At 37.7% G+C, this 288,358-nt stretch overlaps 7 protein-coding genes and 2 long non-coding RNA genes across 19 annotated transcripts in view; 4 read left to right on the top strand and 5 right to left on the bottom strand.

Annotated features, from left to right (window-relative positions):
- Positions 1–32,833: 32,833 nt before the first annotated feature.
- On the bottom strand, positions 32,834–45,756 carry LOC121628423. The gene is made up of 3 exons (XR_006008178.1): positions 45,612–45,756; positions 45,241–45,325; positions 32,834–33,116 (listed from the first exon to the last, which is right to left on the bottom strand). It is a non-coding gene; the product is annotated as an uncharacterized LOC121628423 (long non-coding RNA).
- Positions 45,757–49,354: 3,598 nt separating this feature from the next.
- LOC121655297 (kinesin-like protein KIF23) lies at positions 49,355–60,911 on the bottom strand. Of its 6 annotated transcripts, XM_042009900.1 has the most exons (24): positions 60,815–60,911; positions 60,176–60,242; positions 59,489–59,617; positions 59,061–59,166; positions 58,818–58,954; positions 58,614–58,726; positions 58,325–58,495; positions 57,975–58,016; positions 57,475–57,587; positions 56,826–56,947; positions 56,426–56,528; positions 56,201–56,280; positions 55,951–56,070; positions 55,621–55,780; positions 55,267–55,428; positions 54,888–55,054; positions 54,585–54,758; positions 54,131–54,328; positions 53,641–53,949; positions 52,234–52,467; positions 51,987–52,072; positions 50,165–50,225; positions 49,991–50,037; positions 49,355–49,918 (listed from the first exon to the last, which is right to left on the bottom strand). In XM_042009900.1, the coding sequence occupies exons 1-24, from the start codon at positions 60,826–60,828 to the stop codon at positions 49,903–49,905; spliced, it is 2,931 nt and encodes a 976-aa protein (XP_041865834.1). In that variant the 5' UTR covers positions 60,829–60,911; the 3' UTR covers positions 49,355–49,902. The 6 variants fall into 6 exon arrangements, with proteins under 6 accessions (XP_041865834.1, XP_041865975.1, XP_041866057.1 ...); XM_042010041.1 differs by lacking the exon at positions 52,234–52,467; XM_042010123.1 differs by lacking the exon at positions 53,641–53,949.
- A 2,030-nt stretch (positions 60,912–62,941) lies between these two features.
- On the bottom strand, positions 62,942–73,936 carry paqr5b (progestin and adipoQ receptor family member Vb). Its single transcript, XM_041966909.1, has 8 exons — positions 73,781–73,936; positions 73,198–73,325; positions 68,848–69,053; positions 68,362–68,488; positions 66,819–66,863; positions 66,034–66,130; positions 65,036–65,180; positions 62,942–63,897 (listed from the first exon to the last, which is right to left on the bottom strand). Exons 1-8 carry the CDS (start codon positions 73,832–73,834, stop codon positions 63,617–63,619), a joined length of 1,083 nt encoding a protein of 360 aa, XP_041822843.1. The 5' UTR covers positions 73,835–73,936; the 3' UTR covers positions 62,942–63,616.
- A 10,386-nt stretch (positions 73,937–84,322) lies between these two features.
- Positions 84,323–151,639, bottom strand: glceb (glucuronic acid epimerase b). 2 transcript variants are annotated; one of them, XM_042011832.1, is made up of 6 exons: positions 151,473–151,639; positions 121,372–121,505; positions 108,546–109,075; positions 99,474–99,719; positions 89,320–89,612; positions 84,323–88,692 (listed from the first exon to the last, which is right to left on the bottom strand). In XM_042011832.1, the coding sequence occupies exons 3-6, from the start codon at positions 109,060–109,062 to the stop codon at positions 87,961–87,963; spliced, it is 1,788 nt and encodes a 595-aa protein (XP_041867766.1). In that variant the 5' UTR covers positions 109,063–109,075; positions 121,372–121,505; positions 151,473–151,639; the 3' UTR covers positions 84,323–87,960. The 2 variants fall into 2 exon arrangements, with proteins under 2 accessions (XP_041867766.1, XP_041867724.1); XM_042011790.1 differs by having other exon boundaries at positions 121,409–121,505.
- On the top strand, positions 142,886–145,179 carry LOC121641876 (E3 SUMO-protein ligase ZBED1-like). The gene is made up of 3 exons (XM_041988226.1): positions 142,886–144,368; positions 144,583–144,697; positions 144,836–145,179. The coding sequence occupies exons 1-3, from the start codon at positions 142,905–142,907 to the stop codon at positions 145,177–145,179; spliced, it is 1,923 nt and encodes a 640-aa protein (XP_041844160.1). The 5' UTR covers positions 142,886–142,904.
- On the top strand, positions 145,697–167,435 carry LOC121628479. The gene is made up of 3 exons (XR_006008185.1): positions 145,697–146,056; positions 158,753–158,756; positions 167,425–167,435. It is a non-coding gene; the product is annotated as an uncharacterized LOC121628479 (long non-coding RNA).
- A 13,976-nt stretch (positions 167,436–181,411) lies between these two features.
- anp32a (acidic (leucine-rich) nuclear phosphoprotein 32 family, member A) lies at positions 181,412–187,721 on the top strand. Of its 3 annotated transcripts, XM_041967384.1 has the most exons (8): positions 181,412–181,574; positions 184,071–184,220; positions 184,303–184,425; positions 184,524–184,716; positions 184,821–184,930; positions 185,013–185,067; positions 186,407–186,418; positions 187,272–187,721. In XM_041967384.1, the coding sequence occupies exons 1-8, from the start codon at positions 181,521–181,523 to the stop codon at positions 187,454–187,456; spliced, it is 882 nt and encodes a 293-aa protein (XP_041823318.1). In that variant the 5' UTR covers positions 181,412–181,520; the 3' UTR covers positions 187,457–187,721. The 3 variants fall into 3 exon arrangements, with proteins under 3 accessions (XP_041823318.1, XP_041823247.1, XP_041823175.1); XM_041967313.1 differs by having other exon boundaries at positions 186,407–187,721; XM_041967241.1 differs by having other exon boundaries at positions 186,404–187,721.
- A 204-nt stretch (positions 187,722–187,925) lies between these two features.
- Positions 187,926–227,775, bottom strand: coro2ba (coronin, actin binding protein, 2Ba). Of its 3 annotated transcripts, none has more exons than XM_042012293.1 (12): positions 227,505–227,775; positions 199,960–200,160; positions 194,899–195,015; positions 194,029–194,178; positions 193,712–193,876; positions 192,854–192,970; positions 192,655–192,759; positions 192,111–192,207; positions 191,653–191,765; positions 191,113–191,203; positions 190,648–190,787; positions 187,926–189,892 (listed from the first exon to the last, which is right to left on the bottom strand). In XM_042012293.1, the coding sequence occupies exons 1-12, from the start codon at positions 227,517–227,519 to the stop codon at positions 189,758–189,760; spliced, it is 1,446 nt and encodes a 481-aa protein (XP_041868227.1). In that variant the 5' UTR covers positions 227,520–227,775; the 3' UTR covers positions 187,926–189,757. The 3 variants fall into 3 exon arrangements, with proteins under 3 accessions (XP_041868227.1, XP_041868306.1, XP_041868137.1); XM_042012372.1 differs by lacking the exon at positions 227,505–227,775 and adding an exon at positions 203,473–203,601; XM_042012203.1 differs by lacking the exon at positions 227,505–227,775 and adding an exon at positions 203,117–203,466.
- A 28,921-nt stretch (positions 227,776–256,696) lies between these two features.
- Positions 256,697–288,358, top strand: part of itga11a (integrin, alpha 11a) — a 59,394-nt gene continuing 27,732 nt past the window's right edge. Inside the window, exons 1-11 of the mRNA XM_041974619.1 lie at positions 256,697–256,819; positions 270,362–270,476; positions 281,791–281,903; positions 282,401–282,492; positions 282,725–282,839; positions 282,989–283,116; positions 283,301–283,449; positions 283,546–283,690; positions 284,231–284,396; positions 284,692–284,762; positions 287,901–288,045. Coding sequence (XP_041830553.1) covers positions 256,771–256,819; positions 270,362–270,476; positions 281,791–281,903; positions 282,401–282,492; positions 282,725–282,839; positions 282,989–283,116; positions 283,301–283,449; positions 283,546–283,690; positions 284,231–284,396; positions 284,692–284,762; positions 287,901–288,045 — 1,288 coding nt within the window. The 5' untranslated portion in view covers positions 256,697–256,770. The remainder of the gene's footprint in view (positions 256,820–270,361; positions 270,477–281,790; positions 281,904–282,400; positions 282,493–282,724; positions 282,840–282,988; positions 283,117–283,300; positions 283,450–283,545; positions 283,691–284,230; positions 284,397–284,691; positions 284,763–287,900; positions 288,046–288,358) is intronic.

Here is a 288,358-nt window from a genome sequence, read left to right as displayed (position 1 = left end):
ACACTTGTTTAGCCACAATTTGCTCCCACAAAACAGCAAAAATAAGAAATTATTTAAAATAATAATAATAATAAAAATAAATACTTCATGAAAGTCTTACTTTTCTTCCCTGGACACAGCTTTTGGGCAGTAAAGGACTGAAAACCAAACCGAATTTGCAACGATTCTGCTGGACTGTTATATCTCTTTTTTGCTTTTTTCTTTCTCAGTGTCATTCGTTTGGCTGAATAAATGCATATAGATAAATAACTGTTGAATGTTCATTACAGCTAGAAAGATACATTTCATATGGCAAAATCCTGCCTTTTCATAATAATTTACGAAGCCCAAAACTTCAAAATCCTGCTGTAGTTTAGAATTAGAATGTGAAGGATTATTTTTAGGAAATAACTATTGATCTAATCCAAAATAACAAACACTATACTATAAACAACCATTGTAGAAAAACTGCACACACTTAGTCATAATGTTTTATATAGCTGTGCAATTAATAAATATGCAGTAAGCTATACAGCTAATTTGTGTAATTTGTGGTTAACAGAGATGGATATTATGTGCGCAGCTGGCATCCGGCTGCTCCTCAGCTACAGTGTTGTGGTTTTGATGAGAGTGGTGGTTGGTGGTATGCGCTACAGCAAAGCTGTGAGGAGAACTGTCATCTTGAGGACAATGGGACTATAAACTCAAACCAATTCACTTAGCAAGAGAAAAATCTTCGCCTGTCAAAAAAATGCAGGCAAGAAAACTTCAGCCACCTGACAGCAACAGAGCTCCTTAATGTCTGTCCTGGTGAAATGGAAAAAAATAAAACGGCTTTAAAGACATTTAGCAGCAAATGTGCACCTGTGCCCATAGTCCTGAATAACCAAACCCTGCAGAGCACTTGAGGTCACAGAAACCAGAGAAACTGTTACATATGACAATACTGCATTCTAATTATCATTATATAAATTATATATATAGGTTAGGGATAGCAAATGATTAAAATTAAAAATATATATTTCTTTTGCGATATATTTTACATCAAGCATAGAAAAAGGCAACTATATTTAAGGAGAAAGGTAATTATTCAAAGTCAGTTTACAATGGTTTTAGTCATTGTTAGAAGTTGCAGTTATATGTAGCTCAACTCAGCATTGACTATACTTTCAGCACTGACTATACTTATATCGATTACATAGTAGCAATACAAATGTAACCTTTATGTCCATATTGAAATGGTAAATCCTGGCTAACAGGCTGTGGAATATCTAATGCGCTTTTTTGTTTCCCCTGCATAATTTTTAAAAGTGACAAGTGTGATTTGACGTGGACAGATTCTGGACAGACTGACTTAAAGCACCTCTCAGAACGCCTCAAGAAGCAACAACGATCAAAAGTTCACATGGAAAACTGCATAAAGCTAGCTGTGGTTGGAAAGATAAGCATAGCGGCGCAGCTGGACGAAGGGCACCGCATTGCTGTCAGAAGGCACAATGAAGAGGTAGATAAAAACCGTCATATTTTATCTAAGATCATCGACTGCGTGAAATTTTGTGGTGCTTTTGAACTATCAATGGGGGGGACATGATGAAAATGTTTCTTCAGACAATCCCGGAATTTTCCGAGGTCTGGTGGACTTAATGGCATCCATAGATCGGGACTCGAGGGAACACCTTGAAAGTGCGACTGTATTTAAAGGCACTTCAAAGACGGTTCAGAATGAGCTGCTGGACTGTATGCTAGCAGTTCTGCAAGAACGGATCGTGGATGAGGTAAAGACAGCAAACTTTTTAGCTATCCAAGCTGATGAAACTACTGACATTTCCACACACTGTCAGCTAGTCCTGGTGCTGAGATACATCGACCAAAGCAACAACATACAAGAGCGTTATTTTGAATTCATCAAGCTACCCAACGCCTGTGCGGATGCAATAGCTAGCGCCTTAGTGGAGAGGCTGTGCACCATCCTTCCCGAGGGACAAGAAAAAAAGTTGATCGCCCAGGCCTATGATGGGGCTTCAGTAATGAGGGGTGCCACTGGAGGACTGCAGCGTAAGATCCAGGACATCTATTCAAACGCTCACTATGTTCACTGTTATGCCCATCAATTAAACCTGGTAATGCAACAAGCAACCTCTCACATCCCTCAGATCAGTCACTTTTTTCCCCGACATGGGGGGATTTGCTTCTTTTTTCACAAAATCGAGCAAGAGAACCGCAGTGCTGGATGAGGTGGTGGCGCATCGACTTCCAAGTGCATCGTCAACACGTTGGAACTTCAACAGTCGTGCTGTTAACACCATGTACGAGCACAAGGGTGACCTGGTGAAGTGTTTTCAGACCATCCGGAACAGAGAAGCATCTGATGGCCCTACAAAGAGAGAAGCCGGCGGCTATGTGAGGATGCTGGAAGATGAAGCTTTTGTTTTTTCCTAGCATTGTTTCATAAGATCATGCCACACGTAGACATGCTATATAACCAGCTGCAGAAGAGAAACATCGATGCTGTCTACATCACAGGAGCCACCCAGAGGTTCATTCACAGCATGCAAGCTATCAGGTAGGCTAAATGCATTAATAATAATCATCATCTTTAGAGCATTTTATACAGAGAATGTAGCTCAAAGCTTCAACAGTTTGGCAAAGGAACACAAGACCAGCCCAGTAGCTATGTTAATATGTAGTGTATCTATGATGTAAATGTAATTTACGATGAAAATATAATGTGATGTTTAGATGAAATATAATTGCCAGTAATTGTAACACAGCCTTGGGTTTGATTAATATATCCCTTGCCAGTTTTCAGAACTTACTCACAAAATTCCTGTACTGGATCAGGGAGGCTGTTCCTAACCTGGTGGAGGATGAGGAGTACAGAAGACAGGTTCAGGAGCCACCCACAAAGAAACGGAGGACACTGGGAGAAGGCACGCAACACCATTTGGCACTGGTGGTGAGCACTTGCTGCTTGTTCTGATTTGAACCAGATCATCAGATCAAATCTAATGAAGATGCTGGCCATTTGATATAGTAATCCTGACTGAAATGTATATTGTCATAATATACACTATTTTTAAAAATTACATGTCATTGCATAGGTATGTGACACCATTATGAGCCATGCCAAGGAGAGGTTTTCATTCACCAAGCACCTCGTCAGCGCCACTCTGTTGCAAGGAGACTTGTTCCAGCAACACAGCAGAAAGTTCCCAGATTCAGCACTGGAAGCCATGGTGGAAGCCTATCCCTCATTGGATAAGGCCAGACTTAAGACAGAACTGTCCTTGATCTATGAAAACGAGGAGTTCCAGAGTTGCAGTGGTGCATTGGCTCTCTATCAGGTTTTGATGGAAAACAATCTTCAAGACACATTCACTGAAAGCGTAAGTCTTCTAAACATCCTCATCACCACGCCGATGACAACATCAGAGTCAGAGAGGTGCTTCTCTACTTTAAACAGGATAAAGACTTTCCTTAGAAACACCATGGCACAAGATCGGCTCAATGCTCTGGCCATGCTCTCCATAGAGAAAAAACTGACAAGAGACTGTCCTGACTTCAACAACAGGGTCATTGAGAAATTTGCCACACAGAAAGACAGATGAGCAAGGTTCTTGTACAAATAATAACTCTCCATCCCATTCAGTTCATCTTTTCTCTGTCTCTCTCTCTCTCTCTCTCTCTCTCTCTCTCTCTCTCACACACACACACCCGTGCACACACATTGTTGATTTGTGTGGGTTCAGTTGATATCATAGCTGTACCTGAATTTTGTTTTTGATACCGTTTTTGTTTTCTTTTTGATACTGTTCCTTTCTAAAGCCTAAATTCCTATGTGAATTGTTAATATACTTTATCTGTGATTTTGAGAAGAAAATTAAATTATTATTGTGGAATTTAAGCCATTTTCTGACTGTTAATTTGAATGGTTATACTGGAGTAGGCAGGGAAATTTAGCGGCACATCAGCCCCACCAAGAATTTTTTCACCAGCTGCCACTGGTCAGTCCAGATATTACTAATGAGATCAAAGACTCAATAGCACGAGCTGGACAAAAGACCACCATGACACTAACAATTTGTTGTTAAAATGTAATCTATTTAAACAGTCAGGTCTCACTATAATAAACCGATCATTATGATTTGTAAATTATACAAGGGGAACTTGGACCTTCCCAATGTGTGTGTGAAAGAGGGAACACGTTGAGATGGTTCAAATTCCCCTTGTGATTCACCCCTGAAGAGGCCATATGTTTATATCTGTAATCAGTGTAGAACTGGAGAGTTTTGCTCACTCATAGATCTGACAGTACATGCTTAGCAAGTACAAATTTCCTCTTACTAGACCTTCATAAGCTGTGGAGGCACATGAAATACACACTAGTTTTGAAGTTTTGCCAACTACAAGTAGAATTACTCTGCTGAAGGCTTTGACAACTTCAGATTCTAGTCTTAATTCACTGCGTCATTTGCATATAAAATCACTTTAGAATTGAAGATGAAGCGATCTGATTACATTAGAGTGAGGAATTACAAAAAGGAAGCCCATTCTGGGAAAAAAAAAAACCCAAAAACAAATAAATGGTCCAAATAGTCATGTGATTGCATGTTTGATTCTTTTTAAAAAGCAGTACAGCTAGGAAAAACGTTATGATTCTGTCAAGATCAAAAATGTGATGTTTCTGCACACAATTTCACAGAATTCACTTTGTCCCTAGGTATAATGCTGTGGAGCTGTTACATCTCTCAGTAGCAGATAATATGAACTTGAAGGCCTCACCAGGCCTTCTATTTTGAATCTTTTAGGGGTTGAAAAATATATTTTTAAGATTGTGCTTAAGTACTTACTCTTGGCAAGAGTAAGTACAAGAGAGCACTTAGACACTGTTATTTTAACCCTAACCCTTCACTGCTCCCTCAGTTACCCAGAGATTGTCTATACTAGAAATGTACTCTCCAACTGTCTTAATGCTTTCACACAGTTCTTATCATATTTTATATATACAGCATCTGAGACCTATTGCATCATCATACAATAAAAACTTTACTCAAAACCCTTTTGTTTGTGTTGATATTTGCTCTGTGCTCCCTGGGGGACAATATCTGTTCTCAAGGTCGCAAGAACAAGAGAAAAGATCGTTTTGGTCGGGTCAATCCATTGGAAAAAGTGAACAAAGTCAGGTAGTTTTCTGTAATGAGTTTTCAGATGTGGAAGCCAACATTAAAATATTTTCAAAGGAAGAGAAAGGAACTTGAGGGAGAGAGTCAGGGGACCTAAGATAATGGAGAGGTTCAATGTAGAAACCTGCAACGGGCGTGAATTCCCACAGGACCCGCCACAAATCTCCCGGGATTGGGCGGGATTTACACAGCCTCGGACGGGAGCGAGCGGTCAGACCAAAACACATGTCCTGACTGACTCACATATAACAGCGTGTGAGACAGAGAGAACCAGATGATGAGTGGTAAGGAGCAGTTGGAGGGCAACTGTAAAAAACATGAAAAGCCGTACGTGCCCTTTAAAGCATTACTTACCCCTAACGGTGCTCTAGCATCCATCAAACAAAGCCAATGCTGCAGTTTTGAAAGCTTTTAAGTTCTCACTTTACACACAGAGTTATTTATCCATTAAAACATCACAGAAAAAGATGGCGGCACGAGTATGGCAGCTGTCATGTAAATGGACCCATGCCAATTAGATGTAAATGGCTCATTCTAATATAATAAAAACATTTTGGCAAACTGATTAGATTAGAATAAAAACACAAATATTAATAATATATATAGAAGTTTTCTGTCATTTACCACCTAATCGGGCCTGAGCCAAGTGAGTTGTTCTCGGCACGTCCCACCAAAATGAGACCGCATTGAAGACGCCTCAGGATCCCAACGGATGAGCTGGCAAATGTGGCCGGGGAGAAGGAAGTCTGGGCTTCCCTGCTTAGGCAGCAGCCCTGCGACCCGACCCCAGATAAGCGGTAGAGTGAATGAGTGAATGAATGAATGAATGGATGGACAGACGGACAAACGGATGGATGGATGGATTTCTTCAATTTGTCATGTGTTGCACCTTTAATGAAATGATACCTTGCTTTGTCATTTTAATAATGTGAAGAAAAAAGAAGATATTTAATTAGATTTGGGTGCAGGACTGGAGAAAGGAGAGAAGACTGAAAGGACAGGGAAAAAGAGACAAGGGAAAACAGACAAGTGACAGAAAATATCTAGACAAGTGAAAAAAAAAAAAGGTATCGCATAGATTACACACAAAATTAAGACTGTCATAATTAAGCATTAATGAATTATGGTGTTTCATTTTATTTTTTTGTCAGTATAAAAGTCAGGAGACCCCTTATTTCAGCTTATAAACTAATTAACTCGTTCATTCATTGTAGCATTTAGAGCAGGATGTAGTCTTAAAAGAAAAACAGCTGACAATTTTAGAATGGGTGATTTAATTATTTATTTAATTTAATGATTTTTTTCCATTTAATGTTCATCAGACAAAGGTCTAGTTTGGACTTTGCAAACTAAAGGCCCATTTATGCTCAACACAAAAAACAGACACACAGACGGACAGTTTTGTCCATCTTCGGCCTCGGTTACATGAGTAATTTGGTCCCCTTAGCTATCTGTCGCTTGACGCAGAAGATGGAGCAATACCACCAGAAATTGCAGTGGTAGTGCTGAGCAGAATATTTAAGAGATGTGATAAGATCCTTTATTGATCCCAAGGTGGGAAATTTTACTGTTACAGCAGCTCAAACACAAAGTAAAAGAGACATTAAACAATAGACAAAATAAAAAAACACAAAAAACAGTATGTACAATAAATAGTAAATAATAATAATAACAGAAAAAGAAAAACAGTATTTATACTGTTTTGTAAAGGAGTGGAATGAAAAAAAAAAACAAAGTGAATAGCTAGGACATCAGTAAACATCAGTGCAATGATGAAAACATCAGCAAACATCAGTCCTACTGAGATATGAAAATTGACATGTAACCAGGGAAAGAAACAAACCAAAGAGGAGGATCAGGAAGGACGAAAAGAGCAGAAGAATGAAAATGAGCACAGCAAATGTAGAAAGTGTGTAGAAAACACTGGACTGTTGAAATGTAAGTAGGCTAACACAAAGGCCTACCTGGTTGCCATGGTGACTGTTTTTTTTTTGTGGCATTGCTGTCTGTGGCTCTGTTTTAGTTCAAATGCTAATTTGCTGTTTTGTGTGTGGGTCTCACCTGCTAGCAGTTTTACTTAAAAAAATACTCTGGAGATGGCCACTAAGAGGAGAGGTAGGGTAATAAAATACATCTCTATAAAGTTTAGAGGAAACAGTTCAGACAAAAAAACCCTCAAGCTGGTGGAAAATGTGATCCAAGGAAAGAATAGGACAGGATTAGACCTGTGACTGAGATCACAAATGATACCGACCCCCGCCAATAAGTCCACTAATATTAAGCAGGTAAGGGGGATTCACTCCCCAATATCATTTTTAAAAAGTAATTTCAGGTCCAGTGACTGGTGCCTACTTTGATTGTCCCACAAGTGTTTTAGCTTTATCCAGCATCGGTGTTGCCCTGTGGGTGGATATACCACATCTTTGAAACACAAAATAGAGCCCCAGCAAGATATAAAATAGGCTCAATATGTCTCCCCCTCTCCACCTCCCACACTAAGCCTTGGCCCTTCACTCAAGCTTCAGTCTTTTTCTCAGGGGAAACATGTATGTCAGAGACAGCAGGTGTAAAGTGAGATTAGAAAGCACAGGAAGAGGAGGGGGAGAGGGTGTGTGATAAGAAAAGAGGAAAACACAAGGATAATGTTGATCGTGTATGTGCCGATGTCTTACTTTGTATGCAAGCAAATTATGTTAATTTTGTATGCTTGTGCATCAGCTGTGCTCATACACTGGTAATCGCCTTTGTTTTCTCTCAGAGAATGTCACTCATCAGCCCTTTATGATGGACAGCTTGCTGGTTGGCACCACCAGATGAAGAAAGCTCCGAGGCCATCCACTCCTAAGAGCAGCAATTATCTCTTAGCCTCAGCCCCACACCGTGGGCCTGCATGAGAATGAGCCCAGGGCCATGAATCTGTCTGGCATTCTCTCTTTGGAGATACACAAGCCTTACACATAACACAACACTCACAACTCAGTTCACACTTACACAGGACATAGACATATAGAGCTGTTTATTGGTATAGTTCTAAACTCTAAGTTTTTTTTTTTCTTTTCTTATTTGTCTTTTTAATACTGACCTACTAAACAGTGCTAAATGTAAGTGAAAAGCAAAACAACACAAGTTTCAAGTGGGAAGCTCTGGGCTAAAACTCAAGCTGCAGAAATTGACAGTGCGGCCCTGTGGCCACAATTAATGTCAGTTTGGTGTTTTTGCAGCATCCTCAGGGTGAAACAGTAACTTCTGGCATACAAACTTAGGGTGGCTTACTGAACACATTCTAGCAAATAAACACCTGAGTCTGCAGCAACTACTTTATCTGAAGCCTGTAAAATAAAAATAAAAAATCCCAAACCTGCTTTGATTTCTACTAAACAATGCTAAGCCATATAAAACCATATTCTTAAGAAGCTTTCAGATCATTTATCACAATAACACAAAACAGAATTATCTTATGGTACAATTCTAGTATTGGTAATTAAACTGAACACGTTCGATTAAAAAAAAAAAAAAAAAAAGTTAGATGAATGTTGTTTGACTTGTTTGGCATGAACAGCATGCACATATGGCCCATAAAGAAACAATAAACTAAAGTCAATATTAGCCTGTTTGTTTGTCTGCCTAGCCCATCACTTACACTGGTGTTTTGTGTCTGTGCCCAGAACAAACAGTATTTCAAGAGAATGCTTCTTAACCAGATGAAGACGCTTGTACATCCCACCCACTTCCCCTTGAGATAAAACTGCAAACATTTCACAGCTGCTCTATTTCTCCTAACAGTAACAGCAAAGTTCTTCAAAGCTGTAAGTGCTCTTTTAATTGCAGCTGAAAAAAAATTTGTGGGGTTCAAAAGCAAAACAATCAGTTAGCAGAAACGACAGGTAAAAACACAAATCACATGTTTACCAAACATATTCATGCTAGTTGTGTTTATCTGCTCATGCTCCACAAGTCCCATTAAAATTGAAGCCTGAGATTGAGTAATAATGCTCACGCATAGTAGTATTAAATAAAAAAAAAATAAAAAAAAACTATGTATATAAATATAAATAAAAATCTCCCCGACCCCTACAGCATCTACCTTGTGGACCCATTTATTACAGCTTTGCAAACTTAGCAACTTTGTCGCTATATTTAGTGAGGTTTCAGACCTCTCTAGCAACTTTAAAAAAAGAAACCAGTGACAAATCTTGGGACAGGCGTGAAAAAACATATCGTCTACTCTTCTCAGTAAGCAGCGGGTGCTGCTGCAGGCCTCTCCCCTGTACAAAACCATTTTGAAGAGTCTTGGTCCTCGCACAGCAGCAGTCCTGGCTCCCAGCTGCAGTCAGAGCAGGAGATGTTCACCTCTGCTCCATGCACAAACTCTAAATGAATCCCACGAAGCTGATCCCACCCTGGGTTAGATTAACGCCTATTAATATAGACTGTAGACAAAACATTTAGTTATTCCTCTAAATGTTTTTTAAATTAATTCATTTAATTAAAAAAATATTCTATTGTATTGTTTACTTTATCTGTTCAAGCATTGTGAAGAAAAGGACACCTATTGTTAGTACACTAACTAGTGGTTGACTTTTTTTTTCTCTCTTAGCTTTGTACATTTTGTATTACAACAAGCAAACAGCTTGAGAAGTCTACATCTTTGCACAAACAAATAGAGCTTTAAATTAATTAATTTTACAATGTTAATGTATTTTATTATATTTAATAACACATTTTATTTTATTGTTTGGTTTGTGTTTTTTGTGCTATGACTTTGTTTTAAAAAAGGTTTATTCCCTCTTTACAGAGAATGTGCATGTCACCAACGAACAGAACTGTGGGAGAAATTGCCATTTTGGGTGTACCCGCAGTCTGTTTACATCGTTTCAGCAATGGCTCTCCTCATTTAAATCTCCGTCTTATTCAGAATTTCTGAGTATTTCATCCTGTCATTTTTTCCCCTGAGTTATGTAGCTGGGTACAGCAGCAGCTTTGTAATCAGCACAAAAAAGAGAAATTGACCAGTGGATTTTCACCCTCCGTTTCTGTCTTGGCGCTGTGCACTGAATGTGTTGGATAAACACATACCAGAAAACAGCGGACTTCTACAGAAACTTTTCGAGGTGATGTTTTTCTTATTTTATTTTAATTTTTTTCGTTTTCTTTTTGACTGACTGTGGTTTGGATATGATGGACAGTTTGGGCTTTATGTGTGCAAAGGTGATGGCTGCATTTACAACGTGTCAGATATGAACAGGATGATGAGACAGCAAGTGAGGTGGTAGCCTAAACCTGAGAATTCATGTATCAATCTGAATCAAACTCCCATGTGCAAATGGGAACATCACTTTCCTCCACCAGATTGTGATCATTTGTTGTTCTCTGATTATGAGTTCCAAGGCCTGTACTACGAAGCTGGACTTTCTCTTATTGAGGTAACTTCAGGGTTAACCTGGGGTTTTCTGTAGAGAAGGAGTTATTAGGGATTAACGCAATCCTTTTGAAGAAATAAAGTTAGACACATCCCATAACACATAGATGAATCATGACTGCAGCGTCGACGAAGGGGTTTGGTGGAAGCGATGAAACGATATATGGACATATTTTAACTATGATCTATCATAATTCCACTAGCAGATCAGGTCAAGTTGAGCATTTGTTCCTCATCCTTTGCTCATATTTTGGGTATGTGTATGCTCAGGGTGGAGTATTACACTTCAGAAAATTCTCAGAGATAAAGCCACAGTTACCAAAGTAAGTATGTTGTTGCTCTTTGCTTTTTAGGAGTAATTGATTACAGTATTTGCTGTTGGTTGGAAACCTAAGTCTAAAACCATTCCTTTTAATTTTGCAATTATTGATGAAAATAACCAAACAACAAGCTCACAATGTGTTACTATATGTTGAACTTATAAATCTGCCATTTTCTTGTGTCACATTTTTGTATGATAAAGCAGGGCATCAATTCATTAAAAAAGTTATATAGAAATAAAAGGTTTCTGCCCAACAGCAATTAAGTATAGCATGGCAGCATTGCATCCCTGTTGATGGGAAAGTCTCGGCTACAGCTATCAGTCTGGTAAAGGATCTGGTTATTATGCAGAAGCATTAAGGTTAACTTGTTTTATGAATTGCAATACTTGTTATAACCCGTCAACCTTGATTCCACTTTTTAATACGGTATCATTGACCTAAATTAATTTGTTAAAACTTTTTTATTTGACTACAAACCTTTTTGAGTTTTCGTTGACTAAAACTATCAAACTTAGACATGACTAAAATGTGACAAACTAATAAGCATTTTTGTCATGACGACTAAAACTGAGATGCCTGCCAAAAACAACACTGATCATCATGATTGTGGCCATTATTTTTGAAGTAGCAACAGTCATTAACAGAGTCCCCAATTTTCTGCTAGCATTCGTTCCTGGTGTTGCTTTTGGCCTGGATGGCGTGTTTATATTTCCGAAGAATAAATGTCTGCTCCTCCAAGGTAAAGTATGCTGCTCTGCAGGGTTTCTCCATGTCTGCGATTGGTCAGATGCTGCAAACACCACCCCTTTTATGTGAGCGCACTGATCAAGATAAAAAAACAGATTTGGGTAAATTATCGAGTTGATAAAAAGCTTCGTAGTATCCCTTATCCAGATCCAAGAGGGACTGGATATAAAAGGAGTCCTCCTTGTCATTAGTTTTTACATGGCCCTTTTATGATTGGGGCTGTGAAGGCAGTGAAGTGTAGTGAAAAATCACTATTGCCTGCATAGCAAAAGAAGCATGGCTGGGTGAATATCTCGGCTTTGTCAGAAAATAAGTAAAGTTAGTAAGCGAAGAAAAGTTGACATTGAAAACAGGCAGTTTAATAACAAATGGACAGATGAGTCTGCGTTCATATTGTCATCACATGCCAATGCTAAAACATTATGTTTAATTTGCCAAATGACAGTTGTATGCAAAGTTGCTAATATTAAATGCCATTAAGAGACATAACATGCTAGCTTCAGTGCAGCTTTCCCGGTTGGAAGCACTGCACCGAAAGACAAGATTGTGGCTTTAGTTGTCTTATTCAACCACATCAACATTCTAGACGACTTCAGCTACTTCTGCTGAAAAAGCCACCATTATCTCACTTCGTGTATTTTGGGAACTGGCAATAAAGGGTAAGCCATTTGTGGACACTGACATTGTCAAATTGTGCACTTTGGGAATAGTGGAGGAGTTGTTTGCTGGTGACAGACACAAAGATGAAATCATTAACCAAGTGAAGCAGGTTCAGCTTTCGGATTCAACTGCAGTACGGAGACTGGAAACTTTATATGAAGACTGTACTTCACGAACTGAAGTGTATGGATTGCGTGTCAGTAGCTGTGTACACGTCTACAGATGCAACAGACTCTGCACAGCTGGCTGTTTTTGTGAGATATTCTAACGGGGAGCTATTCAAAGAGGAGCTTCTATGCCTTTTGCCCCTCAGGAGCAACACGACAAGTGAGGCCATGCATACTTTGATTAAAAGTTGTCTTGAGAAACATTCTCTAGAGCTGGATAAAAATCAACCTCCTTGTGACTGACGGTGGGCCATCTATGATAGGAAGAGAGAGGGGCTTAGCATCACATCTCAAATCAAAACACCCCACAGATAACCTCACTACACTCCGTCATTCATCACACGATGTTGTGTGCCAAACTGTCTGATGAAATGAGAGGAGCAATGGACATCGTGATCAAAACTGTAAATCACATTCGCTCAACTTCAAGCTTGCAACACCGTCAAATGACTGCTACAGGAGCAAGACACACGATATTCAGACCTACTGCAGCACAATGATGTCATATGGCTGAGCAGAGGGCGAGTTCTGCAGCCTTTCACTGCACTGTGCAAAGAAATCGCCAAGTTTATTTACAGTCAAAAAACAAAGAAAGCAGAGGAGTTATCTCGGTTTATGCAAGACCAGGGATCTGTGGCTCTGCTTGCATTTCTGTGTGACATCACTAGCCACTTGAACCAACTGAACCTGCAGTTCCAGGGTGAGGATGCAAATGTGGGAGAGCTATTTGAAACAGTGAGCAATATTAAGACAACCTTGGGAGTTTTTGTGGTGGACGTAGAGAACAACTCAACCTCCCTACCTTGCATGGTGTTCCTACAAATGGGACTGTGCAGTCAAATATGGTAGTATTGCTGCAAAATCTGTCAGAAAACTACAGATCGTGGTTACACAACTTCAAAATCCTACAGCAATTGCTGCTGTTTGTGTGCAACCCGTTTGCCATCGCTGTTACCAGGAGATGTCCAGCAGAGGCAAAAAATGCTGTGCCTGAAATCAGCGAGGGCGCTTTCCAGCTGACAATGTTCGGATCCACATACATATGTGAGTTGGGGTTTTCAGTGATGAATCTGATTAAGTACAAAAAATGCAACAGACTCACTGACTTACATCTCATCCAGAGCTTGCATATTGCATTAACATCTCACAAACCATCCTTCAGTAAGCTCTCAAAGGATATGAGATGCATTACCTCACACTAAAAGGGGACTCTGAATCATGAATCTGATCCCATTCCCGTTTTTCCTGGTTGAAACAGTTTTAGACAAAGCCGTTGGGGTTTCTTGTTTGTATGCTTTTGTTTTAATGAACAAAAATATTTCTGAAGTATTCCAATATTTCCTTTTTTGCACAGTGAAGGTATGTGTTTAATTGATTGAATCATTACATTTTATGTCTTTATTTTTTAAATTTTATGAATTCATCCGTTTGTCTGCATTATAAAACAAGTTTCCATTTATGCTGTAAAAGATGGTTCAGAATGTATGTTGCTGAAATGCAACGTAGCTAATAAAAGGCATCAAAATATTAGCTCAAGCTATCAGCCTTTTTCCAAAGTTTCATTTTCCAAATCTGGCCCTCAGCCAAAGTAAGCGGATTATCCCTGACCTATAGTACTAAAAATGGTTTACAGAATCAAGCACCATGCTTAATATCAGTGTTGTTTGAAATTTTAGTATGGTGACAAAATTACACACTTAAAAATCTAGGTCCCACTACAAAACCCACTTCCAGCTGCTAGCATAAGCTAACTAATAAATACAAAAAACATGACAAAGATAACTGAAAATTCTTCATAACGCTCATACCAAAAATAGATTCTCAGGAATTAAACTTAAATATTTAACTTTATTAATACGCAAAATATGTTTGTAGACAATACCAATAACAATCTGGTTCTTAACATCAACAAGACAAAGGAGATCATAGTAGATTACAGGAGGTCCAGGAAGACTGAGCATGCTCCTTGCTGCAGTACAGCATCAAATTCCTGGGCATCCACTTTTCTTCTGACCTCTCCTGGTCTGTGAATCCTTTACACCTGGTGAAGAAGGCCCAACAATGGCTCTTCTTTCTCAGGAAGTTGAGGCAGACAGGACTCTGTTCTCAGCTGCTGGTGAACTTTTACAGAGCCATGACTGAGAGCATCCTGTGTCTCAGTGTGATGCTGTGGTATGGCAACTGCACAGTAGAGTACAAGAGGAACTTAGCCCGGGTAGTGAGGACAACTCAGGGAATTGTGGTCCACCGTCTACCAGATCTGGACTCTATCTACACCACCCGAGTCCAGAAGAGGGCCAGACACATCGCAGCTGACCCCACCCACCTGGGCAATGCAGCGTTTGTACCACTTCCATCAGGAAAGCAGTACAGGAACATGAAACCACCACAAAAAGACTCAGAGACATCTTCTTCCCCAGAGCTGTGAAAGCAATAGCCCTCCTATAGTTCAACACTAACCCCAGTACTTGCACAAATGCACCCAACCCTCCACAGCCACACACATTGAAGATTCACACCTTCTCAGACAAACTTGCACTAGGGCTATGTCCACATGGCACAGAAGCCAGTTCAGGTGTGAAAACGGTGGCGAAAACTAAGAGAAAGGGTTCAACGTCCCCACGACACCGCTGTAGTACATACTACAAGGCTGTGGGGGGTGCTAAAGAGTAACACTCCAAAGTTAGAGCAAAACAACGCAAACGCAGAAAAAAGGCTCACTGCATGTTGCAGAAGTATACACTGGATGCAGAGAAGATCGGTTTCATGGAGGTTAATCCCTGGCTTCATGGGGATGAAAGGGTGGTTTGCTAAAATACTTCTTCGGTTTTGCTGCAATCCGGCGTCATGGGGACGGCCCCTCAGATGCACTTTATGTACCCCGTAAATATTACTGTCTGTTGTGAATTCTCTATTTTTTTGTAAATATAGGTGTTCATATATATTTTATATCTTTATTTTATACTTATTTATGTGTTCCTGTTATATTTCAATTTTCTTATTTAAATGAGCTAAGCTGAGAGACTCCTCAAAACTTTGTTATGCTTGCATAATGACAAAGATCTTGAATCTTGAAGAGGCAATGGAAAAAATTGTATTAACATTTTTTTAATTCCTTTCCTTAATAAAAAGATTCATTCCATTCATTAATTCATTCTAGAAAATGTTGCTCTACCAAACAGTTGAACAGGAAGTCAAACGGTTAAAGAATTGATAACCAGAATAGGTATTAACCAGTGAGCTCCATTAGACAAAATAGTGATGTCAGTAAACACAATTGCAAATTAGCATGACCTAAGAGATTACCAACTACTCTTAAAAAAACAGAAAATAAAACCACAGCTGGTTCTGGAAATCTTCATCAGGTCTGAAGTCGGTATGATAAGTACACCTAATCTACCTAATCTAATGCTCATTCACTCAGAATATCACTATCATTATGCATGGAAAACATTTTTTTTTCTTTATGGATTCTTTAAATATTTAAACATTTTCACTAACCCAAACAAAGCCACTGCTACATGTGTCATAGTAACATACCAAACAGTAAAAGTACCATGTAGACTCAGTGATCAGAGTCCTTGACACTGCTGTTGAACTGATGGTCAGTCAACCTGTTTTCACTAAATTACTCGGTGACTTCTAGGAATACACAGCTGACTAAATAAATTCACTTCTCCGTCAAAGCAGACATGTTAAAAACATGAATTTCTTTGGAAAGTGGGCTTAAATGATGTGTCACAATAACAGATCATTTCAAGAATTACAAAATATTAAAACAACTAAAAAAAAAAACAAAAAAAAGCAATAATAATAAAAAAAGACGTAGTTTGGAAAAAAACACAGAAGTGCCTCAGGCCAGAATCAGTCTAAATTCCTGTCTGTGTTTTGTCTTCTCCTTTATTTTTTGTCTCCAACTTTATTGTTGCTTGTGTGTACTATGTCGACAGAGCTGACAGAGGGCATTTAGCATGCAGAAATACACACAGCAACTCCAGCTTCTATGTGTGCTCTGCTAATATTTACACTGCCAGGCTCAACACTGCCGCTATTGAGTTTGCCCATTCAAAATAATGTTTGACTAGTATTAGAAGAACAATAAAGGGACACTGTCTGGGCAATAAGGCCAGTATCCCTCAGGTTGCAGGCCAAGTGGAGTTTTACATTTTATTTATAATATTCAGTTTCATGCCACAACTGTAAAGTACTCTACAAAATAAATTATAGAAAAGGGGGGGGAAAGGTCAAGTGGATAAAGAACCATGTGTCTATCATCTAGTTGATCCCTAAATCTGACTGAAAAGTGAGAGTTTGCAATACAGCCTGATGTAGTAGGAACTGATTCAACTCTGTAAAATATTAGCCTGAGTTTGGGCTAGTTCGGGTGTGTTTACAGAGTTCACCGTCCTTCAGCAGTGAACTCTGCAATTATATAAAAGCTAAAACTATACAAGAGGTGGATAAAAAGAAGAAGCAGAAAAATCAAAAGAATATGGTTTTAGATTTTTAACACCAAATAAAAAGCAACAGAGGTGGGGGTGCACTGGAACAGGTACACAGGATGAGCAGTCAATGAGTGCATCTTTCATGGTTAGTACTGCCATCTAATGGTGATGGAGATGCACCATCCATATGAGTTCACACAGGATGTCAAAATGAGACACTTACTTTACTGAAACTGATCTATCAGTGTAATGTGGTCACACATACACATTCAGCTGTTCTCTAGAAAAGTCCAGTCTCCTTTTCTCTTCATTTGTTCAGTAATAAGATTGTCTTGGACTGTTATGTTGCATTCTTTCATCAGATTGGGGAAACAGTACAGGTTGAAATTATTCACCTTAATACTGAGAGTAAGCTTCAACCAGTTCGGCAGTTTACATGGGGCGTTATTTCTGGGTAACTTTTGATTAATATTCATTAGTATTTCAATTTGGTTTTGTTTTCTTAAAGGCTCATTCAAAGAATTAAGCTGCTGCAGCACAAACCACAAATATCAAAATAGCATTTGGCTATTTTTCACTAAGCATGAACACAGTTCTCTGAAAGTTGTTGACATCAGTGTGGACATGATCATGTAGCCTTGTTCAAGCCGCTGAATAGCTGAATAAGCTGAATGCAGAAATTGTAGAATCAGTGCTTCTTTGGGCTGAGAGCAGTCAAGTATTTGGTTATGCTGTAAGAGAATCTGTCAGAAATCCATACCTGCAATACTGAAGATGGCAGGAAAATTGCTCTTCAAATTGCAGTTGTGCAGGCATGTGTAATAACTTAGATAAATGGGGCGCAACCTGTGGAACTGTAAGAAAATCTGTACTTGTTCTGGCTAACAGAGACCTCTGTATCATCTTCAAGGTGCTTTGCCAAGAACAACAATTTCAGTCCACGGCACCACTTTCCTTTTATTTGGGAGGCTATTATCCTTCCAGTTTGGCATCATGCATGACAGTTAATTGTAGCTGGAGTGTTTTAATATAAAGACAGTAACAGAGGACAACATTCCTGTTTTAAACCCTCCTCTACCAATGAAAATGTCAAATTTTTGTTTGGCAGGACATGGCAGCCCATTAGAAGACTGAAAGTCTTGTAATATGCTTATTCAGCCACTTAATAGTAAAAGCTGGTTGGGACAAAAGGTAGAGGAGGGACAGGAAGGGGAGGTGCTGAAGGGGAGGCATTGTTCAATGACAGCATGTGTTAAATGTTTATTTTGCAGAGAAAATTACAACAAGACAACATTATTACTCAAAGTAACTATTAAATACCCACCATGATGCCTAAACTGGGGACTGATTGGTCTATGTGTGCTCTAGAGGAATACAGCAGTTTTACACGTGTTTACCTTTAGCTCCCAAAGAAAAACAACAAAACTTTTAATTACTGGATAAATTACAAAAACAACTGTCAAAGCTTTGTTATCAAAACCCAAGCTACAGCACTTTCCTTTTAAGAACCTGTATGGTAGAGAAGCACATTAATGTCCATGACAGCAGAAGGCTTCTGCCCTCTTTTCCCCATCATCTGGAAATATCCCTGGATGTGAACTGCCATGAGTGGCACAGAGACATGCTTTCACATCAAGCCTGTAACATCTAAGTCTTAAAGTGTTAACCTGTAATGTTGCAGAGGTGAAAATGGCTCCTTTCATTTCAGCACTGACAGATGTACGATGAGAGCTTTGAAACAAACATGACACTGCTCAGTGCTTAAGGACCAAAAAATGTCTTCAAAGAGATCACTCATCTGTCTTAGATGCAAGATTTTTGAAAATACCCATGTATCTGAATTACAGTGGTAGATATTCCTGCTGCTTTCACAGAGCTAAGTCCCAATAATACCTTTTCTTTTCTATTTACATGTAAATATTACAATGTATTGAAAAAAGACCGCTAACATGAAAGCCAGGGAAGAGCCAGTTGCTAATAACAGAGTTTACTCTGTGATCTCTTATTAAACTTCACTAAAGGTGACTAGCTTTCTTCTTAAAAAAAAAAAAAAAAAAAAAAATCTTAATTAAAAACACCCCCAAAAAGATTTGCTATGCCATTTTCTTGCAACTAGTGTGAACGCAGCTAAAAAGAAAAGCAATTATGTCTCTTGAGCAGCCACTTGGGCAGCTTTTGTGGCATCATCTGAGTAGCCCCACTCACTCATTTGTTCTTAGACTGAAAATGTACCACACTCCACTGCTTCAGTCAGCTTTTGGTGCAATTATACTTTGGCTCCTCTACACTCACTTTTACCACAATAGCCACTCATCATACAAACCCTGGCTAAAATTGTGGAATAACCTATAGCTAAACATGTTTGCTTATTTAATAATAATTTTTAAAAAAATCTTTATATATATATATATATATATATATATATACATATATATACATATATATATATACATATATATATATATACATATATATACATATATACATATATATATATATATATATATATACATATATATATACATATATATATATATACATATATATACATATATACATATATATATATATATATATATATACATATATATATACATATATATATATATACATATATATATATATATATATATATACATATATATATATATACATATATATATATATACATATATATATATATATATATATATATATACATATATATATATATACATATATATATATATACATATATATATATATATATATATATATATACATATATATATATATATATATATATATATACATATATATATATATATATACATATATATATATATATATACATATATATATATATATATACATATATATATATATATATATATATATATATATATATATACATATATATATATATATATATATATATATATATATACATATATATATATATATACATATATATATATATATATATATATATATATATATATATATATACATACACACACACACACATACATACATACAGACATACTAATATAGCTCACAAAGGAGAAAAATACAGCTTAATTGCTTTATATATGCACAAAGTTAATATGCAAATGATGCTGGCGTTAAACACAGTGCTTGCAGATCTTAATGAGTTGTTACACTTGATTGACAGGAAACGGGAGCCTAATAGAGCTTTGCAAACAACCAAGAAAAATGTTAAAGCATCAGGACCAAAAAAAATACTGAACATATAAAAATGAACAGAATATGTACAACAATAAAAATTGAATAACAAATAGGTCAAAACAAGACTCAAAATTTGAGTATATAGGAAACTATAAGACTATAAGAAAGTATAAGAAATTAGAAAAGAAAAAAAGCAAATGGGACAGAAAAAAAAACATTGCTTACATCTAAACCGGGGGTAGCCAACGTTGGTCCTCGAGGGCACCAATCCAGCAGGTTTTCCAGATTTCCCTGCTCCAGCACACCTGACTCAAATTAAATGGATCCAACAGCCTATAAGGATCTCCACAATGACTCGTTAGTTTAAGTCAGGTGTGTTGGGGCACGGAAATCTGGAAAACCTGCCGGATTGGTGCCCTCGAGGACCAACGTTGGCTACCCCTGATCTAAACCAATAAAAACAGGGTAACAGTGGGCTAATGAGAAGAAGTAATGGACTGTGGATGATTTGATGAAAGTGATATTCAATAGAAAAACCACAAATCTTCATAAGGCAAGAAGAATATGCCAGAAAATGTTTGGTGCAGGTTTTTATAAGATCCTGCTTTTGCGTTACTTAAACATTACTATATCAATTAAAGAAAATCAAGTTTTCATTTGTTCTTATATCCAGTATCTTTCACGTTAAAATGGGTTCAGAATAACCAGTTTACCAACTAAAACCAATCAAATTTGAAGGTTTAACTTCAAGAATAGTTTAATTTATAGTTTTAACAAAGAGAGAAATTAAGGTTTTATTGGACAATGACAACTCAAGTTTTTAATCAGGAAACCTTCAGGATTAAAGACAGTGTCATCTGTTATGTACATTTTCAAAGCCATCACTGCCCAGCAGCCTCCCACAGCTGAGAAACCGCTTTATGCAACTTTTTCATCTGGGATGCAGCGTGACATTGCAGCTAAATTTCGCTTTGCACATGCGTCGCAGGTGAGCAGGCAGATGTAAACAAACCAGCCGTTTTAAACACACACCATGGCTGAGTCAGCAAAGAAACGTTAGAAGACATCAGAAGAAGGAGGAAACAAGAGAGAGTCAGAGACAAAGCAAGAGATAAGACAAGAATCAACATAAGTTTTTCATTGTCTGGAGAGAGCTTACAGTACAAGTTGCAAGATGGATGCCGAACTAGCCGTCAATAGAGGCTAGTGAGAATATAGGAAAAGCAGTGCATCTTTCACAAAAGTATAGTTTAAGAATTGACAACTCAAAAGAAGCCTAGGAGTTCAACAAGGCTGTCAAACACAACAAGAGAAGATGATGAAATCATGCATACATGCATACAATGCACTTAAGAGCGTCAACTTAAATGCTGCTGACCTTTTCTTAACAAAAATGCTTTGTTCTTTCTTGTACCACAAACACTGACTTAAGCAATGTGGCAGACACACAAAATGACATGTGTAAGAAAAACAGCAGTTTATACCTAGGGAGCATGCCAACCTACTCCTATCTAGTTGTAGATATAATGATCAGAAACACACATGTTGGCAATTACTTGTTCTTAGGGAAAGCTACTCAACACAGCTCCACAACATTCATGGTGTCAACACTGACATACAAAATGAAGACATTCATGGTTATGAGACAACTTCATATCAATTTTATTCAGATATTACAGAGAGGTTTTAATAGGTTTATCTGAAAGCCAGTAACCAAACACAACAAATTTCATATGGTCAATCTGAACTAGGTTGGTTCTTGTTTGATTTCTGCGAGTCCAGAGCCTGTTTAAATTTTGACATCTGTTCTTTTAAATTACTAAAGCTGAGACAGCGTGTCTCATAGGATAGTTACACAGCCCCCTTATTAAAATGCATTAAAAAACAACAACCATTTTGTCAGTTTTGGCAACCAAAAGCTAGTGGCTAGATGCCAGCCTGTCATCCCCTTCTAAAAGCTACTTTCAAGATCTGGAACATTTAGCAGAAAGCCTATGGCCATTTTCTCATTATCAGGAAAAAACAAAACACATTATGAAGTAATACAACCATATCGCTTCGTTCCATGACCCTCTTTCTGCAGAGATTTTAAAAATCTACTGTAAAATACAACGCTGGAGAAAATTCTGTGTCCTAAAGCTATAAAGAGCTGAATTTTCAGGCAGTTAGTGTGAAAAGTAGAGTAAGTTATATGTTTATGAGCTCTGGATGAATTTGAGCTAATAACATAAGAAGGCGCCTAAACTTTTAAACTGAAGCCTGAACTGTATGCCACAAAAGTATAGTTTAAAAACTAAAAACTCAATAGATGACTAGGAGTTCAACAAGACTGTCAAGCACGACAAGAGAAAATGATGAAATCATGCATACAAGGCATTAATGCATGTGGGTGGATTGAGATCAGTTGCAAAACTGTCCTCACAAAGACCACCGCAATCAGTGAAAACTCAGCCTTGGATTGTTTCTTAGGACAACTACACCACTGACAGCTGTAGAACCTAAAGGCTGTGCCAGGAGCAGGAGGAAAATATCCAACCCACTTTGGCTGAGTGTTTATTTCTCAACAATGCCTTCCAATAATTCCTGTGAATGCAAAAACCAAGAGCTTTCATCGTTCTTGGCAGGGACCTTCATGTCCTGGTTAGTGTTGATGAGGCACCAGCTTAACAACAATCACTTTGCAAATGTATTTATTTTTTATGGCCGATGATTACTGTTTTTACTAAGGCTAGAGCCAGGAATTGAGAGTTCATTTGGAATTCCTGTAGGACAATAATTTCACTTCTATCTTACATGTTTATTCTCTAACACGGCTGGAAAAGCGTAACAACCCAGGTGATCCAGTGCATTACAATGAGGCGTTTTAACAGTTGGTGCGCTTTTGAGCCAAGAGGTCTTTACCCAGAGACAGAGCAATGGGTTGACAAATGAGGCCTCCAAGTGAAACAAAGCCAGATTAGCACATTTCTCTCCTCTGAATAAATACAGAGAGCATCTTTTTGCGAGGATAAAGGATAAAACCTCCTGTAATCTATTTATGGTATTGTTTGTCTTCTGTTTGTGCTGTGGCAGATGGCATAGCCCTGCTGAGCATTGGAAGTCCTAAATGGGATTTTGTACAGAGAAATTCAAAGTTATGAATATGATTAGAGTCCTAGAAGTGAATGCATTTAGAGACACTTTTATTGTATTTCATAATGTTACCGATACGGCAAGGTACTATAAAACACAGCACATCCAATGATGCAAAAGTTGTGGCTCCAGCAAGGTTCAGCAGAAATCCCAAAAAGATGCAGAATTTCTTGTGTTTTGCTCTCAGGGTTTTTATACATCAAGCCAACAATCAGTTGTCTGGGATGTTATATATTTCCAGTGAAGGAGCCTATCAACAATTTTTGAATTGATATAAGGTATTGAATCTGGTTGGTTCTGTCAGTTAAAGAAATCACTCACTGGCTTAGAATTCATTTAGTATAGGGAATAAAACATCATATGTACGACTGTGTGAACTATGTTATTTTTCAACATGAAGATAAAATGTTTAATAAAAGTGCAATTATAGAAAACAATTCATTATGTGCCATTTTAAATTGAAACTGGGTTTTTTAAATGCTTGAATACACAGCTACCCAAGCTACAACTACATGAGATGCTAAAAAAACATGAACAAACAATGACCTGACTTTATGCAAAAATTGCTTCGTTAGCATTTTGTAAGCAAGACAGCAAATTTCTAGGCCAAGAAGTACCATGTTAAATGACAGCAGTTCACTCTAGCTGCTGGATCTCTGCATTTCAATATTCCCCTATTTTATTAGCGCCAAGACAGTTGAAGGTCTGACATATTGAGAGGCAGAATAAGGCCTGTGCTCTGGGAAACAGTTGATGCGCAGCTAATGCACTTTGCTAATGTATTATTTAGAAAGCGGCCATGCTAATTGAGTTTTAATGTCAGTGGTCGCTCTAAGACATACATTTGACTGAGCACAGGGGAAAGTTTAGATCTTGATAGATTACAGCTGGCTACGAGTGGTAGCTCAAAAGGTCATAGGCAATGCTGAAGCAACCACCCCAACCTCAGCTTTTTAAAGGAAACCAGATTAGAACCATTTTAATTGCCTTCTTAAGTGCAGAAACAATTAAACGAGGTCTCCACTAGATAAATAGATACTTCAGAAATAATGCAGGATTTGAGGTATGGTGAAGACTTCATATTATGTAATAAGCATACATATAAACAAGAATACTTAAGAGTAATTTGTGAATAAAAAATATGGCAACTAAATTATGTGAAATGTTGATATGTCCATAAGAGAACTGAATGAAAATGGGAAAAACAACCACAACACTTCTGCAGAGAAAGAAGGAAACTTAAACCGACATGTATCTTAGTTGAGAAACAGTTCAAGAATTGTAAGTTGGAACTTCATTATGTTGCCCAAATAAACAAGGAGAAATTTGCATTTTAAACAGCAACATATTAGATGCTGCAGCTTTGCGGAAATCATTAGTTACACACTTCCTCGCAATTAGTTTGCAACTTCAACCCACACATTGCATATGATAGGAAGCCACAGAGAAAGCTCTAGTCTTTATGAGAATCACTCACCCAGAGCACAAGATAAAGAAGAGCAATAACTTATTTTAAAAAATCCCAACCGGCTAATTAACATTGTGAATTCAACCAGAAAGTCGGTATTCCTCTGACAAGTTTAATTGCATTGATGTGTGAGCCACAATTTAACAGCTCAAACAGAGAGCTGACTGAGCTCCACTAATGACAACATTTTCTAAAAGATGGAAATGGGATTTATTTAATTGTTTAATTTTTTCTCCGACATAATCACGTTTAGCTTAGCTTTACCTGGACTCATTTGCTAATTACAGAGCCTGAAATAGGGTTTCTTCCAAGGTAAACTATAAAGGTTTAAAAAGTATATACACATACACATACACACACACACACAATGTGTGTGTGTATGAATACAATACATACATATATATACATATATACATACATATATATACATATATACATACATACATATATATATACATATATACATACATACATACATATATATATATACATATATATATATATATATACATATATATATACATACATATATATATATATATACATATATATACATACATATATATATATATATACATATATATACATACATATATATATATATATACATATATATACATACATATATATACATATATATATATATATACATAAATACATATATATACATAAATATATATATACACATATACATACATATATACATACATACATATATACATACATACATATATATATATATATATATATATATATATACATATATATATATATATATATATACACATATATATATATATATACACACACATATATATATATATATACACACACATATATATATATATATACACACATATATATATATATATATATATATACATATATATATATATATATATATATATATATATATATATATATATATATATATATATATACATATATATACACATATACATATATATATATATATATATATATATATATATACACATATACATATATATATATATATATATATATACAAATATATACATATATGTGTATATATATATATATACACATACACACCCACACACACACATATATATAGATATATACACACACACACACTATATATATATATATACACAAACACACACATGTGTGTGTTTGTTTGTATATATATGTAAACACACACACACACACACACACACACACACATATCAACATACATATATACATACACACAGCACCTGCTCCGCTTATCATGTCATTAGTTCCATCAGTGTGTGTGTATATATATATATATATATATATATATATATATATATATATATACACACAGTCCCTGACAAAAGTCTTGTCGCTTATCCATTTTGTAGAAACAAAAGCTTATAACCTGACTTTAAATTCATCGATTGGTTTTAGAAATGTCTCATATGAAAGCTAAAACCCTCCCAAATTATGCTCAATATACTAAAATAAATTTGCTTCACTGAAGAAAGATTGATCATTTAATGAACACAGAAAGGTCAGATTTTGGCAAGACAAAAGTCTTGTCGCCTACAGAAAATTGAACAAATAATTTACTTCAAATACAAAAATATGTTGCATAACATCAGTGAATTAAGTAGTAGTGCTGTGAGATCCATATTCAGTATCTTGTATGACTTCCATGAGCTTGAAGGACTGCATCCATGCGGTTCGACAATGATTCATACAATTTGTTGATGAAGTCATCAGGAATAGCAAAAAAAGCAGTCTTACATGCCTCCCAGAGTTCATCAAGATTCTTTGGTTTTGCCTTCCATGCTTCCTCTTTCATTCTACCCCAGACATGCTCAATGATGTTCATGTCTGGTGACTGGGCTGGCCAGTCCTGGAGCACCTTGATCTTCTTCGCCTTGAGGAACTTTGATGTAGAGATAGAAGTATGTGATGGAGCACCATCCTGCTGCAAAATTTGACCCCGTTTATGGTTGGGAATGTAAGAGGTAGCTAATACTTCTTGATATTTTAGGCTATTGATATTGCCTTCCACCCTGCAAATGTCTCGCACACCCCCATACTGGATGTAACCCCAGACCATGATTTTTCCGCCACCAAACTTAACTGTTTTCTGGGTGAATCTTGGATCCATGCGGGCTCCAGTAGGTCTCCTGCAATATTTGCGGCGGCTGTGATGTAATTCATCTGAGAAATCCACCTTCTGCCACTTTTCCAGTGTCCATCCTTTTAGCAGGCTGTGGGCCTTGGCAAATGCCACACGGTTTTTTAATTGCCTTTTGTTTAGAGCTGGTTTCTGTGCACTGATTCGACCATGGAGGCCATTTCGAGACAGGATTCTACAAACTGTTCTGGTTGACACAGGAACTTGAGGTGACCAGGCCTGGTGGAGCTCTGCTGCAGTGGAAAAGGGGCTGGCCTTGGATTTTCGAAGCAACAAACGGTCCTCCCGAGCAGTTGTCTTGCGGGGTCTGCCGGACCTGGGCTTGTCAAAAACATCTCCAGTCTTTTCATATCTTTTTCTTATTCTTTGTACTTGACGCTGAGACACATTGAAGGTGTCAGCCACCTCAGCAGTGGATCTGGTCTTCAGCCTCTTGATAATTAACGCTTTGGTCTCAGGGTGGATCTTAGGCATGTTGTCAGAGGTCAAGTTGCAGTTGATGTGAAGGTCTGGTGTGCTGGGGTTCTTTTTATACACACCCACTAAGTGATTGATCAGTAACTGATCACAGGTGAGGCTGTAATCTAGGATTGGGTGCATCATATGACAAGGCGACAAGACTTTTGTCTTGCCAAAATCTGACCTTTCTGTGTTCATTAAATGATCAATCTTTCTTCAGTGAAGCAAATTTATTTTAGTATATTGAGCATAATTTGGGAGGGTTTTAGCTTTCATATGAGACATTTCTAAAACCAATCGATGAATTTAAAGTCAGGTTATAAGCTTTTGTTTCTACAAAATGGATAAGCGACAAGACTTTTGTCAGGGACTGTACACATATATACCCCTTGCTTTTTGTTGTTCGATGACAGATCCTTGTTTTCCCCAGTGTCATCTGTGTATTCCTCGTTTGTATTGTATCGGTTTCTTAGTTTTGGTTTTCCAGCCTTGTATTACATTTTAAATTTTCCTGCCTATGTAACGTCTTTTGTTATCTTCATGAAACCATTTATTTCTTTGTCTACCTGCCTCCTGCATATTAACCCTGCATTTGGGTCCTGCTTCCAGTATATAACACCATTCTGACACATGTGAAAATAATCTTCCACTCTCACCAATAGATGTAATTTTTCAGTATAGTCACCAGCTGCATTAACATACTTAGAAAAAAAAATCTGTGACTGACTTTGGAGATGGGCCACACAAAACATTATTTTAGATCCGACTCATAAAATGTAAACAAAATGCTGATCATACTTACATTTTATAAAATAATGTCTTCTTGTTATCTTGTCACTGGTCAGAACTAAATCTCTTTTTCCTTCTCATTACTATCCCCAAGCTCCCACCCATGAATGACTGGCAATTACCATCACTGTCCTCATGGACACATTCATAAGTGAATCTATTGATGATTACAATTATGGATAGTGACTGAGCTCATCCCTCCAGCTCCAGTGCCTGCTTCTGAAATATCCAGCAGGTTCTGTAAATGGAACAATTAAGATAATTGACTGTACAAGCCCCATTAACAAAACCTGCTTGCAGCTCGAAACTGTGATTTGATTAATTCTCATAATGGAGAAGCTCTTGTTCCTCCATTGTTCTTCATTTGCCCTCTTCATTCCAGGTGACAGTCAAATCCTGTAAATAGGATTTTATGTTGAACTGAGATTTTAATGTTTGAATGGGCACAGACTAAAGAGTAAAACAATCATAACAGAGTGTAATAAATAATCAAGCAGAAATGCTTACTAAACTGCTCCAGTTTATGTTCCCATAGAATGCTACAATGACAATGATGAGAAGGCAATTAAAACACTGCCTCCTCCTCTCCAAAGGAAAAAAAAAAATCTTTAAATCACATTATACATATAAAACAAAATGGCCGCAAACACATGAAAAACATAGCTGATAAATTGTGGAATTTTTATTTTTTTAAATTTTTTTTTTGCATTCAGACTTCTGGGGACAGGCTAAAAATTGGGAGTTGGGCACATCCCTAGTTAGTCTGGTTTATCTGAGCAAGTGCAAAAGCAGTGAATCAGTTCCTATAATGGAAATATCCCAAACATCTTAAAGCAGAGGCCATATCATTATTATCCATCCATCCATTTTCTTCCACTTATCAGGAGTCGGGTCGCGGGGCAGCTGCCTAAGCAGGGAAACCCAGACTTCCCTCTCCCCGGCCACACTGACCAGCTCATCCGGAGGGATCCCGAGGCGTTCCCAGGCCAGCCGAGAGATGTAGTCCATCCAGCGTCTTTCCAGTGGAACGTGCCCGGAACACCTCACCAGGGAGGGTCCAGGAGGCATCCTACCCCAGATGCCTGAGCCACCTCATCTGGCTCCTCTCGATGTGGAGAAGCAGCGGCTCTACTCTGAGCCCCTCCCGGATCACCGAGCTTCTCACCCTAAGGGAGAGCCTGGCCACCCTGGGGAGAAAACTCATTTCGGCCACTTGTATTCGCCATCTTGTTCTTTCGGTCACTACCCACAGCTCATGACCATAAGTGAGGGTAGGAACGTAGATCGACCGGTAAATCGAGAGCTTTGCCTTTTGGCTCAGCTCCTCCTTCACCACGACAGACCGATGCAGATTCCACATCACTGCAGACGCCACATCACTGCAGACGCCGCACCGATCCACCTGTCGATCTCCCGCTCCATCCTTCCCTCACTCGTGAACAAGGCCCTGAGATACGTGAACTCCTCCACTTGGGGCAGGACCCTATTGCAGACCCGGAGAGAGCACTACACCCTTTTCTGGCTGAGGACAATGGTCTCGGACTTGGAGGTGCTGATTCTCATCCCAGCCGCTTCACACTTGGGTGTGAATCGCTCCAGTGAAGTCAACAAAACCACATCATCTGCAAAGAGCAGAGACCCAATCCTGAGGCCACCAAACCAGATCCCCTCAACACCTCGGCTGCGCCTAGAAATTCTGTCCATAAAAGTTATGAACAGAATCGGTGACAAAGGGCAGCCTTGGAGGAGTCCAACCGACACTGGAAACAATTCTGATTTACTGCCGGCAATGCGGACCAAGCTCTGACACCGGTCGTACAGGGACCGGACAGCTCGTACAAGCGGGTCCGGCACTCCATACACCCGGAGTACCCCCCACAAGAGTCCCCGGGGGACACGGTCGAATACCTTCTCCAAGTCCACAAAGCACATGTAGATTGGTTGGGCAAACTCCCATTCCCCTCAAAGACCCTGAAGAGGGTGTAGAGCTGGTCCACTGTTCCACGACCTGGACGAAAACCACACTGCTCCTCCCCAATCCTAGGTTCAACTATCCGACGTACCCTCCTCTCCAGCACCCCTGAATAGACCTTACCGGGGAGGCTGAGGAGTGTGATCCACCTGTAGTTGGAGCAAATCCTTGGGTCCCCCTCTTTTTTTGAAGAGGGGGACCACCACCCCAGTCTGCCAATCCAGTGGAACTGTCCCCGATGTCCACGCAATGCTGCAGAGGCGTGTCAGCCAAGACAGCCCTACAGCATCCAGAGCCTTAAGGAACTCTGGGCGGACCTCATCCACCCCCGGGGCCTGCCACCGAGGAGCTTTTTAACCACCTCAGCGACCTCAGCCCCAGAGATAGGCGAGCCAGCACCGCCTATCTCTGCTTCCTCATCGGAAGACGTGTTGGTGGGATTGAGAAGGTCTTCGAAGTATTCCCTCCACCGCCTCACAACGTCCTGGGTCGAGGTCAGCAGTCCCCCATCCCCACTGTACACAGTGTTGACGGAGCATTACTTTCCCCTCCTGAACCGCCAGATGGTGTACCAGAATCTCCTCGAAGCCGTCCGGAAGTCATTCTCCATGGCCTCTCCAAACTCCTCCCATGCCAGAGTTTTTGCCTTAGCAACTGCTGAAGCCGCGCTCCGCTTTGCCCGCCGATACCCATCAGCTGCCTCTGGAGTCCCACAGGCCAAAAAGGCCCGATAGGACTCCTTCAGCTTGACGGCATCCCTTACTGCCGGTGTCCACCAACGAGTTCGGGGGTTACCGCCACGACAGGCACAGATGACCCTACGGTCACAGCTGCGGCTGGCTGCCTCGACAATAGAGGCACGAAACTTATTATTATTATTAATATTATTATTACTACAGCCACAGCCTCCCTTAATCAAAATTACCATGTAGATCCAGATGTTGAGTTTCCATTGATGCCAAGATTATCTGGAACAAATTTTAACACCCCTTTGAGTCTACAGGTCCCGCTCAAGCGCTGAAGTTCCATCTTTTTATATTTTTCTTAAACAGCTGAATTCTAAATAAAGTAGCTCTTTTTGCTTATTCTTCTAATATTGTTTCTTTTGGCCATACTTTTATTAATGACTTGATTCTCCTCAATGTGAAAATGTAAAAGTGAAACACTTTGGCCAACCCAGAAACAATTAGTCAAGTGACTCCAACATTTGTGTGTCCTGCATTTCTACAAATGTACTCATATTACAATAGTCATCTTAAAAATAAATGATATATATTTAATTATATTTTAGCAGAGAGCACACATGAATCTCTGTGGTTAGGCCACACAGAAAATCTGCATAGTAGTCCCACAGTCTTACTCCAGTTTGTACCACTGCCTCTCCTTGCCTCTCATGGGGATGGAGCATGGAGGTTTTTCTCAAGCATCTGCTCCTAAATTTTCCTTCCCTTCAGAAACACCAGGGTATCCTTTCTGTGGTCTCTATCTGTCCAATTCATTCAAGAATGATATGCATTCCTCTGTGGCTTACAACTAGCCACGCTCCAAACCAAGCAGGACAGGTTGCATTGCCAAAGGCAAGAAAGCTAGTAAAGTGAACACATTTATTGCTGGTTTGGGGAAAACAATGAAAAGAAAAAAAGATACATACACACACACACAGACACACAGAAGACCGCAAAACTGCAATTTTGAAAACATATTACTTGGCAAACAGACGAGCAATTTTCTTAAAAAAAAAAAAAGAAAAAATGTACAGCTGCTTCAGGTTTGTCCCATTTCTGAATATTTGCACTAAGAGCCCCTTAATGTCTGTAACAGAAGACAAACCAAATACCTTCAGGGTCAACACAAGCATGGTCAATCCTTCAGTAAAAAAAAATAATAAACAAACAATAAAACAAACACCAAAAAACTAATAAACATGGGCTTGCGCTAGATAGTTCTGGCAAATCCACTCAGGAATTTCAAATATTCCTGAATTTATTTTCAGTAAGCTTATGGTGCAATCAGAGTCAATTTTGCTTGGAAAGAGTAAAATATCAGGTAAATATTTTGAGGGAAGGTAGTCATATTGAAATAAAATAGCATCCCTCTTCAACACTGCCCTGCTGTCAAAACACACAGGCCCTCATTTACCAAATGAATGTACAATGGAAAGCTACCAGTGCTAACAATTTTCTCTTTTGTAGGCTATAAAAAATGGTTCCATATAACAGAAGCTTGAACACAATAATGGTTAGCTAATGCAAGTAAACACAAATGTTTAGCATTTTTAAAAAGTGTTATTAATTTGTTTTTAAGGTTTTCAGTGATCTCTTTTAGTGTTTATTATTTTCAAGTTCACAAAGTAAATAATTGTGACTTTCAGTTACCTGGCATTGGCTATTATCAAAATTAAAAATGATTAAAACCAAAATACTAATCAAGGGGCTATATAGGCTTATTAAGATATTTGTCATACTTCAGTCCATTTAACAACTGCAAGGTTATTGACTGTCTCCGTGATCCTCTTCAATGTAGGTGCCAAACAGCACCTCATTATTGTTTTCCACCTCACGAGTGAGGATTTCGATCTTGAACTCCAAAAAGTTTCTTTTTTTGGTAGAATGTCTCCTCTCTATAGTTTTACCTCACTGGGCGGGTCCTCTGTACCACAAATAATTAAGGGCGTAACATGTAAATGATGATGGTTTTCAGCCACGGCACTTATTAAGGCCCGATCATTGGTACGCTAGGATCAGTCAGATACGAAGGTTCCGTGAATCACACATGGATCCAATCGTAAGATCATTCCTACGATCAGATGTGTGCTCATTTCCAAGTTCGTTTGATAAATGAGGGCCACAGTGTGTACAGATACAGATATGCACATCTGATCTCTCTCACACACACACACACACGCACACACATACAGAAAGTTGTTCTGGGGACACAGGTTTTCTTTAGACACAGTCCAGTTTTTTTGGATTGATCAGTGGAGCCCACTGCCAGAACGACTTTACATTTCATCACCCCCTGGCCAACAGAAAGACACTGATTCTGACTGGCTGGAAAGACAAAAAGGTAGGGAAAAAAAAATCAACAAGTCTTCATTTTTTGATTTTACATCAGAACAAAAACAAACAAACCCTGAAGAAAAGAGCTGCAAAGGAGTTTCAAAGCTATTTGCACAAGAAAGGCTTCTCATGTGGTTTCAGGCAGCCTGCCAGCCAAATCTAATATGGATTTATATACAAAGAAAGTACTTAGTTTAACATAATGAATATTTAATCATGCATGGACGCTGTAAAGCAATTTTGCAGAAATAATTGAAAGCAGACTTTGTCTCTAGGCTGGGGGGGAAAAAGCAACAGCTAAACTGTTGACCCAAAGGAGCCCAAAAAATCTCACGCTGGATTAAATGTCTACACTGCTGGCATACACTCTGATAAATGAGGTTAGAAATCTGGGGTAGAATCAGCAGGTGTTAAATCTGCTGATCTATAAGCGTGAGAGAACACGCAGATGCCTGGATGTGCACATAACACAAGCACATGTTGGACAGCTTCATCCCACCTCCTTCGATCATTTTAGACTATAACTGTTTGCATACATATTCATTCATGTTCAAGTCACAGGTTAAAAATTGAAAAAGACTGAATGCAGAGCTGCCCATGTGAAATTCTAAATGAGCTGTAAATAAGGTTCATTAAATGTGACCAAAGATATTCAAGCATTGCACTACTTAATTTTTGTCATAGCATGAAAGCAATTTCCCCACTGAGGGACTAATAAAGGTTTTCTTATTAGTCTTATTCTTATACTTCACACATTTATTTATTCTTCATCTTCATTTCGCTGCCATCTTGCATGTGACAAATAAACAACTTGAAATTTATTTTCATTTTTCCCCACTAAAATGTCTAGTAGTATTGCTGATGTGAGCAGTCAGGCACTGGTAAGAGAATGTAGCAAAACACCCCTTTTAAATTTTTCCACAGATTTTAGTGGAAAAAACTAGGGGGAGGGAGACAAAAAAAAAAAAAAAAAAAAAAATCTTTGACTGCTGCTCAGTCCAATATCCATTGTGAAAAATTTCCAACATGGCTAACACCATTCCTCAAGTAACTTGAATAACTTAATTACAAAAATTCCTTGATGTAAATTATTTGCTTCGATGCTTCACTTAATCCACACAAATATGTTCTGCTCAGTGATCACAGTGTTTCACACTGTTTTAACTGTCTGTGTGAAACACTGTGCAATATGCTTATGTGTAATGTCATGTTTTGAGAAGAACGGATTTAATGGAGTAATGGATGAACCCAGGAAAAACTGAAAAAATAACAGCAAAAAAAAAAAAAAAAAGACATAAAATGTCCAAAGTTTGGGGCCATTTAAAGACACACTATGTAACCTTCCAACCTTAAAATTTTGACAGTGCAGTGACATCTATTATGTGCATTTCTGGAGCCGTTGCTGCTAGGCAGCGTCCCAAAGCTGAGAAACCATACGCCTGCAGCTGAGTTTCACTTTACAAATCATGTCACACGCTAGCAAGTGGATGTAAAACGGCAGCTTTGAATGTGCACCCGGCTGACTCAGCAAAGAAATGCAAGAAGACATTATCAGAGGAAGAGAAGAAAAAAAAGAAAGAGAAAAAGAGACAAGAGATAAGACAAGAATCAAAATGAGACTGTTTTTACTGGCTGGAGAGAGCTCATAGTACAGGTAGGTTGCAAGATGGATGCCAAATTAGCTGTCAATAGGGAGCTGAGAAAATCTGCAAAAGTGCATCTTTAAAACAAATTAAAAGCAAAAATACCGTATTGTGGGCAATTCAAAACTGAATTATAGTCGCTTCCCACAAAGCAAGACAGAAATGTGACAGCGTCTCAGCAGAAAGCATCCAATCTAATGTGAAACAAACAAGGTAGCAGATCATGTTAGCATTTTAATGTTAATCAGTGAGCTTGGTTGGTTGTGATTGACACTAGACAAGAACATGTTATTTGTGGTTATGGCAGCCTGTTAAATTTTTGTCCTGACTGGCCAAAAAAGGACAAGTCGCCATCTGGTTTTAACTAAGCAAATCAATAGCAGCCTCCTATTGGATAATTACTACATGTGTTATTATCTTTCAGCTGGCAACAAGTTATTTACCCCCAACTAATGCACTGAGTAGCTTCTCATTTCTTAAACAACCATGTGGAACAACACATCCAGTGGTCGTGGAAAAGATGTTAGTCTGTTTAAGAAGGGTCAAATCACTGGCATATATCAAGCAGAGAAAACATCTAGGGAGATTGCAGAAACTACTGTAACTGGGATAAGAACTGACCAACATATTAAAAAAACTGGACGGATAGTGGGGAACCTTCGTCTTCATAGAAGAAATGTGGTGAGAAAAAAAAATCCTGAATGATGGTTATCGACTGTCCCTTAAATGTGGGGCGAAATCAAATTGAAGAAAAGAAAAAAAAAAAAAAAAAAGTAGAGCTCAGGGCTAGACAGCATGAAGACTGGACTCTGGAGCAATGGAAGGTCATGTGGTCTGATGAGTCCAGATGTACCATATTGGGGCGGATCAGGGTAAAAAGAACGTAACATCGAGGCAGTGTTATGATCGGGGGTTGCTGCAGTTGGTCAGGTCTAAGCTCAGCAGCATTATGTGCCCAAAGAATAATTTTCACACCACTGACTGATTGGCCACCACAGAGTCCAGACCTGAAATGAGAATCATTGGGATGTGCTAGAGAATTCTTTGCAAAGTGGTCGGACTCTCTCATCAATACAAGATCTTGGTGAAAAATTAATTAACACAACAACAGTGTTGTTTTCGTCAACGATGAATTTATTTCGTTGACGAACCTTTTTTTCATGACGATAAGACGGTGACGAGCTAAAAATGTCTCTCTGATGACGAAAACATGACAAGACGTTTGTGAGATTTTGTTGACGAGACAAGACGAAAATGTTCAAGGGCTGATTGTCCAACATTAAAAATGCACGACATTTCTGCCTATTGTGAGAGCAGTCTGTCAGTCAGCAATGCTGCTGCACTTTGGCCACGTCCACCACCAGATGTGCAGTGCGCACACAGACAAGCAGTTTATTCATTCATAGATGAATCATGACTGCAGCGTCGACAAAGGGGTTTGGTGGAAGCGATGAAACGATATATGGACATATTTTAACTATGATCTATCATAATCCCACTAGCAGATCAGGTCAAGTTGAGCATTTGTTCCTCATCCTTTGCTCATATTTTGGGCATGTGTATGCTCAGGGTGGAGTATTACACTTCAGAAAATTCTCAGAAATAAAGCCACAGTTACCAAAGTAAGAATATTGTTGCTCTTTGCTTTTTCTGGAGTAACTGATTCCACAGTTAACGCTTTATCTGTGCAATGCATAACCCTAAGTAGATCAGAAAGTATTTGCTGTTGTTTGGAAACTTTCCAAGTCTAAAACCATTCCTTTTAATTTTGTAATTATTGATGAAAATAACCAAACAACAAGCTCACAATGTGTTGCTATATGTTGAACTTATAGATATGCTATTTTCTTGTGTCACATTTTTGTATGATGCAGTAGGGCATCAACTCATGTAAAAAGGTGAAATATAGAAATAAAAGGTTTCTGCCCAACAGCAATTTAGTATAGCATGGCAGCATTGCATCCCTGTTGATGGGAAAGTCTCGGCTACAGCTATCAGTCTGGTAAAGGATCTGGTTATTATGCAGAAGCATTAAGGTTAACTTGTTTTATGAATTGCAATATTTGTTGTAACCTGCCAACCTTGATTCCACTTTTTAATATGTATTATTGACCTTAATTTGTTTAAAGACATACTTTTTTTATTTGACTAAAACTAGACTAAAACCTTTGAGTTTTTGTCGACTAAAACTGGACTAAACTATCAAACTTAGAAATGACTAAAATGTGACTAAAACTAATAAGTATTTTCGTCCTGAAGACTAAAAGTAAGACTAAACCTGAGATGCCTGCCAAAAACAACACTGGCACTGGATGGAAATAAATCTTTTGACATTGCAGAAGCTTATTCAAACAATGCCACAGTGAATGCGTGGCACAATCAAAGCTGAAGGCGATCCATCGAAATAGTGTGTGACAAGTTTCTTTGGCAGTGACTTTTTTTTCTCGCTTTTTTTTTTTTTTTTTGGCCTGTCAGGGTATTTTCTTTTATTTGCTAAAAAAAAAAGTAAAAAAAAAATTAGTGTATTGGGCAAAAGGTAAACAAATTTCACCAGACAGAACTACCTTGCCAGCACAGACAAACCACCATATTTTCCTCACCTCCGTCTGCCCATCAGAACAGCTTCAGTTCTGTAAAATGTTCATGTGAACCATAACAAAATACAACCAAAATGTGTAAATTCAGAACTGAAATCACAGACTCTTACTTGTGACAGCTTTTTAAGATAGAGTCTAAACTGTTATTTTACTTTCTATTCACTATTCCGATTCACTGCTGATAATAGAGGAAAATAAAAGGTTTTATTAGGATTCTATCAGTCTTAAAATACAGTATATAAAAGCAATGACAAGAGGAGAAAAGCAAATAGATGTTAACTGCTGACGTGGCAAATATCTGTTTTCTAGTACTAATATCATAATAGTAAAGATTTGTCGAAAATATGATGTTTTATCCATTTCAATAGTCTTACCTATGGCTACATGTTAAGGCAAGTTAATAAAAATCCAACAAATATAAGAAAGCCTTTCAGAAAGGCAGACAGTAAAAGCTAAAATATGGCTTGTTTTTAGATTTTATTCATACCTTGTAGTAACTTAACTGTAATGTTATAATAGATTTTTGCTTTGAAGACCATATTTTCTTTTAATACTGTTAATGTGACACTTAAATGCATTTTTAGTGTGCAGCTCAATAATTAAGTTGGTTGAATTTTCTGAAAAAAACTAAAAACAAAAAAGATTGGTTCATGTTAAGAGACCCATCTTTTTTCTCTTGACAAATTATTTCATATCAAAATGCTAATCTTTAATAACACAAAAGTATGTCTTATCTACTTGATTATTTGATGGAATAATCAGGTAGAATACTTGAATATCTACACTGTTAGTTGCAACCTTAATGGACAATTCTTAGTTCAGTAAAACTAAATACTCCTATGGTAATAATGATTATTAGCTCTTATAATGCCATTAACAAATGGCAATGCATGGCCTGAAGTTACATCACAATACAAGAAAAATCTAAACTTGTAAAAATGAGGCAGGGGGGTGAAGTGGGGGTATAAGCGGATTTGAGGGAAAGCGTTCACTTATGCAAAGGCAAACAGGTTATCAGGTCTATTTGGTGATTCCGCAGCACCCTTAATAAATCAGCTTAGGGTACGGCCTAACGGCTTCATTCACCCTACAAATCTCTGCACTTCAATAACATGCACCAGCGAGCACAGATTAATTTAATAACTCTTTAATATTCTTCATGAAAAAAAAAAACAGGAGACCAACGAGTCAGGAGCATACGGGGAGGGCGGTGAAAAGTGCTATCTGTGGAATAGTATATTGCTGCAGAAACCGATTGAATATTACATAATGATGTCATTTATATTCCATTCAAAGTGTTAGCTCCCCAGACTAGGGACTCAAACAGACCTGGGGATATGTCTGTAATAGAATGTAATAATGAGAGAAAATTTTTGTGGGTACCATCTTCATGAATAAGGACAAAGGGGAGTAAATTGCAATCAAATGCAAAGACTATCTGAAATATATATACAGTCCATTTCACATTCACTATATCATTAGCGGTGCTTCTCAATTTGGTTCGGTCTTGACACCTTAATATGGAGTTATGTAGCTTCGTTTTGCATGTCTATGTGAGCTGCCAAATCAAAGAATAATTTTTCTCTTCCTAGACTCATTCATTTGAATCATTTTTGGGGTCTGAAAGGGTAAAATTACAGTCTCTCTCTACAATAAGGAAAGATGAAAGAAAATATAAGAAACTGGCATAACTTTATTCCATTTATCTTTAATGCATGGACATTGGAGGAGGAAGCTGGAGCCTAATATAGCTGCTATCAGACAACAGACATCACAGGGCGAAGAGAAACACATAACCAATGAATGTTCTTTAGATTAATTTAAAATCACCAATTATATGCTTGTTTATGGGCTGTTATGTATAAACTTTCAATGATGAATTGTGCAAATAAGCAATCAACTTGCCATGACTTAATACTGAACCATGGTTTATTAATCTGTGAATAAGCTTTGTCTAAATGTGCTGCGACAGGGTTAGAAAGCATGTGGCGGGTCAATATCAAAATATATCTATCCTGCTCTCCTCATGACATCTATTGCACAATCCCTGGTAGAATTAGTATTTGAGCAAAAATGCATAAAGTAAGGTTGCATGTACTTTTTTGATTCAAATCCTACATAGTTTGCTGAAAAAATCAGCCAAGTTTGGGTAGGTGTGAATAATCCAAATTCAAGTTGGTTTGCACAAAGAATTGAACTTTGGCCGTCTAAAAACGCAGGTCACGGTCCACTTCAAGTGAACCAAATACATTAAGCAGCCTACAAAGCAAAAGGCATTGTGGGTTCATAGAAGGGGATTGTGGGTAAACACAACCAAAACATACACACGTGTGGGATGACCAGAATGAGAAATGGCTCACTGCAGGATGTGGAACGACGATAAAAGTTCTTATAAACACAGTAAACCTAAGACTGTTACGATTACATGCAGCTCCCTGTTTTGCTCTTTTTTGTTGGAAACAGAAGAAGTTCTGCATTAACCAGCACATGACAGTTTTCCTCACTGTGTGTCTCATCTTCTTCAGTAATTCTTGATGCAGTGCCACCTCTGGCAAGGACAGGAACATGCTATTTAAAAAGGTTCAGTTTGAGCAAATGCAGTGAAAGATAACTCAGGCCTGAACAACGTTGCACCCACAACTGAACCGAATCCCCAGTCATCCAGTGGACTATACTGGTGTGAATGCATCCTAATATACATTTTTTTGTTTTAAACTAGGATTCAAATTTAAATTCTCTTTTATATAGTGTAATTAAAATCAATAAAACAACCTTAACTTATATCACAAAGAGCAATAAAATGTTCAGTTACATGTTTACTCCTGCACAGTGGTACTCAGTACTGTGTATGTGCACCACCATTTAAGTTTTCTTTCTACTCAGAGTAATTTTCATTGTGAATTTTTACATGATACACAGTCACCATATCTTCATAATCATGGATGTCATTGTTCAGACACAGATTATAGACTGCTGAAGCGTGACTAAATTATTATGGAAAACCAAATGCATAAGTATAAGTATATCAAACAGATATATTCTTGAGGTTACCCATAAGCAATCCCTTATAATTCTCCACACAGAGCATTGTACATGCTTGTATTGCAAGTAAGTCACTAATCACTACTTTTATACCTGTGTGACTTCTAAAATGACAAACAGCTATAGGTCTGATTTCCAACAGATTAATGGCTGAAGAGTCAGCTTGAGCAACTGGTGCTCAGAGTGAATACACTTTCCCATGATTACGAGGTCTGTTAGCAGCTTAAGCTGTTAATAATAGCAGTGTTTTGCACACGTTGGTTTTCAGTATGTACCAAGAAATGTAATGTTACTTTAACAAATGGTGGCAAAGATTGCTGATATTGTAAAGTTTTTTAGTTTCAGAAAGCCTTTCAAATAACTAATATTGTGTGACTTCTCTTTGATTTCTTCATCTTGTGACAATATCCGGTTTATCATTTTTAACCTGCATATTTATAGTAGACTGCTCATAGTGTTATTAATAATAGCACGTTTTTTTTATTCCAAGAAAATTATCAGAATTCTTTCACTGCCCAGTCCTAGAAGCAAGTTAAGGATTTATCAAAGCAGCCCTAGAAAATGGTGTCCGTTTACCATTTTTCGGCTGAAGATGATGTATATCCTGTAATCATCAAAACAAGCCATGTCAAAAGGCCATGTCTGAATTGGAAACAAGAGCTAATCATATCTGATGCAAAGTGGTGCATAGAACAGAGGTAAAACTTGAACAAACATGGGAAAAAACAGAACTTGCAGACAATATAATGAGAATTTGCTTCATTTGGCAGTAGCCCACATCAAAAGTCTTCCATCTGCTTTCCATTGGAAAGGCAGTCAAATTGAGAGGGCAGAAAAAAAAGGGTATAATGCAAAAATAAATGGACTACAGTGACATCCTGTGGTAGCAGCTTATAACACAGGTGATGGTGAAAAGGGAATTAAGTATACATACCAAGCAAGAGTTTGGACACACTTTCCCATAAATCAAATGGGAAAGTGTGTCCAAACTTTTGACTAATTGTGTATATAAAATTCCATTTATGTCAAAGAGTCAAATGTTTACTGGAAGGCACTGATCTGCATTTAGTATAAGCTCAGTTAGTGTTTGGATTTGGGGCTTGCTGTCCTCTGGTCCACTGGGGATGTCTCCCACAGGGCAAGTTGGGAGGGTTATGTGTGATATGATTGTGTGAAAGTGAGTGTTTATGGGTATGGTGCAGGGGAGGCTGTGAGTGAGGGGTTATATGGGGTGGATAGCTGGAGATTTACAGCTCTTTGTCTATGTAACCATATGTGTTAGCATGTGCAACGTACAACTTGTGGTACAACAAGAAAAACGCATAATGTGAAGAGGGGGGTATTGACATTTCTTTCTGAGTTTAGTTACTTTAGATGTTTCTGTTTAAGGTGCATAGCAAAACAAAGGATCATGTTAGTTTACATACAATATCAAATCTTGAACATAACACTGACCTGACTCAAATAACCTTATTTAAACAAGATCACGACACAATTTAAGAAAGCAAACCAATACAACACATACACGGTAACGCTGTGCAGAGCTGATGCTAGCCCCAATGCCTAATGTGTCTACATTATCACAGTGCATCGGAAATGGTTTGGTTCTTTAAAAAAGGTCTGCAGATAGTCTGGTGTTGAGCCTTTGTGCTCTCTGAAAGAACAACACTGGTCACTTTGTTAGTTGTTAGTAGCTGATGTAACTGTGTTGTCTCTCTTTGAAGGAATCTTAGCCAAATGCTGCGTTGCTTTCTCTGAACAGGATAACGTGGTTCCTGTGATAATGTGTTGTATATGCTTTCTGTTACTGCAATAGATAGCTACTGGCAGGGAGAACCGATACTAAATAGGCATGAATAATATAAAAAAAAAAAAAAAAAAAAAAAAAAAAAAAAAATATAATTATAAATTTTTTTTTTCTTTTTTGACTAATATTGCAATTTAGCTCGCAATTTAATCTTTTCAACTCCAGCTTCCGTGCTGTGTTCATGGAAAAAAATATTTTACGAGATGAATGAGATGACATGAAATGTCAACAAAATATGAATTCCTCCATATTTTAACAACGACCCAAAGTTGAGTTATGAACAGCTTCACTTACCAACTGTAAGATGCAACCTCTGGCCAAAACACTGAAGCCTGAAGGTTAGATTTCCTCTTGAACTGTTTTATACTTTTCCCCTGTATTAAAAGTTAAATGGTCTAATATTTTTTTATCTTATTTACACCACAGCTCTTCATTTCTCTCTCTACGTGCTTTCTTTATCGTACATGGAGTTCCAACCCAGTATGCACACACAGAGGTGAACAAGAGACAGAGAACACGTCGGAAAATATGTTGCTTCAACCACCTGCAAAATTTGACAAAAACTTGTGCTATGCTGAGAACTTCATGTCTATCGCAGGAGACATAGCTGAACAAGTTGAATCTAATATCATTGCAGTCATTTCTGAGTTGTATCACAGCTTAAAAACAGATCAAATATTCTTCGTAGGTTTTATTAATGTCAACGTTTTATCGGAAATCTGAATTATAAGAGTGACTTCACTCAGTGAAACCGTCTTTATTCACAATATTTAGTAAACTTATAAAGCAACTCAGAACTTGAATATTGGCTTCACTTATTAATTATTTCAGGACAAAGAAGTTGCAGCTTTGCCCATGTGTTGGTTTTCTCAAGGGAACATGGGAGTTGGCTGACACTGACTAAAGATTTGTTTGCATATGAAGTGACAGTCGTTTGTGCAGGAAGATTAAACACTAAGGTGAATGTTGAACCTGTAAAAGCACTTGACAAAGAATGGCATTACAGTTGTTATTAATGTGTGTGTTTAAACTAGGTACACACACTCATGTTTAGTATGTGTGTGAATGTATGTGTGTTAAGGTGGGTGTGAGAGGCTTTTAGTAAAATCAACAGACAAAGCTGGTAAACAGGCTCAACAGTAGCTATCACCTATCAAGGATGTCATAGCTTTACCAAGCACACAAGCCCTGCCTTTAGCCTTCAAACTGCGAAAACAAGATATAAGAGGACTTTCACATCATAAAGCCTTATTCAGATTACAGCCCAAAATATTTTCATAACAATAGCTTGATGTTTTGGGGAGGCGTTTGTGTGCTTTACTGCAGTAATTTTATGATTCTGCAGGTCATTTAGTACGTTTTTGTCATTGCTAATGACTTTAAATACAATAAAACTGGCTACAGCTACAAATCTGCATGTTTATGGCCAATTCCAAATTATGATCACTGTTAGACAATAATGGATGTCAGAAATATCTGACACTACCTGATGATTAGCCAGATATGATGCAGATTGTATTTGTAGATGAATAACTTCTGGACGGATGGACGGACGGACGGATGGATGGATGGATGAGCAGTTATGATTGCTGATTCTACAGACGTGCACAACAAGACTTCTTCTTTGCAATAATGAACGTCACAATCCATTTAAAATTTTCCTTCACAATTTGTTGTAGGGGAAACTAAATCATGATTTAGGCTACATCCACAATAAGATAAATCTGATTGAATTGTAAACACTGAGACAAAACAAAGGGGATTTCAGATTTATTCACTTTGCGACCTGGTTTAAAACATTTGTTGTTACCGACTCCTACAGTGCTGGTTCTAGGCGAACAAAACGTCCAAATGATTAAAAAACTTCAGCGGATAGATGTAAACTTGTCTCTTTGTAAACATGGCCTCAGATTTTAAGCATGAAATATACAACTGAAAAAAACTGAACAAAATTCAATTAACTTAGAAAAATTATGAAATATTAAAAAAAGGATAAAATGTGTTTTCTTCTACGATTAATCACTCGAGTGTCTCCATAACTGCTGTAAAGTACAAGAATATCAGGGAAGGTAATTCAATTCCTCCAAAACACATGAGGCAAAATCATGCTGTAAGATTTAAACTTACAACATTGAATAATGTTGTATTCAAGTAATTTAGACCGAATGTCTCCAACTTCAGCAAGCAAATAAGGCATCCTCTACTAAAAGCCCATGGTTGTGGCAATACTATTTAGAGGCAAGTTAACATTTATGTTTCAATCATAAATGTAATAAACAAGTTAACATCTAAAGCAGTAAGCATGGCCACAGAGATGTGATCTGAAAATAAGCTGGGAAACAAAGTAGCACACTAAGGCTTTAAACCACCACTGTTTACTCAGAACACAAATACACAAGGACGGCTGAACAAACACTCTTTGCTGACTCCAGGAGAGACACAGGAAGTAGGTGGAAAGAAAGGGAAGCTAATGTGAAATACGGCTGTCATATTTCTAGACAATGGTGGCAGAAAGTGTATTTAAGAAAGACTCAGGGGTTAAATCAACACATTTAGCTCTGACACCATTTTGATGCCCTCTGTTACACTTGAAGACACAATGGGCAATATCCAACCACAATAGCTACAAACACAGATGGTCGTATTTACATAAATTACTCTTCAAAGTCAAAGATAAATGGAAAAAAAAGGGTCAGCCACTAAATTTTAACAACCTGTTTAATATACAAAAAACAGCATCTACCAGGCAAAGTAACCTAATTTATCTTTGTTAATTTGACACAAAGCAAATATATTAACAAAAGCTCAGAAGCAGCCCTGTTTAAAAAACAAAACAAAAAAAAAAAAAAACATGTGCATGTGCTCATAAACAAATTGAATCCTGAAAATTTAAGACCAAAAGACAGTTTCCAATTCTATAAGACAGAATATTAAAAAGAAAGCACAAATGTTGTCAGCAGTTTAATTGGTTGCAAAATAAACCATAAGTGAAAGGAACAGTGAGCCAACTGTGAAGGTGTACTCACCTTTTGAAACACGATGGGGTGATGGTAGGCAGGGTTGGGGAAACTTGTTCAAGGCCCATTTCCTTCAATACAATGTTCACTTGGACTGAAAATTACAGATCATTTCAAATTAATTGGTTAGGTGTGTCGTTTTCCCTTTAGGCTACTTGTCAATTTTTTTTATTTATTTATTTTTTTACTACGAGGAGTAGTACGAGTGCAATAAATATTTTAATACTACTTGAATAGCTCTACATACAGTTTGACTGATTATGATCTAACGACCTCAAATTTTTCATACACTTATAAAAGTATTAACCTGCCTTACAATGTCAGGTTGTTAGCGTTAGCAAGCGCTGCGACACGAACAGTTGCTACAGTAATAAGCTTACCTTTACTCTGGCAGAACTTGTGTCTCGTCTGGTTTTTGTTTTTACACATTTCTCCCCACTACTGAACTCATAAAGCTCGACCTAACTTTAAAAATATATTTAACAAGTTACTGTTGTTTGCAGCTCCGGAATGGTGACACAGGTGAGGACTAATTAGCGAAGTAGTTAGAGGTCTCTTCGTCACCATGGTTACTTTAAACTGCACATTGATCACGGATTGTAGTGTTGCAGTAGGCTATATATATATATATATATATATATATATATATACATATATAAACCTTGACAGATGTAATTAATTATACATGTAATCTTTTGAAAGCACACGAATAACTGTTCAGTGTTTTAAATACTTAATACAGTACGGAACTTTTCTAATCATGAACAGACAACTAAATGTTCTGTTTCAATGTGAAACTTCTGTTTAAAAAAAGTCCTTCTCGTCATACTGTTCACATTTTGACATCATTCAACATCAAGACGACCCCCCTAATACATGCCAAGTTATTTAGACATTGACTTTTTATGTTGTGGTATACCCACTACTGTAAGATTTTGTTTCAGTAAATTGTTTGAGATGAAGGAAAAGCCATTGCATGATTCTACTTAAATCTCCTATCATGATGTAGTCTAGTATCAACTTTTTATATTTTCGACTAATTCCACTCAAAAGTGCTGGCAAGTTTGGTTCATCATCATTTAAACTACCACATGAATGTGTTCTATTAAGCCACAAATAACAGGTACATGTATAATCATAAATAATACTCAACTTACTGTATTCCCACATGTGACATTTTATAAGAGCGAGTGAGGCAGACAAAACATTGCTCATATAAACCCAGATTGATTTAGCATTTCATCACCTTGTTTATTTAGTCTGCAAAGCAACCACCTTCAATGAACAGCATGCTTGCTTTTCCACCTTTTTGTTTACTTCTACGTCACGTCTGTGTGTTACTGTGTGTACTCAGGCCAACAAAAACCACAAAGGGCTGTTTGACTACATTATATTTGTTCCAAACTGGACAAAATAATTACCTTCAAAGTGAAAACATAAAATACAGTGTTTCATAATCTGTCACATTCACACAGTAGTACACAAAAAAAGGTGACCCTTCTCTTACAACACACACAATAAGACCACATTGGAAAAGAGCAAATGTGTTTACACAGCCATTAGCATTAGTGCTTGAGTTAAAGAAGGCATTTAGTGCAGCCTTGCTGTCATGAGGATTTGCTACAACTCAGCTTAAAGATTGGGTAGTTACACGGGCAGGGGAGGAAACGTCAATATTTTTAGAGGAGACGGGGGTTGAGATTTCTAGATAGCCGTTTCCCCACATTCTTATCACTTTCTGCTGATTTTCAAACTAGGCCACAAGACGGGATGGACATCCTGTGGGCAAGAGCAATCAGCACAGGATGAAAAGCCACCTAATGGCAAATAGAGGTAATGTGTAAGCCCTGTTGAATACATTCCTTTTAAAGGGACATTTCAAAAGTCTCATTAACAAACTAAGCCAAGGAATCACAGGTTTATATTCAAGCTTGGGTATATGTTTATTAGTTCAACCATATACAAGTAGTAGGCCACACAGTGTAGAATGGACACTTAATATTTTGAAAATCATTAAGTTTTTCAGTATTAACTGTGTTTAACAGGTATATTAGATATATGTATCATGCACTGCATGGTGGTGTGGTGGCTAGCACTGCAGCCTCACAGCAAGAAGGTCCCTGTTCGAGCATCGGCTGGGGGGAGGTTCGAACAATGGCCTTTCTGTGGGGAGTTTGCACGTTCTCCCCGTGTATGTGTGGGCTCTCTGGCTTCCTCCCACTGTCCACAGACATACTTGTTAGGTTAACTGGTGACTCTAAATTCTCCCTAGGAGTAAGTGTGAACGTGAATGGTTGTTTGTCTCATTGTGTTGGGCCTGTGATAGTGCCCAGGGTGTACCCTGCTTCTCACCTGCTCCAGCCGCCCCGCGACCCTTCATTGGAAGAAGCGGTATAGATAATGGATGGAAGGATGTTGTATCGTATCAATAATGAATTAATACACTGCCAGCATAAAGAACAGCAAGACCAAAACAGAATGAAATACTAGTTTTATAAAATGATCCACCTTTGAACCGCTTGTTTGGTTTTGATCTACATTCTAACACTAACGTTTTCTTTTTCTTCCCTTGTGTATTCGTACGCACTGATTACCACCCACTATAAAGTATCAGTATTAGCAGACCAGAATGAATCTTGTCAAATCATTCATAAAAAGGGGATCTTGAACACAAATATAAGAGCTGAAATTGTTCAAAACTGCAGAAAATGGTAACATCAAAATGTGAGATTTTAGACCTTTGTGATTCCATGTTCAGTGGCCTAAAACAGAGAAAGAGGGAGGAAAAAAAGATGGTAATCATATTTACCAGTTTCAGTACTAAAATTTTCCTTAGTAGTCAATTTACCAAGTGCACATTGCCAATTACCCCACACTTTTCAGCTTCATTTGCTGTAAAGCAAAAATGCTTTCAGGACATGCTAATGAGAGTTCATCATCCAGGCATAAGTAGTTCATCAAATCAGTGACCTCATCATCCTGGTTGTCCAGACATTCACTGAGACATCAGGGTATCATGGGAAATATGAGCTGTTGGAGGTCAGTGGCTGTGGAAGAGCAGAAGGCATTAAAACTCCATAAGTGATAGCGACCGCACTCACCGCAGGGTCGTGCCAATTCTGGTCTGGAAAATAACTGAGTCAGATATTTTTCTGAGGTGATAAACGATGAAGATCATCTCTGGAGCACACGTCTTGTTGGGCCTTTACTAGAAATACTTTGCGCTTTCTGGAGGTATCTAGCTCCACCTGCTGTTCAAACTATAAACTACAGATTTCCTGTCCTTAATACTGACTGCATATTGACCACAACAGATCGTATCCATCTTTGAAAAAGTAGTTTATTATTTTATCAGTACTGAGTACCTTAACCCTTTTTCATTAAAGAGAATCAGATTTTGAATCATACAGTGGTTTTTACTCCAGTTTGGAGAGCAACCCATCAAGATAAATGGACCTTTGTGAAATTAATTAAATTGTACTCACAGGATAAAATGATGAAAATGTTTCAGATTTAACATGTCATTGCGTGGATGATGGAATTGCTCCCACATTCAACAACAATCTGTGAACCAAAATAAAGCAGCCTGCCAGTCCACAGCATTTCAACACATCAGAGTGTACACTTCTACGCGGTTGTGTATTTTGGTTTGGACTTTTCTCTCCTGCTGACAGACCAAACATGTTACATAAACAAGCACAAAGTGTCTACTGGTTAGTAAAACAAACTGTGTGCTGAGCCTGAGCAGGCCTCAAACTCATGCTGAGAAACTGCAGCTTTGACAAAATGCAGCAAGAAATGTTTGATCTCTGTTTATGTCATCACACGAATACATAAATGAGTCCAGTACATATTTTCCAACATGATAATGTGCATTTAAGCTTTATTTTAACAGGGATTCTTATTCAGTGAAACATTAAAACACACTGAACAAACTAACCCCTCCTCCTTCTTACTATGATTAGTATGTGGAGAAATGTCCAGTACAAAATTAAGATCAGAACTAAACCCTAATAGCAAGATAACAGAAGAAAAAAGTCTTTTGGATATGTTCACAGGCTTAAAGACTGAGACTTTTAAAGTTTCCTTCTATGAATAAAAAAAAAAAAAAAACACATCATTATGTGGTGTATATTTTCATTTAATGCCACCAAAAATTGTAGCTTGTTGCACATCTTAGGAGTTGTTTCAATAAAGTAAAAAGCTCACTTACAGGCAGTCACAAGCTAAATTTAGCTTTAAATTTAAGTTTAGCTTTATGTACATAGCAGTTCAGTATTTACATTTTGTCGATATCAGTTTTAAAATTTTCTTTTGTCATTATCAATATACCTAGTGTGATATTCAATAAATGGGGGGAAAAAAACCCAGAAGAAAAATAAAAAAACTGCTACAGAGTAAATACTCTTTAGGTAGTGACCCAAAAGTCAAAAGATAATTTAGATTTAAACGAGTTGCTATCTGTGATCATTTAGCAGATTCATGTCTATCAAAACAAATAGTTCCAGCACAGAATAATAAAAGACAAGCACTAATCCAGCAAATAGCAAGTAAATACTGTACATCATGAAGCTATGATTATAGTTGCACTATAAGAATTTGCAAAATCAAATACACCAGTGCAAATTTCTGCCAAAAACATGCATACTCTGTCATCTGTACAGCAACATTTCAAGGCTTTCTGCGTCTGTGGAAAAACAAATCAAAATATGAATAAACTGTACACGATAAAGAGTGCATACAGATTCTTTATGCTTACTTTTGATACCCGTGGCTTGAACTTGTGCCTGTTAGGGGAGTGGGAGCCTAATGAAATGAAAACGTAAAAAAAAATTAATAAAAAGAAGAAAAAATTAAATGAAAGTTTGATTCAAATGCACGGTTAATACCATCAATGTTATAGTTGATTAAGAATCAATGAATCAGTGTTTACCCTGTTTTCTACATCTTCTATTTGAACCGGTCCCTCAGCAGATCCTGATCGCCTCTTGCGACTAAAAAGAATGAAGTAAAAAAAAAAAAAAGTTTCATTAGGTCTTTGGATACCATTTCATAAAAACTGGGTGACAAATTAGCTGGAATTTCCATTTATTTACATTACACAAACAGCCTTGCTCACCTTCAACTCTGCTCAAGTACCGTAAAACTACTCTACCCAGTGGCAATATTTTACACTGTAATACAGCCGTATGGCAAACCAAATTCTGGAGAGAAGGAAATCACACATATCCTTTTACAAGTCAAAGAATCGATATGCTACATCTCTAAGTGGTACCAGATAGCAGGGCTTTGTTGAACAGTTTATAATGTGCTGCTATGGTACCAGACTGCTCGTCCTGCCAAGTAATGGATCTCTTTTTTTAGGTTTGTCACGAAGCTTTGTTGGAAACTGGCATTGATACAACAGAGTTCTAGATAGAAGCTTATTTGCTTATGATGCATCTTTTACCACATTTCAAAAGAATAAACAGAAGAAAAAAAGAATTATCTCCAAGAAAATAAACATCTTTTCTGACCATGAGACAAGTGTATTTGTTTTTTTTTAAACATTTGGACATTTTGTCCACATAAAACTGCCATTTTTCAAGCACATTTTTTCCCAAACTGATTCCCACAGTGAATAAATCTGAAAATATCAGTTTTGTTTCTATGTTTAAAAGTCATATGCATCTTTCCTGACCCTATGACACCATAGCTTCACTTCTCCCCTACCAACCATGCACAAACCTGAAACACAGATTCAACGGTGGAATACAGTTCGAGCTGCAGAAGCTACAAAGCATGAGATAACTTTTACAGCTAAATCTGTTAAGGAAATAAATACAATCCACAAAAAGTTTCCTTTTCAGCTAGATTTTCCAACATTTCATATCTCTAATATTTAGATCTCGCACTGAAATCTACAAGTTGTAGAATAAATACAAAATTCTGACAAAAATTTGAGAATTGTTATCATTTTAAAATATGCATCAAAAAAGTATTATATACCACAATAAAATCAGAAAAATGTATTAATCCCAGAGGATATTGTGTAAAAGAAAAACCACTGTTGAATTAAAATGACAACATCTAACAAATTAAACCAATTTTATGACATTCAACCTTACTTAAACCATTAAAACAGCTCACAGGTAAAAAAAAAATGGACCTGCATGTACTCTTCATCACATCTCTTTCTTTGTGTTTTTTTTTTTAAAACAAAAGAGGATGTGTTATACAAAAGGAGTAAAAGCTGGAATCATGGGTTGTATTTCTCAGGCACTCTCATCCATCTCGAACACTGAAAACAAAGGTCTTGTGGGGAAAAATTAAAGAGGTAAGAGTGGCCTCTCAGTCTATTAAGAATGGAAAGTGAGAGGCTTTGTTGATAAGAGCATCGATACGTTGCTATTTCTTTACAACACAAGTAGTTTTGTCTACTGTATAAACTTATGAAGTGGCACATATTTATAATAAATTTATATATATATATATATATATATATATATATAAAGAAAGATAAAATTAAAGTAAATTTATGATTTAAACAATAAAGAACGTTTGATCTGATAACTACTTTGACCAATAATCAGTGGATCCCCAAATTACTTCACTTTGTATTCTGATAGACTTAATATCATAGCACACTGCCAAAAAGATATTTAAAATATTTTCAGATGGTTTATAAATGACTTCATATTGATCTGCAAGAACATATACATATACATATACATAACATACACACAAGAACATATGCTACTTGGCAAATACTGTACCTTGCTGTTGGGCACTCTTGTTTTAGTGTCTCAATGTCAGTAAACTGCACAGCTTGTCCTCCGCCTCTGGTCTTAAAAACATTTCCCTGTGAAAGTTTAAAAAGGAACACAACATCACCAACTAAATCAACAGAGAAATAGGAGGTGTCCCATTAACAGCCACATCGGGAACTCGGTGTGAAATCAGACTGAAAGTGATTGTGTCAAATTGTCATATTCAGACATCTCAAACTAAAATAGTTTTTACCTTGATCAGTTTGGTCTCAATCTCCCCGTCAGAGGCAAGCTCTTGATGTCTAAGCACATACTTGTGGCATTTAGACAGAGCTTTCTCGTTCGGGGTCGAAACCTTGATTGCATTGGGTATGATTGGCTGCATTACAGTGTCTAGGTCCAAATTAGAAGGTGGTTTGTGGTCTACCCATTTCTCACCACCCGCAGAGTGCGAGCGCCTGTGCGTTGGATGAACTGGAGGAACCGTCTGGTGATCCCAAAGTGAGAAACACAAACCAGGAAATTATTCATGTGACACCATTTAAAAATGGCCGTGTTAGTACTGAAGGGTGATTTCCAATGTTAGATTGTAGCAAACACAAATGCATAACTGGAAGTCACAAATGGATTTTTTTTTTTTGTATTCCTATGTAGTCTCCAATTACATCCAAAACAAGGACCTTCCAGTAATACATGGTTTTATGCACCAAGATTGCAAAGCAGTGACAGAATTAACATGCAAAGGAGTACAAAACATAACAGAGGTAATCTAAGAATGCAAAACTACATGCGAAGCCTTAGATGCAAGATATTCCCATAACAAAAGAGACTATGCTGAAATACAGTATGCATGTTATTTTACACTGATTCATGGTGCAAGAGTACATACTTTAAACTGTACAAGCTAAAGTGAAACTATCATTGGGAATATGTTTTGCTACTTTCATGCTGATAATGTCAAAGTTAAAGTGGCAGCAGTAGTTCAGAAGTCTGGAATCTGCACACGCTAACAGATGGCAATGATGATGCCTATATGCTGCTGTGGGAGAACCCAAGCAAAAGCAAGAGCACCTAAGATTGATATCCAACTGCAACATCTTATTCTATAGCAAAGGCTGCTCAGTTAAGTGATTTTAAACCCCATTAGGTTAATTTATATATTAGGGAAAAAAAAGAGTCAATTAAGTTACTCTTTTTTCATTTAACACTTGCTTAAAGTGAAACATTTAAAATGTTTTTGAAACCTATGTATACGATTACATCATTGGTGCCTTACCACTTGTCAGGGTTTCCAGTTTTAATGGGCTTTGTTTTTCTATTCATGCAGACAATTACGGTTGTTTTGTCAGTTTAAATGATGCTACTGAAATGTTAAGCTACAAGAAGCTATTCTATAGCAGTGAGCAGGCAAAAAAGAGAACACTCATAAGGTTTAATATGCAAGTCAAGAGAATCTAAAGGCGTGACAGCTCAATCTGCCATACTGTCAGGAAAGGCGAAACACTATTCTGTGATGCTTCTACTTGATGCATTTCTAAACAAACACACATCTAATGACAGGATTACGAGTGCAGATCTACATCAAAGCAAGACTAGTACTGCAGGCTTTCAAAGAACTAAACATTTTCTTAATGACATCTAGATACTAACACACACTAACCCTTGTGCCTGCTTCTAGGTCTAGTCCATAGACAAGAGTTGGAGCAGGTGCTTTAACATCTGGGGCCCAGCGCTGGCCTCTCCTGCGCCCCACACTGCTGGTAATGTGGCATGGGATAGGAGTCCGACTCCTGTGCTGGGGAGTCCCAGGGTACCTAGACTGGCTACCTGAGTCTACAGGGAACCTCTGCTCCCACTCAGAGATGCAGGAGGCTACTGAAGGATAGGGTGAACAGGAGGTGGAGGAGGAAGGGTAATGGTCCTGAACTGCCCTAAAACTGGCTGGACTTTGATGGGAAGGAGTCAAGTCCTGCAGAGTGATGAGGGAATGGGGCCAGGTATAGTGAACGTTAGAGGCTGCAGATCAACATAAATACATAATAAACAGCACCAATATTATTAACAGCATGCAAAATTCCCAAATAAGTAGTTAAGAAAGGGATGAGGTGGACATTGGTGGAACAGACAGTATTGTTGAATAAACAGCTTACAGAAAGTGGAGATGGTGAGGCAGACCACTTCTGGGCTATGTTACGATCTCTCTCTCTGGAAGGTCTCTCTGGCTTCTCAGGCCGCTCGGTGGGACAGCTGCCGCTCTCTGTCAGTATGACTTTGAGCTGCTTCAGCTTCTCATCCTTCACCCACAACTTGTTCTGCATCTCAAGCTCCTTGGCATTTACTCGTCTCTCCTAATAAAAAAACATCAAAAGGAAATGAGTCTTATTAATAAATCATATACTGGATCAAACATTTCTAGTTTTTCATCAATAGAAGGCATAATGTTAATGTACAATTTCACACGTGAAAGTTTGGGAAGGGAATTATAGAAAAGTGAGTAAAATTTTTGAATAAACACAAATTGGAAAAGCTAAAAAAACATTTAATTACAATGTTACTAATAATTAGGTGTTACCAAACAGCGAGGCACTTAGAAACACTACGTACACACTCCTTCTCCCACTTCAGTCGGGTGTCTGTCACCATGCCATGCATACGCTGCTCCATTTGCCTCCTTTCTGATAACTCTTTCTGTAGTCTCTGCTCCTGGGTGTCCAGCTCCTGCTGAAGTGAGCGTTTGTCCTGTTCGTACATGTCCGTTGTTTTCTGCAGGATATCAATCTGAGGAGGAGGAGGACCACAAGTTGCAGAGGGATGAGCAAACAAAAGCATCTCTACAAAAACAAAATTAGCAGGAGAGTTTTTTTTCCACCCCCCCAAATTATTGAAAATGTAGAAAGGAGACAACACCTTGTACTCCAGTGTCTTGGATTTTTTCCCCAATCGTTCGATCTCTGTTTTCTGATTGAGGATGACTTTATCCTTCTCGCTCAGTTTGCTTTGTTGATCATGAAGGAAGGTCTCCTTTGCACTGAGTTGACCGTCAAGCTGCTGAAGCACAGACTTCAGTGTATTGGCTGTAAAAGACATGGATGTAAACCATTTGGCTTGAAATGGTTTTTTCAGGTACAACCTTGGTTGTTTGTGCAGAACTCACAAAACACCAGATCAAAAAACAAACAAAAACAACCCTTATATTTCATCTAATGCATCAGTTCTGCACTGACTACATTACTGTAGTGCTCTATACATCAAACTATTGTTTGTGGTGTAAATAAAAGGAAATTACCAGTTTGATTAAACTGTTCCATCATCATCTGACGGATACAGTGACGTTTGTGCAGGACCTCAATCAGGCGGGGCAACGTCTGATCATCAGCTGGGTCCACCAGCTCACAGGCAGGCAGAGGTGGAAAGCTTTCTATGAGCTGGTTCAGCAGAAGTTGGCCATCTACAGAGTAAATAAGATATATTAGAGTCAATCCTGTGTATTAGTTAATAAAGCTATATTGCTCTTTTAGTCTGGGTCATGACATCCAGACTATTATGAGGACGAAGGAACATAAAAACGATATGGGATACTTATGATGAGAGCTTGATAATAGAACATTGATCTAAGCAGTACAGACTTTAGGTGATTCACCTGCATTATAAGGAGCTCCTCTTTCCTCCAGGCAGCGTGACAGCTCATCTTTAAACACCTGGTTTCTGTGTCTGCGTCCTGCTGCAAGGCCACAGATTGGTCGATCCACTGGCCGAGCCACCTCAACCTCCTGGGTCATCTCTGCAAAGCGCATCACGAGCTGCAACACACACAATGGAAAAATATTTTAAATAGTTTTAAGTAGCTAGTGGTACATCAAACATAATGCAGAAATTCTGAAACTCCTTTGCAAAGGATAATGTAGAATATATATTAATAAGAAATGAGTTTATATTTCAGCCATTCTGCTACCCAGTTCCATAATCTCACCATGGTTTCTTCATAATCTTCAGCCTTTGGATTGACACACACAATCATCCTGACTTTTCCTTCTCCATCAAAGTAGTTTTTAAAAAGATGGGTTACTTTTGAGTCCCTATATGGCACCATCTGGAAGAAAACAGAGACTGTGAAACTGCACTGCTTGAAAAATGACCACTTAAAACAACAAAGGTTACACTACAGAGAAGTAAAGCAGAGAAATGTTGATGCAATGATGGTCTGGTGATAAAATACCAACCTTATTAGTTCCACACATCTGGTTTTCCCGCAGGACTTCTATACATGTACGCAGCGTCATCAAAGACTGGTTAATATTACCTGTAAACGAGACATTACTGGAAAGGTTTAGTGCTTGAACAAATGTTATTAGTTAAAAAAAAAAAATAAAAAAATATATATATATATATATATATATATATATAACTTTAAGGATGGAGAGATAGAAAATGCACCATAATCTAACCTGCTTCCCGGAGACGGCTTCCCTCTGCTCCGGTTCTGCTGGTGCGCTCACTGCCTGCAAGGTCAACCAGACACAACTGGCTGACATTCACTTGGTTTTTGTCCTGTTTAAATGGTAAATTTACAGACATTACATTTCTAGTCTTGTTGACCAGTCAATAGGCTTTACACCATAAATTGAGCTCTCCCATTCACACACACAATTATTATCATTAATATTATCTGAATTCCAAGTCCACCACCGATCCTTTCCATCTTTTGCTTTTACCTATAATTATGTACTCTTCCTATTTGTTGCAGCTTAGTTTCACCGAATAAACATCTTTTAAAAAAGTTGTTTTTCCCCACCAAAACATAAAATATAAAATTTTTTTAATATACAGTTTGAAGCTGCATATCACCTGGAGTATGTGGTCACCATCAGCATCAAGTGGTGCTTGAGCCAGCTTCACTGTAAAAACACTATGAGAGCGACTGGATTCACGGTTGAGCTGAGTGTTTGCAATCCTTCTTTTCTTTTGTCCTGGACAAACAATAAAAGCAAAATCTTTGATACTTAACAATAACAACTAATATTGAACAGTTACAACAGCTTAGTCAAATTAATTGTGCTTATAAAGGCTGATGGAAAGCAATCTGGGTTAAGGTGGTACATTTTTTTGCTGTTAGTTGCTAAAACCTACTTTTGTGACACTAACAATCATTCCTACAATGTTTATATCAGGGGTGTCCAGCTCCGGTCCTCAAGGGCCACAATCCTGCAGGTTTTTGTTGTGTCCCTGCTCCAAAACCACCTGACTCAAATTTATGAGTCATTGTGCAAAACCTAATAGGCTGTTGGATCTATTTCATTTGAGTCAGGTGTGTTGAAGCAGGACACATTGGAAAATCTGCAGGACAGCGGCCATCGAGGACCCGCTTTGGGCACCCCTGCTTTATATCCTGATATGGTCGGTTTGCAATAAACATGAGAGTAGGTGCCTAATATGAGAGCCCATTTATTAACATTTTGTGAGAAACCCTGAACATAAAATAAATGAGATCACCTACCTTTCCAAAAGACTTCAAAAGCCTCCTCTGTAGATTTAACTTCAACTTCTGTGCAGCCAGCTACATACATGTTGTGATTTTGATCTTCTCGAAGAATCTTGGATTGAAGTGGTCTAAAATGTGTTGACAGAAACAATCAATGCACAAAAACATAACACAGCAGAGTCAAGCAGCAAAAGATAAGGACTTGATGTAAGTGTCAATGTTAGAATAAAATGCACACTAGTGACAAAAATGTACATTCAGGGGGACACAGTACATGCACACTGGGTTCGCACAGAAGCAAAAGCCATTCGGGAACATAATTTGTCTTCACACCAGGGAGCAAAGCCTTAAATATAACAGCTACCAAAATGTCAAGTACTCCAGTTAGTAATCTACACATTTATAGGGCTCTGGATTAATGGCATGGAAACAATGACCTACATGACATATCAGCTACAGCCAAGACTAGTAATAAACAGAGCAAAGAGTCGATCTCCATTTTACTGCACACATACATGAACTCTTTGTTTTGTACAGGTGTACCTCCATCAAGCCACCTACATGAAGAGGAATTTGAGGGATAGAAAAAAAACAAAAAACAAAAAACAACCCAGAAAGGACTTACAGCAGTATAAAGCAATGAACTTCTCCATCGTGAACAAAGAAGCCACAATGTACATCCTGATACTTACCAATCATTTGTGGTATTTAATTTATAGAGAAGCTGTCAAATTCCATTTGCAGACAAGCAATCGTCTCTAATACAAAAGGCTCCAGAAAAAACTCAAATACAAAACAACTCTTTCACAGGCTTCAGCTGAAATGTGTAAATCAACATGCATAGATCAGTACTCCTGTCTCTTACTTTGGTCTGATTGGGTCAAATGGAGCATCTTCAAGAAGATCATAGATATAGTTGTTGTAGATCTCAATGTAGGACACAAATACGCTGTAACAACAGTCTTCATCGATGCTCTCAGATTTACACGCCTCCTCTGGGCTGATCATATCTGCAAACTCTGGGTCAGGCTTCTGTCTACAAATAAAAGTAAAGAAATTTTACAAACAACCTAAAGTTGTGCTTTAAACTCAGCTCATACTAGAGCATGAAAATGATAGAAATTAAACAGAAAAGGAAAGATATTCATAACTACCTGGATGACGGTGTTTTGGGTACTGCCTGCTGACTGTCTCGCTTCTGTCTCTCGAGGAGAGCATCAACTTGGTCCTGGATCTCTATTCCGTTTTTGTCATCCGTTTTCAAAACCTGACAAGGATGTAAACATTTCAAACAGAAATCTCATTTCTCCGATATTTTTGAAGATATCAACTGGAGGAGGAATGAGTGAAAGTCTTACAAATCTTTTGGCCTGAAAAGGTCCAATGCTGTTGAAAAGCATGTCCAGAGCGCGGGGGAGAAGGCCACCGTCCCCAGGAGAGCCAGTCATGGTGTAGGTTTTACCGCTTCCAGTAACACCATATGTAAAAAGAAGACCTGTAAACACAACCAGTAAAGGAATTAAACTTTTAAAATATTTTCTTCATTACTCTGCACTGTGGACAACATAAAATGACAAGGCTCAAAACGTTAACTCACTTACCATTTTTACAATGAATGAGGTCCTCTACCAGTGGCTTGGCAACATCCCCAAATAGCTCCATTTGAGTGGTATTGATACCAAATACCTTTTTATAGGAGTACTGTGTCTAAAGGATAAACAACATAAAGAGCATTCAGTAAATTAATTAATCATAATAAATACATTTTGTTGAATAACGCTGTATAAATTGTGTAAAGAGTAATTACTATGGCAACATAATGAGCTTTTTAACTTTTCAGGAAGTTACATTTCTACTAAATATGCATTAAAAATAAAGACAACACTTGAAGTAAAATGAAAACACACTTTTTTTCATTTGTTTCTTTAGAAGACAGCTCTTTTTTGAGGAATTACCTAACTCAATAGTGGGTGAATTAATCACTCTACAGTCAGATACCTTGTTAAGCAGAGGGGGGCAGCACACTTACCTCCTTGTATTCTCCATTGCGGTTAGCTTTCAGGCCATCAGGAGCATGCAGCTGAATTGTGGTACTGCTGATCATTTCAATGCAACATTCCTCATCTTCGGTGCCAAGTGGACGTATACGGCAGTAAACCTGGAGTAATTACATTTTTTAATCAGTTCTAGGCTATTTAAAAAAAATACATAATTTGTAGACCTATAGTTCCTGAGAAATCTGTGTAAAAAGTATTATAATCTATGGATAATTATTTGATCTCTGAATATTGAAAACAAGTTTAATAAGTCCAAGAGGCAACAAGTGCAACTAGGCTCGTAGCTTTCCTAGGAATTTAGTTCATATTAAAAACATAATTAGTTAACAATTAACAACTCCCACAGGAAAGTTTGTCGTTTTCGAAAGCAAACAACTTAAAGTAATTATCACAAAATCTTAGGAATATTTTTCTTTCATACACATAACTTACAGCTACAACCCTCATCTGAACACAACAATATCTGAAGAACTAAAAGATCAGAGAATTATACTTTTCTACGCCATATTTTAAAAACAGCTGACTTTATCACTTCACATCTTAAACAAATTGTTGTAAGAATCTTGCAAAACATACATTTGGAAAATGAAGTTTTCCTTTGCCATTTATGCGAAAGTTCCTCCCGTTTTATGATTATTAAGTAAATCATGTTCACTTACTCCCACAGGATCTTTCTCCGTGTTGGATGCCTTCTTTGGGGCAGGCCTCCGAGGAGTTTTCCATTTTCTGTGATGAATCAATATTTAGACATTTCATTACATTTGTTTGAGCGTTTAGGACTAAACAAAAAAGTTCCACACAAACTTACAATTAATTTAAAGCCATGATAGTAAAGGTTATATCAAACGGCAGAGATGTACAGCGAAAAAATGTAGGGGGTTAAATATCTAAAGTATAACTTTATATCCGTGTATGGATTCATTCAATTACTCTAACTACGTTAGCTCGTGTGCCACAGTCAGCTAAAGTCTGAATTATTCATCTGCCACATTAAGCTAGCCATAATTCCACAACTTTTGATAAATAAATATCTTGTTATGTCTTGTTAAGGAGTAATGTTGGGCTCATTTGTGCAAATTAAGCAGTTTATAACAGTTATTTTGCTTCCCGGCGATAAGCTAACCATATGTAGCTAACCTGTCTTCCGAAGTCACCTGCCAATTCTTCCTTTACTGCACAAACGTTAGCAAACTTTAATTACCACAACAAATATGACTAACGTAAGTCTTTAATTGGCATCCAATTAGCTGTAAATATATTAAATACTTATTAACACAAGTAAAAGAGGTAACACTGACCCTGCTCTTTGCATTGTTTGTGTTATCGCCTCACAGCTGCTCGTAGAAGCGCCTCTTCTCCTGGATTTCAAATATTCCCCCTATTGAAACGTTATTCCAACAGTCATATACTTCAACCAATCACAGCGCAGACGGGGCACCGTGAACCGGAAAACCCGCCTCCACTGTGTAGTGGTCCCGGAAATGAAAACACTTTATCGCAGAGAGAGATTTTTTTTTTCTTTCTTTCTTTCTTTCTTTCTTTCTTTCTTTCTTTCTTTCTTTCTTTCTTTCTTTCTTTCTTTCTTTCTTTCTTTCTTTCTTTCTTTCTTTCCGTCTGTTAGCATCACAACTCAAAAATAATGGATGGATTTAGATAAAATTGTCAGGAAATCTCATAAATGGAATATGCAGAAAAATAATCTCAGTATCATTAAGTGTTCATAATACATGATTTGGAAATTGTGTAAACTAATTTCTATGTAACTTTGGTTACTGTATGTTCAAATACACACACAGATATCTAGAAATTACACACACAAAAACTATATCCATGTACAAATTACAAAAATGCACAAATCCTAATATTGTACACACCTTTAACATAAAAAAAATCTAATAGTTTTGTGTTCAAAAAAGCTTCTGCGGATTAAAATCATAAAATACATGTGCATGAATTTTCTTGTTTGCATGAACAAAACTGCATTTATGCACAGATCGGTTTACAAGTGCTCAAGGGGTTTTGAGATTCTTTTCATGCTTCAACACACATATTTAACACAGTTTTTTGGTGTGTCTTCATGTGTAATTTCTAGATATTTGTGTGTGTATTTGAACATACATTGTATGTTCATTGCAAGTACCCAAAGTTACGCACAAATTATTTTACACAGTTTGCAAATCATGTATTACACACACATTGTTACTAAGGCGATTTTCTCTCCATAAAGGAACAAGATTAGATTTGGTGGTGATCCAGATCACTGCCTGGATCCATGAATGTTTAAAAGGATTCTTTACTGAGAAGATTTTGATAAATTTGTCACAAGAACTTCTAACTAAAAATAAATAAATAAATAAAATTCCCACAATCTTTTGATAAATAAATAAATAAATAAAATAAAATAGTTTTGAAGAGGTCTGTGTCCTCTGAGTGATACTAGTTTTTTAATGGGAAAGCTTGTAACATACAAATCATACAAATGCCATCATTTTTGGACAATAACAGACTTTTATATAAATTATTATGACTATTTTACCTTTTTTTGGTGGTCATAAATAAATTAAAATAAAGAACTATGGGAAGCATCTTCTCCAAAGATTTTAAAAGCTTTTGGTATTTTTTTTGACTAAAAATGTATGTAGTTAGCTTATTCACCATGTATTTTGGAATTTCATTTTTTTTATTAACCAATATCTGAATATTTTGCAACATATGCACATCTTCCTGTGTTTATTTTTAGTTTATTGTGTTTTAGGAGGAACAGGAGTAAGTAAAGCATTGCTCACATCCTTGAAAATAGGTGGAGGTGGTGGAGGACTAAAAATACCAAGGAGTTCAGCTGGACAACAGACTAGACTGAAAATGCAATTCAGAAGCCACATACAAGAAAGGACAGAGCAGATTCTACTTCTTGAGGAAGCTGAGATCCTTCAGTGTCTGCACCAATATGTTGCACATGTTTTGTAAATCTGTTGTAGCATGTGCAATCTGCTTTGCAGCCATCTGCTGGGGCTGCAGCATCAGAGACAGAGACTTAAAGAAGCTGGAAGCTCATCAAGAAAGCTTGTTCTGTGCAACTCTGGTGCCTCTGGAGCTAAATGCTGCACAGGTTGTTGAACTTAAATAGGGGATATATAAAGTATTTTCTTATTTAAGTAATAAAATAAGATAGAATTACGTTTTTCAGCACTTAAGTGGCATAATATCTACAAAATATATATAAAAAAATCTTTCACTTCCTTCCCTGTTCAGAACATAATGTTTAGGCCAGAGTTTCTTGCAGTATCAAAGCTTAACTGTTCTTGTTAGCCACTTTGGATTAAACTATCAGCTACATATAGATGAAAATAAATGAAAACCCATTATTAATCATTACTCATCATGCCTCAGAAAAGTGATCAGAATGAAACACAGTCAAGTTAGTTTTTTTTTAGTTTATTTGAAAAATGCATAATAAATAAGAAATAAAATACTTTTTTTTTTTGCAAGTTAAGCATTACAAGAAAATGTAACAATGTGTAGACACACCACTCTTTTGACAGATACAGCTTAATCTGAGTACATAAAACGGATTAAAATAGCTTCATTTCTGAAACCTACTTCATTGATAGCTCATGAGGTCTCCTGACATGACTGAACAGTACAGTCTGAAGTACCATTAACACCAAGCGGTACAGTGTCTCAATTCAGTTTCTAAATGTAAAATTAAAGTGAATTTTGTACATGACATCATCTTTGTTCCCTGTAGTCTCTTCATACACCATGCCCATGGAAATCAGAGAACTCAGTTTAAAAACAAGGAAAAGAAATCATTATCAAAATGCAAATCACAACTTCAAATGTAGAAAACTGCTACATTTCCAGCTTTATGCAAGAATAGGTTTCTTTAGAAACATTTAAAAAATCTCTTATATTAAATTTTTTTTGTTAAATTTGTTTTTCATGCTACTTGTGCAAATTTTGCTTGCATATTTAGCTTGTGAACACACTTAACAACAGCCATTACAGTGATGTCTGAATGCTGAGCTAATATGGTTACACAAAGTATTTTAATACCCAATATGTTTCCTTTTCTTTTCTGTAACTTCTGTAAGTAAGATTCAGGAGCAGGGGCAGAGTTTGGAGGAGGCTTTCTTTGGATCTTTGCCATGTTTCCTCTCTTCGCAGGCCGAAGCAGAGAGGAGAGGTATGCTGTAGAGGGCGATGATGATTAAATTCAACACCACACAAAGCAGCGCTGGGCCCATTGTGTTGGCAAATGTGATGGGAATGGAGTTTGAAGAGAGCCAGGGTCGTCGTGTCAGCATGTCCTGCTCCAAGGCTTGCATCTGGAAGTGTGTGCCGAGAATGGCGCACACATGGAAGAGCTGGTGGCTGTGACCTGCAGAGGGAGCAGCCGAGTCACACTTGTCAACGTGTCAAGAGGAGGAATAAATTGTCACCTTCACCACAGAAGAAATGATTCACGTTGGCAACTGCTTTAAACAGAAATCTAGAGGTGGTTATACATTAGCAGTATTTCTTAATTTTTAGCCCCAAAGTCAGAATATATTTTAATGCGTCAACCAGTATTTCCAAAATGTTCAGAATCTATTTGTAGTGTATGATCTGAGGCAGGCGTTTGAATGTAAGGTGTAAAATAACACCCCCACCTTAACATTTAGATTAATTAAGTTATTCTTGTGGTAGGTGCACCTTATAGCAAAACTTTAAGTCAAGCAAAGTTCTTCCATGCAGCTGCATGTCATGATTCTGCCTCTTTAGGTTTGCGATGAGGATTGATGTTTGAAGCTTTCATATTAAAGCTCTAAGTAAGTGGTTAGGTTTTTCTGAATCTTGGGCTTTGCTTTGGTCACATGTGGCATACTATGCAAAATTATCTGGTTTTTTACTGAATAATTTATTGGTTAGATTTAAGTAGTTTGTCTTTTTTAGACTTAATTTGTGGCTATACTGATAATTTAACCCATATTAATCATCATCACAACAAAGCTAACTTTGTTTATAAAACCAGATCTATTCAGACTTCATGACTAGAAAGACTCTCCAATGCATAGTTAATCATTAAAAGTAAACTGTAAACAGTATCAAGGTGAGGTTACTGCTTATTTTAATTCATATACTCTAACACGGACCTTTAAAACTCAGTTTTTAGTTCTGTTTAACAAGTGGCTCTATAGCTGATAAATGCTTTCTTTAGCTGTTTTTTGTTCAGTACACAGCTACAGGGATTACTCACTCTGGCCCTTTGGTTTTAGATGTTTCCCTGCTGCAACACACCTGATTCAAATTAAATAGTTTTCCAAAACATTGTCAAGCTCTACACAAACTGTACGTGTCTCCAGAGTTGTACGTGGATAGAATGAATCAAATTATTTAGGCTAAAGAAAAGAAACACTTGATAGAATTAAGGGGTTCTCTGCAGAGTAACTTGGTCAAATAAACAATGAATACTTAATAAATGGTAATAACAACACACACACACACACACACACACACACCTTTCAGAGCAGTCTTACCAATGTAGTCAAAGCTGCCAGGTGCCAGACGCTCAGGTAAATGTGTGGCAAAGAGGAACCCTGTGAGGAAAGCCAAGGCGATGTGGTTGTAGTGGAGGATGTTGGTGTCATTGTCTGTGCAGCCCTCCCCGACACACAAGAACACCTGTGTACATGTTACACACCATTACTTTAGAAATGTAAACAGAAAGCTGCTTTTAGTAGCTTTCAAATTTGCTATTGAGGCTTAAACTCCTTCATGCAGTGTTTGTGTCAGTGGGGCCATTTAGTTTTAATTAAGAAAATTAGAGTGCAAAGATTGTTAACTTTTGTCAGAGTCAGTGTATCAAATAGAGGGATTCTTGGGTGTCTGGCAACCCTTGGATAATGGCTTTCGTCCTTTCCAATGTCAGAAACAAAACTGCTTACAAATGTTAAAGAATATTATAAAAGATAACTTTGAAAAGAAGCAAATTGGTATAAAAAACACAAAAGGTCCTTTATCTTGCTGGGCAAAGGACCCACCCAACCATCAAACCCCACCCCAGTCCCACATCTGCCCAATATTTCTCTCTTTTGAACAAATACATCTGTAACATTTGTTGTCGCCTACTGTCATTAACTCAGAAAAGAGAGATTTATATTTAATTGTGATATGAAACTTAACTCAACTCACACCCCATTTGTCTCAGTCAGGGACAACTTGGCCTTAAAAAACAAAAGGTAAACCAAAGCCTTCAGACAAAATGGGATAAGGGAGTTGCAGCACTTTAGAGTGTAAGAAAAATAATGTTTCTGATTGTTGTTTTAATACAATGGAGCAGAAAACTTTTTTAAACAGTTCTACAAGGGGACCTCCAAATTGAGATTACTAACCTGCAAACAAGCATACTCTAAAACCACTTCAGGCTCAAAATTGCACTCTGCTCCCAAAACTCAGATGGCCAAACTGTCATCTGATCGTTTAACATTCCAGTCAAATGAGTCTGATGTAAAAAACAAAACCACAGTGGACCTACCCTGTAGAACAGAGGAATGTTGTCGAACAGGTAGGGGTAGGCAAAGGCAACAATGCGGAGAGATTTGCTGAACTTTGGACTCTGACACTCAGGGAATCTGAAAAAAAAAGATTTTTAATGATGACAAACTAGATTTACTGTGATTAATTGTTCCTAATAGTTACAGTGTGTTACATGTGTATGCTGAGTAGTACCATACCTGAATTATCAATTTGATGTTATTATGCTGACAAAAACAAAAGGATTTTCATGTATTTATATACTATTTGTATTTGTACCATAAAATCAAAATTAATAATCTAGGAATTTAGTAAAGAAACCCATTAAGAAATCCTTTAAAAGGTCATGAAGCTAAATTTATGACACAGTGGATTTAATAAAAGAAAATTTAAGTGAGTCTGGAACTTTATAAATCATCTATTTCTAAATACTTTATGGTGACAGATTACTTCTATTGTCCTTGATGTTCTTGGTATAAAGTCAGTGAGTCAGATTGTTAGATAACAAGTTTGGTTCTCTTTGTGTTGGTGACTCAAACCTGCCAAACTGAAACTACAGACTGTCATTGTTCAGGGTGGGTCTCTGCAATCACTGCTTGGCAACACCCCTTCTATTTAAAAGTGAATTACTCAACGATACCTTTGAAACCCTGTTCATATTCATCTGTGTCCTGCAATGTATTTGGAGACAAGTACTTGAAAATTGCAAAAAAAAAAAAAAAAGCAATGAAAACACATTTGTACTGTGGAGGAAATTAGAGAGAATGAGCATTTTTATTTCTTTACCTCCGTATGATGTCATGATTATATTGCAGAAATGTCAAGCCAAGCCTTTGCAGTGGGGAGAGATGAGTGACAGGACATTTATTAGCTATACCAAGCCAACATTGTCTACGTCATAAACACAGTAATGAATGTCATTATTGTTGTGAACAGAAGACATAAGACAGTGCATTTAGATTTTTTTTTGTAAAATCATTTTTAGTTTTTCTGCAAATCTTTGGAAGGAATTCAGATTTTGATCATTTACAGCCTCCCAACTGTGTTTTTAACTGCTCTGATTGGACGCTTTGAGGAAGAAAAAAAAGATTAATCTACTCAAATACAACCACAAATATTGTTAGAGCAGCATACATAGATTTGAGTAGTTCATTTCCAGTATTGTCAGGGGACATTTCTTTAGAAGTTCAGCTGGAATTATGCAAGCTGGGATTGAAAAAACAACAAAACCAAAATAAAAAAAAAAAAAAAAAAAAAAAAAACTGGATTAAAAGTTAAACAAAACCTTATTATTTTGAGATGACACAATTTCAAGTTATGTTCTATTCATTTAGCTGTAAAATAAAGCTTCTGACTAAATCTGCCACATTTGGCCTATTATGATATAATCATGTAAACTCTTATTAACGACCTTAATATTCAAGAAACAGAGAAAAAAAATCATGTTGCATTAATCAAAGCCTCCTGGTTGCCTGTTAAAGTATATTTATGAATAAGGCTATTTCACCAGAAGCTCGTTAGTTTCATTTATTAACGACATTATGAAGACATTTATTGTAAAATTATAAGCAAATCAGTTTGGTTCAGTTTTTTTATTGCTCCAATTTACAACAAGTTATCCCAGGGATTTAAAAGAAAGTAAACAAGTTCATTATAAACCCAAATAAATGCAACCTGGTTTCATTCACTTAATTTTAATCCACTTCAGACTAATTTAGTTATTGACATTCAGAAGCATTTTTAATAAACTCAGCATAAATACTGTTTATAAATGTTTTATGAAAACCTTGAGTTTCTTATAACTATTAATTAAAGCAATCCAACCACATTTATTGAGTTGAACTAACTTAGCTGCGTGACAGTAAAACATTTTTTGGTTTATTTCTTTTTAATTCATTACAGTCATTATATCTTGTGACTTTACTAGAAATTAGCAAAATGTTCATTGACTTTTAATTAAGCATTTATTTGTAGCTAAAAACAGCAGATTAGAGTTATCTGCTCAGTTTATGCAACACAAACTTCAAGGTTTTAGTGTCAATTAAACTTTTAGTTGTTTTATTTTTAAGAAATTATTCTTTCCAATAATTTCTAATTTTAAACAATGTAAGACATTTTTAAATCTTATGTAGCAGAAAATGAGCAGAAGAAAGTTGGTTTTTCCAGGAGCTGATGCTCCATGAAACAAATAAGTGCAAGTTAAATCTTATATTTGGAAGGCTTGTATGTGCCCATGCACACTATGGTGGCCTTTTTTTTTTTTTTTTTTTTGCTAAGACAGGAGGAATATTTGTAATATCCGTGGTAAAAATGAGCATCTTGAGCATACCTGGAGTAGCAAGCCAATATGGTGGAGACGATGGTGTTTATCACAGCAATGGTGATGTAGTACTGGTGAAAGGAACTGTTCACCCACTTGTCGGGGAAAGCGTAAGCCGAGTAGACGATCGCTGAACCTGAGCACAAAACACCAAGAGAGCTGTTTTACATCAGGAAAAAAGAATGTCTTCAACCCAGTTTGACGGATTTAATAAAGGTGATTTTAGTTTTTTAATACTTCATTTAAGAAGTAATGTTACAATCTGCCAATCTGGCAGGGCCCCCTGTAAACTTCAGTATGCAACTAAAATTCAGATTAAGATATCTTTATCAGCAGAGCCCACTGATGTCAAGTACTGATAGCATAAAAAAGTAATGGTTAGAACACTAAAAAAGATTTCTACTTTGAGTCGAGTGCATCAAAACATATCCACTCAGTGCGTCATCTTGCACCAGGCTGTAGAGACCCTGTTAGCAGTGAAAATGATGCACGTACCCAGGCTGTAGAAGCTGAGCGCAGCATAATCAAAAAAGAAGCAGATGTGTCGTGCTGGCACCGACATACTGCTGAATGTGTGAGCGCAGCTCGACGCCAGTGGGTAAATGCAGCAGGAGATGAGGAAGATCACCAGAGGCCAGGTGAAGGAGTCCTTCCATGCTGTCTGCATCAGCACCACGGTTACTAGTTTCCATAAGAAATACCTGTCAGGAGAAACAGCTCATATTTCAGCCAAGTCACAACAACAGATGGAAGTTATGTTGCCCTGCAATGAGTGTCTTTTGGCAGAAAAATTTGATTCAAATATCTACATAGAGGATTTTAGTTTCTGTTGCATTAAACCAACTTTAATTAAATGAAATAAGCAGACTAATGTTTCTCAAGTACACTCAAGGCTGCTTAAAAGTTTGTGAACCCTTGGAATTTTTTTTATATTGATGCATAAATATGACCTAAAATGTCAGATTTCAAAGGAGGTGAAACAGTCCAATCAAAGAAATTAGAATAAAATGTGATAGTGATGTATTTTACAGCTTGCTATGATAGATAGATAGAAGTACTTTATTCATCCCAAGTTGGGAAATTCAGGTGTTGCACCGGTACAGTCATTTAGCAGTTGTGCTTCTAAAGGTAGCAAAATAAAAAACAGTATAAAAAATTTCAATATCTACAAAAGACTTATACAAGGAGGTATTTAGCTATACACAGTAAGAAGTGAGAATAGCCAGCAAATAATATAGTCCAGTGCAATGATTAGTGGTGTGGTGTGCGAATTTGAGCGTGTCTGTGCAAAATTAACCAGTTACACACAAAATTACTCAAATACATACTTGACAGTTGTTTTCAATGACACAAGATGAGGAGTTTAACTGTGCAAGGTTGATCCAGTAGTGCAAAAATTCACCAGTTACAACAGTCACTCATAATGTTATCTCTGACACAATGATGATGAGTTAAACAGTCTTATTGCGTGTGGCAGGAAAGATTTCCTGAGGCGGTCCTTGAGACAGTGAAGCTGTCTGAGCCTTTTGGAAAAGGAGCTCCGCTGTCTGTCCAGCACAGGGTGGAGAGGGTGGTATAAGTTATAGGTATAAGCTATAAGTTCTTCCACAATATTTCCATTGGATTAAGGTCTGGAATTTCAGAGGTAATTAAAGGTCACTGATATCCTCCCCAGAAGTTGGCAACCAACAAAGATTCCTCCAAAACAAAGGCAATTATTAGTCACAAATTAACCTGGGAAAGCTTTTAAGAAGTTAAAGTCCTCTCACACTAGAACAGACGCTGGTCGTCAAGAGCTGTCAGCTGTCAGAGTCACTTAATTTGAATCAGATGTGTTGCAGCAGGGAGACATCTAAGACCTGCAGGATAGTGGGCCTTGATGATCAGGGTTGGGGACCTCTACATTAGAAGATTTATATTAATATTCATGAGTCCACCATCCAGAGAACAGTGAACAATGAAGGTCTGCATGTCAGAACTGCAAGGATAAAGCCATGGATCTCCAAATATAACTCTACAGCTCATCCTCGGTCCACTAAAAGTCACGTGCACAAGCAAAATGTTTGAAGGAAAATACCTTGTTGATAGAGAGAACAAAAAATAACCTATTAGTTTAAATTAGAGACAATAAGCTTTGAAATCCCTCAATTTAAACATTTGATTTGGTGCATCTCTGAAACATGATAGAAGTACCACATCACATGGTTTAAGTCTATTTTGGTTCATCCATTAACAAGGATTCCTGAATTACACGGTGAATTTTCTAGAAAAATGTAAGGACAATTAGCTGTAAACTGAATTTCACTGAATCCAGTTGAAATAGATGGAACAACTGTAAACAACACACAAGTTGTTATATCAAAGAATTATAACAAGCTGGAATGGCTGAGCCAAAGTTATGCCCTCAGTTCAGTATAAATATTGTGGAAGGACATGAAGTAAGCAGTTTATAGGAGAAGACACACTAAACTTTAGGAGCTGAAGTTGTTTTTTAGGAAGGAATAATCTAAAATCCATAAATGCACTGATGTTCAGGACTCATCAGCATTTACTGGAAGTATTTATTGCAGCATAAAAGCAAAGGTTCACACAATTTTACCACTTAAATATACTATATGTAGCCTCATTTCAAATAATACAGATTTAACCAGGTGTAATACTTTGGTCTAATTAGTATTCATATTGTTCAAGTCTTATATAATTGGTTTAAGACAATTCCTGCAGAAACATAAAGAATTCTACAAGGTTAACAAATATTTAAACATAATTTTAGATAACATTTATTACAAAGAAACTGTAAAGCACACAAAAAAAACACAAGATGTATTGACATTAAGTGATACTTCCTAACCGATTTCACTGAAACAGCAACGTTAAAAGTGCTTTTTGAAATGGTTACACACATGATGTCTGATATTTTCTACATCCTACACTAAATGTCGGTGAGCATAATGTAAATAGGCTTTTCCCTCCAGAGGAAAAGTTAGAACCTAAGACAATAACATTTGCTCGTCTGTTTGCTGAAAGATTAAATCAAAATTACACAATTACAAAGGCTGACACCTCAACAGTCTGACCATTTCCACCTGCTTCAAGTCTTTAAACTAATCGCCTCAAAGCTGTAGTCAGATTAAGTCAATGCAAAAAAGGCAAATTATTGTCTCCAAAACACAAACTAGAAGAATTAAGGAGCTCCTTTTTTAAGTGACACAAATGTAAAGATATAACAATGTGGAAAACTATACAGAAAAACATGGAGTAATCATCCCTGTTATAATGCCCTTATTATTCAATTAAACAGTGTTTTTTCAGCAACATAACAGCCTCATCTTATTAGGAGGTTGTAGAGTTCCTTGTGTCTCAGTTAGTGCTTCCCCACTGCTGAACAGTTAACTGAAGCCCAGATCTGCTCAGCAGTGCCTGCCCTTTGGGTCGACACTGAGCCCCTTGACAAGTACACCCATGTTTCCCCTTAGCAACTTTTAAACACACGACCATCCACACAAACACACACCCCTGCTCCCTGGACTGTGCAGTCTAAGCAACTGGCATCAGCGGGGAGGAAGAGCAGCATGCACGGTGGGAGCAGCTTCCTCACGTAAACAAACACCTGCATGCACACAACACGACTGCATCCAAACTGTTACACTAGACACTGATTAAACTGTCAATTGCATAACTATGGGAGGATTTCCTCTCAGGTTTATCACATTGTAAAGGAATCACCGTGAGGCAGCAGGAGTTCCCGCATGGTTACTAAGATGTTTCAAAACAAAAACTACCTGTATGTTTAGTTCTTATATTATGTTGCTAAGACATGTGAGTCTGTATCTGTAGTTACCACAAACTGTACATCAAAATGTAAAGTCTGCTGCTCCTGTGGCAACTGTAACACCATAAAGAGTGCATCTGCAGAAATAAACACAAAGTAGAACAAATTCATGGATAAATAATAGAAAAATAAATAATTCCTGTCTTCTCAGATTTTTCTGCAAACCAAAAAAGTCTACATGTAAAACTACACAGTGATGTCATCAGCGAAACATCTAGATAACTCTTTGTCCCACAAGCTTTACAAGCTGTGCAAGATTCCTTTCTATGCAACAGACACGACCTGCTTGGCATTTCTGGTTGTTATGAAAGCATAAACATAAAGTTTGTTTCTGTGTGTTGGAATCCCCAGATCCCCCCGGGTCCGTTGATGGAGATAAAACCACTTGAGATCAATTCCATTTTCAAAAATATTTTTAGAAGCAAAAGGTTGCATGAGCAATTCCCCACAGATATATCAGAAGATTTATCTAGAAGCAGAAACAAGCGCTACGAGATCCAAGCAGAGTCTGAAAACTCAGCAAGTGCTATCTTATTTTATACTTCACTCTCTGCCCTAGACAAACCGGTCCGGTCTGGCTTAGAGGCTGTATATGTGTGTGTGCTGTTCTATCCGAATATTAAACAAACCATCTGTGTTAAACGTCCTTCCCTGCGTCCTGTATCTGTGTGTGTATGTGCATGGTAGTCAGCTATCTGTTCTGCTGTCCCCCTACTAACTGAAAACAATCTTCACTACACCAGTCATAAGCTATTATTTATGATTTAAATATGAATATACCCATCCGTTACCTGACTCCCGTACATGTCACCTGTCCAGCTGTTTTCCCATCCTCACATGTGGAATCGTATGTGTGAAGAAATGTGTTTTTCTTTTCCACATGTTGTCTTGAACAGCTGTTTTAAATCCTCTAATGTGTTTCACTTGCCATCAAAACACAATTAATAGCAAACACATGTTTGAGACGGTGATGCAATTCTAGGTAAAAAAACAAAAAAGTAAAATCAGTTTACCATGTAGGCAAAAAATGGGTCCAGATATTGAGCGTCTCATTCGTCATCTGGAAGAGGCTGAGGATGCAGTCGGTTGCCGAGCTTCGAGGGTACCGGTACCCCGAAATGATGCCGTCCTCATGGAAAACCTCATGACAGAAAACACTGAGATTACTATTCGGTCAGTTTGGTAAATTTGAGAAACCTGTTTCTTGTCTCCTCTTCTGGAGGCAAAACAAGCCTGACAGATCTATTCTGAAGACATCCAACATGCTCTCTTCAACTCTCTGTAAACCAAATGGAGGAAAAATGTTTGTTATAAAATCTATCCCAGGGATTATTTAAGATACCTTCTGAAAACGGTTTCCACCAGAGGCTTTCCTGTTGTAATGTTATTTTCATCTTCTAATCAAATCATCTTAGAAGGAAGGAAATCAGTCTCCCAGCTTTTTGCTTCATTACATTATCAGACTTCTAAAGTTTTCATAGAAATAACTTGAAATTTCTAAAATGTTTTGACCCAGCGTTCACCTTCACTGATTCCACCTGAGTTTGACAGAGAGCTGAAATGGCTTAAATGTTGAGTAAATGAAGATGAACTTACTTTGGGCACTTGATTGATGGTGACGACTTGAGGTAACTTGATGAGGCTGAGCATGACTACAGTATGTTGGAGGTAGTGGTGCTGCTGGACTGAGAGAGCTGGACTGAGACCACAGTCAAGGTGTGCCTTAGTCTTTTTATGAGGTTTGTGTTGCTATGCCGTCTTCCAGGTTCCTCCCCTTCATCTCCACCCTTTTCAAACCCAGCGAGAATTTCAAGTACCTGTGCCACACCTCCTATTCCTCCTCCTCTTGTCTCTCTGGGTGTTTGTTTGGCTACAAGATGTCAAAGATTTACTTTATTTTTTAGACCGTTTTAAGACACATTCACTAATGTTAATATTCAATCAGAACGTTTTAACGTTCATATATACATAAAAAAAGACTTGTTCCTAAAACATCTTGCTATTGTGTAAACCTGCTTGTCACCATGGGATGACAAGTGAGCCGGTGCGACAGGTTTCATGATCAATCTGACCAAAAACAAAAAAACAAAGAGAAAGAACAGCTGTCATTGACACTAACGGTTTACAGCTGAAGCAGATTCTTATGCTCTTTTCCTGCCAGACAAACTGTGAGCAAATCCAGCAGACGAGAAGCCGGGTTCAGCTCGGAGCTGAACCTGAATGCTATGTGAGTCTCAGGCCGTCCAGATAAAACTGACATCATGAATGAAGGGTGTGAATCAGGCTGGTGGTAAAGTCAACAGAGCTCTTTTTCTCACTTGTCTCCAGGTTAAAGTGACATGACATCATCTGATCTCAGACCGGGGGGGCAGTCGTCACACCCCACACCGGCAGCCGAGCCCAGTCGCAGCTCCCCAGCTCTGTTATCTTGTTTAAACTCTACAGTAATGAAAGCAAACATGCATTAGGAAGTGGATTATATTGTAGAAGATGGTTCAATGTAGTATGTTTGATGGTTCATGATGTTAGTAAAACAAACAGCTAATTACATTTAGCAGGTGACATCACTTTAAAGCAGAAACCTCATCTTTGAGTTAAATTAACAATAATTATCACACGGCTGGTCTAGGTTTAAACACAGTGGTTAATATTCTATCTTAAATGTTTACAAGGAAACTCAAATTATTCAGATTTGTCTCTCTTCTGTTCACAAGTTCATTTAATCAAGCACATGTGATTTTATAGCATCAAAGCTGCAAACTTGAGCTCCCTCAGTAATCAGTGTTGTTGTGTTGTGAAGCTGCAATCACAACATCTCAGTGCCATGAACTAACGCATACACTCGTGTGCATCAACCCTGGGACTTCATCCTACTTCCTCCCAGAGGATCCAAGCTGTTGGAGTTGGAGCAACAGCACAGGTTTAAAGCAAAAGAAAAGGACTCAACAATCGATGCATGCCTGACCAGGAGTCAGTTTGCACTGGCACAGTGTCGATAAAGTTCAAATGTTTGTTAATGTGTAATACATCAAGACTTTGATTTTCAGTAGCTTAAACAAAGTCAAGGCTAAAAGTTATGAACCTCATGAGACAAGAGGATAAAAAAAAGTTTTTTTGCATGCGTATGTGAAAACACAATGATCTGAGAGTGAAATTAAATCTCCCATCTTAACCACCAGCAGAGGACACTGCCCTGTTCACTCACTGCTTGCACTGTTTTGTCTAGCATGTCTAATATTGAGGTAATTGCTAATATTGACCAGTTTTGCTAAGGATATGTCTTATGACAGATGAAAAAAAAAGCATATTATGGGCATGAAACAAAATTATAAAGTTTAATTTTCTCTTAGTAAATGAAGACTTTAATATTTTAGCTCATTTCATATTCATCACATTTCTCAAATGGTGTAATTTCACAAATGAAAAACATTGACTCACAGCCCTCCCTGGCAGACGTTTTCAAGATTATTGCCCCTTCACACCCAAGTAGCATGTCTAACAGTTGTGGTAGGACACAGCTGTCAGGTCACCCATGCTGACCTGAATCAGAGGCTTTCTGAGGCAAGAAAACAAAGCACAACACCAAGTGTCCTAAACACTACAGAAAAACAGAAACACACACTAAAGATGTACAAAGATTAAGTTTATCGCAGTGTCTGTACCACCTCCAGCGGTTTAATTATCAACTGGAACAGGCTTGTCATCTCCAGCCTTGTCAAACCAGCTTGCCTTGATACTGTTTAAAAGCACAGGATGCCTGCTGTTACAAAGTCATATTTAGACATTACTGTCATGCAAAACAGATGAGAACAACTGAGGTGGAAGAGAGCCAAGTTAGTATGAAACAAAAACAGCTGTATGCCTTGATAATGTTCCTATGTTATTTATGACTGCTGCAGAGAATAAATCCACAACAGTAAAGCGTATGTATACTGGTAACATGCAGTGATGTGAAAATTAAATTTTAATCTAAACTGCAGATAAGTTTACAGATAGAAGTGTGGGTGCATCAACTACCAGGTGTATGTGTGTTTTCAAGATTCACCTTATTAGTCCCAAAACTTGTGGTCTCTGATAAAAAATAATGAGCTTTTTGTTGCTTTTGAAGAAGTCCAGCTACTTGTATACTTTAAATAACAACCATTTTTAGTTACAATTAATAAATACAAACAAGCAAACAAAGAAATGATACAAATCAATAATTAAAAACGAGTTTTCAGGGGAGATCAGCTAATATTGAGTAAAAGCTTTGTGATATTGTTTAAACAGAGTAACATCTTTATAGTATAATAGTGATGCCAAATTAAGAAACCCATGAATTTAGGAGCCATGAAACAAAAGTACTGCAACCCTTTTGGGCAGTAGATCCTAAACAATTTTAAAATTAATATTTGACTTTTGCACACTGCTTTTTTCTTTTTCCCCCCTCATGCTCCACTGCACCTTTATAGTATATAGTTAAATTTTACTCCTATTCTATTTCTTATTCCATAATTTTGCAGTGCAATTCCACTGTTATTTCCCAGTCTGGGACCAACAAGGTACATCTGATTCTGATAACAGTTTTTGGTCATAGCTGAAACACCAAAAGAAGGATTATCTATAACAAGAAATCATGCAAAATCTTGAAAAAATACTGCTGTTCTTTTTCTCATCAGCTGTATAGATGATGATGAATAGAATTTTTATTATAAGTTGTTATTTATTTATTCTTTGATTTATTTGTTTTCACATTTCCATATTTCTAACTCAATTAACCCAATCTGTTATTGATCATTGACACTTGTAGTATCTCATCTGACCACCAGGTGTCACTGTTTTCAAACAGGAGCTGCGTATTTAGCCATTTAGTTTATTTAGCTGAGAAGTCTTGAAAAGGAAAACCAGTGAGATGTTTGTTTTTAAATGTGCAGTTTGTCTTTAAACCAGATTTATTTTTTTTTATTTTATTTTAGATTTTTTTTTTGTTCTGATTTAGTCATGACTCTGTGACTGTGGGTTGAAAAAAAAAAAACATACAGTATTACAAGGAAAAAAGGTTTCTAACTGCAGGGAGAGAACAGCTCTTGGAGGGCTGCTTGCTTCCTTTGACTGTTAAAGAGATAAAATAACAAGTTTGCTTTAGGCAATCACTCGCATCGCCCTCCAGAACTATGAGTGTTTGTGGAGCATCACCACAGCAAAGCTTTTCTCATTAAGCATTTATTAAGTCGCTGCTGATGCAGAGGTTACCTTCTTTTATCAGTTCTGGTTTAAATAAGCATCAAAGCCTTATAGCATAAATATTAAATCTTGACCGCCCCCTTTGATATAAAAAACATAACTAATACATATAAACTGTGGAGGAAAGTTGGTTGTACTGATCATTTTAGTGCATCACTATTCAAAATGCTCAACATTTTCCTCTAAAATCTTTTGCCAGCTCTGCAAATTCTGATTTTAGAGACAACAAACTAGCAGGTGATAAACCTGATAGACAATGTGTGACACAAGCTAGTAAATATCTGGACTGGGTAAAATTTTTATAACATTTCTTCCATGTATATATATGATTTACTTGAATAAAAATAGCATAAATTAAAAATCTAGAAAAAATGTCAAGAAAGAAAGAGAAATACAAATGTTTCTAATAAATAATCTTATAGATTTTTACTGATGTGTTAATGTAAAAACAGTATTTCACTGTTGTGGAGTGTTATTTTTAGTGGATACCCAAAAAAGTTTGGCTCACATATGGCCCGCATCTGGAGTTTTGTTTGGCTCATATAATATAAAAAATACATAAATAAATAATAATAATAATAATAAACAAAAATTAAAAAAAATAAAAAAATAAAAAAAATAATAATAATACATTTTATTTAGAAAAACTTTTCAGGTCACTCGAGGATGCCGTACAATAAAAGAAAAACAACCAGAGAATAAAATCAACAACAGCAAAAAATAAATAAAAACACAGGATAAAACAAGGAACCGTGTAATCACAAAGGGTACGCTATCTTGAACAGGTGAGTTAAATAAAGACATTTTCTTGACCAGGCCGGCTCCTCATATTTGGATCACTTCTGGCCCACACAATGGTTGCCATAACCCACGTTCAGGATGGCAACTGGCATCTGGCCAAAACATCTGGCCCTTACAATACTCGCTAGTGCCGTAACTGAACTGCCAAAAGTGGGCCCAAACATGTCTGCTGTCTGGGTAATATATTTTGTACATTTATTTCAATGGTTATTTAAGACATTTAAATATAAACAAAATGTGGTGCAATATAAAATAAATGATCTTTCTCGGTAAAGAAGACTAAAACCAATCTTACAATTTATCTGTGCAACTTTAGTGTAGGTGACAAGGACCAAGAAAAAAGATAAAAGTGCAACGTAAAACATCAGCTGCTCTGTGATCATTAAAACTTGACGAAACAACTGCGTCCCTGTTTTACAGTATGCATTTTTAAAGAGAACAGTGATTATGATGCGCTGACTTTGTGTTGCGTTTGTGTGGGATCACAGAGCGACCAACCCGGCTGCTATGCTGTAGCTGCTCAAAGAGTTTGTGGCTCCCCGGTGTTTTGGTTTATGAGGTGTAGTCCATGTCTCCAAATAAGCAGCAAGCATGGTATCCCACCCGCCACCCCAACGCCCTTATGCATTATTAATAGTTGCCAGACTCCAGGGGCTCTTGTTTTCTCAGTTTAATTTCAGATTTTCACAGATTGTTTCTCCTGTGCTCATCTACAAACGCCCCCACCACAGTTTTCCTTTTGTCTCATGAACATCTCAGTATTAACAAACCTGGTTCAGTGATTGTGATGGTGGCAGATAAAGACTTTTATTCTTTCTGCTAGGTAAAGAATACCAGCTGCTCATAAATAAGCTAAATATATTAATTCTCTGGCTTAAAAACTGAAACAATTGATTATTTATTTTCACTGTAATAGGTGTAACTTTTCTTGAATTTATTTAGAAGGCAGCGCGAGGCTGAGCTGCATTTGACAGGTACGTCTGCTGAGCTGCACAATGAGACAAGATGAGCAGTGAGAAATGATTTGGCGGCGGGTGGGGAAGAGTTAGACTCTCTGAAGACTGAAAACTGCTTAGGTAGACACTAATGAGACCGGACTTCTGAAAGAATCCCTCAGCATTTTGAAAATTTCTGTCTTGCAGAGAGGAAACTGACACTTCTCTTTGTTAAAGGTAACAACATCCACCAGGCATCATCTATAAAACTCAATAAGAAACATTATACTGTATTTTCTTTATTTAAAACATACACACAAAAGTAAAACAAACACATTGGACAGGTGTAACCACGGGACACTTGTGGAAACTAAGTGCTTTTTGTTTGTGTTAACATAAGAAAATTAGATGCATCTAATTTGGAAATTAAATTAAATGAGATCAGAAAACCCTTTAATTATTCCAGAGGGAAATGATAGAACATATATTCAGTAAAAGTACAGTCACTAGCCACTTTATTAGGTACACCTTGCTAGGACTGGGTTGGACTCACTTTTGCCTTCAGAACTGCCTTAATTGTTTTTGTCATAAATTCAACAAGGTGCTGCAAACATTCCTCAGAGATTTTGCTCCATGTTGACATGATATCACCACACAGTTACTGCAGATTTGTCAGCTGAACAGTGATGAGAATCTCCCAAAGGCGCTCTACTGGATTGAGATCCGGTTACTGTGGAGATCATTGGAATACAGTTAACTCATTGTCATGATAAAGAAACCTGTTTGAGATGACTTGAGCTTTGTGACGTGCATGACTGGTGACCTGTCCATGGTGTTAAGAATGAGGGTGGATGGCAGGAACCTCACAGAAACAAAGAGATGAACAAAAGTAAAAATAAGTTTAATAACCACAAACATCCAAGAATTTGATGAAGTCTAGGAAAGGCTGTGGCAATGCAGAGTGGCTGGGGATCTCCCAACATGCAGAAACTCAGGTGGCTAAATCCAGGAAACAAAAGGTCTGAGAGGGACAAAAACAGACAAAAGCACTTGAAATCAAGACAGAGAAAAAACTTAATTGTTAGGTAATCCGTACTATACCGCTGCTAAGCAGACGAACTGGAACCGAAGGAAGAGCCATCCCAGGTTTTTATGCTGGAGCCAAATGAGGAACACCTGTGTCCAATAATCAGCCACTCAAGAGTGCTAGAAGGAAGGAGGAGCAAAAAAACTACACAAATCCCAACACGTGGGGTACCCTGCCTCTCGCCTAATAGCAGCAAGAATAGGCTCCGGCACCCCAACGCAACCCTGGATTGACAATGTGGGGTCAGACATGGATGAACATGGTGCGTTATCCTGGTGGAAGATGGTACACTGTGGTTATAAAGTGATGGGAATGGGCAACAATACTCAGGTAGGCTATGGTAATTACATAATGCTTAATTGGTAAAAAAAAAAAAAAAAAAGCCAAGAAAATAAGATCCACACCATTACTTCACCACCATCCTGAACCTGGAAGCCAGGATGGATCTGTGCTTTCATCTTGTTAACTCCAAATTCTGACCCCATCTGACATAAAACAAAGCACATTTGTAAGTACGCTGTGATACGGGGCAAAGCTACCTCTTTTTGATCCGAGTGCTTACTAAAGAGGAAATGTGAGGGTTGGACAAGGACGTCTATTTTGTGTTGAAATGTTCAACCACTGTGTGAGATGGGCGTTAGTTGTAGTACCCAGTCTAGACATCTGTTCATTCCTTGTTTGATGGTTGCTGAACAACAATTTGGCAGCCATTTTGCTCATTTATTTAATGTGATGTTAAGTAACACAAGGAAACAAAACAAAGAATTTAATCAGGAGGCACTGTAGGTTTTCACAGCTGATCTTCAAACATGCTCTGAAATGCAACATAATGCACGCAGGAGAACGTGTATCTGGACGTGATGAGGAAATTACACTGTAGAAGTTGTTTTCTTTGCAACATGTTAAGAACTGATGAAGCTTCTTATTGTGTTGGTATGAACATTGTATAAAGCTGAATGTATCCATAAAAACAAACAAGTGGAGAGCAGCAGACGAATGAAGCAGCAGCTCTCACCAGCGCACAGGCAGCAAATGCTCTGGAAGATTTGCTGCTACATTCATACATACACTGGACCTCTGAAAATCAGCTACTGTTGATTCGCAACTTCCCACATATTCATGTGGCTTGTTCGCTGCACTACCCAGGCTGATGAGCAAGCATCATATGAGCCAGCTGACGCGAAAGTAAGCTCTCTGAATCTGGAGTTTAACTCAGATTAGTATTTGTACTGCAATCAGTTGATGGAATTTAATAACTAAATAAATATACTTTTCTCTGCTGTGAAACTTACACAAGAAGCTGAAGTGCAAATGTATATCTGAGCTTCTCTGCAGTATTTTCTTTGTCACTTCTGCTTCTCGTAGTCGTAAAATGAGCCTGAAGACTTCATTCTTTAAATAAAATAATTATGTGATATTCAGACTGATTTTCCTCATCATCTGGGCTCTCCAGGGTTAGGACTAACCTCAACCCAATGCCAGCATTTTGCAATAAAAATATTGATTTTTAACCTTTCCTTTTATTGACTTGCTTTCTTTGTACATAGGAGACTTAAAAGACTTTGAAATCAGGACTCCTGTCAAAAGCTGTGAATTGTTTGAGCTGAGAATTGATTTTGAGTCAAATTGTGTAATAACTAAAGATTTACACCTCTTTAACACACTGAAGGAAAAGGCCCTTTAAGGACCCTCTGGGACTTAGATTGGTAAATTGCAGCCATTTTGATGCTTCTGCATTTAGTTTTTCTTTTCCCACATCTTCTAGGACCCCCGAACCACACGCAGAGAAATCAAATAATCCAGGGTTCAACACTGTGCTAATTTCATCAAGTGGGTAAATTTATGGACACCACAAAGCCAATAGTATCTAGGCACTGGCAGGCCAAGGTCTTACTGTAATCTTATCACAGCCATCATAGCCAACTGAGTGACAGTGGAGGAGGCTGGTACAAAGGCCATGAAGAGACTAAGCTTATCAGGCTTATGCAGGGATAATTGCAGGACAGGGAGACAGACTCACTGTTAGGAGCGGCAGTAATGACATTAAGGAAAAAGAAGGAATTCGATGCATGTCTGGAGAGAGAAACTATAGCTGGATTGTACACATGATGGAAGATGATAAAAAATATGCAAGCAGGTGTCGGCAGAAACAATCCTTCTCAGGTGTCCTCACCCCTCATTTGATCTGATTTGACTAAATAAAATAAATTATTTTTCGGCATTGTTTTTCTTCTCAGCTGTTGAACCAATAGCTTCTTTACTATAAATAACCCGTTTCTCTGCTGCACAGTCAGAGCTGGATCATGGAAATCTGTCTTCACATCTTCATAAAGATACGGTGCAGCTGATAAATGCAACCTTACAGCTGGAAACATGGATTCCAATTTCTATAAAGCATATAATCTGATAGGTTTCCACTTAATTATCATTCCTGCATGTAATCTGTGTTCACAGACAAATGTCACGATTCATCACTGTTTAACTCTGTACAATAATTATAGCTGTACTGTGCAAGCACGCTGTATATGACTGCACTGCACACTTGATAAATGGGAAGAAAAAGGAAATAAAGAATTAAGACTAAATAATAAAAATGACCAACAAAAACAGCTGATGTTCACCTTACCAATTTACAATAGGTCAAAAACTCACTAATCTCTGAAGATTTAAAGTTTCACTTCGTGTTAAAATGTATTCATTTGAAACATGTTTGGGGCTCAGAAATGACAGAAAGCTTAATTTGTTACTGGCACACGGAGGCATCAGTGGCAGAAACAGATGTTTAAAGTGAAGGAAGGTGTCAGGTACACCGTTCAGAGGTGAAGAGCTGATAATTTGAAGTGTCAGTTGAAGCTCAGACATAAAAATCTGAAACTGGAGGGAAATATGAATCAAATAACTATGAACTAGTTTAAATTTATATATTGTGTAGAACAAGTGGTAAGAAAATAGCATATACACACATGTACATGATATATATATATATATATATATATATACATATATATATGTATATACACACACACACACACATATATACACAGTCTATTAGGGATATTTGACTTTTTTTAATGACATGTACCCCTTTTAAGTGTAGTGTGTACATGTGTATATATCAGTTTATCTCCATATCTATATTTACTTCTCCCTTTATGTATATGCATTTTTATTTATTTGTTTATTTATTAATTTTACTTAAATATTTAAATTTACGTGTAAATGTAAACATTTTCCCATGGCAGTTATATTTGGATGTCATTTTAATTTTATTATACATGTATAAATATTGGAAACAGCAATAGGTGGAATATATATTCTGTTTAAAAGATACAGTGTGTACAATTGCTGACCTCTACTGGTAAAGATGGATATATCACATTTGTGAATAAACGGTGGCTGTCAGTGGCCAAAAAATGGATCCGGTGTCTCAGGTGCAATGCTGACTAAATTACCGGTAACTACTTCAACATGTGTATTGTCTTCTTCTATGGTCATTTTAAGGCGTTACTCATTCCAAACTGTGCTCTAGCACTTATCAAACAAAGCTGGTACAACAGTTTTAAATTTCTCATTTCACACACAGTTGTTTCTTCTTTCAGAGAGACCGTAGTAAAAATGGTGGCACAAATATGGCTGCTGCCATGTATGAGGACCCACGGGAAGTAGATATAAATGGTTCATTCTAAGAGAATAAAAACAAAAGTTATTTTAGTAAACAAAACAGTTTTTATGACTTTTTTCTGTTATTGAGATTTGATTTTTTTTTACTTACTGCACCTTTAACATGGCAATTATTTTCTTCTAAATAACTATTACGTCTGGAAAAAAGAGAGAGAAAAAAAAGCAAAATTTTCAAACACCTTCTTTTCTGAAAATAACAGAGTATGTTTGATTTGATTATTGTTAAAAACTGGCTAAAACTAATTACTTTTGCTGTTACAACAGCATCAATAATTAATTTCCTGTCAGCAAACTAATTAGTAAATCATATCTTTCCAAACACTATTAAGATAATTAACCAGTCACACATCTGTATGTGGATCTTCATTAAACTGTGTGAAACAGATTAAGAGTTGAGACCACAAGTTTTAGAAAAATGCTTTTATTTGTCTTATACCCTCCTTTAAAAAGCAAATTTTAAAGCACAAAGATTTCCTCTGTATATAAACGCCTCTGTTCCTTGGACTAAAAAAAATGGTAGCATTTGCACATTGTGCTTCAATTGCAAAGTCTGTACAACCGCTCTGGGTTTGTCATGGTGCCACGATTCCCAGTTAACATCTTATTGCATAAATCACACTGACCTCAAAGGTCATTTGTAGAAGTTTTTTTTTTCCTTTTCTTTTTTAAAGTAGGATGATGAAAGATACTACTGAAATGAGAAAAAGGAAGCTGTTACACAGTGAACAACAATAGCAGCTTTCTTAATGAAGGCGTTGCACATTGTCTTGAAAAGAAAATAAGAATCCCAAAATCATGTGACAATAAAACGGCAGTTGTGCTTCTGTTAACCTAACACAACTTAATCTTCTGCAGGTGATTCTAACACTTCAAAAACAATTTAGACTAAACAAAAACACTTTCAAGAATAAGTTGCAGCTACTGGCTCATTTCCCTTTAAAACAGTAGCTGACTAATCTCTAGTTGCACACAACCCCTTTACAATAAGCAAGTTTTACATGTCTTGTTTTTGCTATAATATACTCCACCTACGGCTGGAAAACTAGCATTTCTCAAAAGGCAGTGTCTCTCCATGACATCTCCAACGAGACTTATCACCAAAATGCAGAATGGAAGTCAGTTTGCAGAAAAAATATAAAAATTCAAACATAACTGAAAAAATGACTTTGGTATAAACCACATGGAGCTCGTCATTCACACGGAAAACTTCTATTCCTGAATGTTCCCTTTTAATGACACGATTATACTTGCCTTAATGAAATGGAAAAATGTAACTCATGGAAATACTCATGGGGAGGAGATGACAACAGAAAGTGAACAAAACAGGAATCAGCGTGGATATAAAAAATAAACCAAAACCAAATCTGCTGGTCTTCAGGAAATAAAAGAAATAAAGAAAAAGACTGACTAGAAATTACACAGTACATGTACTGTATGTTGTGAATAAAACTGATTACCTGCACATGTTCTAGCATTTCTGTACAAACCAGTCCAATGCATTTTAAATTTATCTTGACAGTGGTTCTTCTACTTGAGAACATTTGGTATTTCTTGCTCCATTATGACTTCAAAATGTCTATGTTTACATGCACATCAAAAACTCATATTCCCATTATGGTGTTTACGTTTCACATAGGAAGCTCCATTTATATTCCTGTTAACATTCTAGAGAGTCTGATTACTGATTCATGGCCATATTACAGCCTCCTATGCCACTGCAGTGTTTGTGCTCAACCAAATCCTTCATTAGCTTCCATATCCCAGAAAACATGCTGCAACACCCCAAACTGCCCTTTTATCCCATGCTGATAAAAAGAAAAAGAGCAGTGTGGGTCACAAGATGAAGGAGGTTAAAGTGCAATTAGGGTGTAAACTCATCTACCCAACATAACTGGAACTGGAACACTCCAAAAGGATTCACTCAACTCAAATTAATCTAAACATGACCTTAATCAGGTTGAGGTGATCAGAAAATGCGCCACCCCCCCAAAAAAAGTAGGATCTTTATTATTATCAAAATATTGCTGTGCATATAAACACATCCACTGAATCGCATGCTTATTTTATTTAGTATAATTTGTTGACTGCATGGGAAAATGATTTTTTTCCTCAAAGTTTTATAGAAATCCCTCAGTAGACTCCAAAGAATGGGTCATACTGAATCTTCTGCCTCTCAATCATCTTTAAGGTGGTTTGGTGAAAGCTTCATTGATGCCGAGGACGGCGCTTAATTTTGTTTGAGTGCTGACTCATCCGTGACTAGTCCCTGCACTGTGCGCAGCCTCTCGGCCCTATTAGCCGGGTGAATTGTGAGCGTCTTTCTCCTCACTCAGTGGTCAACGGGGCAGCGCTCAGATTAAAACTGCTGAGTTCATGAACTCACGGCAGGTGAGAGAAACAAGAGAGCCTGCGGGGACCAGCAGCCTCTTTGTGCTGAAGAATTTATGCACCCACAGCTTTAGCACTGCTGGCATTGTTTATTTAAATGCTACGAACTGGCACGGCAACGAGACACAGCTGTGTATCTGCAGCCCACGTCTATATACCCCGACACACAACATGGGCATCAAAACCACCTACTCCTGTATCTGGTAATTATGGTCTGTTTTTGTTTTTTTTAAAAGTATGAGCTGCAGAGATAAGTCTTCATGTAAACACAGTTACAAAAGGGGGACGGGGGGCCGCAAGAAAATGGGCAAAGGCATAGCTACAACTAAAATTTGCCTGAAATTTTAGCAAGATTTTGATTAATCAGCAGCTAAAGTGGATTTTTTTCTTTAATTTGCAATGATTGATGAGGGAATATATAAAAGAATGACCAGAAATCTGACTATATGAGAGTCACATCCGACTAATTTACGCCTGCAGTTTGAAATCTGAGCTGTAAATGCTGCCAACACACCTTTAAAAAGGTGAACTTCCTGAGTTATACGTTTTAAAAGCCTGATTAACTGGAACTTTTTCCTACATAAACCTTTTCTCTCATTTGTGATCACCTTTGTACTACATATCACAGCCATGTTTTTCCGAGCTGAATGTAAAGTAATTCAGAGGTTATTTGTGTCGTTACTTGTGTTTTGTTTTGAAACCAACCAACTAAAACATGCATAGACAGCAGGAGTCTCACACTGGTACCAACATTACAGTGGCTTCAGCGCACACAGCTAATTATGATAAATTATTAATTAGGGTTTAAAGACTGTTGCAAGCCTGATGGGTTTATCTCAGGGACTGCAGCGGGAACACTCGAGTATGATTGTTTATTCCTCAGAGCTGATTTCAAGTAGCTTAATAGACATCTAATCCAGACCCTAATGTTCATATTAAAAGAGCAAAAATTAGGAGTAAGCTTATTAAAGTAAAAACATAATCGACCCCAATGAAATTATTTGTCATCAGAGTCTTTAAGAGAAAACAGGCTCGAAAAGAAACTGGGTTTGCGAACAAAAAATATCTGACTCTTCAGCTTGTAGAGAAATCAAAACCAAAAGTATCTAACTTTCATTATATTCATTTCTTTTTGGCAACATTTTCCTCCAAATACTTTATCATATACTCAGTTATTCACAGTTTTGATAATCTTTAAATGTAAATCTAAAATTAAAGGGAAAAAAAAAGAAAAAAGTTGGATGACTAAAACAAATGTAAAAAAAAAAAAAAAAGTGGTTCAAGGAGTTTTGTCTTTCTCCAACATCATATATTGATTTTTCTTTTTAACAAAACACACATTTATTCTTCCTGAATGCAAACACTCGCACTCTAAAACTAGGTCTGTGCATAATTACAAACACTAGGAAACATAACAAAACGAGAGAGCTACAGTCGACGTTGCTGAAAATATAAAACCTGCAACAGAGCACACTAGAAAGTTTTAGTATTGAGCGCTGCAGCTGACTGAACTCATCCCTTCAGATTTTGAACCTCAACCAAAAGAAAGGTGGACGCAGACTGAAAGTAAGCGCTCGCCTCTTATTCAATCATCTGATCAGCTCAGAATATATCGATCCTCATCTCGTTTCAGCTGTAAAATCTGTGGTTTATTAGTCTGACTAGTTGTGCTTGGCACGAATCCCTTTTAAGTAGTTTTTCCAGCGTTTTACGACATCCTTGAAGATGGGGGAGTTGTCTATAGATGCCAGCAGCTGTAGCTGGTTAATGTGCGTGGTGTGATAGTCCCAGCGAGCTAAGTTAGGCGCGGTGCCCAGCATGAAGTGACGCAGGTCGTAAATGCTTCCAGACCCCGTGTCATAGAGGGGCAGCATGGCTTTCAGTGACTCCATGCCACGACTGAACAGCTGCCCTGCCTCCCTGCCCAGTTTCTCTCTGGCTGTCTCAGCCAAGTCGTAGAGTCCCAGCAGGGAGTAGATGAAGCCGTTCAAGACAAATGAGCTGGGGGTGGTGGGGTATTCTTCATACCAGTCATATTTGTTCATGAACACTGCTTTGACCCCATGCTGCGCTGAAGGCACCTTGTAGGGTCCTACTGCCTTGAGAGCAGCGTTGAGGTAAGCCTGGTTCTTGGTGAGAAGGTAGGCTCTCACCAGGGTGGACATGGCCTGGCCTTGAGCCATGGCTGAGTACCAGCCGGGCTCCAGAGGCCGGAAGCCCTCGCCTAGTTTTCGGGTGACCATGATGGGCCATCCGCCTCGCTCGTCCTGGTTGCGCAGCAGCCAGTCGCTTGCTGCGAAAAAGGCAGCCATGTGGGCGGTGGTGGAGATGGTGACGTTGTCAACGAAGCCACGCCCGTGTAAGACTAGCCGGGCCACCCGTCTGGGCATGATCTGACAAGATGCAAAAGCAGACAAGGGATTAATGCTCAGCATTCATTTCTGAAAAATGTCTCTAATGTCTACGCTGCCTAAAATCTGCCTAAAATAATGCTGACTTACAAAATACAAACCACGAACTAAAACGCAACTTAAAGACATAACTGTTCATCATGATTGCTTACGTATCAAACTTATTTGCTCATCAATTTCTACGACTACATCATCAGTGCTCTCTGTTCTATAAAATGTCGGAAAATAGTTGCAACTTCTCAAAGTCAGTTGTCTTAAAGGAACGCATCTGATACTACATTTTTCCAAACCAAGGACAAGTATTTACAATAGAGTACTTGCCGATACCGAGTAGAAATACAAGTACTAACAAATCCCATTACTGTACGAGCGTGTACATGCACAATAGTATCTGACAGTTATCCACTGCTGGTATCAGTACATCCCTATATTAAAATTATTTATTTGGGTGAAACCCTAAAACACACAACATTTATAACAATTAAATGGGAAACTGTAACATTACAGGATATGTTTTTGAATCATTGTAATGATTACTGAAGTAGAGATTTTTTTTTTTTTTTACAAAAATTAAACATTTCCAGCAGGTAGGATCTCATTTAAACTGACCTTTGTGGCTTTGACGGCCTTTGTGTTCGACAGTCCGACTCCCTTCCTGAGGTCGGTTAGCAGGTCTCGGGTCAGCGTGCTCCAGGTGGCTCGTGGTCCGATACCGTAGGTGATGTCACGGTCTTTGAAGGAGATGAGCTGTGTGCTGGTAACATAGTGGATGGTGAAAGGCAGGCCCTTCTCTGTGGTTTCAAGAATCACAGACACGCTGCCGTTGGAGACGAACTTGATGTCCAAGCTAATGATGAAATCTTTGGAGTTGCCCAGCTGTAGAGACACACCTTCTGAAGATTCTGTTTGATGGGGGAATGAGATGGAGAGAGTGAAGCACAGAAGTGTGAAAGATGAAGTTGGTGAAACTGCAGGAATAAAAACAGGTTTTGTGGCATTTCTTTTAAGTGCACAGGGTCAAAAGAAATTACTGACCTCATTTGACTCATTTTAAGAGCTTCAGACAGCTAACTATTTTGGGCAGATTGAATGAAAGTTGTTTAATCTGTTTGTTTTACTTAATACAGTCTTCTTCAATGTTGTGTTCATATGACAGCTTTTTGTTTTTCTTTCTTTATGTTTCAAGACATTCTCACACTGAAATGATCAGTAAATCCAGACAACTTAAAAATAATCTGTTCAAAAGCTTTCCATTTTTACTACCTGGGGTTGTGTTTTGTCACTACCTCTGTTAAGTGAAACGTTGTGTACGTGAAGGAGAGAGAAGATATGTACACTACACACACACCCAGTCAATCTCATGGGATGTTTGGCACAGATGTGTCACTGCTCGCTGAGCTTAATTAGGAGGACAGAAGGGAGGAGAGGGACCGTGCAGCAGGCAGAAGGACCAAAAAGTGAAAGAAGGAGAAGCATTGCAGCAACGTTTTCTATTTGCATCTCCACATACCCTTTCTGAGAAAGCTCAAAGACAGAAACTTCAGCTTCAACGCTGCCTCTGCTCCGATTCTGTGTTGGTTCAGTTCAGCCATTTAAGTTGCTGCTCTGACATCGTATCAAACCCCTAAAGCACCAACTTCTTCTAAAGCAAACTCTCCCCTGGCCTGGTTACTTGGTCTTGAAGGCAAAAATGAAATAGAGATTTTTCTCTAATCAGGGCTCCTCTAAGGATAAAAAGATGAAAGGCTGAATAAGTCAAGGAAAAGAAAGGGTAATGGAACGATGGGTTGCACAATGCTCTTAAAGCCAGCCAGAAACTAGACAGAGTGAAAATGAGCCTACAGTGAGGAGACAATTGAGAATGGGAAGACGGAGAGATCTCAAACGGCATGAGCTGTGAGAGCAGCAGCAGATGAGGCAGGCTAAAACACAAAGACAGTCGATCAGGGGGAGAATGAAGAGAGAGACAGTCTGGCAGGGGCCTCTGGATGACTACGGCTCTTTAATGCACTCATAAATCCATTACTTAAGGCAATGCAGAGAGTAAGTGGATTTGTACTCTGGCCCTGTGATTACTCTGCCATCAATAAAGGATGGGCAGGGAATACAGAAGAGATTCCACCTCCACCGCTCTACTCTCTAGCTGTTTAGCAATCAGTCTGGAGACAGAGATGACATGCTGCTGGAAATATGTCAGCGTAAACTATGCTGGTACACATGAATGAGCATGATGGATGAACACTTGAAAACATCTGCACAGTTAGTACCTGCTCCGCACGTGCAGATACTAAACGTGACAAATGACAAGATGACGAGCAACACCCACGAGTACTCTTCCACCCTCGTTTCTTTCATCTGTATGTGCAGAAAGCATATATGCTGCATTTACGTATATTCATTCAGCAGGAAGGTTTTTCAATTGTTTAGATCTGCAATTATTTATTTTAATTATTAATACGTTAATTATGCAATTAAATGTAACGTTTATAATCTCCAAGGGTTCGAGACCATTCCTTTAAATTGTTGTTTTATGCAGCTAAATCCTAGAATATTCAATTATTTAATATTTTCACAAGCAAATTAAAGCAACAAAGACGACATTTGAGAAGCTGAGATCTAATTTTTAATGTTTTGTATTAAAAAAATTACAAAATGTATTAAAATAATTAATTAGCTTAAAACCATATTTATTAACAAATCTATAAAAATGAAAAAGAGCAAAAAACTACTTTATATGTTATAAAAGTGAGGAGGAAACACGTGACCTTATAATTATAAAAGTATCCATCTGCATATATTCTCCATCTACAAGTCCGTGTTAACCACACACACCTTTGGGAGTTACTTTAAACACACAATGCAATATTTACCACTTAAATTTTCACAACCGTTGTGGGAGAACAGTTTATTTTAAGCTCACACACAAATTCTCATTTGGATCTGGACTCGGACCAGTTTAACAAAATTGGCATGAGCTCTATTTTGATATTATTTATGGTTTAAATTTGACCTTTCGTCTCTCTGTATTACAGTGCTAATTGGTAGTGGCACAGCCCTCTATTCCTGTGCTGGATTGATATTGCCAAAGGATGCATGAGGGATTCAGAGGGATTCATTGCGTGCATGTAACCCAGTATTACTGTTTTTGATGTCGGTTTCACTGTAAACTGCTCATACTCCTACAGCGCTGTCAAAGATGTATTAAGTTTCTGCCAATGCAACACCTTCAGCTGCTGCTGCTTCTTATGCAGACATCCGACAAGAGAAACAGAGGATGGTCTTTATTAAGAAGCAAAGGAAATTCTATGAATGTTTCCCTCTGTAAAGGGATGCCTGTGCTCCGTTAAATCTACTATGTGCATTGTGATAAGCTGGCATAAACAATAATCGTGACTTCTGGCCATAATAATTGAGCAGCGAAAATTGGATATTGTGACAGCCCTTGCTGGAATAATTAGTCAGATCAAGGATGCACATCTCATTTAATTCTAAAAATTATTTTAAAGATTGCACCGGAGGGTGTGCTCCAACTACAGGGGGATCACACTCCTCAGCCTACCCGGTAAGGTCTATTCAGGGGTGCTGGAGAGGAGAGTACGTCGGATAATTGAACCTAGGATTGGGGAGGAGCAGTGTGGTTTTCGTCCCGTTCGTGGAACAGTGGACCAGCTCTACACCCTCTTCAGGGTCTTTGAGGGGGCATGGGAGTTTGCTCAACCAACCTACATGTGCTTTGTGGACTTGGAGAAGGCATTCGACCGTGTCCCCCGTGGACTCCTGTGGGGGGGTACTCCAGGAGTATGGAGTGCCAGACTCGCTTGTACGAGCTGTCCGGTTCCTGTACGACCGGTGTCAGAGCTTGGTAAAGTAAACCAGAATCGTTTCCAGTGCGGGTTGGATTACGCCAAGGCTGCCCTTTGTCACCGATTCTGTTCATAACTTTTATTTTAAGAAGCAGACAATTGGGAATATTGAACATGTTCAATATTTTAGAGCCGATTTTTGAGGAACACCGACGACTCGTGCATTGTGACTGTGTGGATGGTGACGTGGCACGGAATGTAGCCAATCAGAGAGCGAGCTGGCTGGGGAACAAAGAAATAAATAAAGTCCGTGTTCATGCCATCTCCAGTCTGGTATTTTTTTCAGTTCTGGCTTTTTCTGTTAACAATAGTCCCAAGACCACCATCATTCCCTCGTCCTAAATATCCTCTTCCATGCTGTGTGTTGTGTTTTCTGATTGTTACTATGTTTCTTCTTCATTTTTTGCCAGTTGTTGCTATGGTTCTTCTTCTACATTTCGATGTTTGTCCGGCTCAGAGGACTAGACTGTGCATGAGTTGTGGGACAGCCTTGTTATATGCGTGTTGTTCTGTAATTAGATTATGGGAGCACACCACACACAGTACGATCAAAACTGATTTTTTTATCTTCACGTGTGAGGATAAAAAAAGGTATAAAATCTCATAAGATTAAAAAAATCATGATGTGTGTAACAGGCTTAACACTAAAACTCCGATAGTGAACAGGACTTGGTTCACAGTGGCCATAAATTTCACGTTAGCAGCAGATTGCTGTTTTTATTTATTTATTTTATTTAAACAAACCTGGCATCTGCATTTGGTTGCTAAGAGTGGATTTTACACATTTCAAGCAGTGGTGAACAGTGACTGGCCATGTTTACACAAAATCTGCAGAGCTCTATGGACACCCAGGCAAAGCTGTCGCAATATGCCACATACACAAAGAGGAGGGGTAAAACCTATTTTTCTACGATTGTGTGAATCCGCTGTATCAGGGGAATGGTTAGTACAAAATGCATTTCTGAAGTATCAACCAACCACAAGGGGATTGAGAAAATCAAGGTGCTCGGTGGCAGACGGTGTTCGTGCAGAAATGTGTGGATGGTGGATGGCAGGTTATTATCAGGGGACAGACAATTGATCCACTTGTCAGAAGCTCTGAGAGATTGTTCAACACCCGCGCCCTAGACACTGTAAGGAGGGAAATAGACAAAACTGGAAAGGGGTGGGGGGGGGGGGGGGGCAGAAAGAGAATTTGACAGCAAAGGAAGAAAATGAGAAAGTTAGATGAGAGCACAGAATAAGACAGAATGGACTGGAAAAAAATGACTGCAGTGGTGAGGAAGCACAAGAGTGCTGAGGGGTGATAAGTGGGTGGAAATAAGTAAACAGCAGTGGAAGACTGACAGAAATCTGGGGTAGACAGGGAAGATTTATGGCGAATGAAGGCTGCTGGGGGAGGGCTGAGAAGTGATGAAAGCATAATGGTGTTGAGGGAAAGAGCGTGTTGACCTGTGAGGCCAGCTGAGCAGGGAACATACAGAGAGGAGGGGAAAAAAAGCGTAGAGTGGTGAAACGAAAAGAAATTGGTGATGATGAGAGGTTGAATGTTGAAGAATTAGGAGGAGGGGTAAATTACAGCAGAGATGGCAGCTTGGCAGAGGACAGAGAAAGAAAGAGAGAGAGTGTGTCCTGGAAATATCAGCAGGAGATCAGAGAATAAAGACAGCTCAGTGAGTGCTCGGTAAAAGATTCTGACTCCTTGTGGCTCCAAAAATAACTCAACTATCAAATGGCTTTGGCCATGATACAGCAGTAAATCTGGAATAAAAAGTTAGGGTTTCTTTATAGATTATGAAATTAGGGCTGGGTTAAAAAAAAAAAAAAAAAAAAAAAAAAAAAAAAAAAAATCGATTTATCGATTTTAATCGATTCAAATCAAATAAATCCAATATCAATTCATAAAACTTGGAGATCGATTTTTTAAAATGTCTTAATTTCTGGTAACGTGACCCTACTCTTACGTGACTTACTGAGGCTCGGCGAGATCTTAGCATATATACATACAAATAGTTTCCTGTGTGTTGCCTCCGTCCAAAATCAGCTTTTCTTGCTGTGATAATGTCAAATTCATTTGTTTTCATTCACCAGTGTGGATTACCTCCATCTATAAAGTCTTTTGCGGTGTATTACCGCCCACGAGCAACTAACGCTAAGACCACAGCACTCATGTTAGCCACTAATGCTAACAGGTGCCACGTTCCACAACAGGAAGTGATGTCACCAAGCACGTAGTTTAATATAAATCTGACATAGTCATTCAAAGTGTAACTACACCCCCTACTTTTTGTGTAACTCCACCCACTGCCAAATTTGAAATCCCTGAAACTGCAAGGATTGGGGTAGGAGGGAGCGGAGAGTGGCCGGGTCAGAATACACAGGCAGAAATGATTGACAGACAGCAGCTCAGCTCACTGGCAAGAAGCAAAGTGAGATTCACAAATCACCTACGCCACAGTCTGAGCTGTTAGCATTGTTAAGCTGACCTGTCAACAGCTCCAGGAACAGGAAACTTGCAGCAGGTTGTGGCAGCTGCAAGAAGTGTTGCTGTAAGTTGCCGCTGCTGCGATTTGAGTTGCTGTCTGTCGCCAGATGAGGATCAGCAGGTAAAGAATAAAGTCGGTGTTACTTTTACACCCCTCAAAAGCACAAATCCGTCCCATTGCAGGAATATTTAATCTTAAACGCTGTGAAAGAATAGAAGTCTGAAACTAGCAAATCTACACCATATAAGTTCATATCCCTTCATATGCGTTGGTGGGTGTGGTTTTCTATGCCTGCAAGGCGAGGACCCATCTGTTTGCATCTGGAGGGAGGGGCTGTGAGGGTTTTAAAATTTGTTTGTGACTTAGATAATCTCTCTATTTCACAAAAACATAACCTGGTTTTGCCCTGTAGAGGGCATTATGAGCCATTTTTACCCACAAGTCCTGTTTTTTACATAAATAAATAAAAAGAAATACAAATTTTATCAACAGTATATGTAGTTTTTATCACAATTAAGTAATTCTGTGTTTTTTACAACTCAAAAACACATTTTTGGCTGCACTACCCCTTTAAAGTAAAATTTCCTCTAGAACACATCAACCAGTTGAAAATCCAACAAAAATACGAGAACTAGAGAAAATCTCACAAACACACAATATTAATGCATTTCTTGTGTTTCACAGCACACTGTACGCTACTGTACATCTGGCTAATTTAAGGCATATAATGAATTAATTTAATTAAATTTAATTTCTCAGATTTATTCTGTGGCTGCAGTTTAAAATGCTAGAGGAGTAAGCTTTGATTTAATAATGGATTGTTTTCTTTTTGTTTTGTATAAAACAAAAAAATTATTTAATATATTAAATATAATATTTTATGAAATTTTAAGTGATTTGATTTTATGATTTACACATGAATCCAGCATCTGTTTTCATTACCTTCCGTTTTCATGGTTACCCGTAAAATTGGTCACACTCAGTTAGCTAATCTGAAACCATTGTGAGAAATTTGTAGGCACTGCTAAACAAATAAAAATCAAATCCATCAAAGGCCAAGCGTAGGTCAAAAAATGAGGGCATCCTAAACATGTAAACCGCTTCCACACACTACATTTAGCATTTTATGCTCATTGACAAGGTCACAATTTCATGTTTGGGGTTTAAATTTTCCAACATGTTTTCCATAATGTACATTGCTGCTGCTCTTTATGTTTTTGTCCCTACCACCAGATGCGAGCAGTGGAGGCGAAGAGAGACACAGAAAAAGAGGAAGGGAGGTAATGATCATATCAAACTGATGTCCTACAAGGACATCATTTTAAACTGATGTCAGTTAAATATAACGTGTGACAGCTGCATAACTGTTGCATTATCCAACCACTGCTGTAAAATCTAACTTCTGTGTTTGACTATTTCTGTCTGATAAGCATTAAATGTGTTTATAATACCATGCAGATTCATCATTAGTTCATAATGTGTGATGTCCCCCTCTAGATGTCTCATACTATGAGACATAATATGATACATCTAAAGACATCTAGAGGGGGACATCACAAGTCATTTTGACATTTGTCAAAAAGGAGGCAAGGAAACATCCTCACATTTAGCTCCACTAGATTCTCCCTTTCCCCTCATTTCTCTTCTTCAGCTGAATTTTAGCAATAAAAACACCCTTCATCTGAAAATCTTCAGATTGATTTTCAGATTATACGCAACATGTGTACAAGGCTCACAAATACAAATTAGATGTAGCTCCTGTCTCTTAAAGGCCCTCCTTATGAAGGCCCAGCCAGCTTTGATTGGTGGGTTAATGGCTAGTTGCTCTTTTTCAATAGAAAAGTGCCAAACAAGTAACTAGGCAGGTAATATGCAAATGTGTATCACAGGAAAAGAAGCCTAAAATAGCCTAAAATGTGTTGAGCCAAGCAGTGCATACAGTCTCAATAATAATAACAATAACAACCACGTCTTTCAGACACAGTGCAAAAATTACTCATAGCGATACTAATATTGTACATTTGAGCTTACAATGCTCAATTTTATTCAGCATGTGAAACACACACACAATATACATATATACACACATACATAAATACACACACATATATATATATATATATATATATATATATACATACATATATACATATATACACATATATATATACACACACACACACACACACACCTGAACCCTGAAGAGGAAGGTTGTTTGGTTGCTAATTTTTGTGTTAGTTTCCTTCTTTACAGATCAATTTTTAGATGCATAAGGGAAAAAGCTGCACCAGGGAAAATAAAGTCTGACGGAGGCTGGAGAAATGTCCTCAGTGAGCCTCACATACAAAGAAAAGGAGCAGAATTAAACTAGACTCCTCAGGGTTGAAACATTGTGCAACATCACCAAGGACAGTGCAATTCTTTAGTCAGTTTTATTACAAGTGTCAAAACTCCCCATTTTCTGAAGACCTATTACTGCCCTACTTATGGCGCTACACACAGTTATGTGTTAATATTCATGACTCTGAAAGCATTTTTAAATTTCTTATTCTCTTTAATGGCCTCATTTATAACCACTGTGTATGCTGGAGAAAGACCACTTCCCCACATAAAAATTTGGATCCATTAAAACAAAACTGATAGGAAATGTGCAGACCTGCTGATGGAAAAACGTGCACACACGGTCAGATATGAGATGTGCGGCAACATTACATGTAATATTTCTGCTTCAGTTTTGTTATTTATTGATCAGTTTCAATAAATAAAAAATAACTGGATGTAGTAGTACTAGTTAGTTCTTATTACTCCAGCAACACCTTATAAAGCAAAAGATATTATCCAACATACACTTTAAATCTAAGTGATCAACAGCCACCACAGCTGGAACATCTTTAGCATGTTCATTCACCAAGTCTGAACAAAAAGCCAGAGATTATTATACTTCATAACCTCCTAATGAGGCCTAATCACAATGCAAGTGAAGTAAAGTGGACTAAGCAGTTATTTACAGTTACTGCAGTAGAAAGCCCTCTAGATGCAGACATTTCACTATTACAAAACAATGCAGTTTATAGGAGAATAAAAACCTTATTTACCAATAGTTTCACTGCAGCTACACCCTGAAGCACGTAAACAAGCCCATGCTCCGGAAGGTGCTACATCACCAAGTTTAAAAAAAAAATAAAAGTGGGGAATACTTCTGATTAGTGTTATCATTTTGCTTCTGTAAAAAATAAATAGAGATAAAACTGCGTGGTAGATGCAGTGGCTCTGTTAAAAGAAAATGTGTGGCCACAATTAGCCAGTTGTCGGTAAACATGCAAAGTTTTTAAAGATTAGATCTTTTTTCTTTTTAGCCCTACACATCCTCTGCACAAAATACTGGCCAAACAACAACAACAACAACAGTGTATTCATTCACAGGCTTTTTCAGCTCCATTGCATTAAGCACAGGAGGTCATTCCTGTGCACTGCAGGGAAATTTTAAATTAACTGACAGGAGAAGGAACACCGTCAAACTGAGATGCATTATCTATATGTCTTATATTTTTCTCTTGATATATACACACATATATATATATATATATGTACATACATATATATATATATATATATATATATATATATATATATATATATATATATATATATATATATATATATATATATATATATACATATATATATATTTATTAATTTTTTTTTCCCAGCTTATTGCCCGTTTCAGCAGAAACCTTTATATTGAAATGAACTCTAAGAGTGATAATATTGTGTAATAATGTGCAATACATGTTAAACTGGATGATTAAATGAAATCGCAAGTGCTATAATTTGTGATAAGATCATGACAAACCATTTTTCAGAAATTTTTACGCTATCTAATTATCTCCCAGTTACAACAGAGTGAGCCAACAGATCCCTCAGAGATTGAGTTGTTTACAGCTTTTGATCTCTTAGTTCCCGACCCAAAGAGATTAGTTTGATCTGCTTATATTAAAACTGATTGATACGATAAACTGAAAAGGTTAATCTGGTGATGTTCTACAAACCTGCGGTTAAAAAATACCATAAAAAGGCCATTATAAACAATAAATTATCCTACTGGCTATACTGGCTGAACACTATTAACAGAGGTGTTTCTGTCTGCAGCATCAGCTGGAATTTTCACTGATTAATTGAGCAAAATAGGATAAAATTTATGATGCTCAGTTTCCTGGTTATTAAATCATTATAATCTCTCTGAGCATCTTAGTGAATCTACTGTCAACCACAACCCACTGTGGTAGTGACTCACTGCAGAGTATCATCTTCTCCTGAGGGTGCAGTTGCATATCGAGCCTGCTGCAGCCACAGTTACCAAGAGAGATAAGCTGATCGCCCTGAGGCCATATGGGTAAATGGAAAACTTGCATACCTGCAGCACTGAACTGACGCACAGAGGTAGATCTGGTCTTGTCGTAGACACGGCTGAGAGCGCAACCTTTTGGCACACTCCAAGATGCCGAGCTGGCCCTGCTGTCCCTCTCCTCGGCTGTGTCGTAGACCTCCAAGTGGGGGGCACGCTCAGTCAGGTTTTTGCTGTAATGGCTCAAACCATATTGGGCGATCTGGATGGCGTAGAAGTAGCCCTGAGGTCCCCACTGAGTGGACAGAGGCACACCTGGTGGAAACAAAGGAGAAAGAAGATAATAATGGAAAATTAACTCACATAGAAGAAACCACAACCATATTTAAGCCGTTTGGCTTAACCATTCTGATATGCTGCCTAATCTGACATATGCATCTTTCTCTTTAAGCTTCATTTTAAGACACGCTTCCTTTTTGTATGGACCTCAACATTTTTGTTTGGTTTGAAGACAACTAACTCTGAACTGTTAAAAGGTACCAAGTTAATAATTAATCTCAAACATGCAATTTTTAATGTGTACTGCTTGAGACCAACTAAAAGAAATAAAGATTAAAACCTGTTTGAAAACACGGACAGCCAAAAATGAAAATGATCCTTGTGGAAAAGAAAGCAGAGAAAGGTAAGAAAATAACACCACCAGTGAATGATCAGACTTTGCGGTGAAATTTCAGCTAATCTGCTCAGCTTCTCTCTGTTCAGGGAGGCAGAAATAGCTCAGGCAATAACTGATTAACAGGGAGCTTACTTTAAAACCTTGTGACAGGGAGGGCACGTCTACAAACTCATACTCCATCCTGATGAGAAGAATTTATTATACTCAGATTATGATGATAATTTTCCCCCCTCCTTTGAAACTAATCACTGATGCATGTAAATCTGGTTTCCTTTGGCCTTTTCTGCTGTTTGGGATCTGCTTTGAAGAAAAAGATTAATTTGAATTATTTACTGACCTGAAAAGCAGAAAATCAGACATCCCCTCAAAATCCCTACCAACACTATTTTACTTAACAAATTATCTTGCCTAATCAGAAAAGTTTAACTAAATGTGTTAACATGTTTGTCTTTATTTAGCTGATTTCCACAACACATTTTGTACATGAAACTAAATTACAAATTGTCATCAGTTGAAATGAGAAAAGATGACAAATATTTAGTATTTACTAAATTAGTTACCATGAAGCACAACAGTTTTGCAAGAACATTCAGGCTTTTGGATTTAAAGATGTGTTTTATAGTAATTGCTTCCATATACAATGAAATTCTTACTTTACATAAATAAGTAGAAGCAATAATACAAATAAAGAGGCAATTTCAAGGACAGCTAGCAAAACAGTCCATATACACAGCTGTTAGAGCAGTTATTGATGTTGTGGTGAGTGAGGTACACCCTGATTACTGACTCCAGTTAACTGTTAAGGGTCAGATGGCTGTAGTAAAGAAATAGTTCTTTAATCTGGAAGTCCTTAATTTCACACTTCTCTAACTCATTCTGTGCCTTTTAGTTCTTTATAGCAATAACTATTAAATATTTCTTCAGTTCATTTAAACATGGAAACTTTTTGTTTTTGTTAGTAAGGAGCTTCACAAAATAGCTCCATCTTCTTTCCTCCATCATCTACACACGACTCCAAAGACTACAGAGATAATGTAGGAACAAGGGCATGATGCCTTACTGATGTCCTTTTCATTAACAGTGACATCAGTATTCAATGGTGCGCCACAGCTGCCAGCGCCATCACTTCAGGCTAACACCCTGTTCCTAAAGACACGCACCACTTAGACGATCTTATTAGACTAAACCGCTACAAATTGTAAACAATTTTCGACCATAAAATCGGGTTGGGGGTGATTCAGGTGTAAAGGGTTATATCTGATGGGTTTTCAACAGCACACTGGCAGTCAAGCTAAAAAGCACAAGCACGTAATTTGACAGTTTTCAGCTGCTCCCTGCAGGGTTTCCAGTACAGACACCCACTCAGATTTTTTTGTAATCCACATCACCAATCATGTGCTTGGTCTGATTTTCCACTTTGAGGAGTCGCAGTGACACAGATATGAGCACGAGCTCACTGCAGCAGGACAAGTGGAGCTGAGGCTGCCTTTTCTTCTGTAACACTTAATTTTAGCCATACAAGTTATGCCTAATTGTTGCATGTGCAGCAGAAATGAGAATTTTATTTCTGCTGCAAACAATAAACCTAATTATCCTAAAGCAGTTAAACATTATGAATAACTACATTTTTTAGACAGTTGGCAACAATTTAAGGGACAGTTTGCTTTAAAAACAACATGTCTGTTCACTGCCACACATCATGAACAGTCATAACTCAGCTGACATTGCTGTATTCTCTATCTATGAATCTTATTTATTTTGGGCTGTATTACCTATGAGACATGGAATTATTTTCAAGTTTACAATAGGACAGGTATAGCATAGACCCACGACTCATTTAAGAAGCAAAGTTGTCACAAATCTGACTGAGTACTTGTTTATATGATTAATTTGTTCAGATAAGAGCATAAAAACAGAAATACATACACTCAAACATTCACCAAAACACTTTCTTCCACTTCCCTGCCAGATTTTTCTCTCTGCCTGTCTTGTTACCAGCATCTGTTTTGACAACTTAAGTCAAATTGCTGTCAAACATCCTAACACAGTGGCACTGAGCTACACTGAATAACACCAAGTAATCCATATGGAATTGACTGCTAAGCCTCCACATATTTTTATGACTCAAGAGAGTGGACTTATCTTAAAAATCTATAAAACTAGGTCTCTTGTCAATTCCAGTAATACTACTGGAATTAACGTGGCAGCACAAGCTCAACACAGTCTTAATGCAAGATGTTTCCCATCATCCTATTTATCAGACGCTCTGTTTTTTTTTCTTTCATCTAAAACAGGTGAGGAATTATCTGATATCTGTGTGAATCTTTGAGCACAATACAGCTTAACTGTGAAGTGCTTCAGGTTTAATATCAACACTGAATCAGTAATTTAGCGTTTTAGTTGAAGGAACTAGTTGAGGGGAATCTCAGACAAGTAGAGCAGACCTTTTGCAAAGTGCCTACTGTTGCCTTAACACCAGTGGCACAATAGCCTGCAAACACACACATCTCAGCCTCTAGCACTACCGCTCCATCAAGCACAAATTACGTGCAGAACCAACTGCTGAAAGTGCTTCTCCGTCTGCAAAGCAAGTCCACGTGATTTTATAAAACATTTTTACAGATATTTGCCTTGAATGAAGCAGGGAGGAGGTACACACAGGGCTTACAGATATATACATAAGAGCAATTAAATTCCACAAAACAGTGGCCGTTGGTTGGATATTTCACTTTTTGCTACGTAAACTTCACTGAAAACAGAAAATGAACCTCTGACAAAGTTGCAGCAGCTGGCTGTAAACCTGTGTGTACTTTAAATGCAAATAACGTGGAAAATAGCGCAAATCAAACATGAAATGACATCAAATTGACCCAGAATCCAATTTTATTTCATTTCCTATCATACAGATTTAACTTGAGTTTAAATGCAGCCTACTCAGCTAAATGATGTGAACTTTGTGGAACTGTGATAAAAAAAGGTTTTCATTTCTACATTTTCTACCTTTTTTAATTGGACCAGAAAGTGTTATGTCTGTCTCAGTAATGGGGTTGAGTGTGCACAGGTGTTAGGTTGAGAGATCAAGTGTCATGTATGTGTTTCCACAGGGAGAGCAGGTTAGAATATATGTTCTATTTAAAAGATTAGAAAATGTGTTTTAGGACTATTTGTTTGTACAAATGTTAAACTCACAGCAGTCTGCAGTGACTGCTGTGAACAAAGACACAGACAGTCCAAGTAAAGAGGGACACGAATTCAACGGACTCTTATTTAAGATGATTTTGTAAAATGAGATGAACTATTTCAACCAAAGAAACTCCAGCTTTTAAAGCTTAATTTGACCCAGTCTTTGTTATTTGCGTCTGATTCTGAAAACAACAAACCCTACAGGAAAAGTGAAAACATTCCATAGTGTACATGCATTTGTATATTTAGGATTTTTTTATTAGTTACACCAAGAGTATAAATCTGCTTTAAAAGGCTGATGGTATTTTCAAAAATAAAAAAAAGATCTTAAGATTTTTTTTCTTTTTCCTGGTTATATGACTGTCTAAAGAAAAATGAAGACTTTAGCCTCGAGTATCTGCAAAAAATGGGAGCGTGTCCAGCAGTAGGCAACACTCACTAGTCAGAGGCTGGAGATGGAAAATGGTCATTATAACATTTAACACATCTTGCTGAAGGTCCTGTTAAACTAACTTTTTCTTTGGGTAGTGATGAGCATGGGGAGAGAAATATTCCCATGACCTTACTTAAGCCCTGCGGTAGCTCTGTCTGTGACAGGTTAATTAATGAACTGCTGTTTTTATCTATAAAAATATGCTAAGCTGAAGATGTGTGTGTGTGTGCTTGAACATGTACATGTTAAATAGTAAGGGGCCTTTGGTTCAATTAATAGATTTGGTTTAAGTGTGTGTATGGCAACTTCTAAGAGAAATACACAGAAAATGGGGCATTGAGAATCACTGTTGAGCCCCTGGGTTTGCTTAGATTCCTCTATGACCCATTTTCTGCTACATATGATGTTCCACCACAGTTGTGGCCAGGCGACGTAAGGAAGCACTATGTAACCCAAAACTCAGAGTATGAATTCAGTTCAAGTAAAACTGTAGAAAGGATTAGCAGAGCTGCACAGGGTAAATATTAGAAAATTAGGAAATTAGCATGTAAGCAATTTTTTAAGAAAAGACCAACACGCTTTCTCCATCATCCTAAATGCAAAGATTTATTTCCTCTTTTTCTTACATGAAAACAGACAACATAGTAGGGAGGTAAAGTGTGTATCACAACTCATTATTTACTACGCAATCATTGGCTGGGAAAGAACTAATCATCCTCGCTTGCCACCTGGCTGAACAGCAACTTTAGAGACCTTCTTGATACTAGGCAGGTGGTCGTAATGTTTTGGCTGTTGGGTTTATGTTTTGGTTTTGCACCACAGGTGAAATATAATGAGCATCCTGAAAACATTTTTTGAAATGTGCGAACAGCTTTTTATAACAAAACAATTAACCAAAAGATGAGAATAATCAATCAGCAGATTAACGAGTACTTCTCAGTTTCAGCCCTAATAAATACTGCAAAAACTAATTACTCCTTTGTACTGTTGAGTCTGTTTGAGCAGTCTCAGCCTTTTAATTTATTTATTTTCTGCTTGCAACTCTGGTACAAGTACAGTCTGTCAAAGAGTGTATAAAGAAATGACATGGATCCATTTTTCAGCTATAAAATGCGGTTTTGTCGGAGTAAGAAACAAATCAGTTTAAACATAATCTTAAGAAATTGTCGGTTAGATGCACTTGTCTTTGGGAGTTTTTCGACAGAGCTGTTTCCAGTGCTGGTTCGGAGCTAAAGCCTGCCTAAGCACCGTTTTTTTTTTTTTTTTACTTTCCAGTGCCCAAGCACCAGCTCCTGGCTCTCAAAACTGGTTCTAGGCTGGCACCAGCTCTTTGCTGGGCCAGATCTAAGAACTGCTTCATGGTTCTGGAGGGGGCCCATCAGACAAAGGCTGCTTTTGGACATCTACAGAAGGAGATGCTGCAGCAGGCTACAAAAGAGCCGTTGACCAGCTAGTAAATGACTTAAAAAAGGCTGAAAAGAAAATTCAGGTACCATAATATGGAGCTGGAATGTAGCAGCAACGAGTGACACCCCCCCCCCTCTCAAAAACAATCTGCATTTTGAATGACTAAATTCTGTTCTCAGAGATCGCCTGGCAAACCAATCAACTGGGGCTATGAACTCCACCACAGCTACGTCCATCCTCCCGAACATGGTGGACAAGTCCACGGTGGAAAACCGGAAATGCCACTGAATCTGGTAAGTGTAGGGGCTTTGTAGATAGACATGTTATGGATTGAGTATGAATAATTTTAAACTGATCTCTTCAGTTAGCCAGGCTAATCGAAGAGATCAGTTAATAACAGGATTCAATCCTCTTGGGTAGGAGTAAATGAGCATGGCACAACTTGACTTTGCAATATTTACCCACACTTCATTGAAAACAGGCTCCAAACTGTCAGATTGTCTGGGCATATTTTGTGCATTACTGCACAGATTCTTTTATTTTTATTTATTTATATTGGATTTAGGTCAGGGCTCTGACTGGAACACCCCAGAACTTTAAATTTCTTCTGGTGAAGGCATTCTTTTGTCAATTCAGATCTTTGGAGGCATTATCAGGTTAAAGAAATTCTCTTTGGCTTCAGGTTTCAGGAAATTATACTCAGGCTTGGATGTTTTTCTTAATCAGAAAAGGTTTCAGTCTTGTAACCCCATCCTTTAGTCCAGACATGTAGAGAATACAGAAGATTGTTGTCACACTGTACACAACTAGTACATGCCGGAGATTCCTGCAGCTCCTTTGGTGTTGCTATAAGTCGCTTGGCAGCCTCTCTGACCAGTTTTCATCTCGTCTTTTCATCAATATTCAGAAGACATCCAGTTTCTTTGCAATGTCACTGTTACATTTTCTCCACTCTTATACGACCGTCAGTTCCATGGTTTACCCAATGCTAGAGAATAATCTTTGTACCCTTCTCCTTACTAATACCTTTCAACAATGAGATCCTTTTGATGATTTGTGGACCTTGGCTTTGCTGTAGCAAGCAACTGAGTAAATGTCAGGAAATTTCTACTTGGTCAGCTGAATTTTATTTGAGGCTATCAGGCTTATCAGAGTCTCTATTTGAAGGCAGGTATGTAGCCAAGAAGTATTCCATATTTATGCAAATTAGCAACTAGCTTATTGTTTTTTTTATTTGTTTTGTCATATTAAAAGGTGGGAAAAGTTTTTAAATGATTTATTCTATTTTCATTTTCAGCATCAGTTTTGCAGGGATGCACTTTTTATATTTAGTATACACAACTACACAAACATCCAGCTGTCATATAGCATGTTTACGTGGTCAGGATGCACTATGACCATAGTTTGATTTAACTGTGTATGTCAAAGATTTAGCCACATATAACCTTATTTATTATTTTCCTTGTCACAGTACAAACAAATATAAACTATTTGAGAGAAAGGGACTTAAGTCTGTTTCTGAATAACTGCAAACTTACTCTGATCCTTTTCTTTAATAACACCAACATGGTTAAATGTAGGGAATGTCCTAAAACCTTATATCAAGTGCTACATGTTCACAGTGTGATAGTGCGTCTCCTCTTTTATTGGCGGTTATATCGCTTTGACAATAAAAGAAGAATAATGAACATCTATTTTGTAATTTCAGCCAAATATACTGGGTCACCACTTCAAGCAAGCAAGTATCAGAACAATATTGATGACCATGTGGTTTCAACTAATAGCCTTTTAAAATGAGCTATTGATCCTTCCGGGCAATTATTTTAAAAGGAACCTTGAAAAGAAAAACAACTTTAAGGACTCACACAGACTCACACCTAGGTGTGTGTCAGTATAAACAAATTTAATGGGCTTGAAACAAATTATTCTGAATAGTGTTAGAGAGATAAATACTAAGTGCATCATAACGTGCAAAAATTGACTGGGTGCTTCTGAAATCTGGTTTAATCTTGTTAAGTTTGTTTGACTGAAAGAATGCTTCACTTTCATAAGATGAACTTCATTAAGAAAATCAAGCATTACTCTCTGATATCTAACATTTAAATGTATAAAAAATATTCAAAGAAGAAAATGTCAGTAAAACATAAATTTAAGCTCCGTGCAGAACTGTGTGCATTTACATGAGAAAAATGGCAGCAGACCAACAAGCAAAAACCAAAAATGTAAAGACTCTTCAGATGGAAAAAAACCCATAGAATTTAGTTTTTGAAACAATCTGAGCTAATATATTAAAATAATGTTCACATGTTTTAAGTGTATTTAACCTTGTTGTAAAAATTTGTTTTGTGTTTTCTACTAAACATAAAGAATTAAGTATTTTTTTCTCCATGACTGTGGTTGCATGCATAGTTTGGCTACAGCTGAGCTTGAACTGGCTATTTAACTGGACCACCATCTTTATACCAGTATGAATGGGAGGGTACTCAAGTTATTCACCAAAGTGTGTCCAACACCATGATGCTGAAGAGTGTGAAAAAAAACCTTTAAGACAGGGGTGGCAAAGTCTGGTCCTCAAGATCCTGCTACTCTTAGATGCATCCCTTCTCCAACACACCAGAATCAAATTAATGTTACCAGGCCTCTGCAGAGCTGAATGACATTCGGATGATGAGGGAATTCAGACATTTGATTCATTTTTGAGAGCACAGCAGCAGTCTGGTTTTGACAGCTTGGATTTTTTTATTTTTTTTACCAATTTGGACAGACCATATTTTCATGCAAGTCCAGTTATAGTTGGCCTAACAATAATTAACTGTTTAATTTCTGGTGTCACATAAAGGTGTCGAGTGTGTAGACTTTGCCAGTGAGACAAGGCCGCTGATCTTGGGAACACATGACTGACACAGCTCAGGACAAGCTCTCTTCCTTTTCCCTTTTCTTTGCCTAGACAGTGGAGGTGAGAGGTTCTTGGAAACTTTCCCCATCAGCTGCACAATGACTTACTGCTATGCTCTAACAGTGGCCAGGACTCAACATGACAAGGACTCATGTCCCTCTCCTCCTCACCAGTCACAGTTTATATGTAATGCATGATGTAACTCTTCCTCTTCTCCTGTTTTTATTAGCCTAGGTTGGTAGTTTAACATATTATCCTTTATTTTGTTTTGGATAGGTCACCTCTTTTTTGTTTGTTATTTTAGCCTGGGCCCATCCTAAAGTAAATTTCACCACTTGATCAAATAAATAAAGTTTTACCTTGTTACATCTTCACAATGCCTCTGTGGCCGTTTGAAACCAGGGGAAAGCGAGCCTTTTTCATTCTGTGTCCTGCCACTTCTAAACAGTGCATAGCTTTTACTTTTTTATATCTCAAATGGAAAGCACATATTTGAGAAATCTATTAAATCTATTAAAATAAACAGAAGAAGAAAAGAAGCCTTACCTTCAACTCCACTGATACACTTGACACGGTCGCGAACCTCCACATTGTATCCCTCGAAAGACATGAAGACTCCGTCAGGGTGGTAAGGTTCACGCTGGGCGTAGACCTTCGAGTAGCTGTGCTGGAACTCAAAACGATCGTAGCCATCATACTGCACCATTTTGCCGTACACCTCAAAGTATTTTTCCATCCAGCTGAAAGGCAGGTAGATCTCTCCGCCTTCTCGCCTGCCTTTGATAGTGGATTCATCATTGATAAGACAGTCAATCTCTTCATACTTGATCCCACCGAGAACTCCAACCACGGGCGGGGGCTCTGGAGGTTGGGGAGGATGTTGTTGGCTGCTAATGCTCTCATCTCCAATCTTAGGACTTGGAACCACAAAGGAAGCCCGGGGTAGGAAGCGTATGGAGGTGTCACTGGAGCAGCGGTTCCATAGCAAGACGGTGATGAGTGTGAAGAGGGCGCAGATAACAATAAGGGTCTTGTAGTTGACCCGTGCAGCCAGACAGCGCATGGTCACAAACTGCCTGCATGACAAACACAAACAGTTTTTTATTGATTTGAAAAAAAAAAGAAAAAAGTAATTTAAAAAAAGGGGCAGAAGCTAATACAAGTGAAACTCAAAAAACTTAATATTTCGCAAAACTTAATTCATTTCAGTAAACTTAAAAAAGCAAACTGATATATTATATAGACTTGTATGCAAAGTTAGATATTTCAAGCATTTGATTGTTATAATTTATGATTATGGCTTACAGCTTATGAAAACCCAAAAATCATAATCTCAAAATTAGAATAGTGTGAAACAGTTCAGTGTTGTAGTCTCTACGTGCAACACTCTAATCAGCTAATTAACCCAAAACACCTGCAAAGACTCTTGAGGATTTAAGCCTGATACATACATAATGATTTTTGGGCTGTTTTTGTCTGTTTCGCCCGATCATCGTGAGAGTTCCCTGTCCAATTATCACTTGGTCTGTGGTGTGTTACGAGCCGATTTGTCCCGATAATCCGATCCAAAACGGATTGTAGCAGACAATTGGAAATATTGAACATGTTCAATATGTTCAGAGCCGATTTTTGAGGAACGCAGCTCCAAATAAATGCTTGAAATATCTAACTTTGCATATAATGAGTCTATATAAAATTTTAGTTTACCTTTCTGAGTTGAATTACTGAAATAAATTAAGTTTTGCGCAATATTAAAATTTTTTGAGTTTTACCTGTAATTCAGACAAGCAGCATCATATCCACTGTGGTTCATAATTAAGAGTGTAGTGTTGAGAAGAAGTGTTCTCTGGTGATTTACTTATTGTTTTTTCCAAAGACTTCATAAACGTCAGAAGTCTGTTTGGAACAACTGTTCCTAGAAAGATGACAAGTTGTAATTTGTGCCAAACGCACAGTTTTGCATATTCTTGTTTGAAGAGGACAGAAGAACTTAAGGAGTCAGGACATGCACGTTGTAATTAAGACAACAAGACCAAGTTTGCTCTAGTTTATGCTTTGCCAGAATTTCAAAATCTGTCTAGTTTACTAGCCAACACTATTGCAGTTAACAGCTGGCCCATTTTTTTCATGTTTACTTTGTGTTTTGGGTAGGATTTGAGTTCAAATCCCTTCTGTTCTTTACTGCAACTCACAGTCTGACACATCTACAGTTTATTGAATATTTCTGCAGCCAGCTCAGGTCAAACTCTGAAAACTGAGAAGTAACTAAGGACACAAGATCCACTGAGTAGAACCTCTGTACCTCCCTAATTAGCATCTTATATTTTAATTCTTACGAAAGGTTACCAGCCTATTCCTTGGTTGCAGTTGCCAAGCAACCAGCAGAGATTCAAGGAAGTTACTGCATCCTGGCCGAGAGACAATTGAACATATAACCCCACTGTATGAGCATCACTTGTATAGCCATTTCTTGTGGGACTTCAACCAGTTTTAGGAGATCATGCTTAAGTAAATGAACAAGAGTCAAGCTCTTTTTGTGAAGTTATACAAACTGAATAGAGCAAATCTGTTTCCAACCTTAGTGTGCTTGCAAACACTGAGTTAAAGCTAACTAAAGTTAAATATTTACTATTTATTCGTGTCATCAATATCCTATGGAAAGCAATAAGCACATTTTCCACAGTGCCAAACTATCCCCAGAAAAAAATATTCTGCAAGATGTAGTGCCAAGGCAAACTTCCCAATGCTGGCAGATACTCCCATCAGCAGCTACCTGGCAGCCCCATCATTCATTCATTCTAAGGTTGTTTTGTTTAACTTTAGGCCATTGCATCTCTGACCTGCTTAGCTCATTTTAAATCTTCAGGTCCTGCAGAGGCTCAACCCAATTACCCTTTCAAAAGGTTTATACCATCATTCATGTCTTGTGTTGACATTTTAAAATCAAATCTTAAGATTTAGTTTTCTCCAAATGAGTCTACATAAAGGTTACGATCATATGACCATTTACATTCTCTATCAAATACCCATTTCTATCAAAATTATGCTTCTTGTAATTATTCGTGTGGTTAAAATTTGTTTTTGAAAATATAAGAAAATTTTCTGTGAGTCAGGGTTCATGTTTTCATGTCTTCTATATTTCTCTGACATTTTTTACTAAGTAAACAAGAAATCAACAGACATCTTTAGTTTTCCTACTCTGCACTAATTACAGCTTACCGCCCACAGAATTTACTGTTACAGTGATGACAAGGAGGGAGAGGAGAAAATCATTACTTCCAAGTCCATTTCACTATCTCATCTTAAATGAGTTACCCCTGAAGGTCAGCTCAATTAATGTGCAATAACTGAGGAACAGCAATCTACTATGCCCATGCAAAGTCAAATTATCATGCCAGTAGCCTCTTGAACAATTTTAATTCCTAAGATGACTCTAATCAACAAAGAGCGGACTTGCAGAGTAATTTAAAAAGCAAACAACTCCAACTGCAGGAGTACAAGCTGTTGAAAATTAATAAACACTTTCTACACAGAAAAGAAAAAAATCTGCTAAGCTCAAACTTAAGACATCTTGCTCTTGTCCGCCAGCAAGTGGAAAGGACGAATCTTTGGTAAATGATAAATTATTGCTACACATAAAAACTATCACTGATATTTAGACACTATAGTCTGGTGTAGTAATAAAAGACTGGACTGATGGGAGCTCTGACAATGCTGGAAATGTGATGTAAAAGGCCTGTGGACTACATGCTGAAAGATAAGTAGGACCAGTCCCGTCAAGGAACCGACTATAAATAATTGGCTCTTTTTATAGCACTCTGTTGCTGGTGTTGAGCTCAGGCTCAAGGTGGATATACACAGGCTTAAGCACAGGAGCAGGAAAAGTATCCTAAAGCCTCTTGCATACTTGGATAAGATTCATCCAAAGCAAATGTCTCGTCTAATGGATGTAACTTACATCTTAATACTTGCACAGCAAGCTTAGTAGAAGAGAAGTTATTGTTAAGGGCAAGAAAATAAGATGAATTTGTTTATGGAACTGAGTGTTCTGACTACACAATCTAACTGGAAAGGTGGCACAAGATACCAAGAAGTGACATGCACAAAAGAAAACAACTGATCCTATTATTGCAAAGCACATAATCCGACCTAAAACAGTATACTCTTTAATTCTTAGTATGTTATTCATTTTCAGGTGTGTACATTTGTGCAATGTGGCCTAAAGTGATTATCAGCTGATATTAGGGTGTGCATAATTATTAGGCAGCTTCGTTAATTCACGAAGAAAGAGATCTGACTCAGATAGCTAAAGTACTAAAGTGAGACCACCATGAAATCAAATATTTAGTCAAGAATGGCCGATAATCAAAAATGCAAGGAGAAAAAAAAGAAAATGGTGGTAATCAGCTGATAAATCAGAGGTAACCAGGAAGTCAATGTCCTCCAGAAGCCTACCTGGAGTGTCCACGAGTAAAAGGTGTCAAGTGTTGTAGAGACACAAAGTACTGAGCAACATTCTGTAGTTTAAGCATCAAGATTGAGGTAAGAAATACCTGAAGATGGATTTCTTTTAAAGGTTTTATGGATTGATGAAAGTGGCTTTTGAGTGGATGGATGCACCTGTGCAGAATCAGTAATGGATAAAGAGCACCAAGTCAGGCCCCAGCAGTGTGGAGGAGAGGTACTGGTGTGGGCGGCAATTGTGAACGAGGAGAGAGCTGGATGGTTTTCTGTTGGAGACTGACTGAAAATAAACTCCATACTAAAGTTCGTCTCATTTAAGAAAACTTAGTCTTCTCAAACCATATATTTATGTGGAATAAAAAGAAAACATTTTTATGGAGACTATTTGGAGGCTGAGGTTGCTGTTACTGTGAAAGATGATCAAGAAACTGAGCAACAACATGGATGGAAAACTCACAGAAACGTTCCAAATTTTGGCAAGTTTGGTTAATGAAAAGACTTCAGAGTAAACAAGTGAACATGGGACATCATTTTGTAATTAGGTTTCTTAACAATTTTACAAAGTAATGATTACCCAAAAAGTTAATTTACACAACACACATGAAAAAGAATAAAACAAAACAAAAAAAAAAACTAAACAAAACAAAAACAAACAAACAAACAAAAAAAAAAAAACTTGCATTTGAGGTCTATTGACATTTTGGACTGATTGAGAACATTTTATTTTTTGTATAATAAAATAAATTAAGGGTAATACAACACCTTAATTTATAATGCACACAAAGAATTTGGCAAGGTAAAAATGATTAAAGGGACACTATTGTGCTATTTCAACTTTTCTGAGCTTTCTACAGTGCTACAGACAGAAGCTCTTCTTTCTCCGCAGGTTACGGAGGCTCAACATGGACTCAAGGATATTCTGCAACTTTTATAGATGCACCATAGAGAGTCTCCTGACTGGCTGCATCACCGCCTAGCTGCACTGCCCTCCACCGCAAGTCTCTACAGAGGGTGGTGAAAACTCAGCACATCACCGGGACAGTCCTGCCATCCATGGAGGACCTCTACATCCAGCGGTGTAGGAGGAAGGCCACCAAAATCATTAAGGACCCCAGCCACCCCAGTCATTAACTGTTTTGTCTGCTACCGTCTGCCCAACGGTTTCGCAGCATTCAAGCCCGTACCACCAGGCTCAGGGTCAGCTTCATACCGCAGGCCATAAGACATCTAAATGCTGTCAGCAGCAACACCACCTTTAAATAATAGCATTTGCTTACTGCTTATTATATATTTTATTGTATAACTTATTTGTAGTATTCTTGCTTTTTGTGTTCGACTTTTTTTTATTGTGGTTTGTGTTCTTTTTAGCATTGTTAGGAGAGCCTGGGACCTAAGAACTGATGTAATTGTTGTGCAATGACAATAAATTAATTAATTCATTCATTCATTCGATGCATGAAAAGAGTTAGCAAATAGCATCATTAGCTCATCTATTTCTTGGCAACAGATGTTTTCCATGTCTGTCGGCATTGTGGGACATTTGCCACATGTACACCTATTAACAGGGGCATGTTATGAACATATAAGGCGAGTGAAGGACCACAAGCAGCGTTTTATCAGACTATAGCTGGTACGCAGAGTATTTACCAAACAGATACGTCCTGCTGCATTCCTTGCTGCAGGCTGCTGAGTTTTTGGGGTCTGAGTAGAGCTCGATCATGTATGGCTCTATGTTTTGTGTTGACATTATTTACTGAGTATTTATATCAATTCAGTTTATTTACAAGTTCTGCCGGTGTTTCTATGACAAAAACAGTGCGCGTTCCCAACAACTACTCCCAGCAGTTGACCAATCAGAGGCAGAGGGAGGCGGGACTCAGGGCGGAAGAGTCTCATTCTGCTTGTTTTTGGTAGAGGCTGATCTGAGGTCCTATTGAGTGGATCGATATGAAATAAATAAAGGGGTTTGTAAAAAAAAAAAAAAAAAAAAAACTGAATTGATTCCTGCCTAGCAGACTCACATTAAAATAAATGAGGCTGAAATGAGGATAATAGAGGATAATAATAAATTTTGCCATTGTAATTTCCCAAAATTGTAATATCACGTCTGGCAATTAAACTATTGCATTTTGGTACCCTATCCCAAACACTTATAGTATTTAAAACAAGCCTTTTTAGACTATAACAACTTGCCAAATAAGAACCGGCTGCGTTGTTTTAACATGTAATATTTTAACTTAATCCCAGTTTGTGCATTTCAGCCTATTTTATCAGTTAGTCTTTACAAATACAAGCACAATTTTAAAAAAGAGTAAAATCTTATTGTTTTACCACATGAACAGTAAATTAACAATAATAATAATAAAAAAAAAGTTTAATGTTATTTATACTCTCTAGGCTCTGAAATACAAATACAGACATTTGTAAATCATATCTACTACTATAAACCAGTTAATTACAAATCAAACAAACCACATTTAGCTTGTTACTCAGACAGTGCTGCATTGTCCCTGGTGTAATTTGACCCAGATTCACTTGAATCTATCAGGAGGCTGTTTTTTTTTTTTTACCAGAAAACAAGAGGCTTGGTTGTTCCTTCAAAAGCTCAGAGTGATTTGTGTTCAAGCCTTTCTGACAAACAGATAAATAACTGCCCTCGCCCTGCAGAAATAACAGCAGTTATATGTTATTGTTTCATGACTAGAAAACCTGTTAGAGAGAAGACTAGAGTGGATGCCAGAGAATACAGTTTATGATGCAGCACTAGAGACTGTCTTGCCTCAGTGGTCCATTTAATTCATGTATTTTATCATTAAGGTTTTTAGGAATTGTTGCAATTTTGGTCTCAGACATTAACCACAGAGGTGGAAGTGTAGAAAGAGCTTGTCGATGTGATGCGGATCTTTATGTAATCTGATTATAAGATGGGCTCAGGATGTTTTGTCTTGATACATCCTCTACACTGACGTGAATAATACATATAATAAGAGAAAGAGAGACAGATGCAGCTGGATAGGAGGTTGAAGACAATCCTGTTGCAGGATAAAATTCCCCGTCACAGATTAAGGCAAAAGACAGTGGAAAATAAAAGCAGCTTTTCAGCTTATATGCTCTCAAAGGGATATTGAAACATGCCAGCAGTCACAGGTACAGTCTGGAAGTTTTTAGCTTTTGAGTACATTTTATGTGAATATCAAAATGGAATCAAGAAAGGCTTTTAAGGTTTATTTGAGGAAATGGGGATGACACATTGCATAATGTAAAGCTTATTCCGGCTGTATTTTAGGGATAAAGTGTGGTGGAGAGTAAGCTTTTTAAAATAGTGACTAAAATCATTGTCTTTTCACTCAAGATGAGCAAAAATAACCAGATAGAAACAGATAATAGAAGCATTTAGTTTACATTTAATAAGCCTTGACTCTTGACTCTGGAGCTGTTACACTGCAACTTTATTTGTAATGAACTCTTAAAACAACAAAGTTAGTTGAACAAAGTGCTACAATGTGCACACAACATTAAAACTGTTAAAATAATCAGCACACGAACAACATTAAAAGTCTCAGATATGAGAAAGTTACACACCCTCTCATATCTGAGACTTATAAGGTGATAGCATCGTTCGATGCTGTGCTGTGTTTAAATAAAACACAGACGGTTACAATGAAGAAGACAGAATAACTTCATCTAAATAATCTATAAAAGCTTGGTTTAACTATATATCGTAAGTTTTGTTGACATTTTACATTAGTGGTATACAAGTTTGCAGGGAAGAACTGATTAAAATATTAGACAGGAAATATAAATACATTTTTAGAACATAAAATATTGGCAATTGTTGTAAATGTTTTAGTTATTCTAACGTAAAGTGATAGACCCATTAGTAGAGATTGAGACCCCCCACCCCCACCCCCACCATAACTTTCTGCAAAACATCTTTTCTAGTTTTTGCAGAGATTATTTCACCACATGTTCTGTGCCATTTGGGAATCCCTATCCTTGCTGAACTGACTGGATTGTTAATACAGTTCTGCTCACAGGTTTGTGCCTCTGGCTCACCAGTTTTGCACATATGCCAGCTAAGATCTGTATGCCAGGTTATTTTAAGAATGTGTTTGGTTTGTGTTGAATTATTAGGTTATGTGATGGTCAAACAAAAACATTTATTCGAAATAAATATTTTAAAAAGCTGGTAGGGAGAGAAATTTGTAGGCCACATGTTACAGAGAGTTCTTAAAATGATTAACTTTTCCCATATAAAACCAAGTAGGTGGTCTCAAGTTATATGGATCAACGTGTGCATCAGGCAAAAAAAATCTAGACTTGCTGTTTCAACTGCTGTAAAAAGCAGCAAGTAGATGGCTACCAAAAATGAGGATCCATTGCTCATGAGTGGGAGCAAAGTGAGCCACTCTCCTAAAGTCCTAAAATATTACTGCCATCAATACATGATGTCACGATGATGTAAAACAAACTCTTGATCCTTTTTTAATATTATGACACATTTTTTGGGGGGTTTAGTAAAAAATACATGTATAAAAAGCAGCATGAAAATGTTCCAAAACAATTCAGTCATATGACTGAGTTTACACCGCTTAAAAAGAAAAAAAAAAGAAAAAAACAGCGAGGGGACCTACTGTTGTTAATCACACCTAGCATTGTTATAATGCATGATGTCTAGCTCCTACTTGATATTGCTGACAGCTTCCCACTGCGGCGGCCTGAGCGAACACGAGCTTCCCAGACTGACAGGTCGAGCAGCTTCACCGCTGTGATGAATCCCTGACGTACCAGGCTATGCTCATGTCTAATAACACAAAGCAATTTTCCCTCTTCGGCAGAACATCAAAGGCTTTAAACTTTGATTGTGAACATGTGTCAGTAGCTGTGTCGACTGTAACTCATGATGGATCTCTGGATGTCCTAAAGCAGTGAATTATGCCTTTTCTAATTTTTAGGGGCACATCTGTGGAGATCTTTGAACTCTAAACTTCAAGTGACACAAGTAAGGACATTCTACCTGTACTTAAAGAATTTAAAGATTTTTTTCCCCCCTTTTTCTTTTTAAACCGCAAGTTCAAGCAGAAGTAGTAGCTTGTCACTGTCCAGGGGCCTTATTTATCAAACTGTGTGTAGCAAAGCAAACTGCCTCTGCAGCGCAAAAAGGAAAAGAGACGCACTTCAGCTTTAAGATTTATAAAAGCCTGCGCACGCACTGTTTCTGTTTATAAATCAGAATCAACTCTAAAGTGGGCAAACGTGATGAACGCCTTCCCACGGCCACATGGCGACTATAAAAGGTCAGGTGTAATACATATTCATCACATCATTTCCATGATGGCTCGGGAGGGGAAAAGAGGGAAGAGTGGAATTCTTTGGGGTGTGAGACTGAGATCCTGATGGACCACGTTGAAAAACGTAAAAATGTTTAATTGGTGGGCACGGTGTGGACATTACTGGTGTCAGAAAGGCAGAAAAGTGGCATTAGGTGGTAGATACTGTCATCCCAGTGTCAGAAGGGAAGACACGCCAGAGGTACTGGAATGTGCAGCTGGATATCTCAGTCGGCAGAGCATCTGTCTGCCATGCAGGAGACCAAAGTTCGAAAACCACAGTGGTGAATCGCTTGGGAGATATCTGCTAAATGACAGTACTGATGCCGGTAATTTAGTCATTTGTTTTAATTTATAAAATAAATATGTACAGATACATCTGAGATTGGCAGCAGTTTGTTAAGTGTTAAATAGTATTGCTTTAGTTGCTGGGTGCTCCAGCTGGGTGGGCGGTGCAGAGGGACACAATCACCGCTATGAATGAGGTAACCAAGGAGTTGCGGGAAATAAAGAATGTCTGGACAGAAATTAGGTCAACAATAAAAAAAAAAAAAAAAAATTGTGTGAAAATAAATAAATAAAAGGAAATCCACTTTTTGTGTGTTTCATTAGTGTTGCATCACTTCTAGACCTCCAGCCTCCAGTCTGTGTTCTGCTCTGCTGGAATGAAGAATCAAAGCTTACTTTTCGCACTGACTGGTCCATGCTGGTGGCAGACTGTCCAACTTATTTAGCTGGATGTGTTTTGTTTCACAATGACAGAACATATTTTAGTGGTTGAGGTTCTTAATAATATCATCTCCCTTTTTCTTGAAAATCCTTTGTTTTTTTTCCCAAGCTCTTAATTAGAATTACTATCGAATGTGCCTCTTTATTCATTTCTGCAAATAGCTTTAAAATAGAACGTGGTGTGAAAGGTAATAGTGGAATGTGCACAAATGTCCCACATTTCACACCATTTCCTTGATTTTATTCTGTACCGTAGGTGTCGCCATTTCCTGTTTTTCCAGATTTTGTGCGTACGCCTGGGTCAGAGTTGCATGGAGGTAGGGACATTTTCCCATCAAGTTTGGTTTTCATAAATCCCAAAAGTTGAATATATTTGGCGTGCACCAGTTTTTTTTATTACGCCAGCTTGATAAATGCAGCCCCAGATCTTCCTATTAGGATGCTAAGCATTTACAACATGTAAAAATAGCAAAAGCATGGCACTTAAGGTTGGGTTAAGGGAGTTTTTCTTCTTGCTCTGGTACTGTGGTGTACACCCCCCCCCCCCAAAAAAAAATATAAAATAAAATCACATGCAGTCATCATGGCATTAAATTGTCAAGTGCCTGTGAGGCACCCGTGGGGAGGGATTGAAGCAGAAACCTGGTATGCTCAAGGTTCAGGTGCTGTAGCCTGAACTAAACTCCTGGCATTTCACTGCATTCTTCCACTGGTGAAGTAAAGCAGCAGTAGGAGACTGCTTGTAAATTATCAGCTTATGCTGAAGCTGAGAGGGATGTTAGCTCCTGTAGAGATGGTGTGTGTGTGTGTGTGTGTGTGTGTGTGTGTGTGTGTGTGTGTGTGTGTGTGTGTGTGTGTGTGTGTGTGTGTGGACAAGTGTTGAGGGTGTCTGTTATAGTTCATGAGCCTGGTAGAGCCTCCAGGACAAATTCAAGACAACAGCTGACAAGGAAGGAGGAAAAAAAACTTGCATCTTTATCCACAAGCATTTAGCATTAAAATCATCTTGCAGTACTGCTGAAAGTTTTCTTTTGTCATCTGTTCCTTCATTCACATCCTAGTACAATCATACATGATAATATGAAAATAAACTATCGAATCCAACATTACCAAAAATGTCTGTTGTCAAAATGCATGGCACTTAGCCTTATATGAGGTCAGTTGTTGAGTGGTTTATTTAACATTCATGACATTCAGCAAAGTGTCAAATTAAAACAATGTAATGCCAAATGAACGGGTAGTCAAAGAACAGTCCACTCTAGTGTGTAACCAGGTAAATACCATATGGCCACCTTTCCTCCAGCATCAATTAAAGGACTTGCAGATGTTAAGCATTTAGGCATACACCAGCACATACAAAAAACAATAACACACTTTGTTTAGGGGCAACCGGAAAGTTAGAGAACTGCTTTGAAGTTTGGCACCAGAGTGTTTTACCACGGAGGATTAAGCAGGTCATTGCCAAAAAGCTTATAGCTGAGGTCTGCTGAGGGATTAAGCAGTCTGACAGGGGGGAAGCTATAAGATAAAAATAAGGGCATAGCTTGAGAGGCAGGTCACGCAAGTTGTTTGTCCTACACCACCATAAAATGTATGTATCTAATGACAGAGTGGCAGAGGATGCTGCAAAGCTGGAAATGGTGATAGCAGAATTTAGTGCACATTGGTAAAGGTCCTCTCATAGAAAGCTGCACAGTAAATATAAAACTAACAACTTTACATCAGTTTGGATTAGATAGATTTCAGGTTAAATGGTTTATATTTGAGCTAAACAGACAAATACATGAGACCAAAACCAGCTCTTTTTTCTTTTAGATTTTCAGATTGATTTAATCTTTATTAATCATATGAATAATGTGTGATATAGCTGTTTATTTATGCCCCAATGACAGTTTGACACACAATGGCTGTGAAATACGTAATATTAAGTAACATGATAAAACAAACATTTCTAAACAGATAGCAAAGGAGCTAGCTGAGCCAAAAGCAGAGTTTGAGAGCCCTAGACTTTCTTACTAATTTGTGTCTATAAATTTCTGAAAGTTGTGTTCATGTCAGTGCATGTTTGGCTTTTCTTCTCTGAATAGCTCCCATTTGTCCCTCCCTTTCCCTTCTGATATTCCCCAAACAACCAGGAAATGAGCCAAATTATGAGTCTTGCCAAATGTCCTTATTAGCAGCACTAAAAGATGAAACTAAAAATACAACAGAATACAATTACCTTCTTATATTGTGATTAAATAACCAGGTTGTACTGCAGTAACCAGCCATTTCCAGCATATGTTCACTGAGAAATGCAACAAACATTATTTTAACAGCTACAGTGAGGATGATTGTAACTCTGAGACCATGTAACATGCACTCAAACACACGCACTGGCATAAAATGGTGTGTGACACAGATTAGAAAAGTGGTGCATGGGAATGTGCTTTAGTCTTTTTAAGTCGACACACAATCATCTGTATTATATGAGCTGATGAACCCAGAGTTAGTTCAAAGAGCTCTGCCTTCCCTTATACTATCAAAATGATTCAGTAATGGCAGGAGCAGGAATCCAGAGCTTAAGGGTACTTCTAACAGATATGTTTAAGAATTTCATCATTAAAAGAAAGATTCAGCCATGTTTCACAGTGGATATACGAGAAGAAGATGCAAGATCTAATTTGTCTGTGTAATGAAGTCAAGTAGAAATCTGCATGCTCGGGAGGTTGCAGAAGACATCAAGTGTGTTACTTCATTAAAACAAACAACCCAACCAAAGAAAATGTCAAAAACAAAATCACAGTTTGGAGGAGTCTGCTGTGTGTACTTGGTAGGACTCAAGGACATTAGAGATAACAGCGTCTTACCCTAAATTTTGACAGTGACAACTGCAAGGATGCTCACCTCTTCTAATCCATTTAGAAATAAACAAACAACTGGCTGAACATCCCGTCCACCTTCAGAAAGCTCCTCTGGGACTTTTCTTTAGCTTTCTTTGCACCTAAAGAAACAAGAAGAAAACAAATTTAAGTACTGACAAATACAAGGTATGTTTAAATATGACATTTTATAATATAATTATTTATTCTTCAGTAACTGGTAGTGTACTGGATGACCGCTTGCATGTCCGAACCCATGCATATACTACAAACTGCCACTGTAGTGGACACTGCATCAGGGGGTTAAAAGAGTCTGATATCACTTATAGTAGTAGGCTGCAATTTTGGTAAAAAGAATAAAGAAGGAAATAAATAAATAAATAAAAAGCACACACAAAATAGATTTTTGAAATTTAAATTTTCTTTCTCAAGCATGCTGGCACACGCTCTCTGTTAAGCTATATTATCCTTTTAATTTCCATTTGCCTTGACCTTCTTACCCATTGTTATTAAAAAGACTAAAGACTAAAGGCCTCATTATCCAGCTGGGAATGTGAGCTATCCAACCATTTATCAATTTCCAATTCCTGCTTATTGCTATTCAGGGTGACATGAAGGTGAAGAATGTAGTGAAAGGAAAAACACTGTCCAGGCTGTTGGTTAGAGGCTGAGCTCAGTCTTTAACATGTTCTCCAGCTCATTGGGAAAGTTTAGTTGATCAGCTGGCTGTGATGTGGATAACTGAACACCTCAATATCCTTAAGAGTGTCATGATTTAAGCACTGCATTGCTCTGCATTCTTAAAAAAAATCCTTTAAACAGGCTAAATGGATTATGAGTGATTGCTCCAAAGCAGCTTTTCAATACAACGTTTTCAGGGGGAAACATAATTAAATGCTGTAATATTTTTTTCAGTGTGGCTAATTATACCATTAAATCAATGCTCCATAGACGCTGACACTGATGCACCATAAATTAAGATCAGGAAGCAAACGCATATTTGTAATTGCAGTCATGATTAATTTATAGGCTTTTTAACAGCAGGGTCATTAATGTAAAACTAATCGATCACTATAAATGTGCAGAGAGTCACATGGGTAGTTTACGCTACAATTAATCTTATCAATTAATTTCTAGCTCCAGCTGAAACAAGTTATTAAATTAAAGAAAGTGCTAAATTGCCAGATCAAAGAGAACATATTGATCTTTTAATGAAATGTGCTTATCGACAAAGCACTTAAATTAGATATTGTAGAAGTGAAACCATCTGGGCTCCCTTCATGGCCCAGTTTCACAGTACTTGACAAGAAAACACTGAACTAATGACACAAATCAAAATATTTCAAAATGACAGTCATTTTAAGTCAAATTAACCAAAGCACCACTCACCACCAGCACTTTGGCATTTTGCATTCTTAAATATTTTCTTGCCAAATGCTGATGCCCAGATGAACCAGAACAGAAAGACATTTAAAGGTTGCAACATTATTTAACTCTGACACATGAGGAGGATGAGTGTACTTGTCGGTTTGTGAAGCGAGCTTTCACCTGAAGAGAGAACACTGCCACCCAGTCAGAGTATAAAGGAAGCAGAAATGTCAGCAGTCCTAATCAATATTCCTTGGCTAGTATATGAGGGTAGTAATGCCTTTTAGAGTCAGGTGTACTGCAGGCAGAAGGATAGAAGCAGAAAATGAAAGTAAACGCCAGTCGGGTGCAGCTAATTTTTCCTGGAGCGTATCCTTCACCTCTCCTGCTATCACTTGTAGAAATGGGGATGTGTTTCATTTGAATGCTGGGGAGACAGTGAAGTGGATCTCCCTCTGCGTTCCTCCATTCTTGTGAATTTTTATACACAGATTTGTACCATTTTTGCATAAAACTTTTGGTGGACATGTCTTTATTTACATGAAGGGAAACAAAAACAAAGTATAATGAAATATAATGGATTGTAGTACTCAGGTGTTTACGGTTTTCAGATATGTTTTCTTTTGTTATCAACTTCTCTCAGTTAATACACAAGCAAATATTGGTTGGATTTATTACACTATATTACTCATATTGTGATTTTTGTGATTTACTTATTTCATACCTAAAGTGGCATACAATGATTATAAACCCCTGGACCTAAGGGTTTATAAGAGTCAACAAAATTGCTCCTTTTGTTGAACCAAATACAACAAAAATGTGAAATAAGATATGACTAAAGCTAGATTTATACTTGTGAGGCATCTGTGTAAGGTCAGTGAAGACATCACCGCCGTAGGTTTCACATAGGTTTGTGAAGGCTTGATGCACTCCTCTTCCACAACTGATGTGCACCCCTGCCTGCAGCGCAGTTACACAGAGGTACTCCCTTGTGATTGGTTGGTTTGTGATTATGTATTTCCGGATTTCTGGAGCTTCTTGCTCAATTTGTGTGGTTACCGCGTAAGAGAGTAGGAATAGCCTTACATAACAAGCAAGAAGTCAAGTGTTAACCCAGCTTCATGAATTCCCAGATCTGGTTGACTATCTGCAGTGTACATGGGAACTAGCCCGCTTCCTCCCATGACACCCAAAGGACTTGCAGCCAACAGCCTGGTTCAGAGCTGTGAAGGCAGCATGAGGATGAGGGGATGCATACAGTATTAAGTACATCAGTGTTAGGAGTACCACCAACATAAACCTATTCACCATAGCAGGAAACAAAATTACTTAACATATTAAAAGAAGCTGAAATTTAATCAAACGGGATGATGGAGCCGTTTTTCAAAGCCCACTTTCCCATTCTCTACTTAGATTTTTTCGTTTTAGTTAAATGTTTAAAGGTTTTAGCTGAACTAGGTCAAATAATGATGAGTTCTAAAAATAATCTCCTCAGGATGTGTAATCAAGGCCAGTGAAGGTGAAGCAGCGCCAACTTCTCTTTAAGGTGCTTCAGCACGTCTTAGATTAGCATTACGCTGACATTATTTTCATTGCCTTTACATATTGTCCAATTCAACTGACGTGTCTGAAGCAAAGGGCTGACATCCTGCGCATGAATCATGAACATTAACTTTACAGTGCTTTCTTGTGAATACATTCTGAACATTAGGCTGAGGATATTTCTTTTACAACAGTTTGACTGGGATTGATATTTCAGTCATCAATTATTCCAGTTTCTCTGCATTTGTTGCCATCCAAGCACATGCAGCCGTCTATCAAGACTCGTAGTGAGGATAAAAAAAGAGCTGAAGACCCATCTGTCTGGGATTCAAAATACATTTATTTTCTCTGAGAACTCAGTGCCTGGCCAATCACTGAATGATCGCACCAGTGATACCACAATGGTGGCAGCCATCAATGACCATCTGATGCCTGGAAAATTATCCAAGAATTCTGGGTCTGCAAAATGAAGAGCTCTATTAACTAAGATTTCTGCTTGCAGAGCTGGAGTAGACTGATTATATGTAATCACTTCTTATCTGGTGTACACACAGATGCAAACCTACAGTACCATGAAATGCAACTTTAGAAGGAAACAATTTAAGCCAGCTCAAGAGAAGCCGTGAGCTAAGAATATTTTCAAGTACTGACTGTGTAAATAGGTATTATCAAATATAACTGAAATAGCTATTTTTCTAAATAAATATGCCTCACCTTACATAATATGTAAGTCTTACTGATCATACGATTCTACTATAACTATTACTCTGGTATGGTACTGATGTAAAAAATATTAATTTGTAGTATAAAATGTTGTATTTTATTTCCTTAATGCCAGGAATCAATTAAATGTATACTACAAAAGAATAAACTCTTTAAAAGTATTTCAGTCATTGCTCAAATTATATTTTAATAAGAACAAATTAATTCATAGAAACATAAAAATAAAATCCTAATTTAAAATAACTTCCACATAAAAAAATTGAGTAATGATTTCAGGCTATTAAAACCTTTATTAACTCAATAACTTTCACTACTTACACAACCTGACAAAAATGTCATTTAATGCACTACAACCAGGACAGACCCAACAAATACTGGTTAATGCCATCGGTTGATGCAAGCCTTTTTGCTGATGTGACAATTGTGCTAAAAAAAAAAAGAAGAAAAAATTTGATATTGACAAATATTAAGTGGATATATCTGTGCATTTTATTGTATTCTACACTTTTCACAAAATTTATACTTTTTATTTTCTGTTAATTTCACCTGAAAGTTGAATATCCCTGACTTTTCTTGACAAGTATAGAAAGAATTCTTTACTTTTTTTTTTAGATTATAGATCCCAGATAAATACAATTTCATTCTGCTTGCAGTATAGTTTACAAAACTACAATAAATGTTGATTTAATAATGGTCAAATTAAGAAGGTCATCCAAAAGCCGGAAGGTTGCCGGTTCAAATCTTGCTTCATCCAAGGCAATGTGTCATTGCCTCCAGTGTCAACATCGCTGGTGTGTGATTATGTATGAATGTTCGACGGTGGTCGGAGACGCCGTTGACACAGATTGGCTGCCACGTTTCCGTCAGTCAAAATCTCTCCTCAACCACAAGGTCATTTCCAATTACATGAAGCTTTACATGAAGGCAAAATTATTTTAATCTTCCACAGTTCAATCAGTAAGAACAATTTAAATTTAACAAACCCCTAAACACAAATCACAAGTTGAGTGGAGCAAAACTAGTCGCCAGTACTAGTCGTATTCTCCCAAAGCACCATTCCAATGCAACCTCCTCCGGCTCTCAAAAACATTAGGGTAATTTTCACACTGGATTTAGCAAAACAAAGAGTGTTTCTCCAGGTCCACGTCACATGCTGGGAGAAGTGTTGTGGCTGTCACAAGCATTCAGGAACATAGTAAATTCAGATTATTTAGAGGTGCTTTGTATGTATTTATAGAGCTGACCCTTGCTTTTTGTGGCTATAGAAATGTAGTTTTGTTCTTTCAACTCCCACCAAGATTAGGTGAAGGCACAAGCACTCTGTTCACGCTCTACTTTCCCATACAGAAGTTATCCCTTTTCTGAAATTATTTCAAATCTACACATTTCCACAGTTCGCTGATGATATGAAGTGGTTGAGGCCCTTTTATTCAATGATAAAAGGGCTAAAGTAACAAGAACAAAAATTACTTGGGGACGCAGGTGGAGTCAATGCAAAAAACAGGAGCAAAACCAACAAAACTTAAGCCTGAAGTGTCTGAGAGAGGATAAATCTTGGAGTGAAAGGAAGCATGGGCATACTCACAAGAAGAAACTAAGATAAAAAAAAAGTAAACAGGAGTGGAGGTTTTTTTGGAAGATGAGCAAAAACACTTGGGGCCTGTCGAGACACTGCAGCTGCTCTCTGTAAAAACAAACTTTCATACTTTTAGGCAAAAAGCTGACGATCAGATTTATGCAATAAGTCGCAGAAAAATATATACAAACAAGGCCCAGAGGCCAGTAATGGTTTTATCAAGCGAATAAGAAATCTGAATGTGTGAATTCAACAGCTACCAAAATAGACTTCAAAGACAATCATGCACTGCTCATCAAGAATAGTCATGCTTAGAGTTGACAATGACTTCCACAACAAGCTAACACCACCATTCATGAGCTGGAGATTATAACATGTGACGGGATACAAAGTTACTGTTTCTCTTTAAATCACAAAAAAGTAAAACAAAAACATCACTGCTACTTGATGAATAATTTCCAATTAACTATCTTTGTTCCTTAATCTTCCATTTAATTTGTATCCCCAAAATAAAAAGTATAAATCAAGAGCCATAATATAACACTCTTAGGGACAAAGTACTAAAAGACAAATGATATGAGAACATATCCTTCTGGTCTCTGTATCTGACAACGCTTTGAACAGCTCTGAACTTGTTAGCAGCACAGGCACTGCAGTGTAATCTCAGAGAAAGAAGAAGGCTGTACCCCGGCTGCCTTTCACACAAAGACAAGACTTGCATCTTCAGAACCTTGTTAGTTCTCTAAAAAGGCCACAGACTAGTTTAGAATATTAAGCAGATCTTGCTGTCAGAAATCAAAAGGATTTGGGAGAGAGTGGGAAGCCTCAAAAAGGCTTTGATGGTATACATCATTCAATCTCTGCAGATATGACAGAATGAAAAAATAAAGACAGTGGAACAAAGAAATGCTGTGGGAAAGGCTGGTAGAGGTTATTCTTCTTCCCTCAGAATTCTTCATATGCATATATCATTATTCCTCAAACACAGCCTTGCAGTTAAAATGTCAAGATTTCTGATTGAAAAGGCAGAGAGCCAAACAGAGACAGAAATAGAAACAAAAAAAGGACATGAGAGACCAAAACGTTTCAGGTCATTTCATTTCATCACATCAGGCGCACTTAAGTGAGGACGTGGCTCAATCCCTGCAACATTCTGTATGATTGCAAGCACATTTTCATCATTAATAAGTCACTCAAATGTCCACACTGCTTCATCCTGGCAGGCAGCCGAGGATGGAATGAAACTTACCAAAAATTCTAATGTAAATGCATTGTGACTTGGAAAAGTGACTCTAATTCCAACCATTCGTGTCCTAGGAGGGGAACAGTGATGGGACAGTTTATATGTGAAAAGGAAGAGGATGTGAGCCTGGCATCAGATTAGTAATCCTGGAATTTAAGGTCAGATAACTGAAATGAAATGATAAATGAGATACCTGAAATTTCAAAGAATGTGTGCTTTTAAGAAAAAACATGTTGATTTAATAAAAGTACCCTATTGTAGGTGAAAGAAAAAACATTCATTTTAGAAGTAGCTTTAGACTGAAAACCTGTCTCTTGCAATGCATCCTTTAGTCACACTTGCTGCATTGTTGTCCACAAGGGTGGCAGCAATTAAGTTTTCAAGAAAAATGCCGCAAAAGAGAAGAAAAATATTCAAGAACTAAAGAGTTACAGAGATAATCAAGACAGAGCAGATTTTATATGTAAAGCTCTTGTGAAGAATTAAGTCTGTAGGCAACAACGCTGAACACGTGCTGCAGTGAAGAGGAAAGCTAATCAGAGGTTATGTTCTGAAGTGATTTAAAGAAATGTCCCTTTCAAACTGACCTTGTCTTTACTTTGTTTTGCAGGTTTAACTTTAACCGGCCTTTTCAGTCAAATTACAACTCCCATCAGGGTGGCAGAGTCCTGCCAATCTTCTGTCATCTCTCTTGAATGAAAATGCACTTTAATAAAGGTACTGGTTATTTTTTCTGTAGCTTTAAGGCCATTTCTGTCTCTTTCAGTTTAACCACGTGCTGATGGTATAGAAATATGTTAAGTACATTAAAGCTATCATACTGCAGTTGCTTGTAAATTTTGGGAAATAAAAAAATGTAATTTTCTAGCTTTATAGATTGAACAAAAAAGCTTTACTAGTTAATTCTTTGACATAGTTCAGAGGTCCATCATCTTGAAACTCAGTTTGTAACCAAGAATGTCCATGTGGCTTGGCTTTCACATCTCCATCACTGTCCAAATGTCTACTGGAAGCATTTCAGAGTATGTCTGAGGGAGGGCTTCACAAGTGCTACAACCAACTCAATTCATATTGCAAGAGAAGCTGGATGAAATATTGAAGGTAACCAGTGGAGTTTTGACATCTATCAAAATTCAAATCAAGATTTTTTCTTTCTTTTCTTAAACCAGTCTCAGTTTGTTGTATGCACATGAAAAGGGAAATACAAATGATAACAAACTCATTCAAGACTTGAAGATAATGTTTCCTGTATATTTCATCATCAAATGTTTGTGAAGCTTTAGAAGAACAGCCAATTCACTCTTCTCTCTAGCTCTGCAGCTTAAGTGGACTTCATTATATGTAATATGCAAAAAGAAAAAAATCAAACTGATTGATTATTTTTGTTAACCTAGCTCTTGTAATCATTAATATCATAAAGAGGTGAAAAAGAGGGGAGACATACCAACTGACACACAGCACAAGCACATCTGTATTCAAAGCAACTGAAGGCTTTTGACTTTAAAATGCAAAAATAACAAGCGTTTGATCAAAAACATGGAGGACAAATGTAGGGCTCTTTCAGTCTCCTCTACCCTGAACTGGTAAGCACCAGTTTCAAGTATTAACATGTGACTTTGCTGCAGTTCACCTAAGCTGCATGTGATGTAGGATAAAACTAAAGGAGCCACAATGAATCTACTTGTGAGAAGAAAAAGCATAGTTCATGCAGAAAGGTCAGCAGATTTAATAATCTTTACTTCAGTGCAGTTAACTGTGGTAGTGCTGCCCTGTCATATGTAAATGTTTTTTTTTAATTTTCTAGTAAAAAAAAAGAACAAAAATAAATAAATAAAAAATAAATCTAAATCCTCTTCAGCTGAAGCTCATTAGCAGAGACGCTACTGAAGTTACAAAAAAGTCCTGTTTGTGAGAAAAAACGTTTTCAGAGATTTGCTCTGTGCAACATTATGGCATCCAGCTACCTATTACGACTGTGCGGTTATGGGGAAAATGATAATCCCGATTATTTTGATTGAAATTAAGATCGATTATTTAACACGATTAGAGGGGGGGTTGCTGTCAGCGTGACATTTGAAACGTTGCCTGTGGTAATACAGATAGCCACCAGGTTCCCATAGCTATTGTTTGTCCTGCAGCTATGTTCTGCCCGGTGAGATCTGGAAAAAAAAATAGAGCCTGGAGACATTTCGTTTTCATGTTGAAATCCGCATCAATAAAATGTACGTCATTGTATGACATTTATGTACGGCTCTATGATGTGTCTTGACCACATGTCCGTAGTGGTGGCAAAACATTTTACTGCAGTCACGTCCTTCAAAACACCCTCACCAAAGTCATCATACAGGGCAGGGAGAGACACTCCACTAACATGGAGACCAGATGGCAGTGATACCGTTTGTCCAAAGTGTTGATGAGGTTCTTAATTTAACATTTTTCTATTTTCTTGTGTTGCATTGCAAGCCCCCATGTGCACGTCTATGTGAACAAGCACAACATTTCACATGAAATATCGCCTGTCGCTTGAATGGAGGAGGGCAGCAATTTTTGCTTCATCGTGCAAGTTCCATAGAAAATGATGGAGAAGGAGAGATGTCACCTCCCATAACTGGAGAGGTGTTGGCAACTTGAGCTGAATAAAACCAAAGTGGTAGGGGCTGTGGGAGGAGTCTGCACAAGAGCGCTGCAATGCCAGTGGTGCTCGATTTGCAACTGAAAACAGCACAAGAGGAAACTGCGAAGGACAAAAATAATCAGATCATTTCATTTTTACGATTGTTGCAAACTCAGAGAGTAATTGTGATTAAAAAATCGATTTATCGCCCAGCCCTACTACCTATACAATCCAGCCTGAGAACATACTTTAAATGCATCCATATTAAAGGAACAAGATTCTTCTTTAATAAACATTAACGGTAGATGACAGATTTTCTTAAAGGGGTCCTATTATGCTATTTCAACTTTTCTGAGCTTTCTACAGTGAGTGATAAGTGAGTGGTGCAGTTTTTTATTTAATCATATAAACACATGTTTGATTTTTCCAGTGTGTCTCTACATTCAGTTTCCATGGCACTGAAAACAAGACTTTAGGGTCGGTAAAACGAGAAATTTGCCACCAGGCTTTTGCTGAAAGGAAGGTCTGTTCCTACAATCAAGGACTGCGTTTCCAATCCTGACCCACAAGCTGTAAGTAAAACTGAATAAGTATTCTGTTTTGTTTTGATAGTATGTGAGCAGCAGTCGAACTTACTCACACTTACAGTCACACTTACTTTACCTGATCGCTACCAGCAGGTAACACACGTGTTGACCAGAAAGTTAGTGATCAGCACTGTAGATGAAAATGCTACAAATGTCCCAGCTGATTAGCCATGTGAAACAATAGATGTACATGGGGGAAGGCCAGAAAATTTTAAGGTTTTCTTTTTTTTTTTTTAAGTTTCTTTTAGCTGTTTATAAATTTCTTAATTGTCTTGGGCCTTCTTATTTATCGGACTGGCATTTCTTACATTTATGAACCCTCATGAACCCAGAGATCCTTTGGCAGTTGTTCCCAAAGTCGGAACCAAAACTTGTGGTGAGGCCTCGTTCCACCACTATGGGTATTGACTGTGGAACAGCCTACCAGAGAACCTCAGGACTGCAGAGACTGCTGCTGTTTTTAAAGGCATATTTTACTATTTATTTTAAATGCCACCTATTTATGTGGTTCTCAGTTTTACTGTTTTGTTTTAGCCAAGTACACACTTATCATTTTCCTGAACTCCTTTATCTGTATTTTTATTCTTGTCACTCTTATCAGTTCTTATTGTTTATAAAAGTTTATTTAATCTTGTTTTTTACTTTTTAACTCCAGTGTTTTCCTGGGATCCTCCACACTGGTAGCTCTACCTGCTTGGTCTGCAGTGTTACCATGGTGACTGTCCTTGTTTGGGTGACTGGGGGTCCTGCACTGCTGCCCTGTGGCTGTGGTGTGGACCCCAGCCGGCCCTGACCTGGGTGGTTCCTGTGGTGGTGCCCTCTGTGGTCATGGGTGTGACTGGACCCCCGAGATATTGTTTCCTCACAGCAGTGTCGAGCCACACGTTTTCATTCTATTGATACTTTTATACTTAAATTCAGTTGAGACAGTAATTAGGGACAGGCGTTCATGTTTGTACTGAATGGGGTATGGGCGGGTGGGGGGAGTGCACATGCGCTTTGTTTGTATGTCTAAGTGCGTGTGTGAGATTGTGTACGAAAAAGACTACTATGAGGTGTGTTTTAATTTCCTGTAATATACTCTGATGTATGAAGGCTTTTAAATTTTGTTTTTAATATATATAATTTGCTTTTATTATGTAAAGCACTTTGTGTTGCCTTGTGTCACTTCTAGTCACTTCTTCACTGCAAATATGTCATTTTTTCACAAAAATTTGGAATTTTATTATTATTATTTTCAGAGTATGTCTGGGATTCGAAGTGGCCAGGACACAAAAATTCACAAACATTTCATGCCAAACTGGACCTCCAAATACTGTGTGTGTTGCATCACAGCATTCTGTGACAAAGAAGTCAGTAAGCACCCAGTGCTCAAACCTGACATTCACATCTGCAGTAACACAAAGCCCATGTATACAGCAAAGGTATGACTATAGAACGTTAAAGAACTTGAATATTACTTGAATATAATTTTTTTTTCCAGCAACCTGTAAACAACTATATTTTGTTTATCAAGAACCCAGGCTAATGCTGTGACTGGCAGTGTTGGTACAGAGGCAAAGTAACAGGAACCTTGGGAACAATTCTCATTGACTCCATTCAAGCCATTCATATCAGGAATAAGACCAGCAAAAACGCTGTGTATTAAGTTGGAGGAGGAAGAAGACGACAACAGTGCCAACACCACATTTCTTTCGTTCAAATGGAAAAGGTATATATAAGAATATTTATATATAAGAATATGGCATGATTTACCAGGTGATTTTTCTTTTTAAGAAAATTTAGAAGTGTTTTCAGGGTCTGATTCGAGCTCAAACATGTTCGGTATGTTTTGTGTTGACATTGTTTACTGAGTATTTAATAATAATAATAATAATGGATTAGATTTATATAGCGCTTTTCAAGGCACCCAAAGCGCTTTACATTGTGTGAATCCATTATTCATCCACTCCTCACTCATACCTGGTGATGGTAAGCTACGTGTGTAGCCACAGCTGCCCTGGGGCAAGCTGACGGAAATGTGGCTGCCAGTCTGCGCCTACGGCCTCTCCGACCATCACCGAACATTCATCCACACATTCATACACCAGCGATGCCAACACTGGAGGCAAGGAGGGTTAAGTGTCTTGCCCAAGGACACAACGACAGATAACTGCGGGAGCGGGAATCGAACCGCCGACCTTCCGATCATTGGACGACCTGCTCTACCGCCTGAGCCACTGCCGCCCCTTCTGTTTGTTTACAAGTTCTGCTGATGTTTCTATGACGAAAATAGCTGATTTGCACCTCCCAACAACTACTCTCAGCAGTCAACCAATTAGAGGCAGAGGCTGATCTAAAAAAAAAAAGGGGTTTGTGAAAAATGCTGTATTGATTCCTGCCCTTGTGGACTCACATTTTAAAATAAATTAGCCTGAAATGAACATAATAGAGCCACTTTAAAGTCTAGCAAACTCTTTCTTCTGTCGTTTGATAACCCGACAGTTTTATTGTTTTAGGAGTGGCATATTATGGGATGCTTACTCTCTTACATACACAGACTGTTCTGCCTCTGATCATCTCCTTTGTCAGCTCAAACACACATCAGCTCTTTTGCTTCTCTAGTTTTACACGTGATACTCATGCACAATGAAGGCAATTCAGTACTGTAAACAGAACAGTCAGCTGATGCTAGTAACTTATACCGTTATTATAGACCTACACTTACTTTTTGTACCGGTAAATATTTGTAGTGGCACTATTTGTCCTAGTGCACAAAACTTCTTTGGTGTCAACCATTATGGGGCAAGTACTAGTTAAATACTAGTTCTCAATACCCACCCCAAAGTAAATAATTACTTTGAGGTGGGGTTACATTTATTATGGTTGTGTTACATTTATCTATTGAGGTAGATTTTATGTAAATAAACTGAGGAATTGGGGCTTTTCTGTGCCCAAGTAATCCCACTTTGTTTACCATTTAGGCAACTAATGTATTGAAGTACATGTACTGAACCAGACATAGCTACAAGCTGATTTCAATGTAATCCCTAGGTGTAGACAAAGATACGCGATCAACTATGTGAAAACTACCCAGGAAAAACAGGAGCTGATGATGCAAGTGCATTGGTTGTAGCTAACACTGCTGGGACATCTTTTGAGCTTAGTTATAAAATTAAGAAAAAAAAATTCTCCAGAGCTTAGCATGTCTAACAAATCCAATAAAGACTTAACAGGTCTCTCGGGCCAAGGTTGCACCTCCTGCCCCAAAAGAAGGAAAACTTCATTTGCAAGCCTAATCAACTGTGAAAGTCAGAGGGGCATAGCAAGGGAGGGTCGTGGAAGGATAATTTTGTTCAGGGATGATGAGACAGCTTTTGAGCCTGGCAGGTTTGCAATATTGGAGGGTGTCGGGTTGTAAAGATGGCTATTAAAACAATTATCTAAGACAGCCTTTATCCACATTGGGTAGTAAAAGTAAAAGTCTCTTATGAGAGTGAATGCAAAATGGTATCCCTGGGACTTTTAACTACACTTCCATGGATTAAGAGCCTCAATTATCAAACTGGCTGGAAACAGCTTTCTCACAGATAGAATACCATTTGTAGGCTTAAATTACAATTTTAGTCAACCATGTTTTCTGCTACCTTGACAAAAGAATCCAGATAAAAAAAATCTAGTACAACAAATGTTTTTAGTTTTTTCTGAAAAAGCTCCCACAAGGACATTAATATGTTTGAGCTCCTACATATATCAGGAGCCACTAATGTTTTAAGTCAGTCTTATGTTCATTTGACAAACATTTAAAACAACCAGTAAAGAAATAGAATTGCAACTATCAAGTGTTTTCTCTGTCAGTTGCTGTGTTCAATCATTACTTCTGAGAGAAGTTTTTTATTTTTTATTTTTAAATTCTTTTTATTACCAACTTGACGACTGCTTCTGTAAATACACAGCATTTCAAATGTGGCTACATTTTCCTGTTGCATTAGGAAAAGAATGATGCCAGTCACAAGACAAATTAGTAAGCCAGGGAATAAACCACAGAAGTTTAAAAAAAAAAGTAAATAAAACTTAATGCAACATGCGAGTTCTCATGCGTAGAGGCCACCTCCATTTTTGATTGTTTAAAGCTGCTCCTTGTAGAAAAAAAATTTAAAACATCAAAATTCAACTAAAGATGAAAATATAAGTCGAAAAACCAATACCAATGTCTTTATATAAAAATGCCAGTGTACTATGTTTATGATATATACGACTTGGGTACCTCTCTTCTTACCCTGATGCGCTCATCACTCTCGAACAGGGTAAATCTGAACTCATTAGACCACATGTCCTTCCTCCACTGCTCCAGAGTCGTCATAGTTCCTAGCAAACTGAAGCTTTTTTCTCTGGTTAGCCTCCCTGATTAGTGGTTTTCTTATGGCTACACAGCTGTTCAGTCCCAATCCATTGAGTTCCCTTCACATTGTGCATGTGAAAAAGTTCTTACTTTCACAATTAAACACAATCCTTAGTTCTGTCTTTTTTCTTTGATTTGATTTTACCAAATGTTTAAGTTGATGGTTCCCAACCTGGGGTCTGAAACCCCCAAGGGGGTCCCCCAAAGAGCACAGGGGGTCTCTGAGACTTTGAACATTAAGAGTGATTAATGTCCACACATGTCCGTAGTTTAAGAAAGAAATGTCAAGCTATATGTTAATTTATTTAACATAATTTAACTTTGGCCTCATGAAAGGACAGGACTCAGCCAGAATATATTATTTATGGTGAGAATTTCACTTTTGAAGTATGGTTTCAACACAAGGCGGGGCAGGGGTCCGTGGCTTTTTAATATATGCATGAAGGGGGTCCCTGTGGAAAATAGGTTGGGAACCACTGGTTTAAGTGGCCGCCATTCAGAATTTTTATTTAATCAAATCTCTTTCTCGAAGATGATGGTTGCCCCAGTATCCTCCCAGTTTTGTAATAAAGCGTTGGACAATTCTTAACCCAATTTTAGTAGGTTCTGCATCTCCTTAGATGTTTTCTCTGCTTAATGCATGCCAATAATTTGACCCTTCTTAAACAGACAAACATCTTTTGCATGACCACTGCATGTGTCGCTTCACATGGTTGTTTAGGAAATGAGAAGCTATTCATTGCATCATTTGGGGTTAAATAACTTAGCTGAAAGATAATCGCCCATACAGTAATTATCAAATAGGAGGTTCGTACCTATTTGCTTAGTTAAATCCAGGTGGTAATTTTTTGTTTTTAGCCAGGCAGTGTTTGTGAAAATGGCTACAGTTTAATAGTTTTTAGTATTTTTCAATTTTCTAAAAGGTTTTTCAATTAAATTTTCTATTGACTAATAATTTGACTTAGGGGTGTTTTGAGCAGTTACTCAAATTGTTGAGCAAATGCAGCATTTCAAACATGGACACTCACCCTTATCCCTTAAGTGTGAGTAGTGATGTTAGTGTAAGTGTAATTTGCAGATTAATTTCAAAGTTGAGTCACGTTCCAGGTTGAGAATCAATGGATTTTATGTAAATATTCACAAGGGTGTGTTCATTCATCTATTATGGCGATTTGAACTGATCACTACTTTTTAACAGTCCTTACACATTGCTTTAATTGTGTCTACACACTCTTTTGGGAAGAGAAATGCCCAATATTGTCACACAATGAAAAGAAATGAGAAAAAGCTAAGTGGCTCTTTGGTTTATTTGGTCTGATATTTTTGTCTGTTTAGATTTAGATAATTGTATATGGATAGAGACAACACACCAATAGATGGTATCATTGCACCATATGTCTCCCTAAAAAGGTAGCTTTTTTTGTTGTTTGTCCTTTCAGGGACACCGTAGTTCAAAACTCTTAGTGTGAAAGATGCCATATTTTCTTTAGACCATTCTCTCTACCCTGAAGGTAAGCAGTATTTACAGCGGTCTGCACAAGGTCATAGAGATATATCCAAAATAAGACTACCCAAACACTTAATTTGTTCATTTTATGTTTGGTAAGATAATATCTTATAATTCGGAGGACTTTGAATGGTGTGTGAAAAGCCAGAAAATCATCTGTAATGTTGTGAACTGCTGTGTTAAGTTCCACTGTGGTGAAAATGGCACCAGGAGGAACAATGCTACTTTACATTGTAGTTTTTGATGCTACACAGCAAAATGGATGTTAATAATGCTGTATAGTCAGTTAGTGATAAATTTTATTTTTGAAGGTGCACATTTGAGTTATTTTATGTTACATTACTTTATGCTTGTTTTTGGAATGAGAGAGATCATTCTCACTATCCCGAAGGTGTACTGTACACAGCAGAGCAGTTCATGGAAGAATAAACCGCCATCAAAGTCTCAGCCACAAGTCTGAATCCTTTGTCTATCTTTTTACACAACACCCCTGCCTTCACCCTATAAAACACAATACAGAGACCAAGGGGTTGCAGAGCCATTCTGAGGTAGTGGACATCCAGTTGGTGACATATATATTATGCACTTTTTGATACTAACTCTATATACTTTATACTCTATACTAATTTTATACTTTTTTTATATTAACCTGCATAAGTGTTTTGCTAGTTTTTTTCCCCCTGCATTACATCTATGGCAAGCTGAAGCTGCCTAAAGCACATATGATGGCTAATCAGAGAAAATGGTTTCAAGACTCTACAGCTAAAGTGATATGAGAATCATTTGCATAATTCAGACTTAAAATAGCTAATATTTTAAAGATAAACTCAGTTGAAAGTCTATACAACCTTGACCTTAAATTTACAGCTAAAGAAAGACTTTCGGGACCAGAAAAGGGAGCTGGGACGCAGCGGCAACGGGCGACCAAAAACCAATCTGCACTTTGAGATTTTAAATTCTATTCTCAGACAACAGCCAGCTAACCAAACTACCGGGGCCTTAAACTCTACTGCAGCTGAGTCTGTCCTTTTGCCCATGGTGGACGACTCTGCGGTGGAAGCTCCAAATCCCACTGAACCCGGTAAGTGTTGCGGTATTTAATGGTGTTTGCACAACCGCTGTGTATGAAGAGAAATGACCTGTAAATGACCTGATTTAAGATATGTTTCGGATTGTGGGAAGCGTGGTTTATGCTAACACGCTAACAATAGCCAAACAAGCATGTCATGTGACCTATGTTTACCACTATCTACAGGAATCAGCTCAGTCTTTCGGCAATGTAACTGTGCCTCTTACGTTATATACTCTGGGTTCACCACTAGGCCTGTCGCGATAAGCAATAAGTCAATTAATTGAACGATAAGAAAATAAGAGCACGATAAGTTTGCCGGCCGCGATAATTTTTTTTCGTCCCCCCTTTACCATAGACTGTGTATGACAATAGGTTTCACTATGGAGTATTTCGACTAAACGCTCTGGTTTCTTGCGGAGTGATCTCTCTAGTGTCACACTTGACTGCAGCATGTTGCAGCACGAGCCGGTAAGCCGCATTTGTTTTGCACGGCTGCCAACACGCAATGGCCGTGAGACTTGCGTATTTAAGTGGCTTCTCACGCTCTCGTGCTAAACCTCCGATTCTCATGCTGAAATATGTAAATAATAGATGCAAGCATCTCCTCTTTTATTGTTTCGCTGCTTCCCACATGTAAGCAGAACACACACATTCTAGCTTACGACGTCAGTACAAAGCCCCCACTTCCTGGTCTACCGTAATAACCCCTGTAATCCGCAGGCACATTACGCAAATAGAATCAGCCTATATACTACCGTATATGACAAAATACACATTAAGAGCAATGCCGGCTAATCGAGAGGTTTGGGAGGATTCCCAGTGGGCCGCATAACTTTTGGGCCGGTGTCCCGGCGTATGTGAATGTGGTATCCCAGCTAACTGCTGGGTTGTAGTTACTTATAAGGCCAACAGAGGGCAGAATGACTTTGTTTCACAAGCAGTAGATTTTGAAGAGCAGAAGAAGAACACGGGTTTTTGTTCGATGTAAAGTGCTGAAGTTTGGTTCGTCATTAAAACCGGCATGCTTGTCTACTTGTCTGGAGTTTATTTGAAGATGCAACAGTGAAAAAGGCGCTTTTATTTATTTAGTTTATTGACCTTTGAAAATGTGTACTTGCATTATTACGGCACATGTCACTATATTAGTTGAGAATGGTCTCAAAATGACACATTAGCGCTCTGCGCAATATTATCGTTTATCGCGATAATTTCTGAGAAAATTTATCGTACAGCTAAATTTGTTATCGTGACAGGCCTATTCACCACAAACTAAGCTTTTTTTGTTTGTTTGTTTACAAAGAAAGAGAGATGGAAGAATAGGTTTGGAATAAAAAGAAAAACAGACAGCACTTCCGAACCTAATAAGACAGAGAAGAGAGATGAGAGTAACTGATCAGCCACCAAAATCCAAGATAAGGAAGTATAACGACAGAGATCTTGCTCTTGGATTTACAGTTAATACGGTGGGAGGTGATGAAAGACCTGTGTGTGTGTTATGGCTAAAAACACTGGCAGCAGACAGTATGAAGCCCAATAAATTAAACCAACATCTGGAGACATTATATCCCAGTCACATCAGACCTCTTGAGTTTTTTCAGAAAAAAACTTGACGATTACCACAAACAGGAAATTCACCTCAAAAGGACAGCGTCAACTAACAGTAAAGCACAACCAGCCTCATATTAGGTTGTGTACAGAATTGCTTAGTGTAAGAAGCTACACACAATTGCTGAAGAGCTCATACTTCCAGCTGCATTAGATATGGTGTCAACTATGACAGATGATAAATGTGCTGCAAAACTGAAGGCTATCTCCCTGTCCAATGACACAGTTACAAGACATATATGACATTTCTAATGATTTCATCAACTCACAGAAAAACTGAAAGAAACCCGTTTTTCTTTGCAAATGGACCAGGCTACACACAGCAATAAAGGTTGTCTGCTTATTGCTTATGTTTGCTTTGTGACATCAGACTCACTAAGTCAGGATTTGCTCTTCTGCAAGTATATTGCAAACAGGGCAACAGCTCTGGAGGTATTTAACCTTATAGATGGAAACTTAACAGAACAAGGGTTGAAATGGGAGAATTGCGTAGGTGTCTTTTGCACGGATGGAGCAAAGACCATGGCAGGGAAAAAGACGTGTCTGCAAGCTCTAATCAAGAAGGTCTCACAAAACGCAGTGGACACACTGCGTTATACACAGAAGAGCTTGCAGCAAGACATATGAGCCCTGAATCAAACGAGGTGACGACTGACGTCATTAGCGTTGTTAATTTCATCAAAACAAGACCCCTGAAAACACGGATGTGAGGGTGTGGAACACACAGCTGTGTTATTTCACAGCAAGGCTCGGTGGGTCTCGCAGGGTAAAGTGTTGTCACGAGTGTTTGAGCTCTGTGAAGAAATTAGTGTTTCGAGTGTTTCTTGAGGAGGAGCGCATGAATGTAGTTGCAGCCAAGTTTGCTGATAAGCACTTCATGATGAAACTGGCCTATCTCAGCGACATATTTGGAAAACTGAATGACTTACATCTCCAGCTACAAGGCAGAGACCAGCACCTTCCACACCTGGCAGATAAGATCAGCTCCTTCACTAGAAAGCTGAAGATGTGGGACAAACGCCTTCAAAGAGGAAATGTGACTCTTTTGAGAATCCAAATGAATATTGCTGAAACCAAGGATTTGATGCAGTGATTATGTGTCTAAAAAAGCACATCTCTTCCCTGAAGAGATTCTTTCAGAAATACTTTCCAGACAGCAGTGGTCAGTATGCCCTCACTGGACAGAGAACTGAGTATTTTGCTTCCCTTTGCCACTTCCTACCTCTGTGTGTTTGGCTTTTCTGCTGTTGCCTCTCTGAAAACAAAATACAGGTCTAAGCTCAACATTGAGCATGAATTTAGAGTAGCAGTTACAAACCTGCTGCCCCGTTTTGAAAAGATGTGCAGTAAAAAGCCAGGCTCATTGCAGCCACTAATACTAATGATAGTTACACACACACACAGAAAAAAAACATGAGCCACAAATTAAACGAGGTGCTCACTTTTTGTTACCAAATACCTGCATTTTTTGTAAGGACTGAATTTTTCACAAATTAAATGACATGCTCATTTTTTGTTAACAAACACCTGCATTTTTTGTAAGGACTGAATGTTTTTTTTATTGTTTTAAGTATATCCTAAGCAACCTGAGCCCATACATCTTGTATTTATTATTTATTTATAGAATGATTTTTCCCTAGTGTGACTGGATTTCTCATTGTTTTGAAAAGGTTCACAATTGTGATACTCAGACTCAAGCTGCTAATGTTTAGGTGTTCTTTTACATGGGTCGCACTTTGTGTTCTTTGAAAACAGGTTAATTGGGCTCATTAAAACTGTAATACAGAGTTGTCATAAATGTTTGCTATCTTCTAATGCACAGATTGAACTTTATTGTCATAGTTCTGAAATGTAATAATTTCACATATTATTTCTTAAAAAAAAAAAAAAAAAAAAAAAAAAGCTTTGGCTAATGGAGCAATAATGGAGCAACGGACAAAAACTCCCTAAAATGGTTGGCAAAGCACTTTTTTAAGTTTCATTAGAAAGAAAAAAAAAACTAATGTGGGATGTTATTGCTTAGTCTATTTTGGAGGTATCTGGCATTAATTCAGTGATGTGTGCACAAATGTTGGCACCGTTTTACTACAATGTATGGATGCTTTGTTTTTTTTCTTTTTTCAATAAAAGTTAAACATGACCCATTTTTTATTGTCTTATTGGGGGGGGCAGGGAATTTTTCCTTAGCCATAGGAGGGCATAATGGAAAAATTTGAGAACCACTGGTTTAGACAAGCATGCTATTTATGTAGCCGGTGGCAATAAAAAAAAATAATAAAGTTGACTCAATTACAGACTATTGACTGAACAAGTGAACAAAGGAGACCAGTAGTGAGCAATAAATAAATAAATAAGTGTGAATCCTTCTGCTTGTAAGCAGTCTACAAGGGGTGTTTATTAACTTGGACTACATACAACAGAAAGCTAACAAACAACACAGTGGCTGCTTTATGGACTGGCCCTGGTGCTTACTAGTCAGACATGGATGAGAAAAAAACCTACATTAATGGATTAAACATGTGGCCAACCCACAATTGAAATGCATTTAATGTTTCAGGAAAGAACAGAAGACGTCACTTCAGAGATGACCATGAACCAACCAAGTGACCAAGCAGAGCAGCTCCCTGTAGAGTGTTTCAGCTTCTTAAAAAGCTTGTTCAGAGCTACCAGCCCTTAATCTTAAGCTACATCCGTAATACAAAATTTGTATTAGACACACTTTCTCAAAGGCTTGTTTCTCTGAAAAGAAGAAAGTGAGGTGGATAATAATTCCAAACCACAAGTGCTGTCTGCATGCCTGAGGGCAACTGAGGCCACTTTCTTTTGTTGGTCATAGTGGTCGGTATTTAGTCACAGAGAGGGGTCTAACGAGTATGTGGGGGGAGGGCTCCAAAGTATGCAAACATAAGCTGTCTGCGTGTTGCCTTTGAAGCAGGCTGTAGTTAGTAGGGATGGGAAGATTAACCGATATGAATCGATACGCGGTCGTGCGCGTGCACGATGCGAGTGCATCGGTAGAGCAGCAGAGGATGAATGAAACTTTTGAAGCAAATCTAGATGCATCGGTTTTTGCGAGATGCATCGGTTTTTCTGAGATACGGCTTATTCTTTTAATACAGAATGTGTTTATTTATTAACAAGTGTTGTCAACCTGTTTTAGCGCATAATTTAAACGACCTACATAAAGTAGGCCTAAGCAACGGACTTGCGGATGTTTACACTACAACTCATGGGGGCTGCGCGGATGAAGCCAGTGATGCGCCCACAGGTAGTTGTCAGGAAGCGCGAATTAGCAAAACAAACATGTCGGACGCCAAGATCATTTATCCTCCACTTAGTTTCAAGTCCAAAGTTTGGGAACACTATGGATTTTACAAGAAAGAAGGACGACTTGACAAGACAGCTGCAATTTGTAAAATGTGCCGCGCATCTGTAAAATACACGGGCAGTACGACTAATCTGATATCTCACTTGAAGCGGCGCCACGGTGTTGTTGTGGAAGCGTCTGCCAGTGTCCCTGCATCCCCTTCCTCCAGCTCGGATCCCCCTGTAGCTACGAGCTCCAGAAGCGGTGAGAAAAGTATTGAAAATTTTTTCCATGCCCCGCTTGCCACCAGTTCCGCGCGCTCTATGGCAATAACTGATGCTATTGCATTGTTCATCTGCAAAGATATTCAACCTTATAGTGTCACGGAGAACGAAGGTTTTAAACACCTCCTCCATGTCTTGGAGCCTCGTTATAAGATTCCTAACCGAAAGCTATTCTCCGAGAAACAGATTCCTGCCCTGTACGACAAGGTCAGAAGAGAGCTCGAGGAGTCTCTGCAAAAAGCCCAAAGAGTTGCTTTAACAGTGGACGGCTGGACATCATGCGCTACAGCATCATATGTAACGGTCACAGCACACTACATAGATGACAAGTGGGTTCTCAAAAACCAAGTTCTGCAGACCAGAGTGTTTAGCGAGGCTCACACAGGGAGTAATCTAACCGTGTTACTTCAGGATGTTTGCCGCGAGTGGAAAATCGAAGAGAAGAATCCTGCGTTAGTCACAGATAATGCCAGAAACATGATCTTGGCTGGTGCTGGTGCCAAGATGGACCCTCACGTAAGATGCATCGCCCACACATTGAACTTGGCGTCTCAAAAAGCTTTTAAGGTGGACAGTGTCTCTGAGATGGTGTTGAAAGTTAGGAAGCTTGTCTCCTTTTTTCACAAAAGCCCCAAGGCAACTGAAGTTCTGCGTGAAATACAAACCCAGTTACACCTGCCCAACCACAAGCTCGTTCATGACGTTTCCACCAGATGGAACAGTACGCTCGACATGCTGGAGCGTTTCTGGGAGCAGCAGCCTGCTGTGCTGAACACCCTGCTGTCCAGGAAGATAAACAAGCGTGAGGCTGTGGCCAGTTTGACAGAAGATGACATGACACTGATCCCAGAGATCATCAAGTTAATGTCACCTCTGAAAGTGGCAACCACACTCCTCAGTGAGGAAAAAAAACCCACCATCTCCATCATCTCTCCAATCCAAGCCAAGCTGCAGAAACAATTCCAACCAGATGACAGTGATCTTGAGGTTATTTCCCAAATGAAAGAGAGATTCCGGCAGGACTTTGATGGTCGTTATACATATCTTGAAGGCACTCTCCACTGTGCCTCAGCACTTGACCCACGATTTAAAGACCTGGCTTTTCTAAACGACAGTGATGCCAAGGACATGGTATTCATGAAAATAACAACAGAGGTGGTACAGATGAATGGGGAGGTAAGAACATTTAAAGTAAGATCATTTTTGCAGTTTAGAACTAATAATATATGAATATGCATTATTTTAAATGTTTATGCATTTTTTTATTTAATTTATGCTTACCTTACTTTGTTGTTTACACTATACTTATTTAATTGACTGCTGCTGTAACACTGAATATCCCTTTGGGATTAATAAAGTACTTTATATGTCTTATCTATCTATTTTTAAGGAAGAGGCCAGTGACACAGCAATGCCGAATGAAGACCAGGCAACAGGCATATTGGAAGAGGACCAGACAGCTGAAACAGAAGGTGACAAAAGCCCTTCCAAAGAGGACAAAACAGGTTGGTTTAAATGGGGACAATGCCAAAAATGTACAAGTATGCAGTGAAGATGCAATATAGTCAAGTAATTTTCAGATTGTAAATGAAAGGAATATTTTTAGCACAACTGATGAGCCTCTCCTCTGCCCTCTTCTGTAGATGATGCCCCTCCAAAGAAAAAGACTGCCATGGACCAGATGTTTGGAGATTTCCTGAGTGCAAGACCACCAGCAAAGACCATCAGGGAAAAAGCTAAGGATGAAATCTTAAAATACAGAGAGAGGGACACTTTAGGTTTGGATGGGGATGTATTGCAGTGGTGGAGACTGCAAGTAGATCTTCCACTACTGTCAGCTTTAGCAAAAAGATATCTGTCCATTCCAGCAACAAGCGTACCAGCTGAAAGAGTTTTCAGCACAGCTGGAGACATAGTTACAGCTCAGCGTAGCTTGCTTCACCCTGATCATGTGGATCAGTTGATATTTCTGAAGAAAAACCTGTAACTGAAGATGACTGACCCATGTGCACTATTCCAAAAGACCACAAGGTGTCCTCCTGTTTGTTTGTTTTTTTTTATTTTTTATTAGCCTGTTGTTTACAGTGTTATTGATGTTTAAAAGTCAAAGCAGCATAATGCTGCTAGTTCAAGACATTAAGTTTTGAATATTCAGTGACAAAATATATCTTTGTAAAACTTGTTTTTTCAGAGTTGAAAAGTGAAATCACAGTTATTGTGCAACTGTAAGCCTTCTTTCTAAAGAGTGCAAATACATATATATTTTAGTATATATTGCACTCATACATTGTTTTTCTTGGAAATACTTAAATATGTGCCATGTGTTTTAAAATGGCCTAAGTAGTATGTGCCATGTGTTTTAAAATGGCCTAAGTAGTATGTGCCATGTGTTTTAAAATGGCCTAAGTAGTATGTGCCATGTGTTTTAAAATGGCCTAAGTAGTATGTGCCATGTGTTTTAAAATGGCCTAAGTAGTATGTGCCATGTGTTTTAAAATGGCCTAAGTAGTATGTGCCATGTGTTTTAAAATGGCCTAAGTATGTGCCATGTGTTTTAAAATGGCCTTACTGTAAACCAACACTCAAGCTCTGAGAGAAAAAACAGTTTGTAAAAATGTCTTGGCTTTACTTGGTTAATAAAAAATCAAACTAATTCATTGGCACTGCATCCTCTTTCACATTACTACATGAAATTGATCTATTTAAATAGTACTGAATTATTGCATCATATCGTGATATGGGTGTAAATCGTATCATACCGCATTGCAAAATGCCACACATGTATCGTTAATATATCGCATCGGATACTTAGTATCGAGATGCGTATTGGATCGGCATTATACCTTAGATGCCCAACCCTAGTAGTTAGTGTTACTTTGGGGGTTACAGGGCAAGAGCAACATCAGAATCACTCCCCCCAAAGCTAATGGTAGACCGACCCATTAAAAGTTCTGAGATATACTGACAGTGGCCAGGGTTACATACTGTTTTTTAATTCTGTATTAATTATTCAGAAATAAATAATTCAGAATTAAAGTATTTCCTTTGCGTTTACATGGAAATTGTCATTCCGAATCGAAGTTTACATGGAAAACACATTTAACCGCCTTTATTCAATTTCCACTTAAGATCAGGGGGTTAGGAAGGGTTATGATTGGACAGGGGGCAGATGTGACGTATTTAAAGTGTAACTACACACCCTACTTTTTGCGTAACTCCACCCACTGCCGAATTTGAAAAATGCCTGAAACTACAAGGATTGGGGTAGGAGGTGTGGGGTGATCAGGGAGCAGAGAGTGGCCGGGTCAGGATACATAGGCAGAAATGACTGACAGACAGCAGCTCAGCTCACTGGCAAGATGCAAAGCGAGATTCACAAATCATCTACGCCATCGAGCGGCCTTTCAGGTGGAAGATTTTTCCTCTCCTGAATCTCCTCAACTACACATGAACAAGGTGGTCCTGAACCATATCAGTCTGAGCCGTTAGCATTGTAAGCGGAACTCTTATTTTGAAGTGTGAAGCACCGAAACAAGATGTGCATGTAAAATGTTAGAGCTAACTTCACTCATGTTGGTTATATAAGGCATACACCTTTTATATATATATATATTTTTCTACCTGTACTTTAACCTACTTCTAATTTGCATCAGCAGGAAGTACAAAACAAGATATATTTAATTAATTTATCATTCATTTATACTATTCATTTATAGGTTGACTTTTTAATAGGGCTGGGCGATTAATCGATAAAATCGATAAATCGAATTTTCCATTTCTGGAGATTAATTTTTTTGAAAATCGGGATTTTTTTCCATAGTTAGTTAGCTGCAGACTTAGCCCTCCCTCCACACCAGAATGGTGTTTGTCTGACAGATTTTCATTAAAGTGACCCTTCACTGACACCTGGGATTTAGCTGTGCGTATAACTGCAGTGAGAAATGCTGCTCTCTTTGAGATGCAGAAATCAACTTAACCCACAAACACTAGTTAAGAGACAACCTTCATCAGGGGAATTATTTCTGCAGTGGATCCTGTATGATAAGGATCCAGATGGAAAGAGATCACGGATGCATTGTGTCGCATATTTCAATGTAAGATATGAAGTCGTTTATATGGTGGAAGAGCTATGACATTATATGCTTTATTTTTGCTAGCATTCATCTATATAAACAAATGAATTTTTTTAATAAGTTTATTTATGTTTTGTAAAAGAAAAGGGAAAAAAATCGATTAAAATCGGAAATCGGATTTGGTTATAAAAAATCTGAGATTTTATTTTTAGGCCAAATCGCCCAGCCCTACTTTTTAAGGTTATATATTTAATTTCCCAGTTATTTAATGCGTTGCTGCATGTTTTGGGAAATTCTTCTGTTGTAAAATTAAACATATAAGAACAAAAAATTGTGAAACAGTCAAATGTTCTGCCTGTAATCCATATTTTTGTCGGTGCAAGTGTTAATGAACCAAAATAATGAACCTAAGTTAATTTATTCATTGTATATTAAAAAAAAAAAAAAAAAATGGCACAGCTTTCTGCACTGTGCTTCTCTGTGTTTCATACCCCCACATCTGAAGAGAAGAACCAACTTCAGCTACAAGGACACTTGACTGCTCCATGCAGTGTTGTGAAATGTGTTGATTAAGGGCACTCATCAGACAAGAGACTGAAATGGCTTTGGAAGGACATACATCAACAGTAAATCAAAGTACAGGCACAGAAAACTGCAGGCTGTTGAATTCAGCACATAGAACTAGATGGAGCACTATGTTTAATATTTACTGGAAATAATGGACTGATATTTTTTTTTTTTGTGGTAGGGGGTTAACACCACATCTACAAGTACTGTGTAGCAAGAGCAGCGAACAAGTTTGGTGTGCCTGCACAGAACATGCCTAGACACAGCTGAGCATGAGGTCACCCAATACACAATCACTGCAGAGGCCCCTTCCTGCCAATCCACACAGCTGGAGTAATTAAAATAGGAGAATCTTCTGGTATGGAACTGAAACCCCTTTAACTCAGGTTAATAGAATTTCTGTCTTAAATATAAGCAATTTGCATTTTGTGTTATTGCGTGAGAAGACAAATGAAGGAGGATTCCACCACAAACCAGCCTTAAAAGAAAAAAAATGTCACTAAGTATTGTCCATGTTTCTTCTCTAGAAAACAATGCAGCTGATCACTTACGTGAACATCTTTCCATCCCAACTAATGGGCTTCTGCACATTGTAAGGAAAAAAAGACAAACCCATGTCTACTGCAGTCATCTGATGCAGGACCAAATGTTGATTCAACACTTTCACATTGCGTTCAAGAGATAGAGGTTTCTTTTTTCTTTTTATTTTTTTAAACCAGCATAAAAAAGGACATAGGTGAGTATAGAGCTGTTGATCAATACCAGTGACGAAAGATTTCTCATCTAGGTGCTGACACGTCGCATTCACACCAGGATAGTCAGAGGAATTTTGTTATGCAGTTACAACAGCAGCTCGCTTGGGGTGGTATTGCCATGGGTGCATCCACAATGACACTGTTAAGCCACTTTAAGCAAAACCCTGGTCCGCTGCCACGGATAGCGTGGTCCATTCGCAGCAGTGTGAACATGCATTCGGACTCTGGTACAAATCAAAGAAGCAAACTCTGGTCTGCTTAAAAACTGGCGGTCTCTGTCCACTTGCAAGTGAACTTTGGTCTGGTGCACTCAAAGAGATGGATTTTCTTCTTTCTTATTGGTGAGTGATCGTTCTTGGAAATATCGCCCCCTAGTGAGCAGCTGTTCTAAGTGCGTACGATGATCAAGGCGGTTTGGTCAGCTTGCTAAAGTGCAGCGTAAAAGCAAAGCAAATTAAACCAAAGTATGAAAATATTTTGAATTCCCTAGCCAATCAAACCCAGTCCCCCAGACAATGCTGGTGTGAATACACCCCAAGAACAAAAAGCAGGAGGAAGAAATCCCAGCTCATCAACTGGTCAGGAAGGAGAATGGAAATCCTTCCTCTTCATCCGGCTCGTTTACAGCATGTAAACAATGAAGTACTTCCTCTGTTGGGTTCATTGGATAGTTAGTGTAGTTACAGTGTAGTTTGCAACTACACTGTAAGCAAACTGCACCAGGCTTCACTTGCAAGTGACCTGCCTTTGCTTTGAATTGCTTTCACACTGCACTTCATTCAACTTTCTAGATAATCACACTCAATATTTCAAGGTAAGTTTTAATTAATGACTAAGAAAACATTATCAATCCATCCATCCATTCTCTACATTCATGTAATCCTGCAAAGGGTCCTGACAGACCAGCGCTTATCCCTCCCAGAGAATACAAAATGCACAAAACCGAAATATTCATAACATAGCATGAGTAATTGAATTTAAAAAAAAGTTAAAAAAAAATGTTGCAGGTGGCTTTGAAAAAAATGTGAGGCATTTAAGGTGTTTAGTTGTCTTGAACCATACTAAAGAGATAGAGAGAAAAAAAATCCTGTATAGCCTTTGGTGTAGTTTGACATACAAAATCCTCATCATTGCATAAAGTCCCAGGGCACTGGACAATATTCATCACTGCAATTTCAAAACAATCTTCCTTAAATCAGCCCTTAAATTGAAGCTGTTCAATTAGTTTATTTAGATGGTTATTTAACATAAAAATAATGCTCTCCGTGCATCAAGATCACATGAAGAGTCATTAATTCATTGACAATCATTGAAAGAGTCACTAATATAAGTAGAGCATTGCAAATAATGGCCAATTCATTATAGTCCATTGATTTAATTGGAAATCACAATTGGAAAAATTGTCATATTCATACTATATTACAATACCATACACATACACACAAATATATATATATATATATATATATATATATATATATACATAGATAGATAGATATTTTCCCTTTAAAAACAACCAGATATGCAAGTAGATTATCGAATATTTGCACAAATAAGCCTCTTGTTTCATTTTAGGCAGTCAAAAAGCAACCTCAATACAGCCACTTGAGTTTACAATTATTTTTAAACTACAATTTTTTTAATTGTTGCAAAACAGGTTACATTTAAACAAAATGAGAATTTTGGGGACAAAATTAAAAACATTATTTAATGCCAATTTACATGGTGATCTTTTTCTCAGTTTTACCTAATTGGCAGCTACTGTAAATTGGGTTAGAAAATAACTTTGACCAAGGTATGCTTTTTACTATATGCAGCCATATTAATCAAACCAATATGAATAGTTCCTGCAGTGCATATATTGGCCTGAAAATGAATTTTTCTCTTATTTTACATTTTTCTTTGCACGATAAGCTCACAGACAGTTTTCCAACAGGAATGTACAATGCCTTCTTGTCTTCTTTCTAAGACTTTAAAGATATAGATGTGTTAATGTTTTCAAAAGGGCGCATTACAAATGCAAAAAGATCCTTAACAATGCACTTTTTCAGCATCTATGTGCCAGAGCAGAAAAAAATTTGGCTGTAAAAGCGAGTGGTGCGGAGCACAACTGTCTAAAAAAGTTAAAAAAAAAACAAAAAAAATCAAAGTCAGTGCATATATTATTACACTGTACTCACAACAGCACATTTGCACAGATGTGATCATTTACTTTCAGTGTATAATAACAGGACAGCAGAAGAAATGTGTGACACTTGTGGGTGGGGTGCAAAGCTTTGAGGATGAAGTTGATGCATACATATATATATACGTTTAATCAAACTGGAGAGCAATATATAAACTGCTACAGGTATTTAGATTTTTAAGACTCAGCTAACCAGTGCCACAAGTTCGTTAGTTTCATTCACAAAAAAAACCCAAACAAACAAACAAAAAAAAAACATTATGGCTTCCTTGCACAGCCCGAACATCACTGCCTCTCCAACAGGACAGCACTGTAAAACTGATATTATTGTGTTGAGCTGACACGCGACCCAGCCAGCTAGCTAGGGAAACAGCTCAGCTACTTTATAGTAAGCAGATGTATCGTTAGCATACAAGCTAACAGGGATATGCATTCCAGAGACAGAGTCGACAGTGAGCTTTGAAGTTCCTTCATTCCCCCTCTGATTCCGTTAACGCAAGCCGACACGCCGAGTGTTTTAAAACACGGACTTTATGGTAAAACTGATCCACGAGTGTAACTAATGATGCGATGAAATTTAGAAAAAGACGAGTATGACTTAAATGTTGCTTTTGTGATGTAAAACTCAAAATAATCAGCTAGCCCTACATATGAGTGTCGGAAGAGATGGAGCAAACAGGACATAAAATAGCAACCTTACCTGCAGAATTAACTGTGTTGTGCTACGCTGGAGTTCGTTCAGAGACCAGTAGTTGTTGTTTTCGGTTATTTGCTCAGTTTAAGATACTCCCGTTACGCCTCCGGCTGAATGACGGTCAACCAACACACTGCTCGACTGCTCTTCCTCGCAGCCACAACAGCGACTGAACACAGTTAAGAGGCTGCTTCTCACAGGGAAGGATTTACGGTATCGCGAGATAGGACGAGAACAAGGGAGATATCTGTCGACCAATCAAATTAGCTTACTGTAGCAATGAATTTGTATCTATCTATCTATCTATCTATCTATCTATCTATCTATCTATCTATCTATCTATCTATCTATCTATCTATCTATCTATCTATCTATTTATCTGTGTGTGATGAGGACTGCTGACAAAACTGAATATAACTATAATAGAAATGATAGAACTTAAAACACTAAAATAAAGGTTAAAAACATTTCTTTTCTTAAACTCCTAAGCATGAAATCTGCAGGGCAAATCTTTAACTTATCTTGATTTGAATCATTTTATTATAATTTATTGTTTTATTGTGATTTGTGCTATTTGTTGCTGCCTTATATGTCTTTACTTTTTAATGCTTTCTTTGCACCACCTGCAATGCTTTTAATGTTTCATGTAAAGCATGAATTGTCTTTTACATGAATGATACAAATAAATTGCCTTGCCATCTTATCATAGATTATCATCATGTACTTTTGCTATTCATTTAAGTCATTACAGCACACAATTTAAAGGGGAAGATCTATTAATATGTTTTAATAATAAAAAAAAACAAACTTAATTTCATATTACATATTTAGGTATTAAAGGAGCTTTAAAATGAGTTGAAAAAATTCCAATAAGAAAAAAGCATATTTGAAGGAAGCCATTGTGTAGCTGAGTGTACACTACAGCTCAGAGTGTGATAAATGACCAAATTCCCACTGTGTGGTGGAACTGTGAATTACATGAAAATGATATCAGGTCGTTTTCCCTGTACTTAAATTCACATGTGTTAAAGTTAAGGTTTTGCAAAGTGTTTTATTTGTTCTTTAACTAATGCAGCAGACACAAACTTTAAAATTGATTATTTGCAGGTGTGCCTGTGCTCACTTTAGGGATTAACCCTATGTATATTGCAAAAGCAGCTACTTTAGCCTCAAGTGGCATAATAACAAGTGACCAAAGAGCATTATTTGATTTTTTAATCAACACTGTCTTGATTTCTTTTGCATAAAAGCAAATAACACATCATGCCTAGCTTCCCTTTATTATGCATATGATTTGATTAGATTCTGACTTTTGCTTCTCAGTAAAAAAAAAAACAAAACAAAAAAAAAACAAAAAAAAAACACTTTGTTCCGGTCAAAAAGTCTTGTTCTCACTACCTAAGGCATGATTTTGAGGTAGATAGAAGATATCTACCAAGAGTATTATGTAAACCAAAATTTCAGAAAATCTAATGGTAAAAATGAGAATTTTACAATGAGAGAACATACTTGATCCATAAATTGCTCAGCAGGGTATCTATCCCTTTCAAGAAATGGTGGCACTGCTTAGGGTGTTCACTGAAAAGTGATAATGGACACCTATAAAATAACTTCCGGCCAAATAGCCTTTTTGCTGTAAATTATCGCGCTGACTAAACGGTAGTTGGTAACTGTGGCAACAGAAACTCAGACCCTGGGCTGCAGACGCGCCAGATCAGAGCAGCCTGCAGGCTTATTGAACAATGTAGGAAACTATCTGTGGACTTTGACTGAAACAAAATATTGCACCATCCTCTGGATACACACAAGCTGTAAGAGCTGCACCCACCCTCTGAAATGTTTGTAACATTCTGCGGCCGACTAAACTGCAGGTTCTGTGTTAGAGCCAGTTACCTTGGCAACGCATCACAACGAAATAGTCCACTCAGCCGCTTCTTGTGAAAAACTTATGATTTTACCGGTAAAAAACAACAATAACATATTAATAATTTATTTAATATTTCTTTCTTTCTTAATGGACCATAGTATAAGCGGGATAATGCCCTCGAAGGTGGCCATTATCATAAATCGCATCAGATGGATCACGCCTCCGCGTCGTATATTTCTGTCGTAAAAAATTGTCAGAATGTAAAGTCCATATGGTAGCCATCACAGTGATCTTTTCTTCCAGAATGATGATTATTTTCTGGAAGTATTTTGGCCACTGATGGCTATTGTTTATTCCCAAATGTGATATACCCATCTATACCAGTAGAGGTCAGTAATTCTACACACTGTGCCTTTAAGGTAGCAGGGAGAAACAGATTGATCCTGACATCTAACAATCTTCTTGCACCCAAGATAGCGTATGATGTTGAGCCATGTATTCCCATGTATTTCATGCTATCCTCTTATTATCATTAATTTGGTAATCGTCTGTTCACCCTTCTATTTTTTATTTTATTATTTTTTTTTTTACTTCTTCTCAGAGTTAGGTTTTCTCAGTAATTAGTGTCTATGCTCATCCTGGTTCAACTTTGTTCTGTTGTTTCAATTTGATGTCTTTTTTGTGTGTTCATGGTCTGTATGTTTTTGGTTCTGTTAGATTATCAATGATATTTCAGATTTTCTCTGTTAAATTACTGTGTTTGTCTTTCATTGAAAAAGATAAAGATAAAAAAAGGAAAAGAAAAAACACTCAGAAGCAAATGGAGATGATTTGCTTGATCATTTATCTAGTATTCTGTTGGCTGGAGGATGTTTGACAGACAGCTAATTCAGCAACCCAAGAGAGAGGAAACGACATCCAAGGACAGAAGTTCTGAGAGAGCAGAGAATGGGTATGAGTGTGAAGGAAAAAGACTAAGCTTGAGCGCAGGAGATGTGAACCTGCGACACTAAACCTGAGAAGAGGAGCAGAGTTTTGAAAGGATGAAAAATATATTTGAGCCCACAAAGGGACTTTTTGAGTGTGAAAGCAGAGTTTCGAGAGAGAGAGCAAAATTATATATGAGCGTGAAAACAAGACATCTTGCTCTCAAATCCATCAATAATGATCTTGATTAAAGATAGAGAAATATCCCCATACCTGCAGGGCCCCCTGGTCAAAATCAGTAGGTCACTGGGTGATGTTACTAGTCACAAAACTCTCCCCAACTCCAGTGTAGGACATCCTCATGTTTTTCAGAGCGACTCTGAACTTCCTCAGTTGTCTGATGTGAAAAAGGCGCTGCCTCACCTTCTTCACCTGTTATTTGGCTTGTTTATTGGCACATCCTTGTTCAACGGCTGAACTGTCCTATGCTCTATATTCTATGTATTCCACATCTCCCTGCAACCTTGAGAAACACGGAAGAACATGCATCTTTCCCACAATACTGCAAATAAATAAAACATGGAGTAAAGCAGTTTCTTAAACTAAAAAGGGAAAACACTTCTGAAATGCTGAAGTGTGTTACATAAAGTGCAGTTTCTAGCTTCCTGTAAGTTCTTCTGTCTCATTTGTGAGGCTTCATGAGAATATTCCACTTAAGACATAAATAAATGAGAACTTTACTTCTCTTTAGGACACAGTGACGCCAAGTCTTATGAAAAAGACTGTGAGAAAGAATAAGGGAATATCCTCACATATCCTCACAGGCAAAAAAGAACCCAGGGTAGAGCATGAGCGTGATGCAACACCGCAACAAGTTTCTCATTAAAAGTTACAACATGCTAATGTCTTAATTGTGGTTATACATAAGAAAAGGCATCATGGTTTGTTAGTTCTTATGTGCGTGTCTTGAATATCAGCTCTACAAGAAGGTAATGTTTTAATTTTTTGTGAAATATGTCCACAATTTGAAAACTTGAACAGGAAAAAACTTTTAGCCAAAACAAGAGAAAAATACATGATTCAACAGTCATTTTAATGATCTGCAACCAGAGTTGTATAACAAAAAAATTCAAAACGTGATGCCCCTGTGCTACTCACAAAACAGTTAAATAAGAGTGAATAAATGATCAATACAGAGCAATAAAGTTCTTGTAATGGTGGAGGTTAGAGGAGGAATTTACAAGTCTCACAGCTTGAGGAAACTCAGGCTACTGCAGATGGCAGGAAGGTGAAAAGACTGTGACTGGAGATTTTTTTTCCTTTTCTTTTAGTATCCTTCGAACATTGTGCAAACACTTCCCTTCACTGATATTATGGAGGCTTGGCAGATGGGTACTGATGATGTTCGGGGCACTTTTAATCACCTGGTGCAAAGCCCTCCTGTCTTGTCAAATGCACACGTTTCTTAGTTTGTGATGTCTCCAGTTAGAATGCTCTCCATTGCTCTTTTGTAAATTAGCTTCGTTTAGTCTTTTTTGTTGTTGTTGTTGTTGTTCTAGGAGGTACTTTCTGAGTTGCCTTTACTATGCTGAAGATATGTAGCAACGATGAAGAGGAGTTATTTCTGATTTTGATTGCCAGGAAAATAGTTTACCTGTTCCAGCTCAGCTTCACCCGTAGAAAGGCTTGTCTATGTTTACTTCCTTTTTCTTTAAAATCGGCTATGTGATCTTTGGTCTTGTTGGCACTGTTCAGTAAGTTACCCAATGTGCAGCCTCATCGTTGTTTACAGCCTGATGGATGATGGTGGTATCATCATTAAACTTCAAAAGGTAGCTTTTTTTCATGTCTGCGTTGCAGTCATGAGTGTACAGGGTGAGCAGCAGCTACCAATGAAAAGGAGATTTGACAGTACATTTTTTCAAGGCCAGACACTGAATTATATTTCACAGTTGCTCTCCTCCTGTTAATCTGTGTACAAACCGTACTTGCCAAGAAAATACGTTATTTTATTTCTGGTAACCAGTAATAAATGCAAGTTGAGCTTTTGGTGGTATACTTAATTTCCATGCAAATTCTCTTAAAAATTCTTTAAATGCTGTCTTTCTTTGCATGGCCATGGTTATCAGCATCCTGAAGACAGAACCTCTGTTGCTGCAACTGAACCAGATTTGCTTATTTGACTTACTTCGCAAGTTACACTAACCTTATAATTTAGCTTCCATCATTGTTCAGGGGTGTTTTTTAATGAACACATCAAATACACTGATGCTACATTCCTATAGGTTAGCAGCACACACACTGTAAGATCGACATCTCAAAATATCTGACAGTGGCCGCCGTTGAACATCTCTCAGCGTATGATAGAAAACCATCATTTTGGGGTTATGACCCTATGAAACTGCCCCAACTGTCTCATGAGCTTTTGTCTGGAACAGCCCAAAATTTGCAGTGTAAATCAGGCATTAGTTTTTCTGATGGACTGATCACATGTGCAAGATTACTGTTCTCTTTTTGGACGTTTTCTGGATTTGGATCTTTCATCACAGCGCTATAACATCACATATTGCAGGTTTTTATTCTTCTAAGGCTGGATGTAAAACAAGTTTGTCTACTTTTCAGACCTTGTTCAAGTGCTTTTATACCTTTCAAGTCTGATGCAACATGAATATCTCATCTGGCTTTTTTCTGTCATTTTCTAGAAACACATAATTGTCTTTCAGACATTGATTGTGAGGACAGTGGTGATAATTTGCAATAAAAAATTACTTTATTTGTCAGGATACTTTCTGAGGGATAAAGCTTTCAGTAAATTCTGACAAATCAAGTATCTTAGAAAACCTACATGTTTCTACACAATACTGAGGTGTGTGAATATCTCGAGGAGTTATAACAAAATGCCAACCTAAAGATGAAATGATCACTAAGATTAGTCATGCAGATGGAAATAATAGCATGCTTAATGAGATGTTTATGCTTTACTTTTAGCACAAAAAACAATCTAAGTTGGAGCTCTAATATTATTCTGTTTCTAAAGTGCTTCTCCACCATAAGCCTGCTGATATTACTACGATATCATAACTCAAAGTGATATTATCATTATTATTATTATGAAGACTGTTAAGGCTTCATGATCTCTCTTACAGTGCAGAGCTGCTCAGCCTGCTCGGGAACTTTATGTAAATTAAGGCAATTTTTTTCCAGTTGGTAAAATAACTGTACAGAGAAGAGTAAGAAAAGCTGCTGGAAAATATACAATGAGAAATAAATGGGAAGAAATAAAGGAATATTTAGTCATGTTGCAGGAGATAATTTGATTTTGTATTGTGTATTTGTGAGAATGGACTTTTAAGGTTAAGAGTTTGTTTATACGCTGATCTGAATACAGAAGTTATCATTATGAAAAGAGCAGCTGGTGTGATCTCTGTACTCAAGTCTAAAATGACAGTGTAACCAATAGCAGCTCATGAATTAGCAAAGAACACGTGTCAACGATGTGGGTTTACTGGTTTAATGAAAAGTTTGAATGATGCTATGAAGAGATTTAAGTGTTCTCTGATTGGTTCATCTGGGGTGTCTCATGTGATAAGGTTGGGAAGAGGAGACTCAGTGTAGGTGTGGGGAGGAAGGACAGACTGACGGATGGACGGGTGGATGAATGGATAGATGGATGAAAGAGGGAAGGATGGGGAGAAGAGGGTGGATGGAAGGACCAGGGAGGCCCAAAGAGATGAATGGATGAGGGGGTGAGGAAAGGATGAATGGTTGGATGAGGGAGGGTAGGGTAGAAAAGATGAAAGGATGATGGAAGGAAGAAGGGTTGAATGGATGAGGGAAGAAAGGAGGCATAAATGCAGAGGGAGGAAAAGAAGGTTGGATGGGTAAGATAAGATAGGGAATATGAATGAATGTGGGAGGCTGAGGATGGGTGAATATGTGAAGAAGGGAGGCATGATGGATGGACAAATGAATGGATGAGAGAGGACTGAGAGTGGATGGGTGAGGAGTGGTAAAGCAGGTGAGAGGACACATCAGGTGATTAGAGATGTGGTTGAAGTGTGGCCTAGCCCCAAACAAAAGTTAAGAGGTTAAATTCCTTTTGTTGAACCAACATGCAACATATAAATGTGGGATGCACTGCTGAGAGGAGAAGTTTGCAAAATAAGCAAAAGCAGATCCAAACATTTAAGGATGATGACAATTTAAAGAGGATAGTTTTGTAAATTTCTTTCACTTTTGGATCCAAAGTGGAAAAAAAGGAGTGCAGAGATAAGTTTTGGCAAAACTCCACAAGGGTTTTAGAATAAATATGATTATATGTCTGCTGACAAGCAGCAGCAGCTTTCAGGGATATTAGAGATATTATGGAAACTAAAAGGCTCTTTTAGGTGGAAAAAGGTATAGCTGATAAAACACATCACATCAGAAAAGGAGTTTTCTGGCTTAAGTTCTCAAAGTCTTCACTAACCCTCCGTTTGAAATTTGGACTCAGTGAAGTTATTTAAAAAGAACTTGAAGCATCAGCCCTACTTTTAATACCTATCAGAAATAATTTCAAAGCAATGGCAGCATAAAATAAGGATTACTGAGCTTAATACTCAGTCTTAAAAAAAAAAAAATCAAACTCTTTTCATAAAAATGTTGCATAAACTGAAATCACATGGAACTACTTTGCAAAAAAAAAAAAAAAAAAAAAAAATCAAATAAGGTGGGAAATATGGGGAAAAATATGAACACAAACATAAGAAGCAATTAAATAGAATCAAATATTGATGGCAAAATGTAATGTGACATTTGCGAGTTGTACCTTTTTGCCATAAAGCCAGAGGGCTGCTGGTGGATCTCTGTGTCTCTCTGGGTCTTTGTGACAAGCGCCAAGTCCAAACTGACTGAGTGAGATAAGGTGCTCAGATCCCCACCATTCATTTGATCTATGGCTATTTGTATTCTAAGTATGTCTCTCGTTATAACTTTAGGAAAAGCAGGATAGGTATGCCACTTTAATGTGCTCTCTGAATCTGATTTCAACCTCAGGCACAAGAAAGAGGAATAAATTGACTGACAGGGCTGTGCAGACAGAGATAGAGAGAGAAGAGGTCTCACTGTGGATGAAGGCATTCAAATTAAACTTCTAACTTATACAGCTGCACCATTTAGACCACATCATTTCTTTTCCAAATATCTTTTTTCGCACCAGACCAAACTAGGATGAGTGTAATAAAGCATCCAAAAGCAAACAGATATTTCTGAATGACAACAATTTATTAGTAAGATTGCTAATTTACATTTTTAGTCCTTGACAACAGTAAAGCTGTGTTGCTAATTGAAGAAGAAGAGGAGCAAAGGGAAATAATCAAATTCTAATTTTCACACCTGGCACCATGGGACATAACTGATACAGGCTTGTATGTAGTTAGCTTTAGCAGTTAAAATGCCTGTAAGATGATCTGTTTTAACTGATGCACTCAAACAGACATGTGAGGAATGCAAGGGTGTTTCTTGGCATTTCTGGTACCAGGGGGCTAGTAGATCCTTTGGGCCCTGTGGGTTGTGTGTTTGGGTTTTCTGTGGATTGGGTTTGCTTCCTACATGTCGTCAGATCCATCAGACTGATATCTGGAGAGTTTAGTGGCTGGCTGAACGTCTCAGACTCTTAATTATGTTCATTAAGCAGTTGTTCATGACCAGTCTGGCTGAGGAAGACTACTACCGTAGGGGAGTGTTGTTGCCATAGGGTATGACTGGTCTGCAAAAATATTTAGGTAGGTGTTAGACTAGCATCTACATGAAAGAAAGGATGCAGGGTTTCCAAACTTTACTTTGTGACAAAATAATGTGATTTAATCTGTCAGTGGTTTTAAAGTTGTAGTGGACTGGTGCTAACCTGAACTTTTATCCAGTTTACTCCCAGATGTGTGCTTTCTTGAGAAGTGGTACCCAGAGAAGTGAGTTTAATATACATTTCTGCCTCGGTTTTCATTTCAGCAAGTAATTTAGACAGCAATAAAAACAAACAACAAAAAAAAAAAACCTCTGTATAAGAATTGTGTGAGCATCACAGTGAAGTTAACCTTAGCTAGAGAACAAATGCAGGTTTTGCAATCAACACGGCCCCAAACTAAAAGTGAAACAACTGCATTAAGTGAATGAGTCTTTTGCTTTCCAAACTAAGCCCATCCACTCATGGAAATTGGACAACAATTCTCTCACCTTGTATGTTGAAGGGTAACTGTCTCCTGGAGTAGCTGTCAAGCTGCAGAACTGTGAGAGAGTTTCATTCTGTAAATACTCTTTTGTACTGTTATGTAATGAAAATTGATAGGGTAGGTAAGCCTCTCCCTGAGACGCCACCTTACTGTGGTGGAGGGGTATGGGCGTCCTGAAGATCCTAGGAGTTTTGTTTTTGGGGGCTTTATGCCCCTGGTAGGATCACCCATGGCAAACAGGTCTCCAGGAGGGGGACCAGACAAAGCATGTCTCAACAGACCACTATGATGAATAAAAACAATGGAACCAGGTTTCCCTTGACCGGATGGAGGCTAGGAAGCAACAGATGACTTGAATGGGGGATAAATGCTCTACTCTGCCTGTGATCAGCTTGCACTTCCTCCTGGGACCATGACACTACATTGTATTAAGCTGGTAAAGACAATGGATGGATGATGTTATCCTACCACTTACTAATATGTTTGTTGTTTAAACCTAATCCAATGGTTTTAGTGCCTAAAGCTAACCAAGGAAAGATGTGTCAAGTTTATGATCTCCATGTTTGAACTTGTGGCAGGAGATGCCGAAATCAGCATAATATGTGTTGTGCCTGATATTTTCGTGCTGTTTTGTACTTTTCTTTTGTAACATGACGCACTAATAAAAAGGAGAGCTGGTGAAAGAAGTGTGGGTGCAAATCGATCTAAACAGAGCATCTTAGCCTGTTGTTGTGGGTGCAAACTTTTGTTTTTGACCATGAAATACCTTCCAACTGCTCCCGACTGTTTGGTAAAGTCTGCTCTCCTCACATGACCTGTATTACATAAGCAGATATTTGTTTTTTTATTAATGAATTTTTACACAGTTGAGAAAAATTAAAATAACAAAATAAAGATTTTACTCACCCAAGGTAAAGATCTTAAATGTGAACCATATTGGAGATAATTTCACAAATCTGTTGAAGCATCACATCTCACCTCATGTGACTTAATTTGCACAGCAACAACCTGTGCAGAGAAGTGACTTATTATATACTGTAAATATGTCATTCTTTTTTTTATAGATGTCATTTTTGTCCTTTTTGTGTGAAGCAGCATCACTTTAGTACTTGACTTTCTCTTCAAATTCTCTGAGTCACAGTCGATTAAGATTCCACACAGAGGTGAGTCTGTCTGACTGACTTTTGATTGATCTCTATGTCCAGACAGAGTGCTCTATGAGCAGGCCTGCTTTTGTCTCTTTCTTTATGTGCTGTCCCAGGGTCATAAAAGATTCATGGACTGTGACTTTCAGCATTATTTCATTTACTTTAAGTGGGACATTGCACAAAGAAACCAAAAAAAGAACAGAGGTGAGTTTATTTTTCATAAATATTTTAAGCCACCTTTCTTCTCTGCGGGAAGTTCTGCTTAACTGGAAAAAAGTGGAATAAAGGAGGCTGATGAATGAGGGGGAAAAAAGAAAGCTTTTTAAACCACAGCATCCAAGTAGCAATTTGAGTTTTATATCCTCATATGCAAATTCACACTTGTGCTCTCTGTGCCCTCTTTCAATGAATGCAAACAAAATCACTTGCTAAGGAGATGACTGTTATTCACCTGATTCTGATATTTACTGATTAAAGAATTCCCAAATTCTGTGATTGAATAATCTGCATATGAAATGAACAGTAATTGCATTTCTGTACAAGACCACAGAAAAGAAATAGTCATCCTTGGAATGCATATGCAAAACTTAGCCTCAGTTTATTTGACAAAGTGGGGGCAAAAGTCAACAACAATAATATGACTCAGCTGTTACAACAGCTAATGTAGGTAAAGAGTAATTACTTGCTTTGGTCGAAACACTTGGAACGTTTCACTTTCGTTATTTATTACCTTACAACTTTTGTGGCGATTACCATAAAGCAGCTCATTTTTTAAGAGCTTATAGAAGTGCTGAAGCTGGCAGCATCTCCTGACAGCCAAGGGAAAGCTCAGCTTTTTCATTTGCAATCCATCACTGAGCTAAAGCGCACTCTGACAAATTTGAGCCTGAGCATTTCTCAGACGGTGCATACATTTTTATCGTCCATGGTTTCACCGAAAGGAAGCCTGTCATGATTTGTTTAAAGAGCTAATCAAATGTCAGTGAGGAATTTTGGCTTTCAAACAGGCTGTGATGTGTAGTAATGAGGATTTTCTGCCATGTAGCTTCAGGGTTGGTTGAATTTAAATATGTGATTGTTCCAAAACCAGGTGACATACTGCTGCTACAGTTCTATTATGAAGAGTGATGGTTGGATAACTGAGGTTGGTGTGCAGAGAGGTGATAATTTAAGCACATGAGTCACTGGCCCCTTCCTTTGTCACAGACCACCCTTCAGTTCCTTCCCACGAGCAGCAGAGCTGAGCAAACATACACATGAATGCATGCAGGTGCAAAGATACACAAACATGTACACAGCTACTAGCATGCTGTCGTGAATTTTGGTTTTGTCTCTGAACTTTGTCTCCTGAAGTCAGCCTTTTCCACCCACCAGAGCCCTCAGTGTCTTTCTTTTCTCTCCAGCTTGCCACTCACCACTTGCTCCTTGTTTCTTATTATTACACCTACATTCAGTAACGTAGTTACCCTCAGTATTTTTCATACCTCCAGTTCTTCTTGTCCTTTTCAGACCATCTGTTCAGTCCTCCCATTCAGCTTCGCTGTACGGTTCTCTTGGTTTTTGCCCCCATGTACTGTTTTTTGTTCCTGTGAGCTTTGTTAGAACAGCCTCCATTGTTTGCCTTTTTTTTAATTGCTTCATTGGTAAAGTTTGTGTTTTCAACATTCTGCCTCCAGTTTCTTTTGTGCATTGAGATTTTTGCTTTGAAGCCTCATACAAATTTAGTGTTGGTCAGGGGTGAGCTTTTGGTGTCTGTAATTTAAAGTGATTCTGAATAACTTTAAGTTTTCTTTGGTTCCATTCATGACTGTAACATGATGTTATTTAATCCAGCATGTTTGGGAAATGGGCTGCACGGTGGTGTGGTGGTTAGCACTGCAGCCTCACAGCAGAACTCTTGCTGGTTCAACCCTTGGCTGGGGGTGACGTTCGAACAGTGGCCTTTCTGGAGTTTTCATGTTCTCCCTGTGTATGCGTGGGTTCTCTCAGGTGCTCTGGCTTCTGACCAAAGACATGCATGTTAGGTTAATTGGTCTCTCTAAATTCTCCCCAGGAATGAGTGTGTGCGCGACGGGTTGTTTGTCCCTCTGTGATGGACAGACGACCTGTCCAGGGTATACTTTGCCTCTCACCTACTAACTGCTCGGATAGCTTCCCCATTACCCTTAACTGGACTAAGTAGAAAAGAAAATGGATGAATCTTTAAGAAATGTGACATTTTTTAAAATCTGTTTTCTTTCTCTAATGTTTTATTTTGAGAGATGGTTAGAATATTTGCATTTGTTTGAGTTTGTTTGTTCATGTAATTATAAAAGTACGGGTTTTTGATTTTTCACTTTCTGTGGATATTTGGTGATATAAACATCAAGCATTGTTTCAGTACTAAAAAATTCTGTTGATAGTGTGTATCTTGTGACTTCAGCTAAATGATCTGTGATGCAAATCAGCCTTTCCATCACACCCCAAAGGTGGCTGTGGAGGCCACTGGAGTACAGTGAAGTCACTGTAATGTTTAAAAAAACATATAGATTATGTGAGCTTTGTGACATGGTGCATTATTTAGCTGGAAGTAGCCATCAGAAGATGGTACAGTGTAAAGGGATGGACATGGTCAGCAACAATACTCATGTAAACTGTGGTGATAAAATTAATCTCAACTGGTATTGGTACTAAAATGTACCAAAAAAACACCTACACCATAACACCATCACCACCAGCCTGAACCACGGATACAAGGCTGGATGGATACATGTTTTCATGTTGTTTCCACCACATACTCACCTTACCACCTAAATGCTGCAGATGAAACAGAAACCAATCAGACCAAGAAATGTTTTTTTTTATTCTTCTGTTGTCTAGTTTTGGTGAGCCTGTGTGAATTATAGCCTCAGTTTCCTGTTCTTAGCTGACAGGAGTGACATCTGGTGTGGTCTTCTGCTGCTGTAGCCCATCTGCTTCAGGTTGGACGTTGTGTGTTCAGAGATTATATTATGCTTAGCTTAGCTTAACTGTAATGAGAGGTTATTTGAGTAACGGTTGCCTATCATCTCCACCAGTCTACCAGTTTTGATGTCTGCTTTGACATCAACAAGATATTTTGTTCTAGACAACTACTGCTCATTGGATAATTCTTTTGTTTTCAGACCCCAGAGATGGTTGAGTGTAGAAATCCCAGTAGATCAGTAGTTTTGGAAATACTCAGACCAGTTCGCCCGAGACCAACACGCCACGTTCAAATTCACTTCAATCCCCTTTCATCCTCATTCTGATGCTCAGGTTGAACTTCAGCAATCCATCCTGACCATGTCTATGTGCCTAAAGACACTGAGATGCTTCCGTATGATTGGCTGATTAGATATTTGTGCTAACAAGCAATTGTAATGTGGTAAATGTATAAAAATGCACACTGATCAGCCTTAATATTAAAACCAATGTCAAGTAAACTGAGAAACACTATAAAATGCAATTGTTCTTGTGGAAAACCTTGCTATTGCCATTTGCACAAATGCCTCTAGCAACAGCCCGTCCTTCAGTAGCAACCTCTCCCAGCAGGACAGCAGTTTACTCCATACAGTCCACTTAGTAAAGACTCAAAAAACATGATAGTAGGTCAGTGTTACCTGGCCTCCAAACTCTCCAGATACTAATCTGAAAGGATCTGATGACATCTGTGGAAAGTATACTTCATCCAGAAAGACCCCCACCTCATGACCCACAATGCTCAAAAGAATTACAGAAAAACTCCTGGTCAGACACCCTCATAGGCTCTTTGTCCACTTCTGACTAGCAAAATCTTTTTTTCTGGTTGCATAAGGATTGCTAAAATTAATTGGTGAACTTTTTATACTATATTAATAGATCAGGAACAGCATTAAAATGTTGGCCTATTGAAATCTGACATGTGTTTTTCATGTTTATAAGGATAGAAATCCTCCTCATCTTTGAGATATTTGAGAAATATCTTAAATATGATCAGATTAAAAAGTAAGAAGATTTATTTAATGTTATCAGATTATTTAATTATAAGATAAGTAGAAGATAAGTATTTTGTTTCCCACACAAGAGTTCTTCATTAGTTGTAGATAAAGGCACTGTCCATTGGCTTCACACACACACACACACACACACACACACACACACACACACACACACACACACACACACACACACACACACACACACACACGAACACACACACACAAAAGAAACAAAAACCAAAATAACTGTCAGGTATTTAGCCTGAATTGCAAAGACAAACAGATTAACACCAATAAAGCACAAATCTTGACAAATGTGGAGTGGTTCATGGTCACATGTAAAATTAGACAGTCTCTAACAGAGGAAGGTGGTAACTAAACAGTAGGTTTCTCACGCTTCATGTTTCGATTGTTGTACAAAAGTCACACCTTTTGTGCCCAATTTTCAAGCAGCAAGGAAAGTGTCGTATTTCTCCACCAACGGCTGCCTTGTAGAGATTTCTTAACCTCTTGTGTGAAAAGTCGAGAGACAGTAAGAGAGAGACAGGACAAGAACAGCTGTGGTGTGACTTTAAATCAGTTAGCACCACTGTTACAGCTTTACAGACGCTGAGCAAGAAGCACTGAACTAATAATGAAGAACGCTTTAGGACAGATAATGCTTTTTAGTCAGTTAACGACAAAAAATACTGTTTGTTTTGTATGCCCATCGGCATGGTGTTAGCTGGGGGATGTAGGATTCCAAGTCGTTGCAATTTTTGTGGCTTAAATATAATTTTTTACAAGGAGATTGTGACCCCCATAGAGAATTACTTTGGAGAAGACTATTTTAGCTTCTTCCTAAAAGCATTGCATGCTAAGAGGAATGTGTTGTCTCCACTGTTGTGAGAGAATGGTATAAAATCATAATATAACAATGAACATGCAACAACTTTTCTGAGTAAGTGGTTTAGGTTGTTAAATTTTAATCAATATGGATTTTTTATTAGTACAACTGCAGCTTTTCTTGTAAAACAAAACAATCAGATTCATTTTCTGCAAGCTGAGTAGAGACTGAGAGTTCCAACTAAAAAACGCAGAGCAGCTTTATGAAGCTGGAACATATTCAAGGGGGATAATGGAAATTATGTAAATGAAAGGGAGACTTTGAAAACATTAACACAAGAAGAAGTCATGCAAATTACTAAAGTTTTTTATATCAAAAACTTAAGACAGACTTTTATCTCTACAGCTACTCAGCTTTCTTATATTCCTGCAGTGATTCTTAGAAATTACACTGAAATTAAATATTTTTGATCTGGAGTGCCAGGATGTTATGCATCCTTCTGAAAGAAGCACATGGTTGTGGTCATAAATGTTTATAATGCCAGATTTCTTCAGTGAATGAACAAAAGAGACAAGAGAAAACCTGCTGTATTGAAAGCTGGTGAAAGATGCATCTATTTTATAAGGCGTTTCCTTCTGTTAGAAGGATTTTTACATATTGGTATAAAAATTGCAGTCTTGCCTGCTGTGTTGATCAAGTGATTTGCTGTTTCCTTTCAGTACTGTCAGGCTATTAAAGTGGACACTAAAATAGAACACATTACACAAAATAAGCTGCTTCCAAATCATTTTGACATTTCCAGCTGCAACCGATTGAAAAGCACAAAAGTAGCTTATACAATCACAGAACACAAGGTTATGTTTTTAGTCTGTTATTTATAACTAAATTATCTGCTTGTAGATGTTTTTAAGGCTCTTCTAATAGGTTTTTAAAGAGGAAATACTGTGAATCACAGTCCCTGATGCTCAGCGGTGTGGTGTGATTATTTTACATAAATAAACTAGCAGAGGTTTGTAGAAGTTTTTCCTTTAACTAAGAAATCAACATGTTTTGCAGCAGGTTTGTCTGTTGTTGTTTTGAGTTGTTTTTTTTTTTGTTTGTTTTTTTTTTTGAGGATAGAAGTGAAAACTATTTCAGCACAGCTGAAACTAAAAAAAATGTTTAGTTTGCAAGTCATAAATCAGGAACTGGACACCACTATTAAGTAAGCGATGCTGAGTCAAGTTGTTTCGGTAAAGAAAAGACAAAAAAAAATTCTTATAATATGTAGAATTTTGAAACAATCAGGGACATAAGTGAGGGAAGAGGACTGGATGAGACTCTCCCTGGAGAAAGTGGTGGATAAGCTTCTGTTGGGGCTCAAGGAAGAGGTGGAAAATGTAAAACCAAAGCAGACTTGAGGGAGAAGATCTTTCTTACTGAATATAAGCTTCATTATAATTCATATCAAGATGAAGGTGAATATCTCAACCTGTTGAAGTAAAACTCAGAAGATGAAAACTCTCAAAAGTTTAATTTGGGAAGGAACAGATGGTGGTGGAGCAGCTCAAATGGAATATTTTTCACTAAGAATTTTTTCATCTAGAACAATGATTGTGCTGTGTTAAATTTTAAAACATAATTTATGTGATCAGTCTCTGTATGCTTATGTTTAGGCACCAGAAATACTTAGCTCATTTCAGAAAAATATTTACAGTTTCATTGTTACCTTTAAAAAAAATTAAAGGACAGCTTGATTTCTGGTGTCACAGAATTTGTTTATACCACTTGAGGTAGGGAACTGTCACCCTGGTAACCAAGTCAATGAACCAGCACAGATTGTTGGAACATCATGTGCCTTGTCCATGTAATGTAGTGTTCAGAGTTACTGCTCATTTCACATATTTCTGTGAGACTGAAGGGCATTGTGTAGTTCATGGGTAAAGTGACAAACAGATAAAGAGTGGAGAGAGATTTCCCTGACCTCCTTTCCTGTCTCTATGCTGCTTCATAGAGGCAACACTTGACAAAACATTGCAAACAAAAGGGTAAAGGGGCATCCATGTAAAGAACTGTCCTTAACACTAGCCAAACAAAAATAACACAAAACATAGAAGAACTGAATGAAAATGAAGCTTTTTACTCAGACGATGTGCAACATGTCCTGTTGTTCATGACTGAACCCATTGTTGCCTTGAATACAGTGTTCCTACCTGTGTGTGAATGCTGGTAGCTCCACAGTACCTGAAACATTTTGGAACAATTCATCCTCTGGGGACCATGTATTGGTATAAAATTGAACCAAAACCCATCCAGCTGTCTGTCAGCTCTAAGCAATCATACATGGAGTCACGTCGCTAATATGATGAAATATTGTTTACGATCTTTGAAAACCTCAATAAGCCTCTCAGCCTCAGTCCACCACTGGGTGCAGATGATCAGAGCTCTGTAAACCTCATTATTAACATGAGGACACTGTTGCAGATTAGCAAATGGAAATACTGTGTAATTATACATAAGCCACAATTTTGACATTTAAGCTCAGGGAAGACTGCTTGATATTATGCATGTTTGAGAGTGAGGGATAGACTTCACGTGTGTGTGTATACGTATATTTGTAAGATTACATTAGACCAAAGTAAGCATGAAAGTTAACAAAAAGAACATGCAAACAGATAAGAGTTTATATAAAGCTGAAATAAAACATGAAGTGAAAGTATCAGGTGATGATATTCTGATTAAGACTTTATTTCCTCTGACATCTCAGATACAGGAAAGTAGGTCTGGAATATTCCCCTGCTATATGAACCAGATCTCACATCTGTAATTTAAAGAATTCACGTCTAAAACAGCTGATTAAACAGAAGCACCATCTCTGAAGACCTATATGTGCATAATTCTTTTAAAGAAGCTGGTTAGTTTTATTTGACATGTGGTTTGTTTTGAAAATGCATACCAGTGGAAAATAAGAAGCTTGGTAGCGACCTGTGAGCACAAGAGGAAGCAAGAGGAAGCTGCTGAAGAGCAGAGAGTATGCATGGCAACATCTGACTGCCCTAGCTGAGCAGAATAGAGAGGCCTCATTAAATTTTAATTGCAGCGCGATGTTGAGTGCATTGCCATCATCAAGATGCATGTGACCTTCTTTTTTTTTGTTTCACTTCTACCAAAGAGCATGCGCATCTCATCTGTCCTCTTTAGCAATTAAAGAAAAAGAAATTGTAGAAAAAAACACAAACTTTCTTTAAATAATTATATAAATCACAATAAAACCTATTCATTTTCCCTATTTAGGACTAACACTCAAATATGTTGGCAGCAACAACACATTCACACTCAATACTCAGTCACACAATTCTTTTTATTAGCACCTTTATATGAGAGAGAGGAGTCAGCTAACAGGGAAGCAGCCTGTTCAGTATTCATGCTGGACGAGAGTTTAGTGTTTATTATCCTTCTGTCCTGGATGGGTGTTGCATTACAAGGTACTGTCTCCAAACTGCCAGAATCAATTAGCATGAATAATGAATGTCTACTGACGCTGTTGGTCTTGAGTGCTCATTTTGTTCCAGCTCCCATTGTTCCCTCACATGCGGAGCAATTTAATTTTGTAGCAGGTACAAGGAGCTAATTCTTTTACAGAAGACAGATATGACCTCAGATAGTCTTTATAAGGTTAAAGGCACTGTATGCTCTTAACAAGCCACACACCACAAACTCTGCACTCCCACTGCACCACAAACATAAACTGCTCTTTAAAAGGGAAGTGATCCATTAAATCAAGACACATCGATGGCATTACTCGCCTCACTAAGATCACTTTACACACCCAAGCACCTTGTGCTGGTGGACTCACAGTCCAACTGTCTATTCCTGCTTATTCCAATGCAGGGTGGTGGGGAGGCTGGAGCCTATCCCAACGGCTACAAGGCAAGAGGCAGGGCACATCCTGGACAGGTCGCGAGTTCATCCCAGAGCAACACCAATCAACCCAGCAAGCATGTTTTCTTGATTGTAGGAGAACATGCAAACATCACACAGAAAGGCCCCAGCCAAAGTTTCTGGCCAGGAACCTTCTGGTTGTGAAGCATCTAACCACAGCAGCTTGTACACTAATTAGTGTTCAATGAACTTGATGTTTTAATTTCTTTTTTTTATAAAAATGTATGAATATTTTTGTTAAATCCATTAATGTTGAGATTGGAGTCCTAATGGAAATGTTCTATATTCAGAGAATACTCAGTGTTTTAAAGCAAACGATATTTGTAAACTTAATGATAAATTAAAAACACATCTGATCCAGACAAAGAAACAGAGTAATACTGGCAGCTCTGAGAGGATGTACCGTCATGCTCTGACAAAGAGGATGGCACATAACAGACTACGTTTATGGCATGGTGAAAAGGCTTATACTCCCAGCGTCCTCAGAGTGTTTTTAATGTTGTGTGGACTGATAGATGAAAGTGGACTGGGATGTGTGCTGTGTGATAGCAGAAACTGAAAAACAGGTAAATGTCTGAATGTATTGTACATGCCACTAGGTCATATTTGTATTATGCACTTATTAGTTTGCTAAATGATGTCCACTCATGCAAAAGTTTGCTGGTGAGACAAGTTTGTGTGTATGGAAAATTCCTGTGTAGAATGTTTTGTAAAAAAAAATGCAGCTTGTTTCAATGTTCAATAAGAGGCAAAAGCTTTTATCCAAATCTGTGTTTATTCTTCTGATTAGACAGAACAGGTTATGTATGGTTGAATTTTAAAATAATGACCTCATCTTGTGGTCACTTTTCCTTGACCTCAGTGGAAAGTGCCATGGTATTGGTGAAAGATGCCAACAGAAACCCTTAAAGACTTGGGAAAAGACAGTCATGCAGGAATGGGAATCTCACTGCAAATTCACCAGGCAGGGATTTGTGGTCTGCAGATTTGAACCAAAACTGTTTAAAGATATTTCAAATTTTCCACATATGGTGCGTAAAATACTTAAATTAAGTCTTTGTTATGACGTTATTTCCTGGTGATTATATTATGTAAATGATTTGATTGAAATTAAATATAAAGTACTACTAGTTCCTACAACCCTGCATTGGAAAATGCAGGTATAGCCAATGGATGTATGTATGAATGGATATTACTTGATTACTTGCTCACATCCACCCACTTTCCCTCATATTTATTTACATGAAAAAGGGTTGGAGTGACTGGATAAATGGATAAAAATAATTGATCTTCATTTTGCAAGTTGAAAAGTTGAAGCAGCGAGGAAACATTTAACTTATTTCCTTTCATAAAGTATGCTCCAGTGTTTCCTACATTAAAGGAGATAATAAAGGAAGCACTGAAGCTCCTTTAAAAAAATAAACCAGTTAAACCAGCTAATGCCCAGAAAATTCCAAGTAGTTTTACTCCTTCTTTTGCTAAAAGAAGAAAAAAAAAAAAAAAAAATTCCATTTGACTTTAGGATCTGCTGCTACAATGTCCTATTCAAGAGTCAACCCTGTCACATGGTTTCTGCCACAGGGCCAACCACACAAGCTAGAGGCAGGTCGTCTGATCCTAGTTTAAAAGATGTGAGTGTGAACACAAGCGCTGGCCAATATCTTCACCTTATGGTTTACAAAGAAAACATTGGACCAGTTTTAGACTAGCCAGATGTTACAGGCCATCAGAATACAGAGACTGAATTGGTGAATTATAGACAGTAGAAATCTGGGTGTCAGCAGCAGACTGTAAATCAGGGTAACTTTAGTGACAGTATCTCCCAAAACTATTGAGATATTTAAATGAATATATAGATGATAACCTCAGTATGAAATTTAAGGCATCAGTAATTTATTAAATAAAGTTTTATTTAATATTTACTAAAATTATTATTATTATTTAACAAAACAACCCATCAGAATAGAAGCAGCATACTATTTCTGTGGAAGTATTGGAATATGTAAGCACTAAACATTTTGCCAAAATTAACTTCCCACAGTCCAGTGCAATTTAAGCTTTTTAAAAACAGTGGTTCAGCTAAAAACAAATAATAAATCAACTATTTAAGTAAATATATAATGTTCCACTTGTCCGTCATATAACATTTATGCAACTTTATTGTTTTGTCAGCAACTCTTTAACTCATCCCTTGAAAGTGAGTTCCTTTTCTCCAAATAAAACTCCTTTACTATGGAAACTGAAGCAGGCAAAAAATAAATAAATGAAATAAATAAATAAAAAAAAGCAGAGGAATCATTAGTTGTTCGGATTCACTATGGCTGTTAGTTCAATGTATTCAGCAGATGTTAAACCAAATTTGGTCAAAGTTCTGACCACTGACCACATTTAAATAATGAATGAGTAAAAGTCTTTATTGGTCATAAGGCTGTTGAACCAGCAGTCCGTCACAGGCTAATCTAATAGTGATTAATTGTGTCTAACAAAACTAAATGAACATGGAAAATAAGCTTTGGTTTTAAAAGTGGAGCCCAGACCCAGATCAACTGGAAACGTCTCTGCTCCCACTCGTTCAGGTTCAGGCTATAAATGATGTTGACTTTACACATAATTAAACACACCTGCCTGGATTCTGTATCTAAAAGTTGTGCCCAGGAAATCTGCCAAATTGTTCCAAATTCCAACAGAGCAAAAACATTTACTTTATCCAGGCCAGTTCAGGTTTTCTGTTAAATATGGAAGCATCTGGTGGGAGATTAGTTAGTCTCCCAGCAATATAGAAACAAGAGAAAGATTTAATGCAAAGTCTGTTGCACTGGTGGATAATGCTGGTATAAAGATATACCAGGTGGTGAAAGTGAAGAGGAACATTTTTCCCTTCTCATTATCCCTGCAGAACGACAACAGCATGCTCACTTTATCTTTCTTTAAACTCACGGGTGAGATGTTTTTAAAATAAAGCATTAAAGGAAACTGAACTGTGGAGTTAAACCTGATGATAATGATTACCTTTACAAATCAGACTCTTGCACAATTTCCCCCCTTTAACATTAAAACAAATGATCAAAGAATATGTTACGCAGCCTGTGATGTCATTTCTTGGAAAATATTGCCCTCTTGTGGTGTAAGAATACTATTACAAGCAAATTTAGTTACCCTTTCTTTGTCAAATTTCACCTTATGAACTCTGTAGTGGTCCTGAAGCTGATTTCACAGAAGAAGACACATGTTTCCATTTATAGGCAAGGCAAGGGCAAGGCAGTTTATTTGTATAGCACATTTCATGTACAGGACAATTCAAAGTGCTTTACATAAAACAAAGATATTACAGATATTTAGAATAGTAAAAGGCATCAACACATAATCAACACATAATCACAATAAAATAATAAATTACATTAAAATGATTAAAAGCAAGATAAGTTAAAAAAGTTACCGTGCAGATTTCATGCATAGTCACATGAGAAAAGAAATGTTTTTAACCTAGATTTAAAAATGTCTACATTTGGGGAAAGTTTAATCTCTACTGGCAGTTTGTTCCATTTGTTTGCAGCATAACAGCTAAATGCTGCTTCTCCATGTTTAGTCTGGACTCTGGCCTGGACTAGTTGACCAGAGTCTTTGGACCTAAGAGCTCTGCTAGGTTTATATTCTCTGAACATATCACAGATGGATTCTGGGCCTAAACCATTCTGGGATTTGTAAACAAGCAGAAGGGTCTTAAAATCTATTCTGTGACTGACTGGAAGCCAGTGTAAAGATTTCAAAACTGGTGTGATGTGTTCAGATCTCTTAGTCCTGGTTAAAACTCTAGCAGCAGCGTTCTGGATGAGCTGCAGATGTTTAATGCTCTTTTTAGGAAGTCCTGTTAAAAGACCATTACAGTAATCCAGCCTACTGGAGATGAATGCATGGATGAGTTTCTCTTGGTCTTTCTGGGAAACTAAACTTTTAATTCTGTTGATGTTTCTGAGCTGGTAAAAAGTTTCTTAGTGACAGCTTTGATGTGGCTGCTGAAAGTCAGATCTGAGTCTATCAACACTCCCAGGTTACGAACTTGGTTGGTGATTTTAAGAGCCCGAGTCTCCAGGTGTTTGCCAATGCTGACCCTCTTCTCTTTGCTACCAAACAGAATAATCTCAGTTTTGTCTTCATTTAATTGCAGGAAATTCTCCCTTATCCAGGTGTTTATTTGCTCCAGACACTGACACATTAAGTCTATTGGACTGCAGTCATCTGGTGACAGAGACACATAAAGTTGTGTATCATCTGCATAACTTTGATAACTAATGCTATAGTTCTGTAATATTTTACCCAAAGGGAGCATATACAAGTTGTCCAAGGACTGACCCCTGGGGGACTCCACAAGTCATGGCCACTCGCTCGGATTCATAGCTGCCGATCGTAACAAAATAACTCCGGCCTTCTAAATAGGACCTGAACCAGTTAAGAACCGCTCCAGAAAGTCCAACCCAGTTTTCCAGCCTATGCAACAGGATTCTGTGATCTACAGTATCAAACGCAGCACTGAGATCCAACAGAACCAGGACTGATACTTGACCAGAATCAGTATTCAACCTAATGTCATTTAACACTTTGACCAGAGCTGTTTCAGTGCTGTGATGAGGTCGGAAGCCGGACTGAAATTTATCAAGATTTCCACTTTCATTTAAAAAGTCATGAAGCTGGTGAAATACAACTTTTTCAATAATCTTGAAGCCTAATTAGACTTTTGCAACAATATAGGCATTTTTTAACCTTAAATTGGACTGATTATAGTTGCACAGCTGTTACTAATAACATTAACTCTTTCTCTAATTGTCTGTCACAGCCCAGGTAAGCTACAATACTTTTATTTAATCTGATATTCTCAGTAAGGTTGAGGTGTGACAACTTTACATTTAAAATAACCAAGCTTTGGATCAGACTTTAGTTTTTCTTGTGGTTTGTTCCAGACGTTGGAAGCAAAAAAACTAAAAGCAAATTTTCCTTATTTAGTTTTAACTTTTAGGATAAAAAGCTAACTTCACAACAACAACAACAACAATAATAATAATAATAATAATAATAATAATAATAATAATAATAATAATAATAATAATTTTATTAACACACGGTGGGGTGGTGGTTAGCCAGAAAACCTCAGCAGTCACTTGGTTGGGGAGGGGTTCAAACAGTGGCCGTTCTGTGTGGCGTTTGCATGTTCTTTCCGTGTATACATGGGTTCCTGCTCCCTCTCACCATCTAAAGATATGAATGTTAGGTTAATCGGTCTCTCAAAATTCTCCCTAGATGTAAGCGGCGACCTGTCCAGAGTGTATCCTGCCTCTCACCTGCTAAATGCTGGGATAGGCTCCAGCTTCCCCGCAACTTTGAATTGGAATAAGTGGTATAGAAAATGGATGGATGGATAATAATAATAGTTATGATTACATTCTATTTTTAAGCATCCTTTCATGGCTCTCAAGTAAACTTTACAACATATTAATCAAACTTGACCCAGATGATCTCAGAGGTCTTGGTGGCTCATATGACCTTGGTGGATCAGATATATATTTTGGACCAGAGCCTTGGACACCAGCAGCAGAAATGTGTGAAGATATGAGTAGCAGCGTTCTGGATTAGTTGTAAAAACTCCATTACAGAACAACTCAGAGATACAGATGTTACTTAACTCAGTCAGTTATGAAAACATGACAAAACAAGCACAATCCAAGTCCCACTGAACCTAGTAATTTTCCTACCTGTCCAGTTGTCTTTTAATTAGTCTCAGTGTGTGTAAACCAACTGAGTGATAAGTCCACTAAGGTGAAATTCAACCTAAAGACTCAACCTAGACCAGAGGGGTCCATCTCCAGTTTCCAGTGGGATGCCATCCTGCAAGTTTTAGATGTTTCCCTGCTCCAACACACCTGAATAAAATTTAATGGCTTTCCTCAACAACTTGTTGTCAAGTACTATCCAAGCAAGCACTGAATCTCCGGTTGAAGATCATCATTTACAGTAAAATCTATACACAAGCTGTATTGATTCTATTGTTTAGAATATTGATCAGTTTTATCTGTTTGTCTTTCAGCTTGAGCTCAGTCTGTTTATCCCCAGTTTTCCTGTTAAATGAATCGAAAACCATTAATAATATTTAATTTACTATCATAAAAAAGTACCTGAAAGCTGCAGCATAATTTAATACCACTGTGTAAACCACTTTGGTAGCAAAGAGAAGAGGGTCAGCATTGGTAAACACCTGGAGACTCGGGCTCTTACGACCAAGTTCTTAACCTTGATAGACTCAGACCTGACTTTCAGCAGCCACATCAAAGCTGTCACTAAGAAGCTTTTTACCAGCTCAGAAACATCAACAGAATTAAAAGTTTAGTCTCCCAGAAAGACCAAGAGAAACTCATCCATGCATTCATCTCCAGTAGACTGGATTACTGTAATGGTCTTTTAACAGGACTTCCTAAAAAGAGCATTAAACATCTGCAGCTCATCCAGAACGCTGCTGCTAGAGTTTTAACCAGGACTAAGAGATCTGAACACATCACACCAGTTTTGAAATCTTTACACTGGCTTCCAGTCAGTCACAGAATAGATTTTAAAACCCTTCTGCTTGTTTACAAATCCCAGAATGGTTTAGGCCCAGAATACATCTGTAATATGTTCAGAGAATATAAACCTAGCAGAGCTCTTAGATCCAAAGACTCTGGTCAGCTAGTCCAGACCAGAGTCCAGACTAAACATGGAGAAGCAGCATTTAGCTGTTATGCTGCAAACATGTGGAACAAAATGCCAGTAGAGATTAAACTTTCACCAAATGTAGACATTTTTAAATTCAGGTTAAAAACATTTCTTTTCTCATGCGCCTATACATGAATTCTGTACGGTAACTTTTTAATTTATCTTGCTTTTAATTATTTTAATGTAATCAATGATTTTATTGTGATTCCTGCTATGTGTTGCTGCTTTTTACTATTTCTTAATATCTGTAATGCTTTTGTTTTATGTAAAGCACTTTGAATTGTCCTGTACATGAAATGTGCTATACACATAAACTGCCTTGCCTTGCTTTGCCTGGTAAAACTTGATATCTAGTGTTGCAGAATTCAACTGCTCCTGAAACAAACAAAACAACAAAAACCTCTTTGACTTGGTGACCTTTAATGAAAATATCGGTCCATCTTAAACTCGTTACTCCATCCAAACATCTTTCATTCAACAGCAGAATGTCTTTAAAAAGACTGGACGTGTCTACATACACGTTTAATGTGTTTGTGCTCTTCAGTTTTACATATTTGGACTGGATTTGTATGAGCCATAATCTAACAATCTGGAGAAGAATTCACTGAACTATTGTTCTTATTTGTGATCTCTGACATGCAACAGTGTTGATAACCTGCTATCCAGCTGTCTGTACGTAAAAAGCCCCTCACCCGATAGTATGCCAACTAGGTGTAATAACACCTACTCAAACATGCACTCCATTCATTTTTAGTCTTGAGTGCATTTTATAGCTGCTATTTGTGGGATTCCCCAAGGATCGATTTGTACATGTTGCCTCTTGGGGATGTCATCAGGAGACACGGCTATGCTGGAGCCAGTTAACATCCTTTTAAACTGTATTTTAGATATAAACTCATGGATGGTAGAGAACTTCTTACAGCTTTATCAGGACAGTGGCCGCCACCATGGCAACCACGCCCTGATTGGGGTGGTAGCCGTGGTAGCGGACTCTGTGGACATGGGTGGACTGGCTCCTGGTGTGGATGGATCCCCATGATATTGTTTCCTCAAAGCAGCATCAAGCCAGATGTTTAGCACTTTTAGTATTTTATACCTACATTCAGTTTAGAGACAGAAATTTTAATGGGTGTTTTCTTTTATTGTTATGTAATTCTATTTTAATGTTTGTAAAGGTTTTTTTTTTAATATGCATGAATTGAAATATGCTTGACTTTTTTAAAATCATGTAAAGCACTTTGTGCTGCTTTCAGCATGAAAAGTCTTATTCTTAAATTGTGTACTTTATTTACACTTCTAAAAAGAAACAAATGTTACTATGTGTGCACGTTTATGGAGCTGCTTTTAAATCTCATTGTACTTGGTATAATGACAATAAAGGCTTTCTATTCTATTCTATTCTATTCTAGTAAATTAAATACCCCCCTTCCTGTCGTATTTGAGTGTTTATTGTTGTATCATCCTCACTTACAAAATGGGAAATGTGTTCAGATAACAGCAGGCCAGGCTCAACACAGACTGGACACACACATGAAAGACTGTTTCTCTCTCACCGAAGGTAAATTTAACGTCACCAAAGGAAGACAAAAGCAAGAATAGCCACTTAGCAATGTCTGGTCATTTTCTGTCAATTCCTTGTTTCCTTTCAAAAAAGTGGAATTTAGTCATAACTTCAGAAACTTTTGTTTTTTTAATGTGCTTATTTCTGACTTTTTAAAAAAGCTTAAAGCAGGTTCTTGCATATCTTTATTACATTTTAACTATTGTGTTACCGCTTAAAACCTCCACATAAGGAAATTTTTGTTCTAAATTAGACCTTTGCCCAGCAAAAAAAAAAAAAAGATGAATGAATGAATGAATGACAAACTAACTCATGGCAAGACATCATGCTCCCCTTAATGAATTACTGCACATTTAGCTGGTCTGGAAATATATCCACAAGCTATTTGTTGACATTTGGGGTTCAAGTTTCATCCTTAGACTTCTGATAAAACATGTTAGGATGTGTAGTTTATCAGCATCTCTGTTCACATCGTAGCTAAATCAGAAGTTGGACCAGTTGTTACCAAAAGATCCATTCCTTCTAGTGTCTTCCAGTGTCTTCTTCTTCTCTGCTGCCCTCTAGTGGCAGCTTCTTTACTTTACTCCACTCGGCACATCTTTTCCTGCTATGGAATGCTGTGCTTCCAAACTTTAACTGTCAGGAATATGTAATACTATAAAATAAAAAAAACATCGGGTCCTGGGGAGAGACAAGTTGTTTTCCAGTGATTTTACATGTGAAGTGATATTATTTTTGTTGTAATTTTCCCTACTTTTCATGGTACATTTATATCTCTTTGACACAATTGTACTTCTTTCCGTTGCTACTTGATGTTTAATATTATATTTTGTGTTATCTTTGTGGCCACTGTAAATTTCTTGTAGCCTACATATTTTGTGGTCGTTGTAAATGTTTCACTGGCAAATGTATATATTTTCATTGTCTTTTTTGGTCTGTCTGTGATAGTTGTATCTTTTCTTTGGTTATATTTAGCCTTTGTGGTCATTATTAAGTTATTAAAAGTTAAACATTCCTTCTTTCTGTCTCTTTGAAATAATTTTATATGTTTGTGGCCAGAAGTTAGATGTTTTTTTTATCTTGAAATATAAGATGCTAACTAAATCTTACGGCAAATCGTAGGTTATTCAGTTGTAACTGATTCTGACAGTCACTGTGAAGCAGAAATAATTTCACAAACTAAATAGCCAGGCTGTGCTTTTAAAAGAGAAAATTTGATCCCACGCATCTGCCTGGTAAAACAAAGGTTAAATAAATAAATACCTGTTACCTGTAACAAATCAAAAAGATTGATTTAATCTAATTCTGAGTAGTTGCTATACTTTGCTGTTTTTCCTTCTGGAGTTAAAGTGTAGAATAGATTGTCGTGTAAAACATGAGACAAGAAAGATGACTGGATGGTGAGACTAACATGGGCTGCTACAGAAGAGCAGTGGTGGTGAGAGCGGCAGTTACTCTCATTTCTCCTTATCAGCCACATGCATATTATTTATCACACACACGTTACATGGGCGTGTGGGGAGACAGAAACAGTCTGACCTCGTGATAACCAAAAGCCTACTTCTGCTTTAATATTTGGAGGAAAAAAACTCTGTTTATAGACTATCATTTTTTTTAAAGCCCATTCGCTTTTTACTTTCTTTAAGTGCACCTATACTCTGGTTCCAAGATGAACACTCTGCTTCCCCCTTGTGGAGAAGGTCTGTACACCACTGGAATCCGTTGGTCTTAGTCTATCAACACCAGAGACAGAAATAAAGTTCAGTTTAGGAAAGGGCCACTTAGTGGAGTCCTGGCTGTCCACCTGAGTGAGTCCAAAATCAGCTCCATAATATTTCTATTCATTTTAGGTAGCTTAAAATCCCAAAAGTGTGCTTTTTTTTTATTCTACCTTTGAAACTTATGGCATTAGTCTGAACATGTCCAAACCTGTTTTTAGTCCATGACTTTTATTTCAATCTTTAAAATATTCTTTTGCACTTATTTCTGTATTTTAATATCCACCTATAAGCCCATTCTAACAATAACCCATTCTAACAAATTCACAACTTCGGTGCAGATCCTGACTGTATGTTTAGATGCTGCTGTTTGCGATGGCATATTATAATGCTGCAGTCTGCAAAGTGTAGTTTAAGAACTCTATGAATAAATTGTAAGATGATAAAACTTCTATTCATTTTTTTGTCATAGTTTCATAATATTTCTACACCAGCCCTTCCTTTACTGTCTGAATTTGTTGTTAAAATGTAGAGCATGAGAGAATGTTTAATGATTTTATAGTATAAAGGACTCAATAATGGTAGGATTATTTCTGTGAAATATTAGTTTTCTTTCATCTATAACAGTCCCCAAATTTCAGTATCTTGTTTATATTTAATTTATTCTGTTTTAACCTTTTTTGTTGCCACATATAGGATTTAATGTGGGATTTTTATTTTTTTAAACTAGTACAAATCATATTGCGTGGATGTTTTGTTGGGTATAAAATTAACAGCAAATCCCAGAGGTGTATTCAATCAGTCCCTTAACACAAGGCTTCAGTGCAAGAGTTGGTTTAATGGTGAAATTCATACACTCATACATGAAAAAGATTCCAATATCACTATTTCCATGTAAACTTAAATTAACAAAACAACCAAACTTCCACAACAAAACCCCACCCAGTTTTATAAGGGCGGCCTGATTGGCCCGCGTGTCTGTAAATCCGTTCCCTCTTTATTTAGCTCGTGCCATTGGCTGGCGGTGACGACAATCCTGAGCTGTGCTCCCGCCCACCGAGCGGATCAAGTTTGAATGAACAACAGCAGTCTGCTCTGGAGGTGGTAGTTGCATTTGCGGTAATTATTAAAAGTGTGTATCGTATCACGGGTGCGCTGATCCAGGATGGACATGAAGAAAAGAATTCATCTAGAGTTGCGGAACCGCACTCCGTCAGACGTAAGTTGGCCTCACATCTCGCTGTGATGTTTCACTCTCTGCTAATGGAGAATATTTCGTGTGATGTCTTGGCGTGGGGATACAAAGTTTCTTCCAAGTTAAAAAATGATGGAGACGTCGGGTCACATTGTTGCTTTGCGATCGTGTTTACAGTCGGCAGGTGCTGCAGGTCCGCTGCTTGAACTTTTGTGCGGCTGCAACCTTTTGATGTGCAGTTTGAGAATGCTGCACAGCTTTTTAATGCCAGCTGTATAAACAAGGCAAGCAGTACGAGAAGCCATATTTGTAACTTTTGATCTACGAACGCGCCCCTTTTCGTTTCTAACACCCCGTTTATTGTTATTTACTCGGTGTCTGGTGTGCTATCTGTAGGCTTTGACTGGCAAATGCGTTCACCTAAACATTTTACACCGCGCACTTGGCGGGTTAGAGATGCGGATACTCAAGAGTCATGGAATTATCAATGATGCATAAAGATCATACTCCGAATTATTGCCTTGCATCTGCACCCCGAGCCTATTACTTAAACGGCGCCTATAAACTGGTTTATTTCTGCAAGAAGTGCATTCAAACATTGAGCAGCTTAAACTGATGAGCCTGCGGCTCGTGCAGTCTCCAACAGGAGCCACAGTGCGCACAGATGGCCCAAATAAAGCGCTGTTAGTACGGACCTTTAGCAACCACCAGGTTGGGCGAATGCACGCAGAGATCAAACAATCACACCCGGGTCGTTATGAACCACCGGGTGCTGGTTCAGACGTTTAATCGGGTCTGTTCTGTCGTCGTCGGTCGAAGGAATCCAGCCATAATGAAAACAAATGGGCGAACCGCGTTGCTGCTCTAGTTTTCCAGAACTAGGACAAGCCGCCATTTTACTGACAAACAAAGGCACTTCGAAATACACCGAAAGCCCGTTCATTCGACACAAACGGGGAACAATTCATCATACCTTCTTCTTTTAAGAAGTATACACTCGCCATCAGTCCAATCGGCAACTGTTTAGCACAAGCAACAATGAAACGTTTGCCTGGCAGCTATCTAATCGGCTTTAGCGGCCCCTCCTACTCACAAATGACCCTGTGCACGACTCGTAGGTCTGTTTAGCTCCGACTTGTTTAGACTAATGTGTATATGCGCTGCACATAACGCTCATATACGTCTCTTATTGCACTTTCACACAGTAACTATCGATATAACCACACACAATCTCGATTATGAGTCTTTTCGACCGAAAACTAATTTAAATGTCATATTTATGTAATGGAAGGAGAGCCTAAGCATCGCGATATCTAAGGCGGTGAGACGTGTTCTGACCGCTGAGTGTTGATGATGGACAGTATTGTTTTTACAGTTCGGTCCTCGCTGCTGATTGGCTGAGGTATGTTGAAGGCCGAGGGGAAATATCCGATAACAGCACACCTGTGGCCGCATATTCAAATATCAATGCGCCAAAGCAGACCCTGTTTGCTCACACTTTGGTCGCTGTCAAATGAGACATCTATCTACTGCCCAGCTGTTGTTCAAGAATACTGTATAGCGTCCTTTCTTTCATTTTGAAGAAATGGGGTGATATCTATCTTACAGAAGTTGTATGCGTTTACATAAATATTCTATAACATCATAAAAAACATTAAGTTTACAGTTAAATTTTATATTGAACTTAAATCAGGCGCTACTGGCAAATTTAGCTGACATGTTACAGGATTTTACATTATTAATTATAAAAACCGAATGTTATTGGTAGAAGTGTAACACTGTTTCTTATCATTGGTTGGTTTTTGTATGAAAAACTCCTGCTAACTGTGTGGCAAGATGGAGCACAACTACACTACATTTCTATGGCAGTTTGTGTCTGACATGACTAAAAGACAAAATACTGAATTTTAGTCAGAAGAAATAATCTTACAAATAATTTTGAATTATTCATCTATCTTTTTCTCTGTTATATCAGATCATATTGAAACAGAGGGAGCCAAGTCCAATCTGGAAAAAGTTGGATTCTCAATAAAAATTTTACTGTTTTAAACCCACTTTTTGGTAAAATGAATACACTAATAATGATAATATTGCTTTTAACTCCTAGCCTCTTGTCATAAATCTGAGAAATTGGTAAATGTTCTAATGTTAGGAAGCAAATGCCTCTCGATAAACTGTACATTTATTTGAACTACGGCCGAAAACGGCTCAAGCAGATTATGTTATGAAAATGGCATCAACGTAACGTAACGTCCACTCTATGAAACTGTGGAATAGTATATTAAAAATGTAAAAATACAACATTTTTGGTGTTTTAACCCAGCCATTTTATACAGAAATGAGATAATTAGAAATTATCTAAATTAAAAAGCAGCAACCAGTCTTTTTGTAACAAGATTTTTAGCCATATTTTCACTCTGCCTCACAATTACGATATTGACCTTCTGCCTTTGACCTTTTCACTTACCTGATTCCTCAAATTTGACATATGCTGACCTGACGCATTGCATCGCTCTACAGGTCAAAGAACTTGTGCTAGACAACTGTCGCTCAAATGAAGGCAAGATCGAGGGACTAACAGATGAATTTGAGGAGCTGGAGTTTCTAAGCACAATCAATGTTGGCCTGACGACGGTTGCCCACTTGCCCAAGCTAAAGAAACTTAAAAAGGTGGGCATTTTTGTTCATAGAACGATTTCATAAGTTCAGACTGTAAAGTTTGGCATGTTTTAACAGTTTAATTGATCAACAGCTTGAACTCAGTGACAACAGGATCTCAGGCGGGTTGGAAGTTCTGGCAGAGAAGTGTCCTAACCTCACACATCTCAACCTCAGTGGCAACAAGATAAAAGACCTCAGCACAATAGAACCACTGGTAAGTAACATACAGAAGTACTTAAAGATAGATTAATGTTGACACTACATCGCAAGCAGGTGTCTAAATTCTTCATCAAACTGCTTTCTTATTGACAGAAAGAACTAGGGGCCCTGAAAAGCCTAGATCTGTTTAACTGTGAAGTGACAAACCTGAACGAATACAGAGACAACGTCTTCAAGCTTTTACCGCAGCTCACGTACCTGGACGGCTACGACAAAGACGACAAAGAGGCGCCAGATTCTGACGGCTATGCAGAGGGCTTGGATGATGACGAGGAAGATGAAGATGGTGAGTTTGAGGTTTCATGCGTTGATGGGGATAGCTGTGCTCATTTTTAAGCTTTGATTTGCGTTGCTGGTTTTGGCTGAGAATCACCAGCTACTTTCATGCAGATGAGGAAGAGTATGATGAAGACGCACCTCCTGGAGATGAGGAGGAGGAAGAAGGAGAGGAAGATGAAGAGGAGAATGAAGAAGAGGAGGAGGAAGACCTGAGTGGAGAGGTGGGTGAAAATAAGAGATTTCAGCTCTGTAGTTTATTCTGAGGTGATCACACTGATGCTGTTCTTTTGTCTTTGAATATAGGATGATGAGGAGGAAGACTTGAACGACAGAGAGGTTGACAATGAGGATGATGAAGGTCAGTAAAACAGTAGCTAGCTTTAATTCAGATCTTTCATTTGTATACCAAATGAAGTCACTGCACTAAATTCTAAAGTACAATTTATTTTTTTAGTCGTTTATTTTTTTTCAGTTGGTACGAAGCAAATCCTCGTTCTCAGACGTTCTCTGTGGAGTTTGCTTTCCACATTTAATCCACTTTGATTACAAATTTGATATTTAAAAATTCCACCTAGCTTCTGTCTAAAATCCCTGGCTTTGGGTCTTCATCTTGGTCGTATGATGCCACAAACACAAAACCAGGAGAAGGAATTTTTATAATGCTGCATATAAACACATATTCCAGTCAAAACAAGGACCTCGTCATGACAAAGTTTACGGTTTCAGACTAAAAAATCTTGTAATTGTTTTAAAATAATTGAAAAATAAGCAACACGTACACAAAGAATAACATTACCAATTATATTGAAGTATTCAGGAACTGTTTTTAACATTAGCTACAGCTGTCATGATGCTGGAAGATCCTTCATTCATTGTTTTGCTTTGAAATGAGTGAAATTGTAAGTTTGTCCCTTATGAAATAAATGAATCCCTGAAGGGACACTATAAGACATATTATCTGTTAAATAGTGTGATTTAGTGCCTGGCAGTTGATTGGCTTATATTCTATATAAAGCAATATATTTTCAAATCAGGCATAAAATAAGACAGGATGATTGCTCTAAATGTAGTTTGATGTTGAATTATTAAACTGGAAGGTTGTGCCAATGTTGGCTCTATCCAGTTAGAAGTCCAGCAATGTTTTTGGCAAAGCTCAGCTTTTGTCTGGTGCAGAGTGGCTAGAGCAGCTGTGAGGACTTGCTCTTCTTCCGACATCTTTTTCTGTCTGTGCTGTTGTGTCACTGGCAGCAGCTCATTCAGCCGACCAACCATACAGCTGCCAGAGACTCGACTTTCTCTCTGATTTCATTTTTTAAAATCCATCTAAAATCAAAGCACAGTCATTAACTGATGATTGTCTCAGTGTCTTGTTACAGAAATCAGTTACTGCTTGATCAACATGTCGCCTTATAAAGCTGCTTCATAGTCATGATTTCTATTTCCTTTTGTTGTCTAATAACAGACAGATAAAAAGAAATTGAGGGAATTAATCTGTATTAAAATGAAGTAAATAAGGCGAAAAGAAGAAGAGAGCAAGAAACATGCTGGGATCTGATATTGGCTGAGATTGAGCAGAATATTGTGATGTAATGTTAACGTTACAACAGTAATAAACGAATGGGAAAATATTATTTGTTGCGCCATTCAAACTAAAACTATAGAGATCTATATCTTACTGTGACTCTTTTTCTTTGCAGAGGAAGAACGAGGTCAGAAGAGAAAAAGGGAACTGGATGAGGAAGGGGAGGAGGATGAAGATGACTGAGCATCCTCTGTTAGCTAAGTTGTGAACCGTTTTAAACTTGTATCTCTCAGTCACTTCCCTACAGGCCCATGTATGCCCCCCCCCCCCCCCCCCCCCCCCCCCCCCCCCCCCTCCCCCAGTTTCATATGGCAGTAGGAGTGGTTTTTGTTATTGGCCAGTCAGCTTGACGGGGTTACCTGGAGAAAAATTTAAAAGTTCAATTTCTGTACCTTTTGATGCTCCCGTGTTCTAGTCTATATGGTCCACTTTTAACTGCTTTGTGGACACCAGTTTTGTAATATGAAATAATAGCAAAGATTAACCTTTTTTGAGAAATGTTTTTTGTTTTCTCACCATTTGTGTAAGACCAGTTTCTGATGACTTATGTATTTTATGACCTTCCTTCAAAAGCAAAATGAAACATACAAAAAAAATAAGAGTGCATGTCCAATACATTTTAAAGTCAACTACTGGAGTTCATGTATGGCTGTCCTCTCCTCGTCTAAAACTTATTGTTTTGCATCATTGTTTTTTTTTTTTTTTTTTTAACGTAACTTATGTGTTTGTAGTGTCACCAGTATGCCAATACTCTCTCTGCTGTCCTGGTGTGAAATTTCCTGTCTGAACGTGCACAGTGTGACCCTCACAGGGCATATTTTTAAATCCTAGCAAAAAAATGTCTGCCCTTGTCAAAGCCACTCCTCCTCCTCAAACCCTCAGCTTTGATAGTTCGGAAATTACGTGTTCTTGTAAATAATGACCAAATCTATTTTTTTGTATTCTCTTTGATGACGGCAGACATTGAACAGACAACTGAGGTGAAACTATGAATTGTAATAAGATATTAAATATGTATGCTGCTTTATCTAAAATACGCAGTGTGAAATTTCTTGAATTTGAACTTTGTATGCATAATCTTTCCATAAAGAGAAAATTTTCAGCATCAGAAGTCATTATTGCTTTTTCTACTTCTTTTCTGGTACACACAGTCGGTGATGTTTGAATTAGTGGTGGTAGTGTAGAGAAGTACTCGCTATAAATGGAGAGTACAGCCGCAACATATGTGCATTGAAAATTTATTGTTTCAAAGTGTAAACTCTTGAACAGTCAGCTATTTGAACTTTTTTTTCTCTAAGTATACGCAATGGTCAAATTGGCCTACCTCAGTGATTTTTTTTTTCTTTTTCACTCTGTTAAATCCACTGTCATCAGCCCAATCTTGTTTCTTTTTCCCTCCCATTCACTTCAATAAATCCTTTTTACATAAACTTCTGAAGTCTGTGGTCCTTCTACAAGTTAAATTAAAAGTTACAGCTTAAGCTCATGAAATGTTGATACCAGCCTTCATTTTGTTGTCAATACACCTACTGTAAACACCTACATTACAATACTAAGACCAAACTAAGCTATAAAACTACAGTTAATGCATTTGTGAAGAGCCAAAAAAAAAGGCTTTTAGCAGTCGCTAAAAGTCATTTTCAATCAACAGTTTAATTGCAGATTTTTGCACCTACATGAGAGGCACTGACACAACACAACCCCAGTTGCAACTTCCTGTTTCACCACTAATTCTTCTTTAAAGTTTCCACAATCTCTGCAGCCTTTTGTTTTTCCTGCAACACGCATATACATTTACCTCCAATGCATCACTTCTTCCAGTCTCCATTTCAAGGGTTCACATGTTTTTCAGATTGTTTTATCTGAAGCTTTAACCTTTAGATTCCAACTATGATGTGATGAGGGAAGACTTGTGACCTTCAGTCCTTACTTTTTCCTGACAAACCCTTTTCTTTCCACGTAGCAGATTCCTCCTATTTTTTTTCCCCCATTTTGGGTTTCAAAGAACAGAATCAATGAAAACAGAAGGAAAAATGTAATTTGACCAGGGCTGAAAAACCTGTAAGTAATAATTGTGCCTATCAAGTGTAATTTAGGGTCCATTATTGTAAAAATGTAAAGAATGTTTGATAGCAAAATGGAGGCATTTAAACTGCAATTTAAAGTTTCTTGTTGATACAAGTGGAATAGAGGCAGAAGACCTGAAGCAAAATTACACATCTAAAGGCAAACACATCTTTGTTAAATATATAAAGGATGGTTATTATAACAGTTTGTACTGTGTCAAATAGGCAATAATATAACTGCATAACTCATGTGATGTTATGTTGTTGGAGTCAAACAACTATTACCATTTGAGGTGCTATTCCACACAAATGTTACACCATTTCAACCGGAAACATTCAACTGAATCTGTCAAGCATCACAATCATTGTTTGTGCAGCCATGTCATACAAAAACATCGGGATTAACAAATATACAAGTTATTAGCTAAAAAGGTAAGGTGTGGCAAATAAATAAAAGCAAATATACATCATCCCTGTCCTCGAAATTAGCCCCAAAAAACAGCCAGCAAAGCTAAATCTGAGAAGTTTACACAAGTCCACCACCTGTGGTTCCACGTCTCCTCTGCTGCTTTCCCACTTTTTAAATAGAGTTTAAAAAAAAAAAAAAAAAACTTGTTGAAAGTTAACTATTCATGCTCCTGGGGAAAAGATTGCATTTGGGAAGCTACTGTGTATGTCAGTGTTCTAAAGTAAATTTACAGGCAACATTTGTGGGAGGAGGAGGCAGTTACGGGAGAAGCAGCTCTGTGAAAAACAGGACCCATGTCGGCAGAAATCTTTTCTGTCAGGTGCAAAAACTACTGCTTGTCCGCCATTTGGAGATCATGTTGCAGCTCGCTGCAGAGTGGGTCTGCAGCAGGGTCTAAGGCTTTAGGGAAGAAAAGTAGGAGTCAATGGTAGTCTTTGCATTCTCCAGTTTTGCCTTAATGTAAAAATGAGAATTCCAAGGTGTTTTAGTCAGTTCTGGAGAAAAGTGTGGGGGGCTTTTTTGCTGGGTGATAAAGGCTTTGCCACATGGACAACTGGACAGGCATAAATACCTAAATGCTGGATTACAGGCTCAAAACACTTGAGAATGCACTAAATCAAAAATATCCATGAATATAAACAGAAAATACGAAAAAGGACTGGATCTCAAATCTGCCTAGTCACCAAGCTCATGTTAAACTGGAAATCCCTGATCTGCCTAAGTTATTTATATTCAGAACTACGAAGATTTTCTAGTAATTGCATCAGTTAAGACATTATCCAACAGTTATGTTGTCTACACTATGCAGGACAGCAGGAATGAAGCTATGATACAATGTGATATATCAAAAAAGCATGATGACTCAGAAGCTTGTCAGAGGTCAGAACTGGGGGCAGAGGAAGCAGCTTTTCCAGTCCAGGAGGCTCAGAGGTCAAACATTGTTGGGGTTAACGTTCTTCAGGTTGTTGAGCTCCAGCTCCAGTTGCCGTATTCGAACATCCTTGGTGGTTAGCTCCTCTTTCAGCCGCCGCAGCTCATCCTGCTGCCGGAAGAACATCCGCAGGAGCTACAGAAAAAAGACAAAAAAACATGCAAAAAGCATGCATGAAATGATGCTTTCACATAAAAGGAAACTTTTATTATCATTAGAGAGAGGGAAAATATGGACACTGAAAGCTGCATTTTTCAAACATCACGGATAAATCTTATCCTGAACTTTTTTAAGTCGTCAACCTGTTAACAGTACAGTCAGATTTTAGGGTTCATTTGGTAGCTTTGATGACTTCCATCACATGGGAACACTGCATTGCTCTTTTGTTAAATTGACAAGTATATTCAGCTACTTTAATGACTGACACAGATATTTTAATTATAAAATTATATACTTTAAAATTATACTTCCCACAGTTATTTATCCTGTTCTCAAGCTTCTCAAATGCCTGCATGAATCAACCAGACTTTCTCTCAGATGTTCTGATTACTAGCTCAGATCCTATTTAGCTCCTCCTCTGTGAGTTCATTGGTAAACTAGTTTATACACACACAACTTAAAAAATCCTTTTCAATCTTTCATACAAGTACATAAATACATCATTAGATACTAGCTGAAAAGCAGACAACTACATACATCTGTCAGCCATGACATCAAACCACTTCCAGGTCAGGGAAACCTTTAGTGCTGGTGTTTATGTGGATGCTGTTGCATAAACATACCCCCATCATCAAGCAAATCAGGACCACAGAACCTTCACAGAATTTAGCAGGTGGTTTTAATGTTGTGGCTGATGGAATTACAGTACATGCACAGACTGACTCACGAACCTCATTCTCTGTCCTGGGTGGTACGTTCTCCAGCAGGTCAATCCCATTGACTACCACACTCTTCTTTTCCTTTACTGGAGCCTTGAACACTAACTGGTTTGGCCGGTGGTAACCGTCCTTCAGGGACATCAAGACTGGGTCTGTTTGAACCACACAACACAAACAGTTTTTACTGAACACAAAGCACAGAGGGATCTACACAGATCAACACGGGGAGTCTATTATTGTACTTGTGACAGATTTTAAGCATGAAGACATGCAATCTATTGATTTGTTTTGTGAGTGCATGGAGAGTAATTTATAGATAACCAAAAGATGTCTACTGGACCATGAAAAGTGATGAAAAGAAGGAATATATTTAAATGTGCTGTCATCTCCTGGGTGAAAATATATTTAGCAGAAAGTTTCACTTATTCAGATGTTGCACAGTAAACTGGTCCAGTGAGTGTTTATTGAGTTGTTTACCTCTATCAATCCCACTCAGCCACTCGCTGGCAGACAAGGCAGGTTCAGTTCCTGCCGTCATGGGGTAGATGTCCTCCTGGTAAGTGTCTGACTGTAAACAAACATTTTCAGATGCTCTAACAACATTTGCTTTCAGTGCATCTATATTCCTATTTTATCTGATTATCTGGTAACATAACAGTGTAGAAAAGGGCATACAAGTTGCTCTCAAAACTGCAACGTCCCTACATGTCTGGTAGGAGCTCCACAATGATTCTGATCTCTCATCACTTTGTTTCACGACTTCTATAAACAAATGTGGAGATTTGCTCTAATGTCATAGCAATTCAAATTGAAATACATTACAAATTCTTTATTTCTCTCCACTCTTACTAACAGCTCCATATTTCAGTACATACCAGAATATCTTATGTCAAAGTGTTGCGAGGGAGACATTCATTAAATTCAAATGCTTAACAGCTTTGTAACTTATTCGAGCTGGATAAATGTAATATCCTATGATTGATAATGAGAGTACTGAGCAGAATCAGTCCCACTCACTCTTCTTGGCACAATCATGGAAATGGGTTCAATCAAGCCCTTCAGGGTGACAAGTTTATAAAAACGATACACCTCGCAGGCTGCCACATCCAGCCCATGCTTTGGCATCACCCCTGCAGACGGGAACAGAAGCATGCGGTGACACAATCGTTTTAATAACATCAAATCAATTAATTGAATCCTTGTAAAGTGCACACATGCACACACACGCACAACTGTTCAGCTCTCATTATAATTCTCAGAAGGAATATTTTACATGCTTTTGCTTATTTTTCCTTTAATAAATTTGATCCGCTAGGACATGCAACATCATCTGTAAACCAACAGAGAGGCTGAGCTCATTTCCAAGTGATTCAACCCTTCAGCCCTACTCTAAATGTCAGTGAAACTGATTTATCTTTTTTGCTCTGGCAGGAAAGATCATATATTGTTGATAAACTTGATCAAGTTTGACTCACCAAGTCCTTTCTGTGGGGCCGGGGAGCGGAACTCCATTAGGTATTGGATGTATGGCTTTTCTGTAGTAATCTCAAAGTAGCGGATGTTTCCATCCCCCTGCAAACACAACAGATTTTAGTTGTCACATTATCAGTATGTCAAGCATCATTTTATCAGCTTTCAGAGAAAACTGAGCTTCTTTTCATTCTTCACCCAAACATTTAGTACATGGCATTCATCTTATATTTGTGTATTAGAATATTTTAGTGGTTATATCAGTTCATTTTATTTGAAATGTATGTATGTGACACATGAAACACATATTTGTATTTTTTATACCAAACTAGAAATATCTTTAAACAAACAAACAAAAAAAAATCTATGAAATCTCTGCTTCAAACTTCATTATTCTTTTGTATCTATCACTCTCCTTGTGGAAACATATTCTAATTAACTTCCATCTAATTCCAGAATTGCTGAATTTGATATTTGTGTTCATTCTGTGGCACATATGCCAAAATAGCTCCACGTTGTGTGATGCAGAAAAGCAGCAACTGTTCGGACCTTGCCTGCCAGGTACAGCATATGTGTGTCAGCATCATAGAAAGGAAACAGTAGTCCTGACAGGCCGTCTATGTCCTCCTCCACAATTGGCATAGACAAATCCTCCTGGGAACAGCAACACATACAGGGAATTAACCAACAACTTGCTCCACCCCACTGTGACATTATATGCGCAAACCATATGGATGTGTTGTCCAACCTGATCCCAGAGAGCGATCTGCCGGGTGTTCCAGCGAGAAACCCCTGTGGTGAGCAGCCGCTTGATGTTGCCCAGGAAAACCACTCGGTTTACACGGTGGTTTTTGCAACTGGCTTGCTGGTGAAGCAGAGGACAACATTAAAGGGAGGCTTTATGCAAAACATTGCTACTAGAAAAACCTATGCTCACTGTTAAAAGTATTCATTCTATATGTTGATGATTAAATGAAGGGACTTAAGGTTCATGCAATTTGGAGTCAAACTGTGGACATGCAGCATGAGCTTTAGGCTACTAGTGTGCGATATGAGAATTAATTCATGTTAATCATCCAACTGTATCACAAAAGTTAAAAGTTTAGACGATAAAGGCAAAACATCATATTATTAATATAACTTACAGTCAAAATACTGACTTAACTAATTGAATTACTAGGGAAATTAAAGTAGCTGCTATTATTTTATTGACATTTGAAAATTTTTTACATTGTGTCTTATACACAATACTTAATAAAGGTGCTAAATGTTTGAATCTGCTTGTAGAGAATTTGTCCCATTTAGCTACAAGTAAAAGTTCTTCATCCTGATTAATTCATTGAGGCATCATTTATAAAGGCTGAAAAGAGTTTCTTTAAATGCCTTAAAACCAATGGAATTTTTCTTAAAACAATAAACTGGTCCCAAACATGGAGTGTAAATATATTTTACAGGTCCAGAAAATAAATCATGTATATTTCTCAGTTTTAATACTTTAAATAGCTGGCATATCAAACAGAAAAGATGATGCTTTAAGCATGAAGCCCAGTCAGTTGTTTGTATCGTGTGCACAGTGGCAGAAAAAAATCTGCCCCTTCCTTCTAACCTGAAGGACTCTCCCAGACCGCGGCTCAATGACTCGCAGCTTCTTGTCCTTGCAGCTGGTGGCCAGTAGGCTGCCGTCTGTGTTAAAGGACATGCTGAGGATGACGTCAGTGTGGCAGTCGATCATTTTCACTGGTTCTCCAATCTCCAGGTTCCAGATCAGGATCTGATGCATTGTTTTAAGTGGGACAGATAGACTGGAGCTGAGGTTTCATCTATGATGTGATTATAATGTCATCTTGTGAATAGAGTTTTCTGTAGATAACTAACTGATTAATCCCAGAGAACTATAGTTAAACAGTCTGATTGATGTGGTACCTTATAGTCATAGCCGGCACTGAAGAGGATGCCGCTGCTGGTGGGGTGCCACTCAATCAGTCCCACCCGTCTGCTGTGACCATAGAGCTCCAGCACCGCCTCCATCATGTTGCGTCTCAGACCTCCTTCTGGGATCTCCCAAACTCGGACCTGCCACATTCACAGCCACTCAAAAGGTCAATGAAAACATGTTTACATTCTGTGTGACTTTTATATAAACTGCTGTCATTTTGTTTGGGGTCACTGCTTGTTATTTTTTATTTATTTATTTTTTAAACCATTATGATGTCCAGACAACTGGAGAACCATCTGATCAAAAATAGCACAAGCTATCAATGTAACCCATTGCATTAGGATTAGACTGGATTACAGCAATGGCTAGAGGCTCTGTGTTAGACCAGATGAGATTATCCTTCAACAAGTGAAAGCACTAAGCAGAACACACTGCCATCATGGCTTTACTGAGCTTAGTAGAGTAACGTAACATGTGCATGTATTGTAAAAAATGCCCAGGAAGACTTTGTACAAGTCCTGTATCAAAAGAGTCCAGAGAGAAAGTGCCTTGGATTTGATGCTGCATCTAATATCCAAGTTTTTGCAGAAAAACCTGCTCAAAGGCATCACATATCAGCAATTTGCCATTTTCTGACCCCGCCAACATAACAGCTGTGAACAGAGCTGCTGGAAGCAGAAATCCAATCAAAAGCGTGTGTCCAGTGACCCTCTGATCATTATAAAATACCAATATATTCTACATCAGGATCACTGGCTGTCATCCTCACTGTCTAACAATGTCTATACACACAAGATGTTTCTTCAAAGTCAAGCCATAAATTACAGGCATAAAAAGAAAGGTCATGGGTCACTCACCGAGGTGTCCTCAGAGCAGGAGGCTATGATGTTTTCAAAGAATGGGTTCCACTTGATATCCAGCACATTGCCTTGGTGACCGCACACCTTCGGTTGATGAGAGTCAAGACGGCCAGACTGAAAAATAGTCAGATGTGTGTATGAGTTTACCTTTACTCTCTGTGATATAGAATGCACAGCATGTAGGTGAAAGAAATGGAAACATCTGCCAACAGAAAAAGAAACAGAACATCAATTGTGCAAAACAATAAGAGAAACTATCAGACTTTACTTTTATAAGCAGTGATAAAAATGGTTTGTATTCGTGTCCAAGGACCAAAACTAATGAAAAATATTCTTTGCTGGAAATGACTCAGCGAGAAAGCTTGATAAACCCTGAACAAATAGCACACCTGGTTATTGTGCAGGGATGTCTGAGGCACATTATTGCAATAACATAGTGAGTCCACAGAGGGGCACTGGCTCATAGCGACGGATGACAGGCAGCTCTTAGAGTGGGTCATGACGTCAACAATGTTTGATGCCTCTTCAGTCCACTGACCTCTTTTCTATTTCCTCAGAGATTTATTCAGCTGCATCAGGTTATACCACAGTGAAATACAGCGTGTGTGTATGCATGCGCTGTCCTCGGTGAACCTCGAAGATCGACTCAGGCTGTACTATCATACTCCACTTTTGATAATGCATTATTTATTAAAGAGGACAAACATCAACCATCAAAAAGGGAAGGAAACATCAATTTTCATGCTGCACTGTGGCACTCCTGCTCCAAACTGGAAACAAAACATTTAATTTTTATACTGTAGGAGACAAAACGTTGAAGATAGAGTCATATAACCTCAGTAAAGATAAGGATGAAAAAAAAAAGCTGCTACTGAGAAGCTGAATCTGAGTCTCAATTCAAACCCATTATGTAGCAATAAACATTAACCACTTTTATTTTTTTTCTTTTATTAGGAAGCCTACCAACAGAAAAATGTTTCAAACGTCAGTGTAACACATAGCCAAACCAGTGAAGGCTTAGCCCAATGGACAAAAACCAAAACCACACTCAAAAACATGACATTTGTCAAGCAGAACATCAACTGAGTCAATATGAGAGGAGCAATAAATAAATAAATAAATAAAATCAAAAGGGAACACAGTGACTCAGCAAGATAATAATCCAGTTAACTCAGATATGCCTCATTATTTCATTACTGTAGACCACAGAGTCCACAAAATGAGATTTAATGAAATTTCCTAAAAACTGTCCATTAACTTTGGTAAACAACTGGTTTGCTCCTCATTCACATGGAACCAAATATTCTGTTCACAAATAAGTTTCAACTAAGTATGAACATTATCCTTTTATTCTTCAGTGGTAAATGTAAAAACACAGGTTCTGATGGCACTTTCAAGTTTTTCTTTTCATAAATGTTACAGTGACTAGAAGCTTTTACCTGTGGCCTCAAAACATTAATGACATTGGCTGAGGGACTCCTAATTTAGATGAAACTAATTACCTGCAGAGAAATAATGTCTGCAGGGAACTGCAGAGTTCACGAGGTATTTTGAGGACATCAAATTTATAATGAAATATAGAATTAATTAAAAAGAACAGAAAGGAAATGTATACAAAAAACTAATTGTAACAGCAACTAGCATATTCTCTGACAGGAATACAACTTAACTGTACATAATTTCCTTAGGCTGTTGCACAGATGAACATTCTCAATGACGCAACATTTCCAATACACCAGAAGGACCACACCCTGATTGCTACCAACATTTATTGATCTGTAATTCCCAATAAATCTTCACTGTCATGAATCACCACTTGCTGCTTTGTGATTACAGTGTCCCATAGTTTATTCCAACAGCAATCAGAGTTAGAATGCTTTGGAAATGTCATATGGCTCCTCTGTCTCTACTGTGGAATAATATTTGAAAGACAAAAACAGGACATGAACAGCTTGCATGCTGATTAAAACTATATTTCTTCCAACATGTTTATATTCAGCTGCATAGCCTTTCACATGACCTGCAATGCCTGAATGAGTTGAAGTTTACATGTTGATTTATGCTTATGAAGTTAAATTGACAAACATTTGAGCTGTTGGGACTGATCTCATGTTATTACAGTACATCTTGCAGCTAATGCTGTTTAATGCATATCAGATCTACCTGCATTACTCAGGCAGTCAAATGACTTAGTCACTGTAACCGAATCACCGGACAGTATGACCTTGTTTACAGTAACCTCAGAGTGCGAAATAAACAACAATTTATTGTAACAAAATAGCATTCTCATTCATTAATATTAACTCTGTCTTCTGTGTGTTGGGGAGTTTCATTCCATTATAGATCTATTGCCAAACAAAACACAATCATTCGAAGTCCCTCTACATAAATTTAACAGGAATCTATACATTCAGTATCTAATACCACAAATTATCCTGCACCTGTCATGGACTGACAAGCTGTTGGGGTGTATGCCTCATGCATGGTGGTAGCTAGGATAGACTCCACTCCCATCCATGGTCACCTCTTAGTTCTATCTTTCTGGCCACCCTTCTCCACCTGAACTCATATTTTATCATTCATCAATCTGTCACTTTTCACTTCTACTTAAAGGTGCAGTGTAAAATCAAAGAATCAATAAAATGAAGCATTAAAAACATTTTATCATTTGATTGGCCAAAGTGATGTTACTAAATACTTAGTTTAATACAACCAAGCATTTAACTGAAGACAAATTAGGACAAACAGTAGCATGAGAGTCTCACACTTTATAAGTTAACCATTCTGCTTCATATGCAGTGAGAATAACAACAGTCAAAGCAGTAGTAGTTAGAGCAGTGATGTAAATGCACCACACCCACTGTGCTCTTTGTTTTGAGGATATGAAGAGATTTTTGGTGACCTTGTATTTCATTTTCTGAGCCAGTCAGTGTGCCAGGTGGCGCCAGTAGTAGTTCGTCCACACGCCTGTGGTTTTGTCTGAGAGTGAACATATGGCTGTCTCGCCACCTGTCATCATAATATGTCAGCCAGGCTTGTACCACAGCCATAGCCAAACCCAGCTCAGTTGTGTTTGTTTACCAAACGCAGAAGGAGGAGCTAATTTTGGACTTGCAAGGGGGACCCGTTACAAGTATGACTGATTTAGGCGTTGAAATTTTTTTTATTGCTTTTTTTAATACAATGCTGCCTCAAAATGTTAAATCCTCAAGCACAAACTTTCCCTTTTACCCAATCATGTATCTGTTCTTAGGTTTTTTTTTTTGTGCTAAGCTCGATACAGACTTCTCTTTTAACTGCTCAGCTTACTTTGCATAATCTGCCTTTTATTCAAAGCCAAAACATTCCTCATTTTTCATTAAGTAAATACACAATGAATACAGCAAATTCACAAAAACAGTTCAAATATATCAACCACATGTCAGAAGAACTTAGAGCTGAATAACCATTTAAATTTCAACATCATAAAGATAGGTGACTATGTGCCCTGCATCCATTAATTTACTCATTTTACTGAAGCTATTAAAAGTTTTTCCGCATCAACACTTAACACACACTCTCTTCTACGTTGCCTCTATGAAAGAAATGTTGAATATTCAACCTTATGTCTGGCTGAGTTTAACATGAGATTTGCTGATTTGTTGTTTTGACCAGTGAAAGCTGCAACCAGCAGCCATCATCTGCTCTCCTGTTACAGATGATAAATGGAATTCTGAATTTGTCAAATCAGCAGAAGCCCAAGGAAATGCAAGGAAGTGCAATACGTTGAACAAGACCAAATCAATCGTGTTATAGTCTTTGGAGAAGTCAGGGCAGGAGACTTTATATAGGATAAAAGGTACCACAGTAGTTCAAGAATTCAATCTATCACCAATTTTAGTCAATTACATTAATTCCTGAATTAATAATAATAATAATAATAAAAAAAATTTTACTTCCCGTCAATGGCCTTTGTCTTGATTAAAAAGCAGAGATATGAAAAATGTAACAAATACCACCCCTTTTTATATTAAATTCAACTTAAACCCTCCTCAAGACTGAACTTTATAATAACTAAATAAAACAACTCATACCCTCACTTTACATGCATTAGTATGAATAATCTATGAATTTCTTAGTCACCACATAATATGCTTTTTATTTCTATCTGGCCAAACAGATCAATGTGATGCCAGCAAGCGCCATCTTCATCATGTTGTGTGGAGCCACTTCAAAATCAACAGCTTCAGACAAATGAAATCTCATAAATAAAGAGACAAGACAAGTATCTTTTCTGTCTGAGGACAAGACACAGACAAGACAAGTCAAGTGTCTTGTCTGTTGGTTCTTTGAGATTTAGAGAATGGTATCAAACTGCCAGTCCAACAAAAATCTCCAACTGCATTAAAGTATGGAAGTCTATATTGAGTAACTCCAGCACTCACTGGATAATATTTGAAAATATTTACATGCAGCAAAATGATAACAGACGACAACATAGTTTATTAATGTGAGAACATCATCTTCTGACTTAAATCTAAAAAAGACATTTAAGTGGCAGGAAGCATGTGCACACAAACACAGTTACTACTGTTTTCTTGGACTGTGCACCCAAGCTTTGGATGACGTAAAGTAAAATGCAGCTGAAGCTGCTTCAGACAGTAAACTGCTGAGAATTCTCCCTGATAACAGCATCTCTCCACCCTGCTTGGCAGCAAAGGGCTTTTCAAGCACCTTGGCAAAGTCTCTCTTAAAGAGGCCACACACACAGCTAACAACAAGTGCTAGGCAACGTATACATTTATGATGTGTGGTTTTCTGGCTTATTGCCCTTAAACTTAAAAGCAAATTTGTTTAACCAATGATCCAAGAGAATCACAAAAAAAAAAAAAAATTGATAAAAAAAAGAATCATGACTTTTTTTTTTTTTTTAAATCTGCAGCATTAAAGGAAACACCATATTTATACAATAAATAAAAGTGTGCAGAAATGTAGGGAAGTGACCCCAGCAATTTGCAAAAAGTGTCGGTAACCCTTGGTTGGCATAGCAACAAATAGCAAAACAGTTAATTCAGTTACCTGGGATACAGGTAGAACAATGAAGGAGCCCCCTCCAGCACTTTCTGTGACGACCGCCAGGAACTTAGAGTTGACGGCACAGAAGTGGTTGTCATGGACGTTCTTAGTGATGGGGATGCCATCGTAGCAATTCTCCCGGTTGCCTACTTTGCCATAAACATTTCGAAACTTGGAGCTTCGGTAGGTCGGACGCCATGACATCTGAGAGAGAGACAGCATATCAAAGACAAATACTTGGTATGAACAAATGCACAATGCACAAGCCTTGGAAAATAACAATTATAATGCCACAGATAATTCCTTTAATTATTGGCTTATTGTCCAAACACTTAAGGAAATTTTGTTTGCAAATATATAAAACAGGGAAAAAACTAAGCATCACATTTTTGAGGTCGGTTTCTTGGTAAAAAAGTCAGTTCAGAAAATTAAATTTGTAAACTTTGGTGCCAAATCAGTCGTAAAAACCTGAGATTTCTTCTTTCTCTAAGTATCATTAGTTATTGTGCTCTGTATTCATATAATTAAAGATTATAAAGAAAGAATCAGTGGATCTAATGTTAAATTCACATTCACATCACAGGGTGGGCTGTCCCATCTGTGCAGACATGATAACAGTCACACATGCCGTAGTGGGAAATCATCCAAACTGGTGATGGGTGTGAGACTTTTGAAGGGTGAAAACTGCTTTGGCAATTTTTTACATTGCCTTGAGGCTGTGTTTAATATGTCAGGCAGGAAATGCAATAACAAAAAAAACTCCATCCATCCATCCATCCATTATCTTGACCGCTTATTCCATTTCGGGTCGCGGGTGAGCTGGAGCCTATCCCAGCATTTTAACAGGTGAGAGGCAGGGTACACCCTGGACAGGTCACCAGTCTGTCGCAGGGCCAACACAGATAGAGACAAACAACCATTCACACACACACTCACTCCTACGGAGAATTTAGAGTGTCCAATTAACCTAACATGCATGTCTTTGGACGGTGGGAGGAAGCCGGAGAACCCGGAGAGAACCCACGCAGACACGGGGAGAACATGCAAACTCCACACAGAAAGGCCACCACCCTCAAGGTTCGAACCTCCCCCCAGCCGAGATTCGAACCGGCGACCTTCTTGCTGTGAGGCTGCGGTGCTAACCACCACACCACCGTGCAGCCCAAAAAAAAAAAAAAAAAAAAAAAAAAAAAATAAAAAAAAATAAAAAATAAAAAAAAAACCTACATCACAAAGAAAAAGAGAAATGATTCATTTTGACAAACACAACAGATTGCAATTTTCCTTGTTGCGTGTGCTTGTACTCTGTTACACATGGATCCTGCAGAAAAGAAAAGCAGCCATTGTTTGCAGCTGCTCTACACAATAAAAGAGTCGCGGGTTTTGTTTGAGTCAGGATGCTTTTTTTTTCTTTGTTGGTTACTTCGCCACAGGAATGCTCTTGTGGAGCTCTTGATTTTTGGTATTAGCTGACTGCAGCCGCAGGACGTGGATGTCTAATGACCTTTGCCCCAAAAGGACAGAAGCTGTGGGAATTTCTTGGCAATGAATGTGACCACTTTTTGAGCAATTTTCTGAAACAGGATGTGTTCATGAGCATATTTTCAGTGAAACTAATGATGGAGACTATATCAGTACACGACAGGAACTGTGGGGAGAGGATTTATGACTCTTGTCAGATCTCAGTGGCAGCAGTGACATCAGGCAATCCTCTATTCAGCATTGTTCTACAGATAAGGAGAGGAGGTGGTGGGAGTGGTGTTTGCATGCAAATAGAAACATCCTCTGACCATACCCTTGTTGTGTTTCCCCGTCTCAAAGCAGACTAGAGAAATGGCATCAGCTGTCTACACGAGACTGAGCGATCACGTTGTTCTCACTTCACCAGCTAAAATGTGATCGTTCTGACAACCTTTTATTGCTACAGCTTATTAAGCGTGGCTTCATAGAAATTCTACATTTGGATTTTACATTTGGTGCTAATAGTATTAGTTGGATTACTCAAAATAAATCTTTATAATTATTTATCAAGAAAAATTTGATCTTTTTTTCATTTTTAGCTTGTCAAAAAATTTGTGCACTGTATGAGTGTGAACATTTTCCTTTGACTATACTCTACTGGTTTCAAGAGGTGTTTTTTTCCCGTTGTACTTAAAAACGTTTAGCTTTACTTTATGGAGGTCAAAGGTCATTAGCAGCCAGCCTCTACAATCTCTGTATATTTCCTGCATATCATCTGTCTCTGTCTACTTCTCTCTTACACCACTTTCAAATAAACAAATGAATATTTCTGAAGAACAAAAACAGAATTTTTAAATATTACAGTACCTGATTTTAATAAAATCCTGGGGTGAATATTGTAACTAAAAGCATGTAAAATATAATCTCAACTTGCTTGGAGAGGATCCAACACCTCCATAACCCTTCACTGGAGAAGGCGGGTACATATGTATGTATGTATGTATGGATGGATGGATGGATGGATGGATGGATGGATGGATGGATGGATGTTATTGTAACTGAACTACACTCTAAAATCAAAGTATTTGATAAATGTATAAACAACCAGCATGCAATAATGTTTTGGTTTTATTAGTCGATATCAAATCACAGTTTAACCATAAATGTATTGCCAACAGTTTATCTCCTGTTTTTTGCTATAAGGCTTCTAAAAGTTTGAAGAGTGCAGATTTAGTTTATTTTTATTGTATCTGTCATCCCTACGAAAGCAGGCAAAGAAGCACATTTGCCTCCTCATTCCTTGTGGTTGTAAAATCCCTCCCAGGTGTATCCTGGTTGCACACCTGCCTATATTTAAGCCTGTAGTGCTGTCAGACTCATACAAAACAAACAACACACACATACACACAAAAGAAAATACTGCTCAAATAAGATACTCAAAGAATAAAATAAATACACAGTTTGAGATAAGTCAACAATGCTCTGCTTACGCAACAATATTTCAGACTCTTAAAAAGACATCTAACAGAGAGTAAAATATCCAGATGATGATATATGCAGTAAGCAGAGAATCATCTGCTGTGAAGCCATGTTTGTATGAGTAGCATAATGGCAGCTTGTTACAGAATTAATGAAGAACAGAAGAGCAGCAGAAAGTGGCCTGAGGGACAGTTAGAGGAGACGGACAGAGGAAACTCGCCTGCTTTGAGCTCTCTTTACAAGGATGCTCATTCATTGGTCACTGGCTTCTGGCACAGAGAGGAGTTCTGTCTGAGCGTGTCTTTCCTATCTCACGAGGGTTTGCAGCACAACAGCACACACACAGATAACATGAGCAAAAGCATGCACGTACACAAACACCCAAAGACAAGATGACTTTGCATCCAACTCATCATAAGACTTGTGGGCTGTGAGCATGAGCCCCTCTCTTATTGCTCAGTCTGAGGCCTTCCTAACTTAGCAGGCAGTTTCTGCTTTAGATTAGTTAACTCAAAGTTGAATTTCTAGAAGATCTCCAACATCTAATAGATGTTACTTCTGAAACTGTCACCTTACCTTACCAGCGTCCTGACAGTGACACTTCAGTCACAGAATCCCTGCGGCCCTCTCAAACTACAAACATCCACCCTCCTTTCTAAATGAGCTGCCAGGATCTCTTCTCTTCCTTCCCTTTCAGATGTAAGCAGGCGGTCTGTGTCTGCTCTACCTCCTTCTTGCTCATGTTTTTCTCCCCCCTCCCCTTGAAAGTCACTCTTCCCACCCTCTTCTCCTCCTACTAGAACTGATAGCTGCAGGGCCAGCACCCCCACCCCCACCTCCTTCTCTTACCCCTCTCTCCCATCCTGCCACTCAGTCAGTCCTCTGCATCTTTTTTTGCAGTTCAATCTCCAGCTCAAGCAGAGTAGAAGCATTGGAGTAGTAGCCATTCATCCTCTTTCCTCTCCCACCCACTGCTTGTTTGGCATCACAAGGCCTTTCCTGGCTGATACCCAGGACCACTCATAGTTCTTCACATTCTTTTCTCTCTGGATATCTCTTAACTACAATTCTTTAGTCTAATGCTTTAGCTCCACTGAGATGAAACCTACCTATTTTATTTTTAAATAAAGACAGATACACTCCAGAGGGATGTCTGCATCAGCATCTTGTTGGCAGCTGCCGCTGTGCTAAAAGCGAGTTGAAAACATCTTTAAAACTATGAAATTAGTCGAAGGCTGAAACTATTAACAGAAAGTGGTTGTAGAAGACACTCATCAGTAAGTTTTAGTATATTTTATGAATATTCAGAAAAACAGCATCTTGACCTACTTTTTTATTTTATTTATTTATTTTTTGTTTCTGTCATGCATGTAATGAAAATAGTTTAAGTGAAATTAATTTTCCATCCCTTAACAGTTTTTCAGCTTTGCAGCCTGTCAGCACAATTGCCTGAGTCCTATTTTAAGGTTTAAGGTTTTTACTGGTTTTTATAGGAAATTATGCACATTGAATCAGCAGTGTTAAGAGAGTAGAGTTAGGCAGATATCCCAGTTTTGCCAAAATGTAACTTGGGGCAATTATTTTATGATGCTAACAGTATATGTTATAAAAAATTCGATAGTGAGTTGTATGCATTTACTAAGGAGGCAGTGAGAGAAACAAAAACTTCATCCTCAGTTAAAAATTACTTGTATATTTTTTACTTTCTAGATAATAACTTTGAATATAGTTTTGAAAATAAATAATTATTATATAAGTCTCCATAATCTCCTTTGGTGTCAAAGGCGTTTTTATCATGTTAGAGTTATTATTAACTTATTAGATGCGGTTGAAATCTGTGACCCACATATTATAATCATTATGTTACTATGGTCTGAAATGTGTTCTTGAGGTGCAAATGGCATTTAAAATAGCTTAAGTTAATTTAATCATCAGTGTTAAGTGTTTAGTTCTATTTAAATGCATGACTCCATTGGCAACAAAACATAATAAACAAAAGCAAAAACAAAATAAAAACAGAACAAATTTTCTTGCCAGGATTTGTTAGTATCTTTCCAATGACAAAAACATACCAGTAAGGTTAAAAATCCTGTAAATACAACGGTCCAAATGCCAATTTAAAGGTTTGATGAAACTGTTGACATTGCTGTGATGGGCTCTAAAGTCTCAGCATGTTCACCACAAACAGATTTCTGAAACAACCCCTGGCCAGGTCGACACGCAGACGCAGGTGTTATAGTGAAAATTGCATCCCTTGATAATTGTATGTGTGTTTGAATGGAACCCTTCAGGTTCACTGTGAAGGAGGTTTGCCTTGGCCCTTTGACTCAGTGTTTATGCATTACACATGTGTGTTTATTTCCATCTCTACGTCCTCATCCATGTGCTGCTCATTTGTAACAGTGTGCATTTACAGTAGTGGTCATAGCTGTGAGGCAGAGCACTCCAGAGAGCAGAGTGTTTATTGAGTTTTTTTTTTTTTTAACATGTTGCCTCAAGACAATACTGCTCCACTGTGCAAAGCACTTTCCTTGTCTCTCTAAAAGCTTTCAAGGCCCTTTCTCATTTCTAAATAGGTGAATAACTGATTCTCAGTTAAAAAAAATTAAAAATACCAAAATATCATATTTCATACTTAACAGCTGCAGGCCACTTAAAACCATTTTAGTGACATCAATTTTCCAAAGAATAACATAAATTGGCTGTAATTTTCCATAGTCCCAGCAGCAGTCAAGCAGGACACACAGTCAATGGCAGGATACTGACTCATTATGAATCCTATAAAGGCCATTCAAACAGCACTAAATGAAATGAATGGGTTAAATGATTCCAATCAAGATTTCCTTAATGCTGCTGCCAAAAGCGGAAGTGCAACCATCTGAGCTCACATTCAACAGATTCAAAAGGGAAATCCACAGCGCTGCATGTCTTGTCACTCACATACAGTTAAGGCCTGCCATGCCACCATACATGTTCTGCTTTCTGTTCTTCTTCTCCAGCACTGACACTGTACACTCATTTCAATGACTTCCCATCTCTTCAAGGAGCACAATTCACAAAAGTGAAATCTTTCTGGCTCCACTGGCCAAATGTCCCTCAGTGTGAAGTTGGCTGTCTATGTCCAACTCACACAGGAAGTATCACAGTTTGGCTGAAACTGTTTAATATTTTCACCACTGCTATGGCAATGCATGATGGGATGGTTGTTATTATATAAGACCCTTCTCTGCTATGAAAATGCAAATTATTTAAGCAAAGTGGACATTAATATTTTCAAGTTATCTAGTACTAGCATCATTGACTTAGCATGTCTTAGGACGATGAACACATTTCTTTTGTATACTACTCAAGTTTAATCCTTTTTTTTTCAAATAATATTAATTAATTTACTTTGTTTTATAGGGGAATGAAAATCAGGTTAAACCCTGTGGAAACAAACACTGACCCAAGCTTTTAAATGATGGGAACATATCATTCTTAGCTGTTTTCTTTTTTTATGAGCTCATTATTACAACTCAACAATCACAGTCTAAGAGCAAATTGAGGGTTTATATCTAGTACAGAATTTTCTGTTTTAAAATAATGACAGACCATGAAAAGGTTTAAAAATTGACATACAGGCATTACACCTCAAAAGACAACAGACTCTAGAGAAGAAAACCAAGATATCATGTTTTACAGTTCATGACTGTGATGTTCTTTGTTTTAAATTAAGATTTCTTTCCATCTGTAAAAATCAAATCACTACTGGCATTCAATATTTCAATGGGAGTTATTTATTTATTTATTACCCAGGTTATGTTTTATGATAGCTAGTGCTGTAAACAAAAATGTGAGCAGCCAATAAAACATGGTTGGCCTCACTGCAAGGTGCCCTTCCAAGTTTCCATGGGAGATTACCTGCTGCCCATACCAGCTACAAAAAAGAATAAGGACTGATGTAGACAAAAAGGCACAAACATTTAGGCTAAAAGTCAAAACAGAACAACAATGCATTTTTAAAGCAGTATAAGAACTAATGCAAAAAAAAAAAAAAGAAAAAAAAAAAAAGACACTGCAGCTGTTAGCAAGCAGCAAATGGAATAAAATAGCACAAAATATATTTAACATAACTGATCCAGCAATCCAAAGTGAATCACTCCATCTGGAGTCCTGTTGAATTTTCCAGATGGCCGGTTCAGGAATGTTGGAAAGGTAATTTTTTATTTGAGCCTTCACTCGTTTCTATAACTTGAAAAGAGAGGTCACAAGGGCTGCTGAGAATGACTCAGACCCCAATATTGGACTGATTAATGTCTAAAATTCACTGAATCCATCTTTGTGGATATCTTAATGTATGTAATGCAATGACCACAAAGATCCTGAATTAACTTGTTTTTAAGAGGATGGTGAAACCATAACCTGTAGAGTTCTCTGTTAATGACAGGAGATGCATAAAGCTCAGCTAATAGCAGCTTTTAGGACTCAACTCAATGCCATTAAGAGCAGCAATGCAAATAGCACAATACCTTAATACAAGGAAGACATAAACCAAGCTAAATGGCACTTATCAGAGCACAGCACAAGTAGGTATCCCAGAATCCCTTGTAGGATTAAAGGAGTTTGTTACCAGCAGCAGAGGTGTTATCATACAGTTAATATAATTACTACAGATATAGACTGTATTATTTCCTATTTCCTAGAGTCTTTTTCTCTTTCTCACTAATGCATACCACATTTCCTATTCAAATATAAATCAGAGACACATTTTTTTCCTATTGCTCTTAAAAGGTCAGTCATCCAAAAACCAGAAGGATGGTCTAAATTAATCATCTCCCCTGTGCGCGGTTCTCCTTTCCCCCCAGGAGTTTCTGCCACATGCTTTTTGGAGCATAATGATGCAAGCTGGGCCTCAAACCCTGAGTGACAGAGGGGGGTTGGCAAGGCAAGGTGAAGAAAATGTCCAGAAGGAAGGCAGAAAATTAGAAAAAAACAAAACAAAAACAAAAGGTTTACAAGGCAGAGGGAGGGAGGAAATGCAGAAGATAAGATATAATAAGGCGCTTAAGGTTAAAGAGAAGACGGGATAAAAAGAAAAACATGAGTAACAGAGGGCAGGCTGGTTGACAAGGAATGATGAAATATTTAAAGAAAGAAAAAGGCAGACAGAGAGGAGGAGCAGAGGCGGCTTTCACCAGACAGAGATTAACTCCGCTCTGTCAGACCACCTGCCTGCTCTGTAGCAGACACACACTTGTACTAGCTGAAGCTGCTTAAATCGTGTGTGGCAAATACTGAAATCTTCATAATATTAAAAAAAAAAAAAAAAAAATCCATTCCTGCATTAAAGGATTAAAATATTAATGACCAAGAAACATTTAAGTTATATCATTTGGTGAATAATATCCTGACATCATCGCTTCAGAATGCACATTACTGGCAAGTTATTGCCTCCTCTGATACCTGAAATTAATCTTTAAATACATAAAGATTTTCATTCTTCATGTGACAGATAGCTTTGAGCTACACTAGTATATAAAGATTTCTGGAACTGTGATTTAGGAGAAAGCACACAAACTTTTATAACAGTAGCATTAGAGACAGTTGATTTATATCATAGTGCACAAATCTCATCATCTCCAAAAATGAAATCCCTCTGGCGGTGATTCAAATAGAAAAAAAGAGAGAAAAAAATAAAGACAGAAACAAGGCAATGAGCCCAAGATGCCGGTGATTAAAGAGCACTTTGATCAGGTTATTGAAATCCATAAATGAGGTAAGACCACAGAAACAGCTCAGGAATGATTATCCAGCAAGTGAGTTATGATTTCAGATCTCTTGAGTTATTGTGTTTGGTGATTATTGATGGACCATTGGTCATTTAACCCAACGCTTGGAAAGAACCACGAGAACTAAAAAAAAAAAAAAAAAAAAAAAATCTACAAGCATAAGAAAAAGACCACTGTTTTATAATCTTTCATAATAAAAGGAAAGTTGTGATCCTGTCTGTTCTTTTATCAGTTATTAGCCCATTAAAGCCTGTTACACTCTCCACAAGAACTGAGAGTTTTGTTCTTATTCTCTAGGTAGCAAGTACAAAGTTAGTTTTTGCCCGGTTATTTCATCCTTCGGGAGAAACTGTCCGCGGCGGGGCGGGATTTAACATGGAAACGTGTACTTGAGAGCTTTTTCCCGATCCTGACCAGCTGTTCCTTAAAACTATCCATCCTTGTTGAATTTTTTTAACTGGCAAAAAAGCAGAAATGATTTCACGCATGGCATATTCTCTATGAACCACGCCCCCTTCAAATTCTGACCAATCACACAATTGTTCTTAGAAGAAAATTGTTATGCCTGGGTGGTGTGTCAGGAACAAGCTATAAAAACTCCCAAACCAGGGCTGCAAAGACAAAATGACACCATTTTGTTCGTGAACAAGAGCAATGTTTTGTGTTCTTGCAGAATATGTGTTGACCAGGCCAGTCAACATCTTAATAAAGGCACCCAGAATTCTTCTTTTCCTGATGTCCAACCAACCCCTAACAGCTTTTAAAAGAGTAATAGGTGCTCTGAGACTCTTACAAACTTACATCTTAATGAGTAGCTGACCTGAGTAGTTGTCAAAGAGTAGCTGACCTGTGACGAAAAAAGGTTTTTATCCTTCTAGATTAGGACCCTGTCATGGGAGAAAGGATTGGGTGGTCTAACTATCTTCAAGACTATGCTGTTAAAACTACAATAAATTTACTGGTAGGGCTTACCAAGTACAAGAGGCTGGGCGAAAGATACAAACTCCACAAATCTGGAGCAACAGATACAAGAGGACAAGTGGGGGCATGACACTGCAAGCATTTCAGAACAAAATGCTAAATCTCTGCACTAAAAAGCTTGCCATTAAAGACATTTTGACATGAACAACAGTAGGAAAATCTAAACTATTGAAGGCTGGATTTATTGTAGCTGCTTGAGTTTCAGGATCATTTCATGGCTTACTGAGTAATCTGAATTAAAAAAATCATTGTCAGTGTTATTAATAACATATGTGCTTTAAAGCCATGGCAATAAATGACCTAACTTAACCTAACCCAGCATTGTTATTCAAAACCTTAGTACCTATTTATAAAACAACAACAACAACAACAACAACAAAAATCCAAACAAACTCATTCCTGACACAACAACACATGGAAACTGAAAACTGATTTGATGTCATTTAAGTCTTTCACAGGTTTAATAAAAAGTTATTTTATCACCCAAACCGGGGGAGGCACAAAGCTTTGAAGTCCAGAACTAAAGATGGAGATGACTGGTGAAATTAAGCTGCTTAACAGGACATTACTTGCTCTTTGTGCTTTGGATACATTATGAAGTGAGGCTAAGGTGGTCACAGAGCTCTGTCTTATTTTGTTAAGAGAGAAAATAGTTAACTGATGTCTTTGTATTTGACTTGAATATCAGAGTACAAGGTGGATTCTTTGTAATCTCATGGCTCCTTGATACTTAAAGAGGCTCTATTATGCTCATCCATCCAACCATCCGTTATCTATACTGCTTTGTCCACTGAAGGGTTGTGGGGCAGCGGAAGCCTAACCCAGACTTTAGCAGGTGAGAGGCAGTCTGTTATGCTCATTTCAGGCTAATTTATTTTAAAATGTGTGTCCAAAAGGCAGGAATCAATCCAGCATTTTTCACAAACCCCTTTATTTATTTTATATTGATCCTCTCCGTAGGCGCTCAGATCAGCCTCTGCCAGAAACAAGCAGAATGAGACTCTTCCACCCTGAGTCCCGCTTCCCCTGAGGCGGTCTGCTTCTGATTGGTCAACTGCTGGGAGTATGTCAACAAAAAACATACAGCCGTACGTGTTTGAGCCTGAATCAGACCCCAAAAACGAGAGTGAGCAACTCAGCAGCCTACAGCAAGGAATGCAGCAGGATGCATCTGTTTGGTAAATACTCTGCGTACCTGCTATAGTCTGATAAAACGCTGTTTGTCATCCTTCACTCGCCTTATATAATTATACATGCCCCTGTTAATGGGTGTACATGTGGCAAATGTCCCACAATGCCGACAGAGGTGGAAAACATCTGTTGCCAAGAAATAGATGTTAATGATGCTATTGGCTAACACTTTCATGCATTGTTGCACTATAGTTAGCTGTATTTCTAACCACTCCATGTACACCTGTTGTCTCAAGTGGCTAATCAGCTGGGTGTTTTTAACCTGGTTGTTACATTTGGAGCATTTCCATCTACAGTGTTGATCACTAACTTTGTGGTTATCATTACATGTGTGTTACCAACTAGTAGCGATCAGGTAAAGCAAGTGTGGATTAATTACTTTAGTTTGATCACACACTAACTATCAAAACAAAACAGACAACTTATTTGGTTTTACTTACAGTTTGTGGCTCAGGATCAGAAATGCAGTACTTGATTGTAGGAACAGACTCTCCTTTTGGCTAAAGCCTGGTCGCAAACCCCTCGTTATACCAGCCCTTATTCATCCAGCAGTCTTCAGTGAAGTACTGGTTACAAATACAAATGCTGGGAAAAATTTGTGGCTGGCTCCCAAAAACAAACTCCATCCATTGCTGTCTAACCGTTATTTCTCTTGGGAATTTGAACAAATGTAGCTTTCCCTCACAGCAGAAGAAGCATTGAAGCATTTCTTGTGAGACATGCTGACACTGAAAACATTGTGATGTCCATCTCGGTTTCTTCTGCCTTACACTGGGTGAAGGTGGGTCTACCTTCCTTCTCGTGAACGTGCACAAAATATATAAATAGGTCAAAAAAATCTCTAAAACCTGTTGTTTTCAATGCAATGAAAACTGAATGTAGAGACATAACAAAATAAGGCCCCCTTAATGAAGCAATTGATATACATGTAATCTAGATCTGTTGAGTATTGACAGGCTCTACTGAATGATTCAAGGGCAGAAATAAATTTCTCCACTGCTTTCACAATACTGTGTTCTCAAGACTTCTGTTTCAACAAAAACAAAAGAGAACAAACAAACTGGGCTTCTTCTGTCTTGAAAAAAGCACACACAGAAATAGGCATGTTTTACATGTGTGTGAGTTTGTTAAGCCACTTTTAAAATGACAGTATTCCCATATGTGGGTGAAGGTTAATGTGTTTTGAATTTGACCTAATTCAGAAGAGCCACTGTGCTGATAAGCTCACCCAGGGAATACCAATCACAGGAATACAGTACAAGCACTACTGTCATTCTATATACACCTGCCTAGTCATACAGTATCCAATGTGAGTTTTTTCAATGTTTTAAAAGTTTATTACACACTTTCAATCAGGATTTAGCAGCCAACACGACGGGGCAAAGTTCAGTAGCTGACAATATGTTGGATATGTTGCACAACTTTCCAGTCTGCTGCATTAATCCATCAATTGCCAGTCAGCCAATTGGACTTCTAGAGCTACAGTTGGCTTATGTGTCCCAGTTTAAAAGCCAGATGTAAAGTCAGACCTAATTTTACTATCCTCTATGGAGGCAACTATTTAATTTAGGATGATATTTAACAATAGAGGCTCTGTCTGCACCATCTACTCCCACCTGAATTTGCTCATTTCCAAAGTTATACTTGAGCTCACTATGTTATCAGTGCTGTATTCTTATTTCTGCATATCATGTTTTTTTTTAAGTCATTGTGTTCTGCATGGGCTGGACATCAAACCTGTCTGTAGATTCACTTTATTAAACAGTGGTTAAAAGGACGCCTTGACAAATAATACCACGAGGATGCAACAACATTTCTTATTTAAAAGATGCTTGAAAGCTAACATAAAAGGGAGATTAACAAATCTGGGGGCCTTGTGTCTATTAGTTGATTATCAAATTATTTCCTGGGCAAAATTCCAAGGGTGCCAGCCAGAACCTCTGTGTCGCTACAAAGGAGAGAAGAGGAAATGACAAGCTAGCAAACAACTAGGAGAAGTTAGAAGAGGCTAGGTGAACAAGCAAAGAGCTGAAGTATTCAGTAAGCCATGGGAAGTGACAAGAGTTAACCATGGAAGGCTCTTGCTCAGGTAACAGCATGAAACATAGGATTGAGGAACTGGGCCTTGCAGGGCCCTGCCCTGTTTACTTGGTTTATACAGACCGACTCACCTGGAGGTTTCATTAGATGCACCACTCACTCCACTGGTGCACCACATCTTAAAAAGATGCCACAGCAGGTGGTGATTGGCTTTACAAACGGTTGAAGGTACAGTAGGCTATGTAATGTAAAATTATCCAGCAGTCTATCTTTTCCCCGCTTTAGCCATGACACCTTGAGGATGTGTGTCTTAAATCAAATCAAATCAAACTTTATTTATATAGCACCGTTCATACATAAAAATAGCAACTCAAGGTGCTTTACAGAGAGTAAAATCCCCCAGAACCCCAACCCAAGAGCAGCAAGCCCACCCCCCACCCCTTCTCATCAAACACACACACACATCACAGAGGGTAAAAGCAAGTTAAAAGGACCAAGGACCGCAAATATGGGACCAAACTCCAGGCTACTGTGAGGTTCAAGAGTAATTAATTACTTGTTTGTACTTATAACTGCTTTAATATGCTCTGTATCTCAATGTGTGCTCATTATCACTTTAAGAATAAGAACAATCAGGTTTCAGTGCACATCCTATAATTTTTTGTTTGCATTCATTCTTTTGGTATTCTGTTTGCTATTTTTCCTCATCTGTCTTTGCACATGGTAAGGCTGCACAGATTGATCAAATATCAATGGTATTGATACCAATGCTAGTATCAGTATCTTTGGATACCGGTGTGATGAGATTGATATTTTTCTTGCAGACCTCTTAGGGGTCAAAAAGTCAAAGAATGTGGATGGGAGCCAACCAGTCATTGGATTTGCTTTTGCTTAGCTAATTTGTACTGACTTCATTTTATAGACAATTTTGTGTAATAAAAGGGAATAACAGAGAAATTTTATTATTTTCTTACTTTAATGTTGTTATTTTATATTGTTTACAAAAAAGCTTTCATTTAAATTGCTCACTTGTCAATACGTTTTTTAAATAAAAATTATTCGACAAAAATCTTTGTACTGTTTTATTGTGATCATAATCATGATCAATAATTAAACACAAAATCATTAAATGATTGAGAAATTTTAAGCGAAAGGTATCAGTATCACATCGATATCAGTGATACTTGCCCTGGATTTACTTGGTATTGGATTGATACAAAAATTTAGAGCATCGCCCGGCCCTATCAGACGACTCGTAGGTCTTGACCTTTTATAGGCATTTTTTATGTGTTTACTTATGCAAAGTCGGGCCAACAGGCACATCCTTTCAAATTACAAAAGATTGGCATTTACCAATCTGTGAGAAAAGATGCAAATAATTTTGCATTTTACGAACACAGTCGTTAACCTGTTGGTAGGTTTTTGTAAGAAAAAAAACTACTTAAGTACAACTTAAGAACAAATTTAAGAAGATTTGTAAAAATATATTGGTAAATTAGGTTCATTGAGCTGTACTAGTTAAAGCCAGTAGGTCCAGGAGATTGGACCTTCTGGACCTCAACCTACAGCCTCCTTGGCTAGCCAAACACCTCCAGGATTTGCATCTTCAGTGACAAGCAACCTTCACTCTGACTCACTGTTCCTGAAAGGATAGAAAGCGAATATTCCCATTCCAGGTAATGTACTACAGGTGCATATTATCTTATGCAGTCAGGTTTCTTAAATTGGATTTCTGGTTCAAAAGTTTATGACCGATCTGCAAAGATGAACATATTTATAGATCCCCATTAACTGAACGAGAAGGTAATCATACCATGAGCAATTTCAAAGGCATGGATAGTTTTGTCCTGGTAAAAATGTTGAATTGTACAATTTGGAAGTACACAGCTGAGTTTTTCGGATACTTAAAATTTCCACTGTGGGAGTTTGAATTAAAAGTGAAGCCAAATCTCCTATTCAATGCCAGAATTACGTTTTGTAGTGGGTACATGGTATTGAAATTCTGTTGGCTGTTGTCAGTCAGTAATATTAACAAAACATTCCAGTTAAGGGACACACAGCTGGAAATGGCCTTGTCACAGTTAAATAGATAATTAGATGCATTTAAAAATGTAGAAATGTAGTGGCAAGATACCAATAAAGCTGAGACTACTTCTGATTTTGGAATTGAACCTGTAATCAAGGCAATACAAAGTGAAATTCAACCAGGATGAAAATGAAAATGAATATACACATAAACAGACTGTACATGTTTAACTCAGATGCAGAACTGACAACATGTTCGGATTTTATTTGTTCTCGCCAAACTGAAATGCAGAAGACTGGCCTGCAAATAAACTGCAGGAGAGTTGTCACAAGACCTGGAAACTCTGGGTTCCTCAGAATCTCAGAACATAAATGTGCTACACCTCTTCATGGATTGAGAAACTATAGGAGATAATTCCTTAGGAAACTATTGGGCTACAGATATGAGACAGGGGTAAAACACCTTATTTCAGGAATCCGTTCTTCCAAAGAAACCTTAACTATATTCATTCTCTAAAAATGCTGTAAGTGTGACTTTTTATTTAATAGATATATGATTAATCTTGCTTTCCTTTTTAGTTGCAGTACAGCTCATAATTTGCAACAAATAGCGTATGTAAAACATGCATGCTGCTGTTATGCTAGCCTTCATGTTTAAAATTAATTGTGTGTACAGGATTGCCCAGCCCATGTGCTAGAGTAGCCTAATAGATAGAAAATAATTGAGATGTAACTGTAGGCCATGCATTATGACCACTTTGAAACACGATCATGAGTATATATTCAAGCAGTAGACCATGCATTTTACACTAATGCACTACCAAACCATCATGGATATTCCATCTATGGATATATATATATATATATATACGCTATTTCCTGCCACAGATATTATTTGAATTTTTCATTAACACTAATTTTTAGGAGCTTTTCTGAGTGGAATATTCCTGAAAACAACATACAGTCCCAAAAAGAGCTAACTAAAGTGATGTCTGATGTGTCTCTTTACAGGAACACAGCCATCTAATGATAATTCATTGTTTCATCTACTGATCTGGACATTTTATTTTTTAGCGAAAGCCTTCTAGAAAAGGCTGTGAAGTCACAAAAGTATGCAATTTGCAAAATGTTGCATCTCAGAGTTCAACACTGTCTACATCAAAGGTCACTAACTCTGCTCCTGGGTGTGTTATTGCAGGGAAACATAAAAACTTAAAGTAAAGTGGCCCTCGAGGACCAGAGTTATCCCTGGTCTATACCTTCCACATTGTTAATTTTGTCATGGAAGAATGCAATGCAACAGACAGGAGAAGACACAGTTTACATCAACTGATGTTTCCTGCTCTTAACATTCCCTCTATCCCCATTTTCCTGTATGTTGTGGACATGTGTTACTCTGCTCATTTCCACTCTGTTTCTTTCCACAAAGCACCTAGCTAAATAAACGACCCGGTACATCATCATGGACCCTACTGATGTGCCAGGTCATTTATTAATCTTTCAGCCGCAGTCAGAACTCACAGTGAAAATGCTGGTGCAGACACAGCTGGCTCTCAGCTGGTGAGAGCCAGTAAACAATAACTCCCATAGAGAATTAATTTTGTCAATCAACATGTGCCATTCAGAGGATTTCAATTAGCAGTACGTCATGCTGTCTTCTGACCTAAAATATCACCCACCAAAAAGCCAACTAAAATGAAAAGTGTTCCATTTCTCCAAAACTAAAATATAAAGATATGCAAGTCACTGCCCTTTATTACATCAATATCAGTGCAGTTAATGTTGAAATGTAAAGATTGCTGTCACTTAACGTAATGAAATATAATGAAACACAAGGGTCTCTGCAACACAACAGGCAGATTGGATGGATGCACACACACACACACACACAAACACATAAAGATTTTCTTTCATTTAATAAAATGATTTATTAATGCTTGCAAAGTCTTAATTAAAAAGTTTGAATGAACTGTTAGTGTAGTACATATTAAGAATTCTGCAACTAAAGGGGAATTCGGTTTAAGTCTGATGTCATTGGAATCCTGATCATTTCTAAAGGCTCATTGTTTCTCATCTCTGTTACTGGACTTTTCTTTTGACACATTGTGTTCCCATTAAGGCAGAAACTGAAATCCAGACAGCTGGATTCAATTACAAATTCCCCAAAAAGAGATCTGAAATGACTGACATTTAAAGCTACATTTCAAAGTTGTGATAAAGACAATGGCGTCAGGAATGCATTGAAATTAATAATACTATAGAAGGTTTAAGACACCAGTAAAGTACTTTTGACATTATTTGTGATATTTAAATATCTAGGTTTAAATAAAAATTCTCCTTATCTTCACCTTTTGGTAAAGCTGCTAACTCCTCTGTTGGTCTGACAGTTTGTCTGAGGAGGATAAAAACAGATACATGATCTTTATGATCAGCGATAAACGTATTCACATCAGCTTACCACAAGGGCACATTGCTCTGTTTACATGATCTGTCCTTCTACAAAGCCTGACCAAACACTAACACTCATTTTTATTCTTTTAGCTTTTTCCCTTACCTTTGAACACAACCAGTGCAGCAGCTTTAGGTACATAAAGTCTGAAGGACCAACCACCTCAAGATTTCTGCTGCATGATCTGTTTTAGTAAAGTACCTCCTTCTTCAATGATTTCTACAAATGTCAGTGAAAGTCAAGCTTTGCTTTTAAAACAGATTTCTCTAGCAAATCTCGTCAAATAAAATGCTGACAAACCAGGCTTTATCTGTGGCTCAAAGCTGACACTTTCATCATACACTGCAACCTTTATAAGAGGCTTATGTACTTATTTTCTTGTGATCTTCTCAGGGGCTCATCAGTTTGTGGCCCACCATGACTAACTAAATATATATTGATACTTTTAATGGAGCTCAGACTGAAGTGGAGTTATTAAAAATATGCCAAATATGAAGAATGTGAGAGTATGAAAGACACAAGAGAAAAAAAAATGACAGCACCTGAAAAGAGACTGAAAAATCTTAAGCATTCTGTGCTGGAGAGGCTCATACCTGTATTTACTGATCAATGCCAATAGGAGAAATACAGCGCTGAATCTGAACCTGATGAATTTACATCTGTGAGAGATGGTGTAGGTGGTAGAATCGTCAATATACTCTCACTCCTGCCCCACTCCACACTTATGGCTCTCTTACATTCACTCAGCTCTTTAGTATCACTATAACCATGGCAAAATATATACATGTTCAAATGCAGAATGTATCATGTAGTAAGAAATGCTACACGACTAAAGGACATTACTTTGTCTCACATCTTTTCACCATGCCATGTATGAGGAATAAACAAATCACAAAACTTCTGCATTGATCCTATTAAGAATAATAAAGGTGCATTATCAAACATAGATGAAACACATTCCTGCAATTGTCAACATTGTGCCAGGAATGTGATTTCAAAATATTTTTCTATTACACTTAATCAAGTTTCTTATTCAGGCAGCTGCTGTTTCAATGAGTGAATGGACCACACTCACTGTCTGGGACCACTGCAGTGTTACTAGTGCAACTATATCAATTAAAACTGATTGTATTCCACAATCAAAAGAACAGATTAGTTTCAGGGGATGAATTCATTTGAATGCAATGTGTGTGTTGTGTCCATTTGAGTTTCACTCAAATTTTAAAGATCTGTGAGCATCAGACCGTAAAAGATGGATTAAAACAGCAATGTGACTAGGGATGCTAACACACCACAAAGTTGTAGTGGTCCCAAACTGGCCTCATGAATATGACATTCAGGAGCACTTTATCTGTAACATCTGAATCAGAAAACCATGTGAGAACTGGACACTGTATCAAATCAAATCAAACTTTATTTATAAAGCACCTTTCATGCTGGGGCAACAAAAAGTGCTTTACATGAAAAAATCAATTTATGCATATTAAAAACAAAACGAGCCTTTGCACACATCAAAAGAGACTACATAAATAAAAAACAAACAAACAAAAAAAAACAGTCAAAGTCTCTAATACAGTTGCACGCACAAACATGCATAAAGTAGCCCCCCTCCCCATTCTGCACAAACTTGACTCCTTGATTTCTGTCTCTGAACTAAAAGTAGTATAAAACACTAAAAATGTTAACATCCAGCTTGATGCTGTACGCAAACAATAATCAATTATCTCTCCAATCAGGCCTGCAGACCCTTAAAACAGAGATAATAGCAATTAAAATAAATAAATAGATAAATAAAAAAATGCCCAAATGCAAACTGATGGGAGGTGAGTAATGGACTGCTATTACTTATTATCACTGATATAAGTAACACCCTTACATCTGCTGCATGCAATTCAGCCAGTGTTGCAATTATCCAAAAGAAAGAGCCTCTTGTGTGACAGCAACTGCTGTAATACCAAAGAATGTTTAGTTCCTTTAAATGAAAAAAAAAGAAAAAAAGAAAATCAGTAAAGACAAACTCAGACTGCAAAAACAAAAACCAAACAAATATATATATATATATATATATATATATATATATATATATATATATATATATTTATATATATATACATATATATACATATATGTATATATATATGTATATATATATGTGTGTGTGTGTGTGTTTGGGAAAGGCTGTGCTGTGCTCTTCTGCCATATGACTTCTGTAATGTTGCCTGAGAACTTTTAAGTTGATGTGACCAGTGCTGCTACCAGAGTCCCTTTTAATCACTGTGGAGTGAGTAATTAAAGAGCACGCCGAGAGAAGAACATTTACAGGCATCAACTGGAGGCCACTCATTTTCACTATGCCAACCATGGCAATATGCCGTCCATCCCATATGTCTCATCTGTTTTGGGTGTGTACCAAAATCATGAAATGTACTTTTGAAATGAACTACATAAAACAGTGTTTTTTAAATTAGAAGAGTGCACTGTAGAAGTAAAGGATACATATGAAAAAGTGTTGCTCAGATTGGAATTATATGATATACAGAGGGTCCATCTGTGAGAGTTATCTCAATAAATCTTAACATATCATTACAGCTATCATAATTTATCTTCCTTCCATTTTCTTTATACATACTTTATGTTCTCCATTGCATAAAAATGAATTGTATCTTAAATGAAAATAAACTGTATTGATATCTCATCTTGATAATAATTGCCATGTTGATTCTGTAGGATAAAACAGGTATGGCTAAAGGGAAAAGAAAATATATCCATCACATGCAATGTGTTAGTCATAATGAGAAAAATTTTATTATCTTTCTATAAGTGACATGATATGGCTGCAAATTGGTAGATATATTTTGTGAACTCGAAGGGTATAGCATATTAATTATAACTGCAACCAAATGTGTTTGACTCCTAACCTGTACTATTTGCTAATGAGAGGGAGGTAGAAATTAAAAGGGCTCTGTGAAACATGGAGTGCTGCAGGATAGGTGCCAAGTTTGTGCTTTAGGTGATGTGTCTTTATAACCCAGCATCAATGTCAACATGCCAATCATCTCACCCCTTATGTATTTATTTTTGCATTTATTGCTTTGTCTCAAAGTCCACAAAGAGGAAGTTAATCCTATGTCCTCAGTGAACTGACTGCACAAACACATGTACAAAAACCCATGCACACACACAAAGGGGATGTGGGTAATCAAGAGAATGCTGATCCTTCTCTCCTGTTTCTCTATTTTCTCTGGAGAAGAATTACAAATAATTTCACACAATTTCCTCCTATTTCATTTCAGCAGATTCCCAAAGGAGAATCTAAAAATGAATGCTTCAATCCAACAAAAGCAACAACAAAGCTTCCCCCTGTGCTCTTTCCACAGTAAATTCAAATCATATTTTGGCAAGAAGGTAATCTGCTCTACATCTGAAAGCATCTGCAGTGTAAGAATGATTTAAGCAGTGACAAGAGGAAAGAAGAGTTTCCCAACTCTTTTGGAAATGCCATTCCTTTCTTTGTTTTTTTAAAGAAAAATTTTACACAGAAATGAAAAGTACAGTTTTTACAGACAATCACACACACTGAGGAGGCTATGGGAAGCTTTTGGACAGACAATGAGCTCATGAGATCTGAATGTCTTCCTGTTGTGAATGCTTTTCTATAGCTTTCTCACAGCTATTTTCCTTTTTTTCCTATTTTTTTCTCACACTTTTTTTTTATCTCTTCTCACGTGCAATTTGCTCCCCACGGGTTCTTTCTTTTAGCTGCTCTATTAGAATGGAGTGTAAAAAAATAAACAAAAAAGCTTAAATCTGGATTTAGTCTTCTTAATCTGCTAAGCTGTTGTATAATTTTCCTACTTTAGGAATTGCAGATTTTGGGTTGCTAGGTTGGTGATTTAGTTTTCATTTTAATGTGCCAGTCAGTGTGTGTGTGTGAGAGACAGAGAGGCAGAGGGAAAGAGCGTGCGGGTAAACACTAAACTTGACAAATGGCCAGCGGTCTAAATCAGACTCAATTAAGATTTATAGTGGGCGAGGTGCCCCAAGTAAAGAATTCAAACAGTAAGCATGGATGTGCCTAGAGATGTGCGTAGACATGTGTACAGCTTTTCAACTGCAAATGTTTGTTTTCTGTTTCACTTTGACAAGCAAAATGACTGTAAAATCATCTTAAATGAGAAAAGAACAGCATTTTCTTTTAAACAAATCTTGAATGGTTTTATGTCTCGTAGATCCTGACATCCTTACAGTTAACAGCAGAAGCTGTACCATAAACACTTTGAAAATGGCTTTCAGACGTCTTTCCAACCACATATGTGTGCTTGACATCAGAGCAGCATGGGCCTCCTCATAATTGGGGTGTTTGCAGATATTTAATTGCAAACACACTCAACACAGCTGGAATGTTACTTTGAATTATATTGGATCCACGTCAGTAGTTTTAATGTAAAGCTTTTGCTCAATGGTAATGTGTATTTATGTGTTTGACTGAGTTTTAGACGTGAGAGCATGCTTATATGTTCTCTGGTAGCAAACATTTATCACCACATGGGCTTTTTTTTAGTGTTAACTGGGGAGAACTGTTGCTGGTGTTTAGAAAAGAACAAAAGGGGCTACTCTAAAGGCCAGCCCTCCCCCTCCTGTCTTGGTCACCTCAGTGTCCTTCTGTCCTTCTTCCCTCCCCCCCAAGCAGCCCTGGCACACTACTCTTTCTGTGGTATCCCACCAAAAACAACTGGAGCATTTAAGGGGTCGTCTTGCAAGCTGTAGCTTTTAATCATGGGGGTATTCAACAGAAGAGCTCAAATGGTCTGTTCTACTGTTTCCGTGCCAGCAAATTGTCGTCATACTTTACGGCACATTTGGATAATCTGCTAAATGCTGAGAAATTGCATTTAATATGCAACACAAGTCATTTCTTCTGCGCTTATGCTGCCCTTACGTCTCTGGCTGGAGGTCATTTGGCTGAGTGACCTCAGTCTGCTGAAGAGGTCAGTTATTTTACTGAGACACTAAGAGTGGCCATTATGATTCTCTTTTAAGCCCAGTGAACTCAGAGCAAAACTGAAACTGACAGGAAGGTAACTCTGGGCTACAATAAATGCTGGAGAAAGCGTGCAAAACATTCTCTGTAAGTAGACCCTCTGTTGTTGAACTTCATGAACTTTAATGAAACAAAATAAAGGCTGAGTTGTTCTACTGTCATGTATGTATCCTGCTTATATTTTAAAAGCTAGCATTTGGAAGTTACAGGCTTTCACTTGCCAGCCCTCATTTCAAACAGAACAAAACTGAGGATGTAAATACTAACATGAAGACACACAAATTCACACAGTTTTAGTAAAAAGAAAAAAATAAAGAAACAATAGGTACAGAGATTTTTTTTCTTGTTTTTTTTGTATCATAAGATCACTAATACTCTTACAATTTAGCAGCAGTGGAAGTTATCCACCCACCCACACATAATGTGTCTGCCAACTCACATCTGTGCCCTCCTTCTCATGTCCACATACTCATGCACTCATACACAAACACATTATCACAAAGCAGACGAGAACAGCGTGTCCAGATATAGTAACAATAATTTCATGTGATGCCCCTGATGTGCTCGCTGTGCTGGCAGTTTTCTGCTTCATAGCTAAGGGCGGTGTGGCATGCAGCACAAAGCATCTTAAGAAAACAATGTTCCTCTATTTTTTCTTAAGCTTTCATTGCAAAATCCTTCATAATATAACTTGTAAAATAACTTTTGCACTTAATAAGTTCCCTTTGATTGAATGGAATAACTGCAAAAATCTGCATGATAAACTTCAATGGAAAAACCCTCATGACCTATACGTCTTAGAAAATCTGTGGGCTATTGCCAAGAGAAAGATGAGACACATGAGACCGAACAATGTAGAAGAGATGAAGGCCGCTATTGAAGCATCCTGGTCTTCCATTACAGCCCAGCAGAGCTGCAGGTTGATAACATCCATGCTACGCCGTATCACAGTAATTCAGGCAAAAAGGGGCTCAACCAAGTACTGAGTTCATATGCGTGACTGTACTCTTCAGAGGGTCAACATATCTGTATTCAATATCCATTTTTTTAAACCAATTTCATGTAATTTTAAAATTTTCTGAGATCATGATTTTTGGGTTTTCATAAGCTGTAAGCAATAATCATCAAAATTATAATGAATAAATGCTTAAAATATCTTACTTTACATGTAATGAGTCTATATAATATTTTAGTTTCCCCTTTTCAGTTGAATTACTGAATTATTTGCGCAAAATATTAAAATTTTTGGAGTTTCACCTGTATGTGTGTGATATATGGGATAACCCTGCAAACCCACTCACAAAGAGAACTTAACTCATGTCTGCTTTGGATATACCACTTTTTTTTAGAATATCTGTGACCATGTATTAATATCTTATATATTCTTTAGTCCTAACTAATGGTTGTTGAAGTTATCAGTTAATACCACACTAAACTAAAGCACAAAAGCTTTTGACAACCTGTCTTTTTAGCTTTTTTATCCATGGTTATATATTAACATGGATGTGGTGAGTTGGAGACCACTAGGTGGTGCATAGTAACCAAGCAGGGGTTGTTGTGTGCTGTTGTCTGTAACAGAGTGTTAATAAAGTTGGCTGCTAATGAGTAGCATTGAAAAGTATTGAGCACTGTGTCAGCCTGGTGTGCAACCAGATCGACAAAGCAAGAACACAATATGACTGAACAAGTAGATCTCCAGATCTCCAGAGACGAGTAATAAGATGATGAAACCAGCAACACTTCGTCACTGATATGTTTAAGTCTGCTTTGTTGTCGATATACTTGCACTCAGAAGAGAAAAGCACCTGCTGAATATTAGGCCCTGTTTCCACTGAGCAGTTCGTCTGGGCCACTACGGTTCATAAGTTTTAGAATGGTCCAGCCGTTTCAGGTTAACGTTCCATTTGCAAGTTGGACCGCCACTGGGCATGGTGAGACAAAAAACGTGACGCTACAAACAACAATTGAGACCAACCAGCAGCTCATTTTTGTTCTTTTTGGCTTTTGGTTGTTTGTACGAATGATATATACCACATTGTACAACCAGACCTTACTGCTGTTTGCAGGCATCCTTTTTCTATTATCGTTCCACCGTCCAACTGAACCACAAACTAAATGTTTGTTTGTTTTTGCACTTGCTTAGGCAGTGATGTTTTTCTGTCCGCCAATCAATGTGCTTTATTGTTAGATGCCAGCAGCTCCGCCTTAACAGTACCTTAGCAGTTTCCAATGGACCTACAACTGAAGGGGTCCATAAATAGTGTGGTATGGTTTGCTTATATGGGTCCCTTTTATAATGGAAACACACAAAATAGCATATCAGACTGCACCGGCCTGAACCGAACCGCTCTGTATAAACATGTTTATCCTCTTTGTGTTGCTGGATGTAAATGATAAATGGACTTGTACTTATATAGCGCTTTTCCAGTCAGTTTGACCACTCAAAGCGCTTTACACTACTTATCACATTCACACACACACACACCCTGATAGGCAACATGGGGTTAAGTGTCTTGCCCAAGGACACTGTGACATATAGTTAGTGGAAGCCTGGAATCAAGCCGCCTACCTTCCGGCTGAAAGACAACTGCTCTTCCTCCTGAGCTACAGCCGCCCCATCTGGAACTAAAACAATAACAGCAGATGTTTTATGTCCTTTAGGTCTTAAATTGACCAGCTTTTCCTAATACATCTCTGAGATGCTTTACTGGGAAGTTTAGGTGGCTGGGTCATTTTTTCTGGCTCAATTAAAAGTCGTGGAACTGTTTCTGAGTGCTTTTTACAGCAAGTAATGACACATTGCTCTGCTGGGGGAGTGCACTGATAGACTAGACCAGTGTTTCCCAACCTGGGGGTGTATCAGTATGTAATAAATACAGATTTTAAACTGGAATACTTTAATCATTAAGATCTAATATGTGTTGTTTAAGTGTTCCCTTTATTGTTTAGAACAGTGTGGCATTTGCTGTGTAGTCATGCAAGAAACTAAGAGAAAATTTATCTTATAAAGAAACCACAATAGTGTTTTATTAGATGAATGTTAAAAAAGGAAAGATTTTGAGTTTAATGAGTAAGGTGCTTTTTTTTTTTTTTTTTTACAAGTGTTGATGTTTGGATTGGATGATGACGACTGGATGAAGAAACCTCAAATTGGTTAAAGCAACCAAACCAAACTTCTTGTACTTTTGTTTTCTTCTAGATTTAGATTGGACATCAAATGTTTCAACAGCTCTCTGCCTTTATCACCCATAGTGAGTGTTCCATGTAGCAAATAGTGTGCATAAACATACAGATGAGCCATGCACAGCAAAAAGCAGCTATGCAGGACATTATAAATAATGGATATGGATAAATCTATCTATATCTTATAAATGATACGAAGTTAGGCCAGACAAACAAATTCCAGACATGTGTCTGACAATAAAGATGTATTGTATCATTCTTGATCTGAAGCTAAGTGGGCGTTGCAAGGCCTTTCTCGCCAGAATATTGTCATGCTGTGTCTGAGTGCTGAGGGGAAGATGACTGTTTAGCCCGGTCAGCACAGAAGCTCGTGTCCTGTATCCTTCCCAAGGTGACTTCTCTGCTGTTGGCAGGCAGAGCATGGAAGCAGCTCCCTTGACTGTCTCCCTGCTTCTCCACATGCATTATCTTTTACACACACACACACACACACACACACACACACACACACACACACACACACACACACACACACACACACACACACACACACCTCAATAATGTACTTTCATACCTTTTATTTCAGTATACAAACATATTAAACCTTTTTTTCTTATTATTCTCCCCACTTAATTTCCATCATTTTTAAGGTAAACATTAAAATGCCAGGAAAGACAAAAACATAGCTGTTTATTATTTATTCTCTTCAGACCCTCTTGGCCTTGTCTACAGTCAGATTGGGGCTGTGGCTGATTGCCAACACATGAGCACCTGACCTCCCTCTCTCAGTTCTCATAGTAGAGATCTTCCACCTACGCAGCAGCACACATACCTCCCACACAATTTCTCACACAAGCAGAAAAATGTACTTTGCTGTCTGTAAATTTGTGTCAAATTTGCAACCTGGACCACAAGCTTAACCATTCTTCATCAGCTTAACTCTGTGGTGGAACTTGCAGGTGTGTGACCACAAGTATAGAAAATAGGCCATTGTCCTATGTCTTCAGTAGGTCATCTATTTTGGTCCAGGTTAATTCTCTACACAGGAGTAGGTGTGCCAGTTTCCTCTGTGTGTCTTCCTCTCTCTCTCTCTCTCTGTTAATTGATTAAGAGGATTCAACTGGCTGCTGCACTTTAAGCACAGACTACGATGACCAGCACACTTGACTGTTAATATTTTGTTGGCAGGACACTGGAATGACTTATATCTATCCCCACAGGATGAACAATTGTTGCAAAAACATGGTTAAAAAATAAATAAATAAAAAAAAAATAAATAAAAAACAAAATCAATATGACTTACTGTCACACCCGGAATCTCAAAATGCTTAAATTAAGTTTTCATTCAAGGTATATTTTGGCCATAAAATGAGAAAAAATAATGGTAAATGTAATGTTTATTTGTATGAAAACCACAACAGGGCATTTAAGGACATGCAATCAAAACACTGAATCAGCATAGGCCTGACTTTGGTTACTTTTAATGAAAACAAATTAATCAAAGACCTTACGCAACTAAATCAGTGAAGCATTATTATTATTACATATGTGAAATAATCTTTAGAGAATGACACAATAGGGATTTTTTTTACCTGGCATGATATTTAATTGCTTTGTTAGATATAAAGTATATTTAATAGAGTTTAAACAGCTCCAACACAGTTAAGGGAATAACTTCCACATGCCCAAATTGATGTTAATGTAGAAAGACTGCATCACAGATGTGAGAAAGCATACCATTAGGCAATAACATCCAGATAACATGGCTCTCCTCAAGAACTTCAATACCACTCAAAACTCGTCTTCACTCATCATCCGACAAAATCACACGCATTGGAAGAATGCTTGAATTAATGCCAACTGTCCTCGCATACAACTCTGAATTACAGCAATGTGTGAAAGTTGCTCCCAGATCTAAAAGTGGTCTTACCTTTGTGACAGTCATGCAGAATCAGTGCTGAGGAGCAGGCCAGTGTCCCCTTCAAGCAAAAGAGCAATGCCGCAGGAGTGGCAAAGTGATGAGGAGGAGAGGAGGGCAGCTCTGCTGAATATGCAGAGAGCGAGTGAAAAGAGGAGGGGACAGACAGGTTACTGTGTCTGGCTCACTAAGTACGAAGGGGCTGATTGCTGCTGCAGTGAAGTAATGGCTGGCAGTCGGCGCGTGGTTGGTTACTACAACAGGGAAAAGCTCCCTGCTAGGATACACCCCTCCCTCCTCCCTCTCCAACTGCTCACATGCAATCACACAAACACAGTGATGCACTTAGCCTGGCTGCTGTACTCTCTCTCTCTCATGGTATGATTAGGGATGGGCTAATACAGCTTATTGATGAGTGGTCAGACAGGACTGCAGGAAACGAAGGAAGCAGTGCTGCCTGGGACAGGAGAGGACTGCAGACACAGAAAGGGAGGGAGGGAGTTGGACTCTCTGTCGCAGTCTGCTACTTGGGCATGGAGATTGCTGCACATCATCTGGTGTGAATGAATATGTGTATGAGTGAGTGATAAAGACATAGATAAGAAGAGATTAAAGATTTTTGATTTAATTCCAATCTAAACTGGATTTGGTCATTTTTACAAGTAGAGCTGTACCTTTGAGGACAGTTTATCTCTTCTATCTTTAATATAATTTCTTTAATCTAATTCGCCTGCTTGGCTGAGCATTCACTGATAAATATCCTGCTATTTCAGTAGAATCAAAGAATAATTTTATTATTATTTTAACAATGTTTTGCAGGAAAACTAATTTGGTAATAAATTTATCTTTGTTTTACATTGGTGTGGGACACATTTAATAATCAGTAAGAAATGACCTTGCATTCCTTTGAGGTATTTTTTAGTTTGAGCTGAAGCTATCCCCTTAATTTGATGATAATGCAAACTGTGATTTAAAATTTGAAACTTGAGCTTCAAATTTAAAATGTAAATACTAACCAGTGTCTTAAATCTTACTGTCTACATTATATTGTATTCTTTAACTCAGCAGGACAAAAGCATAGTAGCACAAAACCAACCACCCACAATCAGAGTAACACATCCTTCTTACACCAGCTGTCGAAAAGAAGGGTGCTAGAGACAGACCAAGATTCCAGCTCAGTTTTCATGGCTGGGGGGCTCACTTCTCTATGGTGCCTTCAGTATGTGCACCTATAATACTTGTGTGTTTATGAGTTTGATAAGTGTCAAAGACAGTTAAAACTGAAATGTTATGACATAAAAAGTTTATTCCAGGCAGGGTATGTTGTTTTTTCTGTTTTACTATCACAGTCACTCATATTGTCATTCTGTGGTCATTTGCTCCTCAAATTCATTGTCCTTTAAGCCCCCAACTCTCAGCATTTCCTGTTTGGAACAATAGTATTTCCTGTGCATGTGTTCATATTATGGGTGGAGCAGAGGACCTTTAAAAATAATAGAAAAAGTATTCAAAATATATACTGTCACTTATGCTGGGATAAGGTTGTCCATTAAGGTATCAATAGGGCTTGATGTTTTATCCAGAAAATGCAGTCCTTCTCTGTTAAATGTTTAAATAAACTCAGTTATAACTTGTTTGAATTTTCAGAATATAAAAAAACAAAATAAACAAACAAACAAACAAACAAAAAAAAAACAGAAAAACAAAAAACAAAAGTTAATTATAAAAAAAGGTGATTTATATCATATGCAGTGTCAAATTTTCATTTCATGCCATGTTTCTGGTTCCTAAGGATTTTGGAATTAAATTATTTCTCCAGTTTGCTACATGAAAAAAGCATGGGAGGAAAACTAACCATCCAGAGGGTGGAGATCTGCAAAGAAACCACATTTTCCACCATATTTTTTGCATGTTTCTGGCTAAAGAGTTGAGAAAAGGAAAACCTGGGAAATGAATGAAAATAAATATATGATGGAAAGATAAAGTTGATTTTGTCAGAAGAAATATAAGTGAACTGACATTTCTATATTCGGCTGAAGTGAATTAAACAGTCTGTTTTGCATTAAGAATTTAATTTCCTCTTTGTTTAGTACTCTGATACTTTACCTAGCAGATTTCACCATGTGTAGGAGTTTGCTGCCCTCTGGTGGTAAAATATATAATTATCTACAAGTGTTTTTGCATTTATAGCCTCACTGAAGTGTGCACAGACAATTTGGGGGGCAGGAGCTCAGTGAAAAAGAAGGTCACCTTGTGAAGTGTGTGGGAGCACCAGCTGCCTTATTATAGCAATATGAGATGTAAAAAAAGAAAACAACAAAAAACAAAAACATTACAACAGTAAGACTAACACCAAACTGTAACCATCATGGCCTAACTTTAATACTCTTCTACATTACTGTGTTCTGCAGACAAATTTTAATTGGGTATTTTGCATTGTGGGCTGCATGGTGTGTGAGCACTGCAGCCTCACAGCAAGAAGGTCACTGGTTTGAGCATCAGCTGGGGCGAGGTTCGTACCTGGGGGGCGGTGGCCTTTCTGTGTGGAGTTTGCATGCTTTCCCAGTGTATGCGTGGGTTCTCTCTGCGTTTTCTGGCTTCCTCCCACCGTCCAAAGACATGCATGTTAGGTTATTTGGTCACTCATAATTCTCCCTTGGAGTGAGTGTGTGTGTGACTGGTTGTTTGTCCCCATTTGTGTTGGCCCTGCGATGGACTGGTGACCTGTCCAGGGTGTACCCTGCCCCTCACCTGTTAAAATGCTGGGACAGGCTCCAGCTTACCTGCGACCCATAGTGGACTAAGCTGTACAAAGAATTAATGAATATTTTGCGTTGTCAAATTTTTAATAATAGCCTATTGAGGTAAATACAATATTACTGCAAGTGTTGTAACATGGACATAATTCATTGTTGGTACAAAGTAATATGATTAGCTAATATAGCTTTGTACTTGATTTACTACCGCCAAACCATTTTGTGGACAGCTTTTAAAATATTTCCATAAAATTAAAGGAACAGTTGGATTTTAAAATCTGAGCTTTTAAAGGCCCTAAAGAGTTAACATGACTCTGGTCTTGACTCTGACCTTTCTTCTTCATTATCTACCTCTTCATCCTCTTTGCTGCTTGAAAGCTGCTTTATCCAGCAGAGCAGAGAGCTGCTTCCCTGGCCTGGCTGCTGCAGCCCCCTTTCGTTTTTTCTCCTCTTTTTTTCCTTTCTACGCAGGCTGCAAATGGTAAATGAAAGAGACCAACAGTATAAATGAGACTTGGTGACATTACAACAAGACAGATGGCTACTTTTTCTGTTTGACATTTAGCAAATAAAAATAAACTAAATAAACTAAAAATAAATATAAATATTAAAGTGTTAATTGTGTATCCTAATGTAAACCTTCAGTGTTGTAACTATTTGTCTATATTAATGAAATGAAGTACACAGTTGTCCGGGGGCATAGGTCATGCCATCTGGTTTATTTACTTTCCGCACTGCATAATCATAAAGTCACGCTACATCCTTCTTTAGACCTATACAGTTCCTCAAGGTGCATTTTAAATAAAGGTCTTCCTGTAGCAGTAATAGTATTAAACATTACATACATAATACTAAATGTACTGCCCTCATTTAGCGTCACTGCTAAATTAGACAGCCAGCTAACATACAAGTCCTTTAAAAATTGCACAAGGCTTGCCTTTCTTGTTTTTGATTATAAGTCTTGATACATCGTAAAACTGAAAGTATAGAAAATAAAACATGTCAGCATTGTGTATTCCCACAATGGATGAACGTAAACGTATTGTAAATCTAACATGACTTCATATAAGTTTACTTGTAAACACAATTATCTGTAAGACACAAAAAAATTAAACATAATATTTACAGACAAATAGCATCCAATGTCAAACTAATGAAATACATTCAGCAACACTGTGAATTCTCTGCAGCATCTCTACACTTCGCTGTGTACAACCTGAGCTGCAGGGGGCACCTAAGATTTTTACAGACACCTGGACAAAGTGCTCACTCTGACGGATTTTCTAGAACTAAATTTAACTTGTCTCATTCCAACATAATCTTTTTTAAATCTTAATTTATTTAACTATATCTAACTAACTTATCTAATATACTGTACTACTAGGTACAGCACAGTAAATATTCAGCTGTATGATAGCTCTCCCTTATTCTCTCCTGTTCTTTTGCGACTTGCCTTGCAGAGTTAAGCCCTCAGCATGTTAAATAATGTTACAGAAAGTAATTATAGCAGTTATAGCATTGTTCTATGTTAGTATATATTCTACATATTCTACATTCTGTATACAGGTTTTTCTATGTTCAACCAGCAATATCAATAATATAGTAGGTGGAAGGTGGCATCTAAAGACATGCATGTTCGGTTGGGTAAACAGGTCTATCTTGTAAATGAGATTGCATGTCTTAAGGGGACCGCCTGTATAGATGAAGGTTATTATTAAATAATAATTTTTACGGATGTCATCTGTGCAACCAATTACTTCATCTGCCATGCAAATCACCATGTCTCATCACCTGGCTGGGAATGGCTGTACTACACTACACCTTCCTCACCTGCTTCCTGGTTCGGTGCCCTCTGGACCAATCACTGCTGATGCTTCTTCACTCCACACATAAAGGGGGAGACATCCCTTCAGTCAGGGGCAGCTGTGTTCTGGATGACAGCTTGGACTCTTGTAGAGACTCTGAGTTTTTGTTATTTGGAGAGAGTGAATTGTGTCTGACTTGTGTTGAGTTTTTAAGGCTGTTTGCTTTAGTTTGTGTGTGATCCTGGTTTCTGTTTATTGTTTGGGAATTTGAGCAAAATAGATCGGTCTTATTTCACAGCAGTTTTTGTTTTTCTTTTTTTTGTTTCATTTAGTTATCAGTACTGCTGCTGTAGTGTATTTGTTTGTCTTAGTTTGGTTAATCCATACTGATGGATTTATTTGATTTTAGCAGCACCACCCACCCATCACTCCCAGTTTCTGTTATTTTGCCACCTGCCATAGGACAATGCAGCGTTACTCCATTTTACATCTGGGCATCATTCTTTTGTGCTATTTCCTTCCCTAGCCAGGTCATAACATAAGTAGGGGGCTCGTCCGGGATACATTTTGGTAATTCCTGTGGGTTTTTCCTTTTTCTGTGGTTTTCTTGGCTCTGTATGACATTCAACCTTTAGTTTGGAGCACTTTGTAGCCTCAAGCTACTTGACAGTTTCCGTAAGTGTGATCTGCTGCAGACTGTGGAACACTACGAACTGCAGGTCTGGGGCTTGTGACAATATCAAACGTAGAAGTGGAGGGTGATGTCCCCTGTGACACCCCCACCCCACCCCCCAGGATTTCGGTCTATGGCTTCACATGCTGTACCAAATGGCAAATTCTACGAACATTGGTTGTGTGGTGGTCGTTACATTACATCCATTAATTGATCGTCTTCTTGTTAAGTAGGTGGGCAGTCGGCAAATTTTAGGCTTGGCCGTTTGGTACTTTATGAACAGACCGGGGCTACTTCACAACCGAGACACATAGCTTGGCAACTGGTGCTCAGGGGCAAACAATACACTCAGTTAATTTACGTGTTACCTGAGTGGTGGCAGGTGGGGCAGCAGAGATGTGTATGTACTGTATGTAACACACACGATCTACAATACACACTAATGTCGCACACACGGTATCAAAGAAGCAGAAGATGGTGTGTAAAAGTTACTTAAATTTCTATGTTTAGTTTCAGAATTGTCTGATGTACAAAGGTGTTTTTCAGTCTGACGTTAATGAACCTTGTAACCCATCAGCCAGATGGTGAAGCTGGTATTCATTCATCTTTGGTCAGATGGTATTGTTGGCTTTCACCTTTTTTGTGATGTGATCAGTATTCAGAACACTAATTTAAGTTTTTAAAGCATTTTATTCTTTTACATATTGTAATTTATTGTATAAAATTAAACTTTTTTGAGTATTGTGGTCTCTTGGTACAGTTTATTCTCAGTTCTTGAGCTTTAATATCACTCGATCACAATATGTGTGTCATAATTTCTATGTTCTTGGTTTGGTTCTTGTTTTGATTTCTGTTTCTCTTTAGTTTCTGGTCTTGGTGGTTCTTTAGGTCGCTGATTATCTTGTTTCCTGTTTTTATTTTGCAGTGTATATCTTCATGGGTATTGTTTGTATTTTTCTTCATGTTCCAGGCATCTGGTCTTGAATTGTCATACCTGATTCTCATTTGTACTTTGGTCCCTCAGTATTTAAACTCCTTTATCCTTTACCAGTCCATTGTGTTGTTACATCGTCATGTCAGTCCCTGTTGTTTTTAATCATGTTGATCAGCTGACTTGGTATCTTGGCTGGCTGTATTGCTGGGGGGATGCTGGGGTGAGGCCAGGAGTGGTCATTGTCTGGAACTGGGGCTTGACATTTTCCAGGGTGGGTGGCTGAGGAAATTAGGGGCAGGGTGTGTAAGAGCATGTGTATTTATGTGGATATATGCCTGGCCGGGCCAGCAAACATAAAAGTTACTAAGTATTGCAACCTTGGATACACAGCAGTGGATACTATATGGAATTTCCTAGTGTCATAGATGAAATATTAGTTAATATTATGTGATGTGTTAAATTGATAGGTGGATAAATTAATACTTAGGCTGCTCTGCTATACTAGTCTGTACACATACTATTCACATCTGTCCTTGTCCAACTTAGACACAGCTATAAACTTTAAGAAACATTGTATTAGTTGAGGTTGTATGCTAATGAAAAAACTTGTTGACTTAATCAGATTGTTATTGTGTTAATATGGTTGTAAATGATGTGAGCTTTTATGCTTGTTGGTTAAATGTGTTAATGACTGAGGTTTCCACCGGAAGGCCACTGCATGGAAAAGATTGGGGACCCCTCATAAGGTTGGACAGTCGCTTATCTAAGTTGAGTTGCATTTTTAAAAAATGTTCTACTGGTACTTGAATCACATCGGGGAAAGTCGTTGTTAATCACTTTTTTGATTTTTATTGTTGCAGTGAATATTGATGTTAACATGTTGTATTTATGGTAAACTTGCATGTCAAAATGACACAGTGTTGTTTAGATTAACACAACATGAAAATAGGTGTCCTGTTGTAACTGTTGTATTGAGTCTTTAAAGAGTGTAGGAGAGCTAAAAGAACTGGACTAGTGGCTGATAGATGTGTGTGAATGTCTGTCTATATAAGCTGTTGATTAGCCTATAAGTGTATGTGTGCATGCATGTGTGCGAGTAGAGCTGGGTATTGTCAATAATTTCCTGAATTGATTCAATTTCCAGCAGCCTATTTAATTTAGACTTTGATAAAATCCAATTTGATTCTATATTGATTCATTTACAGCTAATTGTGTAACACCACCTATTTTCATGAATGTTAAAAACATTCTCAGTTAAATATTTTTTTAAAAAACTGAGTCCATTTATGTGACATCAAAATTAGTTATTTGAGAGTAATCAGTTAATTGTAATAATCTGATCTGACTCATCTACATGCATTTCTGAAATACCGTAGCAATACAGTGTTTCCCCAAGTTTTACAGCCAAAAATGCTGATTGGGGGAAAAAAACAACTAAAAAACTGTCCAGACCACTCCGTTGAACTTTTTAAACGTCCTGATGAAACCATCTTATTCAGTAGAGTCACTGCAAATATTCTTAAAGTTCAGATCTCAGATAATATATTGATGTTAATAAAACCTACAAAAATACTGTATCCATTTAAACCCATAATACGACTCAGAAATTCCTACTTTCCTCCTTTCAGAAAAGAGGACAGAAAAAAAAGAAAAATTGATCTCCAAGTTTTCTGAATCAATACTGGATCTATTAAATTTCATTGAGTCAAATTGATAAATCGATTAAAAAAATATTATATATACACACATATATATATATATATATATATATATATATATATATATATATATATATATATATATATATCCGGCATATATACATTTGTGTAAATAGGGCTTGGTTTGTATCTCACTTGTGTGTTATGCAAGGTAACAGGTTATATGAATCAATTGTACTGAGTATTTGTATTCTGTTTATGTACAGTAAACCACACACACCCATACGCACTCCCGTGTCTACATATGCACACATCACATGAGGCTGTAATGTTTTCAGACTATGCAATACAGAACAGTTGAACCAACCATCTTGCCTCATCCTTTCACCCCCGATCATCGTCATTAAAGCCTATCCCTCATATCTAAGAAAGTCCTGGGCTCAAGTGGTGTTCTGGCCGACATTCCAGGTTGAGAACAATGTAAATTCATCCAGCACCTTACAGTCCTCCACACCCCGAGTTATCTCATCAACAATAACACATATATATATATATATATATATATATATCACTTTAATACTTTAAGTATGTTTAAAAGCAAATACCTATTTACTTCTACTCAAGCAAAAAGGTTAATGTGGTACTTTTACTAGAGGTCATTTTTGTTTATTTACACTTTTACTTAAGTACAGTGTTTCAGTACTTCCCTCACCACTGAAGGCAGTGAATCTTATTTAAACATTTCTTTTAATTCTTTCTGAAAATGTGAACAAATTGCATACATTTCTGTTAAAAAAAAAAAAAAAAAACCGCTGAACAGCGTCCTTTTTTTCATACATTAGTGGTTGGCTAATGGCTGTATGTCTTTACAGCATGCCAGTGAAAAATGTGTTTGATTTATACAAACCTAGACCTTAGTCAGAAGACCGCAATCTTAAAATATTCTTACATAATTACTGATGAGGAGCTGATTGACTGAATCTGATAGAAGGTGGAGTTTCAATTTAGTTAATCAGTTGTACTTATACATCAGATGTGTGTGTGTTGTTTGTTGCAAAACACTGAGCCTTGGTAAACAAAATAGCAAAATAGCCTATCCACTGATAGTACTGTGTTTGGGAGAGCTGATACACTCACACTACATATAATTATAATTCTTAAATGTGTCCATAAGTCCTTTTTATTGTTGTGCCTTTCTTGCCAGCTGACAGCAGAGGGAGTAAGACAGATAAGAATGATGCAGGAGAGAACATACAATACACAGCAAAGGGACATTCACATGTTTATCCATTTCTACACAATATATGGCGTACACTCGTAAAGACTCAACCACCTGAATGGCCAAGTCATTATTTATAGTAATCAGCATTTCTCCCATCACCCTTCCATCCGATCGTCTGCCCACCTCATGATTTCCCCTCGCAGAAACTGTTGCACTAGTGGAACATTTAATGCAGAGCGGCTCAAATTTCAGCTTCCCCAGCACAGAGCCCAGTGTTCCAGCCAGCCACAGTCTGCACACAAACCACTTCCTCCATCAGACACAAGGTACAGAAGAAGCAGAGGAAGAAGAGGGGACTACACATAGGAAGAAATGTACAGAGATTAGTAAAAAAAAAGCAGACTGAGATGCATAGAAAAAGCAAGAAAAGATAAGTGAAAATAGGAGGGAATAGTTATTCAATAGAAACACACACTCCAGATTCCTCTTAAGTGTGTGCATGTTTGTGTAGGTGATGGATAACTCAGTCATGAGTAGACATTTCCACAGCTACGTCACTCAACACATCAATGGACTGCTCCAGTCTCACCTTCTCTCGTTAAGTCTTTTTCCTCCAGCTTTTAATTTATTCAAGTCTCCTCTCCAAATACATTTTCCCTTCTCAGTGCCTCTCATTTTCTTTATTTTTTCACCTGCTGGTCATTGAGGCTGATTTAGAGTCCTCCCAGTCCCAGTCCCAGCCATTCCCTGACCCTGATTTATGACACTGTCAAGGAAGATGCTATTCAACTTTGGCTTTTATAGCCTTAATTTAGCATTGCATAACCTCTCTTCTTACTTTTCAAATAATCTTGTTTAACATGCTGAGATGGAGATAATCAGATTTATAGTTATCAGATGATACAAATAAGATTTTTTTGAAGGAGTGAGGTATTATTTATGTTTTAGTATTCAGTGTTCCTTCTGTTTGAAAGAAGAGACCTATATTTCTTTTTTTCTCTTTCTTTGTCATAGTGTATGTATCTTCTCTCACATAAACATTCACCACACACAGTCTGGAAAACAACACTTGCACATTGAGTCAATGACAGCAACACAAAGACTTCACATGTGGTAGCAGTTAAGCAGATCTTTGCAATTTAGCATACTTAAAAAAAATAGCTGGAAAAAAACAGGCAGCTTCTTGTCAAATATATATTACAGTCCAAAGTTACTTTTTAGCGCATATACTTTATCATATCCCGATACAAATGGTACTTCAATAAATGGCAGAAGCAGAGAAACATATGTAGAAAGTGCAGCATTCTTTCCCCCTCATTGTTATTTATTTATTTTTTATTTTTACAATAGCTAAAGACCATAAATTTGGAACTAGTAAAGTTCAGTAAACAAGAGAAAAATGCATTCAAACCTTATAATTCCCAGAGGATCACTCACTTAGCCAATTAAATGAGTCAGCTGGCAAACTTTTGACATTTAAATTTTCTTTTGGTCAGCTCTGCTCCCACTGATTGATTAATTAAGTGTATTTTGTATTCATCCCATTCCATTTGGGGCCAAGTTGAAGTATACCACACTGGTAATTGACTAATTTTTGACTCGGTTCCTAATAAAAATGTGTACGAGGACATGTTTATGCAGTTTTTTAAAGATAGCTCAGTTACTGAATGAACAATGTAATGGCTTCAGAAACGGATACTGTTTGTATTCTTTGTAGTTCTGATGGATTAATGACCAGTTTCATTGCAAATGACTTTTTATGTGTTGACTTTAATTAGAAAACAAAACAAACAAAATCTAAAAAAAAAAAAAAAGAAAAAAAAAGTAAGTTTGATTTGTATTTACTAAACATCAAGGAAAAATTTATTCCTGAATAATCAGAATTGTGGGAGTAAAGCATGTATGAACGCAATGAAAACAGAAAAAACATTTTTTGTTAACAGATGCCTGTAGATCACTGCAGTTGTGATCTATTTAAAAAAAAACTAAATAAAAACACAATCAGTCTTCAGCTGGATGCCTTACTCAGTCTTCAGGTTCAGATTGAAGATAAAAATGGTTTGAAAATAAGGTTTCTTATGGGGTTTTGTGAAGGTGGAGTACCAATCAAAATGTGTGTTTGTCCAAACTTTTTACTAATATTGCATGGTGCAACAATCTCTTTTTTGTCAGTTGAAGCCTGTGGACATGGCGCCAGGGCTCCTGCAGGCTCAAGTGAAGTGTTAATCACAAGCTAATGAATCTGCTTACATTTTCAAGTCATTGTATAAAGAATGTTTACATGCAAACCAAACTAGCTGCCAGCTACAGTTCATGAGGATGCAACTGGGATCCTTGGAAATATATTAAAGAATTTATTACTTGTGCCTAAGGTTTTACTGAGCTACATAGTGGAAATCTTTGTCAGTAAAAAATATATATATCTTTTGTTGGGAAAACAAATTAGTGGATTGTCAGGAGGCTTTCTGTGATCTTTGTTGGGTCAGTTTCTAGCATTCATTTTACTCATTGTAACCCCTTTATTGCATAATTCCTTACATTAAATCAAAGGAATCTCAACTTTCAAACAGCACTTCAAACTATGCTGAAAGTTGCTGGTAGCCTGCCAGTCAGTTTGACCAAAAGAGATTTAAATAGTTTATTATTGCCATAATCTCTAAGAGAAATCAAAATATATGTCTATGTAAAAAAAAAATTACCTCAGCTGCAGTTAAACATACCCGGTCTGTTCACCATTTAAACCAAAACAAAAATGAACTGAACTTCTAACAAAGGTTGACTAAGCCAGTTGGTTTATAACAGAAAACAAAAGAGGTGTTGATGCAGTTGTGTGGTCTAGTTATCTCAAAGGCAGCAAGAACAGACAGGCTCCTGGTCCTGCGCTAAGTCAAACGCTCTTTCTTCAATTAGTGCAGCTTCCATCATTGCTTACACAGCTTCTTGGCTAGCCTGAAGTTTTCACTCTTAGCCTCAGCACTAGGCTGTGGCTTATCTTAAAAACCGTGGAATGCTATTGAACCCTCTACAGAAGTCTGTATGTACTCCAGAGTTCTGCCACAGGTGAAAACAAAAACCCTTGGATCACATTTGCTGCCTTTATAGGTCAAAAAGTCAGGCTAGTTACTTGAAAGCTCCATAACTTTAAGGTACTTTTGATTTGACTGTGGAATCAGAGGTTTTTTTATGTGATTTTTAAAAACTGAGGTACTCTGAAGTTTGCATTTGACTTTGTCTGTTTTTGCTTTGTGGTTTAATGTGGATTAATTAAGACCACTAAACTAGTCATTCTAACTGCTAGGGATTTATTTTATTACAATTTTCTTGGAAGCCATGTAAAGACTGATTAGTGCTAGTCACCTGTAACCAGGGGCATGTTTCCACCAAGCAGAACAAGTTAAACAGTGTTTTTTTTTTTTTTTTTAATTCCTTGTGACACAAAGCAGATTAGATGTAATTTCTACACAACAGAGGTATTGGATCTTATTCAAAACTCCAGGGAAGACTCAATGATTTCACAGATATTACACAATCAAAACTGCATTCCAGTGCTCCATGCTCTTTGAATACATCATTGCATGCATTTATTTTCTAAGGACCCACATGAATACAGAACAATATCATCAGATTGTTTTTTAAAATCTTAATGACTAAACACTACAAATGGCTGAGTGGATCTTGGCTTGCTGTAGACTAATAAAACGAGTTTCAGCTGTTGTCCAATAAGCATGAGGCATGCATTACAAAATAATTGACTAAAACCACCCGTCTTCAGTCTGCTTTTCCACATGAGAGTGTGTTTACCCGTCTTTAACTCTTCATCATGAAGCAACTAATAGCTTTCATGCAAACTCACATCTGTGCAGAAACAGTTGATGTTAGAAACATGTATTTGAAGCTGGGACAGAGAATAAAACCACAATAATTAGATAAAAGGACTGTGTTTATATTGAGCTGAAGAAAAAACAAAATCATCTAATTGTCTAAATGTGTGCATTATTCGTCAGGTTTCTTTGATCTGATGAACTGAGAAAGTGTAAATGATGAGATGTGTTTTTGAGATATCTAAAGATTTAAGCAGAAAGAACCTGAAAGACGTGTTTGTTGCCAGAAGTCTTAAGGTACAGATTGGACTCAGTGCTCATAAACTGTGTAATTGCACTTTGGGGACATCCACAGGGGGCATATTTACCTGTGATTGGCAGAGGAAGGACGCTCAGCATGCGGGGCTCCAGGAATCATGCTGCTCTCTTATAGTAAATCACAGAGCAACAGGGGTCGTTGAAAACTTTAAATGTCTGAGTTGGTATTTCCAGCTAAACATCTCATTCCTGGACACCAGCTGTTTGGCAGAACAAAGACGGGGCACCAGCCATTCCTATCTGGATATTTTTTGGTAAAAGTTTAGCTGTGCTGTGGAATTTTTTCCAAATGAGTCACATTTCCGACATGTTTATGGGTGGTGTTTGATGTACGCTATATCTTTAATGTTATGTGTCCTGTATAACTGTGGGGTTTGTGGGCACTGTGCTGTGTATGTAACTCATTAAATGTTAAAAAGTCTATGTAATTATCAGAAGATTACTATTTTAACCAAGTAATTCTATGTAAGCTCATTCAAATGACCCCAAAGTCTGCATGGATTAAGCTAAGTTAGCTCTCTTATGTCTTCATTTGTGAAAATATTTTTCCCTCAAACCTTAATTTTTTATAATTTATTAGGCCACATAAGTCCTTGTGACTAATTGTACTTACCCAGATGAGACTGCTATTTCCAAAACACCAGTGTATCCTTTTTGCACACTACATTATGATGTGTAAACAGAGTAGAGTGCCCCAACATAGTGCAGGTAATGTTTCACAGTCTGAATCTGTCCAGAGAATAAAATCTTTAAAAAAGAAAAGAAAAAATAAATACAAGAAAGTATTTCAATTTATTTTAAACATAATATATACTATGTTTTGTCTCCAGCTTATCCCAGCAGCTACTAGGCAAGAAGCAGGGTCCACCTTGGACAGATTGCCAGTTCATGACAGGGTCAACACTGTGAGACAAACAACCCCTCACTCACTCCTATGGAGAATTTACAATGGCCGGTTAACCTAGCATGCTGTCTTTGGACTGTGGGAGGAAGTCAGAGTACCCAGTGAACCTGGAGAAGCAACCACCACACCAACATGCAAACTTGTGTTTCCTCATCAGTTATTTGTTTAGAAAGGTGGGGCAGATGTGGGTCTCTGAGTGAGTTACAGGTTTTTGTTCAGTAACTGACCTGTGTTAAAAAAAAGAAGATAAAAGAATCAATCCATAAAGAAATTAATTAGATCTGAATTGCTTTTAACATGTAAGGATTTATAAGATGCTTTCTATCGAGTATTTTATGGTCTCTAGATTAACAAATGAAAGTTTGTTGTTGTAGTTGTTTTTGTTTTCTAAGATTATGTTTGCTACCATTGTAATAAGCTAAAAGTCTCCTGAGACTGGTCAACTCCACTGGTTTGTGGGAAGGCACCATCCAGTGGTTAGGATTGGTTAGGGAGAGTGGGTTAAGATGAGCTTTTTTAAAAAGTCCATATGTTGTCACCTGGACATTGCTCAACGCTGCATGGCGAGACCGTGGCGCCATGACAAACTTGGATAGGACACCATGACATCATTAATCAGTGTAAATCCCGCAATTTTCATCCAATCACCATCACAAGTACAGTGATTAATCAGGGTCTGCTCCTGAACAGATACATATAACTATTCTGGTCTTGGCCTAAGCCCCACCCACTTGAAACAGGAAGTGCCTTTTTCAGACACTGGGGTCCCTCTCCTCAGGAATGAACCTCACACACTCAAAAGTGCTTCAGATAAGGTCAAACCCTTTCAGGATACTACAGAAAAAAAACCTCAAATTCCTTTGTCAAGCAAAACCATGGCGAATGGCATCCACCACCATGAAACAGGAAGTACTTGTAACTGATCCAATGTACTCCTGATCTCCACCAAACTCGGCAGGGAGGACAGTGGTCAGGCCCGGAACTAATTCAAATAGACATATGCTGGTTATGTGGCTCTATAGCGCCCCCTATAAATATTTAATCTATCCAACCACTGCTTTGACTGACATTGATGAAATGTGGCATATTTATAGAACATGCCAGGACAAACAAAAAAGCCTCTTCATGTCCTGATGTTGTCAACGCCATAGCTCCGCCCCCTGGGAACAGGAAGTCCCACCATTTTAACCCTTTAATACCTGTAAAACCAATTCAAACTCATTAATATCATCCTTCATGAACTCATGGTTGAAAACATGACTGACTTCTTGCAGCATCATGATTAAAATGGCTTTTATATCATTCACCATGAAACAGGAAGTGGCTCTAAATGTGCTGTCAGTTGACCAATAGAGGTGATATTTTCCTGTTCTCATTAGAGTTCCAACCTGAACATGGTTCTACATGAAAAACTAGTATAGCGCCACCCAGTGGCCACATGGAATTTTCCTCTTTATAAAATCATGCTCCGGTTTGTAAGAATTCAGCAGTTGGTAAGAAACAAGGTCATGAATGCTTTGGATGTCATTACTGGTCAGACTGAGATGAGAGCTGATCACGTTCATGAGGAAAATCCCCCCTTAATGCAGACAACCTCTGGAAGAATGGGCATACAGCTGCAGGAGCGAGAGTGGTCGTGCTGTAGGAGGGAGGTTGACGGCTGATGGGGCAGTGCAATAGGACGGAGCGGCGACAGAGGTGTGAGGGCCTTCATCGCTGCTTGCAGCTTTAATTTCAAATTGTGTTTCTTTTTCTTTTTTCTTAGAGCAAATTTAGCCAACATTAACCTTAACAATAAAGTTTAGCTTTTTCTATCTTACTTTTGGCATTTCTTAAACAACTGGTTTAACCAAAGTTTTAACCTTCTGCCAACAAAAGGGATAAAAAGAAAAAAATGAATGAAAAATCAATTAATAGTAAAAAATAAAGAAAGAAAGAAAGAAAGAAAGAAAGAAAGGAAACATGAAAAACAAATATATAACTTGAGGTAATAACACAGTAGTTGAACAACAAAGTTTAAAACCAAACTAAAAATCAAACTGACATGTTCATGACATAGTTACATGGAAACTATGTCCTGATAACTGATAACTGAATGAAATGAAAAATAATTTGTAAAACTTTCCCTGTAGTTCCCCCAACTTTTAAGTTAACTTACCTCATTACATCGAGCTTACAATGCCCCACAGTGGCTTTTTAATAATAAAAACTAGACCTAGTTGCTGATTCATGCTGATATTTAGCCAAATGTTTGGCTTGGTTTAAGACTTTGGCAAAATCACCTTCAGTTTCAAAAGTTTTATAACTATTTCATCTGGTTTTAATGTAGAAGCCATTACATCTGGTGTGCTAAAAGTTTTAATTTTATAAGGGAAGAGTATTTTTTTAAAGAAAATCGGTGCGTATCCTGTGCTTCTCCATTTCACAATATGACAAAAATAATGGATGGATCTAAAATAAATGGTCACTTGAATGGCTGTGGAAGAGTCATTACCATAGAAGTTACCATTTAAACAATCTATTTGATCCTATATGCAGGACCCTGTCATAATCCATACAGTTAAAATCTGGAATCAGTTTAAAAGAGTCTTTAATCTTACTGAGATGTGGGTTGCTGCTCCAATAACAAGAAATCATCTGTTCACACCCTCAGTTATAGACAAAACATTTAACAACTGGCTAAAGTCTGGGATATGGTCCAAGGTCTGAGCTGACTCAGAACGGATCATAGGTAAACTGTATACAATGTTTAATGAACACAAAGTGACCAGCTCAGAGGAGTTTAAACAAAGATGGGAAGGTGACTTAAGAGAACTAAGAGCAGAGGCAACTTACAGGTCCTGATTTCTACCTCGTCAGTGTGCCTCAGACAATATTAAATACATAGTATTTGTACATCATCTTCGTTGGTTGAAGGATAAACTGTCAAGGATTAAGCTAACTGTAGAAAATAATGAAATTCCCTCGGAATGGAAATCAGCTTTTGTTCTCCTTTTATTAAAAGTGGGTGAACTAGCAATTTAGACTAACTATAGACCTATATCTAACACTGGTTTTAGCCAAAATTCTTGTGGCTCTTGTGAGTGATCAAATAAAGGAGATTTTATATTCAAATGGCATTTTATCCAGTCAGGCTTCAGAAAAAACTTGCAATCACAGCTGTGATGAAGGTAGTAAATGACATTATTTTTGGACTAGAAAAGAAACTACATTGGGAATTTGTCAAAAACATTATTGTCATGACTCTGTGTGTGTGTGTGAGAGTTTGCAGGTTGGGTTGAGCAGGTTGCCGTGGGGACGGAGGGCGGAGGCTGGAGCCTCAATTGACACCACCTGCAGCTCATCAGCGGGCTCGTTAGCCAGCTCTTCTCCCGGCTATTTAGAGTCATGCAGGAGCTCCAGTCTTCGCCAGATTGTCATTCAATGAAGCGTGGTAATCAGGCCTCTACCTACGATCTATCTGTGCTTTGCTCTTGGATTATTGACCTTGTCATTTTTCCTACAGACTAAGACCTTGATCCCCTCAGTTAACCTCAGCACCCAGGATTTTGGACTACTCCTCACATCAAGCTACCTGCCTGCCTGCTCGCCCTGCCTGCAACCAAGCTCACAACACCATCCACAGATAACATCTCCTGGTTCACCCCTCCACAGTCAGTCTCACGCAGAAACAGTAAGCCGCTGTCAATGCTGACACAACCCAGCACCTTTCCCTGCAATAACCCTCTGCCCTTTCCACAGAAGAGTTGCCCGGACCTGGATCAAGCTACCAACACTTATCATTAATAAACATTGTCGCACCTTTCTCCCGGCTGTCTAAGTGTTCTGCTTTTGGGTCCGCTTCCTGGTACCGCGGCTGCAGGCCGTGTCAATTATTCTCTTTAGTAATAAGATGGGTTTTTCTTTTAAGGCAAAAAAGCAGCTTGTTGCTGCAACTTTTTTGTCTGTGCTGGATTATAGAGATTTGTTATATATGAACGCATCTGCTCAATGTCATAGAATAGTTAACACCATTTATCATGCCTCTCTGAGGTTTATTACAAATTGTTGTATGTCGACACACAGCTGAGATTTATACTCTTGGATTGGATGGCCTGCTTTGGCCACCTGAAGGATTTGTCACTGGTACACTTTCATTTATATGACACTGCTAGGTGTACTGCTTACTTACATTTGTACCCTAATTACTCAGAGAAGCAGTGATTCTTACTCTCTCCAATTACATGATCAGCTGTTGCATTCTGCTCCATTTGCTTGGTCTGAACTAAGTAAAAAGGCTTTTGTTCGCTCTGCACCTTCTGCTTATGTTGCAGAAAGAAACTGAGTTAACTGCGTGGGGTGCTTTTAAATCCAAACTGAGAAGTCTTGAGTCTCCACAACATCCACTTGTTTTTCATAATTTGCTTGTAAAGGTAATTTTCATCCTTAATTGTCATTTTTGTTTTAACTAGGCAACTATTGTAGCTGTGTTTTTGTATTTGCTGCTGCCTATATTGGACCAGGACCCTCTGGGATTTTTTCCTGGTTAAATAAAGGTTAAATAAAAATAAAATAGATAAAAAATGGGCAATGTGATGAGCCATATTCATTTAGAAAAGATTAAGTTTACCATCAGAGGGTTTGTTGAAAAATTCTATGCTTTCTGACAACTGTTAAAAAATTTTGTTGAGAATATGTCAGCTACTGATGTTGATTCATGATTGTGTTATTATGATGTATGCCACCCAAATAAACCATTGTATACACATTACTGTACACATGGGGTGTACAGTATTGTATATACAGTACTATTTATACACATTGTACTCTTTCTTTTATCATCAAGAACATATATGAATATGTCTGACTTTTTATGTGAGATCTGGTATCAAGGGGTTTGTTGATGTGGGGGCAATGTTCTATGTTTGTGTGCTTAATTATTGAATAATAAGGATTAAAAAAAACACTTGGATCAAAATGATCACATGATACTAACATGCATGGTTGTCACAATAAGGTGAATGGCTCAACTTATCCACTGGTTTGTCTTTCCCCATTCTCCATATCTGGATAACTTAGAAGAGAATTACAGCTTTTGTCTAAATAATTATAGACTTTGTTAATTCTTTCTAATCACTTTAAATGACTTAAACAACAGTACTTCTAGAGAATTATTTCTATCTCTTTCACCTTGAGGTGCTCCACCACCAGTTTTGTTTCTAAACAGTGTTTAGTAGAAACTGTGATTGAGCTAAAGCCCATTCAGGGCAGACACCTTCTAGTTGCCAAATTAAACAGCCCTTTGAAAAAATACAAACATAGTTAGGAAACTCGATCTGTCTTCCTCTGAACAAACGAACTGCCAAGCTCGGTATCATAATAAACAGAAAGTTTAAATTCTCATTGGAACAGAAGCTGCTAGGGCGTAAAACAACAGAAAATATCATCACACGTTTACTTTCCCCTAGGAAACACTACGCCACGGTACACTGCATTAACCAATGATGTGTTGTCATAAGGATTGCATTTAAAAAGTCTGTGAGATAGTCTTAACTTGGTGTTTAAGTGGTCAACCTGCAACAGATAATTGTGAATAAGCTTTGTGAAACCTTATAATTACAAGCTGAAAATTGTAGACAGTTTGGTTTTCCATCAAGCCCCAACAGAAGAAAAAAGGCTGCATTCAGTTTTTCCATCTGTCTCACAATGAATGTAAATCTAAACACATTGAAACAGGAGTTTGTGTTTTCTCATGATGAAGACATGACGGAGGCAGACGTTTATGTTAAACCACAAGACTGTATGACCTAATCCTCTGCATGAGTTGTGCATTGCTTGATTGGATATGGGAAAGTGGTGAGTAATTCATTTTTTCTATCTGTTTCCTGGAGAGTAAAACTATGAGAATGTGGCTTGTATTACTGAGAGATTGTAAAGTATATGCTCGTCTGTCAGTCACAGCTATATTGTATCCAGTACAACATTGAAACAGAATGGGGAGAAACCTCAGTGACATATAGCACTTCACAGTGTGTGGAACTTCATATGGGCAGCGAGGTTCGTGTTTAAGCTAGCTGTTGAGAGAGATGTCTTTGCTCTGAATATGGATATGGGAGTTTTGTGGCGTTCCATTGTCGTCCATCTTGTGGCATGTGGCTTTAGTTTCCACATTAGTCTATTTCCCACTATTGGTACTGGCACAAGTCAACCTGTACAAAGCCCTGCCAAAGATCTGGAAAAGTTAGCATGACTCACTCAAGTTTAGACAGAAACATTTACTTCCCTTATGTATGTGGCTCCTCAATATGCTCATTTTTACTTTTTTTTTTTTTTTTTTTATATATATTGGAATATTCCATTAGTATTTAACTACTAATGAGGCTGTATCAGTTACAAAATAATAAAAAACAGCAAACTGCCAGCAGGGGCTGTAAAAATATCTGTAATGATTCTCATTGAGTTTCACACTCAAACCTTTGATCTTGTTTGGACTTCCATGGTGGCCAAATCTTGGAAATGCTGAGCAAGGTTTACTGGGATTGATGTAATTTCACTCAAACTATAAATGGAAAGTACAATATGGTGGATTTAAAGACCAAAGTTGTGATTATGCAGTATCAACAGACTATTGAAACCTGGTTCCTTGTCTTTAGCATAAAAAATGTACACCTCTGAGCTCATGAGTGCATTTGTCAACTTTGATTGCAGTGACATGACATAACCTGCTGCATTTGCAAAAATAGCAAAATAAGCAAAGAACAGGAGAAGAATGTTGCAAAAGATTTTTTGGTTGCAAACAGAAACACAGCAAACTATTCAAACATGGCCAACCGTGCAACTTTTTGTTAGCTCAGATTATTTTTCCTCAAACAGAGAGAAAAGGATTCAGCTACCTGTCTGCACCTTTCTTCCCTGTGGTGAAAGAGACTCAGCAGGTGGGCTGATTTCTGATGCACTGATGTCCCCAAATAGTTACAGATCATGCTATGAGGACAGGTTCTTGGACTAAAATACAGAATTCAAACAGAAGGGTATTGATGCAGATTCATTTAAATATAGCAAATGGCTGGAGAGTCCAGTGTTTACATTCTGAGGGGAGCTGCCAGGCAGGCAGGTTTAATGATCTGATGGACAGGTGGGCAGGCAGGAAAGACAGACCATGGCTGAGTCTGAAATCCCAAGGCACAGAGAAGGAAAAAGAGGATAACACGGAACAGAGATGTCAGATGAGAAAATCTGAAATCTTCACAAAGGTCAGCTGAGGTTGTAATTTATTAGTGCATGCAATCAGGTAATGACTGCAGAAAAGACCAGGGTAATGAGCAGAAAACACTCAGGTGTGCTTGATTGTTCTCAGGAAGCTGCAGAAAATGAGACAAATGCCAAAAGCATGAAAGATTGTACTGATCAAGTTTGTGTTTGTTTTGACTTTGTGTCCTTCCTCTCTTATTCAGTGGAATGCTGAGAAATAAGACTAATTGTGGTGCAAGTACGAACAAACTTTTTATTGTAATGTTTTTCTTTTAAAACTAAACCAAAATGCAGATATAATGTATCAACAATTAAGTTCAGCCTTACTGCTTCCAAAGGAATTAAGGGTAAGTAGCTGCCAGATGCTACTATTCAAAAGCACTTGAAATTCTACATACCAGCTCTGAGGCACAGTGGAGGAGGGGGGGTGGAAGGACGTCTTCTTGTTTTCTGGCAGTGGGCATGCAACAACTTGGTGCATTACCACCACTGGTAAAGAGTGTGGACCAGCTTCTCTTGGTGAAATAATGCCAAATTCAGATTTAACTTTACAAAATAATGCCGTAATTCCACAGAATAATGTCTTTACAATGATACAATGATTTTTTTTTTATTTTTTTTTTTATAATGACCAACGGTCTATACAATATACACTGTAGAAATGTAGTGGATAGAAAGTATAGATATTTGCTATAAAATATAGTGAAGTCAAAGTAAAAAATATCCACACTTAAATCTACTTAAGTAAAGTACAGATACATGAAAAACATACTTAAGTATAGTAAGAAAGTACTTGTACTTTACATTTCACCACTGAGTGCCCCACATACAGAGGCTGAAGTTCACAACTGCTAGGATCAGAGTCTTTGCCTGTGGCCTTTTCTGCATGCGATCCTCTGACCACTTTACTGTCAAGCAGCTTTCAAATAAAGGCTGCTGGTTTGAAAAAACAAAACAAAACACAAAACATTCAAATATAAAAATATCCAAGGTGTTGTAATAGCTTAGTCAAATTCCAGACCTCAGACTCATTGAAATTCTGTGTTGGGGCCTCAAAAAGCTGTGCATACAAATGTCTGCAAACTTCAATGAACTGAAGCAACGCTGTAAAGAAAAGTCGGCCTAAATTCCCCTGTAATGATGTGAGAGATTGGTAATATTTTAGGTAAATGAGAGTTATGTTTGTAATTTCAGGCTTAAAACAGTCAAAGTGAACTCTGTATATATATTTAAAATATATTAGTTTTCTTGTATAAAACAATCAGTCACAGTAAAAATGCTCTAAAATAACAAGATCTGGATTTACTCATGACAAAATACAACATGCTAAGGTAATTTGTCTATTTTCTCAACCATTAAAACAAACAAACAAACAAAAAAAAACAAAAGGATCATTCAGAAGACTGTTCGTATACTGGATCAGGAAGGAGGTGAGAGTATTTTTGTTCAAATCTTAATGAGGCCTTTGTGCTAAATGGTGACTTTTAGAGCCAGAAGCTGGCTCCCTGTCTTTCTTTTACAGGAAACGCAAAAATGTCAAAACGAATTTGAATTTCATGGTGACTTTAAGAGGTACCTTAAGGCTTAGTAAATTGTCTAACTGAATGGCAGTGACTGTGTAATCAGATTCTCTTTAAACCCTCAAATTTCCTGTAAAATGTTCCAAATATAGCTGGTTAATTTTTCAGATACCACGAATACCAAGATCAAGGTCTGACTGCTTGGAGATATTGCCCAAAGCAATGAATTATGTCAGCTTATTTATGACAGAATTGGCAGTGCTATTAAACTTCTGTCCTCTGTCAAACGGACCAGACCTCAGTGCGCCATAATCCTGGAAGGAATAAACAGGCAAAGAAATAGGAGTACAGAAGGAGGAATAATAGGTGCACAGAATAGTTGGTCAGGTGCCTATTTTTAAGACCAGCTCTGCTTATTTACATCCAAATGACAGAACCTCAGTATACAATGTTTTATTTCCAATTTGCCATTCCCAAAAATATCACAGTTACTTGCACATAATGATGTGTGTGGTGCATTACATCTTTCCACTTCAGCCAAATTTGAAGTACACAGTGGTATAAGGCTATAAAGCATAGATTTCACATTAGGTTTATATCGATGACTGGCTGTTTATTTCAGATGCCACCTTCAGAAAACATCCACAGGAGATCTGTGGAATATAAAAGATCTTGCTATGTTTATTTAGTCATCACAAAATAATTTTGCTCACATGTGAAGTACACAAATCACTTTCCAACAGCAGAGGAATGATCTTAGGCCACATGCATCTTCATAACATGCAGTAACAGCAAAGAGGGCTTAGGAGACACTGTAACCCCAATAGTTAATTTAAAAAACACAGTCAGGGAACAGGGTTTCTGATCTGCGGTCTTAAAACCACAGAATTTCTTCCAGCTTGCATTCTGTCACTCACGCTGTTTCTATCCAGATCGACTCACATACAGTTTTATCTTTGGTTGCCTGCTTCTTCCTTTTGCTAAAACATGGTTTTATACATTTGGTAAAAGTAAAGATCTTGGTTCAAATCAATAATTATAATTAAAAGGAAAAGCATAAAAATTGACACTATGCTTTTTTATTGTAAGAAAGCACATTTAACATTTAATAAGAGTGAGCTTTACTCAAGTTCTTCAGAGGAAATATGACTTGCGTTGGTAGCTGTGTGCACCTTTTATGTTTTCAGTACACATTTCAGTAAAGAAAATTATTCTTTGATAAACACTTGTTTCTATTCACTTAAAAAACTGTGGAGGTTTGTAAAATGCTTCTGGATGCACCTAGAAAGACCTGCAACCTCTTGCACAATGCACAGTGCAATTAAAGGTTTTAGGTGAGGATGAGGTGAGATGAAGAGATGAAGGAAGCGGGTGAGGAATGGGAAGCATGAATGGATAAGGGAAGAAAAGATGGAAGGCTGAATGGATGAGGGTTGATGGAAGAGGATGGATGAGGTCAGAATGAGACAAACAGTGTTAAGGAAGTGAATTGAGAATAAAAAGGCTGATAAGGTGATTAAATGGCGGTCCTGCTCCCAAACCTTAGGTAATGGGTAATGTTGTTTGTGAATCTCTTAAATTGGTAGCATGCTTATCTTATATGCACTGATTTGATCTCCATATCCTCCTGTTTACATGATGAGTGGTTGCTCTCAAGTGCAAGTTGCTATATTTAAAACTATCTGTTAAATGAATATTATTTATTGAATTGGTTTTCCTCTTTAGACAAGCAAAAATGATGTTTTCTATCTTGCCGTTGACCTGCAGATGCAACCTCTGCTATCAGTCTGACTCAGTTTTCAGGAAACCAAAAGGGATTTATACAGAAAACACACAATTACATGACTAAAATTTTGGTATTTTTTTACTTAAAAGTTATAGATTTAACAGGTAACTTCATGTTTACATCAAAGACCTGCCAACTCATTGAAGGATACACGATTTACAGTAAAACTATGAAAGATATTTTTTTATGTAAGTTGTACAATGCTATCAGAATATTAACTGGTAAAATGTGCATACATCACAATGACAAGCAACATTACCAAGTAGTTTTAAATAGATAAACTGAGGGGACAGTAGGCAGAGTGATGTCTGATTTGTGTGTGCTAGCACATAATGTTTGATAGAGAGTTCTTCTCAACACTTTCTCCATGTTAATGGTTTATGCAGGGCTACTTGCTGGAACTGTGTTGTGATATCTCCCTGCTGTCCTTACAGCAGATGATTCAAGCCAACAACAAGCTGCTGGAACAGCAGCATGTTTCAAAAGGTTCCTTGGAGGACCATGAGTGAATACTCTATTACCTAAAAACCATTCATTGTTTCTCCTTGCCCCTGCCTTACTTGGCTGTGATTAATGGAAAGTAACATCTCCATGGACAATAAACCTCAGCATGTGCAGCTGGATGTGTGAAGAACCGTTTCCAAGAAATATCTCAGGCACTACCAGAGAACTGGAGATTACTCCTGACAACCGGATATGGGACTGTGGGCAGTGAGACTGCATATTAAACTTCCAATATGAGTAGATGGTGGATAATTCACACACAGATCTGAAAGTCCGAACTGGCTGTCCCAGTTGGTTCATTTTCTTATGAGTGAATACTCGCTTATTGTGTTGTTTCTTAAGATCTTTGGGAAAGTCCTTCCTCTGAGGCACAGAAATATGAAAGAAGAGAAAAAAAGATGCAGTGATCTTAGTTCACATTAAAGCTTTTGTGCTATCTGGGTTTTAAATCAAAGGCTTTGGTATATTATTTGTTATTATCTGGGTTAGTCTTTCACTGCAAGGGATACCTAAAGACAATACAGCACATTTGTTTTACAGAAGTAGTCGAGACATGAAGATTGGAGATTAGATTTTTTTGTTTGTTTTTTTTTTTTTTTTGCTTGCTAACTCTCAACCCAGTGCAACACATGCTAGGAGTGGCTTTACATCTGCTGTCCTGGATTCTTTTTTTTTTTTTTTTTTTTTTTTTTAACCAACAATCAGTTGACATCCCTTTAAGTGCTAATAACCTGCTGTTAAAGAGTTTTTCTCTAGTTAACAATTTCTTGACCCCAGCTGTCAAAATGAATTGTCAGAAATCTTTTCATACAGAGAATACCGTTTCTGAGAGACTGAATCAAATCTGAGTCACACCAACAAATATTAATTTTGACCTTAAAGTAATGCTTAAGTGGTGGTGTCTCAGAAGCATTAGGCTGAAACCCCCAAAAAGCAGCCATGGAGGTCTGAATCTTGACCACGTCCTGATAGGTGATCGATGCAGGGTCTTAACAAGAGGCACGCACCCGACATGAACTCTGACGACGGTTAGCAGTTTGCTTCTTGACGCCTGATCCCTGGGGACCTGTCAGTTCTGGCCTGAGGAGACAGCCATATATAGCAGTCAAACTGATAATCCAGGGGTGATTGAGGTAATTGCTTGCAGTTGTGGTAGAGTGTTGAAGAGGGCCCTAAAAAGGTGAGGTAAGCACAGCTCCTGTGCTGTAATGATATCAGGCTTCACTTCACAGATGGATTCTGTATGGCTTATAAGGCCCGAAAGAGGGAAATAGAATAGCATTTCAGGGGAACCAAATTATTTACTCTCCTTTTAGGTCGCCTTGGGGACCATTAACCCCAATGCCTTCATAGAGGCAGTGAGTAAAATATCTACATGGTAATTGTGGTTTGCAGCAAAGCATTGGAGAAAACTGTTCACCACCCCCTTGGTCTTGAAACATTGACAAAAGGAGCCCAACTCCTTTAACAGCCCTGGCATAATGCCTCCATTCAGAGCACCAGGCCTTAATCTTAATTGCAGGTTCCTCTCAGATCCATCATTTGTCTTACTGGCTGACAGTGAGAGATTCTTGAGCTATGAGTGTGTACCCACAACACTGAGTCAAACAATTCTTGCTATGAAAGTTTTCATATTTATAGAGAACTTTCTTTTTTTTTTTTTTTTTTGTATAATGAATCCCAAACCCCTATAAATTCCTGATTTTCTCCTCCAATTGCCAAAATGTTTTGTTCCCATCTAACTTGATGTTTCCTTGTGTTGTTGGACTGCCTGAGGAAATTACTGTATGCTTGTGATGTAACATGGCATACCCTGTAGACATGTTTATCATGTTTATAAGCCAGAAGAAATACTAGTTTCAGGTGCACGTTTTTAAAGTTAAGGAAAGAGGGGAATTCTTAACTTCACATGCAATCATGTGTACTTTTACTTACTTTCTCTCACCTAGTAGCAGTCAGTCTCTTCTAGATGTATATCGACATTGCTATGTGGATCCGTCGTCCACGTAGGCAGAGCCACGATAGGCACGGAGCTCAATTTCCTGACTTGAAAGATGAAACAAGGAGGCCTACAGTCTACTAGGCAGAAATGATGAAGGAGGAATAAATTCAATGAGCTTTTAAGCACCCTTAATGAAAGCAAGTTTTGACTCTTGACTTTTTTTCCTTTTTTTGACCACTTGGTAATCCTAAGTGGTTTCAGCACATGGCTTGATTTGTGTGATCTGTGGTTTCTTTGTGATGAAAAGAAATGGGACTGTGATTACAAGCTCAGATGGAGTGTGTGCTAGAGCCAAAGATGTGTATTTGTCAGTTTGACAGATTTTCAGACATTAGAAACAGTAGTTTCACCATATCATGAATCTTGTTGATCCTTTGACGTTTCTGATAATGTTTTACTGGTGATTTCATCTATAATACACCTTTTCCCAGTGATTTTTCCCTAAACCATTGATACTTTATGTTTAACATTTTTTGGGCTTCTAAACTATTAGCTATTAGCCTCCATCTTAATAATTTAATTTCTTAAACTGTATACTTTTAGCAAGTTTTCGTGCATCTTCATAGTGTCTGAACGTGTAAAGAAAAAAAAAGTACCAATGCATTTTATTCATAATTAAGTGTACCAACTTATTTATTTATTTTTATTTATTTATTTTTTGTTTTGTTTTGTTTTTAATCAAAGTGAAGCCATAACTCATTTAGGTAAAGAAAAGATTTACACTGATGTGACATGCTGTGGTTAAGTAGCAAAGCATGGATCTAGCGGGTGACCACAGACTGATTTCAGGGGAGATAATGTAAACAAAGTATGTCTTATTACCTAAAAGGGATCATTATGCATTTTGTACTTAAGAGTGGATGGTTCGGCTGCAGGAATATGAGGTAACATACTCACCCCACATTTGCATTCCACTTTTAATACACTGGTTAGTTTGTGGTTGTGCCATGATGATAGTGGTGCATAGCTCACGACTGAAAGAAGACAATTTAGGTTTGTAATGGGAAAAGAAATTTGGATTCAGCGGCTCTACTGATCTAGTGTATATTTTTTTCAAAATTTACCATTTTAGTGACATTGCCAATGTGACTAATGCCTTGCATATGTTTGTCTTTTTCAGTAGCTCTCCACGTCATTTTTAATTTGGTTCAACGTTCTTCAAGCTAAATCTCTAATGCTTTAATTATAGTAAGAGTAAGATTTTTTTTTTATCTCACTTGATTATAGAATTTAGTTTCTTATAGCATTTATTGAAAATGAACAGTAGCTTAGGTCTTTCACACCTTAACAGGTCAAAACATCATTCACATAATGTCAAAAAGCAAGCAGACAAGCAAAATCATGTAAAATTACTTTAAAACAAAGCTGAAGATACTGCAGTGGCTGGAAGTCCAGAAAGTTATAAATTCAAAATACAATACAGAATATGGCAGGAACAAAAACTAAACTTGGCATGAGGAGTAAACACACTACAGAAAAGATGACAGATCTGGTACTGACCTTGGAAAACCTGGAACTGGATACGCTGAGGGAGATAACGGTTAAATGAACAGCAGGTGTTGTAACTGGCAACAGAGACCTGGTGTAAAACTAAAGCAAGAAGCCAAATTTCATGCACTGTACAAAGAAAATACTTGAAATGAAAAGGGAGTAAAGCTAGACAAGGAGCAAAGACAAAATTAAATAAAAAAAAATCTAATAGATAAACTTAGAAAACTAAGAAATCTAAAGAGGAAGGTTAACATGGAAAGGAAGAAACAAAGAATTTATAAAAGCAAATAACCCATGTCACTAAATCCACAGAACATGACATCATTTAAACTTGTGGTATCATGAAAATCAACCACCCAAATGTTTGCTTTAAAATCTCTGTCTGAAAACAAGTCATATGGGAGTTTTCAGCTATTCAGGCTGGACTGAATGAGTATGAGAGACAGAGTTCTCCAGTCTACTGTGTCTGTGGACCTCCTTCTACAGTCCCCTCCTACTTCTCCATATATAGGGAGCGCTTTGACTTGAAGTCAATCAGAGTGGGATCTTTAACTGTGCCTGCCACTGGGTTTCTGTGCCTCATTCATCCCCATACACCCTTACCCAGTCCTCCCTCATACGCACTGTCACGTGCATGCTTGCAGCAGTAAACATATGGAGTACTACTGCGTTCTTCTGCTCTGGATCTGCAGCCAGCAGTTAGGTGAGTGAAAAGTGTTTACATGTGTGTGTTTTTAGTTAAAATGTGTGCATCTTTGCATGCTTAATGAATATGACTTTTACTTTCTTCATGTGACTTTGCAGCATTAAATGGTATACAGCTGTTGAGTCACTCTCAACTGGAAACTTTGAGAGTATTGCTGCAAATACTTTTCACAGTGCTACTTTAGATGTCTAATATTTACATTCCTAATTCAAGCAGACGCTAGAATACGTATATTTTAATATCATAAGTGAATGAAAGGCTTTTTGTGTGAGTCGCATCATAGTCTGACTCCAATCCCCCTGTCAAGGCAAGAGACAGGAAGCCAGAGCTTAGTGGTTATGCTGAAGGATATATTGTCGTCCTAAGGTCTACAGAGGTGCTTTATGTCTCATTGGAAGCAGGCATGTTCTGTCAAATGAAAGTTGATGCTGTCTTTTCACAGTCAAGTTTCCACAGAGTGGAAAGCAATCAGTGCTCAGCCAGAGCTGTGGTCAACTACCAGTGTAATCACTATAACAGTAACACATCTAGACAAGATGAAAAGAAAAGAGTGACAGAAATTCAATAAAAAGAAAAATGAAGTATACTTGTATTTTTTTCAAAGTTAAACATTTAACAAGGCCCATAAACAAGTACACAGTTGCCACGAACATAAATTAAGCTAATTAAATCCTTACTGAACGCTTAATACAGTGCAGTAGTAATGTCTTTGTAGTAAGTATATTGTTAACTGTAAATATTGTGAATGTTCTTATTCTGGCTGTTTATTATCCTTTGCAAGTTATATTTTTACTTAACTTTATTTACCTCTTTTTGTAGTGGCATTAACAGAAGAGCTGCATGGACCTCTAAAGTCTGTGAAACTGAATTTTTAAAGAAAGTCATTAATCAATCTTCAATCTAGACACTTTGCAAATAATGAAAAAGCTGTTCAGTGGATGAGAGGAAATCTTTTGTAAATATTTGGTTTGATCTTGGAATTTGTTGGAAGAAAATTTTGGAGTGACGCTACAATGAGGGAGACTCTGACCTTGTAGCTGGAGTCTGTAGAGAATGATTTGATGCTGACTGTGGTGGAAGATGTTTTGGCAAGAGCATGAGGAGCAGCGTTTATGTTAGTCTGAAGTTTGTGGACTCCTGGGACTTTTTGGACCAAAGATCCTATCTAGATAACACTGAGTAGGGACATCTCATATAGATTAAATCAGCAGGTGGCGTTTAGGTCATGAGGCACATGCCCTTATAAACTCTATCCCAGCAGGAGATGTGAACTCAAATGTATTACTTTTGTAGAGTTAGAATTTCTTTCTTTTAATAGACATTCAATATGACCATTTCATGCAGGGATGGTCAGGCTGTCATGGAAACTTCCTACTATGAATTCCATATCAATGAAAAAGGTGAAAAGTACATTGCAAATGACAAAAGTAATCAAATACTGACATGCAGCAATTATCTATAACTGGATGGAATCCAGAATATGAAATCTATGCTTAAACCAGAGCAAAAATGTGTCAGTTTCTGACTTGATTAGGTAAACAGTACTCCAGAAAATGTCTACATAATAAATATAGAAGGCCATTTTTGGTGAACTGTCAAGAAACTTTAAGAGACACTCTTTGCATCATCCATCACATTTGATTTATGTCATCATAACCTATGCTGTTAGGCCAAATGTTAACTGACACCACACAGCAAGTTTTACATACAATGACACTGTTTATGCATCTGCCTTTTTGTTGTTCTTGAAGAGAATCTGAAGGGATCTGGTACAAAGGCATGTGTTGCATGCTGTGATTGGAGCATTATCTTTTTTTTTCTTCTAAAATATAAGATGAAAAAGGAAAGAAATGGAGAGAGGAAAACACAAAGATAATGGGAAAACTGAACACTACTAAGATCCATATGGCTTGGCAGCGCTGGACTGACCGCAGTGCAGTTCCTTTGCTCACACCTCTGTATATTGTACATTTTCTGACCCAGTGGATGCCCCTTTTTTATTTAAAAAACTACAAATGGCCACAAGCCTGTGAACAGTTGTGCGGGAGTCATGAAGACCTGGTAATTCACATACTGGTGCTGGTGAACCTATTAGTGGTGAGGCCAAAGTCTAATCCCCTGTAGAATTCAAGCCAGTGTTTTGGCAAAATTATTAAAGCAAACATAATGTTACTTACAACATACAACTTACAAAGATATATATATATATATATATAGATATATATATACATATATATATATATATATTCACACTAATTTTGGATTCAGGAGAGTTTGACTCTACAAGAAAATCCAAGAAATATGAAGTAATTATCAGGTTGGTAAAAACAAGCAATGGTTTGAGACTTCTAGATAAATCAAATTACTCTTACTTAAAAATGTTAAAATAGGCATACACCTATTTTATTTATTAGCTTTGGGTGATGTTTAAAGTGATGTCTAATCTTTTTAAAACTGCAGATAAGCCTGAAAACATGGAAACATGTGACATGGGCCATTTACCATTTATTTAGCAGTCTCCCTCTTGGATTAATAAAGTATTTTTAATTCATTTAATTTTTTCATTTATAATTCCTCATCTAAAACCTGAGTACTGTACCAGTGTTGTTTAAATGCAGCCAGTGAAGTTTGGACAAAGTGCAATAAGTCACTAAGTTTGGATAAGTTACTAAGTTATTTGCCAGTCAAGGGAATATAGTGAAATCATACTCAATGGTCACTTCATTACATACACTCTGCTAATACTAGATTGTTGGTGCCTGTCTGGCACCAACAACTATGCTACGTTTAAAGTTACTTAAATCCCCTTTCTTCCTCTTTCTGATGCTCAGTTTGACCCGTTAAGGCCCGACCCATGAATAAATGGTAAGAAACGTCCAATTTTTTAAATATGAGGTCTTTATTTGGCCCTTTAACAAAATGTAGCAAAAAAATAAAATTTGTTTTGGGGGGATATCTACCATTTATTACCATGTGATATATTAAAAATATTAGGAGTACATGCATAAATATACAGAGTTGCTGCCATGTCTTTGGCTGTCATGTGATTGGCTGTTTAGCTGTGAGTGTTAATAAACAATTAAACAAATGGACCTAAAGTGGCCAGTGAATCTATATAGTGACCAAGATCTTTCTCTGTTATAACTTCCTGGAAAAGCACAAACATCTACTAGCTTTTTAACCACTGCAAAAGCAATTCATTTGTTCGTTCGTTCGTTTGTTCGTTCATTTCCTATACTGTTTAGTTCAATTCAGTGTCACGGGGAAGCCTCTCCCAACAATCGCCAATCTCCCACCACCTGCAAGAGGAGACTGGTTGCCAGTCCATCGCAGTGCAAAAGCAATATCCAGCAGTAAACTGTCCAACAAATCTGCTTCCCCCCCCCCCCCTTAAGCTTTAAGCTGTTTGTGCTATGCTTTTTTATTGGATGCTAAATTTCTTTTTCTTTCTTTTTTTTAATTTAAATGGTAAATGACAGAAAGGTCCACAGTGGCATGCCCACTTTTTTAACATTGTCAAGGTTTTACTAAGTCCTTTACAGCAGTGGTAAAGGACCAAGGGAGTCCCCCAAAGAGGCAATATATTGTTAATTTGACTTTTTTTTTATCGAATTAAAGGACTCAGCCAGAATACATTATTTATGGTGAGAAGCTTTTGAAAGCATAAAACCAAGGATGGTTTCAGCATGGGGTGGGGCAGGGGGTCCATGGCTTTTTAGTATTTGCATGAAGGGGGTCCCCAAGAAAAATAGTTTGGGATCCACTGCTTTACAGCATGGTTGTCATTCACCACCAATCATATGCTTCATATTTTAAACTATATGCAGTCTTTATTCAGGGTGCGCCACTATTATCTCTACAATCAAACAAAAAAGCACAAATGGGGAACAGTTGGATGTGTCCTGCTCAAAGGTATTTTAAAAACAATGGCCAGTTCATTGAAAAAAATTATGGCTTGCTGTAAAGGCAAAACCCTATGTTCTCTATTTCTATGCTTGTTGTATTTTTATTGCACCCTGTATTGGGTTTGAACACCTTAATTTCCTTTCACATTACTATGTAATGACAATAAAGTCAATTCAAGCCAATTCAAAATGTGCAGCCATAAAAACCTCTGGTCTAGCAATAAAGCAGAAGCTTCTAACTTCAAAACAAGCTCAGTCAAAACCAAAACTTATAACCTAACCCTGTCGATTTTTAAATTAGATGAAAACCAACCTATGAATTCAGATATATTGTTGTCTTGGTGGAAGTCGTTTTAGCTGAAGAAGGTGGGTCATTTGGTAGAGAAAAGCCAAGAAATTTACATACATTCATGGAAACTAGCATTTAGGAGCACACATGTGGCTGCCATGGACTTTGAAAGCAAGAAGCTTGTGCAATGAAAGAAACTTGCAGACGCTGAAACTATAAGTAGACTGCAATATTGTCACATAGAAAGTTGTTTAACACTGTAGTAGGATTTAAAATGTTTTATATTGGAACCACAAGATAGATCCTTTCTTAACGTTTATGTCTGTCTTTCTTAGAGACATCCTGGCCAAATGCAAATGACACGAACACAGTGTCACCATAAAGCAAACCTCATAAATATATTTAAGACATTTGTTTAATCTACGGAAAAGGATTTCTTTTCTTTTTTTTTTTTTTTTTTTTTTTTGGATGCCTGTATCACAATTTATTAAAAGACTGCTGAATATATTTTAATATTCCAGACACCTTTAATTACACCCCCTTTTTTCCTTTTTTTGTGTGAATTTCCTTCAGTTTATCTTAGAAATTAGTTTAAAGGATGTTGAATTTACAGTTACCAACAAACAAACAAAAAAGGATTCTCTGCCTCTGAATAAATGACTATTATGTTGAATCTGTAATTACATGCTCTGTCAGGGCCACATAGATGTGTCATAGCTGGTAGTAAATAGCCTGTGCTGCTGCAACAGAGATTTTAAATCCCTAGAGGCTTTTTTTGTTGGCTCTAAGGTTAACAACTTGTTAAGCAGTGCCCAGTTGGCTATTACATAATAGAAACATCTGGTTTTAGATACCCTATGCTTCTCAAAGTATTTACTTTGGCATAGGGAAGGGTGCCAAAATGTTTGAAAGTATATCGTCCACTCTAAAGTGCTGTATCGTTCTAGAGAAAATCACTGAAATGGAAACACCAAAGGGATCAATGGAAAACCATCATTCTTTGTTACTTCTGAGATATGTTTTTATGTTAGAGCCAATAGATCTGTTGTTAAAGCTCATGCTACTAGCCCATTGATCCAGTCAGATGCACTGTCTACACGCTCACATATGAGAACAAACTTTAATCATAGGCTGTAGCCATAAAAAGGGTGGAAACTTCATGGTACTGTATGTTTTAGTGCAAGTATCAAGATATAAAATTGCTTTAAGTATGTCTGATATGAGGACATCTCTGTGCCAGCTGTTTGCATAATGCATCTGCACGGCTGCTCTATGTCAGTGGGTTTGTGGTGTGACTCCAGCGGCTTGGTGTTGGGCCAAATGCAGCAGCGGACTGTGTGTGTCACACCAGCAGCCCCCGGCCTGAGGTTTATTTATCTGGGCAGGGAAACCAGTATACAGGAAACCTAGCAAGATTCCAGCCTTGCGTTAGAAGCTCCCGATATTACTCAGAATATTAGATTTCTCTGGCACATTAGTAGCTTTAAATGGAAACTGGAAACCCTCATTCTCACGCTTTCACCCTGACACTTTTCTCCCTGTTCCCTTCTTACTAAATATTCAAACTTATTAATAGATCTCACTTATTTGTTGGTCACACCTCTCCATTTTGAAATTGGAAAATTTATTTTCAGTGCTTTAAAGTCAGCCTAGCAGTTAGCTTTTACATTTTCCCAAATTAACACTTGGAACACTTAAAGGTTTCAGCTCACTGCTCTCCATTTGTAAAGCAATTTATGCTGCGATACACAGCTGGAAGTTTCCAGCTGATTTTTATTTATTTCTCATACACCTATTTGTTCCCAGCAATCTATTTTCAGTCACCCCTTTTATGTTTCTGGATAAACAGAGACTTTAGGAGGATGTTTGGAGGCAGGATGAAAGACCAACTGAAAATGTGAACCATTCATACATCAGGAAATGGGCAATGAGGCGAATGTGTCAATATTTACATGAAGCGTTTGCATGACAGAGATGGCGATTTATTTTAAAGAAGGCTCACAAACCAACACAAATGGTCTATGGTGGTGATAATCAAGGTGTGATGGAGACAGAAAAGAAAGAAAAATTGTCAGTCCTATAATCCCTGTAGTGGATGCAGTTACAAAACTCTAAGTTTGGCCCTCAAATTCACAAATACATGCAAGAGAACAGCAGGAGCACATATTTACTTTGCAGTGTGTTTAGACAGCTTATTTACCCTCCTAAATATCCACTATCTAAGGAACGCAGACAACTTCCCATTTCTGTGAATGAGCTATTTTCCTTCAAGGAATACAGCTGCTCCACACGTAACCCCTCCTCAGCATCTCAAAGTGCAAACAGCTGCACATCCAAACAAATAAATCTACTTTGCTGTACCACAAAGTAAAGCATGGCTTTAGCTGCAAACTGTACCTTTGGAGTGTTTATGACTTACAGGTATAATGGCAGACTTTTATAATATATGCTCAAAAGCCTTGAGTTATTCCTCATTTCTTTATACTGCAAAGGGCTTTTACAATTGAAACCTACTTGAAAATAAGTATTTGATGTGGCCATATTTAAATTCCAAAAGAGCCAGCACCTACTTAGACAAATTTTCTCGTTATTTCTTTAAAAAAGTCTTCAAGAATAGTTACCAGCCATTCCAAAACTTTTCTTTGGATGGTGGAGCTCGGTGAGGCCACTCTTTTGACAGTTGTCTATTTAATGACCAATTCCCTGAAAACTGTTAAATAGAAACATTTTTTCATACTTATAAAATTTACTAAATAAATAAGATACAATTATGTGTCTTACAAATTCTCAGGTTATAAATGGCAAAACTGCATTTGTGATTTAACATTATTACTGTAATCTGAGTCACACTCAGCTGAGATGATGAAAAAAGGCAGCAGAGGGGGGAAAGCATTGACAGAGTTATCCAAATATAATCAAACTGTTTATGAAATAAAATCAAAGACATGTTGCAAACAGTTTTGTGAAGGTCAAAAAATGTCTGATGGGCTTCAACAGTAAAATCTGGGAGAAAACAACTTAGGCTGACTTTGAATAAAGAATGAAACCACAAAATCAGTTTAGCTCAGTTCATATCCAACACCTTTACACCCAGCTGAAAACTGAGTGCTATCTAGACATTTAGATATTTATTTGCTTGCTGTTAATCTGAAAATTTTAACTGTTCTAAACTAAAACTTCATCATGACTTGAGACCATCTTGAAATTAGATCACATCAGGTATGACTTTACTGAGCTCTAAAACCACACTGGTCATAGAAACTATATTTATACACCAGATGTAGACGCCTTCTATGGAAAGCTACAAACAAATGATAAATGTGTAATGTTTAAGTGGCACTACTGAACTTTTCACACTTTGGCGCCCCCTACCAAAAGCTAATTCTGTCTCATCTCTGAGCGCTCTCCAGCCAGTTAAAGTCAGTCCGAAGTTGACTCTTGTCTTATCTCTTGCTATGTTTTTTTTTTTCTTTCTTTCTTTTCCTCACTTCCTCCAATAATGTCTGCTTACATTTCTTTGTTGAATCAAATATAGCGCAGTTTCAAATGACCAGTGTGTTGATATCAGGGACAGACTGGTCAACATGCACACCAGGCGCACACAAAGTTTATTTGTCTGACTGGTCCATAGAACTCACAACGAACAACGACCTGCTCCTATTTTTAAACACTACCCTCTTTCACTATCGTCTCTGTACATGAGTAATTCATTCGTCCAAATAGTCAGAACAGAACTTTCTTTCCTGACCATGAAACACATTAATTTGCAGCCCATTGGTTCTTTTCTTAAGTGACACCAGGCTAAACCAACCAGATACTTTGAAGACCCTTTTTGCTACTTCTCAGAGCCAAGGAGCGAAAATGGAGAAGAGGTGCAAAGAAAATGTACTGTAGAAAAAATTTAAAAATTAAAAAAATAAAAGACACTGCCAAATATCCAATGATTGAAGCGTGCCACAGCAGGACCTTTATTATCTGCTGTGGATGATGATGATGGTAGAAGATGTGATACACTGCACAGCTTTCACATCACTGTGGTTCTGTTTTGTGTATAGATTCTTATTAAACCATTTCCACTGGGAGCATGTCAGAAGCATCCCAGAAGCGCCTTGTCACGGCTCTCCGTTAAACTTATGCGCCAAGTTTATTTTTGATGGAGCACGCACCCACAATATATCAAACTCCGCAGTGCAGATAGGGGCAGACAGGAAATCAGACCATAAACTATATATAAAAGATGGACGGAGCCTCCGTGACATCGCCCGTAGGTTCCTGAAGAGCTGAATTGAAGTTCATTGGATGGTTCCCACCATCGCCATCTTGGCAGCGTCACACGTGTTGTCATTCCTGGAAAATCCAAAAAAGGACAAAGAGGTGGAGCTGAGAGAGGGACTGTGAAAGTGGGGATGGATGATTGACACCCATCAAACTCGAAGCTGCCTGTGGCTAAGAGCTAACTGAGCTAACCCTGAGCTAACGGTAGCTAACCAGCTAACGGAGGTAGGCAGGCGAAAGCTAAGCTAAAGCTGTTAGCCGGCTAAAAACCGCGGTTGTGCTACCCTTCCCCTAGCCGCATACCTGGATACCTGTCAATCAAAATGACATGCCCCTAATTATGCCAAATTTTAAGATTAAATAACATCCAAACAGATAAGTTAGAAAAAATTTCACCCCCTCACAGTTTTCATGAAGGTAAACTTGACCTATTAATCCTAAAATGTTTTTTTGGAGTCTATGGGGATTTACTCTGTTTTGGAGCCAGCGCCTAGCACATTCACCTGTTCACACACACATTCACACACTGATGGCGGAACACAACTAGTTGTGTTCAGTGGTTAAAACAGCAGATTTAGTTTTTTTTTGTCTTCCTGAACTAAATCATTTTATTAAAAGCGAGAACATGATTTTTAACCATCATTCCTCAACATTAACAGTGAGTCAGCAGCTTTCTGATTTTCTTTATTAGCCAACATGTTATTGGTTGTGGGCTAAAATTTAACTACTTGTAGTCATAATGTATTAGAGGCAGCTTCTGAATACTGTTAGGTGTTCTTTAACAATTTACAGAAATAAATGAAAAATTTAAGATTGTCTATTTATTTATGCTTTTGTTAATTCTGTATGCCATACTGATGCGGCTGTTTGTGTCTTTATTGGAGAATCCAATAATTCTGGAGTTGACTGCATCATTATTTTAAAAATCTCCATAAATTGTTTTGCTGAACCTGGTTCTCCAGAAGAGAAGAGCAGACAGCAGCACTTCTCATGTTTGTTCTATTTTCTTTCTTCCTCAAACACACAGTGGTATGAATGCTGCTTTAATATTCATCACTTTGCAGGAGTATCAATGTTTATTTTTATTGAGAAATTTTTGTAAATATTTAATGTGTTCACTCCCACTGATTCCTGTTAACTTACTGCATGGTTTTAGCGATTTGATGAGTTGAACTATATGATTTTCACATTTAAGGGAGTGTTTATGATCATATATGGGCTGGTCTGGGCCAAAATGCCGGGGCCGATTTTCTTGATTTTCCGTTTTTTTTTAAATTTATTTATTTTTTATTTAGATCCTAATTTACTGTGCATCATGAATGTTAGTGTTTCACGAAAACAAGTTTTAAGGTCAGAAAGTTATGTAGTGTTGCCTTTAAAGAATGTTTGAAAGGGGCATAAAGTGGGATGGGAAAGTGAATCATATGTTAGTGAATCATTTAGGATCACATCCATTTTAAAACAAACATGCATGACTGTACGCTATCATGATGTAATGTTCTCTTTTGATATAAAATATAAAATAAATCTAAAATAAAAGCTGGTCCACAAGGTGAAATGTTTGCGTTTTACAAAAAAGGATCTGAAATTGTGCTATGATCATGTTTTCCACACAAATTTCTCTGTCGCAGCAGAAAAAGTTCATGTGATGATGTGTATGTTCCATATTCACCCACATTCTACTACACTGTTGATTTGCTCACTTAAAAAGTGGGGAAGAGGTGGTTTCTGCTGCCTCTCCACCCATCTGACATATATTTCATAGTCAGTTACAGTTCTGCACATCACACTGACTTATGATTTTTCACTTTTCAGCTTTGATGCTCTTATAAAGGATTAGGGATAGGACATGTAAGCTTTACAAAATTATGTAAATTGTTATTTTGCTGTTATTGCTCTATGTACAGTTCTTGCATATATTTTAAATGTTTATGTCATTACTTTATTCTATATCAATACATTCCTTTTATGCTGCTCCACTGTGCTTTTTAATTTTACCTTTCAGGGATGAATAATGTGACATTGAATTGAATTGAATTGAATTGAATTGAATTGAATTGAATTGAATTGAATTGAATTTAACTGAATTGAATTGAACTGAATTAAATTGAATTGAATTGAATTGAACTGAACTGAACTGAACTGAACTGAATTGGATTGGATTGGATTGGATTGAATTGAACTGGACTGAACTGAACTGAACTGGACTGGACTGGACTGGACTGGACTGAATTGAATTGAATTGAATTGAATTGAATTGAACTGAACTGAACTGGACTGGACTGGACTGAACTGAACTGGACTGGACTGGACTGGACTGGACTGAATTGAATTGAATTGAATTGAATTGAATTGAATTGAACTGAACTGAACTGAATTGAATTGAATTGAATTGAATTGAATTTCTTCTTGATGCATTTAGCACGACTTCATGTTCGGACCTGTAGCTGCTTACCACATGTTATCCCCGTTTCTTTGACCACTCTCCTGTCAAACCTCTTTCAAATAAAGGCCAAAAATCCTTTTTTAAAATAAAGGAAAACAGAGCAGATGGTTTGGGTTAGGAATAAATATAAAGGCTTAGGTTTAGATATTGCGAAAAACATGGCTAGCATAAGAAACAAAAAAGAAAAAAGAAAAAAAGAAAAACCTTGTTAGGGCTTTGACATGTTGGTAAAGGGTGGGAAAGGGTATCCGCCAGGAATGAGTTTTTGTCTCGAGCAGAGGAGTTCAAGCTTCTCAGGACCTTGTTCAGGAGTGATGGTAGGATTGAACAAGAGATAAGCTTGCTAAGTTGTAGCTTTCAATTTACTGGTGTATCTTTGTTCCAAAGAGATTTGGGTAGTGACCAAAGAATGTGATCCTGAATACAAGCAGATGAAATGTGTTTCCTTCAGAGGTTGGCCGGACTCAGCCTGAGAAATAAGGTGAAGAGCTCAAACATCCAGGGGGAGCATAGCATAGAGCTGCTGCTGGTCCGCATCAAAATGAGCCCGCTGAGACGGTTCATGAAACTGATTTAAAATGTTTGGTCACCACTCTTTGGAGGGTTTTAGGCAGCGTCCATCTGGGAGGAGATCCCAGGTTTAACCTAGAGTTTGTTTAGACTCAGAGTTTTATTTTAGCTGGAGTTTTTGTATATCCCTTCTGGCCTGAGAATGTCTTGGGATCCCCCCTGGAGTTTGCAAAAGAATGCAATTAACTACTGTAAACAAAGGGAAGGAGTGGGGTTCCCTCTTGAACCTGTTGCCTCCACAATTCAGCCCTGTATAAGTGAAAGAAAATACATAGATGAATGGATGTGTCCACACATTGTAATATTTATGGAAATAGCCATCATGATTATGTCACATGGATGATTTTCTCATGCAAAACAAGAGCATTACACATACATCACCATCTAATAATTTTTAATCCAGAATTGTGGGAGTCCTCCATTTTAACAAGTGTGAAAAAACCTATTAAGCATTTTCTTGTTAAGCTGAGCTGCATGTTGATAATGTCTGGCTGCAGACTAAAACCCTCACCATAGTGCTCACTGCCACCTTTGTGGCAAATCAAAGGTTTCATGGCCAAACACATTTTGCCATGAAAAACACAGAGACAACTCTGTGTTGCTGTCTTAAATTTTGAACCAAGCTATTTTTTTTTTCCTTCTTTGGATTGATTTATTACATGTATTCAACACTTTTGAGCATTGCTTCAGTTATGGATTTTTTTTAATCAGAGTTTTCCTTAGCTGGGAATTTAAAAAAAGGGTAATTTGACTAAGCATGACCCAAATTTCCCAGACGGGGAATGACCTGAGTGGGGATGTTTAGCGTGACGACAAGAGATTAAATAAACCCGGTGGTATGTGAACAAGAGCCAGAGATAAAAGCAGTAGGGAAGATTGTGGTGGTTGAAAACAGAGGCTTTTGTGCTCTCAGCTATGCTGTGCAGCTCAAACTGTGAGAAAAGTCTTTAATTTTCAACTTCATCTCCTATAAAAAAGACAGACTTCTGCATCTCATCAACTATGGCTCAAGTTTCCTCCTTCTTTCTTTTCTCCATGTGTCCTCTGTTTCTGTAATACGAGTAGCATTTAGAAAACCAGTAAGCTGTAATGTGATCTTTAAACTTACTCATATATCAATGGAACAGCACAAATCAATACAATTGGTGTGGCAGTTAGTGAAACAGGAAGAGCATGTGTAGAAGACAAATGAACGGGGAAAAAGATTAATTCTCCAACTTTCTTTTCCAATATCAACTAAAGTTTCAGCACCTGTCTATACTAGAAAATTCTCCTCTTTGGTGGAAAATCCTGCAGTTGCTGTTTTTAAACCATAATGCATGACTGACATGCAGAGTCAAAGCTACCTTCTCTGATTGGTATTTTAATTAACAACAGATGCTCACTGATCTCCTTTACCACCTCTGCAAGATGTCTGCAAATGTGAGAGACATTTTAGTGCACAATGGGGAAAACAGATTTGCTTTGATCAAGTCCCATAGCAGATTTTACTTCTTACCCCCCTTACAACATCAGGCCACACTTCACTGTCTATTTAATACTTTTCAAAACAGAACTTACTGTTGAGTCTTTTCAGTTGCAAGATATTAAGGACCAATTTGCTACAGTTATGTTTTTTATTATTATTTCTTTTAATGGAAATTAATTGATTTTTTTTTACTTCCTCACCACCACCAAGTTTTTCTTTGATGCATAATTAGCCCTGCCTGTTTGAATACTGTGAGCCCCACAGGTGTTTGTCAGCCGTCTTTTGGAAGTAAAAACAATGGCCATGTAGGTGGCCATGTTGATTCAAAGCTGGTTAACCAGGGCACTTTTGGAAAGAAATGTCAGTCAAATGTCACAGGCAGCTCACTTTATCTATTCTGTTTGTTTCCTTATGAGGAAAGTCTGTGTTTATACTCGAGGAGGATAAACAAGGTACGAGACAGGTTAGGGGTGATTGTATGGAATAAGTAAGGTTGACTTTGATGATGTCTGTTGCCAGATGTTGAGATCTAATTCAACAAAGGCAGCATTGCTGATGGAAATTGTCTTTTTCTTTTTTCCCCAAGGATTCCTTGACTGCTTCAACATTGACACAAAGAAACCCAGGGTCATCAAAGGCCCTAAACAAGCCCAGTTTGGATACACTGTTCAGCAACATGTGGCCAGTGGGGGAGAAAAATGGTAAGGAGCTAAATGAATTAATTTATTAATATAACAACTTGTTGATGGTTTGCATTTACAAGTTGTTTAACAATTCTGTTGAAAGCAAAAAGTTTAATTCTGGATCATCATGGAGGATCCCCAAGGTGATTATTTTACAGCAAAAGTTCATTTCTTTCTTTACTTTAGTTACAGGATATTATTATGGCTTTCGTTATCAAAACTGAATTTTTATCATCTGGGATGATTTTAGTTTGAGCTGAAGTGTCAGAATTTACTTTAGTAACCGAGGTTAAGATTTACAGATAAAGAGCATTTCAACTGTAAAACACGTGCTGACAAGCAGTAGAGCTGACATATTATCTGATTTGGCAGGGAGACGGTGGGATTTCTCGTTTTTTTTTCCCTCTGGAAAGGTAGTGATCTACTGTACCTCTCCTGGGGTGCACAAAGTTTCCTGCCATGAATTTGTACTTGCAAAACAAACTGCAGCCCTGAATCAAATACCTCACATTCATCATATTACCTCATAGCAGAAACTGATTCCCATTGCAGACTATTATTAGGTCAACTGACTCCATGTGGTTGCCAAAATTATTTTCTGGCATCCCCAAAATGTCTGTTGGCAAGCTCTGTGCTGGCGTCAACTCTTAGATTTTGATTATATCAGTCAGCTTTTCACCCCTCACTTCAATAGCTTCTGTGGTGTATTGATTAAAATGCTTAAAGCAACGTTTGTATTCAGTTTTCTAAGTATTCAGTTATTTGTCCTGTAACAGTGCAAATAACAGTATTTTCTAATACAAAAAAAGGTCAGAATGAATGTCCACAGGTATACAATCTACACATCTTCATGTCATTCACCAAAAAAAGAAAGAGCTTATCTATAATTCACTCAACATACATATGTGTCTTACATATAAGTTGAGTTTTTTAATGGCATTTATGGTAATAATAATAGCTAAAAGCATTTATTAGTTTTCAAAGATAATTACTCATTAGGTGGATAATTCACATATTCTTTTTTTGCTTTTGGATCTTTTTAATATTGCACTGTAACAATATAGTAGCAATATCTACTCAACCCCACTTTATAAATACTATTTACTGTGGGGTGATATACACATATAAGGGGGCTATTCTGGGCTTTTTTTTTTTCAATATTAAACATTCACTGTTGATTTGACTTTTTTGTAAAACAGAGTAGTAATTTATCTTTTTTGTAGGAGCTGTGGAGAATTTTTTGTTATAATAACAGATCGCCCCTGAAGTAAATTATTATTGACCAAGCATATTGTTGATTGACAGTCTCATCTTCAACAGTTTTTCCAGTTACAAAGAAAAAAAAAACTATGCACATCAGTATAACTATAACAACTCGGACTAATCCATAGAAAAAGTGAAACAGACTGCTGTTGTATCAGGAGTATAAAAGAACTAATTAGGGGATGGCCAGCTATATAGCCAAAGAAAAGACCTGTGTTTAAATACCAATGCTTTTTTAATAAAATACCACCTGTGTATGCAACAAATACTGTGCTGAACTTTCTGTGTCATGCTGACAGCTTTTACTGCTCCTTTTAGCAAGTTATCCTTCTCTTTGACCCTTGAACTGCCTGAGATATGAGGCCTGTAGTGTCATATGGGACAGAGCGTGTGAAATCAGAAAGGGTTCTTCATTATATAAAGCAGCTCCAGAATATTGTGGTTTAAAATGAAAATGTGGTCTTCTGCTAATTAATAAATCACTCAGAAAAGAATATCACAGTTTCTGTTTATAGCTTGCATTCAGATAAGTTAACAGCTGAGATAATACTTCTGATCACTGCTGTCTTTTCAGAGCATAAGAAAAGGGACATTTTTTCATTGTTTTCCTTTTACAGACATCTCGTGATTTGTTCTAGTTGTGAACATTGGAATTAGATACAGGGTGAGGTTTAGGCTCACAGGGGTTAATGATCAGTTTGAGACCAAGACAAAGAAAATATGATATACGTGCTTCTTTGACAGGAGTACAGTTAAGTGTAAAAGTAGTTACAAAGAGTGACAATGTTATTACACTATAGAAAAATTCAAATTCTTTACCACACTGAGCAGTTGCTAAGCTACCCTGTCTACCAGTGTGTCTGAGTATGTCTTACCCCCAAGCTGGAAGACAATTCCTCAGGAGAGGAGCCTAATGGCAGAAGGATATACCTCCTATTCTGTTTCTAAAGACTCTAGGAACCACTAATAGTCCTGTGTTCTGGGAGTGCAGTGCTCTGGAGGGGCAATAAGGCACTATGAGCTCTTTAAGATAAGATGGTGCCTGACCATTAAAGGCTTTATAGCTTAGGAGGAGAGTTTTAAACTCTATTCTAAATTTTACAGGAAGCCAGTGCAGAGAAAACAATACAGGAGATATGTGATCTCTTGGCCTGGTTCCTGTTAATACATGCGCAGCAGCATTTTGGATTAGCTGGAGAGTCTTTAGGGACTTGTTGGGGTAGCCTAACAATAAGGAATTACAATAGTCCAGTCTGGAAGTAACTGAAGCATGGGGCAGCTTTTCTTCATGTGTTTGAAAGATAATGTGTCTGATTTTTGCAGTGTTTTGTAAATAAAAGAAGGAAGTCCATTTGTTTAATGTGGGAGTTGAAGGACAGATCCTAGTTGAAGATAACTCCCAGGTTCCTTACAGTGGTGCTGGGGGCCAGGGCAATGTCATCCAGGGCCACTATATTATCTGTCTGTGGGGTGTCCACGGCCAAACACAATGACTTCAGTTTTGTCTGTGTTTAATGACAGAAAGTTGCAGGTTATCCAGGTCTTTATGTCAATAAGACACACCTGAAACCTAAACGAGTGTGGAATGATGGTCACTAGAGACGCGGCCTAAACTGAGCTAAACGTCTGAGAATGAGATGGAAACATTTGTACTGAAGGAATCGTGCTGTGCAGTCTGTGCAGACAGAGCCAAGTAGAACTAGATGGATTGGGATTTTGGGATTTTTATTAAGTCTTCATGCACCTAATAAAAGGTGTCCATAAACAGAAACAATGAAAGAGTGAAAAGCACCAATGTGTTTGAAAGTATTTCCATTCATGTTTCCTAAGTTGTCAGTTGTGACTGTTGTGTGTTCTTCTGGTGTCTAGGTGAACCTGTCATGACCCACAGCACCTTGAGTCTCACCTTTTTTACACCTTTCTTATGACTCATCAGTCTCTCAGGCTGACGACTTTGTAAACTGAAAAAATATTGCATATTCAGACAACCAACAGCTGTGTGTGTACTCAAGCAAGACTGTCTGTATATTTATGTGTATCTGTGGGAGTCTGTTTGCAGCACAGAGTGTGACAGTTCACAGCTGGAGTAAGGAATCTTTTATAATCTGAGGCTACTGGGAAAGTATGTCTTTACTGAAGGTGAAAGGATTGTGAAAAAGGGTAAAAGACATGCATGATAGGTTAATTGGTTATTCTAAATTCTCCCTAGGAGAGAGTGTGTGTGTGAATGGTTGTTTGTCTATCTGTGTTGGCCCTGCAACAGACTGGTGACCTGTCCAGGGTGTACCCTGCCTCTCGCCTGTTAAAATGCTGGGATAGGCTCCAGCTCACCCGCGACCCGTAATGGAATAAGCCGTCAAGATAATGGATGGATGGATGGATGGGTAAAAATCCTTTTTGGAAAAACTCTAGCAAACAATAAAAAAAAAGAAAAGAAATTACATCCTGCCTCAAAAATTGATCAACTCAAATTAGCAAAACCTGATTTGGGTCTGGCAACACACACAGCAAATTTTGGCAGTTAAAAATATGCACTCTTGCAAACAAGTGTAAAAGAGTTAGAGACTGTGTTAAGGAGTAACATTTTATTAAACAATATTTTGGTATGAATTGAGTGGCTGTTAAAAAAGTTCCTGAAGTTATTGAGAGGCAAATTTTCTTTGATTGTTCCCAGCTTTAAATTTGCTGCACAGCTAATTTTATATGAATAGTTTTCATAGGAAGATGAAGTTTGTGTATTTATGGAAGATGGTCAGTGATTGTTAAGACTGTGCTATGGAGTATTTGACTACACAAATGTGGCTTGCTGGTTTGATAGTGTTTTGTGTTTTGCCCATTTTTGGGGGGGAAGAGGGTGTACATAATTACCAGAAGTTATTTTACAGACAAGCCACTCACAGTCAGCCAAGAGTGACAAAGTTTTGCTGAATTTGACAAAAATGACATTGGAACAGAATGACTTCATCAAGCTTAAAGCATCAAATATAAAAACAATACAAATATCAACATTTAAATTGGAACCTACAACTTTCTTCACTATTTTCCACATCTGGCAACAGAACAGTTATCAGTGATGACTTCAACTCCATGTGTCCTTCATTTTCATCTAGAAACGTGAAACGAATTCTCATTTTACCCTCAGGGTAAAATTTTATCTGCTGATTCCGACAAAATCTGCGTTTTATAATGTGTTTCAAACAAATAATGCATATTTGGATAGTGAGTTACCAGAGCAACAGCTGAACATGTGCTCACCAAGTGTCAATACTTCAGTTGGCCATGTCTGCTGTTTGTGTGGCTTTATCTGATGTGATGTTTTATTTACACGCTCTGTAGAGTACCTCTGCAGATTATTCAGTCAGAAAAGTTGCTCCCATTGTTGTTCTCTGGCCATTTATGTGTTTTAACTTCTAACCTCCACTTTCCACTCAAGTGGTTCCATCTCAGCTGAGCTTTCAGGAAAATTTAAATTGTCACAATTATAGATTTTGTCAGAGAGCATCTGTGCCAAAACTGCAGCACCGTCAACTTTTCCAGAGTTGTCTGACTTCTAAAAACACTCAGCTGTGTATTTGGATAGGAGCAGGATCCCAGCTGGAAAATGGCTCTGTTTAAAAAAGGTTTATAATTACTTGAACCCAAAGAAAGGCAGACATGATGCTAAGCTCCAAAAGGTGTCTTTGAGGGTCAAATTAAGAAACTGGATGCAGATATTTTCTCTATGAGCTTGGGGGAGTTATATTTTTTCATCCATTAAAGAAATATGATTTTACTCATTTGACAAGCCTGGCTATAATATATATATAATATAATAATAAGTACTTGTCTGATAAACACTAAAGCTTGAAAAAAATATCAATTTTCACAGTTTTTCTTGATGTTTATTAAGTTAAATGTAGACATCTCAGGTCTGTGGACAATTTCTGTCCACGACTGCTGAAAGAGCTATGTGGATGAAGAAAGGTCGCCATGTCAAGAACGTGCCATTTCCTCATATGTCTATTCAATATTATGGTGCTCTTAACACTTCACTGAAGCAGACTCTTTGGGGAGCTGAGAAAAGGCCTCATAACCTCCAAACTGCAAAGAGCTTGGGTCTTTAAACCTGAATACTTTACATATGCAGCACAGAAGCCTCTCAAGCACTATTCCACTGTTTATTTTTTCTACAGTTGTACCATCTCTTCTCAGTTGAGACCTGACCTTTACTCATAAGCTGAGTTAGAAGTTGCACACTGCCAAAAGCTGCAGGGACTCTATGAAGTCTTTCACTACCGGTCTTGGAGATCCAGGAGATCCTGGAAAAAAGGTCTGAGCAAGCTACATTTTGAAAATACACAATTCAAAAGTCCAAACCCATTTCTTCAAACTTCCTCTCGAAGCCACGCCTCTAAAGCACAGAAATGTACAACGTAGAGATGGGATTTATGGCTCTTTGAAGGGAGCCGGATTTCAAGGAGCCATTCAAAAGACTGGCTCATTCTTACAATGTCTTAAAAAATTTCACAATATATAAGAACAATTACTCAAATTCTAGTAAATGTTTTGGATAGAACTCATAGTATTTGTTTCCAAACAATACTCTCTGCCCATTGATTCTTCACAAGAATGGAGCTTGTTGTACATCAGACTTCTATGTTGTCACAAACATGATGAAGGCAGTGTGGAAAATTTGTTTATAAAAAGAATGGCTCACAAGTTAATGGCTCACAGCTGTGACTGCGTTCCCATCGTTCATTTAAAAGAGCCGTTCAAAAGAATTGATTCGTTCATGAACGTTACATCTCTAGTGCAATGCTTGTTCCCGAGGGCTGGGCAGCATCGATTTGCTAACCTTCGCTAGCGTTTTCCTCATGGCTCATTCACAGATAAGAAAATACCTGACAACATCATAATGTCCTTTGCGTTTAAGTGTGTACCATATTTAATGTTGTGAGCTAGCCAAGCTTGATGTGCTTCCTCTACAAGTGCACCAAGCCTCCAAGAGCGCGTGATTCATGTATGAAGGGGGCAAGCACAGGGGGCTGAGGGGGGAGGGTCAAATAACATTTGAGTTTAGTAGACATATCACCAACCAATCATTTAAAATGGGTCGGTTAAAATGATTTTTACAATCCTGTTCATTTAACAGGCGACTAATTTTTTAGAGCATTTAATTAATTGGCTGCAATCGGGGTGTGAAAGGGATTTTAAGCAATATATTAAAAAAAAAAAAATGCTCCTGGAACACATTGCCTATTCCATTTTAAAGTAAAAAAAAAAAAAAAAGCCCTAACCCTAACCCTAAAAAACAAACAAGTGTTTACAAATGGCAGCAAGGCTCATCTCAATTTAACCATTCGGAGTTTGGAGGAAAGTTGTGACTGTACTTTTTAAATTTTTTATTCTCACATTTGTAGACTAAACGGTTTTATCCTGAAAAATAAAAGAATAAGACATTCTTAAAGGTTACTGTTGAAACTCAAAACTGTAAAACTAGTATGTGCAATATAACATCCCTCAGTCTTCTAATTTTTCTGTCACTGTCTGCTCAATGCCCCCAGGCATCTTCGACAACAAAATAAATGTCTTTGAAAAACAATGATGTGACAGTACAATCCCCTCTATTTATGAGGCAGCTTTAAGAAAAGAACATTTATCCTGGTAATGCAAACAGATGGAATGTCATAAGAAGCGTGACATTGTAGCACACTCATGTTCGGGGCATGGATGTGGTTTCACAGCATATATTTCTCCTTCTTCCAAATATGAAGAACATTACCACATTAATGACAGCCTGGGCTTGAGGATGGCACTTCTTCAAACCCCAAAATCCTGTATTCCATGGTAACCATGGTAGAAAATGTCCATGCATCCATTTTTGGTAAAGTTACCAGTTTCAGTGTTATTGCCACTTTTGCAGAGATGATGGTCTGAGGCTACAGCATTTGACCCTAATTAGTTCTCAAACATAATTGTTTGAACAGCTACTGGTGAATTTCAGGAGGTCCTGAGGCAGGCACTCAAGTCAAAGGCAACAATGGGTCCTTTTCATCAAGGTAGATTTGTCCTGACCTGAACTTAACATGTACTTTCTCCTCTTGCCAAGGCATAGCAATAACTGGAGTAATAATCATGAAATTAATAGCAATGAAAATATGAGCGCTGCAGGAGCCACTGTGGTGAAATGATTTCCAGAGTCTGTAAGACTTTAAAAGCTGGCTAAAGAAGCAAAAACAATGATGCTTACTTCCATGTGAGTCACTCTTTGATGTGCAGTGATGGACTGTTTGAACATTTTCCCCTTGTCTTCAGTAGCTATAAAATGTCAGATCATAACTGGTACAACACTCGGTGAATGTACTTTGAATATGGAAGTGTAGGCATATAGGAATTCAAGAAAAAGGGATTCAAAACAAATAATAAAATCAAATCCAGTACATGGTGCAAAACTCAAGTGTCTGTGAAGGCCAGCTCACCATAATAACAACAACAACAAAAAAAAACCAACATTAGAAAATGTTTGAATAAAGTAAATAATCCTCCAGGGGATTTACAACAAGCATAAGTGTGTTCTGACAAGAATTACTACTATACTGCTGCTTATTAATAATACAGATATTTATAAATATTTATATAGAAACAATCAATATAGATGAAAACTTCATCTATCATCCTCAGTGCTGCTATATCCTAAACAGACTTTATTTTCTCTTTTGCATCATGCACTGTGTCTGCTCAGTCCAGGTTTGTCTCCTGAGTATTTTAAGTTGTAAGAAAACATCTTTCCTGGAACACTTCCTGCTGTTGAGTGCACGTGTGAAGAGCAACTGCTGAAAAAGTTCAGACTTACTTCTCCATACAATCTCTGAGTTGCACATAAGTCAGTATACGAGGTAAAAGCAAAGCTTAATCTGCTGTCCTGGGTCAGAAATTACATTTTATATTTTGTAATTTGAGCTCAGTCATTTCAATGTTTTGTTGAAAACAAGTCAAGCTGATTAGATTACCTCACAATTTGTTTGTTTTTCTGTCAGCTTTTACCTCTGACTGTCAGGGCAGTGATGCATACAGTCAAAATACTACAACACTATGGTTAATAAAGAAAAAAACAAAGAAAAACATACCAATTATATTGGGTTTCCTGGGACAGCGTATTATGTTATTCTAACTTTTCTCAATTATACAGGAGTTTCTGGACTCAGGCCTTTACTTATAATTGAATTTGTTTAGAAATGTTGGGTTTCCATGTGCCTGCCCTAGAGATCCTTAAGCTGAAGATCTGTCTTTCTGTGATTATTAGACTTTGACCTCGCAGGAGCCTGGCCACGGTCTGTTTTTTCCATGAAGTGGTGTCGAGTGTCCTTCCTTTGGGGCACTGCTGAAATGGGAGTTGCTGCCTTGCCTGCTTCTTTCCCTGTGGTTTTCTCTTGGACCGTACCGTTGTTTAAATTCTTCGCTGACCTACTGCATTTAATGAAGCTTTTTCAGAAATGGGATCCATTCAGGACACTGCTGGCTATTTAATATCCGAATCACTTCAACTCGTAAAATATTTCAAATAAGGAAGATTTGGATTACCATACTCTTCTGTGAAGTGATGGTTCCAATTTAATGAATAGCAGCAAACTGAGTTATATCACCAGATGATGTGTTTTGTGAGGACTGTTGAAGGCTGAATAGTGCAGGATGTGTGTTATGTGTTAGGATGTCATCTTGCTATTTATAAACATAATGGGTAGTATCATCTTTGTCTTTTTCTGGCTTCAACTTAGGGATTTCTGTAGCATTGTTGCACTGTTTATTCCATTGGGGCTAACATATCTTATCAAATTTATTTAGTTAAAGATCAACAAGACAGCATCAGTTGATTTACTACGTTATTATTGTGGTGTCTGTATCTATAAATGCAAGCATTATAAATCAGTTAGGTTTCAGGCAATACAGGTTTAGTCTTGTTTTTTATGTTTGTATGGCTTGTTTGTATGGTGCTTAAGGCATGTCATGTTATCTGTTAAAGCCTGGGGCAACTGGATTTTGAACTTTGTGGCAGCAACACTGTGTTGAGAAGTAGACATGGTGCGCCAGTTAATCTCCAGACATCACATGAAAAACAACCAATATCACAAGATATGACATGAAACCCTAAAGGACTTCAGTGGCAGACACTAAAGAGGTCATCAATAATGAACAAAAGCAGCTTAAACAATTTTTTGTGTACATCAAGAAACCCAGAGTTCTTATTTATGAAATACATTTGAAATATAGCCCCTTAAGGTCTTAATACCCTCCATTAGCTCTGAAGTTAACACAAAAGCCAACTTATACTCTCCATCACATCAAGTCATCTAAAATGTGTCAGTGACATTTACAAGACTGCTCTGACCCCGCACAGTAAACCTACTGTGGAGTCAAGTGCAGGGCTGATTCTTGAGAAACCCCACGTCATGTACAAAGAATGTCCACACTGCTCTTTGAGGACATTGAACTTCTGTGGCAGTCTGGGATGCTTTAATTTAATTTATTTGTTTTAAATCTGATAGCCCTTGTGTAGTTAAATGTTATTTTCTCAGACATTCCAAAGAAAGCGTTATTGCACCAATGACTGAAGGTTTAGTGAGCTTAGAATTTAGAAAATTAAATATTTAAACAAAAATTTAGGCAAATGAGACATAACACCTACTGTACACGCAATACTATGAAGTATTAGCTTACATTCCCTAGTTACAGCCAGTTCTAAACAGCTGTCGGTGAGTGAGTGTAATGCTTGGTATTGCTGAGACATTCAGTTAAGAGACCAGACACGATTGACTGGTGCCTTCATTGCCTCTTGGTTTAAGTTGAAGCATTCATTACTTTATTTTGCAAGCTACACTAACAAAGTGAAGTAAAGGAGCAAAAGTCTCCCATTCGTAGTGAATAAGAAAAGGGATTGTTGATGCCTGTTGTGTTAGAATCCAGCCTAAGTGATAATTTGATTTCTACATGAATTTTATCCCTTCTTGTTATTTGTTCTATTGACATGAAATGAGTGTCTTTAGTGTTCAGTAAAAGTACAATGTTGTTCATGTGGTTTTGCACAACTGTTGGATAAACCAGTACTTTCTATGTACATTTCATCCAACCACTTTTGTTGAATCTGAACAGGCTGCAGTTTCCAATTCTACATGGCTTGTACACGTACGCCACAAACTGCTGTTGCACACCTCGTAAAATCTCATCATACAGCTAAAAGCAGAGTGGAGAATGGAAATATAAATATAACACAGATGAAATATCAGGTTTAGCTGGTCTCATTGCCAGGCATAGGCTAAGTAATTAAACTTAGATGTTGCAGCTAGGGATGTGCAGATAGATGTGCAACCCTTCATCAGTTATGGCTGATGTTCAGCAGTTAATCAGCCTTTTGTCAAGTTATTATTTTTAACTTCAGTAGTTTCTGTTTTTCTTGCATTGACCAGACTTCTCTCTGCTGATGAACAGGTGGTTCATTCAGACAGCCCAGACACTTTCATTCTATGTTGGTTCCTGTATTGTAGTTTGTGTAACACAGCGAGGAACAGTGAAGAATTAAAAAAGCTGAACCATCATATAAAATGTGAATGATGTATAAGTGAGTGCAAAAGCCATTTAAATGCACCTGCTGCTTATTCAGGTGTGAAAAAATATGCAATGTACTGATGATGAGATGCTTTTCAGATACATTACATTCCTGTCTGTACTTTGTGGGACTTTTATGAAGACATCATGGCTGTGGACAGTGTGACTCACAGGAGATGACTGGAGCTGCGCTGGCTGGCTTCTGGGTGTGACCGTGTGGAAGTGTTTATGAATATCAGGCTGCTCCTGCTGCTGGATGTAATTAAAAGATAGTTACTTCCTTAGAAATATGAAGCATTTAAACTCAAGGTCAGCCCCATGTGTTTCATGTGGATCATATGTACATTCACTCAAAGTTGGATATCAAAAAAAAAAAAAAAAAAAAAAAACAATGAAAAAGGATTTGCTCTCAGTTAACTTTGCTGACAAATTAGAATAACTGAAGTATTGATTAGTAATTATGTGTACTTTAAACTTTTTTTTTTTGCAGGTTATTAGTGGGTGCCCCATATGAAATGAATGGACCTTACCAGACAGGGGATGTTTATAAATGTTCACTGAGCAAACGAATCAATGGCAATGGTTGCTCGAAACTCAATTTAGGTATAGTATTACAAAAATATCACTTTTAAACTACAACACTATAAACAGCAACAGATACAAACAGGGGCGAAACATCTGGATAGTTATGTACATACATGTGGTTTGTATGCATTATTTTCTGCTGGCTCTTCAGCATATATGTCGGTAAACGTCATGGTGGCACATGTGAGACAGAAGTATAGGTACCATTCCAGTCATTCCACATTTTATTATTATCTTTTTAAAACAGTTTATGTACATTTCCACATGTGTGTTTTACCACACATTTTATCGCACACTTCCTCACATGGGTAACACGTGTTGTGATGGTTAGGTACTCACATGAAGTTTAGTCAAGTAAACATTTAGATCTGAGGATGTGGACACTGCTTTGACTATCCAGACAGCAATAACAAACCAAAAACCCAGATGGTGTAGCCTCTGTTTGTTCTCTAGAGGTTTATGCATGCAAGAAACTGCATCTGAGATCCTCTCAATGAAATGTTCTTTCCCTCAAGGAAGGATATCTTTGACCAACGTATCAGAGCGAAAGGACAAGATGAGGCTGGGAATGACACTCACAACAAACCCTAAAGACAACAGCTTTGTGGTGAGAGTTATCATGTGTAGTAAAGATCTGCTTTTGCAAAACCTTTTGAGTAAGTAATGCATAATTTATAAGACTAAAGTTTTCATAAAGAATTAAAAAAGACAGTCCCACCATTTATTTTATGGTGGTTGTATTCTTACCCTGGCTGCAGACGTTCTCCAACAGCATAAAAATCTTTGAAATACCAAGATTGATGATGCAGCTTTAATAAAGAAATTCTTTCATGTTTCAGGCCTGTGGGCCACTATGGTCCTATGAGTGTGGCAGCTCTTACTACAGCACAGGAATATGCTCCAGAGTCAATGCAAGCTTCAAGTTTTCCAGAACGATTGCTCCTGCCTTTCAGAGTGAGCATTCATTTATCCTTTGTGACTGACAGAGATTCATTAATGTTTCCAAGTCACAGCAGGAAGTAATTGTTTCTTTTATGAGCATCTATTATTTCTTCTTTTCTTTTTTTTTTTTTTGCCTTTGTATGTATACAAAAATTATCCAGGATGTGAAACTTACATGGACATTGTGATTGTCCTTGATGGTTCAAACTCCATCTACCCCTGGTATGAAGTGCAGGCGTTTCTCATCAACATTCTTCAGAAGTTCCATGTTGGACCAGGTCAAATACAGGTGTGTATAAACTGAAAAAACACCAAAAACAAAATAGTAATGTGATGTTTGTGAGGTTTTTATTTTTATGTTGCTTTGTAAAACAGTGTCTTTATTATAGTACGTTAATTTTAGCATAACAAGCTCTTCTTAACTGTTTAAAAATGCTGTAATTTTGTTTTGCTTTTTTTTGGTGGGGGGGTAGGTTGGAGTTGTGCAGTATGGTGAGAAGGTGGTCCATGAATTTAAACTGAGTGACTACAAATCAGTTGAGGAGGTGGTGAACAGGGCACGCAGCATCGACCAGCGTGGTGGAGAGGAGACAAACACAGCTCTTGGCATCAACGTAGCACGGTACGACATCTCTGTGCATGCTGATCAGCAGCGTTACTTCACTAACCTTCCCTTCTGTAGTTTATTTTACTGGACATATCAAATGTGTTTGTACAGCTCACAAGCTTTCAAACAAGGAGGTCGACGTGGTGCCAAGAAGGTAATGATAGTGATAACTGATGGAGAGTCACATGACAGCGCTGATCTCCAGCAAGCCATTGAAGACAGTGAGAAGGATGGCATCACCCGTTATGCCATTGCTGTGAGTCTGCTAGACTTATTATTCATGTGAATAGATGGCTTATACTTTGAGTTTTAACTTATTTTTTAATGGCTTGTAAATTTTCTGTGCAGCTTTGAAAAACCATAAACATTAATGAAGTGACCTTATAGTGTTCTGTAAAACAGGCCTCTTAAGAGTAGGAAGTGAACCAAAATGCTCTGAGCCCTTTGAAATCTCCAAAATTTGCTCTGTGGAATTGCAGTTAAAGGTGTAAATGATCTCCCCCAGACCACATAGCTCATTGGTTTGTGCCACTGCTGGAGCAAATAGTTCACTTGATTCCTTACATTGGCTAAGCCAGGCATCAGAGCAAAAACTCTGAGGTGATTTGGCTGAAATTCACATGGAACTGGTTATAGCTCTGGTATTATTATAAGAAACCAGAATCCTCTTAATCCCTGCACCAGAAAGCACCAGTATCACACTGTTCTCACACTACTGTTGATTACACTGGTTGTCATTTCTAGAGTACTTCAAGCACACAGTGACAGCTTTTTACAATGCATATTAACTGTGCAGGTGCTTGGTTACTACAACCGTAGAGGAATCAATCCTGAAGCCTTTCTCAACGAAATCAAGTACATCGCAAGTGACCCTGACGACAAACACTTCTTTAATGTAACAGACGAGTCAGCACTGAAGGATATTGTGGATGCACTTGGAGAGCGCATCTTCAGTTTGGAAGGTTGTGTGAAACATTAAATTCACTTCAGTCCTTAGAAATGTACTGCCAGAAATCTTTATCTTTAAATTGTACATGCAGTGTTTCTTCAATCAAATTTTATTTCTTGTACATTTCTTTATTTTTTCTTATTTAAATGATCACTCCCTGCAGTCTTAGTGGCACTAAAATGGCACCTTTAAATATCTGTTAAAGTTTTAGTCTTTACCTCCAGACTCTTATAGTATTTATCATACTCAGCAAGTTTCCCTGCTACTGCAATTCTTCACAACTCTAAATGTCAGACTTGTTTACTCAGGAACCAGTAAGAATGGGACAGCGTTTGGCCTCCAGATGTCTCAGGCAGGTTTTTCCGTCCATAATGTGGAGGTGAGTCTGACTTCTGCGACCCAGTTGTCTCACACCATCTGTCAATGTGTAAAACAACACACATTGTCTCAATCTCTGGTGCATCATAGGCCTTGCCATTTATCACTCTCATCCCCCCTGTGGTGCCTGCTGTGTGGCCCCAAAGGTTTAGGTCACCCTGATTTAGGAGCCACTGACAGACAGACAAATCTTTTTCCACTTCAGCCGTGCAGTGATGAGAAATAAGACACCACTTGTTCCCTTGGGAAACATATTAGTGGAGGGTTCAGATGGGATTGAGACTGGTTCTGGCTCAGAATTAAATGTTTTCCTTTTGCTTCCAAGAAGTCTTCTGCTTGCATCTGAGCGCAGATAGTTGCAGGTGTGCTGGTTTTCAGTGCAACACAGTTGTAAAAGAAGATAAGGTACATTGCTCTACTGTACCTGCTGGTCATGGTTTTCATCCATCTGTCCTTGGCTTTGTCTATGAAACTGCTTTGATTTTCCAGGCCCCCTTCACAATGGAGTTTAAGGAATAAATATATTCAGTAAACTGTAGCAGAGTTTGCAGCTGGGTGGTAGGAATGGCTGGAAATTGTGTCCACAAGTCCAGATTCCAGAGATGCTTAACAACACCAACTTGAGTGTTGAGAGTGGGATAATGTTTTGGAAAGAATGCTGTTCCTTTAAAGGAGAAAAGTAGTCCTGACGGCCCAGATGGTTTTAGTGAATGTGATTAGTGCCAACTCTAAAGGAGGCTTATGTCATATACTTTGTAGACGTCTCATCTGCATACATAGCAACATTCTATGTTTGCTGGTTCCTATAGCCAAATAATGGTAAAATATAATTGGTTTGGGTAAGAATGGAGCCATGTGTCTATCAACATTCATAGGATATGTTACTTTTGTGTTGTGTGATTCTAAACCCATATTCCTTATTCAGTGATGCATATGTATGTAAAACCACAGCTCTGGTGTTTTTCAGTGTGATAAAGAGTCGGCATTCTCAAACAAAGTCAAGCATACGTTTGTTAATGTAACTGCAGCAGAAATAGGTCGCTGGTCTCTGAACTGTTTTGGGGTTTCATCCATTTGCTATGGAGACCATTTTGGCCAAAACAGAAAACCACACTGGCATAATGTTGCTGTTAAAGAGTGACGTAGTGCAAACGTGGTGGGCAGACAATTCCATCTTTCAGGAGGGATTCACAAATCTCCAAGTGCATGGTAAAACCCTGGAAAGTGTGTTGTCTGCAGAATTTTGTACTGAAAAGAGAAAATTGAACTCATTAAGCAAATGAACCCTGCAATCACAACGTCAGAGATACAAAGTCTAGTGAACTGTGGAATATAGAAAAATTTCTTCCATAACCTGTGTCGTGTTTACAGTTATTTGCACTGGTTGGTTTGTTTCTGCTCTTGAAAATCAAGTCAAAGAATATGCTGGTGTAGACTTAATAGTGCTATGATAACAGGATATGAGACAGCCTGTTAATAAGCTACAATAATGTCTGTCTTGTCACTTATTATTGTGTGGAAATGTTTACTGATTACTTTCCAGTTTTAGCAGTAACAGGATAAATGATGTTAGGATTTAGTAGAAGGCTTCTGTGGAGAGCATGTAGTTATTAGGAACATGGACTATACAGTATGTCCTATATTTGAACATGAACTTGAGGAAGTTGATATTACCAGCACATTCTCATTCCCAGTTTATCCCATACTGTTACTATAAGGGACCATCCCTCTTATATTACAGTGTAGGACTACGTACACTTTCCAATGCACTGTACAGCTGCATATCACTAGCTATCCCTCTGCAGCTGTAAATAATGCATGGTAAAAGTAAATGAAGACAGGTAAACTTTAGTAGTGCTGGCTCATCGATAAGTAACATAACTTCATGAGGTAGTCAGAAAGCAGGAAGGCGATAGGCCACTGACATCCGATGCATAGGACTGGTGCTCAATGTCAGCCTTGAGACTGCTGCTTTGCACTTTAGTTTTTCATTTCTTTTTTCTGACTTCTGGTATATATTCGGACTTTAAGCTCTTCTGTTATATTATTTTGTTACATACAAAAAGTACTTGGTTATATTTGGGAATTAAAACCAAATGGATCCCTTATCGGGTAGAAACCATATTTGGTCAACACACTGGACATACAAAATGCCTTTGCATGCTCCTTCTCTTGAAATGTTAAATGTTCAAGTATTTCAGTGAGTGCCTGATAAAAGGTTAAATAAAAAGATGTTTTACGTTACCTTATGTTTAAAACAGGTACTAAAAGATGTCATGATGTGATGACTTCGGAGTGAGAAAGAGTTTTACCTGTAGAAAACACTGTGCTCTATTAGGAGATATTAATACTATAGAAGAGGAACTGATTGGTTAAACAACCTTTTCTTTTTCTTTCTTGTTTTAATAAAGAACAAAAATAATAATGGACTGTATTTATATAGCACCTTTTTTTGTAATTTTGACCACTCAAAGCACTTTTACACTGTCAGTCAAATTTATCCATTCATGAACACAATCATACAGCACCTCCCAAGAGTTATCTAGATTTTTTTTTTAAACAATTACACACATTCACACATCAAATGTGTATCTTGGCCAACGATACTTCGACATGAAGTCTGGAGAAGCCAGGATTGACCTATCAACCTTGTAATTGACAGACAACCACTCTCTCCCTGAGCCAATCAGATCTACAGATATAATTTAGGTCTAATTACATAATTGCAGCTAACAAAAATAGTCAGGATATTTCGATGAAATTCAACCACAACATTTTGTTATTAATGCAACATCTGCATGAAATCTATACCTAAATCTAAATCTACATCTAAAAGGTATAAATTTAGATTTTTCTTATGTACTTTTAAATGAGTGTAAAAAATGTTGTAAATTTATGTTTAAGACTGGCATCATGATAACAATTCACTACTACCAAAGTCATGTCATCATAAGTCGAACTGAAATGGAGATGAGTTAAACATGTACGGTGTGTTTTTTTTGTGTTAATGTCAACATATACAGTAATTACTATACCAGCACAGTGTAATTATTGTACTGGCAGTATAATCAGATTACTCTCTATTAGTCTGCATAATATGCAATTTAGGAATAAGCACTGTACTGCATCTCACCAACAGGATGGGATACTGGTAGGTGCTGTTGGTGCTTATGATTGGAATGGAGCAGTACTAAAGGAAATACGACAGGGGAAGGTGATCCCCTCAAAGGCATCCTACACACAGGAGTTCCCTGAAGAGCTCAAAAATCATGGTGCCTACTTGGGTAAGTAACACAATTTTTAAAAGAACTCCAAAAAATGAAATGAATTGCAAGGAATATGAAATGTTATCTTAAGCCTGATGCCTACTTGTACTGTTGGTTCCCACGGTCGTCAGCAGTTAGTGTCTGTTTACATCCTCTTGTTTTAGTGGAGACATGTATGGCTGCCCCAATAAAAGACCTGTGGTTTAGCACCAGTTGTCCTAGCTGCGATAATTCTCTTTAAAGTACCAATTGCTTGTGTGCTTCCCATCATATCCACCCTCATCTTATTTCATCACCACAGGCCTCTGCTTTTACAATCAGTGGTTTGTAT

Source organism: Melanotaenia boesemani, chromosome 1, assembly GCF_017639745.1.
Source record: "Melanotaenia boesemani isolate fMelBoe1 chromosome 1, fMelBoe1.pri, whole genome shotgun sequence".
Classification (NCBI taxonomy): Eukaryota; Metazoa; Chordata; class Actinopteri; order Atheriniformes; family Melanotaeniidae; genus Melanotaenia; species Melanotaenia boesemani.
Note: the sequence above shows the minus strand (reverse complement) of the source record. Positions and strands in the feature narration are given on the sequence as shown.

Excerpts from the sequence above, each read along its gene's own strand:
- LOC121655297 (XM_042009900.1), bottom strand. Across the intron at positions 56,948-57,474 it reads TTTTGAAGTCTTTTGGAAAG|GACAAAAGAAAAGAAGGATT; the intron begins GTAGGTGATCTC and ends TTGTTTGTCCAG. Across the intron at positions 54,759-54,887 it reads CCAAGACACTGGAGTACAAG|ATTGATATCCTGCAGAAAAC; the intron begins GTGTTGTCTCCT and ends CCTCCTCCTCAG.
- LOC121641876 (XM_041988226.1), top strand. The coding sequence starts at position 142,905 with ATGTCGGACGCCAAGATCATTTATCCTCCACTTAGTTTCAAGTCCAAA. Across the intron at positions 144,369-144,582 it reads TGGTACAGATGAATGGGGAG|GAAGAGGCCAGTGACACAGC; the intron begins GTAAGAACATTT and ends TCTATTTTTAAG. Across the intron at positions 144,698-144,835 it reads TTCCAAAGAGGACAAAACAG|ATGATGCCCCTCCAAAGAAA; the intron begins GTTGGTTTAAAT and ends CCTCTTCTGTAG.
- glceb (XM_042011832.1), bottom strand. The coding sequence starts at position 109,062 with ATGCGCTGTCTGGCTGCACGGGTCAACTACAAGACCCTTATTGTTATC. Across the intron at positions 99,720-108,545 it reads GTGTATCAGTGGAGTTGAAG|GTGTGCCTCTGTCCACTCAG; the intron begins GTAAGGCTTCTT and ends TGTTTCCACCAG. Across the intron at positions 88,693-89,319 it reads AGGCCGTCAAAGCCACAAAG|ATCATGCCCAGACGGGTGGC; the intron begins GTCAGTTTAAAT and ends GCATCTTGTCAG.
- paqr5b (XM_041966909.1), bottom strand. The coding sequence starts at position 73,834 with ATGCTCAGCCTCATCAAGTTACCTCAAGTCGTCACCATCAATCAAGTG. Across the intron at positions 73,326-73,780 it reads CCATCAATCAAGTGCCCAAA|GTTTTCCATGAGGACGGCAT; the intron begins GTAAGTTCATCT and ends TTCTGTCATGAG. Across the intron at positions 66,864-68,361 it reads ATATTGGCTTGCTACTCCAG|GCTTGGCTTGACATTTCTGC; the intron begins GTATGCTCAAGA and ends CCCACTGCAAAG.
- coro2ba (XM_042012203.1), bottom strand. The coding sequence starts at position 203,152 with ATGAATGAGCATCCTTGTAAAGAGAGCTCAAAGCAG. Across the intron at positions 195,016-199,959 it reads TTGTTCTACCTGTATCCCAG|TCTGGCCGTCTTGACTCTCA; the intron begins GTAACTGAATTA and ends ACTATTTTTCAG. Across the intron at positions 194,179-194,898 it reads CCTGCTCTGAGGACACCTCG|GTCCGAGTTTGGGAGATCCC; the intron begins GTGAGTGACCCA and ends TGAATGTGGCAG.
- anp32a (XM_041967384.1), top strand. The coding sequence starts at position 181,521 with ATGGACATGAAGAAAAGAATTCATCTAGAGTTGCGGAACCGCACTCCG. Across the intron at positions 184,426-184,523 it reads TCAGCACAATAGAACCACTG|AAAGAACTAGGGGCCCTGAA; the intron begins GTAAGTAACATA and ends TCTTATTGACAG. Across the intron at positions 184,931-185,012 it reads AGGAAGACCTGAGTGGAGAG|GATGATGAGGAGGAAGACTT; the intron begins GTGGGTGAAAAT and ends CTTTGAATATAG.